The sequence below is a fragment of the Hyla sarda genome, chromosome 6, assembly GCF_029499605.1.
Source record: "Hyla sarda isolate aHylSar1 chromosome 6, aHylSar1.hap1, whole genome shotgun sequence".
Classification (NCBI taxonomy): Eukaryota; Metazoa; Chordata; class Amphibia; order Anura; family Hylidae; genus Hyla; species Hyla sarda.
Genome location: NC_079194.1, coordinates 145,343,197 through 145,631,554, shown reverse-complemented (window position 1 = coordinate 145,631,554; position 288,358 = coordinate 145,343,197). Strand labels below are relative to the sequence as shown.

The 288,358-nt window shown below is 43.8% G+C and overlaps 1 protein-coding gene and 1 pseudogene across 5 annotated transcripts; both read left to right on the top strand.

The window, feature by feature from the left end:
- The first annotated feature begins 52,993 nt into the window (after positions 1-52,993).
- Positions 52,994-254,181, top strand: LOC130277634 (solute carrier family 66 member 2-like). 5 transcript variants are annotated; one of them, XM_056528358.1, is made up of 6 exons: positions 53,264-53,516; positions 85,399-85,488; positions 102,225-102,439; positions 104,434-104,567; positions 127,617-127,833; positions 253,598-254,181. In XM_056528358.1, the coding sequence occupies exons 3-6, from the start codon at positions 102,246-102,248 to the stop codon at positions 253,770-253,772; spliced, it is 720 nt and encodes a 239-aa protein (XP_056384333.1). In that variant the 5' UTR covers positions 53,264-53,516; positions 85,399-85,488; positions 102,225-102,245; the 3' UTR covers positions 253,773-254,181. The 5 variants fall into 5 exon arrangements, with proteins under 5 accessions (XP_056384336.1, XP_056384333.1, XP_056384332.1 ...); XM_056528357.1 differs by lacking the exon at positions 85,399-85,488 and adding an exon at positions 93,200-93,303 and having other exon boundaries at positions 53,265-53,516; XM_056528361.1 differs by lacking the exons at positions 85,399-85,488; positions 253,598-254,181 and adding an exon at positions 130,185-130,277 and having other exon boundaries at positions 52,994-53,516.
- Positions 254,182-275,889: 21,708 nt separating this feature from the next.
- LOC130277919 (U2 spliceosomal RNA) lies at positions 275,890-275,989 on the top strand (annotated as a pseudogene).
- The last annotated feature ends 12,369 nt before the right edge of the window (positions 275,990-288,358 follow it).

Sequence of the window (288,358 nt, the reverse complement as noted above, 5' to 3'; positions counted from 1 at the left end):
CCCCTCTGTCACCCATGTACACTTCTCTACACCCCTCTGCCACCCATGTACACTCCTGTACACCCCTCTGTCACCCATGTACACCCCTTTACACCCCTCTGCCAGCCATGTACACTCCTCTACACCCCTCTGTCACCCATGTACACTCCTCTGTCACCCATGTACACTCCTCTACCACCACTGTAAACCCCTCTATCACCCCTACACCCCTCTTTTACACCTATATGCCCCTGTATTCCTCTTCACTAGTAAAATGCTGGTAAAGTGCAGAGCCTAATAGATTTGCAGGTTTAACGGTGAAGAGTTGTGGCTGGAAGAAATGGTCAGGAGGATCCAGACCAGACTAACGACGCTGATCAGAGAAGATGTCACATGTGAGTTGCTGTATAAAGCAGCACTTTAAACATACCCACTGATTAAATAGATATTGGAATTTGTGTGCATTGCGGCTTTTAACCCTCAATTTTCCACCTAAAAATCCATATTATGGCTTATTTTTTGCGTCACCAATTCTACTTTGCAGTGACGTTAGTCATTTTACCCAAAAATTCATGGCGAAACGGAAAAAAAAATCATTGTGCGACAAAATCGAAGAAAAAACGCCATTTTGTAACTTTTGGGGGCTTCCATTTCTACACAAATGCATATTTCGGTAAAAATGACACCTTATCATTCTGTAGGTCCATACGGTTAAAATAATACCCTACTTATATAGGTTTGATTTTGTCGCACTTCTGGAAAAAATCATAACTACATGCAGGAAAATTTATACGTTTAAAAATGTCATCTTCTGACCCATATAACTTTTTTATTTTTCCACGTACAGGGCGGTATGAGGACTCATTTTTTGCGATCTGAAATTTTTATCGGTACGATTTTTGTTTTGATCGGACTTTTTGATCACTTTTTATTCATTTTTTTATGGTATAAAAAGTGACCAAAAATACGCTTTTTTGGACTTTGGAATTTTTTTGTGAGTACGCCATTGACCGTGCGGTTTAATTTTTGTTTTATTTTTTTTTATTTACACTGTTTTATTTTTTTTATGGGAAAAGGGGGGTGATTCAAACTTTTATTAGGGAAGGGGTTAAATTACCTTTTATTAACACTTTTTTTTTTACTTTTTTTTGCAGTGTTATAGGTCCCATAGGGACCTATAACAGTGCACACACTGATCTCTCATGCTGATCACTGGCGTGTATTAACACGCCTGTGATCAGTGTTATCGGCTTCATATCGCGGGAGCCGGCGCAGGACGTAAATATTCGTCCTGCGTCGTTAAGGGGTTAAGAAAAAATATTTTATTTAATTTTTTGGTTCGTCAACTTCGGTCAGGGTGCCCCGCAAATTTTTTTTTCCGGAGGGGTGCCCCGAGCCGAAAAAGGTTGGGAAACACTGGTATACAGGATTTGGTCAGTAACAGTATGATGGTAATATGTATGGTGATAATATTCCTTCTTGTATACTGGTATTATTGGGAATATTGGTCTCAGTATACAGGATTTGGTCAGTAACAGTATGATGGTAATATGTATGGTGATAATATTCCTCCTTGTATACTGGTATTATTGGTAATCTTGGTCTCAGTATACAGGATTTGGTCAGTAACAGTATGATGGTAATATGTATGGTGATAATATTCCTCCTTGTATACTGGTATTATTGGTAATATTGGTCTCAGTATACAGGATTTGGCCAGTAACAGTGTGATGGTAGTATGCATGGTGATAATATTCCTCATTTTTATAGTGCCATTATTGTTAATATCTGTTAAATGTATTACTTATATAGACATATTCAGTATTATAATGCATGGAAAATTGACACATATATAAATTGCTCCAGTATAGTGAAATACAGTAGCAATTTATTTCTTTGAAATATATATCGAGGGAAAAAAATATATATATATTAGTGTACTGTAAAGAGATAAATCTAGGCGTGGCTACCAATGGCTTATGCGATGCTGTGGGGCTGGTCTGCAATTATTAATCCCCAGTCCGGCCCTGGTGACCAATGGGCTTTAGTCCAGCCCCTTAGTATATAAGGGGCTGTAGTCTCTAAGTTAGCTCTCTTTTCTCTTGTTCCTACTTTCTCTTAGTTCCTGCTTCTCATCCTGTACACTAAAGCAGCATAAATTCCTGCACAATTGCATCTAGGCCAAAGCCTAAGGAACAGCAGCCACTTCTAAAACGTGAGTTACAATTCTCTCTACAAATCCAGTGACTACTACTCAACTAAGGAATATATTAGTAGCACAATAACTACAAGTCCAAGCAAGCCTGAGAGGCATCCTGTGTCCCGGTTGCCTCTGAAGGAACTGCATAATTGTAAAGCCTGTTCCCTAAGCATTTCAAGTAAAAGTTCCAGTTTATTCAGAATCCTTGCTGTGGGCATTCCTTTATTACAAACCGTTTTTGGGTTGGTTGATGGCGGTTACCATACCAGAATAACCACATCCTGGCATGACGAACTCTAAGGGGTTAACAACATCTTGCCCCCAGGGTTTATACCACCAGACCCTGCTACCTACTGCAACACCCCAGTAACATTAAAAAAAAATAATAAAAAAGATACAGTAGTGATGGAAAAAATTGTATTTAACGAAATGTATCTTTTTTATAACAAATTGTTATTTAATTTTTAAACAGCGATCAATTTATGTGGGTCGGCAGGGCAATAAAAATATAGCCGACAATAATAAAGATGTAGTATGTGTTTTTCACTTTTTATTCTTTATTTTTTAGGTGGTACTACTACTCCCAGCATGAAACACACACGGTTCCATGATGGGAGGTTTAGTACCTGTACTAATTGACAAATCGCCCCGGTTTCCTTTGCGATCCTTCTGTATAACTTATAGATGCGGCGGCCCCTCTTCTATGGTCCCCTGCACTGCCGTATATATACACCTTTTCATATTTCTGGGGTGTAAAATGTGTGAATTTCTTTCTAGTCTGACAACAGTGCTCTCTACTGACACCTCTGTCCGTGTCAGAAATGTCCAGATTAGAATCATATCCCCATCGAAAACCTCTCCTACTGGACAGTTCCTGACACGGACAGAGGTGTCAGTAGAGAGCACTGTTGTCAGGCTGGAAAGAACTTCACAAATTTCTCTGTAGTATATCTGTAGTATGTAGAAGCTGATAAGTACTAGAAGGGTTAAGATTTTTAAATAAAAGTGATCTACAAACCTGTTTAACTTTCTTGCACCAGTTGATTTGAAAAAACTTTTTTTCCACCGGAGTTCCCCTTTAAGGAAAGATCACAGCGGGTATCACTCCTGACATCCGCTGTAATCGTCCTATCTATTGCAGAGATGTGGAGTAGCTCTATACAGCGCTCACATCTCTGCTCTGTACTCCGGCCAGTGATATGAATAGAACATCACTCATTCATATTTCCCTCTGAGAGCTGTGATTGGCTGCAACCATCAGGCCAATCACCACTCTGGGCGGAAAATATGAATGAGTGATGTTCTATTGACATCACTGGCCGGAGTACAGAGCAGAGATGTGAGCGCTGTATAGAGCCGCATCTCTGCTATATTATGGACGATCGCATATGTCTATTAGTACAGGTACTACTACTCCCATCATGGAACAGTCTGTTTCATGCTGGGAGTAGTAGTACTACCTAAAAAATTTCAAAAAGAGATAAAAACGCCATGTGTGTTTTAACTTTGGCGTTTTTTCAGGCGTTTTTTTATTCTCTTTTGGACTTTAGCGATCCAATAAAATTTCGTAGGGTACTATTAAAAAAAAATTATAAAAAAGATACAGTAGTGATGGAAAAAATAGTATTTAACGAATGTATCTTTTTTATAACAAAATTTTTATAAATTTTTAAACAGGGATCAATTTATGTGGGCAAGCAGGGAACAAAAAATATAGCTGACAATAATAAAAATGTAGTGTGTGTTTTTCACTTTTTATTCTTTATTTTTTAGGTGGTACTACTACTCCCAGCATGGAACACACACTGTTCCATGATGGGAGTAGTAGTACCACCTAAAAAATAAAGAAACCCGCTGTGATCCTCCTGTATAATGTATAGATGCGGCTGGCCACTCTTCTATGGTCCCCTGCACTGACCTATATTTACACCTATTCATATTTCCCACATAGTTGTGATTGGCTGGAATCATCTGGCCAATCACAGCTCTCTGCGGGAAATATGAATAGGTGTATATATACGTCAGTGCAGGGGATCATAGAAGAGTGGCCGGCCGCATCTATACATTATACAGGAGGATCACAGCGGGTGTCAGGAGTGACATCCGCTGTGATCTTTCCTTAACTGAAGGTACTACAGCTCCCAACAAGGAGCAGAGTGTGCTCCATGATGGGAGTAGTAGTACCTGCAGTTAAGGAAAGATCATAGCGGGTGTCTCTCCTGACATCCGCTGTGATCGTCCTATCTATTGCAGAGATGGAGCTGCTCTATAATGCGCTCGCATCTCTGCACTATACTCCGGCCGGCCACTCGCTCATTCATATTTCCCTCTGAGAGCGGTGATTGGCTGCAACCATCTGGCCAATCCCCACTCTGGGCGAAAAATATGAATAAGTGATGTTCTATTCACATCACTGGCCGGAGTACAGAGCAGAGATGTGAGCGCTGTATAGAGCCGCTCCGCATCTCTGCTATATTATGGATGATCACATCGGGCGATATGTCTATTAGTACAGGTACTACTACTCCCATCATGGAACAGTCTGTTCCATGCTGGAAGAAGTAGTACTACCTAAAAAAATGTCAAAAAAGAGGGGGGAAAAAGTGATACACACACACTTTATTAAAAATGAAGTAAAATTTTGTTATACAAAATATAAATTTCGTTAAATAAAGTTTTTTTCCATCACTACTGCATCCTTTTTTTTTTTTTTGATACCCAACAAATTTTGGGTACCAAAAAAAAAAAAAAAAAAAAAAGAACGCCAAAGGGGCCAAAAATGCTATTTCCACACAAATGAAAAAACACCAGAAAAAACGCCAGACGCAGGAAACTGCACTGGCGTTTTTTCAGGCATTTTTTTCTAACCAAAAAACGCAGGACAAAAAAAAACAAGTAGAAACTTAGCCTTAAGGTAGTTGGCACTTGTCCCCCATATGTAGGACCTTCCTGTAAGTAATTTGCCACCTTAAAGTAGTTTGTCCCCCCCTGTAGGTAGGACCACCTGTTAAGGTAGTTTGCTTACCCCATAGACAGTTTGCCTCTGTAGGTTGGACCCCCTTATGATAGTCCTCCCTCCACCCTTATGTAGGACCCCTCTGAAAATTAAGAAGAAATAAAAAAAACATATCTTCTCTGCCCCACCACAGTCACCAACATCTTCTGCTCCTGCAGCCACTAGAGGCCTAGAGTGTCTCTACTTTTAAAACATGCCTGAAAAGAGATGCTTCTAGCGGCTGCAGTCAGCCTCATACCTGTAGCCTACAAGAGGTAACATTTTAAGAAATACTAGGACATTTGTGGTGGTGCAAAGCTACAGGTGTCATAGCATGTCTAGTTGCCATCTTACCCACCAGACTGCCGCACCTGCTCTAGCAAGTTCCTCGGTCGGAACCCAACCACTGCCCTACAATGTTAGTCAGCACCTCCTAAGGCCACTTTCACACTATAGAATGCTCCGTTTTAATGCTCCGTTATAATGACCCCTTAACAAAACCATTAAAAACGGATGTTAAACGGTCGTTACAAAATCCCATTATAGTCTATGGGCTTTTTACATTACCCGTTTTAACCCGTCATAGCCCATTATTATAAACGGACGTTATTTTGTGATGGGAGAAAGTAACCGGAGAAATAGTGCATGCACTATTTCTCTTGTTACGAAATAACGTCCGTTATTAATAACTGGCTATGACGGGTTAAAACGGTAATGTAAAAATCCCATAGACTATAATGGGATTTTGTAACGTCCGTTTAACGTCCGTTTTTAATGGTTTTGTTAACGGGTCATTATAACAAATCTTTCAAATGGAGCATTCTATAGTGTGAAAGCGGCCTAGCAAAGTGAACAAAATGTGCAGTGCAACAACACCCTGCAGGCACCAAGGTTTATGTTAACAATACTTTAATTATTTAACATTACTGCTCTACAGTGTCTCTACGGCCCTACTACAATGTATGATACTATCTGCTAAGTAGGGGGTGCTGATCCACTTCACTGTTTCACAGTATGAGCTCATTGATGTGCGGATCCACTGCAATGTGTAACACTGTCTGCTGACTTGGGGGCCAGCCAAAAGCACCCAAGCATCACTTGATGTAGTAGATTATAATGGTGCATTGCAAGCACTGATGGCATCTGGAGTAGAGAAGGGGAAGCTGAATTTTATTGTTGGTTTTCTCTAGCTCAAGCAGCTCCAATAAATTTATATCAGGCAATAGCTCAAAATGCAATCCTATAATCTTTGCTCTGGCCTCACTTTATACTGATTTGGGGCTGTGCTTGCCCCAATGGCATTCAGGCCCTTCTCTATCAGGTATAGAAATAAATATGTAATTCCATGTTTTCTTGTTGTCGTTTCTTTAACAGAGGGGAGACTTCTGAGATCCGGGCTTAAAACTTGGCACCAAACTGAGACTGTTCAAGTTCGCGCTGCCCCGGTCCTTATAAGGCCATTGGCTAGAGTGTAATCCTTGAAACATGAGTTGGACTGGCTCCAGATGGAACATAATAAGAGTCCAGCACCATTCCTGGAGATAAGAGGCTGGCAGCCACAGATTTACTATATGAAAGATGGTGAAAGTCTACAATAATACACAATGACAAAGCTACTGCTGCAACCACACCTGCTATATAGTAAGACATCACACAGTACACAACCTATATACTTGAGCACACATAATCTGTATAGTGAAATGGCTTCATCCAATGTCATTACATCGCTGTGCAAATAGTGTGATGGCTCTGTTATGTCTGAATAATAAGTATGAGCCATTGTCATATGTTGTCACCTAAGAGTCTTAAAATGTTCCTGTACTGTCTTCCAGGAACCTAAGCCAGCAAGAGAGGCAGCTTTAATTCAGGAGTCAGAAGTGACCAGACTGGAGGCAGGCATGCACTCTGGGAGTCGTCACAGTGAGGACGGTCGGAATGAATCGTGGTGAGATTTTAGTTATGTGCTATGTGTGGACTGTTCATTCATAGATCTCCTGCAGCTAAAGTGATTCCTGTAATATCATCATTAGGGAGTTGCTAGTAAAGCCAGGTCCTAATATTAAGAAAAAGTCCAGTTCTGGAGCTTAGGCCCCACTGACATCAAGTTTTGTCACTTACAGAGGTATAAACTAGTATGTAGGGGTACTCTGGTGGAAAACTTTTTTTTTTTTTTAAATCAACTGTTGCCAGATTTGTAAATGGCTTCTATTAAAAAATCTTTACCCTTCCAGTACTTTTTAGCAGCTGTATGCTACAGAGGAAATTCTTTTCTTTTTAAACTTCTTTTTTTGTCTTATCCACAGTGCTCTCTGCTGACACCTGATGCCCGTATCAGGAACTGTCCAGAGCAGGAGAAAATTTCCATTGCAAACCTATGCTGCTCTGGACAGTTCCTGACATGGACAGAGGTGTCAGCAGAGAGCACTGTGGACAAGACAAAAATTCCAAAAGAAAAGAATTTCCTCTGTAGCATACAGCTGCTAAAAAGTACTGGAAGGGCAAAGATTTTTGAATAGAAGTAATTTACAAATCTGTAATAAAATATATGCTGGCGCAAAAATAGATGAGATATATTATATAGAATTTATTGTGCTTAATTAATATAAAAACTTGGTATATATGAATTATAAAAAGAAGAAAAGCAGGATATTACACAACTGCCCGAATATTGCACAAAAGAACAGGTGTCTGAAGATGCTCTTCAGGAAATCAGATGCTGATCGGAATTCCTTGAGTGATGCGTACGTGGATAGGTCTTTGTCGGGCCAACGGTAAAATGATCCGTGTCCGAAGGGGTGTATCCTGCTACTAAAGTTGATATATAGTGCTAGGTTTAAACGGAATTCTGGTAATGTCCTTTGTGGTGTTCAATGGTGGTGCGTTGAACTGTATTGTTGATATATACTGTATCTGTAAAGGTGTGACGATGTCCAGATATCCTTATGATGGCAGTGCTTACGGACTAGTCCAGGAAGGTTATCGTGCAGATTCTGGTGTATAGGGTACTAGTCCAGGAAGGTTATCGTGCAGATTCTGGTGTATAGGGTAGAGCGGGAGACAACCCCGGCCGGTGGCATCTCTACCGCTCCCGGTACACCTAACTGCACGAGATTTTGAAAAAAAGAAGAAAAAAGTTGCCGCATGTGACGTCACTACGGAGCTGCGGATGAACCAAGAAGTATTCCGATGCGTTTCTTGGTCTGGGAAACCAAAGCAATTTAATCCAAAAGTTCCAGATTCTCTTTGTTAACATGGTTGTTGCTTTAAAGTAAACATTGTGCAGTTAAATACAAGTGCTCAAGGGTTGCATGTGATTAGCACAATTTTTGCAACTTTTCGCAGATGACAAATCTAGTAGCAAAAGATCTACAATCCAAACCACATCTACCTTGCCTGCAAAAAAAAAAACGCATATTAAATGTGCTGGACGCAGATTCTCAGTTAACATTGACCATTTGTGCTAGGTTTACAGCTGTTTAAATGCTTTAGTAAATGTCCTCTTATATGTTTGGAAAATAAAACAAGCTTAGTCACTGGTAGGCTACATACGTTCCTATAAATGAAATGGTCCCACTGTCGGTATGTTGTGGATTATGTCGTAATACATTTGCGCTGGGCACTCCCTCCCCTTAGAATCTCTGGTCGTCTGCAGTTTTTCTGTACATGTTCCGTTATAAAGAACCAGATGTAATGACCCACTGCGACCTACTAGAACATCATCTGTGCCTTATTACCGAAAAGCCTTTTAAGTTTTAGGGGAACAGACGAGGCCTTAGAAGGCCGAGCCACTGTATACTAGCAGCTAGAAGGCACTTTATATACAGGGTGCAATGTATTAGACACTTATTGGACTCCAGTCACATGACACAGTATATAACCTCTGTATGATGGTCTGCTATCAATCATTTACTATGCAAGGAATCCTATCACTTGTGCCAGTGATAGCTACTGCTGCCATCATGTTCTTTCACAGCTCTTGGCAAGTATTTACAGGAGAAGTTGCCTAATATATATTTCTTATTAGCCGGTTGTGTGAGTACAAGCTGCGGGGCCTCCTGGGCTGTCACGGGGTACACGCTGACCCTCTGCACATATGGCAGCAGTTTTCTCTTACTTAAACAATTTTCCAATCTTCCAGCGCCTGGGGCAGAACATTAGTGAGATGGATGATTTACTGTAATAATTCCATGCTCCCCTCCCCAGACACCAGCCAGTGGCTGTTCACTGTCATCATCCCTTGTGTTACTGGGTTGGTTGAGCAGAAATCTCATGTGCTTCTCATTAGAGCAATTCACCCAGTGGATTCAGCTTCTTGTGATCTGGGCAGAAGAAAACATATCCACGTCTGCTGACCCTACGCTGCTGGAGTGGAGGGTGTGACTGTGTCTGATGGAGATGTGAAGGCGTCACAACTCAGCAGGACGATACACGACCAGTGCAGTCCTGTGTAAAGAAATCTGGATCATTGAATAATACAGTGGTCCCTCAACATACGATGGTAATTCGTTCCAAAGACGCATCGTTTGTCGAATCCATCGTATGTTGGGTGATTCGTGCAATGTAAAGTATAGGAAGTTATACTCACCTGTCCCCGATGCTCCGGACCGCGTCCTCAACACTTCCAATGCTGTCCCAGGGGCTCCCGATGCTGTCCCGCTGCTCCGGCGCCTTCTTCGGGATCCTCCGGCTTCTTCCGCATCTTCCCCAGGGTCCGGGCCTCGCATTCTGGTGACGTTATTACGTTGCAGCGCGTGCGTAGCGACGTAGTAACGATGCCGGAAAGCGAGGCCCGGACCCTGGAGGAGATGCAAAAGACGCCGGAGGATCCCGAAGTGGACCCGGAGCAGCGGGCATAGGTAAGTGAACCTGTCCGGGATGCTTAAACTGCTATCCGACTTCTATGGGATTCCGCACTTCCATTCACACTTCTGAATTTCCGCTTGCGGAATTCTGCTAGCGGAATTCCACAAGCCGAAATTCAGAAGTGTGAATGGGAGTGCGGAATCTCATAGAAGTCTATGGGCTTTAATAAAGGGGTACTCCAGAGGAAAACCTTTTTTTTTAATTATTATTATCAACTGGTGCCAGAAAGTTAAACAGATTTGTAAAGGACTTCTATTTAAAAATCTTAATCCTTCTAGTACTTATGAGCTGCTGTATACTACAGAGGAAGTTGTGTAGTTCCTTCCATTCTGGCCACAGTGCTCTCTGCTGACACCTCTGTCCATGTCAAGAACAGTCCAGAGCAGAGGCAAATCCCCATAGCAAACCGCTCCTGCTCTGGAAAGTTCCTGACATGGACAGAGGTGTCAGCAGAGAGCACTGTGGTCAGACAGAAAATAAATTCAAAAAGAAAAGGATTGGGGTGGAGACAGCCCTCAGCCCCTAATTGGCTGAAGGGTGGATGTTACGCCGAGCGCTCCGGGTCCCTGCTCCTTCCCGGAGCGCTCGCGGCATTCCTCTCTCTGCAGCGCCCCGGTCAGACCCGCTGACCGGGAGCGCTGCACTGACATTGCTGGCGGGGATGCGATTCGCATAGCGGGACGCGCCCGCTCGCGAATCGCATCCCAAGTCACTCACCTGTCCCGGTCCCCGGCTGTCACGTCCTGGCGCGCGCGGCTCCGCTCCTTAGGGCACGCGCGCGCCAGCTCTCTAAGATTTAAAGGGCCAGTGCACCAGTGATTGGTGCCTGGCCCAATCAGCCTAATTAGCTTCCACCTGATCCCTGTCCATATTACCTCACTTCCCCTGCACTTCCTTGCCGGATCTTGTTGCCATTGTGCCAGTGAAAGCGTTTCCTTGTGTGTTCCTAGCCTGTGTTCCAGACATCCTGCCGTTGCCCCTGACTACGATCCTTGCTGCCTGCCCTGACCTTCTGCTACGGCCGACCTTGCTCTTGTCTAATCCCTTGTACCACTCCTATCTCAGCAGTCAGAGAGGTTGAGCCGTTGCCGGTGGATACGACCTGGTTGCTACCGCCGCTGCAAGACCATCCCGCTTTGCGGCGGACTCTGGTGAAAACCAGTAGCAACTTAGAACCGGTCCACCGACACGGTCCACGCCAATCCCTCTCTGACACAGAGGATACACCTCCAGCCTGCCGAATCGTGACAGTGGACATGTGTCATCTTACCAGCTTTTCACAGTAAAGATAAGGTTTTTAGGTAAAGATGGTTAACCCCTTACACTTACATCAGGCTCAGTGCATGCTGAAAACATATGAAGATATAGTAAAACACTTTTACATGAAAATTCATTTTAAGATAAAAACCTGAGATACAGTAGGAGATCTTAGAGGGGTACTCCAGTGTAAAACAATAGTTTTCATATCAACTGGCTCCAGAAGGTAACCAGATTTGTAAATTACTTCTATAAAAAAAATCTTAATCCTTCCAGCACTTATCAGCTGCTATATACTACAGAGGAAGTTGAGTTGTTCTTTTCTGCCTGATCACAGTGCTCTCTGCTGACACCTCTGTGCATCTCAGGAACATTCCAGAACAGGAGCAAATCCCCATAGCAAACCTCTCCTGCTTTGGACAGTTCCTGACATTGACAGAGGTGTCAGCAGAGAGCACTGTGGTCAGACTGAAAAGAACTATAAACTTCCTCTGTAGTATATAGCAGCTGATAAGTAATGGAAGGATTACTTTTTTTAATAGAAGTAATTTACAAATCTGTGTTAAGAATAGCCACAGTTTTCACTTAAGGGTAACAAATTCTTTACCAGCTGGATTCACGTGACTTGTTTTGTTTGTTGATATTTGTGTTTTAATAATAGGTTCTTTCCAGGATGACATATCTGTGCATGTCTCTTTTCTATGTAAATGGCTATGTATACGGTGTACATGTACCATTCCGATTGCTTATTGCTCTATCCGGCAAAGAGAATACATTGTGTAGATCCTATTCATTGTTATCATTGTATTTTGATTACTGTTATGTAAAAATAAAAACAGACTTGTTAAAAAAAAGAATAGCCAAAGTTGACTCCACCTTGGGACACCACACTAGCACGAATGGATCAGACAGCACCTGCTGTGCATGGAATGTCTGCATGGAATTTCTTGTCCATAATGTGAATGCACCCTTAAACCAAGTGGCTGAAAATCTTTAGAGACTTAATGCTTGTCACTGCTGAGGGTTTGTTACAGTGTATCGGTCTAGAAACTTCTCTGCGCTAAAGACATCTCTCTTCAATAATAATACTTTGTGTATTAGTGCATGTAAACTATATCCTTCTGAAGGCCAGGCTCTTGAGATGTAGGCTAAAGATAAAACGCCATCACTGGCAGTCAGTGCCCCCCCCCCCCCCCCCCCCTATTAATGCTAGTGCTCTGCTTAAATATCTGACTTATTTTCTCTAAAAACATATTTGGGGAGATTTTTTAAAACCTGTGCAGAGGAAAGGTTGGCCAGTTGCCCATAGCAACCAATCAAATAGCTTCATTCATTTTTGAAAAGGCCTCTGAAAAATAAAAGAAGCGATCTGATTGGTTGCTATAGACAACTGGTCAACTTTCCCTTTGCACAGGATTTGATAAATCTCCCCCTTTGTCTTTTGCTTAAAGGCACGGAGCAAGCACAGGAACATTTATTCCACTTGTGTGACTTGCATGTCAATGTGGCCACAGGCAGGGAGCCCCCTCTGATGGCTGAGTCTCTACTTGAACTGAGGCCTCACTGGGTACAGAAGTTTTGTCTTTTCTTGTCCTGCAGGGCCTCAAGTGTAAAGGAAGATGAAAGAGGATGAGATATAGCGTGAAAGATGACTGGAGAATTCCTCACATTCCGCAGGAGGCTTCTTCCCTCATATCCAGCAGCTATGTCAGGGCAGTGTTACCCCAACCACCGCTATAGTTGCATCTGTTTACATTCCACAAAGTCATCTCGTCTCAATGCATTGGACTCTACAGGTGTATATTATACATTGATTAGCCATAACATTAAAACCCTATATATAGTGTATAGCACCAAGATATGAAAGATACTATGACACAGATCTTAAGAACTACAGCACAAATGTATACTGTATATACACACACATACTGTATGCACACTAAACCTCCAAAACTTTTAAGTCACCTTCCTAATATTGTGTAGGTTCCCTTCATGCCATTTTTTCAAGGTGATCAATGTTTGTGTTATGTTATGCACTCCCCGTTATGATCCCGTTACCTGCTGCTGCCGATGGGGCTGGCACTCGCATCGCGGGACACGCCCCGCATGTGAACCCCAGTCCGTTACTCAGCGGGTGTTTCTCCTGCCTCCGCCTCTGCCTCTCTGCTCTGGCGAGCATGTCCCCCTCCCCTAGAGCACGTGCGTGGTGGAGCTTTAAGATTTAAAGGGCCAGTGTGCTCATTAGTGTAATTCACCTGTGGCTCATTGATAAATTCATCCACCCTCCTCACTTCCCTGCCGGATCTTTGTTGCCTTGAGCCTGAGAGAAAGCATTCCTCTTATTTCCTTGCAGTGTTTCTGATCCTTTGCTCCGTGACCTGACCTTGCTCCTTGCCGCCTGCCTACTGACCTCTTGCTACGTTCCTGACTACGCTACTGTGCCACCTTCCCTGACCTTCTGCAATCCAGACTATGAGCTGACTTACCACTCCTGTGCCTCGCATCTCCTCAGCCACTTGTGTTGTCGAGCCGTGCCAGGGGTAGCGACCTGGGTGCCGTCTGCCGCAGCAAGTCCATCCAGCTTTGCGGCGGGCTCTGGTGAAAACCAGTGGCACCTTAGACTCCGCTCCCTGGTACAGTCCGAATCATCTGCCACACAGGTCCAGCGGATCCACATCCACCGGTGTTCCTGTCTTCTGAAACGTGAGTGTTGCAGTTTGGCTGTGTTGTCACACTGTATAAGTAGTAGTTAGCTACACTAGGGCCATTTCTTTCCTAGCAGCCTCCCAGTCTGACTGGGAGAGCTTGGTAAGTGCGCTGGTACACCTTGTTCACACTGGTGTGGTGCTGTGCAGCGTCCGTTGCTGCCGTGGCGCCATGTCTGTGGGGAGGTGCGACCCATAGACTGGTTTAAGTGGCATTGGGGCCGCTCTGCCAGTGGGTCGTTCCCCCCCGTGGGCACTGGTGTCGCGGCAGTGGTGGTCGCCGCCCAGTGCTAGGCCATTTTATGCTAGGGATGTTAGGGGCCCACTCTAAATAGGTGGCCTTGACGTGGCGAGTGGGCTTGTACTTTTTGATCAAAAATGTATACTAACAATCTGTTAGTTTTTGATATTATGCTGACAAGCAATCAGATCATTATACAAGATTGTAGATGTGCACCATGTCTGCTTTTCTACCCGAATTCACACTGTGATTTCTATCCCCTCCTTTTTCTTTGTTTTAACATGTGCTGCACTCTTCCCCACCCCCTCAGCCCAACCCTATATAAGCAGTAGTTAGCTGCACATGGGCCATTTCTTTCCTAGCTGCCTCCCAGTCTGACTGGGAGAGTATGGTAAGTGAGCTATTACATCCCTGTTCACACTGGTGTGGTGCTGTGCGGTGTCCGTTGCTGCCGTGGCGCCGTGTCTGCGGGGGGGTGCGGCCCATAGACTGGTTTGAGTGGCATTGGGGCTGCTCTGCCGGTGGGTTCGTTCCCCCCTGTGGGCATTGGCGTCGCGGCGCTGGTGGTCGCCGCCCGGTGCTGCGCCATTTTATGCTAGGGACGTTAGGGACCCACTCTGGATAGGTGGCCTTGACGTGGCGAGTGGGCTTGTACTTTTTGATCAAAAATGTATACTAACAACCTGTTAGTTTTTGATATTATGCTGAGAAGCAATCAGATCATTATACAAGATTGTAGATGTGCAACCATGCCTGTTTCTTCTACCCGAATTCACACTGTAATTGAATTGAGCCTGTTGATGCATTTTTGAAAACCTGAAAATGTGAACATACCCTTAAAGAATAATTAGAATGATCTAGTTCCTGAACATAACAACATAACTAAGCTTTGTTGTAAGCCTGTTTATGTATATATTACATATAAAAATATGCAATTTATTTGCAATATGAGAACACTTTGTCATTTATTTAACCTGTCAGTGGTTTTATTGTTACGGTTGATTGGTGTATATTAATTATTGAGGATTATTATGCAGCTCTGGTACATATAGTCCAATGTGTGCCAAATTAATATCAGCCTAATTATCAATGACACCATTATGTGTCTGCAGCCATGTACACACATCATATGACTGCAGGCTTATATACATCCTGTGACCTCATATATCCTTGAAACTCATTGCCTGTATCTTCTCCATAGATTTCTTCATATCAGGGGTTAATGCAAAACATAACATGTCATTGTATTATTGCAGTCACTATACAAAACTTCAGAAAGTTTCCAGGTGCAGAGTAACAAGTTGCAGCCATTGATATTTTTATTTTGTCTTGGCACCATCTGGTGGCTATTCCTGTAGCTATAACTGTCTGATTACCTCTAAAATAAATGTAGAAGAACGCCAATATTAACTGAATATAATATTTGTTTAGGTAATTCCTCCTTGGAATGAGCTAAAATTGAACATTTATAATCTGCTATCTCGCAATTAAATTAAAAAATCTATTCATAATTTGTCCTAACAGCAGCACAGATGGGGTATTCTATCCCCCTGGACTGGTAAGACCAGCAAAAATGTATTAACCCCTTAAGGACGCAGGACGTAAATGTACGTCCTGGTGAGGTGGTACTTAACGCACCAGGACATACATTTACGTCCTAAGCATAACCGCGGGCATCGGAGCGATGCCCGTGTCATGCGCGGCTGATCCCGGCTGCTGATCGCAGCCAGGGACCCGCCGGCAATGGCCGACGCCCGCGATCTCGCGGGCGTCCGCCATTAACCCCTCAGGTGCCGGGATCAATACAGATCCCGGCATCTGCGGCAGTTCGCGATTTAAATGAACGATTGGATCGCCCGCAGCGCTGCTGCGGGGATCCGATCATTCGTAACGCCGCACGGAGGTCCCCTCACCTTCCTCCGTGCGGCTCCCGGCGTCTCCTGCTCTGGTCTGTGATCGAGCAGACCAGAGCAGGAGATGACCGATAATACTGATCTGTTCTATGTCCTATACATAGAACAGATCAGTATTAGCAATCATGGTATTGCTATGAATAGTCCCCTATGGGGACTATTCAAGTGTAAAAAAAAAGGGAAAAATCCCCTCCCCCAATAAAAAAGTAAAACGTCCGTTTTTTCCTATTTTACCCCCAAAAAGCGTAAAAAACATTTTTTATAGACATATTTGGTATCGCCGCGTGCGTAAATGTCCGAACTATTAAAATAAAATGTTAATGATCCCGAACGGTGAACGGCGTGAATGAAAAAAAATTAAAAAAGTCCAAAATTCCTACTTTTTTAATACATTTTATTAAAAAAAAATTATTAAAAATGTATTAAAAGTTTTTTATATGCAAATGTGGTATCAAAAAAAAGTACAGATCATGGCGCAAAAAATGAGCCCCCATACCGCCACTTATACGGAAAAATAAAAAAGTTAGAGGTCATCAAAATAAAGGGATTATAAACGTACTAATTTGGTTAAAAAGTTTGTGATTTTTTTTAAGCGCAACAATAATATAAAAGTATGTAATAATGGGTATCATTTTAATCGTATTGACCCTCAGAATAAAGAACACATGACATTTTTACCATAAATTGTACGGCGTGAAAACAAAACCTTCCAAAATTAGCAAAATTGCGTTTTTCGTTTTAATTTCCCCACAAAAATAGTGTTTTTTGGTTGCGCCATACATTTTATGATATAATGAGTGATGGCATTACAAAGGACAACTGGTCGTGCAAAAAACAAGCCCTCATACTAGTCTGTGGATGAAAATATAAAAGAGTTATGATTTTTAGAAGGCGAGGAGGAAAAAATGAAAACGTAAAAATTAAATTGTCTGAGTCCTTAAGGCCAAAATGGGCTGAGTCCTTAACCCCTTAAGGACTCAGCCCATTTTGGCCTTAAGGACTCAGACAATTTAATTTTTACGTTTTCATATTTTCCTCCTCGCCTTCTAAAAATCATAACTCTTTTATATTTTCATCAACAGACTAGTATGAGGGCTTGTTTTTTGCGCGACCAGTTGTCCTTTGTAATGACATCACTCATTATATCATAAAATGTATGGCGCAACCAAAAAACACTATTTTTGTGGGGAAATTAAAACGAAAAACGCAATTTTGCTAATTTTGGAAGGTTTCGTTTTCACGCCGTACAATTTATGGTAAAAATGACGTGTGTTCTTTATTCTGAGGGTCAATACGATTAAAATGATACCCATTATTATATACTTTTATATTATTGTTGCGTTTAAAAAAAATCACAAACTTTTTAACCAAATTAGTACGTTTATAATCCCTTTATTTTGATGACCTATAACTTTTTTATTTTTCCGTATAAGCGGCGGTATGGGGGCTCATTTTTTGCGCCATGATCTGTACTTTTTTTTGATACCACATTTGCATATAAAAAACTTTTAATACATTTTTTATAATTTTTTTTTTAATAAAATGTATTAAAAAAGTAGGAATTTTGGACTTTTAAAAATTTTTTTCGTTCACGCCGTTCACCGTACGGGATCATTAACATTTTATTTTAATAGTTCGGACATTTACGCACGCGGCGATACCAAATATGTCTATAAAAAATGTTTTTTACGCTTTTTGGGGGTAAAATAGGAAAAAACGGACGTTTTACTTTTTTATTGGGGGAGGGGATTTTTCCCTTTTTTTTTACACTTGAATAGTCCCCATAGGGGACTATTCATAGCAATACCATGATTGCTAATACTGATCTGTTCTATGTATAGGACATAGAACAGATCAGTATTATCGGTCATCTCCTGCTCTGGTCTGCTCGATCACAGACCAGAGCAGGAGACGCCGGGAGCCGCACGGAGGAAGGAGAGGGGACCTCCGTGCGGCGTTATGAATGATCGGATCCCCGCAGCAGCGCTGCGGGCGATCCGATCGTTCATTTTAATCGCGAACTGCCGCAGATGCCGGGATCTGTATTGATCCCGGCACCTGAGGGGTTAATGGCGGACGCCCGCGAGATCACGGGCGTCGGCCATTGCCGGCGGGTCCCTGGCTGCGATCAGCAGCCGGGATCAGCCGCGCATGACACGGGCATCGCTCCGATGCCCGCGGTTATGCTTAGGACGTAAATGTACGTCCTGGTGCGTTAAGTACCACCTCACCAGGACGTACATTTACGTCCTGCGTCCTTAAGGGGTTAAGGGGTTAAAGGGGTACTCCGGTGAAAAACTTATTTTTTTTTTTAAATCAACTGGTGCCAGAAAGTTAAACAGATTTGTAAATTACTTCTATTAAAAAATCTTAATCCTTCCTGTACTTATTAGCTGCTGAATACTACAGCGGAAATTATTTTCTTTTTGAAACACAGAGCTGTCTGCTGACATCACGAGCACAGTGCTCTCTGCTGACATCTCTGTCCATTTTATGAACTGTCCAGAACAGCGTATGTTTGCTATAGGGATTTAATTTTACCCTGGACAGTTCCTAAAATAGACAGATATGTCAGCAGAGAGCACTGTGCTCATGATGACAGCTCTGTGTTTCAAACGGAAAAGAATTTCCACTGTAGTATTCAGCAGCTAATAAGTACAGGAAGGATTAAGATTTTTTAATAGAAGTAATTTACAAATCTGTTTAACTTTCTGGCACCAGTTGATTTAAAAAAAAAAAAAAAAAAAAAAAAAAAACTTTTTCACCGGAGTACCCTTTTGACCCTTACTAAATAAACTAAGTAATTAAAGAATTAAAGCCCCCCCTTTAACAAGAAATGAACTATAACTAGGGTGGGATATTTGTGTGCTGCTGTTAGAACTAATGGAAAACAAATTATCATTAGAAATGAACGATTCCCTTACGTCCTACCAGCAGCACAGATGGGGATCTAGTAATAAGAGGACCCCATGGGAAGGCTCTTCTGCCTGGCAGAACTTAGTACAGTTTCCCAAATGCTGAATATTCAGACACCCTAGCATCTAGCCTACAATAGGAGATGAAGGTGGATTCAGAATTCCAAAAGGCTGCACTGCAAATGAGGTCAAGAGAAAGCCAAACAGCCCTGGTGGAATTGGCTCATATGCAGTCTGGAGGTTCCAGAGACTGAGTGACAAAAGCTTCCCTAATCCCCTCCTATATCCACCTACTAATGGTGGGCTTAGATGCCTTACGACCTTAACTATTTACGGCAAACAGGATGAGGAGATTCTCGTCCTTCTTGAGATACAACGATCTGTCCACATAGATTCAGAAGCATCTTGACACATCCAGATTATGGAAACTTTATTCTTTGGAGGAGGCAGGATGAGTAGTTAGAACCGAAAGAGAAATAACTTGGTTAAAATTTCTGAATGATGGAACTTCTGGAGAAGTTGTTATAAACCTCAAGAGGATTCGATCATGAAGGAACTTCATGTAGGGTTTGAACACGGAAAACACCTGCAGCTCCCCAACTCTCTTGGAAGATGTCACAGCAACAAGAAACATCCATTTTCAAGTAAGTTGTTTAAGCTCTTCCTCCTTCAAGAGCTTAAAGGGGGTAAGATGCTAACCCCCTGAGGACAACTGACAAATACCATTCTGAAATGGGATTTAGAATTGTAGACTTCATTATTTTGGCTCCTTTCAGGAACCTCTTGATAAGCTGGTCTTGAGATATGGGTCTGTAAAGACAAGCTGAGATGACAGATTTCTGTACCCTTACAGTGGAAGAAGATAATCCTTTATCTAGACCATCCTGTAAAAATTAAAGAATAGCTGGGTGGGGCAGATCTGCAGATGCCACCTCCTTCCAAGAACACCAGGAAGTAAAGGTTTTATGATTCTGGAGTATTCATTCTTGGTTGATTGCACTCTAGAATGCAACAGGGTTCTCAAGACCGACTGTTACAGCCCTTCTAAAACTGGAAGGGACTGATCAACCTCCAGGCTTTGAGATTGAAACTGTGCAGATCTGGGCAGAGCTGAGTGTCCTACAACACCAGTGTCTGCTGTTGGGGAAGCCTCCAATATTGCCCTTGACTCATCTGAATGAGTTGGGTAAACCAGGATCTCTTTGGTCAGATTGGAATGATGACTATCACCAAAGCTTGTTCCTACCTGATTTTCAGCAATACCCTTGGAATCAAGGAAAACGAAAGGAAGATGTATACCAACCTGAAATTCCAGGGAACAGAGGTTCTATCGCTAACCGTCTGAGTCAGGGTCTGCAACTGGGGGAGAGGTCCTTTCATTCAGAGATTTTCCAGCAGATTGAGGCATGCCAGAGGTGGATCTCAGTACTATGAGGTTCAATGCCAAACAGGAAAGATTTTGCTCCTTATACAGGGAGGACTGTTGGCTCCGTGGCCCTGCGTTATAGAAAGGGAGCAGACTCAGGGCGTACAGGTACTGGTTAAGGATCAATTTCATTGTATATCCACATTAAAATGGGTTAAAGTGAGTGATTGAGGGAAGTTAAACATTACTAGACCATCCAGGGACTGGATTTAAAAAAATGCCAACTTTGTAAGGTATTCTCATACAAGGGTACAAACAGAGAAACATAGAATGTGTTGGCAGATAAGAACCATTTGGCCCATCTAGTCTGCCCAATAATCTGAATACTATCAATAGTCACTGGCCCTATCATAAATGAAGGATAGGCTTATGCCTATCTCTATTTTATCTGAAGGATAACCTTATGCCTATTCCATGTATGCTTAAACTCCTTCACTCTATTTGCAGTGACCACTTCTGCAGGAAGGCTATTCCATGCATCCACTACTCTCTCAGTAAAGTAATAATTCCTGATATTACTTTTAAACCTTTGCCCCTCTAATTTAAGACTATGTCCTCTTGTGGTAGTTTTTCTTCTTTTAAATATGATCTCCTCCTTTACCGTGTTGATTCCCTTTATGTATTTAAAAGTCTCTATCATATCCCCTCTGTCTCTTCTTTCTTCTGTACATGTTAAGGTCCTTTAACCTTTCCTGTTAAGTTTTATCCTGCAATCCATGTACTAGTTTAGTAGCTCTTCACTGAACTCTCTCTATAGTATCTATATCCTTTTGGAGATACGGCCTCCAGTACTGTGCATAATACTCCAAGTGAGGCCTCACCAGTGTTCTGTACAGCGTCACTTGTCACTTTCTACTGCTTATACCTCTCCCTATACATCCAGGCATTCTGCTGTTGTGAATATTGAGGATGTTATACATAAAAGAAGAATATACATAAAAGAATAACAGCAAAAGAGGACACTTTCGAAGTAAACCACATAGACACCACTCAAGAGAGACAATACACCACAAAAAGGCCTTGTAGGTATGATGTTTTATATTTCCCTATTGACTCTCAGCTAAAACCTGAATACAGGTTTTTATTTTTCAGGAGAAAAAAAAGAGTTGTCCATGCCTTTTTTGGGGGGAAAAAACATTCTAATGGCAGCTACTATGTAGACCTCCATCAAGTTCTTACCTTAAATAGGTAACTTCCTCAGTACAGTAATAATAGGGCTAAACATGATAATGAAGATATTTTTATCAATTTTGAATTTTGTTTTTTTTTTGTTTTCCATTTTTATGTTTTCATCCTTCAGAGATATTAGAATTTGTCCATGAAAGTGGATGTTGCCACGATAATGGTGGGATCTGTAGAGGCAGCAGTGAGATGTGAGGGCCTACAGCCAGAGGCCATGTTCACATGTCAGAATTTTCATGCCGGATTCCAATGCAGATTCCACTGCAGCAGAGTCCCGTTGAATTCAAGGAGATTCTGCTGCGCTGTGCACATGGCAGAATTTCCGTGCCAGATGTTTCCGGTATGGATATAAAATTTTCCTTGTGCACACAAGAATGAACAAGTTCATTATTTGTGTGGAGTCCACGCGGAATGCATAGCTGTCTATGCGACGGCGCATTCCAGTGCGGTCCTAGCACCGACATATCATGCCGGCCCCTGTAGTGTCCGGAGTGTTTGCATGGAGATTCTCCATCCTGACATTCCATTGTATGAACATGGTAAAAAGAGATAAAAGAGTGCTCCAATGTGAAGTATTTAGATGTACTTAGTGAGGGTACACTGATTGAAAATTACTCACAAAGTGTTGTTGTGCAAACAAAGGCACAACCCTCAATAGGCTTGGTAAATGCAGATCCTGGCTGGACATGCAGATGGTAATAGTTCCCTCATGGACTGCTGCTGGCTCCCTCTACTCACACATTCATGAGCACGATAATGAAGGAAGAAACGCACTAGATGCGTGCGGAAAATGAGGAAGAAAAAAAATGAGGAGGAAAAAAAGCGCTGTCCTCAGCTTTTGTGTTATGTTGTCTATTTATAAGCTCCACCCTTTCCAATCATAGTGACTGGGAAGGGGCGGGGCTTATAAATAGACAACGTAACACAAAGGCTGAGGACAGCGCTTTTTTTCTTCTTCATTTTCCACACTCATCTAGTGCGCTTCTTCCTTCATCGTTGTGTGAACATAGCCTGAGAGTTAACAGGAGAGAAGCCGAATTGGGGGGTCACAGTTATTAGCATACTACTGCCCCAATTTCTGTATTCTAGATTTTTCTAGATCCTACGCCCAGTGCTGGAAGTTTGAAGCTCCCCTGACTGCTCACAGTTCTGTCTGAACATTAGTACAGCCCTCCTATGACCTTTATGTCTTGTGCTGTGATCACCTGTCCAGATTCGTCTTCATCGCTATATTTAGCTTCAAGTCTTCCTTCCACCTCTGACTGGATCAGCTCTGTGTGATGTGGAGGTTCAGGATAAGAGCTTTCATAATGAGTGGTGTTATGGCATCTCCAACCTAACTACTGACTCTTCCCACTTTTGTGGAGTGGTGACCTAACCACATCTAGTCCTACAAATAGGTGACACTGAGAGGATGGACGAGATAAGAAGCCATGGCAGTGATTTTATGTCTGCAGCAACCGTTATGGCGGCACCACCAAGGTATTATGTCTTATTCTAATGAATGTTTGGACCAGGAGCTAAGGGTAGAATCCACGGGCATTACAACTGGTACTAACCTCACTGACGTTAAAGGGGTTCTCCACTGGAAAACATATTGTTAAAATCAACTGGTTCCAGAAAGTTAAACAGATTTGTTAATTACTTCTATTTAAAAATCTTAATCCTTCTAGTACTTATCAGCTGCTCCGGTCTAGGTGGCTAATTAGCCACCTAGACCTTTCTGATGAAGCTGGGGTTCCAGTGAAACGTTAAAGGCATTGGCTATGAAAGTTTTTAAATAGCAGTCATACAGTCTCCTTAATAACATAATCAACAGTGCTAAAAAACGGAGGGGCCATACTACAGGGTGGGCCATTAATATGGATACACCTTAATGAAATGGGAATGGTTGGTGATATTAACTTCCTGTTTGTGGCACATTAGTATATGTGAGCGGGGAAACGTTTCAAGATGGGTGGTGACCATGGCGGTCATTTTGAAGTTGGCCATTTTGAATCCAACTTTTGTTTTTTCAATAGGAAGAGGGTCATTTGACACATGAAACTTATTGGGAATTTCACAAGAAAAAATTATGATGTGTTTGGTTTTAACGTAACTTTATTCTTTCATGAGTTATTTACAAGTTTCTGACCACTTATAAAATGTGTTCAATGTGCTGCCCATTGTGTTGGATTGTCAATGCAACCCTCTTCTCCCACTCTTCACACACTGATAGCAACACCGCAGGAGAAATGCTAGCACAGGCTTCCAGTATCCGTAGTTTCAGGTGCAGCACATCTCGTATCTTCACAGCATAGACAATTGCCTTCAGATGACCCCAAAGATAAAAGTCTAAGGGGGTCAGATCAGGAGACCTTGGGGGCCATTCAACTGGCCCAAGACGACCAATCCACTTTCCAGGATATTGTTCATCTAGGAATGCTCGGACATGACATCCATAATGTGGTGGTGCACCATCTTGCTGGAAAAAGTCAGGAGAACGTGCCAGCTTCAGTGCATAAAGAGGGAAACACATCATCATGTAGCAATTTCGCATATCCAGTGGCCTTGAGGTTTCCATTGATGAAGAATGGCCCCAACTATCTTTGTACCCCATATACCACACCATACCATCAACTTTTGTGTTCCAACAGTCTTGGAGGGATCTATCCAATGTGGGTTAGTGTCAGACCAATAGCGGTGCTTTTGTTTGTTAACTTCACCATTCACATAAAAATTTGCCTCATCACTGAACAAAATCTTCTGCGTAAACTGAAGGTCCTGTTCCAATTTTTGTTTTGCCCATTCTGCAGCACCTGAAATTACGGATACTGGAAGTCTGTGCTAGCATTTCTCCTGCGGTGTTGCTATCAGTGTGTGAAGAGTGGGAGAAGAGGTTGCATTGACAATCCAACACAATGGGCAGCACATTGAACACATTTTATAAGTGGTCAGAAACTTGTAAATAACTCATGAAAGAATAAAGTTACGTTAAAACCAAGCACATCATTGTTTTTCTTGTTAAATTCCAAAAAAGTTTGATGTGTCACATGACCCTCTTCCTATTGAAAAAACAAAAGTTGGATTTAAAATGGCCGACTTCAAAATGGCCGCCATGGTCACCACCCATCTTGAAAAGTTTCCCCCCTCACATATACTAATGTGCCACAAACAGGAAGTTAATATCACCAACCATTCCCATTTTATTAAGGTGTATCCATATAAATTGCCCACCCTGTATAATAGTGCACCTGGAATTGCCAGCATGGTTGCTAGTTACATAATAGGAAGACTGTAGCTGTGGTTTTAATCACTGTGTGGTCCTGACATCTAGTGGACAATCTGCTAATTGCACTTTCTTTAGTATATATTCAATTTTAACTGACACCAATAAAAGTAACATTTTAGTTGGTAGGGACTTAGTTTAGGGCACACCTTTGGGGGTTTCTCCTAAAGTTGTTGTGTATTAAAGTAACAAAAATACACTCCCGGCAGCTCAGTCGGGCTGATCGGGACCTTCGCTGTGAAATTGCGATGTCCCGATCAGCTAGGACGCAGCAGAAGGGTGCCTTACCTACTTCCTGTGCGTCCTATCGGCGATTGCTCCAAGCCTGAAACCCAGGCTTGAGCAATCAACCGTTGATAACACTGATCATTGCCATGTTAATGCACAGCAATGATCTTTGTAGCAGATCAGTGTGTGCAGTGCTATAGCCACTAGAGGGGGCTTATAACACTGCAAAAAAAAAAAAAAAAAAAAGTTATAAAGATCATTTAACCCCTTCCCTAATAAAAGTAAGAACCACCCCCCTTTTCTCATAAAAAAAAAACTGTGTAAATAACAATAAACATAGAATGTGTCGGCAGATAAGAGCCATTTGTCCCATCTAGTCTGGCCAATAATCTGAATCCTATCAATAGTCCCTGGCCCTATCTTATATGAAGGATAGCCTTATGTTTATCCTATACATGTTTAAACTCCTTCACTCTATTTGCAGTGACCACTTCTGCAGGAAGGCTATTTCATGCATCCACTACTCTCTCAGTAAAGTAATACTTCCTGATATTACTTTTAAACCTTTGCCCCTCTAATTAAAAACTATGTCCTCTTGTGGTAGTTTTTCTTATTTTAAATATACTCTCCTCCTTTACTGTGTTGATTCCCTTTATGTATTTAAAAGTCTCTATCATATCCCCTCTGTCTCTTCTTTCTTCCAAGCTATACATGTTAAGGTCCTTTAACCTTTCCTGGTATCCTTTATCCCGCAATCCATGTACTAGTTTAGTAGCTCTTCTCTGAACTCTCTCTAGAGTATCTATATCCTTTTGGAAATACGACCTCTAGTACTGCACACAATACTCCAAGTGAGGTCTCACCAGTGTTCTGTACAGCGGCATGAGCACTTCTCTCTTTCTACTGCTTATACCTCTCCCTATACATCCAAGCATTCTACTAGCGTTTCCTGCTGCTCTATTACATTGTCTTCCTACCTTTTAGTCTTCTGAAATAATTACTCCTAAATCCCTTTCTTCAGATATTGAGGTCAGGACTGTGTGAAATATTTTATATTCTGCCTGAGGGTTTTTACTAGAGATGAGCGAACTAAATTCGATTCGCCACGAACTTCTCAGCTCCGCAGTTGATGACTTATCCTGCGTAATTTAGTTCAGCCTTCAGGTGCTCCGGTGGCCTGGAAAAGGTGGATACATTCCTAGGAAAGAGTCTCCTAGGACTGTATCCACCTTTTCCAGCCCATCGGAGCACCTGAAAGCTGAACTAATTTATGCAGGAAAAGTCATCAACTGCCGGGCCGAGAAGTTCGTGACGAATCGAATTTACTGTCAGTTTGCTCATCTCTAGTTTTACGCCCACCTATCCACATTAGATTTCAGTTGCCAGAGTTCTGACCATTCTTTTAGTTTGCCTACATCCTTTTCCATTTGGCATATCCCTCCAGGAACATCAACCCTGTTACATATCTTTGTGTCATCAGCAAAAAGACATACCTTACCATCGAGACCTTTTGCAATATCACTAATGAAGATATTAAACAAAATTGGTCCCAGTACAGATCCCTTAGGTACCTCACTGGTAACAAGACCTTGCCCTGAATATACTCCATCGACTACAACCCTCTGTTGTCTGTCATTCAGCCACTGCCTAATCCATTCAGCAATATGGTAGTCCAAGCTCAATGACTGCAGTTTATTGATATGCTTCCATGTGGGACAGTGTCAAAAGCCTTACTAAAATCTAGATATGCGATGTCTGCCCTCCGCCATCAATTATTTTAGTCACCCAGTCAAAAAAAAAAAAAAAAAGATTTGTTTGACATGATCTCCCTGAAGTAAACCCATGTTGTTTTTCATCTTGAAATCCATGGGATTTTAGATGTTCCACAATCCTATCCTTAAGTAGGGTTTCCATTAATTTCCCCTCTATTGATGTCAGACTTACTGGCCTCTAGTTGCTTGATTCATCCCTACTACCTTTCTTGTGAATGGGCACAACATTTGCCTAATTTCCAATCTTCCAGGACGACTCCTGTTACCAGTGATTGCTTAAATAAATCTGTTAACGGTTTTGCTAGCTCACCACTAAGCTCTTTTAATAATTTTGGGTGCATCCCATCAGGCCCCTGTGACTTATTTGTCTTCACTTTAGACAGCAAACGTAGAACCTCTTCCTCTGTAAAGACACATGCATCAAATGATTCATTAGTCTTCCTCCCTAATTGAGGTCCTTTTCCTTCTTTTTCTGCTGTAAAAACTGAACAGAAGTATTCATTAAGGCAGTCGGCTAGCCCTTTATTCTCTTCTACATACCTTCCTTCATTTGTTTTTAATTAATTTATTCCTTGTTTTAATTTCCTTTTTTCATTTATATATCTGAAGAATGTCTTATCCCCTTTTTTTCACAGACTGAGCTAGGGATCGATCGATTATCGGTTTGGCCGATATTATCGGCCGATAATCACGATTTTGGGCATTATCGGTATCGGCAATTACCTTGCCGATAAGCCAATAATGCCCTGCCCCCTGCACCGCCCCCACCGCCCCACGACCGCACCCCCCACCGCACTGCACCGCCCCGGCCCCATTGCCTCCCCATCCCCGGTTTTATAATTACCTGTTCCCGGGGCCTGGGGTCCACGCTACTGGAGCGGTAGGGGGCGCGGAGCGGGGGGGCGGTCACGGTGATAGGACTCAGGACCCCCGGACAGGCAGGGGGAGAGAAGCGGGTGGCGGCGGCGGTCTATGGCACCGCAAAAGCCACTGCAGTTCATTGATTTAAAGCGCCCGCTTTAAATCAATGATCTGCAGTGGTGTCGTGGGGGGGGGGGGGGGCGATAAATAGCCGATGACTTATACCGGAATATCGGTATAAGTTATCGGCCCTAACCTCCACCGATTATCGGTATCGGCCCTAAAAAAACGATATCGGTCGATCGCTAGACTGAGCTAGTTTTTCTTCTGCCTGCGCTTTAGAAGTTCTTATGACTTGCTTGGCCTCTTTCTGCCTAGTCTTGTAGATTTCCATATCTTCATTGCTCTGGGTTGTTTTATAATTACGAAATGCTAGCTTTTTGTTTTTTATGATTTTGGCGACTTCTGCTGAGTACCACAGTGGTCTCTTCCTTTTTCTGCTTTTACTGACAAGTCTAGTGCAATTTTCTGTTGCCTACAATAATGCGTCTTTTAAGTAGTCCCATTTCTCCTGGACTCCATGTAATCCATTCCAGTCTGATAGGGACTCATTTATGACTAATCTCATTTTTGAACAGTCTGTTATCCTAAAATCTAAAACTTTTGTTTTTGTGTGGTGTGACTCCTTCACTGTTCTTATATTAAACCATACTGACTGGTGACCACTAGATCCCAAGCTGTCGCCTACAATAACATCATATACCAAATCCCCATTTGTGAACACCAAATCCAAAATGGCCTCCCTCCAGGTTGGCACCTCAACCACTTGTTGTAAAGATAATCCCAGTAGGGAATTTAGAATATCTGAACTCCTGGCAGAACATGTAGGTTTTCCAGTTTATATCCGGAAGATTGAAGTCTCCCATAATGATAACTTTTCCTTTCATTGTCATTTTAGCTATTTCTTCAACTGTTAGATCATCTAATTCTTTAACTTGGCCTGGTCGTCTATATATCACACCTACACGAGTTACTGTCTGATTACCAAACTGCAACGCAACCCAAACTGACTCTATGTTGGCCTCACTAACTTGTATTAGGATAGATTCTATGCTATCTTTCACATATAGGGCCACTCCTCCTCCTTTCTTTCCTTCTCTGTCTCTTCTGTATAAAGAGTACCCTGGTATGGATATGTCCTAGTTATTACTTTCATTAAATCATGTCTTGGTAACAACCACTAAATCTACATCCTCAGATGCCATTATTGACCCAAGTTCATTGATTTTATTACCTAAACTGCGGTCATTTGTAGACAGGACTCTGAGCTTGTCATTTCTTAACCTCTGTGCTACTGACATGGACTCATGGATTTTTACTTTTTTGCCACCCCTTCCTAGTTTAAATACTCCTTAGCAAAGTCTTGGAATTGTTCACAGAGTACATTCGTTCCTTTGAGAGAAAGATGCAAACCATCTTTTTTGTACAGTTCCTTTCTATTCCAAGTAGAGCTATCATGAGACACAAAGTCAAATCCTTGCTCTTGACACCATTTACTAAGCCATAAGTTGAACTCCTTAATGCGCCTCTGCCTATCATTCTGAACGTTATGCACAGGCAGAATTTCAGAAAATGAAACAGTGGATGCAAAATCCTGTACATCATTACCAAGTGTGATAAAAGATTCCTTCACCTCTGAAACTTCATTGCAAGCCAGATCATTTGTTAGATGGACATGAACATCCATGTTCCCTTCCTGCTTTGCTTGCTTAACAATATTAAGAATACGTCTTCTATCTATTCTAGCAGTAGCACCCGGGAGACACCTCACAAAAACCATTTTCCTTAAAGGGGTTGTGCTCTGCCCTAATTTTCGGAGCTCCGCTCACAGCGTCCAGTAGTTCATTACTCCGAACGCTGTGTGCGGGCTTCCGTGTTCGCGGCCGCCGGGCGTGACGTCACACCCGGCCCCCTCGTGACGTCTCACCCGCCCCCTCGTGACGTCACGCCCGCCCCCTCTACCAAAGTCTATGGGAAGGGGGCGTGACAGTGGTCGCACCCCCTTCCCATAGACTTTTGTTGAGGGGGCGGGCGAGACGACACGAGGGGGCGGGTGAGACGTCGCGAGGGAGCAGGCGTGACGTCACGCATGGAAGCCCGCACACAGCATTCGGAGTAATGAAATACCGGACGCTGTGAGCGGAGCTCCGAAAGTCAGGACAGCGCACAACACCTTTAAGTTCCACACTTCTTATGATTGAATCACCCAGTAACAGCTGCTTCCTTTCAGACTTCACTTTATCTTTTTTGTCCTTGGCTGCAGTCTTGCATACATTAGACATAGCAGTCGATGGTTCCTCACCCTCTGTGCTTGAGCCAATATCCATGTTGTCCATACATTCTGAGAGTGCTGAAATTAATTGAGAACCACAGACTGTGGGGCATGTCTTCTATCCACAGCTCTAAGTCTTCCAGAACCTACAGTAACCCATCTGCCATTTCTAGGGGTCCTCTGTGGCAGTGGCATTGCATTAACAGAAAATAAAAAAAAATTTAAATGTAAAAAATAAACATATGTGGTATCTCCGCTTGCGGAAATGTCCAAAATATAAATATATATTGTTAAAGGGGTACTCCAGTGAATACCTTTTTTCTTTTAAATCAACTGGCTCCGGAAAGTTAAACAGATTTTTACATTACTTCTATTAAAAAATCTTAATCCTTCCTGTACTTATTAGCTGCTGAATACTACAGAGGAAATTATTTTCTTTTTGGAATGCTCTCTGATGACATCACGAGCACAGTGCTCTCTGCCGATGTTATTATAATAATAATAAGTCTTTATTTATTGTTGTCCTTGGTGGGATTTGAACCCAAAGCCCCAGCACTGCAAGGCAGCAGTGCTAACCACTAAGCCACCATACAGCCCTTAGCATACATCTGCTATGCACGATTGCTAAAATGGACAGAGATGTCAGCAGAGAGCACTGTGCTCGTGATGTCATCAGTGTTCCAAAAAGAAAGGAATTTCCTCTGTAGCATTCAGCAGCTAATAAGTACTGGAAGGATTAAACATTTTTAATAGAAGTAATTTACAAATATGTTGAACTTTCTGGCACCAGTTGATTTAAAAGAAAAAAGGTTTTCACCGGAGTACCCCTTTAATGACATATGCACAAAAAAATCCAAAGTCCAAAATAGTGCATTTTTGGTCACTTTTTATATCATGAAAAAATGAATAAAAAGCGATACCATCAATACAAAAATGATACCGCTAAAAACTTCAGATCACGGCGCAAAAAATGAGCCCTCATACCGCTCCATACGTAGAAAAATAAAAAAGTTATAGGGGTTAAAATATGACAATTTTAAACATATTCATTTTCATGCATGTAGTTATGATTTTTTCCAGAAGTAAGAAAAAATCAAACCTATATAAGTAGGGTATCATTTTAACCATATGGACCTACAGAATAAAGAAATGGTGTCAGTTTTACAGAAAAATGCACTGTGTGGAAACGGAAGATCCCAAAAGTTACAAAATTGCACTTTTTTCTTCAATTTTGTCGCACAATGAATTTTTTTTCCCGTTTCACTGTGGATTTTTAGGTAAAATGACTAATGTCACTGCAAAGTAGAATTGGTGGTACAAAAAATAAGCCATAATGTGGAATTTTAGGTGCAAAATTTAAATGGTTATGATTTTTAAAAGGTAAGGAGGAAAAAACAAAAGTGCAAAAACGGAAAAACCCTGAGTCCTTAGCCCCTTAAGGACCAGGCCCATTTTGGCCTTAAGGACCAGAGCTATTTTATTTTTGCATTTTCATTTTTTCTTCGTCGCCTTCTACAAATAATAACTCTCTTATATTTCCATCCACAGACCCATATGAGGGCTTGTTTTTTGTGAGACCAATTGTACTTTGTAATTACATCACTTATTTTACCATAAAATGTACGGCACAACCAAACAAATATTATTTATGTTGGAAAATTGAAGAGAAAACCACAATTTAGCAAATTTTGGAAGGTTTTGTTTTCACACTGTACACTTTCCGGTAAAAATGAAATTTTTTCTTTATTCTGTGGGTCAATACAATTAAAATGATACCCATGGTTATATGCTTTTCTATAACTGTACATCTTAAAAAAAATCTCAAACCATTTTAACAAAATTTGCCCTGTTTTGACCACCTATAACTTTCAAATTTTTCCGTATATGGGGCGATATGAGAGCTAATTTTTTGCGCCACAATCTATAGTTTTCATCAGTACCACTTTTGCTTAGGTTCTTCTTTTTATAAATTTTTTATAAATTTTTTTTTGGAATAAAATGTGACAAAAAAGCAGCAATTTTTGACTTTTTAAAAAATTTTTTACGTTTACGCCGTTCACTGTATGGGATAATTAACAATATATTTTAATAGTTCAGACTTTTACGCACGCGGCGATACCAAACATGTGTATTAATAATTTTTTTACGCTTTTTTTGTAAAATGGGAAAAATGGACGCTTTACTTTTTTATTGGGGGAGATGATTTTTCAAATTTTTTTACTTTTTTATTTTACATTGCTTTAGTTTTTTTTGTTTTTTTTTTACACTTTTTATGTCCCCATAGGGGACTATTTATAGCAATCATTTGATTGCTAATACTGTTCAGAGCTATGTATAGGAAATAGCACTGATCAGTATTATCGGTGATCTTCTGCTCTGGTCTGCTCGATCTCAGACCAGAGCAGAAGACCCCGGGAGACGGCCGGAGCCAGGTGAGGGGACCTCCGGCCACCATGCTGGATGATCGGATCACCGCGGCAGCGCTGTGGGCGACCCGATCATCCATTCAAAATAACGCACTGCCGCAGATGCTGTGATCTGTATTGATCATGGCATCTGAGGGGTTAATGGCGGACATCCCCGCGATCGTGGATGTCCGCGATTACTGGCGGGTCCCTGGCTGCTGATAGCAGCGGGGACCTGCTCGCGATCATGGCGGTGCGTAAATGTATGTCATGGTGCGTTAAGTACCACGTCACCATGATGTACATTTACGTCCATTGTCGTTAAGGGGTTAAGGACGGAGCGTTTCTGTTTTTGCACTTTCGTTTTTCTTCCTTACCTTTTAAAAATCATAACCCTTTAAATTTTGCACCTAAAATCCATATAATGGCTTATTTAATTCTACTTTGTAATGACATCAGTCATTTTACCCAAAAATCTACAGTGAAACGGAAAAAAAAATCATTGTGCGACAAAATGGAAGAAAAAAAACAATTTTGTAACTTTTTGGGGCTTCCGTTTCTACGCAGGACATTTTTCGGTAAAAATGACACCATATCTTTATTCTGTAGGTCCATATGGTTAAAATGATATCCTACTTAAATAGGTTTGATTTTGCCGTACTTCTGAACAAAATCATAACTACATGCAGGAAAATGTATACGTTTAAAATTGTCCTTTTCTGACCCCTATACCTTTTATATTTTTCCACGTATGGGGCAGCATGTGGGCTCATTTTTTTGCGCCATGATCTGACATTTTTAGCAGTACCATTTTTGTTTTGATCGGACTTTTTGATCGCTTTTTATTCATTTTATTTATGGTATAAAAAATGACCAAAAATGCACAATTTTGGACGTTGCAATTTTTTGCGCGTACGCCATTGACCATGCGGTTTAATTAATGCTTTTACTTTACTTTTAGACGTGGCGATCAACTTTGATCGCCGCGTCTAAAGAGTTAATGCCGGACATCAGCCTGATCGGCGATGTCCGGCATTAGCGTGGGTCCTGGTTGCTTATAGCAACCTGGACCCACCGGGTATGACGCACACTCACCTCGTGAGCGCGCATTATATATGGGGACGTGCATTTGGATGTTCATAAACGTCCATTTGCGCTAAGGGGTTAAAAAAATGTTTTTCACAGGAGTACTGTCATGATCGGGGGTGGAGACGGAGAGTGAGCCCTAAGCTGTCCCTAATAACACTCTCCCTGCCTACTTGCCCATCTGCCCTAAAGGGCATATCGACAACCACGGTAGCGGTCCCCACCTGCGCAAAATGTGCAGTGGGTGTAAAAACAAATAATAAACAAAGTCGGTCACAGGCCAGAAACAGAACTTGAAGACTACCAGACAACCAGATACACCAAACAGAATATAAAATCACAAACAGGGCAGAATATAGTGTACTAATAAACAGTTCAGAAACCGGAATCCAGATAAACGGCAGATATGAATAAATGAACAAGACTAGGTATGGAATGAGTGTACAGCAAAATCCAGGAGATGAAGGGGATAAACAGAAGAACTGAATGCCAAACACCAAACTGATCAGGAACATAGAACACTGTTCACACTGGACTCAGATAACTAACATAAAAAGATTAGGTTCAGAGAACACAGATCAGTGAGTAAGCACAGAGGACACTATAGACCAATGGTATAGCACAGAGGAAACACTAGATCAGTGATCATGAACTCTGTGATCAGTGCATGTACTAAACTCTTAAGATCAGCTATAATGAACTCTATAAAAAGGATACAAGAAAACCAAACTTCACAATGTGATGGGACAGGATACAAAACAGGATATATTTCAGGATACAAGACAGGATATATTCAAAACCAAACACACCATGAAGGGACATAGGTCAGGATTCTCACAGTGTGAACAGAGACTAAGAAACAAGGTACAGGCAGAACGGACATACAATTCTAATAACCAAAAGATGTACCACAGACTAAAATCAATAATAAACAGGACTATTAACCATGGCTAAAACTCGGATAATATCACAAAATAAATACAAGGTGCATATTAAAACAGACATGGAAGTTCAATCACCAGCCACCAGAGTGCAGAAAAGCTAGGGTTTAAATAGCCACACCCGAGTAGCAATTGGAACAGAGCATTAAAGGACAACTGCAGAGCAATATACACTTATCCCCTATCTACAAGATAGAGGATATGTGTTTGATCGCGGGGGGTCCGACCGCTGGGACCCCCCGAAATCTCCCTAACGGGGCACCGCCATTAGTGCTCATAGTGAGCGCTAAGGCGCGTAGCGTTGACCTAGAGGTCGACAGTGACGCCCCGTCTCCTCCCCGTCCCCGTACAGTTCTATGGGGGAGCCGGGGAGGCACGAACACTGCCTCCCCGCCTCTCACATAGAGATAAATGGACGAGGCGTGCTGGCTGCAAAGTCATGCTGCGGCAGGCACGCCCCCTGCACCGCACAGCCGCGGCCCCGTACAGGAGATCGAGGGGGGTCCCAACGATCAGATCCCCCGCGATCAAACACTTATCCCCTATCTTGCAGATAGGGAACAAGTGTATATTGCGCTGCAGTTGTCCTTTAACTCTTCAGAGCACAGGAAGAATTAGAACAGAAACTGCCCAGACAAGAATACCATTGTCTGAACAGACCCCAAGACATAAAAAACGGACATTACAACTACCCCTTTAATGGCCGTAAAAACAACATATACAATTATGTGCTAAATAATAAAACATTAAGTAAAACTTCTACTGAAAAGGATTTGGGGGTACTGGTTGACAGTAAGCTCAACTTTAAAGATCAGTGCCAAGGCTAACAAACTAATGGGATGTATCAAGAGAGGCATAAACATAGGCTTGTGACAGGAACATAGCTTTGCCTCTATATAAATCATTAGTGACCACATATGCAGTATTGTGTCAGGTTTTTGGGCGCCTGTTTAAAAGTGGGACATGGCTAAACTGGAGAGGGTGCAGAGGAGGGTGACAAAAATAATTGGTGGTATGGGAGGATTACAGGACCAAGACAGATTATCAAGCTTGGGGTTATTTAGTTCAGAGAAAAGACATCTTAGGGGGGATTTGATTGATGTACAAATATATAAATGGACAGTACAGAGACCTTTCTAGTGATTTTTTATACCCAGGCAAGGGGGCATCCTCTACGTCTAGAAGAAAGAAGGTTTCACCATCATCACAGAGATTCTTTACTGTAAGAGCAATGACACTATAGAACTCTCTGCCACATGATGTTATGATGTCTGACTCACTAAACAACTGGGGTGCTGCGTGCAAGATCACGGGGGTCCCGCGTGCAAGATCACTAAAAATGTATAAAAATATTGTTATTAAAAAATGTTTTTTTGTTAAATACATTTTTTTCCATCCCTACTGCATACTTTTTTTTTGTTAGCTAACAAATTTTGAAAAAAACGCCAAAGTTGCCAAAAAACGTAAATTCCAGGTAAAAACGCCAGAAAAAACACCAAAAAGCAGGGAAAACCAGTGGCAGTTTTTCTGGTGTTTTTAAACCTAAAAAAATGCAATGCAAAAACCTCAGTGTAATCCTAGCCTAATGGGGCAATTGGCATAGGCCTCATGGGTGGTTTTTGCCTTCCTCGGGATCAACACAATAGGGCTTTAGGTTGAACTTAATAGACTCTTGCCTTTGTTTAACCTTTATGTAACTATTATATGGAAGTCACATACAAATCTGTATAACTTTCTGGTACCAGTTGATTTGAATTTTTTTTTTCCTCCAGAGTACCTGTTTAAGTGATGTTGACAAGTGGAGGTGCATTTTTATGAAATTGTCATGGGAAGTTACAGGTTGTTGCAGTGCCTGGAAGCTCTGTATAACCACTCATCCTCTTCCTAGAATTTGGCTGCTGTGCTTGCAGACAGTGCCACCCCCTCCCCAAATCTGGACTGCTTTTATCCCACGCGTTGCTTATTAACAAACCGTAGCTTATACCTCTTTACTGGGATGTGTCACTAGCTCCCCCACATCCACCATATTGTTTAGTACACATCCCTGTACCCAATTAAGATAACTATTAACTTACACGTAGGCTTACATGCCTACAGACGGATCAAGCTGCTTGCTACGCCGAGCGCTCCTAGTCCCTGCTCCTCCCCGGAGTGCTCGCGGTGTTCTCTTCTCTGCAGCGGCCCGGTCAGACCCGCTGACCGGGAGCGCTGCACTGTCACTGCCGGCGGGCATGTGATCCGCGTAGCGGGACGCGCCCGCCCGAGGGTCGAATCCCAATCCACTCACCTGTTCCATTCCCCGGCTGTCCCGGCGCGCGCGGCCCCACTCTCTAGGGCACACGCGCCGGCTCTCTGAGATTTAAAGGGCCAGTGCACCATTAATTGGTGCCTGGCCCAATCAGTGTCAATCACTTCCCATTCCCATAAAAACCCACTTCCCCTTCCTGTCTTTGCCGGATCTTGTTGCCTTAGTGCCCTGAGAAAGCGTTTTAGTGTGTTCCCAAGCCTGTGTACCCAGACCTTCTGTTGTTGCCCCTGACTATGACTCTTGCTGCCTGCCCTGACCTTCTGCTACGTCCGACATTGCTCTTGCCTTGTCCCTGTGTACCGCGCCTGTCTCAGCTGTCAGTGGGGTTGAGTCTATCGGGTGGAACCACCTGGGGTTACCTGCCGCTGCAAGTCCATCCCGCTTTGCGGCGGGCTCTGGTGAAAACCAGAAACCCCTTAGATTCCGTTCCCCTGGTACGGCCCACGCCATCACCTCACTGACACAGAGGATCCACCTCCAGTGTCCTCGCTGCATACCAGTCCGGATCCTGACACTGCTGAAGGTTGACACTCACAGTATTTAGTAAATTCTTAAACACTTAATAAGAGATTTGTAAAATGCCAGATCTGTCATTGGGAAGTTCAATCAGATGTGTCCCATAATAGTCACAGACTGCAGAAACCCAGGATTACAGCTATAGGTGCTGCTTACATTGCAACTGGTCCTTGTGACTGACAATAATGCAGAGATGTAATTGTGTAGTCTGGACAGTGCTGTCAATATTTTTTCATTATGCTGATTTCATGATTTACCTCATAGAGGATTATCTACATTGATACATAGTAACAAACTCTAAACTGTGTGACCAGGACTAGGGGTTATAAACATGCTCTGTCTCATTATGGGTCCGGACTAACTATTTTGATGTTTAGTGTGAATTTTGGATCAGGGATAATTCATGGGACTTACAAAGTGTGTGTCAAACTTAAAGAGAACATCGCTCTCATTCTTCTATGCTGCGCTTGTACCGACTTCTATGCTGTCTCAATCAAAATCAGGTTTTTTCAAAAAATGTTATGTACTTAGTTATCTAAATTAAATTTTTAACATTGAAGTCTATGGAAAACGGATGAGCCTTTATGTCATCCATTTGCACCTGGTTTATAATATCCATTATTACTTCTGAGCATGCTCAGAAGAGGTGACATCAGCAGACTCATGTATTGCTGAGGGACTACTACTACTCCCATCATGGAACATACTTGTTTCCATGATGGGAGTAGTAATTCCCCAGCTACGGGAGTCTGCTGGCGGCTTGCGAGGCTACATTAGTGTTTGTACTACTACCCGCATCATCAAACAAACTCTGTTCCATGATGGGGCTTGTAGTGCAGCGGCTGAGGGATTGATCGCACCGGGTCTCACTTCTGAGACCCGATGCGATTAGAAGTTATTAAACAGGGGAGCGGGCGGCATGCTGCCCTCCCCTGCGATGTACAATATATTTACTCTCATTTTTAAATTCCCAGCCGGGAGCCCTGAATGGCCGGTACTGAGGAGCCATTTAGGGCTCCCGGCAGGGTTTTCAAATAGAAGCGATACGGTGGGGAAAGATATATAGAATCGCTGGAGGGGGGTATATATCTGGCCCCCACAGACCTTCAATATATCTTGCCCCCTGCAGCGCATTTATATATGTTCCCCCCGCAGAGCTTTTATATATGTTCCCCTCTGCAGCGCAGTTATATGTGTTACCACCACAGCGCATATATATGTTCCCCTCTGCAGCGCAGTTATATATGTTACCACCGCAGCGCATATATATGTTCCCCACCGCAGCACAGTTATGTATGTTACCATCACAGCACATATATATATATATATATATGTTCCCCTCGCAGCTCTATCATAAGCCCCCAGCAGCGCTATGAATGAAAAGTATTCTACAGCAGCGCATGTGGCCGGCGCGATGTGCTGCTGAAAGAATACTTGTCATTCATAGCGCTGCAGCAGCATCTGTATATAGATGCGCTGCAGGGGTCAGACATATATCCATATGTCTGGCCCCCACAGCGCTTCTATAATCAAATGCCCCTGGCAGCGCTATGAATGAAAAGTATTCTACAGCATCGCATCTGGCCGGCCACATGGGATGCTGTAGAATACTTTTCATTCATAGCGCTGCGAAGGCATTTGATTATAGAAGCACTGTGAGGGCCAGACATATGGACATATGTCTGAACCCTGCAGCGCATCTATATACAGATGCCGCTGCAGCGTTATGAATGGCAAGTATTCTTTCAGCAGCACATTGCACCGGCCACATGCGCTGCTGTAGAATACTTTTCATTCATAGTGCTGCCGGGGGCTTATGATAGCGCTGCGGGGGGAACATATATATATGTGCTGCGATGGTAACATACATAACTGTGCTGCGGAGGGGAATATATATATGCGCTGCGGTGGTAACATATATAACTGCGCTGCGGAGGGGAACATATATAAAGGTGCTGCGGGGGGCAAGATATATAGAAGCGCTGTGGGGGTCAGATATATACCCTCCTCCCCAGTGATTCTATATATCTTTCCCCACTGCCCCGCTTCTATTTGAAAACCCTGCCGGGAGCCCTGAATGGCTCCTCAGTACCGGCCATTCAGGGTTCCCGGCAGGGATTTCAAATAGAAGCGGGGCAATGGGGCAGCATGTTGCCCGCTCCCCTGTTTAATAACTTCTAATCACATCGGGTCTCAGAAGTGAGACCTGGTGCGATCAATCCCTCAGCCCCTGTACTACAACCTCCATCATGGAACAGAGTCAGTTCGATGATGGGGGTAGTAGTACAAACACTAATGTAGCCTCCCCAGCCACCGGCAGATTCCCGCAGCTGGGGAACTACTACTCCCATCATTGATAGAAGTCTGTTCCATGATGGGAGTAGTAGTAGTCCTGGCTGTGGGAGTCTGTAGGCAGAGGTGTTAAAACGGCCATACATGAGGGATGTTATAACGGGTCTTAACAGATGAATATTTATTCAGCCGTTAGCACCCGTTATTTCATCCCTTATTATACATCCTTTTTTACACAGTAAACAGATGTTTAATAACAGATGAATGCTCATTGTTTGAAAGGAGCCTTAGTCTCAAATTTAAGAAAGGAAGAGCACCAAAATAGTAAATGAGGTGAAACAAACAGCAAGTGAGTCAGGAAAAAATAAATCGTAAAAAAGTAAACTCACATAGTAAATCTGGGGCTTGGTATGGCAGTTTTGGCTTTTATATAGTTTTTTTTCCCTATTGAATTCAGTGGGTAGAAACACTACACAGATAGCAAGGAAATGGGTAGCTCTGTGCCTTAGTGTGTGAATGTAAATTGTAAAAATTCTTCTGCCCACTGCGAAGGGGGGTACATGTTATGTGCTCGTCCCTGCTAAATACATAGTGAACACTAGATGGCAGCATAAGGTTCTGTATAATCTACTGCAAAAGAAGCAGAATAATAACAGTAGCAGATTGGGAAAGTTTTTATTAGGAGGCCCCTGAATTTTGGAGCGATACCATAAGGGTATGTTCACAATGGGTAACAAGAAACAGAAAATACACATGTATTTTAGAGGTGATTTATCATCTACAAGTGTTGTTTGAAACACAAGTGAAGGGTATATTAGAGTGTTGTTTTAAAATGCAGCCTAATACACAGCCTTCAGTAGACACTGAATACACATCAAACAAAGTTACCTGTCCCTGATTTTTACACCTGTAAAAATTACACTTGTAAAGTAAAGCAACATGGGAACTGTGCAACATTTCCTTACTAAGTTCAATAGGACATATTACAAATGTATGATGAACATAAAATATTTTGAATGTGTAAATTTATTCCAGCAAAGACATTTCGACCCTTTATATGTGTGGGTCTTTGGCAAGCTTGACTAAGACCTACACATATAAAAGGTCGAAACGTTGCTTTTGTACTACATCTTTGCTGAAATAAATTCTCATTCACAAAGTGGATGCTGGACATATTCTGTTCACACATTTCCATTGCTGTTTATGCGCCTGTGAAGATCCATGTTTACTACTTTTTTGGCTTATGACATTTGGGATTTTGTCCACCTGGTAAGTCCATGCATCTTACATGGTGAAGTGGTGTGGTCTCATTGGAACTTTCTTATTGAATAAAATATTTTGAAGTGACTTGTTGACCACAAAAGCCTCACGCCATTATTTTGTACTTCTTCTCCCTGGCCTCTCCTCTGCCTTTGACATAGTTGACCACTGTCTCCCGTTATAAAATCTCTAATCCCTAGGCATCACAAATTAAGGCCTCTCCTGGATCTCCTCATCCCTGACCAACCGCACATTCAGCATCTCCCACTCACATGCGGCCTCCTTGCTCTATCTTTATTGGAGTCGCTCAAGGCTCTCTCCTAGGGCCCCTACTCTTCTCTGTTTATACCCTTGGCCTGGGACAGATTATAGAATCCCATGGCTTCAAGTTCCACTTTTATGCTGATGACACCCAAATCTACCTCTCTGGTCCTGTTGTCGACTTCCTCCTAAAATCCCAGATTGTCTATCAGCTTTGTCTTACTTTCTCTCCATTTGCTTTCTCAAATTCAACATGGAGAAAACGTAATTTACCATTTTTCCTTCATCCTGCCTCTTTTCTAAACTAACTCAGGCTATGTTCCCTAGCTACTCCTAACACCCCTCCCACCCTTAAAAAAAAAATTCAGAGCTTTAAAAAGCTCTGTATCATACATTTCTTCATGCTCACACAGTGCAATCTTCCAGCAGGAGAAAGTGGGCATTTCCCAGCAGGCATAACATCACTGAAGCCTGCTGGGAGACCACTTCCGCCCTCACATGGTTGCAGTGCTGTGATGAATAGAAGACCTCAGGCTCTGTGCATGTTTCAGTGAGGCTCTTTGCAGCTTTCAATTCAAAACAAGAAGCAGAGGCACCGGCACATACACCACAAGTAGTATGTAATATGATCCCAAAATAGTACTCCACTTCATGCACCTGCCCTAATTGCTGTGGTGCACATAGCCGATACACATGTATCAAATGTAGAAACATAAGAAAAGACAGCGGCCAGCACCATTCAGGGGTTTGTTGAAGATATTGGTGCACAAACAGGGCTGTAGCGGGCAGTATTGAGAGACAGGGTCTCGGGACAGCACTGTTTCGTGCACAGAGGGCGCTTCCACTAGCCGATACACCGGCGTGGACGCACGCACCTCAATTAAGTACGTGGGTCATGTCGGGGATGTAGTCATGACAACACCCAAACAATAACAAAGCCATGTGAAAAACTGTTAAGAGTATAAAAACAAAATCAAATGAGCAAAGCAAAGGTAGATGTCACCTCCGGTTGAAACAAAGTTACAAAAACTGAAGCAATTCAAACCGGTCATTTAATCCAAGGGCTCCAGTTGCATCAAGTTTTATGATCCATTGGGCTTCCCTTTCCAATAGAAGATTATTGCGATCTCCGCCATGTATGAGAGGGTTAACTCTTTCCAGACCTGCGAATGAATCCTTTTGTTAAATATATTAAATTATTTCTTCGATTTGTCAACGACGTTTTGGTGGTGTAGGATCGTCCTAAATCTGTTTTTCTAGAATTCGTCCAGTATTTTAACAACTGTAATAATGAAAATATGCTATATACAAATGCATTTGGAGGGTTTAAGCTGGAATTCTTAGATTTACAGTTACAAAAAGAAAATGGGCCTCAGGTTACTACGGGTTACCGTAAACCAACTGCCCGTAATGCCCTTTTACACTATCAGAGCTCCCACCCGATGCACGTGAAAAATAGCATTCTCTATTCTCAGTTTATCCGCCTAAAAAATAATCAATAGCAACTCTGATTCATTTGAAAATCAAGCTAAAGAATTAAAGCAACGCTTATTAGAATGCCAATACTCCCTCTCTGTGATTTATTGAGAAAAAAACCTTGACTGTCCACACAAGAAGGAAAGTTTACATTCTCTTTAAATAACTCCAACTTAAACCATGTGGTTGCTAGGGCTATTCATAAGCATTGGTACATGTTAGAGGCAGACACCGGGGGCCGCCTCTAAACCTGTGATCACTTACAGAAAAAATATCACTTTGGGTGACAAACTCAAAAAGATCATGTACAAAAAGAAAAGAGAAGAGGAGCCTACAAGCTCCAAATGGCTCACAAAACACACTCCAAGAGGAAATTACTGCTGCGGTAACTGCTCTTTCTGCTCGTATAACATCTCAAGCAGACAAATTTGCTTAGGTGGCTATACCCATATAGTCAAAAGCCTTATTACCTGCCGCACATCACATGTTGTGTTCTCCATGTTTTGCCCATGTGGTAAATACTACGTGAGTAAAACTATACGCCCACTTCATGTTCGGATCCACAAACATTTTCGATCCATTAAAACCGGGACTGGTGCCCCTAGATTAATTGCCCATGTCTGCGATGCACATGAGCGTGATCCCACCTGCTTGAAATTCACAGGTCTGGAAAGAGTCAACCCTCCCATACATGGCGGGAATCGCAATAATCTTCTATTGAAAAGGGAAGCCCGATGGATCATATAACTTGATGCAACTGGATCCCTTGGATTAAATGACCAGTATGAATTACTTCCGTTTTTGTAACCTTTTTTTCAACCGGAGGTGACACATACCTTTGCGCTCATTTGATCTTGTTTTTATACTTGCTGAGGAAAGTATTTTCTTTTTGGAACACAGAGCTCTCTGCTGACATCATGACCACAGTGCTCTCTGCTGACATCTCTGTCCATTTTAGGAACTGTCCAGAGCAGCATATGTTTGCTATGGGGATTTTCTTCTACTCTGGACAGTTCTTAAAATGGACAGAGATGTCAGCAGAGAGCACTGTGGTCATGATGTCAGCAGAGAGCTCTGTGTTCCAAAAAGAAAATAATTTCTTCTGTAGTATTCAGCAGCTAATAAGTACTGGAAGGATTAAGATTTTTTAATAGAAGTAATTCACAAATCGCTTTACCTTTCTGGCACCAGTTGATTAAAAAAAAAAAAAAAAAAAAAAAGTTTTCCACCGGAGTACCCCTTTAAACAAATTTATTGTTAATAATTTTAAAAGCAAGTGAATGGGAAGGTGTCTGCTAATTACACAAGGGACGTTATATTAAAAGTTTTATGTGGTGACAAGTACTCTTTCAACTCACTTGCTTCCCTCCAATCCATTCTCAACTCTGCTGCTAGACTAATCCACCTCTAACTTCCCTTTTCCTCTGCCTCTCAACTGTGCCAATCACTTTACTGCTACCTTTTGCCTAGCAAGTTCAATTTAACCCCTTAAGGACTCAGCCCATTTTTGCCTTAAAGGGGTACTCCGCCCCAGACATCCTATCCTTTTGATAGGGGATAAGATGTCAGATCGCCGCCGGGGTCCCGCTGCTGGGGACCCCCGGGATCGCCGCTGCGGCACCACGCTATCATTACTGCACAGAGTGAGTTCGCTCTGCGCGTAACGATGGGCAATACATGGGCCGGAGCATCGTTACGTCACGGTCCCGCCCCTGGTGACGTCACGGTCCGTCCCCTCAATACAAGTCTATGGGATGGGGCGTGGCGGTCATCATGCCCCCTGCCATAGACTTGCATTAAGCGGGCGGGCTGTGATGTCACGAGGGGCGGAGCCATGACATCACGCTGCTCCATCCCCTGTATCGCCCGTCATTACGCACATAGCGAACTCGCTCTGTTCAGAAATGATAGCGTGGTGCCGCAGCGGCGATCCCCGGGGACCCTAGCAGCGGGACCCCGGCGATCTGACATCTTATCCCTTATACTTTGGATAGGGGATAAGATGTCTAGGGGCAGGGAACCCCTTTAAGGATGCAGCACATTTTTGTTTTTGCATTTTTGTTCTTTCCTCCTTCCCTTCTAAAAATCATAACACTTTAAATTTTGCACCTACAGACCCATGTAAGGTCTTGTTCTTTTTGTCACCAATAGTACTTTGTGATGACCACTTATTTTTTTAGATAATCTTTGGTGAAACCCAAAAAAATTATTTGTGGGGTGAAATTTAAAAAAAAACTACCATTTTGTAAATTTTGGGGGCTACCGTTTCTACACAGTACACTTTTCATTAAAAATGACACATTATCTTTATTCTGTAGATCAATACGGTTACAAGGATACCCAATTTATATAGGTTTTATTTTATTTTAATACTTAAAAATGTTAGAAACTACATGCACCAAAATTAGTATGTTTAAAATTGGCATCTTCTGACCCCTATAACTTAAAAATGTTTCCGTATATGGGAGTATAGGAGTGCTAATTTTTTGCGCCGTTGTCTCTAGTTTTTATCAGTACCATTTTTGTTTTGTTAGGGTTTTTTGATCGCTTTTTATTAATATTTTTATGGTATATGAAGTGACCAAAAATGCACAATTTTTTTTTACTTGTACGCCATCGAATGTGTGGTTTAGCTAAACTTATTTTTATTCTTTATTACATTATTTTATTTAAAAATTAGATAAAGGGTTGTCATTAAACTTTTAATAGTGAAGGGGTTAATGTACTTTTATGAACTTTTTTTTACACTTTTTTTTTAGCCCATGCAAAAACATGCAATCTTCTGATTGCATATACTGATCAATGCTATGCCATAGCATAGCACTGATCAGTGTTCTCGGCGAAGAGGCAAGTGTGGACCCTCTCGCCGTCAAGTAAGCCAGGACTTCGCAAGAAAATCGCGATGTCCCGATTAGCTTACTTGACGGTGAGCTGCCGGAACAGTTTTAGTATTGTTTTAGACGCCACAATCAACTTTGATCGTGGTGTCTAACGAGTTAATACTGGGCATCAGCCCGATCAGCGGTGCTCGGCATTAGCCATGGTTCCTGGATGCCGGGGTTTAACCCGTTCTCCGCTGTTTAAACCCCATTAACGGGATCAGGGCGTACAGGTACGGCCTGCGTCCTTAGGGACTTGGGATTCAGGGCGTACCTGTATGCCCTGCGTCCTTAACAGATTGAGCTGTTCACCATGACATAGAAGGCCATCCACATCCTGCCCCCCCCCCCTCCAATACATCTCTGACCTGATATTCTGATACCGCCCCTAATGCCCTCTCTGATCATCAAAAGACCTCTGTGCATTCCCCTCGTCCACACCTCACACGACTGTCTCCTAGATGTCTCTTGAGCTTCCCCTGTACAATGGAACTCGCTACCCTGGTACATTCGGCTCTTATCCACCATCTAGATCTTTAAGAGCAACCTAAAGACCCATCTCTTTAACCCCTTAAGAACCCAGGACGTACTAGAACGTCCTGGCACCCTGGGCTTTAAGGACCCAGGACGTACTAGTACGTCCTTGTGTTTCTCCGGTCTCTGCCGCGCCCCGAGCAGAGATCGGAAGCGGATGCCTGCTGAAATCCTTCAGCAGGCATCCAGGGCAAACGCCGAGGGGGGCCATGTAGGGAAATGGCCCTTGCGATCTGCGGCGATACCGGGCTGGTCGGGTCTCTGGGACCCGACCGCCCGGTAATTTTGCATGATCCCGGCTGTCACAGACAGCCAGGACCATGCTGAAGTATAGGAGCGAGGTGGCAAGCCGGCCACCTCCTCCTATACCCTGCGATCCGTCGGTTAGTTAACCGACCAATCGCAGGAGGGGAGGCGGTTTCTTCCTCCCGTACTTACCTCGTCCCTGAAGACCCGGATCTCGGCGATGAAGACGGCGGCAGCGGCGACAGGTGAGTAGATCTTCAGCCGCGGTCGGGCCCTTTACAGCAATGCACGTCGCCGTAAAGTGACATGTATTGCTGTAATGGGACCCTGTAAACTACAACTCCCAGCATGCCCAGACAGCCCTTGGCGTCTGGGCATGCTGGGAGTTGCAGTTTTGCAACATCTGGAGGTCCGCAGTTTGGAGACCACTATGCCCTTCCAGATGTTGCAAAACTACACATCCTCAGCATGCCCTTACTGTCCAGGCATGCTGGGAGTTGTAGTTCTGTAACATCTGGCCCTTCAGATGTTGCAGAACTACAACTCCCAGCATGTCTGGACAGTTTTGGCATACTGGGAGTTGTAGTTTTGCAACATCTGGAGGGCTGCGGCTGGGACACCACTACACAGTGGTCCCCAAACTGTTCTCCTCCAGCTGTTGCGTAACCACTACTCCCAATATGCCCTTCGGCTGCCTGGGCATGCTGGGAGTTGTGGTTTTACAACAACTGGAGGCACACTGGTTGGGAAACATTGTCTGTTTCCTAACTCAGTGTTTCCCAACCTGTGTGCCTCCAGCTATTGCAAAACTATAACTGCCAGCATGCATTGATAGACTGTGCATGCTGGGAGTTGTAGTTTTGCAACAGCCGGAGGTTTCCCCAAACCCCCCCCCCCCCCCCCTGTGAATGTACAGGGTACATTCACATGGGCAGGGGGCTTACAGTGAGTATCAGGCTGCAAGTTTGCGATGCATCAAATTTTGCGCGGCAGCTCAAACTCGCAGCGGGAAACTCGCTGTAATCCCCCGCCCTTGTGACTGTACCCTAAAAACACTACACTAACCTAACACAAAATAAAATAAAAAGTAAAAAACACTACATATACACATACCCCTACACAGCCCCCCTCCCCAATAAAAATGAAAAACGTCTGGTACGCCACTGTTTCCAAAATGGAGCCTCCAGCTGTTGCAAAACAACAACTCCCAGTATTGCCGGACAGCCGTTGACTGTCCAAACATGCTGGGAGTTTTGCAACAGCTGGAGGCACCCTGTTTGGGAATCGCTGGCGTAGAATACCCCTATGTCCACCCCTATGCAAATCCCTAATTCAGGCCTCAAATGCGCATGGCGCTCTCACTTCGGAGCCCTGTCGTATTTCAAGGCAACAGTTTAGGGCCACATATGGGGTATCGCCGTGCTCGGGAGAAATTGCCTAACAAATTTTGGGGGGCTTTTTCTCCTTTCACCCCTTATGAAAAGGGGAAGTTGGGGTCTACACCAGCATGTTGGTGTAAAAAAAAATTTTTTTACACTAACATGCTGGTGTTGCCCTATACTTTTCATTTTGACAAGAGGTAAAAGGGAAAAAAGCCCCCCAAAATTTGTAATGCAGTTTCTCCTGACTACGGAGATGCCCTATATGTGGGCGCAAAGTGCTCTGGGGGCGCACAACAAGGCCCAGAAGGGAGAGTGCACCATGCACATTTGAAGTGATTTGCACAGGGGTGGCTGATTGTTACAGCGGTTTTGACAAACGCAAAAAAACAAAACCTCACATGTGACCCCATTTCGGAAACTACACCCCTCACGGAATGTAATGAGGGGTGCAGTGAGAATTTACAGCCCACTGGTGTCTGACAGATCTTTGGAACAATGGGCTGTGCAAATAAAAAATTTTGTACAGCCCACTGTTCCAAAGATCTGACAGACACCAGTGGGGGGGGGGGGGGGTAAATGCTCACTGTACCCCTTGTTACGTTCCTCAAGGGGTCTAGTTTCCAAAATGGTATGCCATGTGGAGGTTATTTTGCTGTCCTGGCACCATAGGGGCTTCCTAAATGCGACATGCCCCTGAGCAAAATTTGCTCTCAAAAAGCCAAATATGACTCCTTCTCTTCTGAGCATTGTAGTTCGTCCGTAGTGCACTTCAGGTCAACTTATGGGGTACCTCCATACTCAGAAGAGATGGGGTTACAAATTTTGGGGGGTATTTTCTGCTATTAACCCTTGCAAAAATGTGACATTTGGGGGGAAACACACATTTTTGTGAAAATGTTTTATTTATTTTTACTTATGCAAAAGTCGTGAAACACCTGTGGGGTATTAAGGCTCACTTAATTCCTTGTTACGTTCCTCAAGGGGTCTAGTTTTCAAAATGGTATGGCATGTGTTTTTTTTTTTGCTGTTCGGGCTTTTTGCTGTTCGGGCTTCCTAAATGCAACATGCCCCCCAAAAACCATTTCTGAAAAATGTACTCTCCAAAATCCCCTTGTCGCTCCTTCCCTTCTGAGCCCTCTACTGCGCCCGCCGAACACTTTACATAGACATATGAGGTATGTGCTTACTCGAGAGAAATTGGGCTACAAATACAAGTATAAATTTTCTCCTTTTACCCCTTGTAAAAATTAAAAAATTGGGTCTACAAGAAAATACGAGTGTAAAAAATGAAGATTGTGAATTTTCTCCTTCACTTTGCTTCTATTCCTGCGAAACACCTAAAGGGTTAAAACGCTGACTGAATGTCATTTTGAATACTTTGGGGGGGGGGGGGGGTGCAGTTTTTAGAATGGGGTCATTTGTGGGGTATTTCTAATATGAAGACCCTTCAAATCCACTTCAAACCTGAACTGGTCCCTGAAAAATAGTGAGTTTGAAAATTTTGTGAAAAATTGGAAAATTGCTGCTGAACTTTGAAGCCCTCTGGTGTCTTCCAAAAGTAAAAACATGTCAACTTTATGATGGAAACATAAAGTAGACATATTGTATATGTGAATAAAATAAAATAAATATTTGGAATATCCATTTTCCTTACAAGCAGGAAGCATCAAAGTTAGAAAAATGCAAAATTTTCAAATTTTTCATCAAATTTTGGGGTTTTTCACCAAGAAAGGATGCAAGTTACCATAAAATTTTACCACTATGTTAAAGTAGAATATGTCACGAAAAAACAATCTCTGAATCAGAATGATAACTAAAAGCATTCCAGAGTTATTAATGTTTAAAGTGACAGTGGTCAGATGTGCAAAAAATGGCCGGGTCCTAAGGTGTAAAATGGCTGGGTCCTTAAGGGGTTAAAGGGGTACTCCACTGGAAAGTTTTTTTTTTTTTTTTTTTAAATCAACTGGTGCCAGAAAGTTAAACAAATTTTAGGAAGATTTATCAAACCTGTGCAGAGGAAAATTGGTGCAGTTGCCCATAGCAACCAGATTGCTTCCTCCATTTTTTTTTAAAAAGGCCTCAGAAAAAAGAAAGATGCAATCTGATTAGTTGCTATGGGAAACTGCTCCACTGTTCCTCTCCCCCTTCATGTTTCAGTAAGATTTTGCTTTCTATCAGTGCGGCTGCAAACCTGTCCTGAGTCCTTCTCACTGCTGAGGGTTTGTTACAATGTTGTACACAGGAGGGAGACCTTTGCTGCTGCTGTGTATACAGTGTATTAGTAACAGAAGTATCATTCCATGATAGAACAAGGCATTTAATATCCAGTCACATGATGTGACCCTGTGATGCGGTCCCCTTGTCGTATGTCGCCCCAGGGTAATAAGTGCTCTCTGTCTCATTGTGATTTATCCGCAGACTAAAGCAAACTACACAGAAGGTTGAATTGTATTTCACAGAATGTAATCCTTTAATCCAGAATGGAGAGAAGATCCGGATCCTGTTTCAGTTAGCAAACACAGATGTGATTTGTGATGTCCCCATCTGTTTGCCCTCGCCCGGATGGTGGCATTACACTACCCCATGGTCAGAGGTGGTCTCTATGGCCCAGATTTATCAAACTGTGTGAGAGAAAAAGTGGAGAGATTTTTCCTCAGTAACCAAAAAGCTGAGCTGTGATTGGCTGTTGTGGGAAAATCTCTCCACTTATTCTCTCACACAGTTTGATAAATCTGGGCCAATATGATTATTCTACATGAGCTCCAGTCATGAGGGGGGTGGGGGGATAGGGGGTGGTTAGACGTCCTGAATGCTTCATCATCCTTGAGGCTATGTACAAACGGCGCAATTTCCGTGCAGAATTCTGCTGGAAATTACTCTTGGAGATTTTGCGAAATTTACTGCACATTGAATTGAATGGAGTTTCCGATGTTCCGCTGTGGAAATTCTGCTTTCCGGATTCAGCAAAAACAATGAACATGTCTCAGAATTTTTCAGAATTCCAGGCGGAATCCCATTGAGTACACAGAAATTTTGATGAAATAAAAGCAAAACTGCAAAAATTCCCCAGCAAGTTTTGCAGAATGGAATTTTAGCAGAGTAGCAGAATTCCCACTGTGTGAACATAGCATGAGCAGGACGTCTTTCACCTGGAGCCGAAAACTGTGGAATGTGACCCTCTCCACAAGGACACAGTTTTCTGCTTTAGGATAGGGTCCCATATAAAAGATCCACAGAGTATTTTATACTGTGGATCTGCCGGTGACCCGACCGTATAGTGTGCCTCCAGCTGTTCCCAACCCCCGTGTGCTGCTTGCAGTGGCAATCCGCCGCTACAAGCAGCCACACCGGGACCTGTGAGTAGACACACGCACTCGCAGTGTACTCACAGACATCTCGGAGGGGCCGCCATGTCTAAGTACACTGCACAGGCCCGCTGTGACTCGCTCGTGCCTGTGGGTAGAACAGCTGGAGGCACACTATAGGGTCAGGTCACTGGCGGATCCGCAGCGTAAAATACGCTGCAAATCCGTTACGTATGACTCTATTCTTACAGCCCGCTCCCATTCACTCCATTCCCTTTACCCTCTCTCACCGGGAAGGGGACACATTTTTTCTGCACATCTTTCAGACTTTCTCACACCTGCTTGTGCCACATATGCACCATCTGTCCACTAGCTGTTGTAAGACTACAAACCCCAGCATGTCCTCACTGTAAGGGCATGCTGTGGGGTTGTAGTTAACAGGTAGCAGGCGATGGTAGATATGTAGCGCAGTGGGTGATAGATGTGCGGGTGAGTAGGAAAAAGGCTGTGGAGCGCTCTTATGGCTGCACTCCATAGTCTGTCTAAGCGGCGGGAAGATGTGCGGAAAAACTGTGTCCACATCCCCTGAGAGATGGTAGCAGGGATGGAGTGAGAGGGAACGGGCTGTAAAGCTGAAAACTGTGTCCCTGTCTGGAGGGTCACATTCCGCTACAGGGACACAGTTTTCTTTAGACATGTGCAATTCGTTTCGGAACGAATACTAAACTTAACGAATTTTCCCATTTTCGGGTGTTTGTTACAATCCGAATGCACGGAAAAAAAAATCTAATATTTCCGAAAAAGAATACGAATATACAGTTAACAAATGCATTCGTTAAATAACGTATAACGAATAAATGCATGTTAACGATCAGTAAACCGAATGTAAGGAATGAATTAGATTTTTTTCATTGGGTTTACCTGAGGAAAACTTGCCTTCCTACACAGAGAAAACTGCAAAAAAAAGGTGAAAACAACAAGAATCCTAAGGTAACACCTGCTATTTATTACAAAGGAGGATCAGCAAGTGAAACTAATGTGCATTTCGTTTAGTAACGAATGCTAAATTTAACAAATTTTACAGATATAAGGAAAGATCCGATTTACGAATGCATTCGATGTTATTAACGAATGCATCCGAAAAAGAAAAATATTTTAGCCTATGCATCCGAAAACCGAATATAACAAATTAACAGCATTCCGAATATTCACAGAACCGAAAATGTTTGAAAACGAACGAAACGAAAAGAAACAACATTTTTGGTTCTGCACATGTCTAGTTTTCTTCATTACACTCTCACTATATTCCAGGACGGGCTGGGTGACTAATACAGGAGCCTCATTCATGGAAGCGTATAAGTGTGAACTGCAGCAAATATATCAGATGTAACACACCTTATTGTTATGGCCCCACACGTCTAAACACACCTTATTGTTATGGCCCCACACGTCTAAAACAGTACTGGGCATAACCTCAAGCCTGATCTGTGCCAGTGCCCAGAGCATGTGATTGTTTTTAAACAGTCGAGGGTCCCATTGTAGAGCCACACAGTACCTACACAACTTTCAGCTGTGCCACATTACTGCCCCCAAGAAGAAGCATAGGTCAGATAGTAACAACTGCACAGTAATTCCCATCACATAACAGTGGCCACAGAATAGGAAATTATACTAGGGCTATATGGGAACATCCTTAAAAAAAAAAAAAAAAGAGTGCTGCAACATCATGCGTAATGTTAGTGAATGGTGATGCAATGTGACTGCCGCAAAAAATCCATCTTTTCCACCACTGACCTCACCTATGACTGCAACCTGCTTCCCACTCCTCTGCAGCTGTTAGGTTGGGTCAGTGTTTCCCAACCATGGTGCCTCCAGCTGAGGCACTTTGGCTGTCTGGGCATGCTGGGAGTTGTAGCTTTGCAACAGCTGGAGGTACATTGTTTAGAAAACAGAAAATCCATCACACAAAATGCGGTCTGGGTAAGGGGGTGGTCTTTTTGGAGAGGTTTCACTTATATACAGTCCTATTAGTCGTGCCAGGCACCATACCCACAAATAGGACACATTTCAGCAGCCATATTGCTGCAGAAAGCGCTCGGTGTGAATAGCCCCTTCTGACGGGACATTGTTGTCTCACTGCCTTCTGGGGATTGTACAGACAGATATTCGATGACATCATAGTGTGCAGGAGCTACCTGCAGCATGGTAATTATGACGTCACTAGTGTGAAGCCATGCACCTATAATTGTATGACATCACACCCCTTAGGTTGGTGCTCCCCTGGAATGTCCCGCAGACAACACTACCCCCCAGGGGCATGAGTCTGCTGGTGCCAGTGCGGTACAGGAGACGGTAATGCCATCCTGGGCAGGAAGTTCTTTCCAGCTGTTTAGATATTCAGAGCAGCCTCCTCCTCCTCCTCCTCCTCGTCTCCAGCTCAGACTTGTCCGACATCTACACCCGGCACCCAGCAGGAGGCAGCTCTGTGGTGAGTACCCCCACTTCCCCCGCTTTCCACTGACAGCAAGCAGAGTGCTTATACACAGCCCCAATGTATGACGTCACACATACTACAGCATGATGTCACCAGCCCCCGTATAAAATATATGAATGGAGGATCTCAGCCCTGGAGACATGTGACAGAAAGTAGTGATCATGGGGCAGGGAGGGTTCTGCTTTTCCTGTCTCATCCACATGGCTGATAACAGTGAGCAATAGACTGTATCCATGTGTCCTACAGTGACTGAAAACAGGGACTTACAGCTTGTTTTTACTCCAGTCAGATGTGCCTCAGCCTGAAATGGCTGATAACAGGGAACAATAGAGGGACCTGCATAGTAAATAAAGAGAAGATAGACTACAGGGTTGGCACTCCATAAGTGGGCAGGCTCTGGGCTTGGGCTGTGGTGGAGTATATGGTGCATTATGGTGCTGGCAGCGTGTGGTGCGCAGTGATAAACAATACTTCCTCTTTATGGATGGCCTGAGCACAGGGTTATCTTGCTGCAGCTCTTCCTATGAATGTTTCATGAAGAGGTTTCATCTTATTTCTGCATCAATAGATACAGGGTGCTAGGGGTGACCCCCAGTCTTGTATCTGTATACAGGTTGTTAGAGCGTAACCCCTCAATCATGTATCTGCATTTACAAGGTGCTGGACTGTAACAACCCCCCCCCCCCCCCAGTCTTGTATCTGTATACTGGGTGCTAGACTAGAGCATTACGCCTCAGTCGTGTATCTGTATACAGGGTGCTAGACTAGAGCATTACTCCACAGTCGTGTATCTGTATACAGGATGCTAGACTAGAGCATTACCCCACAGTCGTGTATCTGTATACAGGGTGCTAGACTAGAGCATTACCCCACAGTCATGTATCTGTATACAGGGTGCTAGACTAGAGCATTACTCCACAGTCATGTATCTGTATACAGGGTGCTAGACTAGAACATTACCCCCACAGTCGTGTATCTGTATACAGGGTGCTAGACTAGAGCATTACTCCACAGTCGTGTATCTGTATACAGGATGCTAGACTAGAGCATTACCCCACAGTTGTGTATCTGTATACAGGGTGCTAGACTAGAACATTACCCCCACAGTCGTGTATCTGTATACAGGGTGCTAGACTAGAACATTACCCCACAGTCGTATATCTGTATACAGGGTGCTAGAGTGTAACCCCTCAGTCATGTATCTGTATACAGGGTGCTAGAGTGTAACCCCTCAGTCATGTATCTGTATACAGGGTGCTAGAGTGTAACCCCTCAGTCATGTATCTGTATACAGGGTGCTAGAGTGTAACCCCTCAGTCATGTATCTGTATACAGGGTGCTAGAGTGTAACCCCTCAGTCATGTATCTGTATACAGGGTGCTAGAGTGTAACCCCTCAGTCATGTATCTGTATACAGGGTGCTAGAGTGTAACCCCTCAGTCATGTATCTGTATACAGGGTGCTAGAGTGTAACCCCTCAGTCATGCATCTGTATACAGGGTGCTAGAGTGTAACCCCTCAGTCATGTATCTGTATACAGGGTGCTAGAGTGTAACCCCTCAGTCATGCATCTGTATACAGGGTGCTAGAGTGTAACCCCTCAGTCATGCATCTGTATACAGGGTGCTAGAGTGTAACCCCTCAGTCATGCATCTGTATACAGGGTGCTAGAGTGTAACCCCTCAGTCGTGTATCTGTATACAGGGAGCTAGACTAGAGCATAACCCCTCAGTCATGTATCTGTATACAGGGTGCTAGAGTGTAACCCCTCAGTCATGTATCTGTATACAGGGTGCTAGAGTGTAACCCCTCAGTCATGTATCTGTATACAGGGTGCTAGAGTGTAACCCCTCAGTCATGTATCTGTATACAGGGTGCTAGAGTGTAACCCCTCAGTCATGTATCTGTATACAGGGTGCTAGAGTGTAACCCCTCAGTCATGTATCTGTATACAGGGTGCTAGAGTGTAACCCCTCAGTCATGTATCTGTATACAGGGTGCTAGAGTGTAACCCCTCAGTCGTGTATCTGTATACAGGGAGCTAGACTAGAGCATAACCCCTCAGTCATGTATCTGTATACAGGGTGCTAGACTAGAGCATAACCCCTCAGTCATGTATCTGTATACAGGGTGCTTGTATCTGCATACATAAGGTGCTGGTCTGTAACTCCTTCAGTAACATAAATATGGATAGAGGGTGCTATAATGTAAACACTCCATTAACGTATCTGTATACAAGCGAGTACAGTGTACCCCCTCCAGTCATGTATTCATATACAGAGGTCATAGAGTCCCGTCAGACCAAGGGAAACATCTGCATGGAATTTGTATGTTCTTCCTGTGTTTGAGTTTCCTCTGGGTATTCCAGTTTCGTCCCACGCTCTGAAGCATTCTGATAGGTGAATTTGGAATTTAGATTGTGAGCACCAATGTGGACAAAGACTGAATGATGACAATTTCTGCACAGTGCTGTGGCATATGTTGGTGCTAAGTAAATATATATATATATATGGTGCTATAGTGAGTGTAGCGTCTGTCCAGTGTACCAGTGGCTGTGCTGGAATGTGAGCTGCCTGTTAGGCTTCAGGAATCACATTGAGGAAGCTGCAAGCCCTGGCATTTCCCTCCTGAGCTCTGTCACAACTGGTTTTGGTGCCTGGAGGTGGGATGAGCCTGAAATGTGCTGCACCAGGTCAGAGCTTTTCATCCAGTCAGGCAGCAGCTGAGTCTACAGTTAGAGTGCCGCCTGGGAACTAGTGACAGACACATGACACCGGATGTCTATGTCATATGATGGATCCTGAACTAGGTCTGGGTTTCTGTTGTAACCAAAAGGCACAATGTTGATCAGTGGGAGTCTCTGCACCCGAATCTTCTGATATGTCTCTATGACATGCCAGAAAGCTTTTAATACAGTGTTCCTTGTGTTATTAGTAGACACTTTCCCATTCACTTGCTTTTAAAGTTATCAACATAAATATCTTTAAAATGTAATATAAAAACGGCCACTAGGTGGCACTGTTCCCTGACACAATTAAAGGGGTACTCCGCCCCTAGACATCTTAGCCTTATCCAAAGGATAGGGAATAAGATGTCTGATCGCGTGGGTCCCGCCACTGGGGAACCCCGTGATCTCTCCGGCAGCACTCCCTGTCATCTGCTGCACTGAGCAAACTTCGCTCCGTGCCTGATGATGGACGATACAGGGGCCGGAGTATCGTGAAGTCATGGCCCCACCCCTCGTGACATCACACCCCGCCCCCTCAATACAAGTCTATGGGAGTGGGCGTAACGGTCGCCAAGCCCCCTCCCTTAGACTTGCATTGAGGGGGCGGGCCTTGATGTCACGAGGGGGTGGAGCCGTGACGTCTCGATACTCCAGCCCCTGTATCACCCTTCATCAGGCACGGAGCGAAGTTCGCTCCGTGCAGCAGATGACAGGGGGTGCTGCAGGAGAGTTTGCAAGGGTTCCCAGCGGCGGGATAGGGGATAAGATGTCTGGGGCGGAGTACCACTTTAATACAGTGGGTTTGGTCTCCTCCCGGCCTGGCAGGAGTCCGAACCCAGGAAGTGCTTCTCTGCACGGAGCTTGATTGTCAACTGCACAGAAAGTGAAAGCTCCACAGATTCTCACAGAAAGCCACGCAGACTGACAGCTAAAGGAGAGCCGGACTGAAATCTGCAGACTTAAACATGCACAGAGCTTGAGGTCTTCTATTCATCACAGCACTGCAACAATGTAAGGGCAGAAGTTGTCCCCCAGCAGGCTTCAGTGATGTCATGCCTGCTGGGAAACGCCCACTTTCTCCTGCTAGGAAATTGCACTATGCGAGCAAGAAGTAAGGTATGATAAACAGCTTTTTAAAGCTCTGAAATAGTTTTTAAGGGCAGGAAGGGTGTTAGCAGTAGTTAGGGAACATACCCTGAAGTAGTTGAGAACAGTTTATTTGGTACTTTCAAACCCCTTAAAGACACAGAGCGTACAGGTACGCCCTGATGTCCTGGTACTTAAGTACACACGGCATACCTGTACACCCTTGACGTTTCCGTTCATCACAGGTAATCCAGCGGTGAACGGAATGGATGCCTGCTAAAATCATTCAGCAGGTGCCCCGTGCAATCCCACATCGCCGATCAATTCAGATTGGCGATTTGCGGCGTTTCCGGGTCAATCAGACAAAACAGCACCTATCACCCTATAGCAGCAGGAGTGAGGTGGAACTGGTGCCACCACACTATCGTCCTGATTCATCGTCCGTTACCGGATGACGAATCAGGACTCCTGCTGGGGATTTCTCTAACGGCACCTGCTTCGCCCCTATTCTGGAGGGCGAGAGCGGGTGCTCGGTAGTTCGTACCTGGAGTGGGGCCCCCGAACCCCGGCATCGGTGGCAGGATCGGGGCCCCAAGATCGGAGGCGGTGGCGGCAGGCAGGAGGATCCGGCAGAGCAGCAGCAGGAGGTGAGGCTGGGCCTCCTGCTGTTGCTTAGCAACAACTCCCAGCATGCCCTTTGGTAGTTTGTGCATGCTGGGGGTTGTAGTAAAAAATGTAGCACATTTTTTTTTTGTGTGTTCCTCCAGCAGTTGCATAACTACAACCCCCAGCATGCACAGACAGCCAATGGGCATGCTGGGAGTCATAGTGTGCCTCCAGCTGCTGCATAAGTACAAGTCCCAGCATGCCCTTCGGCTGTCAGGGCATGCTGAGAGTTGTAGTTTTGAAACAGCTGAAGGCACACTGCTTGCGAAACACTGAGAGTTTGCTACCTAACTCAGGGTTTCGCAACCAGTGCCTCCAGCTTTTGCAAACTACAACTGTTTTGAAACAGCTGGAGGTTTTGCCCCCCATGGGTACAGGGTACATGGGTAGATTCACGCAGGCAGGGGTTTACAGTGAGCTTCTCGCTGCAAGTTTGAGATGCAGCAAATTTTCTACTGCAGCTCAAACTCCCAGCGGGAAACTCACTGTGACATAAATGCAAAAAAAAAAACACCCACATGTGACCATTTTGGAAACTACAGCCCTCATGGAAAAAAACAAGGGGTATAGTGAGCCTTAACACCCCACAGATGTTTCACAAATTTTTGTTAAAGTTTGTCTTGAAAATGAAAATTTTAATTTTTTTAACTAAAATGCTGGTGTTACCCCAAATTTTTCTTTTTCACAAGGGGTAATAGGAAAAAAGAGCACTTAACCCCATATGTGGATGTTAGGTGCTCTGTGGGTGCACTACAGGGCTCAGAAGGGAAGAAGCAAAATTAGTTTTTTGGAGAGAGAATTTGGCTGGAATTGAAGGCCATGTGTGTTCACAAAGCCCCCATGGTGCCAGAACAGTGGACCCCCCCCCCCCACATGTGACCCCATTTTGGAAACTACACCCTCAAGGAACGTAACAAGGGGTATAGTGAGCATTTATGCCCCACAGGTGTCTGACAGATTTTTGGAACAGTGGTCCATTAAAATGAAAAATAAAATGTTTCATTTGCACAGCCCCCTGTTCCAAAGATCTGTCAAACACCAGTGGGGTTTAAATGCTCACTCCTTGCTACATTCTGGGAGGTGGTGTAGTTTCCGAAATAGGGTCACATGTGGGAGGGTCCACTGTTCTGATAGCACAGGGGCTTTGTGAACACACATGGCTCTCAACTTCTATTTCAATCAAATTCTCCCTCCAAAGCCCAATGGAGCTCCTTCTCTTCTGAGCCCTGTAGTGGGCCCACAGAGCACTTAACATCCACATATGGGGTATTTCCACATATGGGGTTACAAATTTTGGGGGGAATTTTCGCCTATTACCCCTTGTGAAAATGAAAAATGTGGGGTAACACCAGCATTTTAGTACATCTTAGTATATCTTCACTAAATCAATCACCTGTGGGATGTTAACGCTCACTATACCCCTTGTTACATTCCTTGAGGGGTGTAGTTTCCCAAATAGTATGCCATGTGTTTTTTTTTTTTTGTTGCTGTTCTGGGGGCTTCCTAAATGCGACATGCCCCCCCAAAACTATTTCTGCAAAATTTGCTCTCCAAAATTCCATTGTTACTCCTTCCCTTCTGAGCCCTGTAGTGCGGTATTTCTTTACTCAAGAAAAGGTTAAACATTTTGGTGACTTTTTCTCCTTTTACCCCTTGTAAAAATGGAAATAAATAAATAAATAAATGGGTCTACAGGAACTTGTTAGTGTAAAAAATGAAGATCTTGAATTTTCTCCACCTGTTGCTATTCCTGTGAAACACCTAAAGGGTTAATAAACTTTCTGAATTTCATTTTGAATACTTTTGCAGCTTTTATAATGGGGTATTTCGAACTTCACTTCACTTCAAAACTGAACTGGTCTCTAAAAAATTCTGATTTAGAAATTTTCGTTAAATTTGGAAAATTGCTGCTAAACTTTGAAGCCCTCTAATGTCTTCAAAAAGTAAAAGCATGTGAACTTATTATGGAAACATCAAGTAGACATATTATATATGTGAATCAATATATAATTTATTTGGAAAGTCCATTTTCCTTATAAGCAGAGAGCTTTCAAATTTTTCATGAATTTTTTTTTATTTTTTACCAAGAAATGATGCAAGTATCGCCGAAAATTTACCACTAACAAAGTAAAAGTAAAAGCATCCCAGAGTTATTAATGCTTAAAGTGACAGTGTTCAGATGTGCAAAAAATGCTCTGGTCCTTAAAGGGGTATTCCAGGCCAAAACTTTCTTTTATATATCAACTGGCTCCGGAAAGTTAAACAGATTTGTAAATTACTTCTATTAAAAATTTATAATCCTTCCAATAGTTATTAGCTTCTGAAGTTGAGTTGTTGCTTTCTGTCTAACTGCTCTCTGATGACTCACGTCCTGGGAGCTGTGCAGTTCTATGGGGATATTCTCCCATCATGCACAGCTCCCGGGACGTGACATCATCATTGAGCAGTTAGACAGAAAACTTCAGAGGCTAATAACTATTGGAAGGATTAAGATTTTTTAATAGAAGTAATTTACAAACTTTCCGGAGCCAGTTTATATATATATATATATATATATATATATATATATATATATATATATATATATATAAAGGTTTTGTCCGGAATACCCCTTTAAGGTGAAAATGGGCCTGTGCTTAAGGGGTTAAGTCTATTGAAGAAAAACTGACAGCCCGTTGACACACACTAAACCCAGTACACTGGGTTATAGAGTGGGTAAACCTGAGCATAATGATGTTTTACCTACGAAAATCGGTCTAGCTGTTTTTGAGTCACAGGCTTTCTTGCTAATATGCAAATATATCCCTTTGAGCAATGGAGGCGGTTTTCCAAGCTTCTCTGCCTCCTTCCTCCATTCTCCCATATGCCGTCCCATCTTCTGTATATGCATTCTTCACTATCACATCCTACTGGAATGAGAGCCTTCTTTGCACAAAGGGACATATTTGCATACTAGCTGCACTTAGGGCTGGGCGGTATACCGGTTCATACCGAATAACGAAATTTTTGTGCTGCACGATATGAATTTTAACCCATACCGCAATACCGATTTGGCCCCTCCCCCTCGGGAAATAATGAATTATCAGCCCAGCGCTGCGCTGTCCCGGGGAACTAATCGGGGAACTAATCATAGGTGACCCGTGAGCGCTGTTCTGCCCCCCCCCCCAATTAATTATCAGCCCAGCGCTACTACTCACATATGTCACCCGCAAGCGCTGCCCTCCTCGTCCTCCTGTTTTTTGCGGCCGCCAGCACTGACACTCTATACCAGTGGTCTTCAACCTCCAGATCTTGCAAAACTACAACTCCCAGCATGCCCGGACAGCCGTTGGCTGTCTGGGCATGCTGGGAGTTATAGTTTTGCAACATCTGGAGGTCCGCAGGTTGTAGACCACTGCTCTATTCTGTATCCCTATGCCCGGGGTGCAAAAGGTAAACAAAATAAACTTTAACTCACCTTCCCCGTCGGTCCAGACTTGCTTCCCAGGGAATGGAACGTCGGACAGCCGTCAGCCTATCACCGGCCGCAGCGATGTTCTGCCTCGGCCGGTGATAGGTTGAGCCCACTGTCATGTAAGAAGTCGGCTTCTTACATGACAGTGGGCTCAGCCTATCACCTGCCGAGGCGGAACATCGCTGCGGCCGGTGATAGGCTGACGGCTGCCGAAGTTCACGTCCCCAGCGTAAGGCCGACGTCGGAACAGCCTGGGCATAGGGATACAGCATAGCGATACCGCACAGTATAGAGAGTGTCGGCGCCGGCGTCCGCAACAAACGGGAGGACGAGGAGAGCAGCGCTTGCGGGTGACGTGAGTAGTACCCCGATTGGGACAGTGCAGCGCTGGGCTAATAATTAATTTTGGGGGGGGGGGGGGGGGGGAATACCATTATATACCGTAGAACCGCCATAAGTTCCAAAAATACCGCGATACACATATTTGGCCATACCGTCCAGCCCTAGCTGCACTGATTACATCATTTTACTCAGGTTTGTCTGCACTATAAGCCAGTGTGCTGAGTTCAGTGTGGGTGAACCGGCTGTCCCTTTAAATCTGTGTACAATCTGTATCATACTCCAGAGCTGCATTCACTGTTCTGTAGCTTCTGAGCTGAACTCCTCAGAAGCTCTATGTAGGAATAACTACCCGCTGCAGTACTGTAGAGAAGCTAAGCAAATCTGTCCACAGACTTACTGACTGTTTCCAAAAACACAATCCTTTTTTTTAAGGGTGATAAGAACCCAACAGAAGTGGCTGGCAGCAGCTTACTCCTTTATCCCCATTAAAAACACATGCACATTTGGCCAAGCCAAGCATAGATGCGTAAGAGGTTATGGGAGAGATGGGTGGGAGAGTGTTTGGCTGACAGCTATCTAATGTGTATGGCCACTTTTGCTATGTAGATCCATCAGCAGCCATTATGCTAAACCATCATATACAAAGATACTAATACAAAGATCAGCAGGCAGCCAACATGGATACTGAGGTGGAAATCAGAGGCAAGTACGACAGGTTAAACCTGTTCCCGACAAAACTTTGTCTTCTTGACAACAGATGATTATCTCATAATAAGCTTGGGGTGTGGTTGTTGACATCACTGGAGTGGCCATTACATCATCAATGGGCATAGCTACTATAACTGGCTACTATAACCAACATGAGATAAATGGATACTTCTCACTGTCTGACGTTGTTAGAAATAAATTGTTGATGTCTGGGTTATATGTCATGTCTATGTCAGGGTATGAACACTGCCCAAACCTGGAGAAAGAGAATAGCAATAAGTCCATTGTTGTGTTCAGTAATAATGCAATACATATAAGTCAATGACAAAAATGTATCAAACTGTGTGAGAGAAAAAATGGAGGAATTTTCCCACAACAACCAATCACAGCTCAGCTAATGAGCTCTGGTAAAGTGAAAGCTGAGCTGTGATTGGCTGCTGTTGGAAAATCACTCCACTTTTTCTCTCACAGTTTGATAAATTTAGGCCAATATCCTCGAGTAGCTGACAATGCCGAGAAGAAAAAGGTAAACATAATGGCCCAGATTTATCAAATTGTGTGAGAGAAAAAATAGAGAGATTTTCCCACAGCAGCCAATCACAGCTCAGCTAATGAGCTCTGGTAAAGTGAAAGCTGAGCTGTGATTGGTTGTTGTGGGACAATCTCTCTATTTTTCTCTCACACTGGGAGTAAATCTCCCTTCCCTTACGTCTACCCATGGCATCTACAAAACCCAACAGATATCCAAAGGACTCCCCTTTAACATAAAAGAATAGGAGAACTGTTCATAAGCAACTCCTTAAAGGGGCACTCCGGTGGAATTTTTTTTTTTTAAATCAACTGGTGCCAAAAAGTTAAACAGATTTGTAAATTACTTCTATATAAAAATCTTAGCTCTTCCAGTACTTATCAGCTGCTGTATGCTCCAGAGGAGGTTGCATTGTGCTTTTCTGTCTGACCACAGTGCTCTCTGCTGGTGCCTCTGTCCATGTCAAGAACTGTCCAGAGCAGGAGAAAATCCCCATAGCAAACCTCTCCTGCACTGGACAGTTCCTGACATGGACAGGGGTGTCAGCAGAGAGCACTGTGGTCAGACAGAAAAGTATAATACAACTTCCTCTGCATACAGCAGCTGATAAGTACTGGAAGAATTACGATTTTTTAATAGAAGTAATTCACAAATCTGTTTAACTTTTTGGCAACAGTTGATAAAAAAAAAAGAAGAAAAAGTGTTTTCCACTGAAGTACCCCTTTAACCCCTTAAGGACCTAGGGCATATGGATACGCCCTGGCTTCCTGGTACTTAAGGACCCAGGACGTATCCATACGCCCGTGGGAATTTCGGTCCCTGCAGCGTGCCGGACGGGGAGCGGACCGGGGTGACTGCTGATATCTATCAGCAGGCACCCCGTGCAAATGCCCAGGGGGGGTCATTCACACCGGGAATTCACACCGGCAATTTGTGCCGATTATGGGTCTATGGTGACCCGGTGATCCGAATTAATAAGGGGGATCGCGGTTGTCCAAGACACCCACGATCCCCCTGAAGGGATAGGAGTGAGGTGGCAGGGGTGCCACCCCTCCTATCCCTGCTATTGGTCATCAAGGAGCGACGACCAATAGCAGATCGGGGGGCGTGGGGGTTTACTTTCGGTTTCCCAGTTCTGACCGGCAGCAAAAGATCCACTTACCTATCCGGAGGCTGTGGGTGACGGTGATCGGCGGGCAACGGTGATCGGCGGGCGGCGATGTTGTGCGGCTGGTTCACTGGATCCTACGGAAGCCGGTGAGTTGCCTAGCAACATCTGGAGGGCTACAGTTTGAGACCACTATACAGTGGTCTCTAAACTGTAGCCCTCCAGATGTTGCAAAACTACAACTCCCAGCATGCCCAGACAGCTGTTTGCTGTGTGGGCATGCTGGGATTTGTAGTTTTGCAACAGCTGGAGGGCTGCAGTTTGGAGATCACTTTGCAGTGATCTCTAAACTGTAGCCCTCTAGATCTTGTAAAACTACAACTCCCGGTTGTATACACCCCCTTACACTGTCCCCCCCCCCCCCCCCAATAAAAATCAAAAACTTAAGTGTTTCCAAAACGGAGCCTCCAGCTGTTGCAAAACAACAACTCCCAGCATTTCCGGACAGCCACTGACTGTCCAGGCATGCTGGGAGTTTAGCAACAGCTGGAGGCACCCTGTTAGGGGTATTCTACGCCAGTGATTCCCAATGTCCACCCCTATGCAATCCCTAATGTAGACTTCAAATGCGCATGGCGCTCTCTCACTTCGGAGCCCTATCGTATTTCAAGGAAACAGTTTAGGGCCATATATGGGGTATTTCCGTACTTGGGAGAAATTGCACTACAAATTTTGGGGGGCTTTTTCTCCTTTTACCCCTTATGAAAGGGAAAAGTTGGGGGCTACACCAGCCTGTTAGTGTAAAACATTTTTAAAAATTACATTAACATGCTGGTGTTGCCCCATGCTTTTTATTTTCACAAGAGGTAAAAGCAAAAAAAGACCCCCAAAATTTCTCCTGAGTACGGAAATACCCCATATGTGGGCGTAAAATGCTCTGCGGGCGCACGACAAGGCTCAGGAGTGAGAGTGCACCATGTACATTTGAGGCCTAAATTAGTGATTTGCACAGGGGTGGCTGATTTTACAGCGGTTCTGACATAAACGCAAAAAAATAAATACCCACATGTGACACCATTTTGGGAACTACACCCCTCATGGAAAGTAACAAGGGGTATAGTGAGACTTATTACCCCACAGGTGTTTGAAGAATTTTCATTAAAGTTGGATGGGAAAATGAAAAAAATAATTTTTTTCACAAAAATTCTGGTGTTACCCTAAATTTTTCATTTTCACAAGGGAACATAGGAAAAAAGCCCCCCAAAATTTGTAACCCCATTTCTTCTGAGTAAGAAAATACCCTATATGTGGATGTAAAGTGCTCTGCAAGTGCACTACAATGCTCAGAAGAGAAGGAGCGCCATTGGGATTTTGAAGAGAAAATTTGTCCGGAGTTGAAGGCCACGTTTGTTTACAAAGCTCCCATAGTGCCAGAACAATGGACCCCCCCCCCCCACATGTGACCCCATTTTGGAAACTACACCCCTCACATAATATAAAAAGGGGTGCAGTGAGCATTTACCCCCACAGGTAATTTAATTTGCACAGCCCACTGTTCCAAAGATCTGTCAAACGCCAGTGGGGTGTAAATACTCATTGCACCCCTTATTAAATTCTGTGAGGGGTGTAGTTTCCAAAATGGGGTCATATGTGGGGGGGGTCTACTGTTCTGGCACCACGGGGGGCTTTTTAAACGCACATGGCCCCTGACTTCCATTCCAAACAAATTCTCTTTCCAAACGCTCAATGGCGCTCCTTCTCTTCTGAGCATTGTAGTGCACCAGCAGAGCACTTAACGTCCACAGATGGGGTATTTTCATACTCAGAAGAAATGGGGTTACAAATTTTGGGGGTCATTTTCTCCTATTATCCCTTGTAAAAATGTAAAATTTGGGGAAAAAACTGCTTTTTAGTGAAAAACATTTTTTTTCCCGTTTACACATCCAACTTTAATAAAAAGTCGTCAAAGGGTGTTAAGGCTTACTGTACCCCTTGTTACGTTCCTTGAGGGGTTTAGTTTCCAAAATGGTATGCCATGTGGGGGTTTTCTGCTGTTCTGGCACCATAGGGGTTTCCTAAATGCGACATGCCCTCCAAAAACCATTCCAGAAAAATTCACTCTCCAAAATCCCATTGTTGCTCCTTCCCTTCTGAGCCCTCTACTGCGCCCGCCGAACACTTGACATACACATATGAGGTATTTCTTTATTCGAGAGAAATTGGGTTACAAATTTTGGGAGACTTTTTCTCCTATTACTCCTTGTAAAAATTAAAAAACTGGGTCTACAAGAACATGCGAGTGTAAAAAATGAAGATTTTGAATTTTCTCCTTCACTTTGCTGCTATTCCTGTGAAACACCTAAAGGGTTAACACACAAAGGGTAATTTGTGGGGTATTTCTAATATGAAGTCCCTTCAAATCCACTTCAAAACTGAACTGGTCCCTGAAAAATTCCGATTTGGAAAATTTTGTGAAAAATTGTAAAATTGCTGCTGAACTTTGAAGCCCTCTAATGTCTTCAAAAAGTAAAAACATGTCAACTTTATGATGAAAATATAAAGTAGACATATTGTATTTGTGAATCAATATATCATTTATTTGGAATGTCTGTTTTCCTTATAAGCAGAGAGCTTCAAAGTTAGAAAAATGCTAATTTAAAAATTTTTTCATCAAATTTTGGAATTTTTCACCAAGAAATGATGCAAGTATCGACAAAAATTTACAGCTAACATGAAGTAGAATATGTCACGAAAAAACTATCTCGGAATCAGAATGAAAGGTAAAAGCATCTTAGAGTTATTAATGCTTAAAGTGACAGTGGTCAGATGTGCAAAAAATGGCCAGGTCCTTAAAGGGGTACTCCGCCCCTAGACATCTTATCGGGGTCCCGCTGCTGGGGACCCCCGGGATCTCGGCTGCGGCACCCCGCTATCATTACTGCACAGAGCAGACTTGCTCCGTGCGTAATGACCAGCGATACAGGGGCCGGAGCAGCGTGACGTCACGGCTCCACCCCCTTGTGATGTCACGGCTCTGCCCCCTTAATGCAAGTCTATGGGAGGGGGCCTGATGGGCGCCACACCCCCTCCCATAGACTTGTATTGAGGGGGCGGGCCGTTACTTCACGAGGGGGCGGAGCCATGACGTAACAATGCTCTGGCCCCTGTATTGCCCGTCATTACACACGGAGCGAGTCTGCTCTGTGCAGTAATGATAGCGGGGTGCCGCAGCCGAGATCCCGGGGGTCCCCAGCAGCGGGACCCCGGCGATCTGACATCTTATCCCCTATCCTTTGGATAGGGGATAAGATGTCTAGGGGCGGAGTACCCCTTTAAGGTGAAAATGGGCTGGGTCCTTAAGGGGTTAATGTACCACTGGGTACATTGGAAACAATTATGAAGTGCAGATTGTGTCGATGGAGGGAGACGATTAATATAGACTGTCCATGTGGTGAAGAATCGCTTAGTAAGTCTCTTAAATTGTGAGGGTTTCAATCCAGACCATTTGAAACAAAAAGTCCACTTTACTAGTGATCAAATAAAGTGAAGATACAGAATCCTGTGCCCATAACTGCAGAATATTCTTACGTGTGTCTGCCATTTATACATGGAGAAGCCATACAGTTGGAAGAAACATTTGATCAGAAACACCAATATATGAAATAAGGACCACTCCTGAGTCTGGAGTAAATGCCCTGGATTACTCATCTTCCTCCCTGGGTCTGCTGTGTTGTGCTGAGTATCTTTATCCAATCACTGCAGGCTGCTCTGTAACCCCCTCCTCTCTGCTTTTAGGCTGCAGTCTATAACTCCCTCCTCTCTGTTTTTAGGCTGCAGTCTATAACCCCCTCCTCTCTGTTTTTAGGCTGCAGTCTATAACCCCCTCCTCTCTGTTTTTAGGCTGCAGTCTATAACCCCCTCCTCTCTGTTGTTAGGCTGCAGTCTATAACCCCCTCCTCTCTGTTGTTAGGCTGCAGTCTATAACCCCCTCCTCTCTGTTTTTAGGCTGCAGTCTATAACTCCCTCCTCTCTGTTTTTAGGCTGATTTTGCGCCAGATTTTGCTGCCCATTGACTTTAATGAGAAACAAAAGCTGCTACAGCAAATCAGCAGCAAAAATACACACCTATGAACATACCCTAAGGGTGCATTCACACGGGCATATTTGTCAGCGGATCCGCAGCTGCGGATCCGCTGACAAAGGCCCCTAAAGTGCTGCCCTCTTTGTGCCTGCTAATAGCGGCAATTCGCGGTTACCAGCAGACACACTGTGAAGTGCGAGCCGCAGTGTATCCGCACATCCCGCACATCGCGGCCGCTCCCCCGGCTCCCTGAGCTACACAGAGAGCGGCCGCGATGTGTGCGAGTACACTGCAGGGTAACTCGCACATCGCAGTGTGTCTGCTGGTAGCTGCAGATTGCCGCTATTAGCAGGCACAAAGAGGGCAGCACTTTAGGGGCCTTTGTCAGCGGATCCCCAGCTGCGGATCTGCTGACAAGTACGCCGGTGTGAATGCACCCTAAGTGTGTATATTTTGTGTCACTGCCACGCTGCTACTAGTGCGCAGTTTGAAAACTGCTGACATCCTGAGTTAGGCAAATTAATCTACACTTAATCTTACCTACTCATACGAACGCATTATTGCATTAGGCAATGGTACATTTACTACTTTAAAAAAAATGGCATAACTGGTCTAATTCCTCACACTGCACCCTACCCTGGCCCCCTTGAGTTGCTCTTCATATAATGCCCCAGTTAGGTGCCCATTACAATTGCTATGTATATACACTCTCCAGGACCTACAGCTTCCCGCTAGGTATCTCCACGCGATACTGCTGTATCTTCACAACATAATGGGGGGAGATTTATCGTAACCTGTCCAGAGGAAAAGTTGCTGATTTGCCCATAGCAACCAATCAGATCGCTTCTTTCATTTCTCAGAGGCCTTTTCAAAAAATGAAAGAAGAGCTCTGATTGGTTGCTATGGGCAACTCAGTAACTTTTCCTCTGGACAGGTTTTGATAAATTTCCCCCAATTTGTTGCACACTGTTCTATCCCATGGACATATTGTAACTCTCCCATTGTCCTTGTAGGCAGTGATTTGCATTCATACCTACCACTGCATAATTTGATGTTATCATTTTACACTCATTTAGGCAAGCAATACTATATGCTTTATGTATTTTCCATGCATTTCACATATATGACTTTGTTTTGTTTGTCATTTACATTGTTCTATACCAGTTTAATCTGTTTTCCGGCTATGCATGGTGTGTTTTTGTATACCATGAAAAATTTCTGATAAAAACTATTGAAACGAAAAAGGAAGTAATGTCACCTTTAGATCAGACAGGTTAATAATTTGATCTGCTGTAATTTAACCTCTTAAGGAAACAGGGTTTTTCCGTTTTTGCATTTCCATTTTTTCCTTATCACCTTCTAAAAATCATAACACTATCGATTTTGCACATAAAATTCCATATGATGGCTAAATTTTTTTTTTAGGCCACCAATTCTACTTTGCAGTGAAATTAGTCATTTTACCAAAAAAATCCACAGCGAAAGGGAAAAAAATTCATAGTGCAACAAAATTTAAGAAAAATTGCCATTTTGTAACTTTTGGGGGCTTCCGTTTCTACGCAGTGCATTTTTTTTTGGTAAAAATGACTCCTTATGTTTATTCTGTAGGTCCATATGGTTAAAATGATACCCTACTTATATAGGTTGGATATTGTCGTACTTCGGAAAAAAATCATAACTACTTGCAGGAAAATTTATATGTTAAAAATTCTCATCTTCTGACCCCTATAACTTTTTTATTTTTCTGCGTACGGGCTGGTAGGCGGGCTCATTTTTTGCGATGTAATCTGAAGTTTTTACAGTTACCATTTTTGTATTGATTGGACTTTTTGATCGCTTTTTATTAATTTTTTCATGAACTAAAAAGTGACCAAAAATACGCGATTTTGGACTTTGGAATTTTTTTGCGCATACACCATTAACCGGGCGGTTTATTTAATTATATATTTTTATAATTCGGACATTTCTGCATGCGGCGATACCACATATGTTTATTTTTATTTATTTTTTATGGCAAAATGGAGGGTGATTCAAACTTTTATTAGGGAAGGGGTTAAATTACTCTTATTAACTTATTTTTTTCACTTTTTTTTTTTGCAGTGTTATAGCTCCCATAGAGGGCTATACCACTGCATGCACTGATCTTTTACACTGTTCACTGCAAAGCCATAGCTTTGCATTGATCAGTGTTATAGGCGGTCGATTGCTCAAGCCTGTATCTCAGGCTTGGAGCAATCAATCGCCGATTGGACGCGATGGAGCAAGGTAAGGGGACCTCCGCTCGCGTGCTAGCTGATCAGGACATTGCGATTTTATCACGATGGGCCCGATCAGCCCGACTGAGCTGCCGGGAAGCTTTCACTTTCATTTTAGACACGGCAATCAACTTTGATCGCCGCCTCTAAAGGGTTAATAGCACGCGGCACAACGATCGGTGCCGCATGCTATTAGTCCAGGGTCCCGGCTATCATTAGCTGCTGGGACCGACCCGATATGACGCGGGGTCACGGTGTGACCCCGTTTTATTTACCGGGACTGGGCGTAGGGTGTACAGGTACGCCCTACGTCTTTAAAGGGGTACTCCGGTGCTTAGACATCTTATCCCCTATCCAAAGGATAGGGGATAAGATGCCTGATTGCGGGAGTCCCGCCGCTGGGGACCCCGTGATCTTGCACGCGCCACTCCCTTTGTAATCGGTCCCCGGAGCGTGTTCGCTCTGGGACTGATTACCGACGACTACAGGGCGGACGGCGTGTGACGTCACGCCCCCGCCCCGTATGATGTCACGCTCCGCCCCTCAATGCAAGCCTACGGGAGGGGGCGTGATAGCTGTCACGCCCCCTCCCGTAGGCTTGCATTGAGGGGCGGAGCGTGACATCACACGGGGGCGTGACGTCACACGCTGCCCGCCCTGTAGTCGCCGGTAATCAGTCCCGGAGTGAACACGCTTCGGGGCCTGATTACAAACGGGGTGCCGCATGCAAGATCACGGGGGTCCAGAGCGGCGGGACTCCCGTGATCAGGCATCTTATCCCCTATCCTTTGGAGAGGGGATAAGATGTCTAAGCACCGGAGTACACCTTTAAGAGGTTAAAGAGCCTGATACGGTTTCTCCATGAACAAGAACATGCGAGTGTAAAAAATGAAGATTGTGAATTTTCTCCTTCACTTTGCTGCTATTCCTGTGAAACACCTAAAGGGTTAAAACACTGACTGAATGTCATTTTGAATACTTTGGGGGGTGCAGTTTTTATAATGGGGTCATTTGTGGGGTATTTCTAAGATGAAGACCCTTCAAATCCACTTCAAACCTGAACTGGTCCCTGAAAAATTGTGAGTTTGGAAATTTTGTGAAAAATTGGAAAATTGCTGCTGAACTTTGAAGCCCTCTGGTGTCTTCCAAAAGTAAAAACACGTCAATTTTATGATGCAAACATAAAGTGGACATATTGTATATGTGAATAAAAAACAAATTATTTGGAATATCCATTTTCCTTACAAGCAGAGAGCTTCAAAGTTAGAAAAATGCTAAATTTTTAAATTTTTCATAAAATTTTGGGATTTTTCACCAAGAAAGGATGCAAGTATCGACAAAATTTTACCACTATGTTAAAGTAGAATATGTCACGAAAAAACAATCTCGGAATCAGAATGAGAACTAATAGCATTCCAGAGTTATTAATGTTTAAAGTGACAGTGGTCAGATGTGCAAAAAATGGCCGGGTCCTAAGGTGTAAAATGGCTGGGTCCTTAAGGGGTTAAACTTGTTATCAGTATAAAACACTCCTGTCCACAACCTCAAACTGTCACCCTCCAAACTCCACTATGGCCAAGACCAAAGAGCTGTAGAAGGACACCAGAAACAAAATTGTAGACCTGCACCAGGCTGGGAAGACTGAATCTGCAAGCAGCTTGGTGTGAAGAAATTAACTGTGGGAGTAATTATTAGAAAATGGAAGACATCTGATAATCTCCCTCGATCTGGGGCTCCATGCAAGATCTCACCCCTTGGTATGAAAATGATCACAAGAACGGAGAGCAAAAATCCCAGAACCACACAGGGGGACCTAGTGAATGACCTGCAGAGAGCTGGAACCAAAGTAACAAAGGCTACCATCAGTAACACACTACGCCGCCAGGGACTCCAATCATGCAGTGCCAGACGTGTCACCCTGCTTAAGCCAGTACATGTCCGAGCCCGTCTGAAGTTTGCTAGAGAGCATTTGGATGATCCAGAAGAGGATTGGGAGAATGTCATATGGTCAGATGAAACCAAAGTAGAAATTTTTTGGAAAAACTCAACTCGTCGTTTTTGGAGGAGAAAGATTGCATCCAAAAAACACCATACCTGCTGTGAAGCATGGGGGTGGAAATATCATGCTTTGGGGTTATTGTTCTGCAAAGGAACCAGGACGACTTATCCGTGTAAAGGAAATAATGAATGGGGCCATGTATTGTGAGATTTTGAGTGAAAACATCCTTCCATCAGCAAGGGCATTGAAGATGAAACGTGGCTGGGTCTTTCAGCATGATAATGATCCCAAACACACCGCCCAGGCAATGAAGGAGTGGCTTTGTAAGAAGCATTTCAAGGTCCTGGAGTGGCCTAGCCAGTCTCCAGATCTCAACCCCATAGAAAACCTTTGGAGGGAATTGAAAGTCCGTGTTACCCAGCGAGAGCCCCAAAACATCACTGCTCTAGAGGAGATCTGCATGGAGGCATAGGCCAAAATACCAACAACAGTGTGTGAGACCTTGTGAAGACTTACAGAAAACGTTTTACCTCTGTCATTGCCAACAAAGGGGATATAACAAAGTATTGAGATGAACTTATGTTATTGACCAAATACTTATTTTCCACCATAATTTGCAAATAAATTCTTTAAAAATCAGACAATAGGATTTTATGGATTTTTTTTTCTCGTTACGTCTCTCATAGTTGAGGTATACCGATGATGAAAATTATAGGCCTCTCTCATCTTTTTAACCCCTTAAGGACCAAGCCCATTTTGACCATAAGGACCAGGCCAATTTTATTTTTGCATTTTCGTCCTCCTCGCCTTCTAAAAATCGTAACTCTCTTTCTATTTTCATCCACAGACTAGTATGAGGGCTTGTTTTTTGTGCGACCAGTTGTCCTTTGTAATGACGTCACCCATTTTCCTATAAAATGTATGGCGCAACCCAAAAAATACTATTTGTGTGTGGAAATTGGAAAGTTTTGTTTTCATGCCATACAATATACGGTAAACATGACATGCTTTCTTTCTTCTGTGGTTCAATACAATTAAAATGGGGGAGCGCTCCGGGGGAGAAGCGGGACCCGGAGCGCTCGCGGCGTTACACTCCTGCTTGCAGCGCCCCGGTCAGACTCGCTGACCGGGAGCGCTGCTCTGTGTCTCTCGGCCGGGCTGCGATCCCCGCGGCGGGCCATGCCCGCCCGCGGGTCGCATCCCGTGTCACTCACCGGCCCCGTCCTCAGTCCCGGCGCGCTGCCCTGCTCTCTAGGGGGCGCGCGCGCCGGGTCTCTCTGATTTAAAGGGCCAGTGCACCATTAATTGGTGTCTGGCCCAATTAGTTCTAATCATTCCCTACACTATATAAACCCACTTCCCCTTCCTGTCCCTGCCAGATCTTGTTGCCTTGTGCCCTGAGAAAGCATTTTGTGAATTCCCTAGCCTGTGTATCTGACCTTCTGCCGTTCCCCCTGACTACGAACCTTGCTGCCTGCCCTGACCTTCTGCTACGTCTGACCTTGCCTTTGCCTTGTCCTTTGTACCACGCCTGTCTCAGCAGCTTTGCGGCGAGCTCTGGGGAAGACCAGTAACTACTTAGAACCGATCCCCCAGTACGACCCGCACCATCGCCTCTCTGGCACAGAGGATCCACCTCCAGTGTCCTCACCAGCTGCTAGTCCGGATCCTGACACCATGATTAAATACTTTTCTATTATTGTTGCGCTTTTAAAAAATCACAAACTTTTTAACCAAATTAGTATACTTAAAATCCCTCTATCTTGACGAACTATAACTTTTTCATTTTTCCGTATAAGCGGCGGTATGAGGTCTAATTTTTTGTGCCGTGAACCGTACTTTTTATTGATACCACATTTGTGTATAGAAAACTTTTATGAATTATTTTCATTAATTTCTAAACAACAGCTGTCCTCGGCTCCCAGTCCTGGAGGGCGGATGAGATGAAGTGGCCACTGGAGTCCATAAATAAAAAAAAAAGACAGTTCCTGGGGCATTGCACCAAAGTCCTTCACAAGGCTGATGAACTAGGGAAGAGTCCATGTGGCATTTTAGACAACGTCCATACATGCTCAGTCTTTGGGTGATCAACCAGAATAAATTGAACAAAATTATTGTTGAGATTGTTTGATCTAGTAACTGCTTTGTGGTCAACTATTGGTTTGGATGGGCTGCCGGAGGCTTTCTATCCTGATGCCTGTAACACTCACATTTCAGTAGACTGGAACACTGAAGATAGTGGATCTGCTGGACCTGTGTGGTAGATGACTCGGACCGTACCAGGAAGAGGAGTCTAAGGTGCTGCAGGAGAGAGACGTGGAAGGAATTGGGAATACGTAACACAACAGGTAAACAGAGTTTGTAGGAGACAGGATTACTTTTGTGTAGAATCTGGAAGGGACCAAGGTAGCGAGGACCAAGCTTGTAACAGGGTATCTTGAAGCGGATGTACTTGGATAAAAGCCACACCATGTCATCAGGAGAGAAGGATGGAGGAGGTCTTCTACTCTTATCAACTTGCGCCTTGCGCCTTCAAGAGTGAAGAAGCTTTGTATAACGACTGTCGAGTCTGTTGTTGGTGGAGAAGTCACGGACCAAGTCATCAACAGCAGGCACACCGGAGGAAACTGGGAGAGGAAGAGGAGAACGAAGATGGAGTCTGTAGACAACAAAAAAGGGAGACGAACTTGTGGACTCGGAATCCTTATGATTATATGAGAATTCAGCCCGACCCAATCATCTTGGCGAGCTGAAACAAAATACCGAAGATAAGTCTCAAGAATTTGATTAACCCTCTCCACCTGACTGTTGGACTGAGGGTGGTAGGCCGAGGAGAAGTCCAAATTGATGTCCAGACGGTTACAAAGGGCTCACCAGAACTTAGAGACAAACTGCACACCACAATCCGAAACGATATACTGAGGAAGACCATGGAAACGAAAGACATGTAACAAGAAGTTCTTTGCCAGTTGTGGGGCTGAAGGAAGACCTGGTAGAGGAATAAAATGAGCCATCTTGGAAAACCGATCTACAACAACCCAAATGACAGTGTTATTATGAGATGGTGGCAAATCATTGATGAAATCCATGGTGATATGGGACCAGGCAGTCTACGGAATGGGTAAAGGCGGTAGGAGTCCTGCAGGTCTCTGTCGAGGAGTTTTGTCACGGGCACAAGTTTCAAAGGAACAAACAAAATCAGAAACATCACGTTCATGATGGGGCCACCAGTAGTGCTGGGAGATTAGAAGTAGAGTCTTGTGTATACCAGAATGACCTGCTGTCAAGGAAGAATGACCCCATTTCAGTACCTTGCGTCTCAATCTGGCGGGCACAAAGGAATTTCCCTGATGAACTTGCTGAATTTCAGCAGGAAAGGCAGGAATCAAACAGTCAGGAGGAATAATATGCCTAGGCGTGGAGTCCAAACCAATGACATCCGAGGACCTGGAGAGAGCATCTGCCCTGATGTTCTTATCTGCTGGACGGAAGTGGATGAAGAAGTTGAACCTAGAAAAGAACAGGGACCACCTTGCCTGTCGGGGGTTCAAACGCTGAGCAGACTGAAGGTATAGAAGATTCTTATGATTGGAGTAGATGCTGACCGGATATCGCCATTCCTCCAAGGCAAGCTTGATAGCGAGGAGTTCACGATCTCCAATGGAGTAATTCCTCTCAGTAGGAGAGAAGGTCTTGGAGAAGAACCCTCAAGTTACAGTCTTGCCCTTGGCGTTTTTGTGAGTAAGAACGGCACCCGCTCCAATAGATGAGGCTTCAACCTCCAAAGCAAAGGGCCTCTCCCGATCTTGTCTTGTAAGCACAGGAGCAGAGGCAAACACAGACTTTAAACGGGAGAAGGCCTCTTCAGCCTCTTGAGGCCAAGACTTAGGATTAGAAGTCTTCTTAGTGAGAGCCAAGATTGGAGCAACCAAGGACGAAAAATGTGGGATAAATTGATGATAATAGTTAGAAAATCCCAGAAAGCGTTGAATAGCATGTAGGCCCGAACGACAAGGCCAATCCAATACTGCAGACAATTTATCTGGATCCATAAGTAGGCCCCCATGAGAGATAATGTAGCCAAGAAACGGAAGACTAGACTTCTCAAACAGACATTTCTCCAGTTTGGCATAGAGATGATTCTTCCGTAGTCGCTGAAGAACCAGACGAACATGAGTACGATGTTCCTCTAAGTTGGAAGAGAAGATCAGGATGTCATCTAGGTATACGACAACACAGGTGTAGAGAAGATCATGGAAGATATAATTGACAAACTCTTGAAAAACGGCTGGAGCATTGCACACACCAAAAGGCATTATGAGATACTCAAAATGTCCATCACGAGTATTGAAGGCCGTTTTCCATTCATCTCCCTTGCGGATACGAATGAGGTTATACGCTCCACGTAAGTCCAACTTGGAGAAAACCTTGGCACCACATAGACAGTCAAAAAGTTCTGAGATAAGAGGTAGTGGATAACGGTTCTTTAGCGTTATTTTGTTAAGTCCCCTGTAGTCAATGCATGGACGGAGTGAGCCATCCTTCTTCCCTACAGTGAAGAAATCATCTCCAGCAGGAGAAGAGGACTTACGGATAAATCCCTTTTGGAGATTCTCCTGGATATACTCAGCCACAGCTTTGGTCTCAGGAACTGATAGAGGGTATATCCTTCCACGAGGAGGAGTGGTACCAGGCAGAAGATCTATAGGGCAGTCGTAAGGACGATGTGAAGACAGAGACTCAGCCTGTTTCTTGCAGAATACATCAGAGAAATCTTGGTACGGTGGCGGCAGGCAGTGTAAAGGGGGAAGACGAGAAACAACTTTAGGCTGAACTGGTTGGAGGCAAAGATTTTGACAGGATTCTCCCCAGCTAATTACTTCTCCAATTCTCCAATCCAGTTGCGGAGAATGTCGTTGCACCCAAGGAAGGCCAAGAAGAATCTCTGAAGTACAGTGTGGCAGAACATAGAATTAATTCTTTTCTTCTTTATGGAAGTGAATTATACAGTCCAGATTTTGTCCATTAACAGGGGAGATTAACAAGGGCTTGACAAGCCGAGTGATAGGAAGATAATACTTGTGGACCAAAAAAGCATCAATAAAGTCACCTGCTGATACAGAATCCAAAAATGCTGTAGCACAGAAGGAATATTTGACTGAAGCGAAGACTTGTACATAAATAGTTGTGCATGGAGAGGTAGTATTCACACCCAGGGATGCCTCTCCCTTAAACCCTAGGTGCCAGCGTTTCCCGGACGCTGTGGGCAAACTGTACAGTCCTTGTGGAAGTGCTCCAGGATAGCACAATACAAGCACAAATTCTCATTGCGTCATCGTGACCTCTCCTGTTGTGTAAGATGAGAACGATCCACTTGCATAGCCTCTTCGGCAAGAGGACACAGGAAACTGAAGAGGTGGACCTTGAAACACGGGTACCATGCGAGGATATCTCTGTGTTTGGGCTGGTTCCCTCTCTAAGTGCAGTTCCTCCTGTCTCTCAGCAAAACACACATCAATGCGTGTGGCCGAGTGAATAAGTTCAGTCAAAGAAGATGGAAGATCACATGCTGTGAGGACATCTTTAATCCTGCTTGACAGTCCTTTTTTGAATGAGGCACACAAGGCCTCATCATTCCATGCAAGTTCTGAGGCTAGAATGTGGAATTGAACCGCGTAGTCACCAACGGAAGAATTCCCTTGACAGAGGTTCAGCAAAGCCGTCTCAGCAGAAGAGGCACGTCAGGGTTCCTCAAAGACATTGCAAAATTCTGCCAAGAAAGCCAACAAATTGGAGGATACCAGATCACCACGGTCCCAAAGGGGTGTAGCCCAGGCCAGGGCTTTCCCAGACAGTAAACTAATGACAAAGGCCACCTTCGCACGTTCCATCGGAAATTGTTCAGACATGAGTTCCAAGTGCATGGAGCACTGTGTGAACTTGGAATCACCATCATATTTAGAAGGTAAAGGCAGACTTAGCTGGGAGCCAGAAGACACTGCAGGAACTGGTGGTGGGAGTGGGCCAGGTTGTGTTACCTGCTGCTGTTGTTTCTGCAAGGCCAATAGCTGTTGCATCATAGCAGACAGTTGGCTAAGTTGCCGCGCCTGTCGCGCCAATTGCTGAGACTGACGTATCCTAACGGAGGGAAGATCCGCGACTTCAGGCAGGGGTACCTCAGCGGGATCCATAGCCGAATCTTACTGTAACAGTCATGTTTCAGTAGACTGGAACACTGAAGATAGTGGATCCGCTGGACCTGTGTGGTAGATGACTCGGACCGTACCAGGGAGCGGAATCTAAGGTGCCGCTGGTTTTCACCAGAGCCTGCCGCAAAGCGGGAATTTGAGGCACAGGATACAGCAACTCGTGGTCAGGAGAGTAGACGGTCAGGGCTGGCGGCACAGTAGCGTAGTCAGGAACGTAGCAAGTGGACAGTAGGCAGGTGGCAAAGGAGCAAGGTCAGGTCACGGAGCAAAGTGTTGTCACGATGCCGGCTGGCAGGTAGTGGATCCTCTGTGCCAGAGAGGGATTGGCGTGGACCGTGCTAGAGGATCGGTTCTAAGTCACTACTGGTTTTCACCAGAGCCCGCCGCAAAGCGGGATGGTCTTGCTGCGGCGGTAGTGACCAGGTCGTATCCCCTAGCAACGGCTCAACCTCTCTGGCTGCTGAAGATAGGCGCGGTACAAGGGAGTAGACAGAAGCAAGGTCGGACGTAGCAGAAGGTCGGGGCAGGCAGCAAGGATCGTAGTCAGGGGCAACGGCAGAAGGTCTGGAATCACAGGCAAGGAACACACAAGGAACGCTTTCACTGGCACTAGGGCAACAAGATCCGGCGAGGGAGTGAAGGGGAAGTGAGGTGATATAGGGAAGTGCACAGGTGTAAACACTAATTGGAACCACTGCACCAATCAGCGGTGCAGTGGCCCTTTAAATCGCAAAGACCCGGCGCGCGCGCGCCCTAGGGAGCGGGGCCGCGCGCGCCGGGACAGAACTGACGGGGAGCGAGTAAGGTACGGGAGCCGGGGTGCGCATCGCGAGCGGGCGCTACCCGCATCGCGAATCGCATCCCGGCCGGAGGTAGTAACGCAGCGCCCCGGGTCCGTGGAACCGACCGGGGCGCTGCAGTGAGGGAAGTGTAGCGAGCGCTCCGGGGAGGAGCGGGGACCCGGAGCGCTCGGCGTAACAGTACCCCCCCCCTTGGGTCTCCCCCTCTTCTTGGGGCCTGAGAACCTGAGGATCAGACTTTTGTCCAGGATATTGTCCTCAGGTTCCCAGGACCTCTCTTCTGGACCACAACCCTCCCAATCCACTAAAAAAAAAGTTCTTCCCCTGACCTTTTTAGAGGCCAAAATCTCTTTGACAGAGAAGATGTCCGAGGAGCCGGAAACAGGAGTGGGAGGAACAGATTTAGGAGAAAAACGGTTGAGGATGAGAGGTTTAAGAAGAGAGACGTGAAAGGCATTAGGGATACGAAGAGAAGGAGGAAGAAGAAGTTTGTAAGAGACAGGATTAATTTGACACAAAACTTTAAAAGGACCAAGATAGCGTGGTCCCAACTTATAGCTCGGGACACGGAAACGGACATATTTAGCGGAGAGCCATACCTTGTCTCCAGGGGAAAAAATGGGAGGAGCTCTTCTTTTCTTATCTGCGAATCTCTTCATGCGAGAAGAAGCCTGTAAGAGAGAATTTTGGGTCTCTTTCCATATGGTGGAAAGATCACGAGAAATTTCATCCACAGCGGGCAGACCAGAGGGCAAGGGGGTAGGGAGGGGGGGAAGAGGGTGACGGCCGTACACCACGAAAAACGGAGATTTGGAGGAAGATTCAGAGATTCTGAAATTATACGAGAATTCGGCCCAAGGTAGAAGATCTGCCCAGTCATCCTGGCGGGAGGAAACAAAATGTCGTAAATAGTCACCCAAGATCTGGTTAATTCTCTCTACTTGTCCATTGGATTGAGGATGGTATGCAGAAGAAAAATTTAATTTAATCTTGAGTTGTTTACAGAGAGCCCTCCAGAATTTAGACACAAATTGGACGCCTCTATCCGAGACGATCTGTGTAGGCAACCCGTGAAGACGAAAAATGTGTACAAAAAATTGTTTAGCCAACTGAGGCGCTGAAGGAAGACCAGGAAGAGGGATGAAATGTGCCATTTTGGAGAATCGATCAACGACCACCCAAATAACAGTGTTGCCATGGGATGGGGGTAAGTCAGTAATAAAATCCATACCAATCAGAGACCAAGGTTGTTCGGGGACAGGTAGAGGATGAAGAAAACCAGCGGGCTTCTGGCGAGGAGTCTTATCCCGGGCACAGATAGTGCAGGCTCGCACAAAGTCCACCACATCAGTCTCTAGAGTCGGCCACCAATAGAAGCGAGAGATGAGTTGCACAGATTTCTTGATGCCCGCATGACCTGCGAGATGGGAGGAGTGACCCCATTTGAGGATCCCAAGGCGTTGGCGTGGAGAAACAAAGGTCTTTCCTGGAGGAGTTTGCCTGATGGAGGCTGGAGAAGTGGAAATCAGGCAGTCAGGAGGAATGATGTGTTGAGGAGAGAGTTCAATTTCAGAGGCATCTGAGGAACGAGAGAGAGCATCGGCCCTAATGTTTTTATCAGCAGGCCGAAAGTGAATTTCAAAATTAAATCGGGCAAAGAACAGAGACCACCTGGCCTGACGAGGATTCAGCCGTTGGGCAGACTGGAGGTAGGAGAGGTTCTTGTGATCGGTGTAAATAATAACTGGAAATCTTGATCCCTCCAGCAGATGCCTCCATTCCTCAAGTGCTAATTTAATGGCTAGAAGCTCTCGATCCCCGATGGAGTAGTTCCTCTCCGCCGGAGAGAAGGTCCTGGAAAAAAAACCACAAGTAACAGCATGCCCGGAAGAGTTTTTTTGTAGAAGGACAGCTCCAGCTCCCACTGAGGAGGCATCAACCTCCAATAGGAAGGGTTTAGATGGGTCAGGTCTGGAGAGCACGGGAGCCGAAGAAAAGGCAGACTTGAGTCGTTTAAAGGCGTCTTCCGCTTGAGGAGGCCAAGACTTGGGATCGGCATTTTTTTTTGTTAAAGCCACAATAGGAGCCACAATGGTAGAAAAATGTGGAATAAATTGCCTGTAATAATTGGCGAACCCCAAAAAACGTTGGATGGCACGGAGTCCGGAGGGGCGTGGCCAATCTAAGACGGCAGAGAGTTTATCTGGGTCCATTTGTAGTCCCTGGCCAGAGACCAAGTATCCTAGAAAAGGAAGAGATTGGCATTCAAACAGACATTTCTCTATTTTGGCATAGAGTTGATTATCACGAAGTCTCTGAAGAACCATACGGACATGCTGGCGGTGTTCTTCAAGATTGGCAGAAAAAATCAGGATATCGTCCAGATATACAACAACACAGGAGTATAGTAGATCACGAAAAATTTCATTAACAAAGTCTTGGAAGACGGCAGGGGCGTTGCATAGACCAAAGGGCATGACCAGATACTCAAAGTGTCCATCTCTGGTGTTAAATGCCGTTTTCCATTCATCCCCCTCTCTGATGCGGATGAGATTATAAGCACCTCTTAAGTCCAGTTTGGTAAAAATATGGGCACCTTGGAGACGATCAAAGAGTTCAGAGATGAGGGGTAGGGGGTAGCGGTTCTTAACCGTGATTTTATTAAGACCGCGGTAGTCAATGCAAGGACGTAGAGAGCCATCTTTTTTGGACACAAAGAAAAATCCGGCTCCGGCAGGAGAGGAGGATTTACGGATAAAGCCCTTTTTTAAATTTTCTTGGACGTATTCAGACATGGCAAGAGTCTCTGGGACGGACAGAGGATAGATTCTGCCCCGGGGTGGAGTAGTGCCCGGGAGGAGGTCAATGGGACAATCATAAGGCCTGTGAGGAGGTAGAGTCTCAGCTTGTTTTTTGCAAAAAACGTCCGCAAAGTCCATATAGGCCTTAGGGAGACCGGTTACATGAGGAAGCACAGGGACACGGCAAGGTTTACTGGGAACCGGTTTTAAGCAGTCCTTGGAACAAGAGGGCCCCCAACTCTTGATCTCCCCAGTGGACCAATCCAGGATTGGGGAATGGAGTTGAAGCCAGGGAAGTCCAAGAAGGATTTCAGAAGTGCAATTGGGGAGGACCAACAGTTCAATCCTCTCGTGATGAGATCCGATGCACATTAGAAGGGGCTCCGTGCGGAAACGTATAGTACAGTCCAATCTTTCATTGTTTACACAATTGATGTAGAGGGGTCTGGCGAGACTGGTCACCGGGATGTTGAACCTGTTGACGAGAGAGGCTAAGATGAAATTTCCTGCAGATCCAGAGTCCAAGAAGGCCACAGCAGAGAAGGAGAAGGCAGAGGCAGACATCCGCACAGGCACAGTAAGACGTGGAGAAGCAGAGTAGACATCAAGGACTGTCTCACCTTTGTGCGGAGTCAGCGGACGTCTTTCCAGGCGGGGAGGACGGATAGGACAATCCTTCAGGAAGTGTTCGGTACTAGCACAGTACAGGCAGAGATTCTCCATGCGGCGTCGTGTCCTCTCTTGGGGTGTCAGGCGAGACCGGTCGACCTGCATAGCCTCCACGGCGGGAGGCACAGGAACAGATTGCAGGGGACCAGAGGAGAGAGGAGCCGGGGAGAAGAAACGCCTCGTGCGAACAGAGTCCATATCCTGGCGGAGCTCCTGACGCCGTTCGGAAAAACGCATGTCAATGCGAGTGGCAAGATGGATGAGTTCATGTAGGTTAGCAGGGATTTCTCGTGCGGCCAGAACATCTTTAATGTTGCTGGATAGGCCTTTTTTAAAGGTCGCGCAGAGTGCCTCATTATTCCAGGATAATTCTGAAGCAAGGGTACGGAACTGTACGGCATACTCGCCAACGGAAGAATTACCCTGGACCAGGTTCAACAGGGCAGTCTCAGCAGAAGAGGCTCGGGCAGGTTCCTCAAAGACACTTCGAATTTCCGAGAAGAAGGAGTGTACAGAGGCAGTGACGGGGTCATTGCGGTCCCAGAGCGGTGTGGCCCAAGCCAGGGCTTTTCCAGACAGCAGGCTGACTACGAAAGCCACCTTAGACCTTTCAGTGGGGAACTGGTCCGACATCATCTCCAAGTGTAATGAACATTGGGAAAGAAAGCCACGGCAAAACTTAGAGTCCCCATCAAATTTATCCGGCAAGGATAGTCGTATTCCAGAAGCGGCCACTCGCTGCGGAGGAGGTACAGGAGCTGGCGGAGGAGATGATTGCTGGAGCTGTGGTAGTAACTGTTGTAGCATAACAGTCAGTTGAGACAGCTGTTGGCCTTGTTGCGCAATCTGTTGTGACTGCTGGGCGACCACCGTGGTGAGGTCAGCGACAACTGGCAGAGGAACTTCAGCGGGATCCATGGCCGGATCTACTGTCACGATGCCGGCTGGCAGGTAGTGGATCCTCTGTGCCAGAGAGGGATTGGCGTGGACCGTGCTAGAGGATCGGTTCTAAGTCACTACTGGTTTTCACCAGAGCCCGCCGCAAAGCGGGATGGTCTTGCTGCGGCGGTAGTGACCAGGTCGTATCCCCTAGCAACGGCTCAACCTCTCTGGCTGCTGAAGATAGGCGCGGTACAAGGGAGTAGACAGAAGCAAGGTCGGACGTAGCAGAAGGTCGGGGCAGGCAGCAAGGATCGTAGTCAGGGGCAACGGCAGAAGGTCTGGAATCACAGGCAAGGAACACACAAGGAACGCTTTCACTGGCACTAGGGCAACAAGATCCGGCGAGGGAGTGAAGGGGAAGTGAGGTGATATAGGGAAGTGCACAGGTGTAAACACTAATTGGAACCACTGCACCAATCAGCGGTGCAGTGGCCCTTTAAATCGCAAAGACCCGGCGCGCGCGCGCCCTAGGGAGCGGGGCCGCGCGCGCCGGGACAGAACTGACGGGGAGCGAGTAAGGTACGGGAGCCGGGGTGCGCATCGCGAGCGGGCGCTACCCGCATCGCGAATCGCATCCCGGCCGGAGGTAGTAACGCAGCGCCCCGGGTCCGTGGAACCGACCGGGGCGCTGCAGTGAGGGAAGTGTAGCGAGCGCTCCGGGGAGGAGCGGGGACCCGGAGCGCTCGGCGTAACAAGTGTATGATACACGGCAAGCCACCTCTCAGGAACGCTTTCTCTCAGGCACTAGGGCAACAAAAATCTGGCAGGGAAGTGTGGGAGGTGGAGGTATTTATCAATGAGCCACAGGTGTTACTTCACTAATGGGCGGACTGGCCATTTAAATCTTAAAGCTCCGGCACGCGCCCTAGGGGACGGGGACATGCGCACCAGAGCAGAGAGGCAGAGGCGGGGGTAGGCAAGGCACCAGGTGAGTGACGGACTGGGATTCGCATGCGGGTGCGTCCCACGATGTGAATACCAGCCCCGCCGGCAGCAGCAGGTAACGGGACCATGCGCTCACGGCCAGCGTGTGCGGCCGGAGCGCATAACATAACAATGCCTGTGCTAATGGGGCCAATCGGCTTGAAGCTACTCCTCCCCATAACATTGGACTAGCAGTACACATGAACACAGTCTTTTTGACAACACATGAAAATATTACTCATGTACACATTATCTCTGTCACTTTATGTGCTACTTACGACTTTCAGGAGGTCTCTCTAGCCACTAGATAAACCCTGTGCACGGTGGACAGGAAACAATAGACATTAGATATTTGATGACCTTTATGGACTGAACATATTGACTATTTAGCTACAGTCCTGACTAAATATGTGAGTATTCTAGGTAAACAAAATATACTATGTACATTACTCTGACTATACGGAATTTATGTAAAAGCAATCATACAAAAACTAGATACTCTATTATGACTAAACAATAGTATGCTGTTGACTATTGACTTCTATATACATAGGCACTTTGTTCTCTATACCTAGCAGGCAGTTAGCCATGTGTAGACCTCTGGGACCTGCGCAGCACCACCTCTGGGGAAGAAGGAACTGATTGAACCTCTGGAATCTCTGCAGGTATCTCTTCCACAATCATTGGAACTGGAACTCGGTTCGGGTCTGATTGAGCAGGTGTATGAACTGAAGAAACTGGAATTACTTCTGGAACCCTGGGAGCTGGGACATAAGCTGAAGCCAACTTAGATAAAACAGGAGCTGGGGTACTGACTAACATTGGATGGACCAGCCCTGGTGCTGGAGGCAAACAGATAAAAACTGGCTGACTTGGGGAGAACATAGGGAAATCCATAGAAGGATGGATCCCTACACCAGGAACATATTCCCTTGCAGGTCTGACATCTGGAGGAGGTAGTAATGGGAGTACTGGTAGATCTTCCTTTAGGCAGATCTTGATGTGATTTTGGTGGACGACCTGCGGCTCATACTCAGGCTTCTGAACTTCGTAAACATCAGACTCGGGATAGGGTATAACCGTCACTGTGTAGGGCTCCGTTTCCCAGATGGAATCCAATTTGTCCATTCTCTTGAACTTTCGGAACCAGACTTTGTCGCCCACCTGGAGTGGTTTGGCCGTGGCATGACAGTTATAGTCATCTTGTTGCCTTTGTCAGGCCTCGCCCATCTTCTTAGTGACAATCTCTTTGTCCTCTTGGATCCGCCTTTGATGATCAGAAACCCATTCAAGGGATGCTTGAGGAGATTTGTTGATCTGGGCTTGCAACCCGAACATCCGATCTTTAGGCAGTTGCCCGTGTCATCCCATCATCAAGTAGAAAGGGGTATGCTCAGTGGAACAGTGCACGGTTGTTAGGGACTGACTGGGGGGGACAGAGATATAGCATAATCCCCCAGAACGTCCAATAGACACAAAGTCCCCATGGACCAGAAACAGGGATCTATCGCTAATCAGGAATATACACATTCCCTATGCAAAACCTCCAGTAGACACGAAGTCCCCGTGGACATGTAATAGGAATGCCAGATACACAGGATATATTTATAGAACACTGTTCACACTGAAAACAACACAGATAACGCAATCCCTCAGGAAACCTTCAGTAGACAGGATTTTGCTCATGGAGCAGAAACAGGGATGGCAAACATAGGACACTGTTCACACTGGAAACACAAACTGGACACTCCACTCCACTATAGGAGTAGCCATTAATAATAAATCCAAATAGACTACTGGCCAGCGGCACACTCAACCGAACTTCACAGAACTTCACATAAACGGATACAAGAGAAAACACAGTGTGAACAGACACATAGCAGAAAGGATAAATAAATCCTAAAACTGACTAAACAAACACAGCTTAAAATCTACTAAGAGCATGCCACATAATATGGCTAAAATCAGAAAATACAAAGCGCATGCTAAAACAGAAATAGTTGATTAAAAGCTCAGATAAGAAGAGTTTCACCCAGCCTTCATTAGCAGCTTGTTAGCATAGCAGCAAGTCAGGATGTAAAGAGGATAATCACCAGCACTGAGGCTAGGCTTGGCTGACTATAAATAGACACACCCAAAAGGCTATTGGCTAACAGATGCTGAAGCTGAAAGCCAGAGACATTAACTCTTCCCTGACCAGGAAACATAAAACTGTTCACACACAGCAAAACCAATAGGCTGTGTGTGAACACAGACCAAGACAGACATGACAATGGTATTGTTGTAAATCTCCAGCAGCTCAGGTAGTAACCCGGGCCATTCTTCTTGTCGTGACATAGAGGCTGCTCGCAGAATATGGATGAAGACTTGATTGATCCGCTCACAGAGCCCGTTCCCTTGAGGGTGATAGGCGGTGGTTCTGAGTTTCTTGCAGTCATGGAATTGACAGAGTTCTTGAAATAGTTGGGCCTCAAAGGCTGTTCCATGGTCAGTTAAAACAGACTCAGGACATCCCACTTAGAGTAGAACATCTGGGCCGCTGTTTTGGCTGTGAGGTAGGGGCCTGACGAAGTGCTTTGATAGCACGATACGGACCGTGGCCCGCCGTTGTCTGCTACTCCCCCACCGTGACATCTGCCCCCCGTGGCTTGCATCTATGTCTGCACGATATGCAATAAAGTAAAGATTTTGCTACTGCCTCTCGGGTCTTGGGTGAGTCGCTCCTATTCATTTATCTTCTTTTGTCATTGCCATTTGGACTATACCGCACAGTGTGAGCACCACCCGCAGCAGGCACATTGCTTCCTACGCCTTTTCCACAATATACAGGAACATATACATACTTCTCCAGCCTATACTACTAGTGCCAGGCTTCTTTGCTTCTACTACATTGACTGTCCACTTGGAGTAGTGATCCACCATGGTGAGAGCATAGGTATAACCGTGTTGGAGACAATTTCATATGGTCTAGAGCAACCAGCTCGTTGGGTCTGTCACACTGGATGGAGTGGAGGGGTGCTCTTGCATCCTTGAGCACATTTTTGGTGAAGTTACAGACAGAACATTCACTCCACCATTTATCAATGTCACTCCGCATTCCAATCCAGTAGAACCTTGGCCTGACAGTGGCTTCGGTCTTGTGGACTCCAAAGTGTCCCAACTGATCATGATATGCGTTGAAGAACATCACCGCGTCTCTTCGGGGAACTAGAATCTGATGAAGTCGGTAGAATTTTGGTGCAACAGTCCTTTGTGCACAAAAAGTTGCTTCCTCTGTCGCCACAGACGTTTCAACTCGTCACAATCGGCCCGGCGTAAACGGGTTGGTACCTTTTTCTCCAAAAAGTAGTCCAACAGATCCCCATAACTCGACTTTCATCTTGGAGAGTCTTCCAGGTATACAGGTCTTCTTTAACCTTTTCGGACCTGGGTTCACCTTCCATGAGGGCGGTCACAAAGTTCTGGTTCATAAACCATTGGTAAAATGGAGGCATCTCCATGTCTTCCCACTTGTCTTCAACAGGTGGCTCTTCGCCGTGGGTCATCCGAGACAGTACATTGGCATTGACATTTGACTTTCCGCTTCTGTACTTGATAGTGAAGCTGTAATTAGCTAATCTTGAAGCCCAATGCTGGTAAATTTGGCAGTTTTCAGGTGGACCAGAGGATGATTATCCACGTAGACAGTTAATGGCGTGGCAGACAAATAATCTTAAAATTTTTCTGTCACGGCCCATACCAGGGCGAGAAGTTCCAATTTGAAAAAACTAATTGGCATTGTTCTTCTCTGCTCCTGGCGTGGCAATCACTCTCTCCAGCACCAGCTCCCTAGACACATTTCACTACACCCCGATCTCTGCGCTCTCACAGCGGAATATACCAAACTGTATCCTCTCTATTAGAGTGGAGAGATCAGGGCAGAGAAGTGGAGAACAGAGATGTTGAAAACTGTGTCCCCCTGCTGCAGCTCGCTCTTGCAGATGCTGTAAAACTGTAAACCCGATCCCCACGGCTTTCACCAGCCTTTAGAAATGTGTTTCCCCGCTGCTGGCTCTCTCCATCCCCGATCCCTGCGGTAGAGATGTAAAAATGTGTGTCTTGGGGTGCAGAGGCAGGGGAGACAGCTATCCATCACCGCTCTTCCCTGCCTCTGATTACCACTTCTTCAAATCAGTGTACCCGTGCCTCACTGTTTCCCCACAGATTTTCTACATCCTTGAGGCAGGGGAGAGCGGTGATTGCGCTCTCCTCTGACTCTGCGTGGGGGGACACCATCACGGGGAAGCAGTGAGGCATGGGTACACTGATTTGAAGAAGCAGTAATCAGAGGCAGGGGAGAGCGGTGATGGATAGTGGTCTCCCCTGCCTCTGCACTAGGGGACACACATTCCTACATCCCCGCTGCGGGGATCGGAATGGAGAGAGCCAGATGTGGGGACACACATTTCTACATCCCCCAGGCTGATGAAAGCCATGGGGATTGGGTTCACAGTTTTACAGATGCGGCAAGAGTGAGCCGCAGTAGCAGGGACACAGTTTTCAACATCTCTGTTCTCCGCTTCTGTCCCAATCTCTCTGCTCTCATAGCGAGGATACAGTTTGCTTTATCCTGCTGTGAGAGCACAGTGCGGGGTGTGGTGAAATGTGTCCAGGGAGCTGGTGCCAAATACTGAGCTGAGCGAGGCTGCACACCCCCCCAACAACCAATGGTATGGGGTGAGTGTGCGCGTCTCAGCCAATCACAGTGGCTTTGCTGACTCAGCATTTATCGTCAGCTGCTTGGACACATTTCAATACAGGGAACAGTTTTCTTCACTTCACTGGAAAATCCCAGGAAGCTCCTGACATCCTTCACCATGCGCGGTGTAGGTCAGTTCTTGACAGCATCCACCTTTTCAGGATTTGGCTGAACTCCCTCTGCACTGACAACGTGGGCGAGGTAATAGATTTGAGGTTTGAGCAAGTGACACTTTGATGGTTTGATCTTCAACCCATGTTTGATCAGGACTTGAAAGACGTCTGACAGATAACTTAGGTGACTTGGAATACACAATGACATCATCCAGGTACAATAAGACACTTTGGAGATTCAGATGTCCCAGGCACCTTTCCATCAGACACTGGAATGTAGCAGGGGCATTACATAGCCCAAACAGCATACTTTTAAACTCGAACAACCCCATGGGTGTCACGAAGGCGGTCTTCTCCCGATCTTCCGTGGCCATGGGCACTTGCCAGTATCTGCTGGTCAAATCCAGGGTGGAGAAGTAAGCAGCAGACCCGAGGGCAGTAAGCGTCTCCTCAATTCTTGGCAATCGATAAGCATCCTTATGTGTGACATTGTTCAGTTTCCTGTAGTCTACACAGACTGGCACCGCCCAGCAACTCTGACTTGTATCACGTCCGCCTCCTTCATGTCGGCACAGCATCTTCTTGACAGTCTGATACATGCCTGGCGCGAGCGGACGGTGTCTCTCCTTGATAGACTGTGGGTAGGACAGCAAAGGAGAAGCGCAGGCACTGGGCTGCTGTGTGCAGTAACTACCATCAGCCTTGTTGCTCCACTGCCCCTGCAGACCAGGAACCTACTGCTATGAGCCATAGAAATAGGTCCCCAGACCAGAGGAGCACCAAAGCGGGACAGTATGGTGGCCTACAACTACATATGGGGGCAGTTTGGAGGCCTAGAGCTATATTTGGCGGCACAGAGGGGGCCTAACAACTTTATGGGGATGCAAAGTGGGTACTATTACTGTGTGTGAAAATAAACATGGGGAGTTTGTAAATAGCTGGGTATTGTACTGCAGAAAGGAGCCTAAAATGTTTGTTTGGCTCGTTCTGTGGAGAAGTCTTGAATGGGAGAAATCTTAATGGCTGTCTAGGCCAGATAGTGAAGAAAAGAAAAGTAAACAACTCCGGTTAGAGAAGATGTCACCTGTAAATCGGGGAGACTGGGGAGATAGGGAGAGGAACAGGGGGACTGTTATAGGGGGGAAGGTAAAGCTTATGAATTATACTAAAATCATTACAAAATGTCTCTAATATGGGGGCCCAATTTTTTGAGAATGGGCTGTCTGATCTAGATGGATACTGGGTCCTTAACCCCTTAACGACGCAGGACGTATATTTACGTCCTGCGCCGGCTCCCGCGATATGAAGCGGGATCGCGCCGCGATCCCGCATCATATCGCGTGGGTCCCGGCGCTAATCAACGGCCGGGACCCGCGGCTAATACCACACATCGCCGATCGCGGCGATGTGCGGTATTAACCCTTTAGAAGCGGCGGTCAAAGCTGACCGCCGCTTCTAAAGTGAAACTGAAAGTATCCCGGCTGCTCAGTCGGGCTGTTCGGGACCGCCGCGGTGAAATCGCGGCGTCCCGAACAGCTGATCGGACACCGGGAGGGCTCTTACCTGCCTCCTCGGTGTCCGATCGACGAATGACTGCTGATAATGCTGATCACAGGCGTGTTAATACACGCCTGTGATCAGGATGAGAGATCAGTGTGTGCAGTGTTCTAGGTCCCTATGGGACCTATAACACTGCAAAAAAAAAGTGTTAATAAAGGTCATTTAACCCCTTCCCTAATAAAAGTTTGAATCACCCCCCTTTTCCCATAAAAAAAAATAAAACAGTGTAAAAAAAAATAAAAATAAACATGTGGTATCGCCGCGTGCGTAAATGTCCGAACTATAAAAATATATCATTAATTAAGCCGTACGGTCAATGGCGTACGCGCAAAAAAATTCCAAAGTCCAAAAAAGCGTATTTTGGTAACTTTTAATAACATTAAAAAATGAATAAAAAGTGATCAAAAAGTCAGATCAAAACAAAAATCATACCAATAAAAACTTCAGATCACGGCGCAAAAAATGAGTCCTCATACCGCCCCGTACGTGGAAAAATAAAAAAGTTATAGGGGTCAGAAGATGACATTTTTAAACGTATAAATTTTCCTGCATGTAGTTATGATTTTTTCCAGAAGTGCGACAAAATCAAACCTATATAAGTAGGGTATCATTTTAACCGTATGGACCTACAGAATAATGATAAGGTGTAATTTTTACCAAAATATGCACTGCGTAGAAACGGAAGCCCCCAAAAGTTACAAAATGGCGTTTTTTTTTCGATTTTGTCGCACAATGATTTTTTTTTTCCGTTTCGCCGTGCATTTTTGGGTAAAATGACTAATGTCACTGCAAAGTAGAATTGGCGACGCAAAAAATAAGCCATAATATGGATTTTTAGGTGGAAAATTGAAAGGGTTATGATTTTTAAAAGGTAAGGAGGAAAAAACGAAAGTGCAAAAACGGAAAAACCCTGAGTCCTTAAGGGGTTAACAAAAGTCTCCCACTTGTTGATCAGGAATTTCTTAAATTCATTGGAGGCATAAAGATTTTCGGAAAAGCCTCATCTGAACAACACCGATCTAGGCCGAATCATGTCCAGCGTAAGTAACACAGGATAATGATCCAAAATTGCTGAAGGAAGATGTCAACCTGCTTAAGTCTACAGAAGAAAGAGGAAGAGATCAGCCAATAATGTAGCCTAGTGTGCACTTTGTGTATGTTGTGTACCTTCAGAATAAAAGGTGAAATCCCTGTCAGTGGAATGGAAGCCATGCAAGGCATCTAGAAGGTTGAGCATTTGTATGAAGTTCGGGAGGACCACCACTAGAGGGCTCGCAGACGGTAAAGGATGAGACGTGTCTAGAAAGGGCTGGTGCACTGTATTGAGAATACTGTTAGCAGGGTGCAAGGAATGAATGATATCTAAAAGTGTACAAAAGAAGGTGAAATTAGGTGCATAAACATTTATTAACAGTTATCAATAACAAATATCTTCCCGCTGGGTCACAAGACACCTCCTGCACAGAGTATTTTAGCGCTTTATAGAACAGAATGGCCACTCCCCTCTTCTTCCAAGAAAAGGAAGCTTGAACACAATCGACATAATGTCTATTGGTCTATTGCCAATGCATTTATTGTAAGAAAATTAACTGTAGGCGTATTCTAGAGATATGATCAATAACTTTCCTCCTCTTAACTGGAAAGTTTGAAGTGTCTGCATTCCATGTAAGGAATTTAAGGTAGTCAACAGAGAGGGAACGTGTAAGGTCTTGTAGAGGGGACAAAAGTAAGCAGCAGAGGCGAATATCTGGCCCATCGAACACGACAACATATTTCTAACATCTATTCTGATGTGTTCTGCATTTGAATACATGTGAAAACCGTCCCTTATAAGCTGCCCATTGTATTCAATCTGAATATGCGCGATAGTCCATACTGTGCATGTTATTTTCTGCCGGGGATTGGAAATCTATGGCACACAAAATAAATGATATGTTACTTATTGATGCATGTATTTCCACACAGAAAACCTACAAGATAGCCATGATGTGGATTATGGCATGGAATGAGGCTCATCCTTGTCCAAAACCATAGAAGAAGAGACGGAATTATGCAGCAGAAATCTGAGGGTATGCTTTAGATTTGTGCTGTATATTTTGCCAACAGAAAAATGGACTATAGATATACACTACTGAATTTTCCCAATGAATTTCCTCTTCTTCTCCTTGCAACTTTTCCATGCAAAAACCATGGCACACAAGTAATTTCCATGTGGAAATGCTGCCTAGAATCCTCATGTAATCAGAACCCTATAGTTGTCAGTGGAAAGTCCCGATGAGGGTTACTTTCTGCCTTAAAAATTGACATGTCTATTCTTGAAGCAGAAAATGATTCTCATTAGGTTGTTCCAATAACATCAACAGGGGTTTGAATTCTTGAGGATTCCAGGCAGAATTTTAATATGGAAATTCTGCTTGAGGCCATGTTCAAACAACGCAATTTCTGAGTGAAATTCTGCGTAAATATTCAACTTGGAAATTCCGCTGCAGCAGAGTCCAATTGATTTCAGTGAGTTGCTGCTGCTGCACTGTGCACATGGCAGAATTTTTGTGACAAAAACATCTGTTCATCGTTTCTGCTGATTCCCTCGTAAATGCATTGTCGTCTATGGAGACGGCACATTTTCGAGCGGTGCTGGCGCCGGTGGAAAAAGCAAATGCGCCTGTTTTCTGGACGGGCATTTTCCACCGTGTGAGTATAGCCTAAATCTACTTCAAATTACTTATCTCCCATGGTTTTTGCATAGAAAAGTAGAGAAAAGTCTGTGAGAAAATGCAGCAATAGGGCCCATGCACACTAAATAATCTTTGCTCTGTAAATTCTGAACAGAATATGCTTATAGCAAAATCCCATTGATCTCAATGCTACACCTTGGAAAATAATTGCCGATTTTGGGCTATGTAGTTCTGCTGAGGAAATTCCTGGCTTAATTTCCTCAGTGTGCAAGGACCCTTAGGCCTTTTTGACACAGCAAAAGGAATACGGCGGAAAAATTCCACTTGGAAATTCAGTTGCAGCAGACTCCCATTGTTTTCAATAAGATTCTGCTGCACCATGCAGACAGTGGAATTTTTGTGGCAGAGTTCCTGCCCCAAATTCCTATTCCGGCCTACAGGGAAAGAACTGACATGCCAATTCTTTCTTTAGAATCTGTTCAAAAATGCATTGCGTCTTTGGAGACAGCGCATTTCTGAGCCATCCTGGCGCTGGTATGTTCTGCTGACACCTTTAGCCTCCAGAATGTTTGGCCAGAAATTTTCCAGGCGCACATTCTGCCATGGGAACATACCCTTAGGCACCCAACAATAAATCTGATTTTATGTGTTCATATTGTGGACACAAATTCTGGCATGAAGTCTGGTCTGATGACTGAACTGGCAGTTCTCAGTTGGGGTCATCACACCCACAGTCAGTGTGGCATACAAGGTTATATTGCTCTGCATATCATAAATGGTTATATAGTCCTATATATCCACATAATGATGTAAAAAAGGATAAGTTGGCCAGCACATACTGAAACCAAACTATTGCATGGACCCGGCATACAGGTGCATGCTGCTAGGCTAAATATACACAAACGGGAGAATACAGCAGCACACTGCTAGCACAAAGATACAGATAAAACATAAAATGCTATATTGCTACAATGAAAAAATGGAGGTGCTTTGCAAAGTGAGGACCCTGGAAAGTGTCTACTTCCCTCCCTCACAAGCGTCTAGAAAAAGTGTATGTGGTAGAGCTTTTCCCACCACAGCAGAGCTGCGAGAAATTCATCATCCTGCTGCACCTTCTTGATAAATAAGATGCACGCTATTCAATCCCACCACCAAAATAAACGTGGGGAAATTGCTCTACCGTAGACATTCTTTGATAAATCTGGGCCATTGACTTTCTATTCCTAGTAAATATTTACTTGCCTCTGGCAATAATGTATATCCTGTTTAGTGCACACTGCATACTGAGAACCCTGCACCTATTCCTTTTTTCCATTCCTTGTGTATACATGAATCACGCCAGGCCCAGTATATGCTTTGTGACCTACTCTCTGTACTGACAGGACTTTCCAGCAGATAGTGCATGCCTATAAACAGGGGTAGTGCAATGGGGTGATATCGATTGTTATGGAGTACATTGTATAACAATTATTATGCTATGAATGACATATATGAGATGCATGAGATATACTTGATTTTAAGACATAAATAAACAAGCTCCCACCGGCACTTATATTCACAGCTATGAATTAATGTAGCAGCAGCAGACGCATGTACGTGTGGACGGGTGTATTGGCAGCCTGGTGACTAGGCTCTGGGTGACGGCCTCCAGCACATAAAATCTTATCTCACTAAAATTTGACTGATCGGAGTATTATGTAGGTGGACACACCATCTGAGTGATATCTTAAGAAGACCTGATTCCAAGACTGTGCGCCGGTGTACTTGATGGATTATTTACCAAATAAGAGGAGACACAGTGAGAGTGCAGGGATACCAGTCCTTATGACATTTCTCAGGATTTATGATTTAGAATATGTTTATGTTACGCCGAGCGCTCCGGGTCCCCGCTCCTCCCCGAAGCGCTCGCTTCACTCTCACTACCGCAGCGCTCCGGGCAGCTCCACTGACCGGGTGTGCTGCGATACCGTCTCCAGCCGGGATGCGATTCGCAATGCGGGTGGCGCCCGCTCGCGATGCACATCCCGGCCCCCGTACCTGACTCGCTCTCCGTCTGTCCTGTCCCGGCGCGCGCGCGCCGGGTCTCTGCGATTTAAAGGGCCACTGCGCCGCTGATTGGCGCAGTGGTTCCAATTAGTGTGTTCACCTGTGCACTCCCTATTTATACCTCACTTCCCCTTCACTCCCTCGCCGGATCTTGTTGCCATTGTGCCAGTGAAAGCGTTTCCTTGTGTGTTCCTAGCCTGTGTTCCAGACCTCCTGCCGTTGCCCCTGACTACGATCCTTGCTGCCTGCCCCGACATTCTGCTACGTCCGACCTTGCTTCTGTCTACTCCCTTGTACCGCGCCTATCTTCAGCAGCCAGAGAGGTTGAGCCGTTGCTAGTGGATACGACCTGGTCACTACCGCCGCAGCAAGACCATCCCGCTTTGCGGCGGGCTCTGGTGAAAACCAGTAGTGACTTAGAACCGGTCCACTAGCACGGTCCACGCCAATCCCTCTCTGGCACAGAGGATCCACCTCCTGCCAGCCGGCATCGTGACAGTAGATCCGGCCATGGATCCCGCTGAAGTTCCTCTGCCAGTTGTCGCCGACCTCACCACGGTGGTCGCCCAGCAGTCACAACAGATAGCGCAACAAGGCCACCAGCTGTCTCAACTGACCGTGATGCTACAGCAGCTACTACCACAGCTTCAGCAATCATCTCCTCCGCCAGCTCCTGCACCTCCTCCGCAGCGAGTGGCCGCCTCAGGCCTACGACTATCCTTGCCGGATAAATTTGATGGGGACTCTAAGTTTTGCCGTGGCTTTCTTTCACAATGTTCCCTGCACTTGGAGATGATGTCGGACCAGTTTCCTACTGAAAGGTCTAAGGTGGCTTTCGTAGTCAGCCTTCTGTCTGGAAAAGCTCTGTCATGGGCCACACCGCTCTGGGACCGCAATGACCCTGTCACTGCCTCTGTACACTCCTTCTTCTCGGAATTTCGTAGTGTCTTTGAGGAACCTGCCCGAGCCTCTTCTGCTGAGACTGCCCTGTTGAACCTGGTCCAGGGTAATTCTTCCGTTGGCGAGTACGCCGTACAATTCCGTACTCTTGCTTCTGAACTATCCTGGAATAATGAGGCCCTCTGCGCGACCTTTAAAAAAGGCCTATCCAGCAACATTAAAGATGTTCTGGCCGCACGAGAAATCCCTGCTAATCTACATGAACTCATTCATCTTGCCACTCGCATTGACATGCGTTTTTCCGAAAGGCGTCAGGAGCTCCGCCAGGATATGGACTTTGTTCGCACGAGGCGTTTTTTCTCCCCGGCTCCTCTCTCCTCTGGTCCTCTGCAATCCGTTCCTGGGCCTCCCGCCGTGGAGGCTATGCAAGTTGACCGGTCTCGCCTGACACCTCAAGAGAGGACACGACGCCGCATGGAGAATCTCTGCCTGTACTGTGCCAGTACCGAACACTTCCTGAAGGATTGTCCTATCCGTCCTCCCCGCCTGGAAAGACGTACGCTGACTCCGCACAAAGGTGAAACAGTCCTTGAAGTCAACTCCGCTTCTCCACGTCTTACTGTACCTGTGCGGATATCTGCCTCTACCTTCTCCTTCTCCACTAAGGCCTTCTTGGACTCCGGATCTGCAGGAAACTTTATTTTGGCCTCTCTCATCAACAGGTTCAACATCCCAGTGACCAGTCTCGCCAGACCTCTCTACATCAATTGCGTTAACAATGAAAGATTGGACTGTGCCGTGCGTTACCGCACGGAACCCCTCCTAATGTGCATTGGACCTCACCACGAAAAAATTGAGTTTTTGGTCCTCTCCAATTGCACTTCCGAAATTCTCCTTGGACTACCCTGGCTTCAACACCATTCCCCAACCCTGGATTGGTCCACTGGGGAGATCAAGAGTTGGGGCCCCTCTTGTTCCAAGGACTGTCTTAAACCGGTTCCCAGTACTCCTTGCCGTGACCCTGTGGTTTCCCCTGTAACCGGTCTCCCTAAGGCCTATATGGACTTTGCGGATGTTTTTTGCAAAAAACAAGCTGAGACTTTACCTCCTCACAGGCCTTATGAATGTCCTATTGACCTCCTCCCGGGCACTACTCCACCCCGGGGCAGAATTTATCCTCTCTCTGTCCCAGAGACTCTTGCTATGTCTGAGTATATCCAGGAAAATTTAAAGAAGGGCTTTATCCGCAAATCCTCCTCTCCTGCCGGAGCCGGATTTTTCTTTGTGTCCAAAAAAGATGGCTCCCTACGTCCTTGCATTGACTACCGCGGTCTTAATAAAATCACTGTAAAAAAACGCTACCCCCTACCTCTCATCTCTGAACTCTTTGATCGCCTCCAAGGTGCCCACATCTTTACCAAACTGGACTTAAGAGGTGCCTATAATCTCATCCGCATCAGAGAGGGGGATGAATGGAAAACGGCATTTAACACTAGAGATGGACACTTTGAGTATCTGGTCATGCCCTTTGGCCTGTGCAACGCCCCTGCCGTCTTCCAAGACTTTAATGAAATTTTTCGTGATCTCTTATATTCCTGTGTTGTTGTATATCTGGACGATATCCTGATTTTTTCTGCCAACTTAGAAGAACACCGCCAGCATGTCCGCATGGTTCTTCAGAGACTTCGTGACAATCAACTTTATGCCAAAATGGAGAAATGTCTGTTTGAATGTCAATCTCTTCCTTTCCTAGGATACTTGGTCTCTGGCCAGGGACTACAAATGGATCCAGATAAACTCTCTGCCGTCTTAGATTGGCCACGCCCCTCCGGACTCCATGCTATCCAACGTTTTTTGGGGTTCGCCAATTATTACAGACAATTTATTCCACGTTTTTCCACCATTGTGGCTCCTATTGTGGCTTTAACCAAAAAGAATGCCAATCCTAAGTCATGGCCTCCTCAAGCGGAAGACGCCTTTAAACAGCTCAAGTCTGCATTTTCTTCGGCTCCCGTGCTCTCCAGACCTGACCCATCTAAACCCTTCCTATTGGAGGTTGATGCCTCCTCTGTAGGAGCTGGAGCGGTCCTTCTACAAAAAAATTCTTCCGGGCATGCTGTTACTTGTGGTTTTTTTTCTAGGACCTTCTCTCCGGCTGAGAGGAACTACTCCATCGGGGACCGAGAGCTTCTAGCCATTAAATTAGCACTTGAGGAATGGAGGCATCTGTTGGAGGGATCAAGATTTCCCGTTATTATTTACACCGATCACAAGAACCTCTCCTATCTCCAGTCTGCCCAACGGCTGAATCCTCGCCAGGCCAGGTGGTCTCTGTTCTTTGCCCGATTTAATTTTGAAATTCACTTTCGGCCTGCCGATAAGAACATTAGGGCCGATGCTCTCTCTCGTTCCTCGGATGCCTCGGAAGTAGAGCTCTCTCCGCAACACATCATTCCCCCTGACTGCCTGATCTCCACTTCTCCAGCCTCCATCAGGCAAACTCCTCCAGGGAAGACCTTCGTTTCTCCACGCCAACGCCTCGGAATCCTCAAATGGGGTCACTCCTCCCATCTCGCAGGTCATGCGGGTATCAAGAAATCCGTGCAACTCATCTCTCGTTTCTATTGGTGGCCGACTCTGGAGACGGATGTTGTGGATTTTGTGCGAGCCTGCACTGTCTGTGCCCGGGATAAGACTCCTCGCCAGAAGCCCGCTGGCCTTCTTCATCCTCTGCCTGTCCCCGAACAGCCTTGGTCTCTGATTGGTATGGACTTTATTACAGACTTACCTCCATCCCGTGGCAACACTGTTGTTTGGGTGGTCGTTGATCGATTCTCCAAGATGGCACATTTCATTCCTCTTCCTGGTCTTCCTTCAGCGCCTCAGTTGGCAAAACAATTTTTTGTACACATTTTTCGTCTTCACGGCTTGCCCACGCAGATTGTCTCGGATAGAGGCGTCCAATTCGTGTCAAAATTCTGGAGGGCTCTCTGTAAACAACTCAAGATTAAATTAAACTTTTCCTCTGCATATCACCCTCAATCCAATGGGCAAGTGGAAAGAATTAACCAGGTCCTGGGTGATTATTTACGCCATTTTGTTTCCTCCCGCCAGGATGACTGGGCAGATCTTCTACCATGGGCCGAATTCTCGTATAACTTCAGAGTCTCTGAATCTTCCTCCAAATCCCCATTTTTCGTGGTGTACGGCCGTCACCCTCTTCCCCCCCTCTCTACTCCCTTGCCCTCTGGTTTGCCCGCTGTAGATGAAGTGACTCGTGATCTTTCCACCATATGGAAAGAGACCCAAAATTCTCTTTTACAGGCTTCATCTCGCATGAAAAAGTTTGCCGATAAGAAAAGAAGAGCTCCCCCCATTTTTGCTCCCGGAGACAAGGTATGGCTCTCCGCTAAATATGTCCGCTTTCGTGTCCCCAGTTACAAACTGGGACCACGCTATCTTGGTCCTTTCAAAGTCTTGTGCCAAATTAATCCTGTCTCTTACAAACTTCTTCTTCCTCCTTCTCTTCGTATTCCTAATGCCTTTCATGTCTCTCTTCTTAAACCACTCATCATCAACCGTTTCTCTCCCAAGTTAGTTTCTCCCACTCCTGTCTCCGGTTCTTCTGACGTCTTCTCAGTGAAAGAGATACTGGCCTCCAAGACGGTCAGAGGAAAAAGGTTCTTTTTGGTGGATTGGGAGGGCTGTGGACCTGAAAAGAGATCCTGGGAACCTGAGGACAACATCCTAGACAAAAGTCTGCTCCTCAGGTTCCCAGGCTCTAAGAAGAGGGGGAGACCCAAGGGGGGGGTACTGTTACGCCGAGCGCTCCGGGTCCCCGCTCCTCCCCGGAGCGCTCGCTTCACTCTCACTACCGCAGCGCTCCGGGCAGCTCCACTGACCCGGTGCGCTGCGATACCGTCTCCAGCCGGGATGCGATTCGCGATGCGGGTGGCGCCCGCTCGCGATGCACATCCCGGCCCCCGTACCTGACTCGCTCTCCGTCTGTCCTGTCCCGGCGCGCGCGGCCCCGCTCCCTAGGGCGCGCGCGCGCCGGGTCTCTGCGATTTAAAGGGCCACTGCGCCGCTGATTGGCGCAGTGGTTCCAATTAGTGTGTTCACCTGTGCACTCCCTATTTATACCTCACTTCCCCTTCACTCCCTCGCCGGATCTTGTTGCCATTGTGCCAGTGAAAGCGTTTCCTTGTGTGTTCCTAGCCTGTGTTCCAGACCTCCTGCCGTTGCCCCTGACTACGATCCTTGCTGCCTGCCCTGACCTTCTGCTACGTCCGACCTTGCTTCTGTCTACTCCCTTGTACCGCGCCTATCTTCAGCAGCCAGAGAGGTTGAGCCGTTGCTAGTGGATACGACCTGGTCACTACCGCCGCAGCAAGACCATCCCGCTTTGCGGCGGGCTCTGGTGAAAACCAGTAGTGACTTAGAACCGGTCCACTAGCACGGTCCACGCCAATCCCTCTCTGGCACAGAGGATCCACCTCCTGCCAGCCGGCATCGTGACAGTTTAGAATATTTTCTCACTTGTGGACAAGATGTAACCCAGAATCAGTACAGAATAAATAATGTATGTCATACATTCACACAAGCTAATTACCTTTGGAATTTCCACAGCCTATTTGCTGCAGAAAGTCCGCAGCGGATTTTGCTACCATTGACTTCAATGGGTCCGAAGGAAAATCTGCCTCTATTCAGGATTTTCTTGAATTTATTGAAGTCAATGGTAGCAAAATCTGATGCGGATTTTCTGCAGCAAATACGCTGCGGAAATTCTGCATGTAATCCGTCCGTGTGAATGTACCCTTAGGGTGTATTCACACACATCATATCCGTTGCCGATTTGCGGTGGCAGATTTAACAAGGCAATCAAAAATACATAAGAATTGCCTTGTAAAATTGACAGTTGCGGATCTTACAACTGTAAATCCTCAGTGAATCCTGTGTATGTGTGAATGCAGTCTATGGGTATGTTCACACTTCATAAAAAGCAAATTTTATGGTATTTGTTGACAAGCCAGAAGAACAAGATGCCGATGTATAGCACAGCAAGCCCCCACCAGAACCATTGATTTCATTGTGCCAATAGTAGTCTAAAAGTGAATATATTCAGCATATTTGTGACAAAAAAAAAACAAAAAAACGTATGCACACATTTAGAATATGATCAGCACATTGAAATTAAGGAATTTTTATTTATCATTATGTATTAATTAATGAATTAATAATTTTTTTATTATTTAATTGATTTATTTATTTAAAGCCAGTTTGTCCTGACAACCCCCCCCCCCCCCCCCCTCCTACATCTATAGACTGGTAAGTCATTTTTCTTTAACAAAGTGTTTTGCATTTTTCAGTGATCACTGACAAGGATTACGATGGATCTTTCAGAGGATTCTGCAGACACGTGGCCAGTCCTGTCTTGGATGACGTCCTGCGTAATGGTGTTTGGCGGTGTGCTCCCATACATTCCTCAGTATCAGGAGATTAGGAGAACCTCTAACACGGACGGCTTTTCCACCTGGGTCTGTTTTGTTTTGCTTATTGCCAACATCCTCCGGATTTTTTTTTGGTAAGTGAGATCAGGGCAGCGCACATGAGATGCTGGAGATGCTGAGCTGTGGCTCATTCGGGGACTGTAGTATTTCCATTGTTGTTCCCTGCACTTTAAAAATTCTACTATTTGGTCATATGGGCCTTTCAGCTCTGTGTGAACTCTTAAAGGGATATTTCTATCTGAAAAGATCCTATTATATCTTGTAGTTCTTCTAAAAATAAGCACTTTTGCATATATATTTATTTACTTAATTTGTAGTCGTTCCTAGATATCTGCCTTATCTCCTCCAGTTGTTGTCTGCTTGTTGTCAAGGTTACTGGCCACCAGCTCTGTTCCTAAAGTAATGGTTGGACTAATGACACTCCAGGAGCCCGCAAGCTACTTGGCACTCTCCTAGACACCCCTCTATATATGTGTGTATGTGGGAACAGAACTACAATGTGCAGCCACCCCACATATACACACATCTGTACTCTGCAGCCTCCATTCATATTCATAATGGGAAAAGGACCTGAAAGATTTTAATCACGTGATTAAAGGTCCTAAACCGTGCAGGAAAAGTAGTAGGATGGTGACTGTAGTGTGTGAGTCTGTGTGTTATTGTGCCTATGTATGCGAGTGTTAGTGTATGTATGTCACTGTATGTATGTATAAAATTGTGTGTATGCATGTGAGTATGTGAGGGAAACAGAGCACAGCTAGCTTGAATTCTGCAGGACATTCCACTTACTGCAGTGCCGAATGCAAGGAGACCTGAGCCTGCTGCAACACAGAGCAGGTAAATGGGAGTTGGTAATAACCCTTTAGCCAGTTGGCTGAACTGAAAAGGTCACATGACATTTTTGCAGTTCTTACTTTTAAACAGTCAGAGAGACGGAGCTCAATACATTTTAAGTTCTTCATTGTAAATTTAAGGATCTGTTAAGTGGGTACAATTACTCCTCCAACAATGCTGCTACTCGGAGAGTTGGGTTGGTTTGATGTGCTGCTGATTGACCCCCACAGTCCTGTCTCCATTGTCATTCTGAGACCTGATAATTCGTACTGCATCCGCTCTGGGGGATTTTCCATTAATAATCAGCTTAGATGAATTCTCCTTGTTTCAGGGCTGCAATTATATCCCATCCCAGTAATTGTCGGGTTTCTTTTAGCTTTTATGTTATTCCACCAAATGACTTGAGCCCTTGAAATGTAAGCAGAATTAATGTGCTAGTAGTAATGAGCGTATGATCTCCGGGGCTGGAATAAGCTCCAGATCTGTGAATGAACAGATAAAGTCTCAACCCAGTGCAACTAATTGTTTTTCGACAAGGTCATATCGATGACTTCTCATAGAGAGCAGACCTTGTTACAATGTATCATTAGGAGCGGCATGTATCAATATTTAATTAAGATGGAAATTATTATCTTTCTCTTCTAATTATGCCCCAGAGACCAACAGGTGACATATGGCTCCTTCCCTCTCCTTCTGCAGTTATTATAACTTAAAACACCATGATCCATGTCTTAAAGAGCCCATAAGGTTAAAGTGGAACTCCGCCCCTAGACATCTTATCCCCTATCCAAAGGATAGGGGATAAGATGTCTGACGCTGGAATGCAGCGGATTACTTGGGTGCCAGGCCGGAGTTCAAGAGGGGTCTGGTCGCTGAGACCAAACCCCCCCACGCCCCATTAGACATCTTATGCCCTATCCTTTTGATGGGGATAAGGTGTTTAAGGGCGGACTACCCCTTTAAGATCACTTGCACCGACTAAACCTGCTCCTGATATATTGAGGGGTTAAAATGACGCATGAATATATATATATATATATATATATATATATATATATATGTATGTTGTGCTCTCCACCAGTCAGAGATGTAGATTAGTGGTTAGAATCATAAGCTTGGTGTCTCACATTCATCATACATAAACGGGCAGCAGGCCATTTTGCTAAAGCTGTTGGTGCTGGTCGCAATGTAGCAGGGCAGTGATGGTAACTTTTGATCATGTTTTCTGTTACAGGTTTGGGAAATTTTTTGAGGTCCCCCTCCTCCTGCAAAGCTTAATGATGATCATTACCATGTTATCACTCCTGCATCTCTGCTGCACTGTGCAGACTGTGAACCGTGTGTCAACCAAGTATCATGCCTTCACCGGTAAGACCTTTATGTTGAAAAAGACAAACACTGCAACTGATTTAAAGGCATATTGCCATCTTAATACAAGGGCTTCTTCCCCCTACAGCCTGCCTTATATCATTGGCCATGGTGAAGAAGAGGAAAACAGCTTAGGCAGTTGTTATACACAAGTTGCCTAACACCTGTTAACATTTTTACGGGACTTGCCTAAACAGCATGTTTTATTTTATCCCAGAAATTAAAGGGGTATTCAGGAGGTTAATTTTTCTTTGTAACTACGATAAAGCTGCTGAAAAATAGAACAGAAACTTATACTTACCTTCCTCATTTCTCTATTGCCGCCATTGTCACCCTGTTGGTTCTCCACTGCTGTCACGACTCGGCTGGCTGGAGGTGGATCCTCTGTGCCAGAGAGGGATTGGCGTGGACCGTGCTGGTGGACCGGTTCTAAGTTGCTACTGGTATTCACCAGAGCCCGCCGCAAAGCGGGATGGTCTTGCAGCGGCGGTAGCAACCAGGTCGTATCCACCAGCAACGGCTCAACCTCTCTGACTGCTGAAGATAGGCGTGGTACAAGGGAGTAGACAAGAGCAAGGTCGGACGTAGCAGAAGGTCAGGGCAGGCAGCAAGGATCGTAGTCAGGGGCAACGGCAGGAGGTCTGGAACACAGGCTAGGAACACACAAGGAAACGCTTTCACTGGCACAATGGCAACAAGATCCGGCGAGGGAGTGCAGGGGAAGTGAGGTATAAGTAGGGAGTGCACAGGTGAGAATACTGATTAGGCCTGCTGCACCAATCAGTGGCGCAGCGGCCCTTTAAATGGCAGAGACCCGGCACGCGCGCGCCCTAAGGAGCGGGGCCGCGCGTGCCGGGACAACACAGACGGGGAACGGGTCAGGTACGGGAGCCGAGATGCGCATCGCGAGCGGGCGCGTCCCGCATCGCGAATCGCATCCCGGCTGGGAGTAATATCGCAGCGCACCCGGTCAGCAGGTCTGACCGGGGTGCTGCCAATGAGAGAACGCTGCGAGCGCTCCGGGGAGGAGCGGGGACCCGGAGCGCTCGGCGTAACAGTACCCCCCCCCTTGGGTCTCCCCCTCTTTTTGGAGCCTGAGAACCTGAGGATAAGACTTTTGTCCAGGATGTTGTCCTCAGGTTCCCAGGATCTCTCCTCAGGGCCGCAATTCTCCCAGTCGACCAAGAAGAATCTTTTACCTCTGACCGTTTTGGATGCTAGAATCTCCTTTACAGAAAAGACGTCAGAAGATCCGGAAACTGGAGTGGGAGAACAACTTTGGGAGAGAAGCGGTTAAGGATGAGTGGTTTAAGGAGAGAGACATGGAAGGCATTGGGAATACGGAGAGAAGGAGGAAGAAGGAGTTTGTAAGAGACAGGGTTGATCTGGCACTTGATTTTGAAAGGACCAAGATAGCGTGGTCCCAGTTTGTAACTGGGGACACGAAAGCGGACATATTTAGCGGAGAGCCATACCTTGTCTCCGGGAGCAAAAATGGGGGGAGTTCTTCTTTTCTTATCGGCAAACCTTTTCATGCGGGATGAAGCCTGTAAAAGAGAATTTTGGGTCTCTTTCCATATGGTGGAAAGATCACGAGTCACTTCATCCACAGCGGGCAAACCAGAGGGCAAGGGAGTAGGGAGGGGGGGAAGAGGGTGACGGCCGTACACCACGAAAAATGGGGACTTGGCAGAAGATTCGGAGACTCTGAAGTTGTATGAGAATTCGGCCCATGGTAGAAGATCTGCCCAGTCATCCTGGCGGGAGGAAACAAAATGCCGTAAATAGTCACCCAGGACCTGATTAACTCTTTCTACTTGCCCATTGGATTGGGGATGATAAGAAGAAGAGAAGTTTAATTTGATCCTGAGCTGTTTACAGAGGGCCCTCCAGAATTTAGACACGAATTGGACGCCTCTATCTGAGACGATATGCGTGGGCAAACCGTGAAGGCGAAAAATGTGTACAAAAAATTGCTTTGCCAACTGAGGCGCTGAAGGAAGACCAGGAAGAGGAATAAAATGTGCCATCTTGGAAAATCGATCAACGACCACCCAAACAACTGTGTTGCCACGGGATGAGGGCAAGTCCGTAATAAAGTCCATACCAATCTGTGACCAAGGCTGTTCAGGAACAGGCAGAGGATGAAGGAGACCAGCAGGCTTCTGGCGAGGAGTCTTATCCCGGGCACAGACAGTACAGGCCCGCACGAAATCAATAACATCAGTCTCCAGAGTCGGCCACCAATAAAATCGAGAGATGAGTTGCAAGGATTTTTTGATGCCCACATGGCCTGCGAGGTGGGAGGAGTGTCCCCATTTGAGAATCCCGAGACGCTGGCAGGGAGAAACGAAGGTCTTCCCTGGAGGAGTTTGCCTGATGGAAGCTGGAGAAGTGGAGATCAGACAGTCCGGAGGAATGATGTGTTGCGGAGAGACCTCTACTTCAGAGGCATCAGAAGAACGAGAGAGGGCACCGGCCCTAATGTTCTTGTCAGCAGGGCGAAAATGGATTTCAAAGTTAAAACGGGCAAAGAACAACGACCACCTAGCCTGGCGAGGGTTCAGTCGTTGGGCAGACTGGAGGTAGGAGAGATTCTTGTGATCAGTGTATATGATAACTGGAAATTTTGATCCCTCCAGCAGGTGCCTCCATTCCTCAAGCGCCAATTTAATGGCCAGTAGTTCTCGATCCCCGATGGAATAGTTTCTCTCCGCCGGGGAGAAGGTCCTAGAAAAAAAACCACAAGTCACAGCATGCCCGGAAGAATTTTTTTGTAGAAGGACAGCTCCAGCTCCCACTGAGGAGGCATCTACCTCCAATAGGAAGGGTTTAGATGGGTCAGGTCTGGAGAGCACGGGAGCGGAATAAAAGGCAGACTTGAGATGTTTAAATGCGTCTTCCGCTTGGGGGGACCAGGACTTGGAATTGGTTTTCTTGGTTAAAGCCACGATAGGAGCCACAATAGTGGAAAAGTGTGGAATAAACTGTCTGTAATAATTGGCGAACCCCAAAAAACGTTGGATAGCACGGAGTCCGGAGGGGCGTGGCCAATCTAAGACGGCAGAGAGTTTATCTGGGTCCATTTGTAGTCCCTGGCCAGAGACCAAGTATCCTAGGAAAGGAAGAGATTGACATTCAAAGAGACATTTCTCCATTTTGGCATAAAGTTGATTGTCACGAAGTCTCTGAAGAACCATGCGGACATGCTGGCGGTGTTCTTCTAAGTTGGCAGAAAAAATCAGAATATCGTCCAGATAAACCACAACACAGGAATATAGGAGATCACGAAAAATTTCATTAACAAAGTCTTGGAAGACGGCAGGGGCGTTGCATAGGCCAAAGGGCATGACCAGATACTCAAAGTGTCCATCTCTGGTGTTAAATGCGGTCTTCCATTCGTCCCCCTCCCTGATGCGGATGAGATTATACGCACCTCTTAAGTCCAGTTTGGTAAAGATGTGGGCACCTTGTAAGCGATCAAAGAGTTCCGAGATAAGAGGTAAGGGGTAGCGGTTTTTTACCGTGATTTTATTAAGTCCGCGGTAATCAATACAAGGACGTAGGGAGCCATCTTTTTTGGACACAAAAAAAAATCCAGCTCCAGCAGGAGAGGAGGACTTGCGGATAAACCCCTTTTTTAAATTCTCCTGGATGTACTCCGACATGGCAAGAGTCTCTGGAGCAGACAGAGGATAGATTCTGCCCCGGGGTGGGGTAGTACCCGGGAGGAGGTCAATAGGACAGTCATAAGGCCTGTGAGGAGGCAAAGTCTCAGCTTGCTTTTTGCAAAAAACGTCAGAATAGTCCATATAAGCCTTAGGAAGACCGGATACAGGGGGAACCACAGGGTCATGGCAAGGAGTACTGGGCACAGATTTAAGACAGTCCTTGTGACAAGAAGTACCCCAGTTCTTGATTTCTCCTGTGGACCAATCAAGGGTTGGGGAATGGCGTTGAAGCCACGGTAATCCAAGAAGAATTTCAGAAGTGCAGTTGGAGAGGACCAAAAATTCAATTTTTTCGTGATGAGGTCCGATGCACATTAGGATAGGTTCCGTGCGGTAACGCACGGTACAGTCCAATCTTTCATTGTTAACAGAATTGATGTAGAGGGGTCTGGCGAGACTGGTCACCGGGATGTTGAACCTGTTGATGAGAGAGGCCAAAATAAAATTTCCTGCAGATCCGGAATCCAAGAAGGCCGTAGCAGAGAAGGAGAAGGTAGAGGAAGATATCCGCACAGGCACAGTAAGGCATGGAGAAGCAGAGTAGACATCAAGAACTGTCTCATCTTTGTGTGGAGTCAGCATACGTCTTTCCAGGCGGGGAGGACGGATAGGACAATCTTTCAAGAAGTGTTCGGTACCGGCACAGTACAGGCATAGGTTCTCCATGCGGCGTCGTGTACTCTCTTGAGGTGTCAAGCGAGACCGGTCAACTTGCATAGCCTCCACGGCGGGAGGCACAGGAACGGATTGCAGAGGACCAGAGGAGAGAGGAGCCGGGGAGAGAAACCGCCTCGTGCGAACAAAGTCCATATCCTGGCGGAGCTCCTGACGCCTTTCGGAAAAACGCATGTCAATGCGGGTGGCAAGATGAATAAGTTCATGCAGGTTAGCAGGAATTTCTCGTGCGGCCAGCACATCTTTAATGTTGCTGGATAGGCCTTTTTTAAAGGTCGCGCAGAGGGCCTCATTATTCCAGGATAATTCGGAGGCAAGAGTACGGAATTGGATGGCGTACTCGCCAACAGAAGAATTACCCTGGACCAGGTTCAGCAGGGCAGTCTCAGCAGAAGAGGCTCGGGCAGGTTCCTCAAAGACACTTCGGATCTCCGTGAAGAAGGAGTGTACAGAGGCAGTGACGGGGTCATTGCGGTCCCAGAGCGGTGTGGCCCATGACAGAGCTTTCCCAGACAGAAGGCTGACTACGAAAGCCACCTTAGACCTTTCAGTTGGAGACTGGTCCGACATCATCTCCAAGTGCAGGGAACATTGTGAAAGAAAGCCACGGCAAAACTTAGAGTCCCCATCAAATTTATCCGGCAAGGATAATCGTAAGCCGGAAGCGGCCACTCGCTGCGGAGGAGGTGCAGGAGCTGGCGGAGGAGATTGTTGCTGGAGCTGTGGTAATAGCTGCTGTAGCATCACGGTCAGTTGAGACAGCTGGTGACCTTGTTGCGCTATCCGTTGCGACTGCTGGGCGACCACCGTGGTGAGGTCGGCGACAACTGGCAGTGGGACTTCAGCGGGATCCATGGCCGGATCTACTGTCACGACTCGGCTGGCTGGAGGTGGATCCTCTGTGCCAGAGAGGGATTGGCGTGGACCGTGCTGGTGGACCGGTTCTAAGTTGCTATTGGTATTCACCAGAGCCCGCCGCAAAGCGGGATGGTCTTGCAGCGGCGGTAGCAACCAGGTCGTATCCACCAGCAATGGCTCAACCTCTCTGACTGCTGAAGATAGGCGCGGTACAAGGGAGTAGACAAGAGCAAGGTCGGACGTAGCAGAAGGTCAGGGCAGGCAGCAAGGATCGTAGTCAGGGGCAACGGCAGGAGGTCTGGAACACAGGCTAGGAACACACAAGGAAACGCTTTCACTGGCACAATGGCAACAAGATCCGGCGAGGGAGTGCAGGGGAAGTGAGGTATAAGTAGGGAGTGCACAGGTGAGAATACTGATTAGGCCTGCTGCGCCAATCAGTGGCGCAGCGGCCCTTTAAATGGCAGAGACCCGGCGCGCGCGCGCCCTAAGGAGCGGGGCCGCGCGCGCCGGGACAACACAGACGGGGAACGGGTCAGGTACGGGAGCCGAGATGCGCATCGCGAGCGGGCGCATCCCGCATCGCGAATCGCATCCCGGCTGGGAGTAATATCGCAGCGCACCCGGTCAGCAGGTCTGACCGGGGCGCTGCGAATGAGAGAACGCTGCGAGCGCTCCGGGGAGGAGCGGGGACCCGGAGCGCTCGGCGTAACAACTGCACAGCACTTCCTTGTTTGGGTGCCAGCACAGGGACCTGCCTGCTCAGCCAATCACTGGCTGAGGCTTGACAGTGACTAGTTGAGTGGGCAGGTCTTTTTGCAAACACCAACACATGGTGGTGCTGTGCAGCAGGGACCAACAGCATGACAATAATGGTGGCAGGGGAGCAAACAAGGTAACTATAGGTTTTAGTTTCACTTTTCAGCAACCTGAACCTCATGAATAAGACTACTCTTCAAATCATGAGGCTGATAGTGGCAAAGGGTGTCCTGCCTTCTGGCAACCCATCACCAAGAGCCAGTGTTGTCATAAAGAAGCCTGTCATAGCAGTGCCATCCAGATCATCTTTCTGGCCTAATCTCTTGAAATATTAGATGTGAGCACATATAAAATAAAGCCATAGATTCGGGATAGCTAAGCCTTCCCAGTTTTTGTCTCTCTATACTGACCTGATCATGCACTAAAATTTGTAGACCCATTTCATAGGGATGTCTACTGTAGAGAAGCTGGGTGGGCATCACAACTTTTTTAACAAGATTATCCCAACCAATCGTGGTTATGGGTAATTTACACCAGGCGTTAGATTTGGTAGCAAATCAATGGTTATAGATTGACAGGACAAAGAGGAAAAGTTGCTGAGTTGCCCATAGCAACCAATCAGATTGTTGTGCTATGCGGTATACCGGTTCATACCAAATACCTAATTTTTTTTCCTGTACGACATGAATTTTTCCCATACCGCAATACCGGTTGGGCCCCGACCCCCCCCCCCCCCCCCCCCCCTCGAATGAATGAATTATCAGCCGCAGCGCGCTGTCCCCACATCGGGGAACTAATCTTATGTGACCCGCGGGCGCTGTTCTGCTTCTCTTTTCTCCCCCCCCCCCCCAATGAATTATCAGCCCAGCACTGCGCAGTCCCCCACATTGGGGAACGAATCATATGTCACCCGCAAATGCCGCTCTCTTCGTCCTCCTGTGAGTTGCGGGCTGCCGGCGCTGGACTACATATTCCTTGTTTCTGGGCTGCAAAAATAAACAAAATACTCATCTTCCTACGTTCCCCCGTTGCTCCGGTAACAGCCTCACGCTGGGGATGGGAACGTCACAGAGCCGTCAGCTTATCACCGGCCGCACCGATTTCCCGCCTCAGCCGGTGATAGGCTGAGCGCACTGTCATGTAAGGAGCCGGCCTCTTACATGACATGGCGCTCAGCCTATCACCGGCCGCAGTGATGTCATGTACGGAACCCAGGCAGCAGGGAGAAGACAAGGCCCAGGCTCCCTACATGACAGTGCGCTCAGCCTATCAACGGCCGAGGCTGGACATCGCTGCGGTCGGTGATAGGCTGACGGCTCTGTGACATTCCCATCCCCAGAGTGAGGCCGTTACCGGAGCAACAGGGGTACGTAGGAAGGTGAGTTAAAGTTTATTTTGTTTATTTTTGCAGCCCAGGCACAGGAATATGTAGTACAGAACAGTTTTCTAGCCCCGGCGCCCACGGGTCACATCATGGGGGGGGATACCGTTAAACACCATGGAACCGCCATAACTTACAAAAATACAGTGATGCACATTTTTGGTCATACCGCCCAGCTCTATCAGATCGCTTCTTATATTTTTGACAAGGCCTCTGCAAAATGAAAGAAGCAATCTTTGGTTGCTATGGGCAACTGGGCAACTTTTCCTCTGCACAGGTTTTGATAAATCTCCCTCAATAATCTTGTAATTTAAAATATCCCTTAATGCATCCACAACTAACATCTACGGCAGTATTCACATATGGCAGATTTGTTGCAGAACTTTCTCGTATTCACAATTCTGTGCATGTGGATGGTATTGTTTAGGTGGCAAGCATCCAATAAATGGGACAGTTTGTGCAGCATGTGTATGGATTTATTATTAAGTCTTATTAAGATGAATATAACAGTCTAAGAAATTTCTGCTTCAAATCTACATGTGAATATACTGTGAAACAGATCATTCATAGGGGGCTCAACTACAATGATTAATTATATCCCCAATCCTGGGATTTTTCTCCCCTGGATTTACAGGGGGTTTAACCCTAGCACCACACAATACAGATGTATATACACTACATCCAGAAAGTTTTAAGACTCTTTAACTTTTCTCCCGTTTTATTATGTTTCGGCCTTGTGCTAAAATAAAAAAAATATACGGTATCTGTTTTTCAGAGTTGAAGTAGCCAGTAGCAATGATAGCCAGTAGCATTTGCAGTATATTATATTCTAATTTCTACGTCACTTCTGTAGCCGGTGTCAGGATTTCACATAATGTGTCATGTCCAGATCTTAGCAGTTGTACAGTGGGACTCGTGTTATGGAGATTTTTATTGGCAGCGGTGTGGTTTGCCACCCTGAAATTCTTCTGCTTCATTCATGCAGTGAGAATGAAATGGCTGAACGTGCAGTGTTCTCTGCTGAGGGCTATTTGTCACTGTCTGCGTGAACCTTCCTCCCTGCTGCAAATCGACTGGGAAAACACCTGACTGCTGGATATTCCTGCTGGAAATTCTCAAAATTAGAAATGCTTCTTCATTGTTTCCCAAAAAATAAATTACTAGACATGTTCTCAGGGGACAAAAAGCGAGAGATCCAGTTCTGTGCTTTATATCTGCAGTGTTTATGTTTGAAATCCGATTGTTGGCTCTTTTTTTATTCTGTGGATAGTATTGGGGTCCGATCCTGAAGCCCCCATTGGTGGGTGGAACCACGTGGAAAAAAGTGACATTGAGATTTTTTTTTTATCGGGCAAAAGAACACAGAATTATATGTGGAAAAAAGAGCATTTCTGTGTCTTAAAACATGTGGCTTATAGACAAATGAACATACCCATACTGTATAACACTTTATTTTCTCCCAAAAAAGCTCCTTTTATACCTTTGTATGTCGATGCAAATTAAATTAAATTCCAAGTACCTGATACTTGTCGCAGGATGGCAGCCATGCACAGACCCGTTACATGAACTTGGGTATGTTAAATGAAATGATGCACTAATTAAATGGGTACTGAATTTATCTATCTCCGCGGCTACTGAAGAAAATATATGGAGCAGCGGTGCACATGCTCCATTCAGACTTGTACATTGTGAAACAACCCCCTTTAAATGAGTACTCCGGGATACAAAACCTTATCCCCCATCCTACGGGGGCTCTGGCTCTCCTGCTGAATGGGGCGTGTAAAATGTTTGTATCCCGGAGTACCGCTTTAACACAGGGGAATTATCAGCCAAATGGGCTGATGATTACCCCATGTAAGATCACATTCCTGCATGTGGCCAAAATCACACCTCCATGTGTTCAGTAATGGCTATGCAATGGTACCAGGATCATGAGCAATATCATGCCCCCCGCATGCCCATTGGCACCATGAGCGGGGTGTGATTTTGGCACTCTAAATGGAAAAGCATTGGGATTTCACCCTAAAAAGATAAGTATTGGTCATCCTAAAGAGCTCACTGAATTCCAGAATGGTACTGTAATAGGACGCCACTGCTGCCACAAGTCAGTTTGTGAAATTTCTTCCCTCCTAAATCTGCATTCTGCCATCCTGTTCATTAAGCAGGAAGATGTATGGAATGAAGCTGAGTGATTGACAGATTCTGCGTTCTGTATGGAAAGGACACTATGCTACATTTAAAGTCCTGAAGACTTTATTTCCTAATTTGCTCATATAATCAGTTACAGAATTGACTGCTTGCCTGTATACTCAGGTTATGACACAGTGATTCCTCTTTTGCACTGGTTACTTAAGATGAGAAATAAATACAGGAAAGACTTTACCTGTTCCATAAATCTTCCTCTGTAATCGTATTCACTGGAGATCAGCAATGTGCACTTCCCCCCTGCCGTCAACTCTATTCTAGCTTTCATTTTTCATACACATTATGGCACTGGTCTGGATATCCTTCAATTACTGCTTTAGATACACTGTGGGGGGCACAGGAGTCATTCCAAAGCTGCTGAAAATGGCTGCATCTGCAACTTGTCTCAATCAAAGCAGGAGGACTGTAGGACAGATCTGATCTATAATACCCATACATTATTCTGCCACAAATGAAAAACTACTAAAATACTACCTAATATATACAGGTTTTAACCACTTTAATACAGTCCCCTAAGTACAAGTATATATCGACAAGAAAATAAATACTTTAATACTGCTCCTATGTAAAAGAATGCAACTATGGTAATGTTTCCTCCTATGTACATGCATATGTAACTTTTATTATGCTGCCATACAAAAGTATAACTATAAAACTGCTCTATTTGTACAATAATATAACTACTATTAGGCTAGGTTTCCACTATTTTTTTTTTTTTTTACACCTAAAAAACACCAGCATAAACGCCAGAAAAACTGCCGCAGCTTTTTTCGGCTACGGTAAGTTTCCACTTGTTTTTTTTTCTGGCAGTTTTTGGAAAACTGCCACTGCAGTTTTTGAGCCAAACCCTGAAATGTATTCAAAAAGAATAGGACATATAAAGGAAGGACTTTTTCTTCTCCTCCCTTATGGATCCACTTCTGACTTTGGCTCAAAAACTGCAGTGGCAGTTTTTCAAAAACTGTGAGATAAAAATCAAGTGGAAACTTAGCCTCTTAAGTTTTGACATTTTTTTTATTTTTTCTGTCGCTTTTGCCTTTAAATTTCATTTTCGGCCCCTTTGGCGTTTTTTCCTAAATTTGTTGCGTACAAAAAAATAAAATAAAAAAATGGATGCAGTAGGGATAGAAAAAGATGTACCCGACAGAGGGACCTAAAAATTTAGCTGACAAAAATATAGAAAGGGGGCATTTAAATGTACAAATAATATATTTTTTTGAATACATTTTGTAAAAATTTTTATTAGTAATGTATTTCAATAATGTGTTTAATAAAGTGTGTGTGTCTGTGTTTTTAAACTTTTTTTAATTTTTTTAATTTTACACACTGTTCCATGATGTCACTCCTGACACCCGATGCGATCGTCCTATCTATAGCAGAAATGTGGAGCCGCTCTATACAGCGCTCGCATCCCTGCACTATACTCCGGCCGGCCAAAGGAACTACAGCTCCCAGCATGGAGCAGAGTGTGCTCCATGTTGTGAGTAGTAGTACCTGCAGTTAAGGAAAGATCACAGCGGGTGTCACTCCTTACACTAGCTGCGATCTTCCTGTATAATGTATAGATGCAGGCGGCTGGCCGCTCTTCTATGGTCCTATGGTATGATGTGATCCTCCTGTATAATGTATAATAGATGCGGCCGGCCGCTCTTCTATTGTCCCCTGCACTGATGTATATATACACCTATTCATATTTCCCACAGAGAGTTGTAATTGGCTGGAACCATCTGGAACAGTGTGTTCTATGCTGGGAGTAGTAGTACTACCTAAAAAAAATTTAAAATAAAGAAAAAAATGTGAAAACAGTTAAAAACACACCCACACTTTATTCAACACATTTATTTAACAATTATTAAAATACATTATTAATAAAAAGTTTAACAAAATTTATTATAACAAATATATTATTTTTACATTTAAATGGCCCCTTTCTAAATTTTTATCGGTTACATTTTTAGTTCCCTGCCCTCCCACGTAAATTGATCCCTGTTTAAAACCCCTTAAGGACCGGGGTTTTTTCCATTTTTGCATTTTCATTTTTGCTCCTTGCCTTTAAAAAATCATAACTCTTTCAATTTTGCACCTAAGAATCCATATTATGGCTTATTTTTTGCGTCACCAATTCTACTTTGTAATGACGTCAGTCATTGTGCTCAAAAATCTACGGTGAAACGGAAAATAAAATCATTGTGAGACAAAATTGAAAAAAAAAAACGCTGTTTTGTAACTTTTGGGGGCTTCCTTTTGTACGTAGTACATTTTTCAGTAAAAATGACACCTGATATTTATTCTGTAGGTCCATACGGTTAAAATGATACCCTACTTATATAGGTTTGATTTTGTCATACTTCTGGAAAAAATCATAACTTCATGCTGAAAAATGAATATGTTTAAAATTGTCATTTCTGACCCCTATAACTTTTTTATTTTTCCGTGTATGGGGCTAATTTTTTGCGCCGCGATCTGAAGTTTTTAACGTTCTTGCATTGATAGAACTTATTGATCGCTTTTTATTCATTTTTTCATGATATAAAAAGTGACCAAAAATGCACTATTTTGGACTTTGGAATTTTTTTGCGCGCATGCCATTGAACGTGCGGTTTAATTAACAATATATTTTTATAATTCAGACATTTCCGCACGCGGCGATACCATATATGTTTATTTTTATTTTTATTTACACTGTGTTTTTTTTTAATGGGAAAAGGGGGGTGATTCAAACTTTTAATAGGGAAGGGGTTAAATGATATTTATTCACTTTTTTTGCAGTGTTATAGCTCTCATAGGGACCTATAACACTGCACACACTGATCTTTATCATTGATCACTGGTTTCTCATAAGAAACCAGTGATCGATGATTCTGCCGCTTGACTGCTCATGCCTGGATCTCAGACACTGAGCAGTCATTCGGCGATCGGACAGCGAGGAGGCAGGTAGGGGCCCTCCCGCTGTCCTGTAAGCTGTTCGGGATGCCGCGATTTCGCCGCGGCTATCCCGAACAGCCCACTTAGCTAACCGGCATGCTTTCAGTTTCACTTTAGACGCGGCGTTCAACTTTGAACGCCGCGTCTAAAGGGTTAATAGCGCGCGGCACAGCGATCAATGCCGCGCGCTATTAGCCACGGGTCCCGGGCCCGACCCGCGTTATAGATTGGGAGTGGACACATGACGTTCCAGTACGTCATGTGTCCTTAAGGGGTTAAAAGTTAATAAAAATGTCATTATGGGGGGCGTGTCCTGCCATGCAGCGTGAGGACGCTTCTCCTTGGAGCTCTGTCACTGACCGCCGCAGATTCGGGACTTACACCAGCCAAATGAGGAACAAGGGGCACAGAAAACCTTGGCTAGGGGAACCCCTTCTGCCTCAGGGGTTCCCATTTCTATTTTTTTCTCCGTGCTCCAGACGGAGCCGTCCAGCCCTCAGCGCGGCGGCCCTGCCCGAGACTCCCGCGCTCCACACAGCCTCCGCAGACGCCGACAGGACCTACGAGCACTGCGCTCACTGCCTCACCTGCTGTCATCCAGCCGCGATCCTCCCGGGGTGAGTCAGATCTGCAGGGCTCGCCTTTAGAAGTGCCCCTGCTGGACTTGGACTCCCGCTGTTAGCCACGCCCCTCCAGTCACGGGCACCATCTTGTGTGCTGGCTCTCTCGCTCAGGACCCTGCCAATGCAGTGCCCCGGCTCCCCTGTGCCTGGAGCCTCCTTCTGTGGTGCCCAGCTGAGCCCTGCACCTCGCTCTCCCTCATTGCAGGAGGGAAAGGACCAAGCTGAATCTGCCGCTGTGGCCCCTGACTCCCCAGCGGCACTGCCTCCACTCAGTCCCCAGGCCTCATCACAAGGGTCCCTGCTCTTGTTCCCAGCCATGGACCTTCCAAGTCTCCAAACTGTGGACCCCTCTGGCACCGGCACCCCCTCCTTCACACCTCCTCTCCAGCCGCCCGAAGTGGTACCCCCTTCATATGTGGACCCATCTGCCCCCCCACGGTCCCCACAGGTGGGCCCTGCAACCTCACCTGCTCACTCATGGGGGTCCTCCAGCCTCTCCTCCTGGCTCCTCGATGTAGGGGGAGATCAGCGGGCTCCTCCACCCCCTGCACCTGCCCACAATCCACCACATGCAGATGCCAGTCTGGAATGCCGAGGGGGGGCCCCCCCGCTGCCTACTCAGGATCCTGAAATAATGGTCCTCCCATCCGCGACCACGCACCATATCCTGAGAGATCACCCTGAGCTTCAGGCGCTCCTAGCGCTGTTGCCCTCCAAGCAGGACCTCTTCTCTCTAGCAACGGACTTGCGTACAGCCTGGCATCAGGATCTTCAGGTAGTCCAAACTGATGTGGACTCTCTTCGTTCCTCGGTGACAGAACTTCAAATCCTCAGTCCTGGGGGCAGTGGACTCTCTACGCTCAGACCTGGACACTCAGATTCAGCGGCAGCAACTGCTTCCCTCTCAATTTGATGATTTAGGAAACCGTAATAGATGGAACAATATCCGCGTGCGGGGCCTTCCTGAATCGGTCCGACCCCAAGATCTTCTGCAGGTTCTCACCGAGCTCTTCAATTTTATCCTGAACCGCCCGCCTCGCATTCCTATTGAGATGGACAGAGCTCATAGGGTGCTACGCCCGCAGAGCACTGACCCGCAGAAGCCGAGAGATGTTATTTGTCGCCTGCACTACTACACAATCAAAGAGGACATCATGCGGAAAGCCCGACAAATGAGAGACTTGGACTTTAACCGGATGCGTCTCCAACTGTTCCCGGACCTTTCCCGGTTCACGCTTAGACAACGTGCCTCTTTGAAACCTCTGCTATCTGTTCTGCAGGACCAGAATATACCATACCGGTGGGGCTTCCCCTTTGCCCTCTCTGTCCGTATGGATGACAAGCTGGTGACCCTACACCAATCTTCGGATTTGCCACTATTCCTGCAGACTTTGGGGTTGCCTCCTATGGACTTGCCCCAATGGGCTGACATCCTAAAGAACCCATACCTACTGGTATCTTCTGATGGCCCTCCGACAGTTGTCTCTTCCTTGAAACCTGCTACCTCTCGCCCGCAGAGATCTCGCCGGAGACCACGTACCTCATCCCGCTCTAGGAGGGGCTCTCAGCGCTCGCCATGATTTGCTGCCATTGCTACTTTATGAACATTCTGTTTGTGCTGGAGCTGCCGAGGGTCCTACATCCTGATCTACGGCCTTGGAGAGCAGCCTGACTTTGTGAACTTTGACAACGGTTCTTTGACCACTGATGGACTGTTCCTGCCACCTGACGTCGAGATCGATGAGTATAATTGTGCCTTTTGGACCTCTGATATTGTGTCTGATTATGTTATCAACTTTCCCATGTGTTTTATTGCTGTTTATTATTAATGTTCTAGCTCATTGGCGGTCATACGGATACTCTAAGTCTATTTTTGTTTTTTTACTTTTCTCTTTTTCCACAACTCACTGCTGAACGTGGCTTACATTGTTCGTATCACCTAGTGTGACACCTGCGCCCCACGTAGGTTGTCGGTAGATTTGTGGTCTACCACGTTTTAGCCTTTTGGCTCACTACTTCGTTTTGTGCGCATTTATTCTGTTTCTTGCCTTCCCTTCTCCCCTCTCCTTCCCGCTCACTCTCCCACTTCTTATCCCTCTTGTCCCTCTTCCCTCCCCGCCCCAGGAACTTCCCCTCTCACTATAGGGATTGACATTAGTTTTCTGCTCTATTTTTTAGATGGCCTCCCTAAAAGTCACTTCCCTGAATGTCCAAGGCTTTAACGTCCCTAGTAAACGTGCCAAAATCTTTTATATATTTTCCATAAATTGAGATCTCATATAGTGTGTCTCCAGGAGACTCATCTCCGCCAGGATCAGTTGGGGGGCTTTCGCAACCGATATTACCCGACCTGGTACCACAGTAGTTCCCCCTCCCAAAAGATTAAGGGTGTAGCTATTTTCTTCCCCAAATCCCTGGCAGTTCAGATATTAGATTCCCGGTTTGATCAGGATGCCCGCTATGTATTTGTGAAGTGTGCTATCCAGGGTAGGGAATACACTGTGGCATCAATTTACGCCCCTAATCACGGTCAGAGGTCGTTCCTGGAGAGGACGCTGGAGGACTTAAATGTGTTTTCCCAAGGTGACCTGATTGTCTGTGGTGACTTGAATGTGGCTCTTAACCCCCTCCTAGACACTTCCTCGGGCTCGAGTTCACTCCCCTTTGCTGCACTGAGAGGTATCAAACGATCTCTACACCTGCATCAATTATGCGATGCTTGGCGTCTCTCACACCCCTCTGATCGTGACTACTCCTTCTTTTCGCATGCAAGGGGGGTGTACTCTAGACTTGACTATGTGCTGCTTTCCCACCATCTACTTCCCACCCTCATCTCTGGATTGATTGGGCCTATGGTTCACTCGGACCACTCCCCTGTTACCTGTACCCTTCAACTTCCTGCCCCTGCCCAGAGGGAATTCACCTGGCGCCTAAACGAGACGCTCCTTGTGGATCCCCTCTGTCTTGCTGACCTCAAATCGGCAATTAACTCCTTCGCGCTCTCACACGCCTCTGACACCACGCGGCCGCAGGTTCAGTGGGACCTGCACTAAGGCACCGGGGCCCGATGGGTACACATTTTATAAAGTCCTACAGCCTGATCTCACGCCTTTCCTCCTCTCGGCCTTCAACTCTGTTTCCCCTACTGCAGGTTTCCCGGACTCCTTCTTGGCCGCCTATATTACTGTCATCCCCAAGGAGGGTAAGGACCCTAATCTCTGCCAGAGCTATCGGCCGATCTCATTACTCAATATTGATGCCAAACTCTATGCCAAGCTTATAGGGATGCGTCTCGCCCCTCTCCTGGAGTCCCTAGTTCATCTGGACCAAGTGGGTTTCATCCCCTCTAGAGTGGCCCGTGACAACACCCTCAAAACCTTTTCTCTTCTGCACTATGCCCAGACAACCAAATTTCCATGCATGGTGTTGTCGTTAGACGCCGAAAAGGCGTTTGATCGTGTGGGCTGGGACTTCATGGGAGGGGTGTTGAAGCATTTGGGCCTTGGACCAGTAGCTCTTAGCATGGAGCAGAGTGTGCTCCAAGTTGGGAGCAATAGAACCTGCACTAAGGGACAGATCGCAGCAAGTGTCACTCCTGACACCTGTTGCGATCCTCCTCATGTGAATTTTGGGACACAGCTGTGCTCACTGCTAGAGAGTCGAGAGAACAGCTGATGCTGAGCAGCAGATATATGATGTATATCTACTGCCCAGCAGGAACTTACAGTGAGCCTGCAATGTGTATACAGTATACCCATTGCTGGCTCACTTAACCCCATGCTGAGCTGTGCCCTATGCACCAGCCCAGCAAGGAAAGAGTTAACTTACACTGCTGGACAGTGTTTGTTAACCCATTGGGCGGTATAGCTGCATATAGTGTATACAGAAGAGGAAGAAATCCCCTTACCACCCTCCAGTCCCGTCTGGGTCCGTATAGCTCCCCCTAGTGATGATGTCATTAAGGGGTGGAGCTACAGATGGGAGCCAGGCTGGTAAGGGTGTGAGGCTCTGTTCACTTGAATGTGGCTCTTAACCCCCTCCTAGACACTTCCTCGGGCTCGAGTTCACTCCCCTTTGCTGCACTGAGAGGTATCAAACGATCTCTACACCTGCATCAATTATGCGATGCTTGGCGTCTCTCACACCCCTCTGATCGTGACTACTCCTTCTTTTCGCATGCAAGGGGGGTGTACTCTAGACTTGACTATGTGCTGCTTTCCCACCATCTACTTCCCACCCTCATCTCTGGATTGATTGGGCCTATGGTTCACTCGGACCACTCCCCTGTTACCTGTACCCTTCAACTTCCTGCCCCTGCCCAGAGGGAATTCACCTGGCGCCTAAACGAGACGCTCCTTGTGGATCCCCTCTGTCTTGCTGACCTCAAATCGGCAATTAACTCCTTCGCGCTCTCACACGCCTCTGACACCACGCGGCCGCAGGTTCAGTGGGAGGCCCTGAAATGTGTCCTACGGGGAACTCTGATTAAGCATGGTGCCAGATGCAAACGTGAGGTGTCCTCAAAGCTCTCCTTTCTTATGTCCCAGTTGCACACCCTTGAAGTCCGTCATAAACGGACGCTGGTGGAGAAGGATCTTCGGGACCTGCTTAGCGTACGGAGGGACATCCAGATCCTCATTGATAAAAAGCACAACAAATACCGCCAACTGTGTTCCGCTACACACTATGAATAGGGAAACAAGGCCGGGAGGTTGTTAGCTAGAGCCTTGAGAGATAGGAGGGTGGCCCTCTTTGTTCCCTCGATAAAGGGCCCTCAGGGTCGTCTTGAACACCTCTCATCCCGCATACTCTCCTGCTTCCATTCTTACTGTTCGGAACTTTATGATCTCTCAGGTGTAGGTGGTGTTCCCCCTCCCCCTTCTGATGTCATCTCTTCTTATCTAAGACGTACGGCCCTCCCTTCTCTTCCGGCTGGTGTCCTTCAGAGTCTTGAGGCCCCCTTCTCGCCGGATGAATTGGAGCTGGCAATCTCCTCCTCTCCAGCCGGCAAGGCACCGGGGCCCGATGGGTACACGGCAACATTTTATAAAGTCCTACAGCCTGATCTCACGCCTTTCCTCCTCTCGGCCTTCAACTCTGTTTCCCCTACTGCAGGTTTCCCGGACTCCTTCTTGGCCGCCTATATTACTGTCATCCCCAAGGAGGGTAAGGACCCTAATCTCTGCCAGAGCTATCGGCCGATCTCATTACTCAATATTGATGCCAAACTCTATGCCAAGCTTATAGGGATGCGTCTCGCCCCTCTCCTGGAGTCCCTAGTTCATCTGGACCAAGTGGGTTTCATCCCCTCTAGAGTGGCCCGTGACAACACCCTCAAAACCTTTTCTCTTCTTCACTATGCCCAGACAACCAAATTTCCATGCATGGTGTTGTCGTTAGACGCCGAAAAGGCGTTTGATCGTGTGGGCTGGGACTTCATGGGAGGGGTGTTGAAGCATTTGGGCCTTGGACCAGTAGCTCTTAGCATGGAGCAGAGTGTGCTCCAAGTTGGGAGCAATAGAACCTGCACTAAGGGACAGATCGCAGCAAGTGTCACTCCTGACACCTGTTGCGATCCTCCTCATGTGAATTTTGGGACACAGCTGTGCTCACTGCTAGAGAGTCGAGAGAACAGCTGATGCTGAGCAGCAGATATATGATGTATATCTACTGCCCAGCAGGAACTTACAGTGAGCCTGCAATGTGTATACAGTATACCCATTGCTGGCTCACTTAACCCCATGCTGAGCTGTGCCCTATGCACCAGCCCAGCAAGGAAAGAGTTAACTTACACTGCTGGACAGTGTTTGTTAACCCATTGGGCGGTATAGCTGCATATAGTGTATACAGAAGAGGAAGAAATCCCCTTACCACCCTCCAGTCCCGTCTGGGTCCGTATAGCTCCCCCTAGTGATGATGTCATTAAGGGGTGGAGCTACAGATGGGAGCCAGGCTGGTAAGGGTGTGAGGCTCTGTTCACATTGTACGTTTTGTATAATGTAAACAGACCCTTCTGCCAGTGTCCTCCCAGACAGGGAGACTACAGCTGTTGCTAAACTACAACTCCCAGCAGCCAAAGGTTGTCTGGGCATACTGGGAGTTGTAGTATTGCTACAGTTGGAGGCTCCCTGTTTGGGAAGACATTGCAATATGGGCGCTTTTTTTTTCTTCTCGTTTCAGTTCCGTGTATGCAGAGGATTACGGCGGATTTGGAAGACTAATGCAGATGAACTGGATCTTTTTCATTTTAATAAAATGGCTAATAAGGGCTGTGGGGGAGTGTTTTTTAAAATAAAATAATTTTTCCAATGTGTTTATTTTTATTGAATTTTCAGGCTTAGTGGTGGGAGCTGTCTTATTAACGGAATCCATTACTAAGCCGGGGCTTAGCGTTAGCCCCAATAACAGCTAGCGATAACCCCCACAGGTGCCGGGAAGAGCCGGTACCAACAGGCCAGGAGCATCAAAAATGGCGCTTCTGGGCCTAGGCGGTAACAGGCTGGCATTATTTAGGCTGGGGAGGGCCTGTAACAATGGTCCTCGCCCACCCTGGTAACGTCATGCTGCTGCTGCTTGGTTGGTGTCGTGCTGTGAATAAAAATATAGGGAACCCTATGTGATTTATTTTTTCAAAAATAAATTTAAAAACGCATAGGGTTCCCTGTATTTTTATTCTCAGCCAGATACCAACCAAGCAGCAACAGCCTGACGTTACCAGGGTGGGCAAGGACCATTGTTACTGGCCCTCCCCAGCCTAAATAATGCCAGCCTGTTATCGCTGGCTTAGTAATGGATTCCGTCAATAAGGTGGCTTCCACTACTAAACCTCAAAATTCAATTAAAAAAAACAAGACACATTGGAAAAATTATTTTATTTAAAAAAAACACTCCCCCGCAGCCCTCGTTAACCATTTTATTAAAAGAAAAAAGAATCCAGTTCATCCGCAGTAGTCCACCGAATCTGCCGTAATCCTCTGCATACACGGATCTGAAACAAGAAGAAAATAGAAACACAAAAAATTGGTGAGGACATTTTTGGTGCTCTCCACTGGGGAGAGCACCCATAATGCAATGTCTTCCCAAACAGAGAGCCTCCAATTGTTGCAAAACTACAACTCACAGCATGCCCAGACAGCCTTTTGGTTGTCTGGGCATGCTGGGAGTTGTAGTTTAGCAACAGCTGGAGTCTCCCTGCCTGGGAAGACACTGGCAGAAGGGTCTGTTCACATTATACAAAACATACAATGTGAACAGAGTTTCATATTTACCACTCCTTAATGATATTATCACTATGGGGCGGAGCTACAGCGGACCTCGTCTTTTGTATACACTATACACAGCTATCTATAGATAGCTGTATATCCTTTATACCGCCCAAAGGGGCTATAGGAGTAGGGAGTCCTGTCAGTCTGGTGACAGGATTCCCGGCTCCTGTATAGTATACACGGGTACACTATGCACCCCTGTATACTATACAGCCGGGGGAGGTGAGCAGTAATGCTATACATCACTCCTCATCTCCTTACCCTCTGTGGACCGGGCGCTTAGCATCCGACCCACAGAGTGGTACCTGAAGACAGTGAGAAAACTGCCACAGGGGACAAGTTTCCACACACCAGGAATAACGCCAGAAAAACTTTGTTTAGTATTTTACTGCTATAATTCTGCACCCTATGTATAAGAACATAACTACTATAAAACTGCCCCATGTACAAGAATATAACTACTATAATACTGTCCCTTATGTACAGGAATATAACTTCTATAACACTGCCTCCTATATACAAGAATATAACTATTATAACACTGCCTCCTATGTACAAGAATATAACTTCTATAATACTGCTTCTATATACAATAATATAACTACTATAGCACTGCACTCTATGTACAAGGTTATAATTTTGTATAATACTACTATAATACTGCACCCTATATATAATGACATAACTACTATATTACTGCCCCATGTACAAGAATATAATTACCATTATACTGCTATTATTTTATAGCAGTATAATTCAGTGCAAAAATGCATACCTACAATACCTATCTAAAGCACCGAACTACAAACAAAATTTTGATTAGAAAAAATATTTATTGAATACAAATGAATACAATCCTTTAAAAGAATCGGCAACAAACAGAAAAAGAGACACAAAGCACTGACACTAGAAAGGATAACCATATTTCCATATTCAAGCTTTATAGTTATCAAGGTATGCTCATATAAAATGTATAAAATTAAAGAAAAACTGTCATCCTGTTCACCCACACTAAACCCAACACATTGGGTTATAGTGTGGGTAAACAGGAGTCCAACGAGTGGTCACTTACTAACATGCATACCTTAGTCCCGGAGTTATGTCCCACTGAAGATCCTCTTCTATCTTCACTGTGCTGGAGGCGGGCCCTATCGGCTGTAATTGCATATTCATGGGCGGTGGTCTCTATGTCTTAGTGCTGGTCATGTGAGCACTCAGTCAGCACATGTGCTCAAGTGACCAGCAGTAGGATATGGAGACCAGCGCCGATGATTATGCAAATACACCCGCCGGGCCGTCTCCAAATCTCCCCTTACAAGAAGATTCTGCCCTTTATGGATGAGTATATGGAGCTGGAAAGGCAGGTTTGCTCCTTTGGGCTGGATTTGCAGGCTGCGGTTTCTCTGTATTTGCTGTTACATTTTGTACATGATACAATGTACTTATTTGTGTGTGGATAATGCGGTTGGTCCAGTATTCTGGTGTTTTTGGTAAGCGGAGAAGTGCAGATAATAAGCGTCTTCTGTCTGAGTTTTTCACGCTGTTAACGATCAGGATATATTTTTCTTATGTTTTTACTTTGCTGCTGATTCTCACAAATCATATTTAATTGGAAAGAATCTGCGTCTCCTGCCAAAGACTACTGGGTGATGCTTTACCTCCTCATGTGGAGGCCACGGCTGAAAGTCTAAAGGGAATTACTGCACAAAAAGTGATACAAAAATGAAACGGCAACATTGTTCAACTAAAATATTATATATAGATATTTTAAACTCATATATGTGGCCCCTGATGTTATTCTGTGGGTCCCCTATGTCAAAGAATAGCTTTGATCAGTGTAACTGCCTGAGGCAGGCATTATAAGCAGACTGAAGATGAACAACACAGAGGTAAAAGGAAGCCCTTCTGCCACCTTTTATTATCAAATCATCAACAAAATCCCCCACCCCCTATGATCACCCAGCAGTGGGAAATGAGAGCTCCCAAATTTGCATTGGCATTTCCAACATAAAAGCTTGCCTGTCAGATCCCACAAAAAATAAATAAATAAAAATAAATTTAATTTTTATGCCTCTATCACATATTTATTATAAAAATTCCCCTTTTCATTACCTCTTAGTGTTAGAAATCCTCTCGGGGAAGAGGGCGTGTCCCTCCCTTGTGGTGGTGAAAGGTGATTGGTGCATCTGCTCATGCAACCTTGTCCATGAGTCATCTCTTGTCCATGACTCATAGGTATGGGGACCCGTAGTGGTGGGATTTCAGGGGATGTTTTCTTTATTGAATATAAAAAAATATATAAATAACCATATTACTAAAGGTCTTTAATTTTCATCAGTAACAACATATAAAAAGTTTTTGGACCTGACAGTGCCCATTTAGGGTTTATGGCGGAAATCAACATAATCCTCAGCTTAGCATAATCATGATTAGCTTGTGAGTGGGGTTCCTACACCCGGACCGCAACCAGGGTGTAAATTTACATCCTGTGTCATTAAGGGGTTAAGCATTTGGTAGAGATCATAGAATTAGTGTGGAGTTTCAGGAAACCTCAGTGTAAAAGTTAACTTTAGGTCCAACAGCGGTAATGCCAGCCCATAATCTGACCCTTACACTTGTCTTTGCAGATTTTGATATTGGTCACTTCTGGAAGTGGAACCGCTTTGAGGATTACCTGCAGTTCTGCCTGTCTGTGACCATCTTCGGGGCTCTCCTCACATACATCCTTCTGGATATTCCCGTCTTTGTGGAAGGTCTGGGGTTAGTGGCTCTTCTGATTGAGGCAATGTTAGGACTGCCTCAGATGCTGCAGAACCTCAGAAACAAGTCCACACGGGGAATGAGGTTAGTAGCAGTGTTCATGTATCATTTCATATCTAAAAATTTTGAAACACTGGACATTCTGCAGTTCGGCAGCTTAAACTTACTTTTCTCTTTTGTGATTTTTTTAAAAAAGTGGCCACTAAGGGGAGCTGCTGCATTATGGTTATTGGATACAATTACCTTAGATATAGAAGGAAAATAATGGCTGCAACTCATTATATTAAACACAAGTAGTCAGAAATATCCAATGTACAAATAGCCCTACATCTAGTGATAATATATAAAACTAAACTCTTTGGATCAATGTTTAACTTTTCTCTTCCTGATATAAAGAAGCCAAATCTATCATCTATATCTGCTAACAGCTAGTCTGACAGTCCTGCCCATTACTGAAATCACTGAATATTATAGTAAAATGTAGGGATCGACCGATTATCGGTTTGGCTGATATTATCAGCCGATATTCACAATTTTCTAAGTTATCGGTATCGGCAATTACCTTGCCGATAATGCAGGTGCTTTAAATCAATGAACTGCAGCGGCTTTTGCGGGGCCAGAGACCGCCGCCAGCTTCTCTCCCCCTGCCTGTCCTGGGGTCCGATTGCCACCCCCATCCCTGGTTTTATAATTACCTGTTCCCAGGGTCCACACTACTTCTGGCTCCTGCGGCATCCTGCGCTGTTGCTGTGAGCTGCGCAATGATGAGGGACGTCCTCAACGCGACGTCACCGTCAGTGGCCCGGCGCACAGTGACAGTTCAGGACGCTGCCGGAGCCAGGAGTAGCGCGGACCACAGGAACAGGTAATTATAAAACCAGGGATGGGGGAGGCAATCGGGCAGTGGCAGGACTCTGGACCCCAGGACAGGCAGGGGGAGAGAAGCTGGCGGCGGCGGCGGTCTCTGGCCCCGCAAAAGCTGCTGCAGTTCATTGATTTAAAACGCCCGCTTTAAATCATTGATCTGCAGCGGCTTCTACGGGGCCAGAAACAGTTTATCAGGGTATACCCGCACACACACGCACCCTCATTTTACCAAGGATATTTGGGAGGGGGAGGGTATTAAAATGCACGGAATATCGGTATAAGTTATCTGCTATCAGCCTGAAAGTTCACAGGTTATCGGTATCGGCTCTAAAAAATCAATATCGGTCGATCCCAAGTAAAATGATTACATTGTATTAAGATGTCCATTATATTACAGTAACTGCTATTCTATCTACTACTGTTGACAGTCAGTCTGTATATCTTGACTGTCACTGTAACACCCACTGATGATTTCTTTAAAAGAGTACTCAAGTATTGAAAAACGTATCCCCTATCTCCCTTACGAGGCCACAGCTCTCCGGCCAGGTAGTGTGTGTTGACCACCGTACACAATCCCTCAATACAGCTCTATGGCAGAGCTGGAGATTGCCAAAGGCAGTGCTCCAGCTCTCCCATAGACTTGTATTCAAGGGTTGTGTCAGCCGCCGCTTCGTGCCGTGGTCGATACGCCCCCTTCCCGTGGACTGCCGGGGCCCCGTACGGGAGATCGCGGGGGGGGGGGGGGGTCCCAGCGGTCAGACCCCCCACGATCTGGAACTTATCCCCTATCCTTAGGGGATCTGTCACCACTATTTGCTGCTAAAAGTTGGAGACAGCGAAGAGTGAGGGCAGTGAAGAAGCATGCCAACATGTGGCACTTGAGCAGCTTGGCACCACCTCCGTGACACTTGGCATAGAAATAAAAAGGATATTTATAGGATTGACATTTACCATCAGCTCCAGGAAAGGTACAGTTTGCTTTTATATCATCCATGCGACTCAGTTCCCCCTTACACACTCTGTCCAGCTGCCGTGCCGATTCTCCAGATCTTCATACTCTTCTCCCTCATACACACGCATTGACATTGATCAATCCTGGACCAAATTATTCCGTTTGTGTAATGACATTAATAAATTTGAGGTGAAGCAGCAGTACAAAGACTCTTCCTTCTTTTATCATGCTGTGGAATACCCTGTAGTTTTATACCCTAACAACTATTCAATGGTGTCTGTAGCTCTTAGCAGTGAATATTGCTGACAGATTCCCATAAAGGGTACATCAGGACAGCTGCCACCTTTTTCTTATATGAAATTACTCCATTAAGAGGCTCATGATCAGACATACAGAACAATTACTCCCAAAAAATTTTTGTGAAGGCGCAGAACTCTGATCCACTCATGTAAGTCAGCTCTGGGTTAATGAAATGCTGCTTATTCCAACCAGCGGAGGAATATTAAGGACACAGTTGTATAAAGTCATGCAGGCATAGCCATTTATTTTGCCACAGAAAAACACTGTGCAGGGAGCACACACAAATGACATCATTTATTTTACTTTCTTGCTGCAGGCAGATCTCTAGTGTCACATTTACGAGGCGAAGAGTAATAAATGTCATTTTTAAGCACATAAATATGAATAAGGAATAAAGGCGGTATACAAAATCAGATGCCATTCTTCAGGGCAGGCTTCCCTTACTTCTTGTTGATTTGTGACCCTGTCTGGAGCTATAACCAAGTACCACATGGATAATTACACTTTGTGGAGTTTCTCAGCCTCTGTCTATCCATTCACTAGAGAACAGCAGTGACATCACTGATAATACATCCTATCCATTCACTAGAGAACAGCAGTGACATCACTGAGAATACATCCTATCCATTCACTAGAGAACAGCAGTGATATCACTGAGAATACATCCTATCCATTCACTAGAGATCAGCAGTGACATCACTGAGAATACATCGTATCTATTCACTAGAGAACAGCAGTGACATCACTGAGAATACATCCTATCCATTAACTAGAGAACAGCAGTGACATCACTGAGAATACATCCTATCCATTCACTAGAAAACAGCAGTGACATTACTGAGAATACATCCTATCCATTTACTAAAGATCAGCAGGGACATCACTGATAATACATCCTATCCATTCACTAGAGAACAGCGGTGACATCACTGAGAATACATCCTATCCATTCACTAGAGAACCGCAGTGACATCACTGAGAATACATCCTATCCATTCACTAGAGATCAGCAGTGACATCACTGAGAATACATCCTATCCATTCACTAGAGAACAACAGTGACATTACTGTGAATACATCCTATCCATTCACTAGAGAACAGCAGTGACATCACTGAGAATACATCCTATCCATTCACTAGAGAATAGCAGTGACATCACTGAGAATACATTCTGTCCATTCACAAGATAACAGCAGTGACATCACTGAGAATACATCCTATCCATTCACTAGAGAACAGCAGTGACATCACTGAGAATACATCCTATCCATTCACTAGAGAACAGCAGTGACATCACTGAGAATACATCCTATCTATTCACTAGAGAACAGCAGTGACATCACTGAGAATACATCCTATCCATTCACTAGAGAACAGCAGTGACATTACTGTGAATACATCCTATCCATTCACTAGAGAACAGCAGTGACATCACTGAGAATACATCCTATCCATTCACTAGAGAATAGCAGTGACATCACTGAGAATACATTCTGTCCATTCACAAGATAACAGCAGTGACATCACTGAGAATACATCCTATCCATTCACTAGAGAACAGCAGTGACATCACTGAGAATACATCCTATCCATTCACTAGAGAACAGCAGTGACATCACTGAGAATACATCCTATCCATTCACTAGAGAACAGCAGTGACATCACTGAGAATACATCCTATCCATTCACTAGAGAACAGCAGTGACATCACTGAGAATACATCCTATCCATTCACTAGAAAACAGCAGTGACATTACTGAGAATACATCCTATCCATTTACTAGAGATCAGCAGTGACATCACTGAGAATACATCCTATCCATTTACTAGAGATCAGCAGTGACATCACTGAGAATACAGCCTATCCATTCACTAGAGAACAGTAGTGACATCACTGAGAATACAGCCTATCCATTCAATAGAGAACAGCAGTGACATCACTGAGAATACAGTGTATCCATTCACTAGAGAACAGCAAGGACATCACTGAGAATACATCCTATCCATTCACTTGAGAAGAGCAGTGACATCACTGAGAATAAATCCTATCCATTCACTAGAGAACAGCGGTGACATCACTGAAAATACATCCTATCCATTCACTAGAGGACAGCAGCGACAACACTGAGAATACAGCCTATCCATTCACAAGAGAACAGCAGTGACATTACTGAGAATACAGCCTATCCATTCACTAGAGATCAGCAGTGACATTACTGAGAATACAGCATATCCATTCACGAGAGAACAGTAGTGATATCACTGAGAATACATCCTATCCATTCACTAGGGAACAGCAATGACATTACTGAGAACACAGCCTATCCATTCACTAGGGTACAGCAGTGACATAACTGAGAATACATCCTATCCATTCACTAGGGATCAGCAGTGACATCACTGAGAATACAGCCTATCCATTCACTAGAGAACAGCAGTGACATCACTTAGAATACATCCTATCCATTCACTAGAGAACAGCAGTGACATCACTGAGAATACATCCTATCCATTCACTAGAGAGCAGCAGTGACATCACTGAGAATACATCATATCTATTCACTAGAGAACAGCAGTGACATTACTGAGAATACAGCCTATCCATTCACTAGAGAACAGCAGTGACATCACTGAGAATGCATCCAATCCATTTACTAGAGATCAGCAGTGACATCACTGAGAAAACATCCCATCCATTCACTAGAGAACAGTAGTGACATCACTGAGAATACATCCTATCCATTCACTGGAGAACAACAGTGACATCACTGAGAATACATCCTATCCATTCACTAGAGAACAGCAGTGTCATCACTGAGAATACATCCTATCCATTCACTATAGAACAGCAGTGACATCACTGAGAATACATCCTATCCATTCACTAGAGAACAGTAGTGACATCACTGAGAATACATCCTATTCATTCACTAGAGAACAGCAGTGACATCACTTAGAATACATCCTATCCATTCACTAGAGAACAGCAGTGACATTACTGAGAATACAGCCTATCCATTCACTAGAGAACAGCAGTGACATCACTGAGAATACAGCCTATCCATTTACTAGAGAAGAGCAGTGACATTACTGAGAATACATCCTATCCATTCACTAGAGAACAGCAGTGACATCACTGAGACTACAGCCTATCCATTCACTAGAGAACAGCAGTGACATCACTGAGAATACATCCTATCCATTCACCAGAGAACAGCCGTGACATCACTGAGAATACATTCTATCCATTCACAAGAGAACAGCAGTGACATGACTGATAATACATCCTATCCATTCACTAGAGATCAGCAGTGACATCACTGAGAAAACATCCCATCCATTCACTAGAGAACAGTAGTGACATCACTGAGAATACAGCCTATCCATTCACTAGAGAACAGCAGTGACATCACTGAGAATACATCCTATCCATTCACTAGAGAATAACAGTGACATTACTGAGAATACAGTGTATCCATTCACTAGAGAACAGCAGTGACATCACTGAGAATACAGCCTATACATTCACTAGAGAACAGCACTGACATCACTGAGAATACATCCTATCCATTCCCTAGAGAACAGCCGTGACATCACTGAGAATACGTCCTATTCATTCACTAGAGAACAGCAGTGACATCACTGAGAATACATCCTATCCATTCACTAGAGAACAGCAGTGTTATCACTGAGAATACATCCTATCCATTCACTAGAGAACAGCAGTGACATCACTGAGAATACATCCTATCCATTCACTAGAGAACAGTAGTGACATTACTGAGAATACATCCTATCCATTCACTAGAGAACAGCAGTGACATTACTGAGAATACAGCCTCTCCATTCACTAGAGAACAGCAGTGACATCACTTAGAATACATCCTATCCATTCACTAGAGAACAGCAGTGACATTACTGAGAATACATCCTATCCATTCACTAGAGAACAGCAGTGACATCACTGAGAATGCATCCTATACATTCACTAGAGAACAGCAGTGTTATCACTGAGAATACATCCTATCCATTCACTAGAGAACAGCAGTGACATCACTGAGAATACATCCTATCCATTCACTAGAGAACAGTAGTGACATTACTGAGAATACATCCTATCCATTCACTAGAGAACAGCAGTGACATTACTGAGAATACAGCCTCTCCATTCACTAGAGAACAGCAGTGACATCACTTAGAATACATCCTATCCATTCACTAGAGAACAGCAGTGACATTACTGAGAATACATCCTATCCATTCACTAGAGAACAGCAGTGACATCACTGAGAATGCATCCTATACATTCACTAGAGAACAGCAGTGACATCACTGAGAATACAGCCTATACATTCACAAGAGAACAGCAGTGACATCACTGAGAATACATCCTATCCATTCACTAGAGAACAGCAGTGACATTACTGAGAATACAGTCTATCCCTTCACTAGAGATCAGCAGTGACATCACTGAGAATACATCCTATCCATTCACAAGAGAACAGCAGTGACATCACTGAGAATACATTCTATCCATTCACTAGAGAACAGCAGGGACATCACTGAGAATACATCCTATCCATTCACTAGAGAACAGCAGGGACATCACTGAGAATACATCCTATCCATTCACTAGAGAACAGCAGTGACATTACTGAGAATACATCCTATCCATTCACTAGAGAACAACAGTGACATCACTGAGAATACATCCTATCCATTCACTAGAGAACAGCAGTGACATCACTGAGAATACAGCCTATACATTCACAAGAGAACAGCAGTGACATCACTGAGAATACATCCTATCCATTCACTAGAGAACAGCAGGGACATTACTGAGAATACATCCTATCCATTCACTAGAGAACAGCAGTGACATCACTGAGAATACATCCTATCCATTCACTAGAGAACAGCAGTGACATCACTGAGAATACAGCCTATACATTCACAAGAGAACAGCAGTGACATCACTGAGAATACATTCTATCCATTCACTAGAGAACAGCAGTGACATCATTGAGAATACATCCTATCCATTCACTAGAGAACAGCAGTGACATCACTGAGAATACATCCTATCCATTCACAAGAGAACAGCAGTGTCATCACTGAGAATACAGCCTATACATTCACAAGAGAACAGCAGTGACATCACTGAGAATACATCCTATCCATTCACTAGAGAACAGCAGGGACATCACTGAGAATACATCCTATCCATTCACTAGAGAACAGCAGTGTCATCACTGAGAATACAGCCTATCCATTCACCAGAGAACAGCCGTGACATCACTGAGAATACATTCTATCCATTCACAAGAGAACAGCAGTGACATGACTGATAATACATCCTATCAATTCACTAGAGAACAGCAGTGACATCACTGAGAATACATCCTATCCATTCACAAGAGAACAGCAGTGACATCACTGAGAATACATCCTATCCATTCACTAGAGAACAGCAGTGACATCACTGAGAATACATCTTATCCATTCACTAGAGAACAGCAGGGACATCACTGAGAATACATCCTATCCATTCACTAGAGAACAGCCGTGACATCACTGAGAAAACATCCTATCCATTCACTAGAGAACAGCAGTGACATTACTGAGAATACATCTTATCCATTCACTAGAGAACAGCAGTGACATCACTGAGAATACATCCTATCCATTCACTAGAGAACAGCAGTGACATCACTGAGAATACATCCTATCCATTCACTAGAGAACAGCAGTGACATCACTGAGAATACAGCCTATACATTCACAAGAGAACAGCAGTGACATCACTGAGAATACATTCTATCCATTCACTAGAGAACAGCAGTGACATCATTGAGAATACATCCTATCCATTCACTAGAGAACAGCAGTGACATCACTGAGAATACATCCTATCCATTCACAAGAGAACAGCAGTGTCATCACTGAGAATACAGCCTATACATTCACAAGAGAACAGCAGTGACATCACTGAGAATACATCTTATCCATTCACTAGAGAACAGCAGGGACATCACTGAGAATACATCCTATCCATTCACTAGAGAACAGCCGTGACATCACTGAGAAAACATCCTATCCATTCACTAGAGAACAGCAGTGACATTACTGAGAATACATCCTATCCATTCACTAGAGAACAGCAGTGACATCACTGAGAATACATCCTATCCATTCACTAGAGAACAGCAGTGACATCACTGAGAATACAGCCTATACATTCACAAGAGAACGGCAGTGACATCACTGAGAATACATCCTATCCATTCACTAGAGAACAGCAGGGACATCACTGAGAATACATCCTATCCATTCACTAGAGAACAGCCGTGACATCACTGAGAAAACATCCTATCCATTCACTAGAGAACAGCAGTGACATTACTGAGAATACATCCTATCCATTCACTAGAGAACAGCAGTGACATCACTGAGAATACATCCTATCCATTCACTAGAGAACAGCAGTGACATCACTGAGAATACAGCCTATACATTCACAAGAGAACAGCAGTGACATCACTGAGAAAACATCCTATCCATTCACTAGAGAACAGCAGTGACATTACTGAGAATACATCTTATCCATTCACTAGAGAACAGCAGTGTCATCACTGAGAATACAGCCTATACATTCACAAGAGAACAGCAGTGACATCACTGAGAATACATCCTATCCATTCACTAGAGAACAGCAGTGACATCACTGAGAATACATCCTATCCATTGACAAGAGAACAGCAGTGTCATCACTGAGAATACAGCCTATACATTCACAAGAGAACAGCAGTGACATCACTGAGAATACATCCTATCCATTCACTAGAGAACAGCAGGGACATCACTGAGAATACATCCTATCCATTCACTAGAGAACAGCCATGACATCACTGAGAAAACATCCTATCCATTCACTAGAGAACAGCAGTGATATTACTGAGAATACATCCTATCCATTCACTAGAGAACAGCAGTGTCATCACTGAGAATACAGCCTATACATTCACAAGAGAACAGCAGTGACATCACTGAGAATACATCCTATCCATTCACTAGAGAACAGCAGGGACATCACTGATAATACATCCTATCCATTCACTAGAGAACAGCCGTGACATCACTGAGAAAACATCCTATCCATTCACTAGAGAACAGCAGTGACATTACTGAGAATACATCCTATCCATTCACTAGAGATCAGCAGTGACATCACTGAGAATGCATTCTATCCATTCACTAGAGAACAGCAGTGACATCACAGAGAATACAGCCTATCCATTCACTAGAGAACAGCAGTGACATTACTGAGAATACATCCTATCCATTCACTAGAGAACAGCAGGGACATCACTGAGAATACATCCTATCCATTCACTAGAGAACAGCCGTGACATCACTGAGAATACATCCTATCCATTCACTAGAGAACAGCAGTGACATCACTGAGAATACATCCTATCCATTCACTAGAGAACAGCAGTGACATCACTGAGAATACATCCTATCCATTCACTAGAGAACAGCCGTGACATCACTGAGAATACATCCTATCCATTCACAAGATAACAGCAGTAACTTCACTGAGAATACAGCCTATCCATTCACTAGAGAACAGCAGTGACATCACTTAGAATAAATCCTATCCATTCACTAGAGAACAGCCGTGACATCACTGAGAATACATCCTATCCATTCACTACAGAACAGCAGTGACATCACTGAGAATACATCCTATCCATTCACTAGAGAATAGCAGTGACATCACTGAGAATACATCCTGTCCATTCACTAGAGAACAGCAGTGACATTACTGAGAATACATCCTGTCCATTCACTAGAGAACAGCAGTGACATTACTGAGAATACAGCCTATCCATTCACTAGAGATCAGCAGTGACATCACTGAGAATACATTCTATCCATTCACTAGAGATCAGCAGTGACATCACTGAGAAAACATCCCATCCATTCACTAGAGAACAGGAGTGACATCACTGAGAATACATCCTATCCATTCACTGGAGAACAACAGTGACATCACTGAGAATACATCCTATCCATTCACTAGAGAACAGCAGTGTCATCACTGAGAATACATCCTATCCATTCAATAGAGAACAGCAGTGACATCACTGAGAATACATCCTATCCATTCACTAGAGAACAGTAGTGACATCACTGAGAATACATCCTATCCATTCACTAGTGAACAGCAGTGACATTACTTAGAATACATCCTATCCATTCACTAGAGAACAGCAGTGACATCACTGAGAATACAGCCTATCCATTTACTAGAGAAGAGCAGTGACATTACTGAGAATACATCCTATCCATTCACTAGAGAACAGCAGTGAAATCACTGAGACTACAGCCTATCCATTCACTAGAGAACAGCAGTGACATCACTGAGAATACATCCTATCCATTCACCAGAGAACAGCAGTGACATCACTGAGAATACATTCTATCCATTCACAAGAGAACAGCATTGACATGACTGATAATACATCCTATCAATTCACTAGAGAACAGCAGTGACATCACTGAGAATACATCCTATCCATTCACTAGAGAATAGCAGTGACATCACTGAGAATACATCCTATCCATTCACTAGAGAACAGCAGTGACATCACTGAGAATACAGCCTATACATTCACAAGAGAACAGCAGTGACATCACTGAGAATACATCCTATCCATTCACTAGAGAACAGCAGGGACATCACTGAGAATACATCCTATCCATTCACTAGAGAACAGCCGTGACATCACTGAGAAAACATCCTATCCATTCTCTAGAGAACAGCAGTGTCATCACTGAGAATACATCCTATCCATTCACTAGAGAACAGCAGTGACATCACTGAGAATACATCCTATCCATTCACTAGAGAACAGCAGTGTCATCACTGAGAATACAGCCTATACATTCACAAGAGAACAGCAGTGACATCACTGAGAATACATCCTATCCATTCACTAGAGATCAGCAGTGACATCACTGAGAATACATCCTATCCATTCACTAGAGAACAGCAGGGACATTACTGAGAATACAGCCTATCCATTCACTAGAGATCAGCAGTGACATCACTGAGAATACATCCTATCCATTCACTAGAGAACAGCAGTGACATCACTGAGAATACATCCTATCCATTCACTAGAGAACAGCAGTGACATCACTGAGAATACATCCTATCCATTCACTACAGAACAGCAGTGACATCACTGAGAATACATCCTATCCATTCACTAGAGAATAGCAGTGACATCACTGAGAATACATCCTGTCCATTCACTAGAGAACAGCAGTGACATTACTGAGAATACATCCTGTCCATTCACTAGAGAACAGCAGTGACATTACTGAGAATACAGCCTATCCATTCACTAGAGATCAGCAGTGACATCACTGAGAATACATTCTATCCATTCACTAGAGATCAGCAGTGACATCACTGATAAAACATCCCATCCATTCACTAGAGAACAGGAGTGACATCACTGAGAATACATCCTATCCATTCACTGGAGAACAACAGTGACATCACTGAGAATACATCCTATCCATTCACTAGAGAACAGCAGTGTCATCACTGAGAATACATCCTATCCATTCACTAGAGAACAGCAGTGACATCACTGAGAATACATCCTATCCATTCACTAGAGAACAGTAGTGACATCACTGAGAATACATCCTATCCATTCACTAGAGAACAGCAGTGACATTACTTAGAATATATCCTATCCATTCACTAGAGAACAGCAGTGACATCACTGAGAATACAGCCTATCCATTTACTAGAGAAGAGCAGTGACATTACTGAGAATACATCCTATCCATTCACTAGAGAACAGCAGTGAAATCACTGAGACTACAGCCTATCCATTCACCAGAGAACAGCAGTGACATGACTGATAATACATCCTATCAATTCACTAGAGAACAGCAGTGACATCACTGAGAATACATCCTATCCATTCACTAGAGAACAGCAGTGACATCACTGAGAATACATCCTATCCATTCACTAGAGAACAGCAGGGACATCACTGAGAATACATCCTATCCATTCACTAGAGAACAGCCGTGACATCACTGAGAAAACATCCTATCCATTCACTAGAGAACAGCAGTGACATTACTGAGAATACATCCTATCCATTCACTAGAGAACAGCAGTGACATCACTGAGAATACATCCTATCCATTCACTAGAGAACAGCAGTGACATCACTGAGAATACAGGCTATACATTCACAAGAGAACAGCAGTGACATCACTGAGAATACATCCTATCCATTCACTAGAGAACAGCAGGGACATCACTGAGAATACATCCTATCCATTCACTAGAGAACAGCCGTGACATCACTGAGAAAACATCCTATCCATTCTCTAGAGAACAGCAGTGTCATCACTGAGAATACATCCTATCCATTCACTAGAGAACAGCAGTGACATCACTGAGAATACATCCTATCCATTCACTAGAGAACAGCAGTGTCATCACTGAGAATACAGCCTATACATTCACAAGAGAACAGCAGTGACATCACTGAGAATACATCCTATCCATTCACTAGAGATCAGTAGTGACATCACTGAGAATACATCCTATCCATTCACTAGAGAACAGCAGGGACATTACTGAGAATACAGCCTATCCATTCACTAGAGATCAGCAGTGACATCACTGAGAATACATCCTATCCATTCACTAGAGAACAGCAGTGACATCACTGAGAATACATCCTATCCATTCACTAGAGAACAGCAGGGACATCACTGAGAATACATCCTATCCATTCACTAGAGAACAGCCGTGACATCAATGAGAATACATCCTATCCATTCACAAGATAACAGCAGTAATTTCACTGAGAATACAGCCTATCCATTCACTAGAGAACAGCAGTGACATCACTGAGAATACATCCTATCCATTCACTAGAGCAGAGCAGTGACATCACTGATAATACATCCTATCCATTCATAAGATAACAGCAGTAACTTCACTGAGAATACAGCCTATCCATTCACTAGAGATCAGCAGTGACATCACTGAGAATACATCTTATCCATTCACTAGAGAACAGCAGTGACATCACTGAGAATACATCCTATCCATTCACTAGAGAACAGCAGTGACATCACTGAGAATACATCCTATCCATTCACTAGAGAACAGCAGGGACATCACTGAGAATACATCCTATCCATTCACTAGAGAACAGCCGTGACATCAATGAGAATACATCCTATCCATTCACAAGATAACAGCAGTAATTTCACTGAGAATACAGCCTATCCATTCACTAGAGAACAGCAGTGACATCACTGAGAATACATCCTATCCATTCACTAGAGATCAGCAGTGACATCACTGAGAATACATCCTATCCATTCACTAGAGAACAGCAGTGACATCACTGAGAATACATCCTATCCATTCACTAGAGAACAGCAGTGACATCACTGAGAATACATCCTATCCATTCACTACAGAACAGCAGTGACATCACTGAGAATACATCCTATCCATTCACTAGAGAATAGCAGTGACATCACTGAGAATACATCCTATCCATTCACTAGAGAACAGCAGGGACATCACTGAGAATACATCCTATCCATTCACTAGAGAACAGCCGTGACATCACTGAGAAAACATCCTATCCATTCACTAGAGAACAGCAGTGACATTACTGAGAATACATCCTATCCATTCACTAGAGATCAGCAGTGACATCACTGAGAATACATTCTATCCATTCACTAGAGAACAGCAGTGACATCACAGAGAATACAGCCTATCCATTCACTAAGAGAACAGCAGTGACATTACTGAGAATACAGCCTATCCATTCACTAGAGAACAGCCGTGACATCACTGAGAATACATCCTATCCATTCACTAGAGAACAGCCGTGACATCACTGAGAATACATCCTATCCATTCACTAGAGAATAGCAGTGACATTACTGAGAATACAGCCTATCCATTCACTAGAGATCAGCAGTGACATCACTGAGAATACATTCTATCCATTCACTAGAGAACAGCAGTGACATCACAGAGAATACAGCCTATCCATTCACTAGAGAACAGCAGTGACATTACTGAGAATACATCCTATCCATTCACTAGAGAACAGCCGTGACATCACTGAGAATACATCCTATCCATTCACTAGAGAACAGCAGTGACATCACTGAGAATACATCCTATCCATTCACTAGAGAACAGCCGTGACATCACTGAGAATACATCCTATCCATTCACAAGATAACAGCAGTAACTTCACTGAGAATACTGCCTATCCATTCACTAGAGAACAGCAGTGACATCACTGAGAATACATCCTATCCATTCACTAGAGAACAGCCGTGACATCACTGAGAATACATCCTATCCATTCACTACAGAACAGCAGTGACATCACTGAGAATACATCCTATCCATTCACTAGAGAATAGCAGTGACATCACTGAGAATACATCCTATCCATTCACTAGAGAATAGCAGTGACATCACTGAGAATACATCCTATCCATTCACTAGAGAACAGCAGTGAATTTACTGAGAATACATCCTGTCCATTCACTAGAGAACAGCAGTGACATTACTGAGAATACAGCCTATCCATTCACTAGAGATCAGCAGTGACATCACTGAGAATACATTCTATCCATTCACTAGAGATCAGCAGTGACATCACTGAGAAAACATCCCATCCATTCACTAGAGAACAGTAGTGACATCACTGAGAATACATCCTATCCATTCACTGGAGAACAACAGTGACATCACTGAGAATACATCCTATCCATTCACTAGAGAACAGCAGTGTCATCACTGAGAATACATCCTATCCATTCACTAGAGAACAGCAGTGACATCACTGAGAATACATCCTATCCATTCACTAGAGAACAGTAGTGACATCACTGAGAATACATCCTATCCATTCACTAGAGAAAAGCAGTGACATTACTTAGAATACATCCTATCCATTCACTAGAGAACAGCAGTGACATTACTGAGAATACAGCCTATCCATTCACTAGAGAACAGCAGTGACATCACTGAGAATACAGCCTATACATTTACTAGAGAAGAGCAGTGACATTACTGAGAATACATCCTATCCATTCTCTAGAGAACAACAGGGTCATCACTGAGAATACATCCTATCCATTCACTAGATATCAGCAGTGAAATCACTGAGACTACAGCCTATCCATTCACTAGAGAACAGCAGTGACATCACTGAGAATACATCCTATCCATTCACCAGAGAACAGCCGTGACATCACTGAGAATACATCCTATCCATTCACAAGAGAACAGCAGTGACATCACTGAGAATACATCCTATCCATTCACTAGAGAACAGCAGTGACATCACTGAGAATACATCCTATCCATTCACTAGAGAACAGCAGGGACATCACTGAGAATACATCCTATCCATTCACTAGAGAACAGCCGTGACATCACTGAGAAAACATCCTATCCATTCACTAGAGAACAACAGTGACATTACTGAGAATACATCCTATCCATTCACTAGAGAACAGCAGTGACATCACTGAGAATACATCCTATCCATTCACTAGAGAACAGCAGGGACATCACTGAGAATACATCCTATCCATTCACTAGAGAACAGCCGTGACATCACTGAGAATACATCCTATCCATTCACTAGAGCAGAGCAGTGACATCACTGATAATACATCCTATCCATTCATAAGATAACAGCAGTAACTTCACTGAGAATACAGCCTATCCATTCACTAGAGATCAGCAGTGACATCACTGAGAATACATCCTATCCATTCACTAGAGAACAGCAGTGACATCACTGAGAATACATCCTATCCATTCACAAGATAACAGCAGTAATTTCACTGAGAATACAGCCTATCCATTCACTAGAGAACAGCTGGGACATCACTGAGAATACATCCTATCCATTCACTAGAGAACAGCCGTGACATCACTGAGAATACATCCTATCCATTCACAAGATAACAGCAGTAATTTCACTGAGAATACAGCCTATCCATTCACTAGAGAACAGCAGTGACATCACTGAGAATACATCCTATCCATTCACTAGAGAACAGCTGGGACATCACTGAGAATACATCCTATCCATTCACTAGAGAACAGCCGTGACATCACTGAGAATACATCCTATCCATTCACAAGATAACAGCAGTAATTTCACTGAGAATACAGCCTATCCATTCACTAGAGAACAGCAGTGACATCACTGAGAATACATCCTATCCATTCACTAGAGATCAGCAGTGACATCACTGAGAATACATCCTATCCATTCACTAGAGAACAGCAGTGACATCACTGAGAATACATCCTATCCATTCACTAGAGAACAGCAGTGACATCACTGAGAATACATCCTATCCATTCACTAGAGAACAGCAGGGACATCACTGAGAATACATCCTATCCATTCACTAGAGAACAGCCGTGACATCACTGAGAAAACATCCTATCCATTAACTAGAGAACAGCAGTGACATTACTGAGAATACATCCTATCCATTCACTAGAGATCAGCAGTGACATCACTGAGAATACATTCTATCCATTCACTAGAGAACAGCAGTGACATCACAGAGAATACAGCCTATCCATTCACTAGAGAACAGCAGTGACATTACTGAGAATACATCCTATCCATTCACTAGAGAACAGCAGGGACATCACTGAGAATACATCCTATCCATTCACTAGAGAACAGCCGTGACATCACTGAGAATACATCCTATCCATTCACTAGAGAACAGCCGTGACATCACTGAGAATACATCCTATCCATTCACTAGAGAACAGCAGTGACATTACTGAGAATACAGCCTATCCATTCACTCAATTCACTAGAGATCAGCAGTGACATCACTGAGAATACATCCTATCCATTCACTAGAGAACAGCAGTGACATCACTGAGAATACATCCTATCCATTCACTAGAGAACAGCAGTGACATCACTGAGAATACATCCTATCCATTCACTAGAGAACAGCCGTGACATCACTGAGAATACATCCTATCCATTCACTACAGAACAGCAGTGACATCACTGAGAATACATCCTATCCATTCACTAGAGAATAGCAGTGACATCACTGGGAATACATCCTATCCATTCACTAGAGAATAGCAGTGACATCACTGAGAATACATCCTATCCATTCACTAGAGAACAGCAGTGACATTACTGAGAATACATCCTGTCCATTCACTAGAGAACAGCAGTGACATTACTGAGAATACATCCTATCCATTCACTAGAGAACAACAGTGACATCACTGAGAATACATTCTATCCATTCACTAGAGATCAGCAGTGACATCACTGAGAAAACATCCCATCCATTCACTAGAGAACAGTAGTGACATCACTGAGAATACATCCTATCCATTCACTGGAGAACAACAGTGACATCACTGAGAATACATCCTATCCATTCACTAGAGAACAGCAGTGACATCACTGAGAATACATCCTATCCATTCACTAGAGAACAGTAGTGACATCACTGAGAATACATCCTATCCATTCACTAGAGAAAAGCAGTGACATTACTTAGAATACATCCTATCCATTCACTAGAGAACAGCAGTGACATTACTGAGAATACAGCCTATCCATTCACTAGAGAACAGCAGTGGCATCACTGAGAATACAGCCTATACATTTACTAGAGAAGAGCAGTGACATTACTGAGAATACATCCTATCCATTCTCAAGAGAATAACAGGGTCATCACTGAGAATACATCCTATCCATTCACTAGATATCAGCAGTGAAATCACTGAGACTACAGCCTATCCATTCACTAGAGAACAGCAGTGACATCACTGAGAATACATCCTATCCATTCACAGATAACAGCAGTAACTTTTCTACTGAGAATACAGCCTATCCATTCTCTAGAGAACAGCAGTGACATCACTGAGAATACATCCTATCCATTCACTAGAGAACAGCAGTGACATCACTGAGAATACATCCTATCCATTCACTACAGAACAGCAGTGACATCACTGAGAATACATCCTATCTATTCACTAGAGAATAGCAGTGACATCACTGGGAATACATCCTATCCATTCACTAGAGAACAGCAGTGACATCACTGAGAATACATCCTATCCATTCACTAGAGAACAGTAGTGACATCACTGAGAATACATCCTATCCATTCACTAGAGAAAAGCAGTGACATTACTTAGAATACATCCTATCCATTCACTAGAGAACAGCAGTGACATTACTGAGAATACAGCCTATCCATTCACTAGAGAACAGCAGTGACATCACTGAGAATACAGCCTATACATTTACTAGAGAAGAGCAGTGACATTACTGAGAATACATCCTATCCATTCTCTAGAGAACAACAGGGTCATCACTGAGAATACATCCTATCCATTCACTAGATATCAGCAGTGAAATCACTGAGACTACAGCCTATCCATTCACTAGAGAACAGCAGTGACATCACTGAGAATACATCCTATCCATTCACCAGAGAACAGCCGTGACATCACTGAGAATACATCCTATCCATTCACTAGAGAACAGCAGGGACATCACTGAGAATACATCCTATCCATTCACTAGAGAACAGCCGTGACATCACTGAGAAAACATCCTATCCATTCACTAGAGAACAGCAGTGACATTACTGAGAATACATCCTATCCATTCACCAGAGAACAGCAGTGACATCACTGAGAATACATCCTATCCATTCACTAGAGAACAGCAGTGACATCACTGAGAATACAGCCTATACATTCACAAGAGAACAGCAGTGACATCACTTAGAAAACATCCTATCCATTCACTAGAGAACAGCAGTGACATTACTGAGAATACATCTTATCCATTCACTAGAGAACAGCAGTGTCATCACTGAGAATACAGCCTATACATTCACAAGAGAACAGCAGTGACATCACTGAGAATACATCCTATCCATTCACTAGAGAACAGCAGTGACATCACTGAGAATACATCTATCCATTGACAAGAGAACAGCAGTGTCATCACTGAGAATACAGCCTATACATTCACAAGAGAACAGCAGTGACATCACTGAGAATACATCCTATCCATTCAATAGAGATCAGCAGTGACATCACTGAGAATACATCCTATCCATTCACTAGAGAACAGCCGTGACATCACTGAGAAAACATCCTATCCATTCACTAGAGAACAGCAGTGACATTACTGAGAATACATCCTATCCATTCACTAGAGAACAGCAGTGTCATCACTGAGAATACAGCCTATACATTCACAAGAGAACAGCAGTGACATCACTGAGAATACATCCTATCCATTCACTAGAGAACAGCAGTGACATCACTGAGAATACAGCCTATCCATTCACTAGAGAACAGCAGTGACATCACTGAGAATACATCCTATCCATTCACTAGAGAATAACAGTGACATTACTGAGAATACAGTGTATCCATTCACTAGAGAACAGCAGTGACATCACTGAGAATACAGCCTATCCATTCACTAGAGAACAGCACTGACATCACTGAGAATACATCCTATCCATTCACTAGAGAACAGCAGTGTCATCACTGAGAATACATCCTATCCATTCACTAGAGAACAGCAGTGACATCACTGAGAATACATCCTATCCATTCACTAGAGAACAGTAGTGACATTACTGAGAATACATGCTATCCATTCACTAGAGAACAGCAGTGACATCACTTAGAATACATCCTATCCATTCACTAGAGAACAGCAGTGACATTACTGAGAATACATCCTATCCATTCACTAGGGAACAGCAGTGACATCACGGAGAATATAGACTATCCATTCACTAGAGAACAGCCGTGACATCACTGAGAAAACATCCTATCCATTCACTAGAGAACAGCAGTGACATTACTGAGAATACATCCTATCCATTCACTAGAGAACAGCAGTGACATCACTGACAATACATCCTATCCATTCACTAGGGAACAGCAGGGACATCACTGAGAATACATCCTATCCATTCACTAGAGAACAGCCGTGACATCACTGAGAAAACATCCTATCCATTCACTAGAGAACAGCAGTGACATTACTGAGAATACATCCTATCCATTCACTAGAGAACAGCAGTGACATCACTGAGAATACATCCTATCCATTCACTAGAGAACAGCAGTGACATCACTGAGAATACAGCCTATACATTCACAAGAGAACAGCAGTGACATCACTGAGAATACATCCTATCCATTCACTAGAGAACAGCAGTGACATCACTGAGAATACATCCTATCCATTCACAAGAGAACAGCAGTGTCATCACTGAGAATACAGCCTATACATTCACAAGAGAACAGCAGTGACATCACTGAGAATACATCCTATCCATTCACTAGAGAACAGCAGTGTCATCACTGAGAATACAGCCTATACATTTACAAGAGAACAGCAGTGACATCACTGAGAATGCATCCTATCCATTCACTAGAGAACAGCAGTGACATCACTGAGAATACATCCTATCCATTCACTAGAGAACAGCAGTGTCATCACTGAGATACAGCCTATACATTCACAAGAGAACAGCAGTGACATTACTGAGAATACAGCCTATCCATTCACTAGAGAACAGCCGTGACATCACTGAGAAAACATCCTATCCATTCACTAGAGAACAGCAGTGACATTACTGAGAATACATCCTATCCATTCACTAGAGAACAGCAGTGTCATCACTGAGAATACAGCCTATACATTCACAAGAGAACAGCAGTGACATCACTGAGAATACATCCTATCCATTCACTAGAGATCAGCAGTGACATCACTGAGAATACATCCTATCCATTCACTAGAGAACAGCAGGGACATTACTGAGAATACAGCCTATCCATTCACTAGAGATCAGCAGTGACATCACTGAGAATACATCCTATCCATTCACTAGAGAACAGCAGTGACATCACTGAGAATACATCCTATCCATTCACTAGAGAACAGCAGTGACATCACTGAGAATACATCCTATCCATTCACTAGAGAACAGCAGGGACATCACTGAGAATACATCCTATCCATTCACTAGAGAACAGCCGTGACATCACTGAGAATACATCCTATCCATTCACTAGAGCAGAGCAGTGACATCACTGATAATACATCCTATCCATTCATAAGATAACAGCAGTAACTTCACTGAGAATACAGCCTATCCATTCACTAGAGATCAGCAGTGACATCACTGAGAATACATCCTATCCATTCACTAGAGAACAGCAGTGACATCACTGAGAATACATTCTATCCATTCACAAGAGAACAGCAGTGACATGGACTGATAATACATCTATCAATTCACTAGAGAACAGCCGTGACATCACTTAGAAAACATCCTATCCATTCACTAGAGAACAGCAGTGACATTACTGAGAATACATCCTATCCATTCACTAGAGAACAGCAGTGACATCGCTGAGAATACATCCTGTCCATTCACTAGAGAACAGCAGTGACATCACTGAGAATACATCCTATCCATTCACTAGAGAACAGCAGTGACATCACTGAGAATGCAGCCTATACAATTCACAAGAGAACAGCAGTGACATCACGGAGAATACATCCTATCCATTCACTAGAGAACAGCAGTGACATCACTGAGAATACATCCTATCCATTCACTAGAGAACAGCAGGGACATCACTGAGAATACATCCTATCAATTCACTAGAGAACAGCAGTGACATCACTGAGAATACATCCTATCCTTTCACTAGAGAACAGCCGTGACATCACTGAGAAAACATCCTATCCATTCACTAGAGAACAGCAGTGACATTACTGAGAATACATCCTATCCATTCACTAGAGAACAGCAGTGACATCACTGAGAATACATCCTATCCATTCACAAGAGAACAGCAGTGACATCACTGAGAATACAGCCTATACATTCACAAGAGAACAGCAGTGACATCACTGAGAAAACATCCTATCCATTCACTAGAGAACAGCAGTGACATTACTGAGAATACATCTTATCCATTCACTAGAGAACAGCAGTGACATCACTGAGAATACATCCTATCCATTCACTAGAGAACAGCAGTGACATCACTGAGAATACATCCTATCCATTCACTAGAGAACAGCAGGGACATCACTGAGAATACATCCTATCCATTCAGTAGAGAACAGCCATGACATCACTGAGAAAACTTCCTATCCATTCACTAGAGAACAGCAGTGACATTACTGAGAATACATCCTATCCATTCACTAGAGAACAGCAGTGTCATCACTGAGAATACAGCCTATACATTCACAAGAAAACAGCAGTGACATACACTGAGAATACATCCTATCCATTCACTAGAGATCAGCAGTGACATCACTGAGAATACATCCTATCCATTCACTAGAGAACAGCAGTGACATTACTGAGAATACAGCCTATCCATTCACTAGAGAACAGCCGTGACATCACTGAGAAAACATCCTATCCATTCACTAGAGAACAGCAGTGACATTACTGAGAATACATCCTATCCATTCACTAGAGAACAGCAGTGTCATCACTGAGAATACAGCCTATACATTCACAAGAGAACAGCAGTGACATCACTGAGAATACATCCTATCCATTCACTAGAGAACAGCAGTGACATCACTGAGAATACAGCCTATCCATTCACTAGAGAACAGTAGTGACATCACTGAGAATACATCCTATCCATTCACTAGTGAACAGCAGTGACATTACTTAGAATACATCCTATCCATTCACTAGAGAACAGCAGTGACATCACTGAGAATACAGCCTATCCATTTACTAGAGAAGAGCAGTGACATTACTGAGAATACATCCTATCCATTCACTAGAGAACAGCAGTGAAATCACTGAGACTACAGCCTATCCATTCACTAGAGAACAGCAGTGACATCACTGAGAATACATCCTATCCATTCACCAGAGAACAGCAGTGACATCACTGAGAATACATTCTATCCATTCACAAGAGAACAGCATTGACATGACTTGATAATACATCCTATCAATTCACTAGAGAACAGCAGTGACATCACTGAGAATACATCCTATCCATTCACTAGAGAATAGCAGTGACATCACTGAGAATACATCCTATCCATTCACTAGAGAACAGCAGTGACATCACTGAGGAATACAGCCTATACATTCACAAGAGAACAGCAGTGACATCACTGAGAATACATCCTATCCATTCACTAGAGAACAGCAGGGACATCACTGAGAATACATCCTATCCATTCACTAGAGAACAGCCGTGACATCACTGAGAAAACATCCTATCCATTCTCTAGAGAACAGCAGTGTCATCACTGAGAATACATCCTATCCATTCACTAGAGAACAGCAGTGACATCACTGAGAATACATCCTATCCATTCACTAGAGAACAGCAGTGTCATCACTGAGAATACAGCCTATACATTCACAAGAGAACAGCAGTGACATCACTGAGAATACATCCTATCCATTCACTAGAGATCAGCAGTGACATCACTGAGAATACATCCTATCCATTCACTAGAGAACAGCAGGGACATTACTGAGAATACAGCCTATCCATTCACTAGAGATCAGCAGTGACATCACTGAGAATACATCCTATCCATTCACTAGAGAACAGCAGTGACATCACTGAGAATACATCCTATCCATTCACTAGAGAACAGCAGTGACATCACTGAGAATACATCCTATCCATTCACTACAGAACAGCAGTGACATCACTGAGAATACATCCTATCCATTCACTAGAGAATAGCAGTGACATCACTGAGAATACATCCTGTCCATTCACTAGAGAACAGCAGTGACATTACTGAGAATACATCCTGTCCATTCACTAGAGAACAGCAGTGACATTACTGAGAATACAGCCTATCCATTCACTAGAGATCAGCAGTGACATCACTGAGAATACATTCTATCCATTCACTAGAGATCAGCAGTGACATCACTGATAAAACATCCCATCCATTCACTAGAGAACAGGAGTGACAACACTGAGAATACATCCTATCCATTCACTGGAGAACAACAGTGACATCACTGAGAATACATCCTATCCATTCACTAGAGAACAGCAGTGTCATCACTGAGAATACATCCTATCCATTCACTAGAGAACAGCAGTGACATCACTGAGAATACATCCTATCCATTCACTAGAGAACAGTAGTGACATCACTGAGAATACATCCTATCCATTCACTAGAGAACAGCAGTGACATTACTTAGAATACATCCTATCCATTCACTAGAGAACAGCAGTGACATCACTGAGAATACAGCCTATCCATTTACTAGAGAAGAGCAGTGACATTACTGAGAATACATCCTATCCATTCACTAGAGAACAGCAGTGAAATCACTGAGACTACAGCCTATCCATTCACTAGAGAACAGCAGTGACATGACTGATAATACATCCTATCAATTCACTAGAGAACAGCAGTGACATCACTGAGAATACATCCTATCCATTCACTAGAGAACAGCAGTGACATCACTGAGAATACATCCTATCCATTCACTAGAGAACAGCAGGGACATCACTGAGAATACATCCTATCCATTCACTAGAGAACAGCCGTGACATCACTGAGAAAACATCCTATCCATTCACTAGAGAACAGCAGTGACATTACTGAGAATACATCCTATCCATTCACTAGAGAACAGCAGTGACATCACTGAGAATACATCCTATCCATTCACTAGAGAACAGCAGTGACATCACTGAGAATACAGGCTATACATTCACAAGAGAACAGCAGTGACATCACTGAGAATACATCCTATCCATTCACTAGAGAACAGCAGGGACATCACTGAGAATACATCCTATCCATTCACTAGAGAACAGCCGTGACATCACTGAGAAAACATCCTATCCATTCTCTAGAGAACAGCAGTGTCATCACTGAGAATACATCCTATCCATTCACTAGAGAACAGCAGTGACATCACTGAGAATACATCCTATCCATTCACTAGAGAACAGCAGTGTCATCACTGAGAATACAGCCTATACATTCACAAGAGAACAGCAGTGACATCACTGAGAATACATCCTATCCATTCACTAGAGATCAGTAGTGACATCACTGAGAATACATCCTATCCATTCACTAGAGAACAGCAGGGACATTACTGAGAATACAGCCTATCCATTCACTAGAGATCAGCAGTGACATCACTGAGAATACATCCTATCCATTCACTAGAGAACAGCAGTGACATCACTGAGAATACATCCTATCCATTCACTAGAGAACAGCAGGGACATCACTGAGAATACATCCTATCCATTCACTAGAGAACAGCCGTGACATCAATGAGAATACATCCTATCCATTCACAAGATAACAGCAGTAATTTCACTGAGAATACAGCCTATCCATTCACTAGAGAACAGCAGTGACATCACTGAGAATACATCCTATCCATTCACTAGAGCAGAGCAGTGACATCACTGATAATACATCCTATCCATTCATAAGATAACAGCAGTAACTTCACTGAGAATACAGCCTATCCATTCACTAGAGATCAGCAGTGACATCACTGAGAATACATCTTATCCATTCACTAGAGAACAGCAGTGACATCACTGAGAATACATCCTATCCATTCACTAGAGAACAGCAGTGACATCACTGAGAATACATCCTATCCATTCACTAGAGAACAGCAGGGACATCACTGAGAATACATCCTATCCATTCACTAGAGAACAGCCGTGACATCAATGAGAATACATCCTATCCATTCACAAGATAACAACAGTAATTTCACTGAGAATACAGCCTATCCATTCACTAGAGAACAGCAGTGACATCACTGAGAATACATCCTATCCATTCACTAGAGATCAGCAGTGACATCACTGAGAATATATCCTATCCATTCACTAGAGAACAGCAGTGACATCACTGAGAATACATCCTATCCATTCACTAGAGAACAGCAGTGACATCACTGAGAATACATCCTATCCATTCACTAGAGAACAGCAGGGACATCACTGAGAATACATCCTATCCATTCACTAGAGAACAGCCGTGACATCACTGAGAAAACATCCTATCCATTCACTAGAGAACAGCAGTGACATTACTGAGAATACATCCTATCCATTCACTAGAGATCAGCAGTGACATCACTGAGAATACATTCTATCCATTCACTAGAGAACAGCAGTGACATCACAGAGAATACAGCCTATCCATTCACTAGAGAACAGCAGTGACATTACTGAGAATACAGCCTATCCATTCACTAGAGAACAGCCGTGACATCACTGAGAATACATCCTATCCATTCACTAGAGAACAGCCGTGACATCACTGAGAATACATCCTATCCATTCACTAGAGAATAGCAGTGACATTACTGAGAATACAGCCTATCCATTCACTAGAGATCAGCAGTGACATCACTGAGAATACATTCTATCCATTCACTAGAGAACAGCAGTGACATCACAGAGAATACAGCCTATCCATTCACTAGAGAACAGCAGTGACATTACTGAGAATACATCCTATCCATTCACTAGAGAACAGCCGTGACATCACTGAGAATACATCCTATCCATTCACTAGAGAACAGCAGTGACATCACTGAGAATACATCCTATCCATTCACTAGAGAACAGCCGTGACATCACTGAGAATACATCCTATCCATTCACAAGATAACAGCAGTAACTTCACTGAGAATACTGCCTATCCATTCACTAGAGAACAGCAGTGACATCACTGAGAATACATCCTATCCATTCACTAGAGAACAGCCGTGACATCACTGAGAATACATCCTATCCATTCACTACAGAACAGCAGTGACATCACTGAGAATACATCCTATCCATTCACTAGAGAATAGCAGTGACATCACTGAGAATACATCCTATCCATTCACTAGAGAATAGCAGTGACATCACTGAGAATACATCCTATCCATTCACTAGAGAACAGCAGTGAATTTACTGAGAATACATCCTGTCCATTCACTAGAGAACAGCAGTGACATTACTGAGAATACAGCCTATCCATTCACTAGAGATCAGCAGTGACATCACTGAGAATACATTCTATCCATTCACTAGAGATCAGCAGTGACATCACTGAGAAAACATCCCATCCATTCACTAGAGAACAGTAGTGACATCACTGAGAATACATCCTATCCATTCACTGGAGAACAACAGTGACATCACTGAGAATACATCCTATCCATTCACCAGAGAACAGCAGTGTCATCACTGAGAATACATCCTATCCATTCACTAGAGAACAGCAGTGACATCACTGAGAATACATCCTATCCATTCACTAGAGAACAGTAGTGACATCACTGAGAATACATCCTATCCATTCACTAGAGAAAAGCAGTGACATTACTTAGAATACATCCTATCCATTCACTAGAGAACAGCAGTGACATTACTGAGAATACAGCCTATCCATTCACTAGAGAACAGCAGTGACATCACTGAGAATACAGCCTATACATTTACTAGAGAAGAGCAGTGACATTACTGAGAATACATCCTATCCATTCTCTAGAGAACAACAGGGTCATCACTGAGAATACATCCTATCCATTCACTAGATATCAGCAGTGAAATCACTGAGACTACAGCCTATCCATTCACTAGAGAACAGCAGTGACATCACTGAGAATACATCCTATCCATTCACCAGAGAACAGCCGTGACATCACTGAGAATACATCCTATCCATTCACAAGAGAACAGCAGTGACATCACTGAGAATACATCCTATCCATTCACTAGAGAACAGCAGTGACATCACTGAGAATACATCCTATCCATTCACTAGAGAACAGCAGGGACATCACTGAGAATACATCCTATCCATTCACTAGAGAACAGCCGTGACATCACTGAGAAAACATCCTATCCATTCACTAGAGAACAACAGTGACATTACTGAGAATACATCCTATCCATTCACTAGAGAACAGCAGTGACATCACTGAGAATACATCCTATCCATTCACTAGAGAACAGCAGGGACATCACTGAGAATACATCCTATCCATTCACTAGAGAACAGCCGTGACATCACTGAGAATACATCCTATCCATTCACTAGAGCAGAGCAGTGACATCACTGATAATACATCCTATCCATTCATAAGATAACAGCAGTAACTTCACTGAGAATACAGCCTATCCATTCACTAGAGATCAGCAGTGACATCACTGAGAATACATCCTATCCATTCACTAGAGAACAGCAGTGACATCACTGAGAATACATCCTATCCATTCACAAGATAACAGCAGTAATTTCACTGAGAATACAGCCTATCCATTCACTAGAGAACAGCTGGGACATCACTGAGAATACATCCTATCCATTCACTAGAGAACAGCCGTGACATCACTGAGAATACATCCTATCCATTCACAAGATAACAGCAGTAATTTCACTGAGAATACAGCCTATCCATTCACTAGAGAACAGCAGTGACATCACTGAGAATACATCCTATCCATTCACTAGAGAACAGCTGGGACATCACTGAGAATACATCCTATCCATTCACTAGAGAACAGCCGTGACATCACTGAGAATACATCCTATCCATTCACAAGATAACAGCAGTAATTTCACTGAGAATACAGCCTATCCATTCACTAGAGAACAGCAGTGACATCACTGAGAATACATCCTATCCATTCACTAGAGATCAGCAGTGACATCACTGAGAATACATCCTATCCATTCACTAGAGAACAGCAGTGACATCACTGAGAATACATCCTATCCATTCACTAGAGAACAGCAGTGACATCACTGAGAATACATCCTATCCATTCACTAGAGAACAGCAGGGACATCACTGAGAATACATCCTATCCATTCACTAGAGAACAGCCGTGACATCACTGAGAAAACATCCTATCCATTAACTAGAGAACAGCAGTGACATTACTGAGAATACATCCTATCCATTCACTAGAGATCAGCAGTGACATCACTGAGAATACATTCTATCCATTCACTAGAGAACAGCAGTGACATCACAGAGAATACAGCCTATCCATTCACTAGAGAACAGCAGTGACATTACTGAGAATACATCCTATCCATTCACTAGAGAACAGCAGGGACATCACTGAGAATACATCCTATCCATTCACTAGAGAACAGCCGTGACATCACTGAGAATACATCCTATCCATTCACTAGAGAACAGCCGTGACATCACTGAGAATACATCCTATCCATTCACTAGAGAACAGCAGTGACATTACTGAGAATACAGCCTATCCATTCACTAGAGATCAGCAGTGACATCACTGAGAATACATCCTATCCATTCACTAGAGAACAGCAGTGACATCACTGAGAATACATCCTATCCATTCACTAGAGAACAGCAGTGACATCACTGAGAATACATCCTATCCATTCACTAGAGAACAGCCGTGACATCACTGAGAATACATCCTATCCATTCACTACAGAACAGCAGTGACATCACTGAGAATACATCCTATCCATTCACTAGAGAATAGCAGTGACATCACTGGGAATACATCCTATCCATTCACTAGAGAATAGCAGTGACATCACTGAGAATACATCCTATCCATTCACTAGAGAACAGCAGTGACATTACTGAGAATACATCCTGTCCATTCACTAGAGAACAGCAGTGACATTACTGAGAATACATCCTATCCATTCACTAGAGAACAACAGTGACATCACTGAGAATACATTCTATCCATTCACTAGAGATCAGCAGTGACATCACTGAGAAAACATCCCATCCATTCACTAGAGAACAGTAGTGACATCACTGAGAATACATCCTATCCATTCACTGGAGAACAACAGTGACATCACTGAGAATACATCCTATCCATTCACTAGAGAACAGCAGTGACATCACTGAGAATACATCCTATCCATTCACTAGAGAACAGTAGTGACATCACTGAGAATACATCCTATCCATTCACTAGAGAAAAGCAGTGACATTACTTAGAATACATCCTATCCATTCACTAGAGAACAGCAGTGACATTACTGAGAATACAGCCTATCCATTCACTAGAGAACAGCAGTGGCATCACTGAGAATACAGCCTATACATTTACTAGAGAAGAGCAGTGACATTACTGAGAATACATCCTATCCATTCTCAAGAGAATAACAGGGTCATCACTGAGAATACATCCTATCCATTCACTAGATATCAGCAGTGAAATCACTGAGACTACAGCCTATCCATTCACTAGAGAACAGCAGTGACATCACTGAGAATACATCCTATCCATTCACAAGATAACAGCAGTAACTTCACTGAGAATACAGCCTATCCATTCACTAGAGAACAGCAGTGACATCACTGAGAATACATCCTATCCATTCACTAGAGAACAGCAGTGACATCACTGAGAATACATCCTATCCATTCACTACAGAACAGCAGTGACATCACTGAGAATACATCCTATCTATTCACTAGAGAATAGCAGTGACATCACTGGGAATACATCCTATCCATTCACTAGAGAACAGCAGTGACATCACTGAGAATACATCCTATCCATTCACTAGAGAACAGTAGTGACATCACTGAGAATACATCCTATCCATTCACTAGAGAAAAGCAGTGACATTACTTAGAATACATCCTATCCATTCACTAGAGAACAGCAGTGACATTACTGAGAATACAGCCTATCCATTCACTAGAGAACAGCAGTGACATCACTGAGAATACAGCCTATACATTTACTAGAGAAGAGCAGTGACATTACTGAGAATACATCCTATCCATTCTCTAGAGAACAACAGGGTCATCACTGAGAATACATCCTATCCATTCACTAGATATCAGCAGTGAAATCACTGAGACTACAGCCTATCCATTCACTAGAGAACAGCAGTGACATCACTGAGAATACATCCTATCCATTCACCAGAGAACAGCCGTGACATCACTGAGAATACATTCTATCCAATCACAAGAGAACAGCAGTGACATGACTGATAATACATCCTATCAATTCACTAGAGAACAGCAGTGACATCACTGAGAATACATCCTATCCATTCACAAGAGAACAGCAGTGACATCACTGAGAATACAGCCTATCCATTCACTAGAGAACAGCAGTGACATCACTGAGAATACATCCTATCCATTCACTAGAGAACAGCAGGGACATCACTGAGAATACATCCTATCCATTCACTAGAGAACAGCAGTGACATCACTGAGAATACATCCTATCCATTCACTAGAGAACAGCAGGGACATCACTGAGAATACATCCTATCCATTCACTAGAGAACAGCAGTGACATCACTGAGAATACATCCTATCCATTCACTAGAGAACAGCAGTGACATCACTGAGAATACAGCCTATACATTCACAAGAGAACAGCAGTGACATCACTGAGAATACATCCTATCCATTCACTAGAGAACAGCAGGGACATCACTGAGAATACATCCTATCCATTCACTAGAGAACAGCAGTGACATCACTGAGAATACATCCTATCCATTCACTAGAGAACAGCAGGGACATCACTGAGAATACATCCTATCAATTCACTAGAGAACAGCAGTGACATCACTGAGAATACATCCTATCCATTCACTAGAGAACAGCAGGGACATCACTGAGAATACATCCAATCCATTCACTAGAGAACAGCCGTGACATCACTGAGAAAACATCCTATCCATTCACTAGAGAACAGCAGTGACATTACTGAGAATACATCCTATCCATTCACCAGAGAACAGCAGTGACATCACTGAGAATACATCCTATCCATTCACTAGAGAACAGCAGTGACATCACTGAGAATACAGCCTATACATTCACAAGAGAACAGCAGTGACATCACTTAGAAAACATCCTATCCATTCACTAGAGAACAGCAGTGACATTACTGAGAATACATCTTATCCATTCACTAGAGAACAGCAGTGTCATCACTGAGAATACAGCCTATACATTCACAAGAGAACAGCAGTGACATCACTGAGAATACATCCTATCCATTCACTAGAGAACAGCAGTGACATCACTGAGAATACATCCTATCCATTGACAAGAGAACAGCAGTGTCATCACTGAGAATACAGCCTATACATTCACAAGAGAACAGCAGTGACATCACTGAGAATACATCCTATCCATTCAATAGAGATCAGCAGTGACATCACTGAGAATACATCCTATCCATTCACTAGAGAACAGCCGTGACATCACTGAGAAAACATCCTATCCATTCACTAGAGAACAGCAGTGACATTACTGAGAATACATCCTATCCATTCACTAGAGAACAGCAGTGTCATCACTGAGAATACAGCCTATACATTCACAAGAGAACAGCAGTGACATCACTGAGAATACATCCTATCCATTCACTAGAGAACAGCAGTGACATCACTGAGAATACAGCCTATCCATTCACTAGAGAACAGCAGTGACATCACTGAGAATACATCCTATCCATTCACTAGAGAATAACAGTGACATTACTGAGAATACAGTGTATCCATTCACTAGAGAACAGCAGTGACATCACTGAGAATACAGCCTATCCATTCACTAGAGAACAGCACTGACATCACTGAGAATACATCCTATCCATTCACTAGAGAACAGCAGTGTCATCACTGAGAATACATCCTATCCATTCACTAGAGAACAGCAGTGACATCACTGAGAATACATCCTATCCATTCACTAGAGAACAGTAGTGACATTACTGAGAATACATGCTATCCATTCACTAGAGAACAGCAGTGACATCACTTAGAATACATCCTATCCATTCACTAGAGAACAGCAGTGACATTACTGAGAATACATCCTATCCATTCACTAGGGAACAGCAGTGACATCACGGAGAATATAGACTATCCATTCACTAGAGAACAGCCGTGACATCACTGAGAAAACATCCTATCCATTCACTAGAGAACAGCAGTGACATTACTGAGAATACATCCTATCCATTCACTAGAGAACAGCAGTGACATCACTGACAATACATCCTATCCATTCACTAGAGAACAGCAGGGACATCACTGAAAATACATCCTATCCATTCACTAGAGAACAGCCGTGACATCACTGAGAAAACATCCTATCCATTCACTAGAGAACAGCAGTGACATTACTGAGAATACATCCTATCCATTCACTAGAGAACAGCAGTGACATCACTGAGAATACATCCTATCCATTCACTAGAGAACAGCAGTGACATCACTGAGAATACAGCCTATACATTCACAAGAGAACAGCAGTGACATCACTGAGAATACATCCTATCCATTCACTAGAGAACAGCAGTGACATCACTGAGAATACATCCTATCCATTCACAAGAGAACAGCAGTGTCATCACTGAGAATACAGCCTATACATTCACAAGAGAACAGCAGTGACATCACTGAGAATACATCCTATCCATTCACTAGAGAACAGCAGTGTCATCACTGAGAATACAGCCTATACATTTACAAGAGAACAGCAGTGACATCACTGAGAATGCATCCTATCCATTCACTAGAGAACAGCAGTGACATCACTGAGAATACATCCTATCCATTCACTAGAGAACAGCAGTGTCATCACTGAGAATACAGCCTATACATTCACAAGAGAACAGCAGTGACATTACTGAGAATACAGCCTATCCATTCACTAGAGAACAGCCGTGACATCACTGAGAAAACATCCTATCCATTCACTAGAGAACAGCAGTGACATTACTGAGAATACATCCTATCCATTCACTAGAGAACAGCAGTGTCATCACTGAGAATACAGCCTATACATTCACAAGAGAACAGCAGTGACATCACTGAGAATACATCCTATCCATTCACTAGAGATCAGCAGTGACATCACTGAGAATACATCCTATCCATTCACTAGAGAACAGCAGGGACATTACTGAGAATACAGCCTATCCATTCACTAGAGATCAGCAGTGACATCACTGAGAATACATCCTATCCATTCACTAGAGAACAGCAGTGACATCACTGAGAATACATCCTATCCATTCACTAGAGAACAGCAGTGACATCACTGAGAATACATCCTATCCATTCACTAGAGAACAGCAGGGACATCACTGAGAATACATCCTATCCATTCACTAGAGAACAGCCGTGACATCACTGAGAATACAATCCTATCCATTCACTAGAGCAGAGCAGTGACATCACTGATAATACATCCTATCCATTCATAAGATAACAGCAGTAACTTCACTGAGAATACAGCCTATCCATTCACTAGAGATCAGCAGTGACATCACTGAGAATACATCCTATCCATTCACTAGAGAACAGCAGTGACATCACTGAGAATACATTCTATCCATTCACAAGAGAACAGCAGTGACATGACTGATAATACATCCTATCAATTCACTAGAGAACAGCCGTGACATCACTTAGAAAACATCCTATCCATTCACTAGAGAACAGCAGTGACATTACTGAGAATACATCCTATCCATTCACTAGAGAACAGCAGTGACATCACTGAGAATACATCCTGTCCATTCACTAGAGAACAGCAGTGACATCACTGAGAATACATCCTATCCATTCACTAGAGAACAGCAGTGACATCACTGAGAATGCAGCCTATACATTCACAAGAGAACAGCAGTGACATCACGGAGAATACATCCTATCCATTCACTAGAGAACAGCAGTGACATCACTGAGAATACATCCTATCCATTCACTAGAGAACAGCAGGGACATCACTGAGAATACATCCTATCAATTCACTAGAGAACAGCAGTGACATCACTGAGAATACATCCTATCCTTTCACTAGAGAACAGCCGTGACATCACTGAGAAAACATCCTATCCATTCACTAGAGAACAGCAGTGACATTACTGAGAATACATCCTATCCATTCACTAGAGAACAGCAGTGACATCACTGAGAATACATCCTATCCATTCACAAGAGAACAGCAGTGACATCACTGAGAATACAGCCTATACATTCACAAGAGAACAGCAGTGACATCACTGAGAAAACATCCTATCCATTCACTAGAGAACAGCAGTGACATTACTGAGAATACATCTTATCCATTCACTAGAGAACAGCAGTGACATCACTGAGAATACATCCTATCCATTCACTAGAGAACAGCAGTGACATCACTGAGAATACATCCTATCCATTCACTAGAGAACAGCAGGGACATCACTGAGAATACATCCTATCCATTCAGTAGAGAACAGCCATGACATCACTGAGAAAACTTCCTATCCATTCACTAGAGAACAGCAGTGACATTACTGAGAATACATCCTATCCATTCACTAGAGAACAGCAGTGTCATCACTAAGAATACAGCCTATACATTCACAAGAAAACAGCAGTGACATCACTGAGAATACATCCTATCCATTCACTAGAGATCAGCAGTGACATCACTGAGAATACAGCCTATCCATTCACTAGAGAACAGCAGTGACATTACTGAGAATACATCCTATCCATTCACTAGAGAACAGCAGTGTCATCACTGAGAATACAGCCTATACATTCACAAGAAAACAGCAGTGACATTACTGAGAATACAGCCTATCCATTCACTAGAGAACAGCAGTGACATCACTGAGAATACATCCTATCCATTCACTAGAGAACAGCAGTGACATTACTGAGAATACAGCCTATCCATTCACTAGAGAACAGCCGTGACATCACTGAGAAAACATCCTATCCATTCACTAGAGAACAGCAGTGACATTACTGAGAATACATCCTATCCATTCACTAGAGAACAGCAGTGTCATCACTGAGAATACAGCCTATACATTCACAAGAGAACAGCAGTGACATCACTGAGAATACATCCTATCCATTCACTAGAGAACAGCAGTGACATCACTGAGAATACAGCCTATCCATTCACTAGAGAACAGTGTTGACATCACTGAGAATACATCCTATCCATTCACTAGAGAATAACAGTGACATTACTGAGAATACAGTGTATCCATTCACTAGAGAACAGCAGTGACATCACTGAGAATACAGCCTATCCATTCACTAGAGAACAGCACTGACATCACTGAGAATACATCCTATCCATTCACTAGAGAACAGCAGTGTCATCACTGAGAATACATCCTATCCATTCACTAGAGAACAGCAGTGACATCACTGAGAATACATCCTATCCATTCACTAGAGAACAGTAGTGACATTACCGAGAATACATCCTATCCATTCACTAGAGAACAGCAGTGACATCACTTAGAATACATCCTATCCATTCACTAGAGAACAGCAGTGACATCACTGAGAATACAGCCTATCCATTCACTAGAGAACAGCAGTGACATCACTTAGAATACATCCTATCCATTCACTAGAGAACAGCAGTGACATTACTGAGAATACATCCTATCCATTCACTAGGGAACAGCAGTGACATCACGGAGAATATAGCCTATCCATTCACTAGAGAACAACAGTGACATCACTGAGAATACATCCTATACATTCACTAGAGAACAGCAGTGACATCACTGAGAATACAGCCTATACATTCACAAGAGAACAGCAGTGACATCACTGAGAATACATCCTATCCATTCACTAGAGAACAGCAGTGACATTACTGAGAATACAGTTTATCCCTTCACTAGAGATCAGCAGTGACATCACTGAGAATACATCCTATCCATTCACAAGAGAACAGCAGTGACATCACTGAGAATACATCCTATCCATTCACTAGAGAACACCAGTTAAATCACTGACAATACATCCTATCCATTCACTAGAGAACAGCAGGGACATCACTGAGAATACATCCTATCCATTCACTAGAGAACAGCAGGGACATCACTGAGAAAACATCCTATCCATTCACTAGAGAACAGCAGTGACATTACTGAGAATACATCCTATCCATTCACTAGAGAACAGCAGTGACATCACTGAGAATACATCCTATCCATTCACTAGAGAACAGCAGTGACATCACTGAGAATACAGCCTATACATTCACAAGAGAACAGCAGTGACATCACTGAGAATACATCCTATCCATTCACTAGAGAACAGCAGTGACATCACTGAGAATACATCCTATCCATTCACAAGAGAACAGCAGTGTCATCACTGAGAATACAGCCTATACATTCACAAGAGAACAGCAGTGACATCACTGAGAATACATCCTATCCATTCACTAGAGAACAGCAGGGACATCACTGAGAATACATCCTATCCATTCACTAGAGAACAGCAGTGACATCACTGAAAAAACATCCTATCCATTCACAAGAGAACAGCAGTGACATTACTGAGAATACAGCCTATCCATTCACTAGAGAACAGCCGTGACATCACTGAGAAAACATCCTATCCATTCACTAGAGAACAGCAGTGACATTACTGAGAATACATCCTATCCATTCACTAGAGAACAGCAGTGTCATCACTGAGAATACAGCCTATACATTCACAAGAGAATAGCAGTGACATCACTGAGAATACATCCTATCCATTCACTAGAGATCAGCAGTGACATCACTGAGAATACATCCTATCCATTCACTAGAGAACAGCAGGGACATTACTGAGAATACAGCCTATCCATTCACTAGAGATCAGCAGTGACATCACTGAGAATACATCCTATCCATTCACTAGAGAACAGCAGTGACATCACTGAGAATACATCCTATCCATTCACTAGAGAACAGCAGGGACATCACTGAGAATACATCCTATCCATTCACTAGAGAACAGCCGTAACATCACTGAGAATACATCCTATCCATTCACTAGAGCAGAGCAGTGACATCACTGATAATTCATCCTATCCATTCATAAGATAACAGCAGTAACTTCACTGAGAATACAGCCTATCCATTCACTAGAGAACAGCCGTGACATCACTGAGAATACATCCTATCCATTCACTAGAGAACAGCCGTGACATCACTGAGAATACATCCTATCCATTCACTAGAGAATAGCAGTGACATTACTGAGAATACAGCCTATCCATTCACTAGAGATCAGCAGTGACATCACTGAGAATACATTCTATCCATTCACTAGAGAACAGCAGTGACATCACAGAGAATACAGCCTATCCATTCACTAGAGAACAGCAGTGACATTACTGAGAATACATCCTATCCATTCACTAGAGAACAGCCGTGACATCACTGAGAATACATCCTATCCATTCACTAGAGAACAGCAGTGACATCACTGAGAATACATCCTATCCATTCACTAGAGAACAGCCGTGACATCACTGAGAATACATCCTATCCATTCACAAGATAACAGCAGTAACTTCACTGAGAATACTGCCTATCCATTCACTAGAGAACAGCAGTGACATCACTGAGAATACATCCTATCCATTCACTAGAGAACAGCCGTGACATCACTGAGAATACATCCTATCCATTCACTACAGAACAGCAGTGACATCACTGAGAATACATCCTATCCATTCACTAGAGAATAGCAGTGACATCACTGAGAATACATCCTATCCATTCACTAGAGAATAGCAGTGACATCACTGAGAATACATCCTATCCATTCACTAGAGAACAGCAGTGAATTTACTGAGAATACATCCTGTCCATTCACTAGAGAACAGCAGTGACATTACTGAGAATACAGCCTATCCATTCACTAGAGATCAGCAGTGACATCACTGAGAATACATTCTATCCATTCACTAGAGATCAGCAGTGACATCACTGAGAAAACATCCCATCCATTCACTAGAGAACAGTAGTGACATCACTGAGAATACATCCTATCCATTCACTGGAGAACAACAGTGACATCACTGAGAATACATCCTATCCATTCACTAGAGAACAGCAGTGTCATCACTGAGAATACATCCTATCCATTCACTAGAGAACAGCAGTGACATCACTGAGAATACATCCTATCCATTCACTAGAGAACAGTAGTGACATCACTGAGAATACATCCTATCCATTCACTAGAGAAAAGCAGTGACATTACTTAGAATACATCCTATCCATTCACTAGAGAACAGCAGTGACATTACTGAGAATACAGCCTATCCATTCACTAGAGAACAGCAGTGACATCACTGAGAATACAGCCTATACATTTACTAGAGAAGAGCAGTGACATTACTGAGAATACATCCTATCCATTCTCTAGAGAACAACAGGGTCATCACTGAGAATACATCCTATCCATTCACTAGATATCAGCAGTGAAATCACTGAGACTACAGCCTATCCATTCACTAGAGAACAGCAGTGACATCACTGAGAATACATCCTATCCATTCACCAGAGAACAGCCGTGACATCACTGAGAATACATCCTATCCATTCACAAGAGAACAGCAGTGACATCACTGAGAATACATCCTATCCATTCACTAGAGAACAGCAGTGACATCACTGAGAATACATCCTATCCATTCACTAGAGAACAGCAGGGACATCACTGAGAATACATCCTATCCATTCACTAGAGAACAGCCGTGACATCACTGAGAAAACATCCTATCCATTCACTAGAGAACAACAGTGACATTACTGAGAATACATCCTATCCATTCACTAGAGAACAGCAGTGACATCACTGAGAATACATCCTATCCATTCACTAGAGAACAGCAGGGACATCACTGAGAATACATCCTATCCATTCACTAGAGAACAGCCGTGACATCACTGAGAATACATCCTATCCATTCACTAGAGCAGAGCAGTGACATCACTGATAATACATCCTATCCATTCATAAGATAACAGCAGTAACTTCACTGAGAATACAGCCTATCCATTCACTAGAGATCAGCAGTGACATCACTGAGAATACATCCTATCCATTCACTAGAGAACAGCAGTGACATCACTGAGAATACATCCTATCCATTCACTAGAGCAGAGCAGTGACATCACTGATAATTCATCCTATCCATTCATAAGATAACAGCAGTAACTTCACTGAGAATACAGCCTATCCATTCACTAGAGAACAGCCGTGACATCACTGAGAATACATCCTATCCATTCACTAGAGAACAGCCGTGACATCACTGAGAATACATCCTATCCATTCACTAGAGAATAGCAGTGACATTACTGAGAATACAGCCTATCCATTCACTAGAGATCAGCAGTGACATCACTGAGAATACATTCTATCCATTCACTAGAGAACAGCAGTGACATCACAGAGAATACAGCCTATCCATTCACTAGAGAACAGCAGTGACATTACTGAGAATACATCCTATCCATTCACTAGAGAACAGCCGTGACATCACTGAGAATACATCCTATCCATTCACTAGAGAACAGCAGTGACATCACTGAGAATACATCCTATCCATTCACTAGAGAACAGCCGTGACATCACTGAGAATACATCCTATCCATTCACAAGATAACAGCAGTAACTTCACTGAGAATACTGCCTATCCATTCACTAGAGAACAGCAGTGACATCACTGAGAATACATCCTATCCATTCACTAGAGAACAGCCGTGACATCACTGAGAATACATCCTATCCATTCACTACAGAACAGCAGTGACATCACTGAGAATACATCCTATCCATTCACTAGAGAATAGCAGTGACATCACTGAGAATACATCCTATCCATTCACTAGAGAATAGCAGTGACATCACTGAGAATACATCCTATCCATTCACTAGAGAACAGCAGTGAATTTACTGAGAATACATCCTGTCCATTCACTAGAGAACAGCAGTGACATTACTGAGAATACAGCCTATCCATTCACTAGAGATCAGCAGTGACATCACTGAGAATACATTCTATCCATTCACTAGAGATCAGCAGTGACATCACTGAGAAAACATCCCATCCATTCACTAGAGAACAGTAGTGACATCACTGAGAATACATCCTATCCATTCACTGGAGAACAACAGTGACATCACTGAGAATACATCCTATCCATTCACTAGAGAACAGCAGTGTCATCACTGAGAATACATCCTATCCATTCACTAGAGAACAGCAGTGACATCACTGAGAATACATCCTATCCATTCACTAGAGAACAGTAGTGACATCACTGAGAATACATCCTATCCATTCACTAGAGAAAAGCAGTGACATTACTTAGAATACATCCTATCCATTCACTAGAGAACAGCAGTGACATTACTGAGAATACAGCCTATCCATTCACTAGAGAACAGCAGTGACATCACTGAGAATACAGCCTATACATTTACTAGAGAAGAGCAGTGACATTACTGAGAATACATCCTATCCATTCTCTAGAGAACAACAGGGTCATCACTGAGAATACATCCTATCCATTCACTAGATATCAGCAGTGAAATCACTGAGACTACAGCCTATCCATTCACTAGAGAACAGCAGTGACATCACTGAGAATACATCCTATCCATTCACCAGAGAACAGCCGTGACATCACTGAGAATACATCCTATCCATTCACAAGAGAACAGCAGTGACATCACTGAGAATACATCCTATCCATTCACTAGAGAACAGCAGTGACATCACTGAGAATACATCCTATCCATTCACTAGAGAACAGCAGGGACATCACTGAGAATACATCCTATCCATTCACTAGAGAACAGCCGTGACATCACTGAGAAAACATCCTATCCATTCACTAGAGAACAACAGTGACATTACTGAGAATACATCCTATCCATTCACTAGAGAACAGCAGTGACATCACTGAGAATACATCCTATCCATTCACTAGAGAACAGCAGGGACATCACTGAGAATACATCCTATCCATTCACTAGAGAACAGCCGTGACATCACTGAGAATACATCCTATCCATTCACTAGAGCAGAGCAGTGACATCACTGATAATACATCCTATCCATTCATAAGATAACAGCAGTAACTTCACTGAGAATACAGCCTATCCATTCACTAGAGATCAGCAGTGACATCACTGAGAATACATCCTATCCATTCACTAGAGAACAGCAGTGACATCACTGAGAATACATCCTATCCATTCACAAGATAACAGCAGTAATTTCACTGAGAATACAGCCTATCCATTCACTAGAGAACAGCTGGGACATCACTGAGAATACATCCTATCCATTCACTAGAGAACAGCCGTGACATCACTGAGAATACATCCTATCCATTCACAAGATAACAGCAGTAATTTCACTGAGAATACAGCCTATCCATTCACTAGAGAACAGCAGTGACATCACTGAGAATACATCCTATCCATTCACTAGAGAACAGCTGGGACATCACTGAGAATACATCCTATCCATTCACTAGAGAACAGCCGTGACATCACTGAGAATACATCCTATCCATTCACAAGATAACAGCAGTAATTTCACTGAGAATACAGCCTATCCATTCACTAGAGAACAGCAGTGACATCACTGAGAATACATCCTATCCATTCACTAGAGATCAGCAGTGACATCACTGAGAATACATCCTATCCATTCACTAGAGAACAGCAGTGACATCACTGAGAATACATCCTATCCATTCACTAGAGAACAGCAGTGACATCACTGAGAATACATCCTATCCATTCACTAGAGAACAGCAGGGACATCACTGAGAATACATCCTATCCATTCACTAGAGAACAGCCGTGACATCACTGAGAAAACATCCTATCCATTAACTAGAGAACAGCAGTGACATTACTGAGAATACATCCTATCCATTCACTAGAGATCAGCAGTGACATCACTGAGAATACATTCTATCCATTCACTAGAGAACAGCAGTGACATCACAGAGAATACAGCCTATCCATTCACTAGAGAACAGCAGTGACATTACTGAGAATACATCCTATCCATTCACTAGAGAACAGCAGGGACATCACTGAGAATACATCCTATCCATTCACTAGAGAACAGCCGTGACATCACTGAGAATACATCCTATCCATTCACTAGAGAACAGCCGTGACATCACTGAGAATACATCCTATCCATTCACTAGAGAACAGCAGTGACATTACTGAGAATACAGCCTATCCATTCACTAGAGATCAGCAGTGACATCACTGAGAATACATCCTATCCATTCACTAGAGAACAGCAGTGACATCACTGAGAATACATCCTATCCATTCACTAGAGAACAGCAGTGACATCACTGAGAATACATCCTATCCATTCACTAGAGAACAGCCGTGACATCACTGAGAATACATCCTATCCATTCACTACAGAACAGCAGTGACATCACTGAGAATACATCCTATCCATTCACTAGAGAATAGCAGTGACATCACTGGGAATACATCCTATCCATTCACTAGAGAATAGCAGTGACATCACTGAGAATACATCCTATCCATTCACTAGAGAACAGCAGTGACATTACTGAGAATACATCCTGTCCATTCACTAGAGAACAGCAGTGACATTACTGAGAATACATCCTATCCATTCACTAGAGAACAACAGTGACATCACTGAGAATACATTCTATCCATTCACTAGAGATCAGCAGTGACATCACTGAGAAAACATCCCATCCATTCACTAGAGAACAGTAGTGACATCACTGAGAATACATCCTATCCATTCACTGGAGAACAACAGTGACATCACTGAGAATACATCCTATCCATTCACTAGAGAACAGCAGTGTCATCACTGAGAATACATCCTATCCATTCACTAGAGAACAGCAGTGACATCACTGAGAATACATCCTATCCATTCACTAGAGAACAGTAGTGACATCACTGAGAATACATCCTATCCATTCACTAGAGAAAAGCAGTGACATTACTTAGAATACATCCTATCCATTCACTAGAGAACAGCAGTGACATTACTGAGAATACAGCCTATCCATTCACTAGAGAACAGCAGTGGCATCACTGAGAATACAGCCTATACATTTACTAGAGAAGAGCAGTGACATTACTGAGAATACATCCTATCCATTCTCAAGAGAATAACAGGGTCATCACTGAGAATACATCCTATCCATTCACTAGATATCAGCAGTGAAATCACTGAGACTACAGCCTATCCATTCACTAGAGAACAGCAGTGACATCACTGAGAATACATCCTATCCATTCACAAGATAACAGCAGTATCTTCACTGAGAATACAGCCTATCCATTCACTAGAGAACAGCAGTGACATCACTGAGAATACATCCTATCCATTCACTAGAGAACAGCAGTGACATCACTGAGAATACATCCTATCCATTCACTACAGAACAGCAGTGACATCACTGAGAATACATCCTATCTATTCACTAGAGAATAGCAGTGACATCACTGGGAATACATCCTATCCATTCACTAGAGAACAGCAGTGACATCACTGAGAATACATCCTATCCATTCACTAGAGAACAGTAGTGACATCACTGAGAATACATCCTATCCATTCACTAGAGAAAAGCAGTGACATTACTTAGAATACATCCTATCCATTCACTAGAGAACAGCAGTGACATTACTGAGAATACAGCCTATCCATTCACTAGAGAACAGCAGTGACATCACTGAGAATACAGCCTATACATTTACTAGAGAAGAGCAGTGACATTACTGAGAATACATCCTATCCATTCTCTAGAGAACAACAGGGTCATCACTGAGAATACATCCTATCCATTCACTAGATATCAGCAGTGAAATCACTGAGACTACAGCCTATCCATTCACTAGAGAACAGCAGTGACATCACTGAGAATACATCCTATCCATTCACCAGAGAACAGCCGTGACATCGCTGAGAATACATTCTATCCAATCACAAGAGAACAGCAGTGACATGACTGATAATACATCCTATCAATTCACTAGAGAACAGCAGTGACATCACTGAGAATACATCCTATCCATTCACAAGAGAACAGCAGTGACATCACTGAGAATACAGCCTATCCATTCACTAGAGAACAGCAGTGACATCACTGAGAATACATCCTATCCATTCACTAGAGAACAGCAGGGACATCACTGAGAATACATCCTATCCATTCACTAGAGAACAGCAGTGACATCACTGAGAATACATCCTATCCATTCACTAGAGAACAGCAGGGACATCACTGAGAATACATCCTATCCATTCACTAGAGAACAGCAGTGACATCACTGAGAATACATCCTATCCATTCACTAGAGAACAGCAGTGACATCACTGAGAATACAGCCTATACATTCACAAGAGAACAGCAGTGACATCACTGAGAATACATCCTATCCATTCACTAGAGAACAGCAGGGACATCACTGAGAATACATCCTATCCATTCACTAGAGAACAGCAGTGACATCACTGAGAATACATCCTATCCATTCACTAGAGAACAGCAGGGACATCACTGAGAATACATCCTATCAATTCACTAGAGAACAGCAGTGACATCACTGAGAATACATCCTATCCATTCACTAGAGAACAGCAGGGACATCACTGAGAATACATCCTATCCATTCACTAGAGAACAGCCGTGACATCACTGAGAAAACATCCTATCCATTCACTAGAGAACAGCAGTGACATTACTGAGAATACATCCTATCCATTCACTAGAGAACAGCAGTGACATCACTGAGAATACATCCTATCCATTCACTAGAGAACAGCAGTGACATCACTGAGAATACAGCCTATACATTCACAAGAGAACAGCAGTGACATCACTTAGAAAACATCCTATCCATTCACTAGAGAACAGCAGTGACATTACTGAGAATACATCTTATCCATTCACTAGAGAACAGCAGTGTCATCACTGAGAATACAGCCTATACATTCACAAGAGAACAGCAGTGACATCACTGAGAATACATCCTATCCATTCACTAGAGAACAGCAGTGACATCACTGAGAATACATCCTATCCATTGACAAGAGAACAGCAGTGTCATCACTGAGAATACAGCCTATACATTCACAAGAGAACAGCAGTGACATCACTGAGAATACATCCTATCCATTCAATAGAGATCAGCAGTGACATCACTGAGAATACATCCTATCCATTCACTAGAGAACAGCCGTGACATCACTGAGAAAACATCCTATCCATTCACTAGAGAACAGCAGTGACATTACTGAGAATACATCCTATCCATTCACTAGAGAACAGCAGTGTCATCACTGAGAATACAGCCTATACATTCACAAGAGAACAGCAGTGACATCACTGAGAATACATCCTATCCATTCACTAGAGAACAGCAGTGACATCACTGAGAATACAGCCTATCCATTCACTAGAGAACAGCAGTGACATCACTGAGAATACATCCTATCCATTCACTAGAGAATAACAGTGACATTACTGAGAATACAGTGTATCCATTCACTAGAGAACAGCAGTGACATCACTGAGAATACAGCCTATCCATTCACTAGAGAACAGCACTGACATCACTGAGAATACATCCTATCCATTCACTAGAGAACAGCAGTGTCATCACTGAGAATACATCCTATCCATTCACTAGAGAACAGCAGTGACATCACTGAGAATACATCCTATCCATTCACTAGAGAACAGTAGTGACATTACTGAGAATACATGCTATCCATTTACTAGAGAACAGCAGTGACATCACTTAGAATACATCCTATCCATTCACTAGAGAACAGCAGTGACATTACTGAGAATACATCCTATCCATTCACTAGGGAACAGCAGTGACATCACGGAGAATATAGACTATCCATTCACTAGAGAACAGCCGTGACATCACTGAGAAAACATCCTATCCATTCACTAGAGAACAGCAGTGACATTACTGAGAATACATCCTATCCATTCACTAGAGAACAGCAGTGACATCACTGACAATACATCCTATCCATTCACTAGAGAACAGCAGGGACATTACTGAGAATACATCCTATCCATTCACTAGAGAACAGCCGTGACATCACTGAGAAAACATCCTATCCATTCACTAGAGAACAGCAGTGACATTACTGAGAATACATCCTATCCATTCACTAGAGAACAGCAGTGACATCACTGAGAATACATCCTATCCATTCACTAGAGAACAGCAGTGACATCACTGAGAATACAGCCTATACATTCAAAAGAGAACAGCAGTGACATCACTGAGAATACATCCTATCCATTCACTAGAGAACAGCAGTGACATCACTGAGAATACATCCTATCCATTCACAAGAGAACAGCAGTGTCATCACTGAGAATACAGCCTATACATTCACAAGAGAACAGCAGTGACATCACTGAGAATACATCCTATCCATTCACTAGAGAACAGCAGGGACATCACTGAGAATACATCCTATCCATTCACTAGAGAACAGCAGTGACATCACTGAAAAAACATCCTATCCATTCACTAGAGAACAGCAGTGACATTACTGAGAATACATCCTATCCATTCACTAGAGAACAGCAGTGTCATCACTGAGAATACAGCCTATACATTTACAAGAGAACAGCAGTGACATCACTGAGAATGCATCCTATCCATTCACTAGAGAACAGCAGTGACATCACTGAGAATACATCCTATCCATTCACTAGAGAACAGCAGTGTCATCACTGAGAATACAGCCTATACATTCACAAGAGAACAGCAGTGACATTACTGAGAATACAGCCTATCCATTCACTAGAGAACAGCCGTGACATCACTGATAAAACATCCTATCCATTCACTAGAGAACAGCAGTGACATTACTGAGAATACATCCTATCCATTCACTAGAGAACAGCAGTGTCATCACTGAGAATACAGCCTATACATTCACAAGAGAACAGCAGTGACATCACTGAGAATACATCCTATCCATTCACTAGAGATCAGCAGTGACATCACTGAGAATACATCCTATCCATTCACTAGAGAACAGCAGGGACATTACTGAGAATACAGCCTATCCATTCACTAGAGATCAGCAGTGACATCACTGAGAATACATCCTATCCATTCACTAGAGAACAGCAGTGACATCACTGAGAATACATCCTATCCATTCACTAGAGAACAGCAGTGACATCACTGAGAATACATCCTATCCATTCACTAGAGAACAGCAGGGACATCACTGAGAATACATCCTATCCATTCACTAGAGAACAGCCGTGACATCACTGAGAATACATCCTATCCATTCACTAGAGCAGAGCAGTGACATCACTGATAATACATCCTATCCATTCATAAGATAACAGCAGTAACTTCACTGAGAATACAGCCTATCCATTCACTAGAGATCAGCAGTGACATCACTGAGAATACATCCTATCCATTCACTAGAGAACAGCAGTGACATCACTGAGAATACATTCTATCCATTCACAAGAGAACAGCAGTGACATGACTGATAATACATCCTATCAATTCACTAGAGAACAGCCGTGACATCACTTAGAAAACATCCTATCCATTCACTAGAGAACAGCAGTGACATTACTGAGAATACATCCTATCCATTCACTAGAGAACAGCAGTGACATCACTGAGAATACATCCTGTCCATTCACTAGAGAACAGCAGTGACATCACTGAGAATACATCCTATCCATTCACTAGAGAACAGCAGTGACATCACTGAGAATGCAGCCTATACATTCACAAGAGAACAGCAGTGACATCACGGAGAATACATCCTATCCATTCACTAGAGAACAGCAGTGACATCACTGAGAATACATCCTATCCATTCACTAGAGAACAGCAGGGACATCACTGAGAATACATCCTATCAATTCACTAGAGAACAGCAGTGACATCACTGAGAATACATCCTATCCTTTCACTAGAGAACAGCCGTGACATCACTGAGAAAACATCCTATCCATTCACTAGAGAACAGCAGTGACATTACTGAGAATACATCCTATCCATTCACTAGAGAACAGCAGTGACATCACTGAGAATACATCCTATCCATTCACAAGAGAACAGCAGTGACATCACTGAGAATACAGCCTATACATTCACAAGAGAACAGCAGTGACATCACTGAGAAAACATCCTATCCATTCACTAGAGAACAGCAGTGACATTACTGAGAATACATCTTATCCATTCACTAGAGAACAGCAGTGACATCACTGAGAATACATCCTATCCATTCACTAGAGAACAGCAGTGACATCACTGAGAATACATCCTATCCATTCACTAGAGAACAGCAGGGACATCACTGAGAATACATCCTATCCATTCAGTAGAGAACAGCCATGACATCACTGAGAAAACATCCTATCCATTCACTAGAGAACAGCAGTGACATTACTGAGAATACATCCTATCCATTCACTAGAGAACAGCAGTGTCATCACTGAGAATACAGCCTATACATTCACAAGAAAACAGCAGTGACATCACTGAGAATACATCCTATCCATTCACTAGAGATCAGCAGTGACATCACTGAGAATACATCCTATCCATTCACTAGAGAACAGCAGTGACATTACTGAGAATACAGCCTATCCATTCACTAGAGAACAGCCGTGACATCACTGAGAAAACATCCTATCCATTCACTAGAGAACAGCAGTGACATTACTGAGAATACATCCTATCCATTCACTAGAGAACAGCAGTGTCATCACTGAGAATACAGCCTATACATTCACAAGAGAACAGCAGTGACATCACTGAGAATACATCCTATCCATTCACTAGAGAACAGCAGTGACATCACTGAGAATACAGCCTATCCATTCACTAGAGAACAGTGTTGACATCACTGAGAATACATCCTATCCATTCACTAGAGAATAACAGTGACATTACTGAGAATACAGTGTATCCATTCACTAGAGAACAGCAGTGACATCACTGAGAATACAGCCTATCCATTCACTAGAGAACAGCACTGACATCACTGAGAATACATCCTATCCATTCACTAGAGAACAGCAGTGTCATCACTGAGAATACATCCTATCCATTCACTAGAGAACAGCAGTGACATCACTGAGAATACATCCTATCCATTCACTAGAGAACAGTAGTGACATTACCGAGAATACATCCTATCCATTCACTAGAGAACAGCAGTGACATCACTTAGAATACATCCTATCCATTCACTAGAGAACAGCAGTGACATCACTGAGAATACAGCCTATCCATTCACTAGAGAACAGCAGTGACATCACTTAGAATACATCCTATCCATTCACTAGAGAACAGCAGTGACATTACTGAGAATACATCCTATCCATTCACTAGGGAACAGCAGTGACATCACGGAGAATATAGCCTATCCATTCACTAGAGAACAACAGTGACATCACTGAGAATACATCCTATACATTCACTAGAGAACAGCAGTGACATCACTGAGAATACAGCCTATACATTCACAAGAGAACAGCAGTGACATCACTGAGAATACATCCTATCCATTCACTAGAGAACAGCAGTGACATTACTGAGAATACAGTTTATCCCTTCACTAGAGATCAGCAGTGACATCACTGAGAATACATCCTATCCATTCACAAGAGAACAGCAGTGACATCACTGAGAATACATCCTATCCATTCACTAGAGAACACCAGTTAAATCACTGACAATACATCCTATCCATTCACTAGAGAACAGCAGGGACATCACTGAGAATACATCCTATCCATTCACTAGAGAACAGCAGGGACATCACTGAGAAAACATCCTATCCATTCACTAGAGAACAGCAGTGACATTACTGAGAATACATCCTATCCATTCACTAGAGAACAGCAGTGACATCACTGAGAATACATCCTATCCATTCACTAGAGAACAGCAGTGACATCACTGAGAATACAGCCTATACATTCACAAGAGAACAGCAGTGACATCACTGAGAATACATCCTATCCATTCACTAGAGAACAGCAGTGACATCACTGAGAATACATCCTATCCATTCACAAGAGAACAGCAGTGTCATCACTGAGAATACAGCCTATACATTCACAAAAGAACAGCAGTGACATCACTGAGAATACATCCTATCCATTCACTAGAGAACAGCAGGGACATCACTGAGAATACATCCTATCCATTCACTAGAGAACAGCAGTGACATCACTGAAAAAACATCCTATCCATTCACAAGAGAACAGCAGTGACATTACTGAGAATACAGCCTATCCATTCACTAGAGAACAGCCGTGACATCACTGAGAAAACATCCTATCCATTCACTAGAGAACAGCAGTGACATTACTGAGAATACATCCTATCCATTCACTAGAGAACAGCAGTGTCATCACTGAGAATACAGCCTATACATTCACAAGAGAATAGCAGTGACATCACTGAGAATACATCCTATCCATTCACTAGAGATCAGCAGTGACATCACTGAGAATACATCCTATCCATTCACTAGAGAACAGCAGGGACATTACTGAGAATACAGCCTATCCATTCACTAGAGATCAGCAGTGACATCACTGAGAATACATCCTATCCATTCACTAGAGAACAGCAGTGACATCACTGAGAATACATCCTATCCATTCACTAGAGAACAGCAGGGACATCACTGAGAATACATCCTATCCATTCACTAGAGAACAGCCGTGACATCACTGAGAATACATCCTATCCATTCACTAGAGCAGAGCAGTGACATCACTGATAATTCATCCTATCCATTCATAAGATAACAGCAGTAACTTCACTGAGAATACAGCCTATCCATTCACTAGAGATCAGCAGTGACATCACTGAGAATACATCCTATCCATTCACTAGAGAACAGCAGTGACATCACTGAGAATACATCCTATCCATTCACTAGAGAACAGCAGTGACATCACTGAGAATACATCCTATCCATTCACTAGAGAACAGCAGTGACATCACTGAGAATACAGCCTATCCATTCACTAGAGAACAGCAGTGACATCACTGAGAATACATCCTATCCATTCACTAGAGAACAGCAGTGACATCACTGAGAATACATCCTATCCATTCACTAGAGAACAGCAGTGACATCACTGAGAATACATTCTATCCATTCACTAGAGAACAGCAGGGTCATCACTGAGAATACATCCTATCCATTCACTAGAGAACAGCCGTGACATCACTGAGAATACATCCTATCCATTCACAAGATAACAGCTGTAACTTCACTGAGAATACAGCCTATCCATTCACTAGAGAACAGCAGTGACATCACTGAGAATACATCCTATCCATTCACTAGAGATCAGCAGTGACATCACTGAGAATACGTCCTATTCATTCACTAGAGAACAGCAGTGACATCACTGAGAATACATCCTATCCATTCACTAGAGAACAGCAGTGACATCACTGAGAATACATCCTATCCATTCACTAGAGAACAGCAGGGGCATCACTGAGAATACATCCTATCCATTCACTAGAGAACAGCCGTGACATCACTGAGAAAACATCCTATCCATTCACTAGAGAACAGCAGTGACATTACTGAGAATACATTCTATCCATTCACTAGAAAACAGCAGTGACATCACAGAGAATACAGCCTATCCATTCACTAGAGAACAGCAGTGACATTACTGAGAATACATCCTATCCATTCACTAGAGAACAGCAGGGACATCACTGAGAATACATCCTATCCATTCACTAGAGAACAGCCGTGACATCACTGAGAATACATCCTATTCATTCACTAGAGAACAGCAGTGACATTACTGAGAATACAGCCTATCCATTCACTAGAGATCAACAGTGACATCACTAAGAATACATCCTATCCATTAACTAGAGAACAGCCGTGACATCACTGAGAATACATCCTATCCATTCTCAAGATAACAGCAGTAACTTCACTGAGATTACAGCCTATCCATTCACTAGAGAACAGCAGTGACATCACTGAGAATACATCCTATCCATTCACTAGAGAACAGCCGTGACATCACTGAGAATACATCCTTTCCATTCACTACAGAACAGCAGTGACATCACTGAGAATACATCCTATCCATTCACTAGAGAATAGCAGTGACATCACTGAGAATACATCCTGTCCATTCACTAGAGAACAGCAGTGACATTACTGAGAATACATCCTGTCCATTCACTAGAGAACAGCAGTGACATTACTGAGAATACAGCCTATCCATTCACTAGAGATCAGCAGTGACATCACTGAGAATACATTCTATCCATTCACTAGAGATCAGCAGTGACATCACTGAGAAAACATCCCATCCATTCACTAGAGAACAGTAGTGACATCACTGAGAATACATCCTATCCATTCACTGGAGAACAACAGTGACATCACTGAGAATACATCCTATCCATTCACTAGAGAACAGCAGTGTCATCACTGAGAATACATCCTATCCATTCACTAGAGAAGAGCAGTGACATCACTGAGAATACATCCTATCCATTCACTAGAGAACAGTAGTGACATCACTGAGAATACATCCTATCCATTCACTAGAGAACAGCAGTGACATCACTTAGAATACATCCTATCCATTCACTAGAGAACAGCAGTGACATTACTGAGACTACAGCCTATCCATTCACTAGAGAATAGCAGTGACATCACTGAGAATACAGCCTATCCATTTACTAGAGAAGAGCAGTGACATTACTGAGAATACATCCTATCCATTCACTAGAGAACAGCAGTGACATCACTGAGACTACAGCCTATCCATTCACTATAGAGCAGCAGTGACATCACTGAGAATACATCCTATCCATTCACCAGAGAACAGCCGTGACATCACTGAGAATACATTCTATTCATTCCCAAGAGAACAGCAGTGACATGACTGATAATACATCCTATCCATTCACTAGAGAAGAGCAGTGACATCACTGAGAATACATCCTATCCATTCACTAGAGAACAGTAGTGACATCACTGAGAATACATCCTATCCATTCACTAGAGAACAGCAGTGACATCACTTAGAATACATCCTATCCATTCACTAGAGAACAGCAGTGACATTACTGAGACTACAGCCTATCCATTCACTAGAGAACAGCAGTGACATCACTGAGAATACAGCCTATCCATTTACTAGAGAAGAGCAGTGACATTACTGAGAATACATCCTATCCATTCACTAGAGAACAGCAGTGACATCACTGAGACTACAGCCTATCCATTCACTATAGAGCAGCAGTGACATCACTGAGAATACATCCTATCCATTCACCAGAGAACAGCCGTGACATCACTGAGAATACATTCTATTCATTCCCAAGAGAACAGCAGTGACATGACTGATAATACATCCTATCCATTCACTAGAGATCAGCAGTGACATCACTGAGAAAACATCCCATCCATTCACTGGAGAACAGCAGTGACATCACTGAGAATACAGCCTATCCTTTCACTAGAGAACAGCAGTGACATCACTGAGAATACATCCTATCCATTCACTAGAGAATAACAGTGACATTACTGAGAATACAGTGTATCCATTCACTAGAGAACAGCAGTGACATCACTGAGAATACATCCTATCCATTCACTAGAGAACAGCAGGGACATCACTGAGAATACATCCTATCCATTCACTAGAGAACAGCCGTGACATCACTGAGAATACATCCTATCCATTCACTAGAGAACAGCAGTGACATTACTGAGAATACAGCCTATCCATTCACTAGAGATCAGCAGTGACATCACTGAGAATACATCCTATCCATTCACTAGAGAACAGCCGTGACATCACTGAGAATACATCCTATCCATTCACAAGATAACAGCAGTAACTTCACTGAGAATACAGCCTATCCATTCACTAGAGAACAGCAGTGACATCACTGAGAATACATCCTATCCATTCACTAGAGAACAGCAGTGACATTACTGAGAATACAGCCTATCCATTCACTAGAGAACAGCAGTGGCATCACTGAGAATACAGCCTATACATTTACTAGAGAAGAGCAGTGACATTACTGAGAATACATCCTATCCATTCTCAAGAGAATAACAGGGTCATCACTGAGAATACATCCTATCCATTCACTAGATATCAGCAGTGACATCACTGAGAATACATCCTATCCATTCACTAGAGAACAGTAGTGACATCACTGAGAATACATCCTATCCATTCACTAGAGAAAAGCAGTGACATTACTTAGAATACATCCTATCCATTCACTAGAGAACAGCAGTGACATTACTGAGAATACAGCCTATCCATTCACTAGAGAACAGCAGTGACATCACTGAGAATACAGCCTATACATTTACTAGAGAAGAGCAGTGACATTACTGAGAATACATCCTATCCATTCTCTAGAGAACAACAGGGTCATCACTGAGAATACATCCTATCCATTCACTAGATATCAGCAGTGAAATCACTGAGACTACAGCCTATCCATTCACTAGAGAACAGCAGTGACATCACTGAGAATACATCCTATCCATTCACCAGAGAACAGCCGTGACATCACTGAGAATACATTCTATCCAATCACAAGAGAACAGCAGTGACATGACTGATAATACATCCTATCAATTCACTAGAGAACAGCAGTGACATCACTGAGAATACATCCTATCCATTCACAAGAGAACAGCAGTGACATCACTGAGAATACAGCCTATCCATTCACTAGAGAACAGCAGTGACATCACTGAGAATACATCCTATCCATTCACTAGAGAACAGCAGGGACATCACTGAGAATACATCCTATCCATTCACTAGAGAACAGCAGTGACATCACTGAGAATACATCCTATCCATTCACTAGAGAACAGCCGTGACATCACTGAGAATACATCCTATCCATTCACTAGAGAACAGCAGTGACATCACTGAGAATACATCCTATCCATTCACTAGAGAACAGCAGTGACATCACTGAGAATACAGCCTATACATTCACAAGAGAACAGCAGTGACATCACTGAGAATACATCCTATCCATTCACTAGAGAACAGCAGGGACATCACTGAGAATACATCCTATCCATTCACTAGAGAACAGCAGTGACATCACTGAGAATACATCCTATCCATTCACTAGAGAACAGCAGGGACATCACTGAGAATACATCCTATCAATTCACTAGAGAACAGCAGTGACATCACTGAGAATACATCCTATCCATTCACTAGAGAACAGCAGGGACATCACTGAGAATACATCCTATCCATTCACTAGAGAACAGCCGTGACATCACTGAGAAAACATCCTATCCATTCACTAGAGAACAGCAGTGACATTACTGAGAATACATCCTATCCATTCACTAGAGAACAGCAGTGACATCACTGAGAATACATCCTATCCATTCACTAGAGAACAGCAGTGACATCACTGAGAATACAGCCTATACATTCACAAGAGAACAGCAGTGACATCACTGAGAAAACATCCTATCCATTCACTAGAGAACAGCAGTGACATTACTGAGAATACATCTTATCCATTCACTAGAGAACAGCAGTGTCATCACTGAGAATACAGCCTATACATTCACAAGAGAACAGCAGTGACATCACTGAGAATACATCCTATCCATTCACTAGAGAACAGCAGTGACATCACTGAGAATACATCCTATCCATTGACAAGAGAACAGCAGTGTCATCACTGAGAATACAGCCTATACATTCACAAGAGAACAGCAGTGACATCACTGAGAATACATCCTATCCATTCAATAGAGATCAGCAGTGACATCACTGAGAATACATCCTATCCATTCACTAGAGAACAGCCGTGACATCACTGAGAAAACATCCTATCCATTCACTAGAGAACAGCAGTGACATTACTGAGAATACATCCTATCCATTCACTAGAGAACAGCAGTGTCATCACTGAGAATACAGCCTATACATTCACAAGAGAACAGCAGTGACATCACTGAGAATACATCCTATCCATTCACTAGAGAACAGCAGTGACATCACTGAGAATACAGCATATCCATTCACTAGAGAACAGCAGTGACATCACTTAGAATACATCCTATCCATTCACTAGAGAATAACAGTGACATTACTGAGAATACAGTGTATCCATTCACTAGAGAACAGCAGTGACATCACTGAGAATACAGCCTATCCATTCACTAGAGAACAGCAGTGACATCACTGAGAATACATCCTATCCATTCACTAGAGAACAGCAGTGTCATCACTGAGAATACATCCTATCCATTCACTAGAGAACAGCAGTGACATCACTGAGAATACATCCTATCCATTCACTAGAGAACAGTAGTGACATTGCTGAGAATACATGCTATCCATTCACTAGAGAACAGCAGTGACATCACTTAGAATACATCCTATCCATTCACTAGAGAACAGCAGTGACATTACTGAGAATACATCCTATCCATTCACTAGGGAACAGCAGTGACATCACGGAGAATATAGACTATCCATTCACTAGAGAACAGCCGTGACATCACTGAGAAAACATCCTATCCATTCACTAGAGAACAGCAGTGACATTACTGAGAATACATCCTATCCATTCACTAGAGAACAGCAGTGACATCACTGACAATACATCCTATCCATTCACTAGAGAACAGCAGGGACATCACTGAGAATACATCCTATCCATTCACTAGAGAACAGCCGTGACATCACTGAGAAAACATCCTATCCATTCACTAGAGAACAGCAGTGACATTACTGAGAATACATCCTATCCATTCACTAGAGAACAGCAGTGACATCACTGAGAATACATCCTATCCATTCACTAGAGAACAGCAGTGACATCACTGAGAATACAGCCTATACATTCACAAGAGAACAGCAGTGACATCACTGAGAATACATCCTATCCATTCACTAGAGAACAGCAGTGACATCACTGAGAATACATCCTATCCATTCACAAGAGAACAGCAGTGTCATCACTGAGAATACAGCCTATACATTCACAAGAGAACAGCAGTGACATCACTGAGAATACATCCTATCCATTCACTAGAGAACAGCAGGGACATCACTGAGAATACATCCTATCCATTCACTAGAGAACAGCAGTGACATCACTGAAAAAACATCCTATCCATTCACTAGAGAACAGCAGTGACATTACTGAGAATACATCCTATCCATTCACTAGAGAACAGCAGTGTCATCACTGAGAATACAGCCTATACATTTACAAGAGAACAGCAGTGACATCACTGAGAATGCATCCTATCCATTCACTAGAGAACAGCAGTGACATCACTGAGAATACATCCTATCCATTCACTAGAGAACAGCAGTGTCATCACTGAGAATACAGCCTATACATTCACAAGAGAACAGCAGTGACATTACTGAGAATACAGCCTATCCATTCACTAGAGAACAGCCGTGACATCACTGAGAAAACATCCTATCCATTCACTAGAGAACAGCAGTGACATTACTGAGAATACATCCTATCCATTCACTAGAGAACAGCAGTGTCATCACTGAGAATACAGCCTATACATTCACAAGAGAACAGCAGTGACATCACTGAGAATACATCCTATCCATTCACTAGAGATCAGCAGTGACATCACTGAGAATACATCCTATCCATTCACTAGAGAACAGCAGGGACATTACTGAGAATACAGCCTATCCATTCACTAGAGATCAGCAGTGACATCACTGAGAATACATCCTATCCATTCACTAGAGAACAGCAGTGACATCACTGAGAATACATCCTATCCATTCACTAGAGAACAGCAGTGACATCACTGAGAATACATCCTATCCATTCACTAGAGAACAGCAGGGACATCACTGAGAATACATCCTATCCATTCACTAGAGAACAGCCGTGACATCACTGAGAATACATCCTATCCATTCACTAGAGCAGAGCAGTGACATCACTGATAATACATCCTATCCATTCATAAGATAACAGCAGTAACTTCACTGAGAATACAGCCTATCCATTCACTAGAGATCAGCAGTGACATCACTGAGAATACATCCTATCCATTCACTAGAGAACAGCAGTGACATCACTGAGAATACATTCTATCCATTCACAAGAGAACAGCAGTGACATGACTGATAATACATCCTATCAATTCACTAGAGAACAGCCGTGACATCACTGAGAAAACATCCTATCCATTCACTAGAGAACAGCAGTGACATTACTGAGAATACATCCTATCCATTCACTAGAGAACAGCAGTGACATCACTGAGAATACATCCTGTCCATTCACTAGAGAACAGCAGTGACATCACTGAGAATACATCCTATCCATTCACTAGAGAACAGCAGTGACATCACTGAGAATGCAGCCTATACATTCACAAGAGAACAGCAGTGACATCACGGAGAATACATCCTATCCATTCACTAGAGAACAGCAGTGACATCACTGAGAATACATCCTATCCATTCACTAGAGAACAGCAGGGACATCACTGAGAATACATCCTATCAATTCACTAGAGAACAGCAGTGACATCACTGAGAATACATCCTATCCTTTCACTAGAGAACAGCCGTGACATCACTGAGAAAACATCCTATCCATTCACTAGAGAACAGCAGTGACATTACTGAGAATACATCCTATCCATTCACTAGAGAACAGCAGTGACATCACTGAGAATACATCCTATCCATTCACAAGAGAACAGCAGTGACATCACTGAGAATACAGCCTATACATTCACAAGAGAACAGCAGTGACATCACTGAGAAAACATCCTATCCATTCACTAGAGAACAGCAGTGACATTACTGAGAATACATCTTATCCATTCACTAGAGAACAGCAGTGACATCACTGAGAATACATCCTATCCATTCACTAGAGAACAGCAGTGACATCACTGAGAATACATCCTATCCATTCACTAGAGAACAGCAGGGACATCACTGAGAATACATCCTATCCATTCAGTAGAGAACAGCCATGACATCACTGAGAAAACATCCTATCCATTCACTAGAGAACAGCAGTGACATTACTGAGAATACATCCTATCCATTCACTAGAGAACAGCAGTGTCATCACTGAGAATACAGCCTATACATTCACAAGAAAACAGCAGTGACATCACTGAGAATACATCCTATCCATTCACTAGAGATCAGCAGTGACATCACTGAGAATACATCCTATCCATTCGCTAGAGAACAGCAGTGACATTACTGAGAATACAGCCTATCCATTCACTAGAGAACAGCCGTGACATCACTGAGAAAACATCCTATCCATTCACTAGAGAACAGCAGTGACATTACTGAGAATACATCCTATCCATTCACTAGAGAACAGCAGTGTCATCACTGAGAATACAGCCTATACATTCACAAGAGAACAGCAGTGACATCACTGAGAATACATCCTATCCATTCACTAGAGAACAGCAGTGACATCACTGAGAATACAGCCTATCCATTCACTAGAGAACAGTGTTGACATCACTGAGAATACATCCTATCCATTCACTAGAGAATAACAGTGACATTACTGAGAATACAGTGTATCCATTCACTAGAGAACAGCAGTGACATCACTGAGAATACAGCCTATCCATTCACTAGAGAACAGCACTGACATCACTGAGAATACATCCTATCCATTCACTAGAGAACAGCAGTGTCATCACTGAGAATACATCCTATCCATTCACTAGAGAACAGCAGTGACATCACTGAGAATACATCCTATCCATTCACTAGAGAACAGTAGTGACATTACCGAGAATACATCCTATCCATTCACTAGAGAACAGCAGTGACATCAATTCGAATACATCCTATCCATTCACTAGAGAACAGCAGTGACATCACTGAGAATACAGCCTATCCATTCACTAGAGAACAGCAGTGACATCACTTAGAATACATCCTATCCATTCACTAGAGAACAGCAGTGACATTACTGAGAATACATCCTATCCATTCACTAGGGAACAGCAGTGACATCACGGAGAATATAGCCTATCCATTCACTAGAGAACAACAGTGACATCACTGAGAATACATCCTATACATTCACTAGAGAACAGCAGTGACATCACTGAGAATACAGCCTATACATTCACAAGAGAACAGCAGTGACATCACTGAGAATACATCCTATCCATTCACTAGAGAACAGCAGTGACATTACTGAGAATACAGTTTATCCCTTCACTAGAGATCAGCAGTGACATCACTGAGAATACATCCTATCCATTCACAAGAGAACAGCAGTGACATCACTGAGAATACATCCTATCCGTTCACTAGAGAACACCAGTTAAATCACTGACAATACATCCTATCCATTCACTAGAGAACAGCAGGGACATCACTGAGAATACATCCTATCCATTCACTAGAGAACAGCAGGGACATCACTGAGAAAACATCCTATCCATTCACTAGAGAACAGCAGTGACATTACTGAGAATACATCCTATCCATTCACTAGAGAACAGCAGTGACATCACTGAGAATACATCCTATCCATTCACTAGAGAACAGCAGTGACATCACTGAGAATACAGCCTATACATTCACAAGAGAACAGCAGTGACATCACTGAGAATACATCCTATCCATTCACTAGAGAACAGCAGTGACATCACTGAGAATACATCCTATCCATTCACAAGAGAACAGCAGTGTCATCACTGAGAATACAGCCTATACATTCACAAGAGAACAGCAGTGACATCACTGAGAATACATCCTATCCATTCACTAGAGAACAGCAGGGACATCACTGAGAATACATCCTATCCATTCACTAGAGAACAGCAGTGACATCACTGAAAAAACATCCTATCCATTCACAAGAGAACAGCAGTGACATTACTGAGAATACAGCCTATCCATTCACTAGAGAACAGCCGTGACATCACTGAGAAAACATCCTATCCATTCACTAGAGAACAGCAGTGACATTACTGAGAATACATCCTATCCATTCACTAGAGAACAGCAGTGACATCACTGAGAATACATCCTATCCATTCACTAGAGAACAGCAGTGACATCACTGAGAATACATCCTATCCATTCACTAGAGAACAGCAGGGACATCACTGAGAATACATCCTATCCATTCACTAGAGAACAGCCGTGACATCACTGAGAATACATCCTATCCATTCACTAGAGCAGAGCAGTGACATCACTGATAATTCATCCTATCCATTCATAAGATAACAGCAGTAACTTCACTGAGAATACAGCCTATCCATTCACTAGAGATCAGCAGTGACATCACTGAGAATACATCCTATCCATTCACTAGAGAACAGCAGTGACATCACTGAGAATACATCCTATCCATTCACTAGAGAACAGCAGTGACATCACTGAGAATACATCCTATCCATTCACTAGAGAACAGCAGTGACATCACTGAGAATACAGCCTATCCATTCACTAGAGAACAGCAGTGACATCACTGAGAATACATCCTATCCATTCACTAGAGAACAGCAGTGACATCACTGAGAATACATCCTATCCATTCACTAGAGAACAGCAGTGACATCACTGAGAATACATTCTATCCATTCACTAGAGAACAGCAGGGTCATCACTGAGAATACATCCTATCCATTCTCAAGATAACAGCAGTAACTTCACTGAGATTACAGCCTATCCATTCACTAGAGAACAGCAGTGACATCACTGAGAATACATCCTATCCATTCACTAGAGAACAGCCGTGACATCACTGAGAATACATCCTTTCCATTCACTACAGAACAGCAGTGACATCACTGAGAATACATCCTATCCATTCACTAGAGAATAGCAGTGACATCACTGAGAATACATCCTGTCCATTCACTAGAGAACAGCAGTGACATTACTGAGAATACATCCTGTCCATTCACTAGAGAACAGCAGTGACATTACTGAGAATACAGCCTATCCATTCACTAGAGATCAGCAGTGACATCACTGAGAATACATTCTATCCATTCACTAGAGATCAGCAGTGACATCACTGAGAAAACATCCCATCCATTCACTAGAGAACAGTAGTGACATCACTGAGAATACATCCTATCCATTCACTGGAGAACAACAGTGACATCACTGAGAATACATCCTATCCATTCACTAGAGAACAGCAGTGTCATCACTGAGAATACATCCTATCCATTCACTAGAGAAGAGCAGTGACATCACTGAGAATACATCCTATCCATTCACTAGAGAACAGTAGTGACATCACTGAGAATACATCCTATCCATTCACTAGAGAACAGCAGTGACATCACTTAGAATACATCCTATCCATTCACTAGAGAACAGCAGTGACATTACTGAGACTACAGCCTATCCATTCACTAGAGAACAGCAGTGACATCACTGAGAATACAGCCTATCCATTTACTAGAGAAGAGCAGTGACATTACTGAGAATACATCCTATCCATTCACTAGAGAACAGCAGTGACATCACTGAGACTACAGCCTATCCATTCACTATAGAGCAGCAGTGACATCACTGAGAATACATCCTATCCATTCACCAGAGAACAGCCGTGACATCACTGAGAATACATTCTATTCATTCCCAAGAGAACAGCAGTGACATGACTGATAATACATCCTATCCATTCACTAGAGATCAGCAGTGACATCACTGAGAAAACATCCCATCCATTCACTGGAGAACAGCAGTGACATCACTGAGAATACAGCCTATCCTTTCACTAGAGAACAGCAGTGACATCACTGAGAATACATCCTATCCATTCACTAGAGAACAGCAGTGACATCACTGAGAATACATCCTATCCATTCACTAGAGAATAACAGTGACATTACTGAGAATACAGTGTATCCATTCACTAGAGAACAGCAGTGACATCACTAAGAATACATCCTATCCATTCACTAGAGAACAGCAGGGACATCACTGAGAATACATCCTATCCATTCACTAGAGAACAGCCGTGACATCACTGAGAATACACCCTATCCATTCACTAGAGAACAGCAGTGACATTACTGAGAATATTGCCTATCCATTCACTAGAGATCAGCAGTGACATCACTGAGAATACATCCTATCCATTCACTAGAGAACAGCCGTGACATCACTGAGAATACATCCTATCCATTCACAAGATAACAGCAGTAACTTCACTGAGAATACAGCCTATCCATTCACTAGAGAACAGCAGTGACATCACTGAGAATACATCCTATCCATTCACTAGAGAACAGCCGTGACATCACTGAGAATACATCCTATCCATTCACTACAGAACAGCAGTGACATCACTGAGAATACATCCTATCCATTCACTAGAGAATAGCAGTGACATCACTGAGAATACATCCTGTCCATTCACTAGAGAACAGCAGTGACATCACTGAGAATACATCCTGTCCATTCACTAGAGAACAGCAGTGACATTACTGAGAATACAGCCTATCCATTCACTAGAGATCAGCAGTGACATCACTGAGAATACATTCTATCCATTCACTAGAGATCAGCAGTGACATCACTGAGAAAACATCCCATCCATTCACTAGAGAACAGTAGTGACATCACTGAGAATACATCCTATCCATTCACAGGAGAACAACAGTGACATCACTGAGAATACATCCTATCAATTCACTAGAGAACAGCAGTGTCATCACTGAGAATACATCCTATCCATTCACTAGAGAAGAGCTGTGACATCACTGAGAATACATCCTATCCATTCACTAGAGAACAGTAGTGACATCACTGAGAATACATCCTATCCATTCACTAGAGAACAGCAGTGACATCACTGAGAATACATCCTATCCATTCACTAGAGAACAGCAGGGACATCACTGAGAATACATCCTATCCATTCACTAGAGAACAGCCGTGACATCACTGAGAAAACATCCTATCCATTCACTAGAGAACAGCCGTGACATCACTGAGAATACATCCTATCCATTCACTAGAGAACAGCAGTGACATCACTGAGAATACATCCTATCCATTCACTAGAGAACAGCAGTGACATCACTGAGAAAACATCCCATCCATTCACTAGAGAACAGTAGTGACATCACTTAGAATACATCCTATCCATTCACTAGAGAACAGCAGTGACATCACTGAGAATACAGCCTATCCATTCACTAGAGAACAGCAGTGACATCACTTAGAATACATCCTATCCATTCACTAGAGAACAGCAGTGACATTACTGAGAATACATCCTATCCATTCACTAGGGAACAGCAGTGACATCACGGAGAATATAGCCTATCCATTCACTAGAGAACAACAGTGACATCACTGAGAATACATCCTATACATTCACTAGAGAACAGCAGTGACATCACTGAGAATACAGCCTATACATTCACAAGAGAACAGCAGTGACATCACTGAGAATACATCCTATCCATTCACTAGAGAACAGCAGTGACATTACTGAGAATACAGTCTATCCCTTCACTAGAGATCAGCAGTGACATCACTGAGAATACATCCTATCCATTCACAAGAGAACAGCAGTGACATCACTGAGAATACATCCTATCCATTCACTAGAGAACAGCAGTTAAATCACTGACAATACATCCTATCCATTCACTAGAGAACAGCAGGGACATCACTGAGAATACATCCTATCCATTCACTAGAGAACAGCAGGGACATCACTGAGAAAACATCCTATCCATTCACTAGAGAACAGCAGTGACATTACTGAGAATACATCCTATCCATTCACTAGAGAACAGCAGTGACATCACTGAGAATACATCCTATCCATTCACTAGAGAACAGCAGTGACATCACTGAGAATACAGCCTATACATTCACAAGAGAACAGCAGTGACATCACTGAGAATACATCCTATCCATTCACTAGAGAACAGCAGTGACATCACTGAGAATACATCCTATCCATTCACAAGAGAACAGCAGTGTCATCACTGAGAATACAGCCTATACATTCACAAGAGAACAGCAGTGACATCACTGAGAATACATCCTATCCATTCACTAGAGAACAGCAGGGACATCACTGAGAATACATCCTATCCATTCACTAGAGAACAGCAGTGACATCACTGAAAAAACATCCTATCCATTCACAAGAGAACAGCAGTGACATTACTGAGAATACAGCCTATCCATTCACTAGAGAAGAGCCGTGACATCACTGAGAAAACATCCTATCCATTCACTAGAGAACAGCAGTGACATTACTGAGAATACATCTTATCCATTCACTAGAGAACAGCAGTGTCATCACTGAGAATACAGCCTATACATTCACAAGAGAACAGCAGTGACATCACTGAGAATACATCCTATCCATTCACTAGAGATCAGCAGTGACATCACTGAGAATACATCCTATCCATTCACTAGAGAACAGCAGGGACATTACTGAGAATACAGCCTATCCATTCACTAGAGATCAGCAGTGACATCACTGAGAATACATCCTATCCATTCACTAGAGAACAGCAGTGACATCAATGAGAATACATCCTATCCATTCACTAGAGAACAGCAGGGACATCACTGAGAATACATCCTATCCATTCACTAGAGAACAGCCGTGACATCACTGAGAATACATCCTATCCATTCACTAGAGCAGAGCAGTGACATCACTGATAATTCATCCTATCCATTCATAAGATAACAGCAGTAACTTCACTGAGAATACAGCCTATCCATTCACTAGAGATCAGCAGTGACATCACTGAGAATACATCCTATCCATTCACTAGAGAACAGCAGTGACATCACTGAGAATACATCCTATCCATTCACTAGAGAACAGCAGTGACATCACTGAGAATACATCCTATCCATTCACTAGAGAACAGCAGTGACATCACTGAGAATACAGCCTATCCATTCACTAGAGAACAGCAGTGACATCACTGAGAATACATCCTATCCATTCACTAGAGAACAGCAGTGACATCACTGAGAATACATTCTATCCATTCACTAGAGAACAGCAGGGACATCACTGAGAATACATCCTATCCATTCACTAGAGAACAGCCGTGACATCACTGAGAATACATCCTATCCATTCACAAGATAACAGCAGTAACTTCACTGAGAATACATCCTATCCATTCACTAGAGATCAGCAGTGACATCACTGAGAATACGTCCTATCCATTCACTAGAGAACAGCAGTGACATCACTGAGAATACATCCTATCCATTCACTAGAGAACAGCAGTGACATCACTGAGAATACATCCTATCCATTCACTAGAGAACAGCAGGGGCATCACTGAGAATACATCCTATCCATTCACTAGAGAACAGCCGTGACATCACTGAGAAAACATCCTATCCATTCACTAGAGAACAGCAGTGACATTACTGAGAATACATCCTATCCATTCACTAGAGATCAGCAGTGACATCACTGAGAATACATTCTATCCATTCACTAGAAAACAGCAGTGACATCACAGAGAATACAGCCTATCCATTCACTAGAGAACAGCAGTGACATTACTGAGAATACATCCTATCCATTCACTAGAGAACAGCAGGGACATCACTGAGAATACATCCTATCCATTCACTAGAGAACAGCCGTGACATCACTGAGAATACATCCTATCCATTCACTAGAGAACAGCAGTGACATTACTGAGAATACAGCCTATCCATTCACTAGAGATCAGCAGTGACATCACTGAGAATACATCCTATCCATTAACTAGAGAACAGCCGTGACATCACTGAGAATACATCCTATCCATTCTCAAGATAACAGCAGTAACTTCACTGAGATTACAGCCTATCCATTCACTAGAGAACAGCAGTGACATCACTGAGAATACATCCTATCCATTCACTAGAGAACAGCCGTGACATCACTGAGAATACATCCTTTACATTCACTACAGAACAGCAGTGAAATCACTGAGAATACATCCTATCCATTCACTAGAGAATAGCAGTGACATCACTGAGAATACATCCTGTCCATTCACTAGAGAACAGCAGTGACATTACTGAGAATACATCCTGTCCATTCACTAGAGAACAGCAGTGACATTACTGAGAATACAGCCTATCCATTCACTAGAGATCAGCAGTGACATCACTGAGAATACATTCTATCCATTCACTAGAGATCAGCAGTGACATCACTGAGAAAACATCCCATCCATTCACTAGAGAACAGTAGTGACATCACTGAGAATACATCCTATCCATTCACTGAAGAACAACAGTGACATCACTGAGAATACATCCTATCCATTCACTAGAGAACAGCAGTGTCATCACTGAGAATACATCCTATCCATTCACTAGAGAAGAGCAGTGACATCACTGAGAATACATCCTATCCATTCACTAGAGAACAGTAGTGACATCACTGAGAATACATCCTATCCATTCACTAGAGAACAGCAGTGACATCACTTAGAATACATCCTATCCATTCACTAGAGAACAGCAGTGACATTACTGAGACTACAGCCTATCCATTCACTAGAGAACAGCAGTGACATCACTGAGAATACAGCCTATCCATTTACTAGAGAAGAGCAGTGACATTACTGAGAATACATCCTATCCATTCACTAGAGAACAGCAGTGACATCACTGAGACTACAGCCTATCCATTCACTATAGAGCAGCAGTGACATCACTGAGAATACATCCTATCCATTCACCAGAGAACAGCCGTGACATCACTGAGAATACATTCTATTCATTCCCAAGAGAACAGCAGTGACATGACTGATAATACATCCTATCCATTCACTAGAGATCAGCAGTGACATCACTGAGAAAACATCCCATCCATTCACTGGAGAACAGTAGTGACATCACTGAGAATACAGCCTATCCTTTCACTAGAGAACAGCAGTGACATCACTGAGAATACATCCTATCCATTCACTAGAGAACAGCAGTGACATCACTGAGAATACATCCTATCCATTCACTAGAGAATAACAGTGACATTACTGAGAATACAGTGTATCCATTCACTAGAGAACAGCAGTGACATCACTGAGAATACATCCTATCCATTCACTAGAGAACAGCAGGGACATCACTGAGAATACATCCTATCCATTCACTAGAGAACAGCCGTGACATCACTGAGAATACATCCTATCCATTCACTAGAGAACAGCAGTGACATTACTGAGAATACAGCCTATCCATTCACTAGAGAACAGCAGTGACATCACTGAGAAAACATCCCATCCATTCACTAGAGAACAGTAGTGACATCACTTAGAATACATCCTATCCATTCACTAGAGAACAGCAGTGACATCACTGAGAATACAGCCTATCCATTCACTAGAGAACAGCAGTGACATCACTTAGAATACATCCTATCCATTCACTAGAGAACAGCAGTGACATCACTGAGAATACATCCTATCCATTCACTAGAGAACAGCCGTGACATCACTGAGAAAACATCCTATCCATTCACTAGAGAACAGCCGTGACATCACTGAGAATACATCCTATCCATTCACTAGAGAACAGCAGTGACATCACTGAGAATACATCCTATCCATTCACTAGAGAACAGCAGTGACATCACTGAGAAAACATCCCATCCATTCACTAGAGAACAGTAGTGACATCACTTAGAATACATCCTATCCATTCACTAGAGAACAGCAGTGACATCACTGAGAATACAGCCTATCCATTCACTAGAGAACAGCAGTGACATCACTTAGAATACATCCTATCCATTCACTAGAGAACAGCAGTGACATTACTGAGAATACATCCTATCCATTCACTAGGGAACAGCAGTGACATCACGGAGAATATAGCCTATCCATTCACTAGAGAACAACAGTGACATCACTGAGAATACATCCTATACATTCACAAGAGAACAGCAGTGACATCACTGAGAATACATCCTATCCATTCACTAGAGAACAGCAGTGACATTACTGAGAATACAGTCTATCCCTTCACTAGAGATCAGCAGTGACATCACTGAGAATACATCCTATCCATTCACAAGAGAACAGCAGTGACATCACTGAGAATACATCCTATCCATTCACTAGAGAACAGCAGTTAAATCACTGACAATACATCCTATCCATTCACTAGAGAACAGCAGGGACATCACTGAGAATACATCCTATCCATTCACTAGAGAACAGCAGGGACATCACTGAGAAAACATCCTATCCATTCACTAGAGAACAGCAGTGACATTACTGAGAATACATCCTATCCATTCACTAGAGAACAGCAGTGACATCACTGAGAATACATCCTATCCATTCACTAGAGAACAGCAGTGACATCACTGAGAATACAGCCTATACATTCACAAGAGAACAGCAGTGACATCACTGAGAATACATCCTATCCATTCACTAGAGAACAGCAGTGACATCACTGAGAATACATCCTATCCATTCACAAGAGAACAGCAGTGTCATCACTGAGAATACAGCCTATACATTCACAAGAGAACAGCAGTGACATCACTGAGAATACATCCTATCCATTCACTAGAGAACAGCAGGGACATCACTGAGAATACATCCTATCCATTCACTAGAGAACAGCAGTGACATCACTGAAAAAACATCCTATCCATTCACAAGAGAACAGCAGTGACATTACTGAGAATACAGCCTATCCATTCACTAGAGAAGAGCCGTGACATCACTGAGAAAACATCCTATCCATTCACTAGAGAACAGCAGTGACATTACTGAGAATACATCTTATCCATTCACTAGAGAACAGCAGTGACATCACTGAGAATACAGTCTATACATTCACAAGAGAACAGCAGTGACATCACTGAGAATACATCCTATCCATTCACTAGAGATCAGCAGTGACATCACTGAGAATACATCCTATCCATTCACTAGAGAACAGCAGGGACATTACTGAGAATACAGCCTATCCATTCACTAGAGATCAGCAGTGACATCACTGAGAATACATCCTATCCATTCACTAGAGAACAGCAGTGACATCACTGAGGATACATCCTATCCATTCACTAGAGAACAGCAGTGACATCACTGAGAATACATCCTATCCATTCACTAGAGAACAGCAGTGACATCACTGAGAATACAGCCTATCCATTCACTAGAGAACAGCAGTGACATCACTGAGAATACATCCTATCCATTCACTAGAGAACAGCAGTGACATCACTGAGAATACATTCTATCCATTCACTAGAGAACAGCAGGGACATCACTGAGAATACATCCTATCCATTCACTAGAGAACAGCCGTGACATCACTGAGAATACATCCTATCCATTCACAAGATAACAGCAGTAACTTCACTGAGAATACATCCTATCCATTCACTAGAGATCAGCAGTGACATCACTGAGAATACGTCCTATCCATTCACTAGAGAACAGCAGTGACATCACTGAGAATACATCCTATCCATTCACTAGAGAACAGCAGTGACATCACTGAGAATACATCCTATCCATTCACTAGAGAACAGCAGGGGCATCACTGAGAATACATCCTATCCATTCACAAGAGAACAGCAGTGACATTACTGAGAATACATCCTATCCATTCACTAGAGATCAGCAGTGACATCACTGAGAATACATCCTATCCATTCACTAGAGAACAGCAGGGACATTACTGAGAATACAGCCTATCCATTCACTAGAGATCAGCAGTGACATCACTGAGAATACATTCTATCCATTCACTAGAGAACAGCAGTGACATCAATGAGAATACATCCTATCCATTCACTAGAGAACAGCAGGGACATCACTGAGAATACATCCTATCCATTCACTAGAGAACAGCCGTGACATCAATGAGAATACATCCTATCCATTCACTAGAGAACAGCAGGGACATCACTGAGAATACATCCTATCCATTCACTAGAGAACAGCAGTGACATCACTGAGAATACATCCTATCCATTCACTAGAGAACAGCAGTGACATCACTGAAAAAACATCCTATCCATTCACAAGAGAACAGCAGTGACATTACTGAGAATACAGCCTATCCATTCACTAGAGAAGAGCCGTGACATCACTGAGAAAACATCCTATCCATTCACTAGAGAACAGCAGTGACATTACTGAGAATACATCTTATCCATTCACTAGAGAACAGCAGTGACATCACTGAGAATACAGTCTATACATTCACAAGAGAACAGCAGTGACATCACTGAGAATACATCCTATCCATTCACTAGAGATCAGCAGTGACATCACTGAGAATACATCCTATCCATTCACTAGAGAACAGCAGGGACATTACTGAGAATACAGCCTATCCATTCACTAGAGATCAGCAGTGACATCACTGAGAATACATCCTATCCATTCACTAGAGAACAGCAGTGACATCAATGAGAATACATCCTATCCATTCACTAGAGAACAGCAGGGACATCACTGAGAATACATCCTATCCATTCACTAGAGAACAGCCGTGACATCACTGAGAATACATCCTATCCATTCACTAGAGCAGAGCAGTGACATCACTGATAATTCATCCTATCCATTCATAAGATAACAGCAGTAACTTCACTGAGAATACAGCCTATCCATTCACTAGAGATCAGCAGTGACATCACTGAGAATACATCCTATCCATTCACTAGAGAACAGCAGTGACATCACTGAGGATACATCCTATCCATTCACTAGAGAACAGCAGTGACATCACTGAGAATACATCCTATCCATTCACTAGAGAACAGCAGTGACATCACTGAGAATACAGCCTATCCATTCACTAGAGAACAGCAGTGACATCACTGAGAATACATCCTATCCATTCACTAGAGAACAGCAGTGACATCACTGAGAATACATTCTATCCATTCACTAGAGAACAGCAGGGACATCACTGAGAATACATCCTATCCATTCACTAGAGAACAGCCGTGACATCACTGAGAATACATCCTATCCATTCACAAGATAACAGCAGTAACTTCACTGAGAATACATCCTATCCATTCACTAGAGATCAGCAGTGACATCACTGAGAATACGTCCTATCCATTCACTAGAGAACAGCAGTGACATCACTGAGAATACATCCTATCCATTCACTAGAGAACAGCAGTGACATCACTGAGAATACATCCTATCCATTCACTAGAGAACAGCAGGGGCATCACTGAGAATACATCCTATCCATTCACTAGAGAACAGCCGTGACATCACTGAGAAAACATCCTATCCATTCACTAGAGAACAGCAGTGACATTACTGAGAATACATCCTATCCATTCACTAGAGATCAGCAGTGACATCACTGAGAATACATTCTATCCATTCACTAGAAAACAGCAGTGACATCACAGAGAATACAGCCTATCCATTCACTAGAGAACAGCAGTGACATTACTGAGAATACATCCTATCCATTCACTAGAGAACAGCAGGGACATCACTGAGAATACATCCTATCCATTCACTAGAGAACAGCCGTGACATCACTGAGAATACATCCTATCCATTCACTAGAGAACAGCAGTGACATTACTGAGAATACAGCCTATCCATTCACTAGAGATCAGCAGTGACATCACTGAGAATACATCCTATCCATTAACTAGAGAACAGCCGTGACATCACTGAGAATACATCCTATCCATTCACTAGAGAACAGCAGTGACATTACTGAGAATACAGCCTATCCATTCACTAGAGATCAGCAGTGACATCACTGAGAATACATCCTATCCATTCACTAGAGAACAGCCGTGACATCACTGAGAATACACCCTATCCATTCACTAGAGAACAGCAGTGACATTACTGAGAATACAGCCTATCCATTCACTAGAGATCAGCAGTGACATCACTGAGAATACATCCTATCCATTCACTAGAGAACAGCCGTGACATCACTGAGAATACATCCTATCCATTCACAAGATTACAGCAGTAACTTCACTGAGAATACAGCCTATCCATTCACTAGAGAACAGCAGTGACATCACTGAGAATACATCCTATCCATTCACTAGAGAACAGCCGTGACATCACTGAGAATACATCCTTTACATTCACTACAGAACAGCAGTGACATCACTGAGAATACATCCTATCCATTCACTAGAGAATAGCAGTGACATCACTGAGAATACATCCTGTCCATTCACTAGAGAACAGCAGTGACATTACTGAGAATACATCCTGTCCATTCACTAGAGAACAGCAGTGACATTACTGAGAATACAGCCTATCCATTCACTAGAGATCAGCAGTGACATCACTGAGAATACATTCTATCCATTCACTAGAGATCAGCAGTGACATCACTGAGAAAACATCCCATCCATTCACTAGAGAACAGTAGTGACATCACTGAGAATACATCCTATCCATTCACTGGAGAACAACAGTGACATCACTGAGAATACATCCTATCCATTCACTAGAGAACAGCAGTGTCATCACTGAGAATACATCCTATCCATTCACTAGAGAAGAGCAGTGACATCACTGAGAATACATCCTATCCATTCACTAGAGAACAGTAGTGACATCACTGAGAATACATCCTATCCATTCACTAGAGAACAGCAGTGACATTACTGAGACTACAGCCTATCCATTCACTAGAGAACAGCAGTGACATCACTGAGAATACCGCCTATCCATTTACTAGAGAAGAGCAGTGACATTACTGAGAATACATCCTATCCATTCACTAGAGAACAGCAGTGACATCACTGAGACTACAGCCTATCCATTCACTATAGAGCAGCAGTGACATCACTGAGAATACATCCTATCCATTCACCAGAGAACAGCCGTGACATCACTGAGAATACATTCTATTCATTCCCAAGAGAACAGCAGTGACATGACTGATAATACATCCTATCCATTCACTAGAGAACAGTAGTGACATCACTGAGAAAACATCCCATCCATTCACTGGAGAACAGTAGTGACATCACTGAGAATACAGCCTATCCATTCACTAGAGAACAGCAGTGACATCACTGAGAATACATCCTATCCATTCACTAGAGAACAGCAGTGACATCACTGAGAATACATCCTATCCATTCACTAGAGAATAACAGTGACATTACTGAGAATACAGTGTATCCATTCACTAGAGAACAGCAGTGACATCACTGAGAATACATCCTATCCATTCACTAGAGAACAGCAGGGACATCACTGAGAATACATCCTATCCATTCACTAGAGAACAGCCGTGACATCACTGAGAATACACCCTATCCATTCACTAGAGAACAGCAGTGACATTACTGAGAATACAGCCTATCCATTCACTAGAGATCAGCAGTGACATCACTGAGAATACATCCTATCCATTCACTAGAGAACAGCCGTGACATCACTGAGAATACATCCTATCCATTCACAAGATTACAGCAGTAACTTCACTGAGAATACAGCCTATCCATTCACTAGAGAACAGCAGTGACATCACTGAGAATACATCCTATCCATTCACTAGAGAACAGCCGTGACATCACTGAGAATACATCCTATCCATTCACTACAGAACAGCAGTGACATCACTGAGAATACATCCTATCCATTCACTAGAGAATAGCAGTGACATCACTGAGAATACATCCTGTCCATTCACTAGAGAACAGCAGTGACATTACTGAGAATACATCCTGTCCATTCACTAGAGAACAGCAGTGACATTACTGAGAATACAGCCTATCCATTCACTAGAGATCAGCAGTGACATCACTGAGAATACATTCTATCCATTCACTAGAGATCAGCAGTGACATCACTGAGAAAACATCCCATCCATTCACTAGAGAACAGTAGTGACATCACTGAGAATACATCCTATCCATTCACAGGAGAACAACAGTGACATCACTGAGAATACATCCTATCAATTCACTAGAGAACAGCAGTGTCATCACTGAGAATACATCCTATCCATTCACTAGAGAAGAGCTGTGACATCACTGAGAATACATCCTATCCATTCACTAGAGAACAGTAGTGACATCACTGAGAATACATCCTATCCATTCACTAGAGAACAGCAGTGACATCACTGAGAATACATCCTATCCATTCATTAGAGAACAGCAGGGACATCACTGAGAATACATCCTATCCATTCACTAGAGAACAGCCGTGACATCACTGAGAAAACATCCTATCCATTCACTAGAGAACAGCCGTGACATCACTGAGAATACATCCTATCCATTCACTAGAGAACAGCAGTGACATCACTGAGAATACATCCTATCCAGTCACTAGAGAACAGCAGTGACATCACTGAGAATACAGCCTATACATTCACAAGAGAACAGCAGTGACATCACTGAGAATACATCCTATCCATTCACTAGAGAACAGCAGGGACATCACTGAGAATACATCCTATCCATTCACTAGAGAACAGCAGTGTCATCACTGAGAATACAGCCTATCCATTCACTAGAGAACAGCAGTGACATCACTGAGACTACAGCCTATACATTCACAAGAGAACAGCAGTGACATCACTGAGAATACATCCTATCCATTCACTAAAGAACAGCAGTGACATCACTGAGAATACATCCTATCAATTCACTAGAGAACAGCAGTGACATCACTGAGAATACATCCTATCCATTCACTAGAGAACAGCCGTGACATCACTGAGAAAACATCCTATCCATTCACTAGAGAACAGCAGTGACATTACTGAGAATACATCCTATCCATTCACTAGAGAACAGCAGTGACATCACTGAGAATACATCCTATCCATTCACTAGAGAACAGCAGTGACATCACTGAGAATACAGCCTATACATTCACAAGAGAACAGCAGTGACATCACTGAGAATACATCCTATCCATTCACTAGAGAACAGCAGGGACATCACTGAGAATACATCCTATCCATTCACTAGAGAACAGCAGTGTCATCACTGAGAATACAGCCTATACATTCACAAGACAACAGCAGTGACATCACTGATAATACATCCTATCCATTCATAAGATAACAGCAGTAACTTCACTGAGAATTCAGCCTATCCATTCACTAGAGAACAGCAGTGACATCACTGAGAATACATCCTATCCATTCACTAGAGATCAGCAGTGACATCACTGAGAATACATCCTATCCATTCACTAGAGAACAGCAGTGACATCACTGAGAATACATCCTATCCATTCACTAGAGAACAGCAGGGACATCACTGAGAATACATCCTATCCATTCACTAGAGAACAGCCGTGACATCACTGAGAATACATCCTATCCATTCACAAGATAACAGCAGTAACTTCACTGACTATACAGCCTATCCATTCACTAGAGAACAGCAGTGACATCACTGAGAATACTTCCTATCCATTCACTAGAGATCAGCAGTGACATCACTGAGAATACATCCTATCCATTCACTAGAGAACAGCAGGGACATCACTGAGAATACATCCTATCCATTCACTACAGAACAGCCGTGACATCACTGAGAAAACATCCTATCCATTCACTAGAGAACAGCAGTGACATTACTGAGAATACATCCTATCCATTCACTAGAGATCAGCAGTGACATCACTGAGAATACATTCTATCCATTCACTAGAGAACTGCAGTGACATCACAGAGAATACAGCCTAACCATTCACTAGAGAACAGCAGTGACATTACTGAGAATACATCCTATCCATTCACTAGAGAACAGCAGGGACATCACTGAGAATACATCCTATCCATTCACTAGAGAACAGCCGTGACATCACTGAGAATACATCCTATCCATTCACTAGAGAACAGCAGTGACATTACTGAGAATACAGCCTATCCATTCACTAGAGATCAGCAGTGACATCACTGAGAATACATCCTATCCATTCACTAGAGAACAGCAGTGACATCACTGAGAATACAGCCTATCCATTCACTAGAGAACAGCAGTGACATCACTTAGAATACATCCTATCCATTCACTAGAGAACAGCAGTGACATTACTGAGAATACATCCTATCCATTCACTAGGGAACAGCAGTGACATCACGGAGAATATAGCCTATCCATTCACTAGAGAACAACAGTGACATCACTGAGAATACATCCTATACATTCACTAGAGAACAGCAGTGACATCACTGAGAATACAGCCTATACATTCACAAGAGAACAGCAGTGACATCACTGAGAATACATCCTATCCATTCACTAGAGAACAGCAGTGACATTACTGAGAATACAGTTTATCCCTTCACTAGAGATCAGCAGTGACATCACTGAGAATACATCCTATCCATTCACAAGAGAACAGCAGTGACATCACTGAGAATACATCCTATCCATTCACTAGAGAACACCAGTTAAATCACTGACAATACATCCTATCCATTCACTAGAGAACAGCAGGGACATCACTGAGAATACATCCTATCCATTCACTAGAGAACAGCAGGGACATCACTGAGAAAACATCCTATCCATTCACTAGAGAACAGCAGTGACATTACTGAGAATACATCCTATCCATTCACTAGAGAACAGCAGTGACATCACTGAGAATACATCCTATCCATTCACTAGAGAACAGCAGTGACATCACTGAGAATACAGCCTATACATTCACAAGAGAACAGCAGTGACATCACTGAGAATACATCCTATCCATTCACTAGAGAACAGCAGTGACATCACTGAGAATACATCCTATCCATTCACAAGAGAACAGCAGTGTCATCACTGAGAATACAGCCTATACATTCACAAGAGAACAGCAGTGACATCACTGAGAATACATCCTATCCATTCACTAGAGAACAGCAGGGACATCACTGAGAATACATCCTATCCATTCACTAGAGAACAGCAGTGACATCACTGAAAAAACATCCTATCCATTCACAAGAGAACAGCAGTGACATTACTGAGAATACAGCCTATCCATTCACTAGAGAACAGCCGTGACATCACTGAGAAAACATCCTATCCATTCACTAGAGAACAGCAGTGACATTACTGAGAATACATCCTATCCATTCACTAGAGAACAGCAGTGTCATCACTGAGAATACAGCCTATACATTCACAAGAGAATAGCAGTGACATCACTGAGAATACATCCTATCCATTCACTAGAGATCAGCAGTGACATCACTGAGAATACATCCTATCCATTCACTAGAGAACAGCAGGGACATTACTGAGAATACAGCCTATCCATTCACTAGAGATCAGCAGTGACATCACTGAGAATACATCCTATCCATTCACTAGAGAACAGCAGTGACATCACTGAGAATACATCCTATCCATTCACTAGAGAACAGCAGGGACATCACTGAGAATACATCCTATCCATTCACTAGAGAACTGCCGTGACATCACTGAGAATACATCCTATCCATTCACTAGAGCAGAGCAGTGACATCACTGATAATTCATCCTATCCATTCATAAGATAACAGCAGTAACTTCACTGAGAATACAGCCTATCCATTCACTAGAGATCAGCAGTGACATCACTGAGAATACATCCTATCCATTCACTAGAGAACAGCAGTGACATCACTGAGAATACATCCTATCCATTCACTAGAGAACAGCAGTGACATCACTGAGAATACATCCTATCCATTCACTAGAGAACAGCAGTGACATCACTGAGAATACAGCCTATCCATTCACTAGAGAACAGCAGTGACATCACTGAGAATACATCCTATCCATTCACTAGAGAACAGCAGTGACATCACTGAGAATACATCCTATCCATTCACTAGAGAACAGCAGTGACATCACTGAGAATACATTCTATCCATTCACTAGAGAACAGCAGGGTCATCACTGAGAATACATCCTATCCATTCACTAGAGAACAGCCGTGACATCACTGAGAATACATCCTATCCATTCACAAGATAACAGCTGTAACTTCACTGAGAATACAGCCTATCCATTCACTAGAGAACAGCAGTGACATCACTGAGAATACATCCTATCCATTCACTAGAGATCAGCAGTGACATCACTGAGAATACGTCCTATTCATTCACTAGAGAACAGCAGTGACATCACTGAGAATACATCCTATCCATTCACTAGAGAACAGCAGTGACATCACTGAGAATACATCCTATCCATTCACTAGAGAACAGCAGGGGCATCACTGAGAATACATCCTATCCATTCACTAGAGAACAGCCGTGACATCACTGAGAAAACATCCTATCCATTCACTAGAGAACAGCAGTGACATTACTGAGAATACATTCTATCCATTCACTAGAAAACAGCAGTGACATCACAGAGAATACAGCCTATCCATTCACTAGAGAACAGCAGTGACATTACTGAGAATACATCCTATCCATTCACTAGAGAACAGCAGGGACATCACTGAGAATACATCCTATCCATTCACTAGAGAACAGCCGTGACATCACTGAGAATACATCCTATTCATTCACTAGAGAACAGCAGTGACATTACTGAGAATACAGCCTATCCATTCACTAGAGATCAGCAGTGACATCACTAAGAATACATCCTATCCATTAACTAGAGAACAGCCGTGACATCACTGAGAATACATCCTATCCATTCTCAAGATAACAGCAGTAACTTCACTGAGATTACAGCCTATCCATTCACTAGAGAACAGCAGTGACATCACTGAGAATACATCCTATCCATTCACTAGAGAACAGCCGTGACATCACTGAGAATACATCCTTTCCATTCACTACAGAACAGCAGTGACATCACTGAGAATACATCCTATCCATTCACTAGAGAATAGCAGTGACATCACTGAGAATACATCCTGTCCATTCACTAGAGAACAGCAGTGACATTACTGAGAATACATCCTGTCCATTCACTAGAGAACAGCAGTGACATTACTGAGAATACAGCCTATCCATTCACTAGAGATCAGCAGTGACATCACTGAGAATACATTCTATCCATTCACTAGAGATCAGCAGTGACATCACTGAGAAAACATCCCATCCATTCACTAGAGAACAGTAGTGACATCACTGAGAATACATCCTATCCATTCACTGGAGAACAACAGTGACATCACTGAGAATACATCCTATCCATTCACTAGAGAACAGCAGTGTCATCACTGAGAATACATCCTATCCATTCACTAGAGAAGAGCAGTGACATCACTGAGAATACATCCTATCCATTCACTAGAGAACAGTAGTGACATCACTGAGAATACATCCTATCCATTCACTAGAGAACAGCAGTGACATCACTTAGAATACATCCTATCCATTCACTAGAGAACAGCAGTGACATTACTGAGACTACAGCCTATCCATTCACTAGAGAATAGCAGTGACATCACTGAGAATACAGCCTATCCATTTACTAGAGAAGAGCAGTGACATTACTGAGAATACATCCTATCCATTCACTAGAGAACAGCAGTGACATCACTGAGACTACAGCCTATCCATTCACTATAGAGCAGCAGTGACATCACTGAGAATACATCCTATCCATTCACCAGAGAACAGCCGTGACATCACTGAGAATACATTCTATTCATTCCCAAGAGAACAGCAGTGACATGACTGATAATACATCCTATCCATTCACTAGAGAAGAGCAGTGACATCACTGAGAATACATCCTATCCATTCACTAGAGAACAGTAGTGACATCACTGAGAATACATCCTATCCATTCACTAGAGAACAGCAGTGACATCACTTAGAATACATCCTATCCATTCACTAGAGAACAGCAGTGACATTACTGAGACTACAGCCTATCCATTCACTAGAGAACAGCAGTGACATCACTGAGAATACAGCCTATCCATTTACTAGAGAAGAGCAGTGACATTACTGAGAATACATCCTATCCATTCACTAGAGAACAGCAGTGACATCACTGAGACTACAGCCTATCCATTCACTATAGAGCAGCAGTGACATCACTGAGAATACATCCTATCCATTCACCAGAGAACAGCCGTGACATCACTGAGAATACATTCTATTCATTCCCAAGAGAACAGCAGTGACATGACTGATAATACATCCTATCCATTCACTAGAGATCAGCAGTGACATCACTGAGAAAACATCCCATCCATTCACTGGAGAACAGCAGTGACATCACTGAGAATACAGCCTATCCTTTCACTAGAGAACAGCAGTGACATCACTGAGAATACATCCTATCCATTCACTAGAGAATAACAGTGACATTACTGAGAATACAGTGTATCCATTCACTAGAGAACAGCAGTGACATCACTGAGAATACATCCTATCCATTCACTAGAGAACAGCAGGGACATCACTGAGAATACATCCTATCCATTCACTAGAGAACAGCCGTGACATCACTGAGAATACATCCTATCCATTCACTAGAGAACAGCAGTGACATTACTGAGAATACAGCCTATCCATTCACTAGAGATCAGCAGTGACATCACTGAGAATACATCCTATCCATTCACTAGAGAACAGCCGTGACATCACTGAGAATACATCCTATCCATTCACAAGATAACAGCAGTAACTTCACTGAGAATACAGCCTATCCATTCACTAGAGAACAGCAGTGACATCACTGAGAATACATCCTATCCATTCACTAGAGAACAGCAGTGACATTACTGAGAATACAGCCTATCCATTCACTAGAGAACAGCAGTGGCATCACTGAGAATACAGCCTATACATTTACTAGAGAAGAGCAGTGACATTACTGAGAATACATCCTATCCATTCTCAAGAGAATAACAGGGTCATCACTGAGAATACATCCTATCCATTCACTAGATATCAGCAGTGACATCACTGAGAATACATCCTATCCATTCACTAGAGAACAGTAGTGACATCACTGAGAATACATCCTATCCATTCACTAGAGAAAAGCAGTGACATTACTTAGAATACATCCTATCCATTCACTAGAGAACAGCAGTGACATTACTGAGAATACAGCCTATCCATTCACTAGAGAACAGCAGTGACATCACTGAGAATACAGCCTATACATTTACTAGAGAAGAGCAGTGACATTACTGAGAATACATCCTATCCATTCTCTAGAGAACAACAGGGTCATCACTGAGAATACATCCTATCCATTCACTAGATATCAGCAGTGAAATCACTGAGACTACAGCCTATCCATTCACTAGAGAACAGCAGTGACATCACTGAGAATACATCCTATCCATTCACCAGAGAACAGCCGTGACATCACTGAGAATACATTCTATCCAATCACAAGAGAACAGCAGTGACATGACTGATAATACATCCTATCAATTCACTAGAGAACAGCAGTGACATCACTGAGAATACAGCCTATCCATTCACTAGAGAACAGCAGTGACATCACTGAGAATACATCCTATCCATTCACTAGAGAACAGCAGGGACATCACTGAGAATACATCCTATCCATTCACTAGAGAACAGCAGTGACATCACTGAGAATACATCCTATCCATTCACTAGAGAACAGCCGTGACATCACTGAGAATACATCCTATCCATTCACTAGAGAACAGCAGTGACATCACTGAGAATACATCCTATCCATTCACTAGAGAACAGCAGTGACATCACTGAGAATACAGCCTATACATTCACAAGAGAACAGCAGTGACATCACTGAGAATACATCCTATCCATTCACTAGAGAACAGCAGGGACATCACTGAGAATACATCCTATCCATTCACTAGAGAACAGCAGTGACATCACTGAGAATACATCCTATCCATTCACTAGAGAACAGCAGGGACATCACTGAGAATACATCCTATCAATTCACTAGAGAACAGCAGTGACATCACTGAGAATACATCCTATCCATTCACTAGAGAACAGCAGGGACATCACTGAGAATACATCCTATCCATTCACTAGAGAACAGCCGTGACATCACTGAGAAAACATCCTATCCATTCACTAGAGAACAGCAGTGACATTACTGAGAATACATCCTATCCATTCACTAGAGAACAGCAGTGACATCACTGAGAATACATCCTATCCATTCACTAGAGAACAGCAGTGACATCACTGAGAATACAGCCTATACATTCACAAGAGAACAGCAGTGACATCACTGAGAAAACATCCTATCCATTCACTAGAGAACAGCAGTGACATTACTGAGAATACATCTTATCCATTCACTAGAGAACAGCAGTGTCATCACTGAGAATACAGCCTATACATTCACAAGAGAACAGCAGTGACATCACTGAGAATACATCCTATCCATTCACTAGAGAACAGCAGTGACATCACTGAGAATACATCCTATCCATTGACAAGAGAACAGCAGTGTCATCACTGAGAATACAGCCTATACATTCACAAGAGAACAGCAGTGACATCACTGAGAATACATCCTATCCATTCAATAGAGATCAGCAGTGACATCACTGAGAATACATCCTATCCATTCACTAGAGAACAGCCGTGACATCACTGAGAAAACATCCTATCCATTCACTAGAGAACAGCAGTGACATTACTGAGAATACATCCTATCCATTCACTAGAGAACAGCAGTGTCATCACTGAGAATACAGCCTATACATTCACAAGAGAACAGCAGTGACATCACTGAGAATACATCCTATCCATTCACTAGAGAACAGCAGTGACATCACTGAGAATACAGCATATCCATTCACTAGAGAACAGCAGTGACATCACTGAGAATACATCCTATCCATTCACTAGAGAATAACAGTGACATTACTGAGAATACAGTGTATCCATTCACTAGAGAACAGCAGTGACATCACTGAGAATACAGCCTATCCATTCACTAGAGAACAGCAGTGACATCACTGAGAATACATCCTATCCATTCACTAGAGAACAGCAGTGTCATCACTGAGAATACATCCTATCCATTCACTAGAGAACAGCAGTGACATCACTGAGAATACATCCTATCCATTCACTAGAGAACAGTAGTGACATTGCTGAGAATACATGCTATCCATTCACTAGAGAACAGCAGTGACATCACTTAGAATACATCCTATCCATTCACTAGAGAACAGCAGTGACATTACTGAGAATACATCCTATCCATTCACTAGGGAACAGCAGTGACATCACGGAGAATATAGACTATCCATTCACTAGAGAACAGCCGTGACATCACTGAGAAAACATCCTATCCATTCACTAGAGAACAGCAGTGACATTACTGAGAATACATCCTATCCATTCACTAGAGAACAGCAGTGACATCACTGACAATACATCCTATCCATTCACTAGAGAACAGCAGGGACATCACTGAGAATACATCCTATCCATTCACTAGAGAACAGCCGTGACATCACTGAGAAAACATCCTATCCATTCACTAGAGAACAGCAGTGACATTACTGAGAATACATCCTATCCATTCACTAGAGAACAGCAGTGACATCACTGAGAATACATCCTATCCATTCACTAGAGAACAGCAGTGACATCACTGAGAATACAGCCTATACATTCACAAGAGAACAGCAGTGACATCACTGAGAATACATCCTATCCATTCACTAGAGAACAGCAGTGACATCACTGAGAATACATCCTATCCATTCACAAGAGAACAGCAGTGTCATCACTGAGAATACAGCCTATACATTCACAAGAGAACAGCAGTGACATCACTGAGAATACATCCTATCCATTCACTAGAGAACAGCAGGGACATCACTGAGAATACATCCTATCCATTCACTAGAGAACAGCAGTGACATCACTGAAAAAACATCCTATCCATTCACTAGAGAACAGCAGTGACATTACTGAGAATACATCCTATCCATTCACTAGAGAACAGCAGTGTCATCACTGAGAATACAGCCTATACATTTACAAGAGAACAGCAGTGACATCACTGAGAATGCATCCTATCCATTCACTAGAGAACAGCAGTGACATCACTGAGAATACATCCTATCCATTCACTAGAGAACAGCAGTGTCATCACTGAGAATACAGCCTATACATTCACAAGAGAACAGCAGTGACATTACTGAGAATACAGCCTATCCATTCACTAGAGAACAGCCGTGACATCACTGAGAAAACATCCTATCCATTCACTAGAGAACAGCAGTGACATTACTGAGAATACATCCTATCCATTCACTAGAGAACAGCAGTGTCATCACTGAGAATACAGCCTATACATTCACAAGAGAACAGCAGTGACATCACTGAGAATACATCCTATCCATTCACTAGAGATCAGCAGTGACATCACTGAGAATACATCCTATCCATTCACTAGAGAACAGCAGGGACATTACTGAGAATACAGCCTATCCATTCACTAGAGATCAGCAGTGACATCACTGAGAATACATCCTATCCATTCACTAGAGAACAGCAGTGACATCACTGAGAATACATCCTATCCATTCACTAGAGAACAGCAGTGACATCACTGAGAATACATCCTATCCATTCACTAGAGAACAGCAGGGACATCACTGAGAATACATCCTATCCATTCACTAGAGAACAGCCGTGACATCACTGAGAATACATCCTATCCATTCACTAGAGCAGAGCAGTGACATCACTGATAATACATCCTATCCATTCATAAGATAACAGCAGTAACTTCACTGAGAATACAGCCTATCCATTCACTAGAGATCAGCAGTGACATCACTGAGAATACATCCTATCCATTCACTAGAGAACAGCAGTGACATCACTGAGAATACATTCTATCCATTCACAAGAGAACAGCAGTGACATGACTGATAATACATCCTATCAATTCACTAGAGAACAGCCGTGACATCACTGAGAAAACATCCTATCCATTCACTAGAGAACAGCAGTGACATTACTGAGAATACATCCTATCCATTCACTAGAGAACAGCAGTGACATCACTGAGAATACATCCTGTCCATTCACTAGAGAACAGCAGTGACATCACTGAGAATACATCCTATCCATTCACTAGAGAACAGCAGTGACATCACTGAGAATGCAGCCTATACATTCACAAGAGAACAGCAGTGACATCACGGAGAATACATCCTATCCATTCACTAGAGAACAGCAGTGACATCACTGAGAATACATCCTATCCATTCACTAGAGAACAGCAGGGACATCACTGAGAATACATCCTATCAATTCACTAGAGAACAGCAGTGACATCACTGAGAATACATCCTATCCTTTCACTAGAGAACAGCCGTGACATCACTGAGAAAACATCCTATCCATTCACTAGAGAACAGCAGTGACATTACTGAGAATACATCCTATCCATTCACTAGAGAACAGCAGTGACATCACTGAGAATACATCCTATCCATTCACAAGAGAACAGCAGTGACATCACTGAGAATACAGCCTATACATTCACAAGAGAACAGCAGTGACATCACTGAGAAAACATCCTATCCATTCACTAGAGAACAGCAGTGACATTACTGAGAATACATCTTATCCATTCACTAGAGAACAGCAGTGACATCACTGAGAATACATCCTATCCATTCACTAGAGAACAGCAGTGACATCACTGAGAATACATCCTATCCATTCACTAGAGAACAGCAGGGACATCACTGAGAATACATCCTATCCATTCAGTAGAGAACAGCCATGACATCACTGAGAAAACATCCTATCCATTCACTAGAGAACAGCAGTGACATTACTGAGAATACATCCTATCCATTCACTAGAGAACAGCAGTGTCATCACTGAGAATACAGCCTATACATTCACAAGAAAACAGCAGTGACATCACTGAGAATACATCCTATCCATTCACTAGAGATCAGCAGTGACATCACTGAGAATACATCCTATCCATTCGCTAGAGAACAGCAGTGACATTACTGAGAATACAGCCTATCCATTCACTAGAGAACAGCCGTGACATCACTGAGAAAACATCCTATCCATTCACTAGAGAACAGCAGTGACATTACTGAGAATACATCCTATCCATTCACTAGAGAACAGCAGTGTCATCACTGAGAATACAGCCTATACATTCACAAGAGAACAGCAGTGACATCACTGAGAATACATCCTATCCATTCACTAGAGAACAGCAGTGACATCACTGAGAATACAGCCTATCCATTCACTAGAGAACAGTGTTGACATCACTGAGAATACATCCTATCCATTCACTAGAGAATAACAGTGACATTACTGAGAATACAGTGTATCCATTCACTAGAGAACAGCAGTGACATCACTGAGAATACAGCCTATCCATTCACTAGAGAACAGCACTGACATCACTGAGAATACATCCTATCCATTCACTAGAGAACAGCAGTGTCATCACTGAGAATACATCCTATCCATTCACTAGAGAACAGCAGTGACATCACTGAGAATACATCCTATCCATTCACTAGAGAACAGTAGTGACATTACCGAGAATACATCCTATCCATTCACTAGAGAACAGCAGTGACATCAATTCGAATACATCCTATCCATTCACTAGAGAACAGCAGTGACATCACTGAGAATACAGCCTATCCATTCACTAGAGAACAGCAGTGACATCACTTAGAATACATCCTATCCATTCACTAGAGAACAGCAGTGACATTACTGAGAATACATCCTATCCATTCACTAGGGAACAGCAGTGACATCACGGAGAATATAGCCTATCCATTCACTAGAGAACAACAGTGACATCACTGAGAATACATCCTATACATTCACTAGAGAACAGCAGTGACATCACTGAGAATACAGCCTATACATTCACAAGAGAACAGCAGTGACATCACTGAGAATACATCCTATCCATTCACTAGAGAAGAGCAGTGACATTACTGAGAATACAGTTTATCCCTTCACTAGAGATCAGCAGTGACATCACTGAGAATACATCCTATCCATTCACAAGAGAACAGCAGTGACATCACTGAGAATACATCCTATCCGTTCACTAGAGAACACCAGTTAAATCACTGACAATACATCCTATCCATTCACTAGAGAACAGCAGGGACATCACTGAGAATACATCCTATCCATTCACTAGAGAACAGCAGGGACATCACTGAGAAAACATCCTATCCATTCACTAGAGAACAGCAGTGACATTACTGAGAATACATCCTATCCATTCACTAGAGAACAGCAGTGACATCACTGAGAATACATCCTATCCATTCACTAGAGAACAGCAGTGACATCACTGAGAATACATCCTATCCATTCACTAGAGAACAGCCGTGACATCACTGAGAATACATCCTATCCATTCACTAGAGCAGAGCAGTGACATCACTGATAATTCATCCTATCCATTCATAAGATAACAGCAGTAACTTCACTGAGAATACAGCCTATCCATTCACTAGAGATCAGCAGTGACATCACTGAGAATACATCCTATCCATTCACTAGAGAACAGCAGTGACATCACTGAGAATACATCCTATCCATTCACTAGAGAACAGCAGTGACATCACTGAGAATACATCCTATCCATTCACTAGAGAACAGCAGTGACATCACTGAGAATACAGCCTATCCATTCACTAGAGAACAGCAGTGACATCACTGAGAATACATCCTATCCATTCACTAGAGAACAGCAGTGACATCACTGAGAATACATCCTATCCATTCACTAGAGAACAGCAGTGACATCACTGAGAATACATTCTATCCATTCACTAGAGAACAGCAGGGTCATCACTGAGAATACATCCTATCCATTCTCAAGATAACAGCAGTAACTTCACTGAGATTACAGCCTATCCATTCACTAGAGAACAGCAGTGACATCACTGAGAATACATCCTATCCATTCACTAGAGAACAGCCGTGACATCACTGAGAATACATCCTTTCCATTCACTACAGAACAGCAGTGACATCACTGAGAATACATCCTATCCATTCACTAGAGAATAGCAGTGACATCACTGAGAATACATCCTGTCCATTCACTAGAGAACAGCAGTGACATTACTGAGAATACATCCTGTCCATTCACTAGAGAACAGCAGTGACATTACTGAGAATACAGCCTATCCATTCACTAGAGATCAGCAGTGACATCACTGAGAATACATTCTATCCATTCACTAGAGATCAGCAGTGACATCACTGAGAAAACATCCCATCCATTCACTAGAGAACAGTAGTGACATCACTGAGAATACATCCTATCCATTCACTGGAGAACAACAGTGACATCACTGAGAATACATCCTATCCATTCACTAGAGAACAGCAGTGTCATCACTGAGAATACATCCTATCCATTCACTAGAGAAGAGCAGTGACATCACTGAGAATACATCCTATCCATTCACTAGAGAACAGTAGTGACATCACTGAGAATACATCCTATCCATTCACTAGAGAACAGCAGTGACATCACTTAGAATACATCCTATCCATTCACTAGAGAACAGCAGTGACATTACTGAGACTACAGCCTATCCATTCACTAGAGAACAGCAGTGACATCACTGAGAATACAGCCTATCCATTTACTAGAGAAGAGCAGTGACATTACTGAGAATACATCCTATCCATTCACTAGAGAACAGCAGTGACATCACTGAGACTACAGCCTATCCATTCACTATAGAGCAGCAGTGACATCACTGAGAATACATCCTATCCATTCACCAGAGAACAGCCGTGACATCACTGAGAATACATTCTATTCATTCCCAAGAGAACAGCAGTGACATGACTGATAATACATCCTATCCATTCACTAGAGATCAGCAGTGACATCACTGAGAAAACATCCCATCCATTCACTGGAGAACAGCAGTGACATCACTGAGAATACAGCCTATCCTTTCACTAGAGAACAGCAGTGACATCACTGAGAATACATCCTATCCATTCACTAGAGAACAGCAGTGACATCACTGAGAATACATCCTATCCATTCACTAGAGAATAACAGTGACATTACTGAGAATACAGTGTATCCATTCACTAGAGAACAGCAGTGACATCACTAAGAATACATCCTATCCATTCACTAGAGAACAGCAGGGACATCACTGAGAATACATCCTATCCATTCACTAGAGAACAGCCGTGACATCACTGAGAATACACCCTATCCATTCACTAGAGAACAGCAGTGACATTACTGAGAATATTGCCTATCCATTCACTAGAGATCAGCAGTGACATCACTGAGAATACATCCTATCCATTCACTAGAGAACAGCCGTGACATCACTGAGAATACATCCTATCCATTCACAAGATAACAGCAGTAACTTCACTGAGAATACAGCCTATCCATTCACTAGAGAACAGCAGTGACATCACTGAGAATACATCCTATCCATTCACTAGAGAACAGCCGTGACATCACTGAGAATACATCCTATCCATTCACTACAGAACAGCAGTGACATCACTGAGAATACATCCTATCCATTCACTAGAGAATAGCAGTGACATCACTGAGAATACATCCTGTCCATTCACTAGAGAACAGCAGTGACATCACTGAGAATACATCCTGTCCATTCACTAGAGAACAGCAGTGACATTACTGAGAATACAGCCTATCCATTCACTAGAGATCAGCAGTGACATCACTGAGAATACATTCTATCCATTCACTAGAGATCAGCAGTGACATCACTGAGAAAACATCCCATCCATTCACTAGAGAACAGTAGTGACATCACTGAGAATACATCCTATCCATTCACAGGAGAACAACAGTGACATCACTGAGAATACATCCTATCAATTCACTAGAGAACAGCAGTGTCATCACTGAGAATACATCCTATCCATTCACTAGAGAAGAGCTGTGACATCACTGAGAATACATCCTATCCATTCACTAGAGAACAGTAGTGACATCACTGAGAATACATCCTATCCATTCACTAGAGAACAGCAGTGACATCACTGAGAATACATCCTATCCATTCACTAGAGAACAGCAGGGACATCACTGAGAATACATCCTATCCATTCACTAGAGAACAGCCGTGACATCACTGAGAAAACATCCTATCCATTCACTAGAGAACAGCCGTGACATCACTGAGAATACATCCTATCCATTCACTAGAGAACAGCAGTGACATCACTGAGAATACATCCTATCCATTCACTAGAGAACAGCAGTGACATCACTGAGAAAACATCCCATCCATTCACTAGAGAACAGTAGTGACATCACTTAGAATACATCCTATCCATTCACTAGAGAACAGCAGTGACATCACTGAGAATACAGCCTATCCATTCACTAGAGAACAGCAGTGACATCACTTAGAATACATCCTATCCATTCACTAGAGAACAGCAGTGACATTACTGAGAATACATCCTATCCATTCACTAGGGAACAGCAGTGACATCACGGAGAATATAGCCTATCCATTCACTAGAGAACAACAGTGACATCACTGAGAATACATCCTATACATTCACTAGAGAACAGCAGTGACATCACTGAGAATACAGCCTATACATTCACAAGAGAACAGCAGTGACATCACTGAGAATACATCCTATCCATTCACTAGAGAACAGCAGTGACATTACTGAGAATACAGTCTATCCCTTCACTAGAGATCAGCAGTGACATCACTGAGAATACATCCTATCCATTCACAAGAGAACAGCAGTGACATCACTGAGAATACATCCTATCCATTCACTAGAGAACAGCAGTTAAATCACTGACAATACATCCTATCCATTCACTAGAGAACAGCAGGGACATCACTGAGAATACATCCTATCCATTCACTAGAGAACAGCAGGGACATCACTGAGAAAACATCCTATCCATTCACTAGAGAACAGCAGTGACATTACTGAGAATACATCCTATCCATTCACTAGAGAACAGCAGTGACATCACTGAGAATACATCCTATCCATTCACTAGAGAACAGCAGTGACATCACTGAGAATACAGCCTATACATTCACAAGAGAACAGCAGTGACATCACTGAGAATACATCCTATCCATTCACTAGAGAACAGCAGTGACATCACTGAGAATACATCCTATCCATTCACAAGAGAACAGCAGTGTCATCACTGAGAATACAGCCTATACATTCACAAGAGAACAGCAGTGACATCACTGAGAATACATCCTATCCATTCACTAGAGAACAGCAGGGACATCACTGAGAATACATCCTATCCATTCACTAGAGAACAGCAGTGACATCACTGAAAAAACATCCTATCCATTCACAAGAGAACAGCAGTGACATTACTGAGAATACAGCCTATCCATTCACTAGAGAAGAGCCGTGACATCACTGAGAAAACATCCTATCCATTCACTAGAGAACAGCAGTGACATTACTGAGAATACATCTTATCCATTCACTAGAGAACAGCAGTGTCATCACTGAGAATACAGCCTATACATTCACAAGAGAACAGCAGTGACATCACTGAGAATACATCCTATCCATTCACTAGAGATCAGCAGTGACATCACTGAGAATACATCCTATCCATTCACTAGAGAACAGCAGGGACATTACTGAGAATACAGCCTATCCATTCACTAGAGATCAGCAGTGACATCACTGAGAATACATCCTATCCATTCACTAGAGAACAGCAGTGACATCAATGAGAATACATCCTATCCATTCACTAGAGAACAGCAGGGACATCACTGAGAATACATCCTATCCATTCACTAGAGAACAGCCGTGACATCACTGAGAATACATCCTATCCATTCACTAGAGCAGAGCAGTGACATCACTGATAATTCATCCTATCCATTCATAAGATAACAGCAGTAACTTCACTGAGAATACAGCCTATCCATTCACTAGAGATCAGCAGTGACATCACTGAGAATACATCCTATCCATTCACTAGAGAACAGCAGTGACATCACTGAGAATACATCCTATCCATTCACTAGAGAACAGCAGTGACATCACTGAGAATACATCCTATCCATTCACTAGAGAACAGCAGTGACATCACTGAGAATACAGCCTATCCATTCACTAGAGAACAGCAGTGACATCACTGAGAATACATCCTATCCATTCACTAGAGAACAGCAGTGACATCACTGAGAATACATTCTATCCATTCACTAGAGAACAGCAGGGACATCACTGAGAATACATCCTATCCATTCACTAGAGAACAGCCGTGACATCACTGAGAATACATCCTATCCATTCACAAGATAACAGCAGTAACTTCACTGAGAATACATCCTATCCATTCACTAGAGATCAGCAGTGACATCACTGAGAATACGTCCTATCCATTCACTAGAGAACAGCAGTGACATCACTGAGAATACATCCTATCCATTCACTAGAGAACAGCAGTGACATCACTGAGAATACATCCTATCCATTCACTAGAGAACAGCAGGGGCATCACTGAGAATACATCCTATCCATTCACTAGAGAACAGCCGTGACATCACTGAGAAAACATCCTATCCATTCACTAGAGAACAGCAGTGACATTACTGAGAATACATCCTATCCATTCACTAGAGATCAGCAGTGACATCACTGAGAATACATTCTATCCATTCACTAGAAAACAGCAGTGACATCACAGAGAATACAGCCTATCCATTCACTAGAGAACAGCAGTGACATTACTGAGAATACATCCTATCCATTCACTAGAGAACAGCAGGGACATCACTGAGAATACATCCTATCCATTCACTAGAGAACAGCCGTGACATCACTGAGAATACATCCTATCCATTCACTAGAGAACAGCAGTGACATTACTGAGAATACAGCCTATCCATTCACTAGAGATCAGCAGTGACATCACTGAGAATACATCCTATCCATTAACTAGAGAACAGCCGTGACATCACTGAGAATACATCCTATCCATTCTCAAGATAACAGCAGTAACTTCACTGAGATTACAGCCTATCCATTCACTAGAGAACAGCAGTGACATCACTGAGAATACATCCTATCCATTCACTAGAGAACAGCCGTGACATCACTGAGAATACATCCTTTACATTCACTACAGAACAGCAGTGAAATCACTGAGAATACATCCTATCCATTCACTAGAGAATAGCAGTGACATCACTGAGAATACATCCTGTCCATTCACTAGAGAACAGCAGTGACATTACTGAGAATACATCCTGTCCATTCACTAGAGAACAGCAGTGACATTACTGAGAATACAGCCTATCCATTCACTAGAGATCAGCAGTGACATCACTGAGAATACATTCTATCCATTCACTAGAGATCAGCAGTGACATCACTGAGAAAACATCCCATCCATTCACTAGAGAACAGTAGTGACATCACTGAGAATACATCCTATCCATTCACTGAAGAACAACAGTGACATCACTGAGAATACATCCTATCCATTCACTAGAGAACAGCAGTGTCATCACTGAGAATACATCCTATCCATTCACTAGAGAAGAGCAGTGACATCACTGAGAATACATCCTATCCATTCACTAGAGAACAGTAGTGACATCACTGAGAATACATCCTATCCATTCACTAGAGAACAGCAGTGACATCACTTAGAATACATCCTATCCATTCACTAGAGAACAGCAGTGACATTACTGAGACTACAGCCTATCCATTCACTAGAGAACAGCAGTGACATCACTGAGAATACAGCCTATCCATTTACTAGAGAAGAGCAGTGACATTACTGAGAATACATCCTATCCATTCACTAGAGAACAGCAGTGACATCACTGAGACTACAGCCTATCCATTCACTATAGAGCAGCAGTGACATCACTGAGAATACATCCTATCCATTCACCAGAGAACAGCCGTGACATCACTGAGAATACATTCTATTCATTCCCAAGAGAACAGCAGTGACATGACTGATAATACATCCTATCCATTCACTAGAGATCAGCAGTGACATCACTGAGAAAACATCCCATCCATTCACTGGAGAACAGTAGTGACATCACTGAGAATACAGCCTATCCTTTCACTAGAGAACAGCAGTGACATCACTGAGAATACATCCTATCCATTCACTAGAGAACAGCAGTGACATCACTGAGAATACATCCTATCCATTCACTAGAGAATAACAGTGACATTACTGAGAATACAGTGTATCCATTCACTAGAGAACAGCAGTGACATCACTGAGAATACATCCTATCCATTCACTAGAGAACAGCAGGGACATCACTGAGAATACATCCTATCCATTCACTAGAGAACAGCCGTGACATCACTGAGAATACATCCTATCCATTCACTAGAGAACAGCAGTGACATTACTGAGAATACAGCCTATCCATTCACTAGAGAACAGCAGTGACATCACTGAGAAAACATCCCATCCATTCACTAGAGAACAGTAGTGACATCACTTAGAATACATCCTATCCATTCACTAGAGAACAGCAGTGACATCACTGAGAATACAGCCTATCCATTCACTAGAGAACAGCAGTGACATCACTTAGAATACATCCTATCCATTCACTAGAGAACAGCAGTGACATCACTGAGAATACATCCTATCCATTCACTAGAGAACAGCCGTGACATCACTGAGAAAACATCCTATCCATTCACTAGAGAACAGCCGTGACATCACTGAGAATACATCCTATCCATTCACTAGAGAACAGCAGTGACATCACTGAGAATACATCCTATCCATTCACTAGAGAACAGCAGTGACATCACTGAGAAAACATCCCATCCATTCACTAGAGAACAGTAGTGACATCACTTAGAATACATCCTATCCATTCACTAGAGAACAGCAGTGACATCACTGAGAATACAGCCTATCCATTCACTAGAGAACAGCAGTGACATCACTTAGAATACATCCTATCCATTCACTAGAGAACAGCAGTGACATTACTGAGAATACATCCTATCCATTCACTAGGGAACAGCAGTGACATCACGGAGAATATAGCCTATCCATTCACTAGAGAACAACAGTGACATCACTGAGAATACATCCTATACATTCACAAGAGAACAGCAGTGACATCACTGAGAATACATCCTATCCATTCACTAGAGAACAGCAGTGACATTACTGAGAATACAGTCTATCCCTTCACTAGAGATCAGCAGTGACATCACTGAGAATACATCCTATCCATTCACAAGAGAACAGCAGTGACATCACTGAGAATACATCCTATCCATTCACTAGAGAACAGCAGTTAAATCACTGACAATACATCCTATCCATTCACTAGAGAACAGCAGGGACATCACTGAGAATACATCCTATCCATTCACTAGAGAACAGCAGGGACATCACTGAGAAAACATCCTATCCATTCACTAGAGAACAGCAGTGACATTACTGAGAATACATCCTATCCATTCACTAGAGAACAGCAGTGACATCACTGAGAATACATCCTATCCATTCACTAGAGAACAGCAGTGACATCACTGAGAATACAGCCTATACATTCACAAGAGAACAGCAGTGACATCACTGAGAATACATCCTATCCATTCACTAGAGAACAGCAGTGACATCACTGAGAATACATCCTATCCATTCACAAGAGAACAGCAGTGTCATCACTGAGAATACAGCCTATACATTCACAAGAGAACAGCAGTGACATCACTGAGAATACATCCTATCCATTCACTAGAGAACAGCAGGGACATCACTGAGAATACATCCTATCCATTCACTAGAGAACAGCAGTGACATCACTGAAAAAACATCCTATCCATTCACAAGAGAACAGCAGTGACATTACTGAGAATACAGCCTATCCATTCACTAGAGAAGAGCCGTGACATCACTGAGAAAACATCCTATCCATTCACTAGAGAACAGCAGTGACATTACTGAGAATACATCTTATCCATTCACTAGAGAACAGCAGTGACATCACTGAGAATACAGTCTATACATTCACAAGAGAACAGCAGTGACATCACTGAGAATACATCCTATCCATTCACTAGAGATCAGCAGTGACATCACTGAGAATACATCCTATCCATTCACTAGAGAACAGCAGGGACATTACTGAGAATACAGCCTATCCATTCACTAGAGATCAGCAGTGACATCACTGAGAATACATCCTATCCATTCACTAGAGAACAGCAGTGACATCACTGAGGATACATCCTATCCATTCACTAGAGAACAGCAGTGACATCACTGAGAATACATCCTATCCATTCACTAGAGAACAGCAGTGACATCACTGAGAATACAGCCTATCCATTCACTAGAGAACAGCAGTGACATCACTGAGAATACATCCTATCCATTCACTAGAGAACAGCAGTGACATCACTGAGAATACATTCTATCCATTCACTAGAGAACAGCAGGGACATCACTGAGAATACATCCTATCCATTCACTAGAGAACAGCCGTGACATCACTGAGAATACATCCTATCCATTCACAAGATAACAGCAGTAACTTCACTGAGAATACATCCTATCCATTCACTAGAGATCAGCAGTGACATCACTGAGAATACGTCCTATCCATTCACTAGAGAACAGCAGTGACATCACTGAGAATACATCCTATCCATTCACTAGAGAACAGCAGTGACATCACTGAGAATACATCCTATCCATTCACTAGAGAACAGCAGGGGCATCACTGAGAATACATCCTATCCATTCACAAGAGAACAGCAGTGACATTACTGAGAATACATCCTATCCATTCACTAGAGATCAGCAGTGACATCACTGAGAATACATCCTATCCATTCACTAGAGAACAGCAGGGACATTACTGAGAATACAGCCTATCCATTCACTAGAGATCAGCAGTGACATCACTGAGAATACATTCTATCCATTCACTAGAGAACAGCAGTGACATCAATGAGAATACATCCTATCCATTCACTAGAGAACAGCAGGGACATCACTGAGAATACATCCTATCCATTCACTAGAGAACAGCCGTGACATCAATGAGAATACATCCTATCCATTCACTAGAGAACAGCAGGGACATCACTGAGAATACATCCTATCCATTCACTAGAGAACAGCAGTGACATCACTGAGAATACATCCTATCCATTCACTAGAGAACAGCAGTGACATCACTGAAAAAACATCCTATCCATTCACAAGAGAACAGCAGTGACATTACTGAGAATACAGCCTATCCATTCACTAGAGAAGAGCCGTGACATCACTGAGAAAACATCCTATCCATTCACTAGAGAACAGCAGTGACATTACTGAGAATACATCTTATCCATTCACTAGAGAACAGCAGTGACATCACTGAGAATACAGTCTATACATTCACAAGAGAACAGCAGTGACATCACTGAGAATACATCCTATCCATTCACTAGAGATCAGCAGTGACATCACTGAGAATACATCCTATCCATTCACTAGAGAACAGCAGGGACATTACTGAGAATACAGCCTATCCATTCACTAGAGATCAGCAGTGACATCACTGAGAATACATCCTATCCATTCACTAGAGAACAGCAGTGACATCAATGAGAATACATCCTATCCATTCACTAGAGAACAGCAGGGACATCACTGAGAATACATCCTATCCATTCACTAGAGAACAGCCGTGACATCACTGAGAATACATCCTATCCATTCACTAGAGCAGAGCAGTGACATCACTGATAATTCATCCTATCCATTCATAAGATAACAGCAGTAACTTCACTGAGAATACAGCCTATCCATTCACTAGAGATCAGCAGTGACATCACTGAGAATACATCCTATCCATTCACTAGAGAACAGCAGTGACATCACTGAGGATACATCCTATCCATTCACTAGAGAACAGCAGTGACATCACTGAGAATACATCCTATCCATTCACTAGAGAACAGCAGTGACATCACTGAGAATACAGCCTATCCATTCACTAGAGAACAGCAGTGACATCACTGAGAATACATCCTATCCATTCACTAGAGAACAGCAGTGACATCACTGAGAATACATTCTATCCATTCACTAGAGAACAGCAGGGACATCACTGAGAATACATCCTATCCATTCACTAGAGAACAGCCGTGACATCACTGAGAATACATCCTATCCATTCACAAGATAACAGCAGTAACTTCACTGAGAATACATCCTATCCATTCACTAGAGATCAGCAGTGACATCACTGAGAATACGTCCTATCCATTCACTAGAGAACAGCAGTGACATCACTGAGAATACATCCTATCCATTCACTAGAGAACAGCAGTGACATCACTGAGAATACATCCTATCCATTCACTAGAGAACAGCAGGGGCATCACTGAGAATACATCCTATCCATTCACTAGAGAACAGCCGTGACATCACTGAGAAAACATCCTATCCATTCACTAGAGAACAGCAGTGACATTACTGAGAATACATCCTATCCATTCACTAGAGATCAGCAGTGACATCACTGAGAATACATTCTATCCATTCACTAGAAAACAGCAGTGACATCACAGAGAATACAGCCTATCCATTCACTAGAGAACAGCAGTGACATTACTGAGAATACATCCTATCCATTCACTAGAGAACAGCAGGGACATCACTGAGAATACATCCTATCCATTCACTAGAGAACAGCCGTGACATCACTGAGAATACATCCTATCCATTCACTAGAGAACAGCAGTGACATTACTGAGAAAACAGCCTATCCATTCACTAGAGATCAGCAGTGACATCACTGAGAATACATCCTATCCATTAACTAGAGAACAGCCGTGACATCACTGAGAATACATCCTATCCATTCACTAGAGAACAGCAGTGACATTACTGAGAATACAGCCTATCCATTCACTAGAGATCAGCAGTGACATCACTGAGAATACATCCTATCCATTCACTAGAGAACAGCCGTGACATCACTGAGAATACACCCTATCCATTCACTAGAGAACAGCAGTGACATTACTGAGAATACAGCCTATCCATTCACTAGAGATCAGCAGTGACATCACTGAGAATACATCCTATCCATTCACTAGAGAACAGCCGTGACATCACTGAGAATACATCCTATCCATTCACAAGATTACAGCAGTAACTTCACTGAGAATACAGCCTATCCATTCACTAGAGAACAGCAGTGACATCACTGAGAATACATCCTATCCATTCACTAGAGAACAGCCGTGACATCACTGAGAATACATCCTTTACATTCACTATAGAACAGCAGTGACATCACTGAGAATACATCCTATCCATTCACTAGAGAATAGCAGTGACATCACTGAGAATACATCCTGTCCATTCACTAGAGAACAGCAGTGACATTACTGAGAATACATCCTGTCCATTCACTAGAGAACAGCAGTGACATTACTGAGAATACAGCCTATCCATTCACTAGAGATCAGCAGTGACATCACTGAGAATACATTCTATCCATTCACTAGAGATCAGCAGTGACATCACTGAGAAAACATCCCATCCATTCACTAGAGAACAGTAGTGACATCACTGAGAATACATCCTATCCATTCACTGGAGAACAACAGTGACATCACTGAGAATACATCCTATCCATTCACTAGAGAACAGCAGTGTCATCACTGAGAATACATCCTATCCATTCACTAGAGAAGAGCAGTGACATCACTGAGAATACATCCTATCCATTCACTACAGAACAGTAGTGACATCACTGAGAATACATCCTATCCATTCACTAGAGAACAGCAGTGACATTACTGAGACTACAGCCTATCCATTCACTAGAGAACAGCAGTGACATCACTGAGAATACCGCCTATCCATTTACTAGAGAAGAGCAGTGACATTACTGAGAATACATCCTATCCATTCACTAGAGAACAGCAGTGACATCACTGAGACTACAGCCTATCCATTCACTATAGAGCAGCAGTGACATCACTGAGAATACATCCTATCCATTCACCAGAGAACAGCCGTGACATCACTGAGAATACATTCTATTCATTCCCAAGAGAACAGCAGTGACATGACTGATAATACATCCTATCCATTCACTAGAGAACAGTAGTGACATCACTGAGAAAACATCCCATCCATTCACTGGAGAACAGTAGTGACATCACTGAGAATACAGCCTATCCATTCACTAGAGAACAGCAGTGACATCACTGAGAATACATCCTATCCATTCACTAGAGAACAGCAGTGACATCACTGAGAATACATCCTATCCATTCACTAGAGAATAACAGTGACATTACTGAGAATACAGTGTATCCATTCACTAGAGAACAGCAGTGACATCACTGAGAATACATCCTATCCATTCACTAGAGAACAGCAGGGACATCACTGAGAATACATCCTATCCATTCACTAGAGAACAGCCGTGACATCACTGAGAATACACCCTATCCATTCACTAGAGAACAGCAGTGACATTACTGAGAATACAGCCTATCCATTCACTAGAGATCAGCAGTGACATCACTGAGAATACATCCTATCCATTCACTAGAGAACAGCCGTGACATCACTGAGAATACATCCTATCCATTCACAAGATTACAGCAGTAACTTCACTGAGAATACAGCCTATCCATTCACTAGAGAACAGCAGTGACATCACTGAGAATACATCCTATCCATTCACTAGAGAACAGCCGTGACATCACTGAGAATACATCCTATCCATTCACTACAGAACAGCAGTGACATCACTGAGAATACATCCTATCCATTCACTAGAGAATAGCAGTGACATCACTGAGAATACATCCTGTCCATTCACTAGAGAACAGCAGTGACATTACTGAGAATACATCCTGTCCATTCACTAGAGAACAGCAGTGACATTACTGAGAATACAGCCTATCCATTCACTAGAGATCAGCAGTGACATCACTGAGAATACATTCTATCCATTCACTAGAGATCAGCAGTGACATCACTGAGAAAACATCCCATCCATTCACTAGAGAACAGTAGTGACATCACTGAGAATACATCCTATCCATTCACAGGAGAACAACAGTGACATCACTGAGAATACATCCTATCAATTCACTAGAGAACAGCAGTGTCATCACTGAGAATACATCCTATCCATTCACTAGAGAAGAGCTGTGACATCACTGAGAATACATCCTATCCATTCACTAGAGAACAGTAGTGACATCACTGAGAATACATCCTATCCATTCACTAGAGAACAGCAGTGACATCACTGAGAATACATCCTATCCATTCATTAGAGAACAGCAGGGACATCACTGAGAATACATCCTATCCATTCACTAGAGAACAGCCGTGACATCACTGAGAAAACATCCTATCCATTCACTAGAGAACAGCCGTGACATCACTGAGAATACATCCTATCCATTCACTAGAGAACAGCAGTGACATCACTGAGAATACATCCTATCCAGTCACTAGAGAACAGCAGTGACATCACTGAGAATACAGCCTATACATTCACAAGAGAACAGCAGTGACATCACTGAGAATACATCCTATCCATTCACTAGAGAACAGCAGGGACATCACTGAGAATACATCCTATCCATTCACTAGAGAACAGCAGTGTCATCACTGAGAATACAGCCTATCCATTCACTAGAGAACAGCAGTGACATCACTGAGACTACAGCCTATACATTCACAAGAGAACAGCAGTGACATCACTGAGAATACATCCTATCCATTCACTAAAGAACAGCAGTGACATCACTGAGAATACATCCTATCAATTCACTAGAGAACAGCAGTGACATCACTGAGAATACATCCTATCCATTCACTAGAGAACAGCCGTGACATCACTGAGAAAACATCCTATCCATTCACTAGAGAACAGCAGTGACATTACTGAGAATACATCCTATCCATTCACTAGAGAACAGCAGTGACATCACTGAGAATACATCCTATCCATTCACTAGAGAACAGCAGTGACATCACTGAGAATACAGCCTATACATTCACAAGAGAACAGCAGTGACATCACTGAGAATACATCCTATCCATTCACTAGAGAACAGCAGGGACATCACTGAGAATACATCCTATCCATTCACTAGAGAACAGCAGTGTCATCACTGAGAATACAGCCTATACATTCACAAGACAACAGCAGTGACATCACTGATAATACATCCTATCCATTCATAAGATAACAGCAGTAACTTCACTGAGAATTCAGCCTATCCATTCACTAGAGAACAGCAGTGACATCACTGAGAATACATCCTATCCATTCACTAGAGATCAGCAGTGACATCACTGAGAATACATCCTATCCATTCACTAGAGAACAGCAGTGACATCACTGAGAATACATCCTATCCATTCACTAGAGAACAGCAGGGACATCACTGAGAATACATCCTATCCATTCACTAGAGAACAGCCGTGACATCACTGAGAATACATCCTATCCATTCACAAGATAACAGCAGTAACTTCACTGACTATACAGCCTATCCATTCACTAGAGAACAGCAGTGACATCACTGAGAATACTTCCTATCCATTCACTAGAGATCAGCAGTGACATCACTGAGAATACATCCTATCCATTCACTAGAGAACAGCAGGGACATCACTGAGAATACATCCTATCCATTCACTACAGAACAGCCGTGACATCACTGAGAAAACATCCTATCCATTCACTAGAGAACAGCAGTGACATTACTGAGAATACATCCTATCCATTCACTAGAGATCAGCAGTGACATCACTGAGAATACATTCTATCCATTCACTAGAGAACTGCAGTGACATCACAGAGAATACAGCCTAACCATTCACTAGAGAACAGCAGTGACATTACTGAGAATACATCCTATCCATTCACTAGAGAACAGCAGGGACATCACTGAGAATACATCCTATCCATTCACTAGAGAACAGCCGTGACATCACTGAGAATACATCCTATCCATTCACTAGAGAACAGCAGTGACATTACTGAGAATACAGCCTATCCATTCACTAGAGATCAGCAGTGACATCACTGAGAATACATCCTATCCATTCACTAGAGAACAGCAGTGACATCACTGAGAATACCACCTATCCATTCACAAGGTAACAGCAGTAACTTCACTGAGTATACAGCCTATCCATTCACTAGAGAACAGCAGTGACATCACTGAGAATACATCCGATCCATTCACTAGAGAACAGCCGTGACATCACTGAGAATACATCCTATCCATTCACTACAGAACAGCAGTGACATCACTGAGAATACATCCTATCCATTCACTAGAGAATAGCAGTGACATCACTGAGAATACATCCTGTCCATTCACTAGAGAACAGCAGTGACATTACTGAGAATACATCCTGTCCATTCACTAGAGAACAGCAGTGACATTACTGAGAATACAGCCTATCCATTCACTAGAGATCAGCATATACATCACTGAGAAAACATTCTATCCATTCACTAGAGAACAGCAGTGACATCACAGAGAATACAGCCTATCCTTTCACTAGAGAACAGCAGTGACATCACTGAGAATACATCCTATCCATTCACTAGAGAACAGCAGTGACATCACTGAGAATACATCCTATCCATTCACTAGAGAATAACAGTGACATTACTGAGAATACAGTGTATCCATTCACTAGAGAACAGCAGTGACATCACTGAGAATACATCCTATCCATTCACTAGAGAACAGCAGGGACATCACTGAGAATACATCCTATCCATTCACTAGAGAACAGCCGTGACATCACTGAGAATACATCCTATCCATTCACTAGAGAACAGCAGTGACATTACTGAGAATACAGCCTATCCATTCACTAGAGAACAGCAGTGACATCACTGAGAAAACATCCCATCCATTCACTAGAGAACAGTAGTGACATCACTTAGAATACATCCTATCCATTCACTAGAGAACAGCAGTGACATCACTGAGAATACAGCCTATCCATTCACTAGAGAACAGCAGTGACATCACTTAGAATACATCCTATCCATTCACTAGAGAACAGCAGTGACATCACTGAGAATACATCCTATCCATTCACTAGAGAACAGCCGTGACATCACTGAGAAAACATCCTATCCATTCACTAGAGAACAGCCGTGACATCACTGAGAATACATCCTATCCATTCACTAGAGAACAGCAGTGACATCACTGAGAATACATCCTATCCATTCACTAGAGAACAGCAGTGACATCACTGAGAAAACATCCCATCCATTCACTAGAGAACAGTAGTGACATCACTTAGAATACATCCTATCCATTCACTAGAGAACAGCAGTGACATCACTGAGAATACAGCCTATCCATTCACTAGAGAACAGCAGTGACATCACTTAGAATACATCCTATCCATTCACTAGAGAACAGCAGTGACATTACTGAGAATACATCCTATCCATTCACTAGGGAACAGCAGTGACATCACGGAGAATACATCCTATCCATTCACTAGGGAACAGCAGTGACATCACGGAGAATATAGCCTATCCATTCACTAGAGAACAACAGTGACATCACTGAGAATACATCCTATACATTCACAAGAGAACAGCAGTGACATCACTGAGAATACAGTCTATCCCTTCACTAGAGATCAGCAGTGACATCACTGAGAATACATCCTATCCATTCACAAGAGAACAGCAGTGACATCACTGAGAATACATCCTATCCATTCACTAGAGAACAGCAGTTAAATCACTGACAATACATCCTATCCATTCACTAGAGAACAGCAGGGACATCACTGAGAATACATCCTATCCATTCACTAGAGAACAGCAGGGACATCACTGAGAAAACATCCTATCCATTCACTAGAGAACAGCAGTGACATTACTGAGAATACATCCTATCCATTCACTAGAGAACAGCAGTGACATCACTGAGAATACATCCTATCCATTCACTAGAGAACAGCAGTGACATCACTGAGAATACAGCCTATACATTCACAAGAGAACAGCAGTGACATCACTGAGAATACATCCTATCCATTCACTAGAGAACAGCAGTGACATCACTGAGAATACATCCTATCCATTCACAAGAGAACAGCAGTGTCATCACTGAGAATACAGCCTATACATTCACAAGAGAACAGCAGTGACATCACTGAGAATACATCCTATCCATTCACTAGAGAACAGCAGGGACATCACTGAGAATACATCCTATCCATTCACTAGAGAACAGCAGTGACATCACTGAAAAAACATCCTATCCATTCACAAGAGAACAGCAGTGACATTACTGAGAATACAGCCTATCCATTCACTAGAGAAGAGCCGTGACATCACTGAGAAAACATCCTATCCATTCACTAGAGAACAGCAGTGACATTACTGAGAATACATCTTATCCATTCACTAGAGAACAGCAGTATCATCACTGAGAATACAGCCTATACATTCACAAGAGAACAGCAGTGACATCACTGAGAATACATCCTATCCATTCACTAGAGATCAGCAGTGACATCACTGAGAATACATCCTATCCATTCACTAGAGAACAGCAGGGACATTACTGAGAATACAGCCTATCCATTCACTAGAGATCAGCAGTGACATCACTGAGAATACATCCTATCCATTCACTAGAGAACAGCAGTGACATCAATGAGAATACATCCTATCCATTCACTAGAGAACAGCAGGGACATCACTGAGAATACATCCTATCCATTCACTAGAGAACAGCCGTGACATCACTGAGAATACATCCTATCCATTCACTAGAGCAGAGCAGTGACATCACTGATAATTCATCCTATCCATTCATAAGATAACAGCAGTAACTTCACTGAGAATACAGCCTATCCATTCACTAGAGATCAGCAGTGACATCACTGAGAATACATCCTATCCATTCACTAGAGAACAGCAGTGACATCACTGAGGATACATCCTATCCATTCACTAGAGAACAGCAGTGACATCACTGAGAATACATCCTATCCATTCACTAGAGAACAGCAGTGACATCACTGAGAATACAGCCTATCCATTCACTAGAGAACAGCAGTGACATCACTGAGAATACATCCTATCCATTCACTAGAGAACAGCAGTGACATCACTGAGAATACATTCTATCCATTCACTAGAGAACAGCAGGGACATCACTGAGAATACATCCTATCCATTCACTAGAGAACAGCCGTGACATCACTGAGAATACATCCTATCCATTCACAAGATAACAGCAGTAACTTCACTGAGAATACATCCTATCCATTCACTAGAGATCAGCAGTGACATCACTGAGAATACGTCCTATCCATTCACTAGAGAACAGCAGTGACATCACTGAGAATACATCCTATCCATTCACTAGAGAACAGCAGTGACATCACTGAGAATACATCCTATCCATTCACTAGAGAACAGCAGGGGCATCACTGAGAATACATCCTATCCATTCACTAGAGAACAGCCGTGACATCACTGAGAAAACATCCTATCCATTCACTAGAGAACAGCAGTGACATTACTGAGAATACATCCTATCCATTCACTAGAGATCAGCAGTGACATCACTGAGAATACATTCTATCCATTCACTAGAAAACAGCAGTGACATCACAGAGAATACAGCCTATCCATTCACTAGAGAACAGCAGTGACATTACTGAGAATACATCCTATCCATTCACTAGAGAACAGCAGGGACATCACTGAGAATACATCCTATCCATTCACTAGAGAACAGCCGTGACATCACTGAGAATACATCCTATCCATTCACTAGAGAACAGCAGTGACATTACTGAGAATACAGCCTATCCATTCACTAGAGATCAGCAGTGACATCACTGAGAATACATCCTATCCATTAACTAGAGAACAGCCGTGACATCACTGAGAATACATCCTATCCATTCACTAGAGAACAGCCGTGACATCACTGAGAATACACCCTATCCATTCACTAGAGAACAGCAGTGACATTACTGAGAATACAGCCTATCCATTCACTAGAGATCAGCAGTGACATCACTGAGAATACATCCTATCCATTCACTAGAGAACAGCCGTGACATCACTGAGAATACATCCTATCCATTCACAAGATTACAGCAGTAACTTCACTGAGAATACAGCCTATCCATTCACTAGAGAACAGCAGTGACATCACTGAAAATACATCCTATCCATTCACTAGAGAACAGCCGTGACATCACTGAGAATACATCCTATCCATTCACTACAGAACAGCAGTGACATCACTGAGAATACATCCTATCCATTCACTAGAGAATAGCAGTGACATCACTGAGAATACATCCTGTCCATTCACTAGAGAACAGCAGTGACATTACTGAGAATACATCCTGTCCATTCACTAGAGAACAGCAGTGACATTACTGAGAATACAGCCTATCCATTCACTAGAGATCAGCAGTGACATCACTGAGAATACATTCTATCCATTCACTAGAGATCAGCAGTGACATCACTGAGAAAACATCCCATCCATTCACTAGAGAACAGTAGTGACATCACTGAGAATACATCCTATCCATTCACAGGAGAACAACAGTGACATCACTGAGAATACATCCTATCAATTCACTAGAGAACAGCAGTGTCATCACTGAGAATACATCCTATCCATTCACTAGAGAAGAGCTGTGACATCACTGAGAATACATCCTATCCATTCACTAGAGAACAGTAGTGACATCACTGAGAATACATCCTATCCATTCACTAGAGAACAGCAGTGACATCACTGAGAATACATCCTATCCATTCATTAGAGAACAGCAGGGACATCACTGAGAATACATCCTATCCATTCACTAGAGAACAGCCGTGACATCACTGAGAAAACATCCTATCCATTCACTAGAGAACAGCCGTGACATCACTGAGAATACATCCTATCCATTCACTAGAGAACAGCAGTGACATCACTGAGAATACATCCTATCCAGTCACTAGAGAACAGCAGTGACATCACTGAGAATACAGCCTATACATTCACAAGAGAACAGCAGTGACATCACTGAGAATACATCCTATCCATTCACTAGAGAACAGCAGGGACATCACTGAGAATACATCCTATCCATTCACTAGAGAACAGCAGTGTCATCACTGAGAATACAGCCTATCCATTCACTAGAGAACAGCAGTGACATCACTGAGACTACAGCCTATACATTCACAAGAGAACAGCAGTGACATCACTGAGAATACATCCTATCCATTCACTAAAGAACAGCAGTGACATCACTGAGAATACATCCTATCAATTCACTAGAGAACAGCAGTGACATCACTGAGAATACATCCTATCCATTCACTAGAGAACAGCCGTGACATCACTGAGAAAACATCCTATCCATTCACTAGAGAACAGCAGTGACATTACTGAGAATACATCCTATCCATTCACTAGAGAACAGCAGTGACATCACTGAGAATACATCCTATCCATTCACTAGAGAACAGCAGTGACATCACTGAGAATACAGCCTATACATTCACAAGAGAACAGCAGTGACATCACTGAGAATACATCCTATCCATTCACTAGAGAACAGCAGGGACATCACTGAGAATACATCCTATCCATTCACTAGAGAACAGCAGTGTCATCACTGAGAATACAGCCTATACATTCACAAGACAACAGCAGTGACATCACTGATAATACATCCTATCCATTCATAAGATAACAGCAGTAACTTCACTGAGAATTCAGCCTATCCATTCACTAGAGAACAGCAGTGACATCACTGAGAATACATCCTATCCATTCACTAGAGATCAGCAGTGACATCACTGAGAATACATCCTATCCATTCACTAGAGAACAGCAGTGACATCACTGAGAATACATCCTATCCATTCACTAGAGAACAGCAGGGACATCACTGAGAATACATCCTATCCATTCACTAGAGAACAGCCGTGACATCACTGAGAATACATCCTATCCATTCACAAGATAACAGCAGTAACTTCACTGACTATACAGCCTATCCATTCACTAGAGAACAGCAGTGACATCACTGAGAATACTTCCTATCCATTCACTAGAGATCAGCAGTGACATCACTGAGAATACATCCTATCCATTCACTAGAGAACAGCAGGGACATCACTGAGAATACATCCTATCCATTCACTAGAGAACAGCCGTGACATCACTGAGAAAACATCCTATCCATTCACTAGAGAACAGCAGTGACATTACTGAGAATACATCCTATCCATTCACTAGAGATCAGCAGTGACATCACTGAGAATACATTCTATCCATTCACTAGAGAACAGCAGTGACATCACAGAGAATACAGCCTAACCATTCACTAGAGAACAGCAGTGACATTACTGAGAATACATCCTATCCATTCACTAGAGAACAGCAGGGACATCACTGAGAATACATCCTATCCATTCACTAGAGAACAGCCGTGACATCACTGAGAATACATCCTATCCATTCACTAGAGAACAGCAGTGACATTACTGAGAATACAGCCTATCCATTCACTAGAGATCAGCAGTGACATCACTGAGAATACATCCTATCCATTCACTAGAGAACAGCAGTGACATCACTGAGAATACCACCTATCCATTCACAAGATAACAGCAGTAACGTCACTGAGTATACATCCTATCCATTCACTAGAGAACAGCAGTGACATCACTGAGAATACATCCGATCCATTCACTAGAGAACAGCCGTGACATCACTGAGAATACATCCTATCCATTCACTACAGAACAGCAGTGACATCACTGAGAATACATCCTGTCCATTCACTAGAGAACAGCAGTGACATTACTGAGAATACATCCTGTCCATTCACTAGAGAACAGCAGTGACATTACTGAGAATACAGCCTATCCATTCACTAGAGATCAGCATATACATCACTGAGAAAACATTCTATCCATTCACTAGAGAACAGCAGTGACATCACAGAGAATACAGCCTATCCATTCACTAGAGAACAGCAGTGACATTACTGAGAATACATCCTATCCATTCACTAGAGAACAGCCGTGACATCACTGAGAAAACATCCTATCCATTCACTAGAGAACAGCAGTGACATTACTGAGAATACATCCTATCCATTCACTAGAGATCAGCAGTGACATCACTGAGAATACATTCTATCCATTCACTAGAGAACAGCAGTGACATCACAGAGAATACAGCCTATCCATTCACTAGAGATCAGCAGTGACTTCACTGAGAATACATCATATCCATTCACTATAGAACAGCAGTGACATTACTGAGAATACATCCTATCCATTCACTAGGGAACAGCAGTGACATCACTGAGAATGCATTCTGTCCATTCACAAGATAACAGCAGTGACTTCACTGAAAATACAGCCTATCCATTCACTAGAGAACAGCAGGGACATCACTGAGAATACATCCTATCCATTCACTAGAGAACAGCCGTGACATCACTGAGAATACATCCTATCCATTCACAAGATAACAGCAGTAACTTCACTGAGAATACAGCCTATCCATTCACTAGAGAACAGCAGTGACATCACTGAGAATACATCCTATCCATTCACTAGAGAACAGCCGTGACATCACTGAGAATACATCCTATCCATTCACTACAGAACAGCAGTGACATCACTGAGAATACATCCTATCCATTCACTAGAGAATAGCAGTGACATCACTGAGAATACATCCTATCCATTCACTAGAGAACAGCAGTGACATTACTGAGAATACAGCCTATCCATTCACTAGAGAACAGCAGTGACATCACTGAGAATACATTCTATCCATTCACTAGAGAACAGCAGTGACATCACAGAGAATACAGCCTATCCATTCACTAGAGAACAGCAGTGACATTACTGAGAATACATCCTATCCATTCACTAGAGAACAGTAGTGACATCACTGAGAATACATCCTATCCATTCACTAGAGAACAGCAGTGACATTACTGAGAATACATCCTATCCATTCACTAGGGAACAGCAGTGACATCACTGAGAATACATTCTGTCCATTCACAAGATAACAACAGTGACTTCACTGAGAATACAGCCTATCCATTCACTATAGAACAGCAGTGACATCACTGAGAATACATCCTATCCATTCACTAGAGAACAACAGTGACATCACTGAGAATACATCCTATCCATTCACTAGAGAACAGCCGTGACATCACTGAGAATACATCCTATCCATTCACTAGAGAACAGCAGTGACATCACTGAGAATACATCCTATCCATTCACTAGAGAATAGCAGTGACATCACTGAGAATACATCCTATCCATTCACTAGAGAATAGCAGTGACATTACTGAGAATACATCCTATCCATTCACTAGAGATCAGCCGTGACATAACTGAGAAAACATGCTATCCATTCACTAGAGAATAGCAGTGACATCACTGAGAATACATCCTATCTATTCACTAGAGAACAGCAGTGACATCACTGAGAATACAGCCTATCCATTCACTAGAGAACAGCAGTGAAATCACTGAGAATACATCCTATTCATTCACTAGAGAATAGCAGTGACATCTGTTACGCCGAGCGCTCCGGGTCCCCGCTCCTCCCCGGAGCGCTCGCTACACTCTCGCTCCCGCAGCGCCCCGGTCAGATCCACTGACCGGGTGCGCTGCGATACCGCCTCCAGCCGGGATGCGATTCGCGATGCGGGTGGCACCCGCTCGCGATGCGCACCCCGGCTCCCGTACCTGACTCGCTCTCCGTCGGTCCTGTCCCGGCGCGCGCGGCCCCGCTCCCTAGGGCACGCGCGCGCCGGGTCTCTGTGATTTAAAGGGCCACTGCGCCGCTGATTGGCGCAGTGGTTCTAATCAGTGTGTTCACCTGTGCACTCCCTATGTATACCTCACTTCCCCTGCACTCCCTCGCCGGTTCTTGTTGCCATTGTGCCAGTGAAAGCGTTCCCTTGTGTGTTCCTAGCCTGTGTTCCAGACCTCCTGCCGTTGCCCCTGACTACGATCCTTGCTGCCTGCCCCGACCTTCTGCTACGTCCGACCTTGCTTCTGTCTACTCCCTTGTACCGCGCCTATCTTCATCAGTCAGAGAGGTTGAGCCGTTGCTAGTGGATACGACCTGGTCACTACCGCCGCAGCAAGTCCATCCCGCTTTGCGGCGGGCTCTGGTGAACACCTGTAGTGACTTAGAACCGGTCCACTAGCACGGTCCACGCCAATCCCTCTCTGGCACAGAGGATCCACCTCCTGCCAGCCGGCATCGTGACAACATCACTGAGAATACATCCTATCCATTCACTAGAGAACAGCAGTGATATCACTGAGAATACAGCCTATCCATTCACTATAGAATAACAGTGACATCACTGAGAATACAGCCTATCCATTCACTAGAGAACAGCAGTGACATCACTGAGAATACATCCTATCCATTCACAAGAGAACAGCAGTGACATCACTGAGAATACATTCTATCCATTCACTAGAGAACAGCAGTGACATCACTGAGAATACATCCTATCCATTCACCAGAGAACAGCCGTGACATCACTGAGAATACATCCTATCCATTCACTAGAGAACAGCAGTGACATCACTGAGAATACATTCTATCCATTCACAAGAGAACAGCAGTGACATGACTGATAATACATCCTATCCATTCACTAGAGATCAGCAGTGACATCACTGAGAAAACATCCAATACATTCACTAGAGAACAGCAGTGACATCACTGAGAATACAGCCTATCCATTCACTAGAGAACAGCAGTGAGATCACTGAGAATACATCCTATCCATTCACTAGAGAACAGCCGTGACATCACTGAGAATACATCCTATCCATTCACTAGAGAACAGCAGTGACATTACTGAGAATACAGCCTATCCATTCACTAGAGATCAGCAGTGACATCACTGAGAATACATCCTATCCATTCACTAGAGAACAGCAGTGACATCACTGAGAATACCACCTATCCATTCACAAGACAACAGCAGTGACATCACTGAGAATACAGCCTATCCATTCACTAGAGAACAGCCGTGACATCACTGAGAATACATCCTATCCATTCACTAGAGAACAGCCGTGACATCACTGAGAATACATCCTATCCATTCACTACAGAACAGCAGTGACATCACTGAGAATACATCCTATCCATTCACTAGAGAATAGCAGTGACATCACTGAGAATACATCCTGTCCATTCACTAGAGAACAGCAGTGACATTACTGAGAATACATCCTGTCCTTTCACTAGAGAACAGCAGTGACATTACTGAGAATACAGCCTATCCATTCACTAGAGATCAGCAGTTACATCACTGAGAAAACATTCTATCCATTCACTAGAGAACAGCAGTGACATCACAGAGAATACAGCCTATCCATTCACTAGAGAACAGCAGTGACATTACTGAGAATACATCCTATCCATTCACTAGAGAACAGCCGTGACATCACTGAGAAAACATCCTATCCATTCACTAGAGAACAGCAGTGACATTACTGAGAATACATCCTATCCATTCACTAGAGATCAGCAGTGACATCACTGAGAATACATTCTATCCATTCACTAGAGAACAGCAGTGACATCACAGAGAATACAGCCTATCCATTCACTACAGAACAGCAGTGACATTACTGAGAATACTTCATATCCATTCACTAGAGAACAGTAGTGAAATCACTGAGAATACATCATATCCATTCACTATAGAACAGCAGTGACATTACTGAGAATACATCCTATCCATTCACTAGGGAACAGCAGTGACATCACTGAGAATGCATCCTGTCCATTCACTACAGAACAGCAGTGACATCACTGAGAATACATCCTATCCATTCACTAGAGAACAGCCGTGACATCACTGAGAATACATCCTATCCATTCACTAGAGAACAGCCGTGACATCACTGAGAATACATCCTATCCATTCACTACAGAACAGCAGTGACATTACTGAGAATACATCCTATCCATTTACTAGAGATCAGCAGTGACATCACTGAGAATACATTCTATCCATTCACTAGAGAACAGCAGTGACATCACAGAGAATACAGCCTATCCATTCACTAGAGAACAGCAGTGACATTACTGAGAATACATCCTATCCATTCACTAGAGAACAGCAGGGACATCACTGAGAATACAGCCTATCCATTCACTAGAGGACAGCAGTGACATTACTGAGAATACATCCTATCCATTCACTAGGGAACAGCAGTGACATCACTGAGAATTCATCCTATCCATTCACTAGAGAACAGCAGTGACATCACTGAGAATACATCCTATCCATTCACTAGAGAACAGCAGTGACATCACTGAGAATACATCCTATCCATTCACTAGAGAACAGTCGTGACATCACTGAGAATACATCCTATCTATTCACTAGAGAACAGCAGTGACATCACTGAGAATACATCCTATCCATTCACTAGAGAACAGCAGTGAAATCACTGAGAATACATCCTATTCATTCACTAGAGAATAGCAGTGACATCACTGAGAATACATCCTATCCATTCACTAGAGAACAGCAGTGATATCACTGAGAATACAGCCTATCCATTCACTATAGAATAACAGTGACATCACTGAGAATACAGCCTATCCATTCACTAGAGAACAGCAGTGACATCACTGAGAATACATCCTATCCATTCACTAGAGAACAGCAGTGACATCACTGAGAATACATCCTATCCATTCACTAGAGAATAACAGTGACATTACTGAGAATACAGTGTATCCATTCACTAGAGAACAGCAGTGACATCACTGAGAATACAGCCTATCCATTTACTAGAGAAGAGCAGTGACATTACTGAGAATACATCCTATCCATTCACAAGAGAACAGCAGTGACATCACTGAGAATACATTCTATCCATTCACTAGAGAACAGCAGTGACATCACTGAGAATACATCCTATCCATTCACCAGAGAACAGCCGTGACATCACTGAGAATACATCCTATCCATTCACTAGAGAACAGCAGTGACATCACTGAGAATACATTCTATCCATTCACAAGAGAACAGCAGTGACATGACTGATAATACATCATATCCATTTACTAGAGATCAGCAGTGACATCACTGAGAAAACATCCAATACATTCACTAGAGAACAGCAGTGACATCACTGAGAATACATCCTATCCATTCACTGGAGAACAACAGTGACATAACTGAGAATACATCCTATCCATTCACTAGAGATCAGCAGTGTCATCACTGAGAATACAGCCTATCCATTCACTAGAGAACAGCCGTGACATCACTGAGAATACATCCTATCCATTCACTAGAGAACAGCCGTGACATCACTGAGAATACATCCTATCCATTCACTACAGAACAGCAGTGACATCACTGAGAATACATCCTATCCATTCACTAGAGAATAGCAGTGACATCACTGAGAATACATCCTGTCCATTCACTAGAGAACAGCAGTGACATTACTGAGAATACATCCTGTCCTTTCACTAGAGAACAGCAGTGACATTACTGAGAATACAGCCTATCCATTCACTAGAGATCAGCAGTTACATCACTGAGAAAACATTCTATCCATTCACTAGAGAACAGCAGTGACATCACAGAGAATACAGCCTATCCATTCACTAGAGAACAGCAGTGACATTACTGAGAATACATCCTATCCATTCACTAGAGAACAGCCGTGACATCACTGAGAAAACATCCTATCCATTCACTAGAGAACAGCAGTGACATTACTGAGAATACATCCTATCCATTCACTAGAGATCAGCAGTGACATCACTGAGAATACATTCTATCCATTCACTAGAGAACAGCAGTGACATCACAGAGAATACAGCCTATCCATTCACTACAGAACAGCAGTGACATTACTGAGAATACTTCATATCCATTCACTAGAGAACAGTAGTGAAATCACTGAGAATACATCATATCCATTCACTATAGAACAGCAGTGACATTACTGAGAATACATCCTATCCATTCACTAGGGAACAGCAGTGACATCACTGAGAATGCATCCTGTCCATTCACTACAGAACAGCAGTGACATCACTGAGAATACATCCTATCCATTCACTAGAGAACAGCCGTGACATCACTGAGAATACATCCTATCCATTCACTAGAGAACAGCCGTGACATCACTGAGAATACATCCTATCCATTCACTACAGAACAGCAGTGACATTACTGAGAATACATCCTATCCATTTACTAGAGATCAGCAGTGACATCACTGAGAATACATTCTATCCATTCACTAGAGAACAGCAGTGACATCACAGAGAATACAGCCTATCCATTCACTAGAGAACAGCAGTGACATTACTGAGAATACATCCTATCCATTCACTAGAGAACAGCAGGGACATCACTGAGAATACAGCCTATCCATTCACTAGAGGACAGCAGTGACATTACTGAGAATACATCCTATCCATTCACTAGGGAACAGCAGTGACATCACTGAGAATTCATCCTATCCATTCACTAGAGAACAGCAGTGACATCACTGAGAATACATCCTATCCATTCACTAGAGAACAGCAGTGACATCACTGAGAATACATCCTATCCATTCACTAGAGAACAGTCGTGACATCACTGAGAATACATCCTATCTATTCACTAGAGAACAGCAGTGACATCACTGAGAATACATCCTATCCATTCACTAGAGAACAGCAGTGAAATCACTGAGAATACATCCTATTCATTCACTAGAGAATAGCAGTGACATCACTGAGAATACATCCTATCCATTCACTAGAGAACAGCAGTGATATCACTGAGAATACAGCCTATCCATTCACTATAGAATAACAGTGACATCACTGAGAATACAGCCTATCCATTCACTAGAGAACAGCAGTGACATCACTGAGAATACATCCTATCCATTCACTAGAGAACAGCAGTGACATCACTGAGAATACATCCTATCCATTCACTAGAGAATAACAGTGACATTACTGAGAATACAGTGTATCCATTCACTAGAGAACAGCAGTGACATCACTGAGAATACAGCCTATCCATTTACTAGAGAAGAGCAGTGACATTACTGAGAATACATCCTATCCATTCACAAGAGAACAGCAGTGACATCACTGAGAATACATTCTATCCATTCACTAGAGAACAGCAGTGACATCACTGAGAATACATCCTATCCATTCACCAGAGAACAGCCGTGACATCACTGAGAATACATCCTATCCATTCACTAGAGAACAGCAGTGACATCACTGAGAATACATTCTATCCATTCACAAGAGAACAGCAGTGACATGACTGATAATACATCATATCCATTTACTAGAGATCAGCAGTGACATCACTGAGAAAACATCCAATACATTCACTAGAGAACAGCAGTGACATCACTGAGAATACATCCTATCCATTCACTGGAGAACAACAGTGACATAACTGAGAATACATCCTATCCATTCACTAGAGATCAGCAGTGTCATCACTGAGAATACATCCTATCAATTCACTAGAGAACAGCAGTGACATTACTGAGAATACATCCTATCCATTCACTAGAGAACAGCAGTGACATCACTGAGAATACATCCTATCCATTCACTAGAGAACAGCAGTGACATCACTGAGAATACATCCTATCCATTCACTAGAGAACAGCAGGGACATCACTAGGAATACATCCTATCCATTCACTAGAGAACAGCAGTGACATCACTGAGAATGCATCCTGTCCATTCACTAGAGAACAGCAGTGACATCACTGAGAATACATCCTATCCATTCACTAGAGAATAACAGTGACATTACTGAGAATACAGTGTATCCATTCACTAGAGAACAGCAGTGACATCTCTGAGAATACAACCTATCCATTTACTAGAGAAGAGCAGTGACATTACTGAGAGTACATCCTATCCATTCACAAGAGAACAGCAGTGACATCACTGAGAATACATCCTATCCATTCACCAGAGAACAGCCGTGACATCACTGAGAATACATCCTATCCATTCACTAGAGAACAGCAGTGACATCACTGAGAATACATCCTATCCATTCACTAGAGAATAACAGTGACATTACTCAGAATACAGTGTATCCATTCACTAGAGAACAGCAGTGACATCACTGAGAATACATCCTTTCCATTCACCAGAGAACAGCCGTGACATCACTGAGAATACATCCTATCCATTCACTAGAGAACAGCAGTGACATCACTGAGAATACATCCTATCCATTCACTAGAGAATAACAGTGACATTACTGAGAATACAGTGTATCCATTCACTAGAGAACAGCAGTGACATCACTGAGAATACAGCCTATCCATTTACTAGAGAAGAGCAGTGACATTACTGAGAATACATCCTATCCATTCACAAGAGAACAGCAGTGACATCACTGAGAATACATTCTATCCATTCACTAGAGAACAGCAGTGACATCACTGAGAATACATCCTATCCATTCACCAGAGAACAGCCGTGACATCACTGAGAATACATCCTATCCATTCACTAGAGAACAGCAGTGACATCACTGAGAATACATTCTATCCATTCAAAAGAGAACAGCAGTGACATGACTGATAATACATCCTATCCATTCACTAGAGATCAGCAGTGACATCACTGAGAAAACATCCAATACATTCACTAGAGAACAGCAGTGACATCACTGAGAATACAGCCTATCCATTCACTAGAGAACAGCAGTGAGATCACTGAGAATACATCCTATCCATTCACTGGAGAACAACAGTGACATAACTGAGAATACATCCTATCCATTCACTAGAGAACAGCAGTGTCATCACTGAGAATACATCCTATCCATTCACTAGAGAACAGCAGTGACATCACTGAGAATACATCCTATCCATTCACTAGAGAACAGCAGTGACATCACTGAGAATACATCCTATCCATTCACTAGAGAACAGCAGTGACATCACTGAGAATACATCCTATCCATTCACTAGAGAACAGCAGGGACATCACTAGGAATACATCCTATCCATTCACTAGATAACAGCAGTGACATCACTGAGAATACATCCTATCCATTCACTAGAGAACAGCAGTGACATCACTAGGAATACATCCTATCCATTCACTAGAGAACAGCAGTGACATCTCTGAGAATACATCCTATCCATTCACGAGATAACAGCAGTGACATCACTGAGAATACATCCTATCCATTCACTAGAGAACAGCAGTGATATCACTGAGAATACAGGGTGGGCCATTTATATGGATACACCTTAATAAAATGGGAATGGTTGGTGATATTAACTTCCTGTTTGTGGCACATTAGTATATGTGAGGGGGGAAACTTTTCAAGATGGGTGTTGACCATGGCGGCCATTTTGAAGTCGGCTGTTTTTTCAATAGGAAGAGGGTCATGTGACACATCAAACTTATTAGGAATTTGACAAGAAAAACAATGATGTGCTTGTTTTTACAAGTTTCTGGCCACTTATAAAATGTGTTCAATGTGCTGCCCATTGTGTTGAATTGTCAATGCAACCCTCTTCTCCCACTCTTCACACACTGATAGCAACACCGCAGGAGACATGCTAGCACAGGCTTCCAGTATCCGTAGTTTCAGGTGCTGCACATCTTGTATCTTCACAGCATAGAAAATTGCCTTCAGATGACCCCAAAGATAAAAGTCTAAGGGGGTCAGATCGGAAGACCATGGGGGCCATTCAATTGGCTCATGTCGACCAATCCACTTCCAGGAAACTGTTCATCTAGGAATGCTTGGACCTGACACCCATAATGTGGTGGTGCACCATCTTGCTGGATAAACTCAGGGAACGTGCCAGCTTCAGTGCATAAAGAGGGAAACACATCATCATGTAGCAATTTCACATATTCAGTGGCCTTAAGGTTTCCATTGATGAAGAATGGCCCCACTATCTTTGTACCCCATATGAACAAAATCTTCAGCGTAAACTGAGGGTCCTGTTCCAATTCTTTTTTTGCCCATTCTGTAAATTCAGTGCGCCGATCTGGGTCATCCTCGTTGAGATGCTGCAGTAGCTGGAGTTTGTAAGGGTGCCATTTGTGAGTAGCTGATATCCGCCGAAGGAATGTTCGACTAATGCCACTCTCCAGTGACATGCGGAGAGTGCTACGCTGTGGGCTCTTGCTGAATGAAGCTAGGACAGCCACTGATGTTTCTTCATTAGTGACAGATTTCATGTGTCCACATTTTGGTAAATCCAGCAATGAACCAGTTTCACGAAACTTAGCAAGCAGTTTGCTAACTGTAGCATGGTAGATGGGTGGTCTCGTAGGGTGTCTTGAATTGAAATTTGCTGCAATGACCCGGTTACTGCGTTCACCAGACATCAATACACGTGTCATGTGTTAAACTCAACGACATGTCAATGGTTGTTAACAAAGAGAAACTTGTAAATAACTCATGAAAGAATAAAGTTACGTTAAAACCAAGCACATCATTGTTTTTCTTGTGAAATTCCCAATTAGTTTGATGTGTCAAATGACCCTCTTCCTATTGAAAAAACAAAAGTTGTATTCAAAATGGCCGACTTCAAAATGGCCACCCATCTTGAAAAGTTTAGCCCCTCACATATACTAATGTGCCACAAACAGGAAGTTAATATCACCAACCATTCCCATTTTATTAAGGTCTATCCATATAAATGGCCCACCCTGTACATCCTATCCACTCACTAGAGAACATCAGTGACATCACCTCATAATGCAGAGTTGGAGCAGTAAAATTCACCACTGCGAAGTTGGCTGTTTTTATCTGTAGATCCCTTTAACATTACTACACCTATTGGGCTGAGGTCCACCATGTTTATAGAAACCAGGGCCCCACTGAGCACAAACATGAGCTGGGACTTTCGAATGATAACAGTTTGGCTGTCACCAGCACAAAATGCACATTTATGATTATACAGTTTCATTTTCAGACCCTTTGACTTGTTTCACATTTTATGTTGCGGCCTTTTGCTAATATAAAATAAAATTCAAGTCCACCTCCCCTGTTTTTCTGCACTCCCACAAAATAAAATTTTCGAAAGCGGAAGCTAACAATGCATATCATACCAAAAACCAAGCCATGAAGTAGAAAGAACTGCCTGTAGAACTTATAGATAGGATTGTGCAGAGGCAGGGATCTGCAGAAGAGTACAACAATCTGAAATAACCAGTCCATCAGTGGTCCCCATCCAACCTGAAAGAGCTTGATAAGATCTGCAGAGAAAAAGGGCAGAAAATCCCCAAATCCAGGTGCGTAAGCCTTGTGGCATCATCCCCTAGAAGACTGAAGGGAACCACTGCCAAAGGTGCTTCAAGTTCTGAGTAAAGAAAGGGTCTGAATACTTATGCCAATGCAATATTTTAGTTTTCCTTTTCAATATGTGGTCTCCCGGTACCCAGTGCATCCTGTGAGGTAAACATTTCTTCAGGTGTCCTGCGACAGGCCCTGCTGCTCAGGTGATGCTTTATTATTTGTTATGGTCTTTGTCTGTTAATTTATATTGTTTTGCACTGTCCCTTTTAAGAAATGTATAGGATATCTGTTGAGGAGGTATGATGCAGAGTACCCATGTGACCATAATTGCCCAATGGGAGGCCCCTAGCTAGGCCACACATAGTGTAGGGGGAGATGAGTTATTCAGTTGAGTTCTGAGTTAGTGCAAAGTTCAGTGGAGAGTTCAGAGTGCAGAGCTCAGTGTGAGATGCAGTGTGGAGAAGAGGCAGCAGTATGTAAGGTGATTCAAGGGAAGCCTAAAGTAAATCTTCAAGCAATCAGCCGCGCAATTCTGCAAGTGTTCCCTGCCCTGGAGGAGTCAGAAATTCCTAACTGTGAGCATAAGAGCCAGTGAGTCAACAGGCCACACAGTGCTAGTTCATACTCTGTAGCGTTAATTGGACACTATCAGAATCCTAGTCAGCGTGGGAGGTCCCAAGTCTGCAACAAGTGAAGCCAAGTGAGTGTAAAATACTGCATCTCCTCTAAACTAATCTGCCCTGTGAGGATTGTAACATCTATTCCTGCCTCAGTAAAGACAGTTAACCGTAACCTGGCATTGGTGTATTTATTATCCCGGGCCTGGCCCAGGAGAAGCTAGCTTATCCTCGACCTTGTAGGTTAATGGGGCCCTGGCGTCACGATCTTACCCAAACACCCTGCACACAGTACCCCCATAATTGGGTGCCACAGATAAATTAGCAAAGATTTCTAACATTCTGTTTTCACATTTTTATTATGGGGTATTCAGTGAGGAAGTGAAATTGTCTAAAGGCATTTAGAATGCACTGTAAATATTACAATGTGATTAATAAATTGGGATATTCACAACCCACCTCCACATTCTAGTTGCCTCTGCACTCCGATCTATCACAGGTCTTTATCGCTATAAATTTTATGGTGTATTTCAAGAACATAGACAATAAATAAAACAATATGCTACAAGTAACAGCAGACACTTTGGATTATTTGCAAAAGTCATTATTTCTAGAACACTTAAAAAATCATTAATGATTCCTGGAGGGTGAGAGATGCACTGAATAAGCACAGGCCCATTACCATCAATTTGGTTTAGCGCATGATGGGAAGCATCGGCTATGACATTGCATTCCCCACCGCAGTGTTCACTTTATGTAACGGGGCTGTCGCTGCATTCACAGTAAAAGATAAGGATTTCTGGTATATATTTAGAGTCCAATGACTCTTAGGAACAATGGGGAGATTTATCGAAACCTGTGTAGAGGAATAGTTGACGAGTTGTCCATAGCAACCAATCAGATTGCTTCTTTCATTTTTCACAGGTCTCTTTAAAAATGAAAAAGGCAATCTGATTGGTTGCTATGAGCAACTGCACCACTTATCCTCTACACAGGCTTTGATAATTCTTCCTCAATATCCCTTTCACATTCAATATTCATACCTTGACTGCTGTGTGTACATGTGTGGCAGCAGTCACTCTGTTCATGAACCAGGCAGTACAGGATGAACACAGGTAAAAAAAATTCCTGCCATCTGTAAAAGTGAAGTTTCTAGTGCACCTGTTGCATTCTATATATGGAGCAAGAGGCTCGGGATGAGCAGTACTGCAGTTTCCTACCAGACAGTGGATTGCTGCAGTGCAGGCAGCCATGGAAGGACATATACTGTATAATGTGACTATAAATGGTGAGAATCCAAGATAATATCCTCAGTAACAATGCTTATGATCTATGGGGTCCTGAAGGAGGGATATAACTGAAATTGATTCCTTTCCCCGCTCTATTGCAATGCTTTGGCCTCCATAGCTTCTGATAAAGTTCTTTGATTCGGTAGCTATTACTCTGTATATGATCAGTGTGTGGCCCTGGGGCCCAGATTGGACAGTCTTCGCTACGACAGATAATAAATTGCTCTATTATGTGTCAAGGTGTTTGGCAAAGACTGCTCTTGCAGTAAAGACGATGGATGGTGAGTTAGAGGGTGAAATGGACCACCTCTTATTACAGATCACCTCATGCCTCTTTTCTGTCTTGTATCTCTCCTCATTAGTGTGAAGATGGTCATGCTGTGGACCGCAGGTGACTGCTTTAAGACTTCATACTTCATTATTAAGGCGACCCCAGTTCAATTCTGGCTTTGCGGAATCCTGCAGATCTGTCTGGATGTGCTCATCCTTCTACAGGTCTGGTACTACAACCAGCAGCCTCATGTCAAGTTTGGATAAGGAGCTGCCAATCACTCGAGCTTGGAACACATGGCCTGGTGCTATACGGACTGACTGAAGCTGGAGCCCAAAGAGAAACAATATATAAGTGTTATATTTATACCGATCATGCTTTCGACTATTATCTACCAGTAGGTGAGAGAAATTATGAGACTCCTCAGGATCTGGATTTTTAATTTTGTGCACATAGGAGGGAGACAATGACCGGCACTTCAAAAAGGAGTATGTGGTGGCCCAGTACTCCTGGTGGCCCAGTACTACCCCATTCTCCTGCTGTCCTGTCAGGCAGCCTCATTCAGTGTCCCCAAGGCCCCCTGCACTTGTTTCCCCATTGTAAATATGCTTTACCATGTAAAGTGTTATAAACATGTAATGTTGCTTTAAAGGGGTACTCCGCCCCTGGCATCTTATCCCCTATCCAAAGGATAGGGGATAAGATGTTAGATCACCGCGGTCCCGCGGCTGGGGACCCCGGGGATCGCCGCTGCGGCACCCCGCCATCATTACTGCACAGAGCGAGTTCACTCTGTGCGTAATGACGGGCGATACATTGGCCAGAGCAGCGTGACGTCATGGCTCCGCCCCTCATAACATCACGGCCCGTCCCCTTAATGCAAGTCTATGGCAGGGGGCGTGATGACCGCCACGCCCCCTCCCATAGACTTATATTGACAGGGGTGGGCCGTGACATCACGAGGGGTGGAGCCGTGATGTAACGATGCTTCGGCCCCTGTATTGCTCGTCTTTACATGCAGAGCGATCTTGCTCTGCGCAGTAATGATAGCGGGGTGCTGCAGCAGAGATCCCCGGGGTCCCCAGCAGCGGGACCGCGGCGATCTAACATCTTATCCCCTATCCTTTGGATAGGGGATAAGATGTCTAGGGGCAGAGTACCCCTTTAAGAGTTATATCATGTGATATGTCATGTGATTGTTACCCAGGAGGTACCAGTGACCAGGTGATCCCAAGAGTGACCTATGGGCTCCCTGCTAGTCTCCCCCATATAAGCCCTGGGTGGAGCTAGCTTCTCTCTCTTTGAGCTCTGATCTTCTGCTAAGCTGAGGTCCAGTGCAGTCGTGCCTTGTGTGTGTGTCCAGAGTGTTGGAGACCTCAAAGTCCAGTCCTGCAGCCACCATCAAGTCAAGTAAGCTAAAGTCACAGCTTTATGAGTCAAGTCAATTCAGTCCCTGTCATCTGTCAAGTCAGCGAGGTATGCATTCAATTGTCCAGTCCTACTAAAAGTCCCAGCAAGCCCTTAAGGTCTCTGCGTCACTGGTCACCTCCTTGGGCCCTGGCTGAACTGTATAGACTTTACCAACTGTCTACCCTCAGTAAAGCTACCATTGTCCGTAACTTGGCGTCGGAGTCTTTATTGCCCCTGTGCCTTGCCCAGGATCCAGCGGTATACCTTCAGGCGGTTATAGGCTAAACCACGCCCTGGCTTCATGAATACAAGGGGTTAATGCCATCTGCCCATAGGGTAACAATATCTGCCCTGCATCACACAACTTTTGGCATCACAAACAGGATACGGGTGTGCGCCTTATGCCACAAGTCCTTCCCCCTAGTCTGAACTGTGTCCAATATTGTCTGCAAAAACCACATGCCGATGCGATTTAAGTCTGCACCAAAAAGGGTATGGGACTTTGCAAGTGAAAAGTGTTTTACTCATGGCACTTGTGAAATAGAGGGAAAGGTGAAGAAAAGACTATTATTTGCCATCGTGGATTGTAGAAAGTCGGTACCTGAAAGGGTTAATTGGGTCCAGTGTCTCCCGCGCGCGCAGCTCTGCCCCTTTAGTCCCCAGTGGTGTTGCCTCTCCAGCACAGTGAGGAGGAACCAAAGAGCCGCCCTGTGTTGCACAGGGGAAGACTTTGCCGACTGGACCAAAACAGGAAGTTCCTTGGGTGCAGCCATATTGGAGGTTCTGGCGGCTGCTTCTGGCTCCTCTGTCTTCTATCAAGCACCTGCTCTGCAAACGCCAACGATTACCAGTATCAAGTCTCTGGGGCCGGTAACTATCAGCATTAACCCACTAGTGTCTGCAAGTCTGGTCGCAAGACAAATTACTACCGGGTACCTGCAAAATAGAGGGGGCGCATTCATTATAGTACTCCCACTAACCGAGCCAAAGCTGCTGCAGCACTTCAGCAATTATCTTAAAGGGGAAAGAACCTTATTCTTCTTAAAGCGACAGCGCACTCAAAATTTAACAAGATGTCAGAACCCAGCTCTCCAGATGAACCAGGTGACAGTGCCCCTCCATCTCCAGCAGCGGGATCATCACCTGCCCCAGCGGCCGGAATGTGGCCAGTTCTGCCTGCAGTCCACATCAACAACCCTGGTGTCTTCATCAGTATTCATGGGGAACTCTGTTCACCCTACCTACAATGGAGACCATTCACCCTGAGGGATTTCAAAGAAAGCGAGAGTTTGTTTGTCTTTTACTCTTTCCCTCCTAATCAACAGGTGCACTTGCTCACAGCACAACTACAGGGACCAGCATTAGAGGAAGTCTGCACCTGGGCCAGCCTCCGAGAAGGCAACTGTAGAGCAGATCTTTGAAGGACTGTACCAGGTATTTGAGTCCCATTCTCCATCAGAGGTAAGTCTCCAGCTGTATGAAAGGCGACAGAAACCAGGTGAGACCTTCAGAGCATATGCCGTAGCCCTTCAGAATGCCCTAGAGACTGTTCAAAAATTAGATGGTAAAGCTCCCAAGCAGGGCAACAAGGTGTTAATGGAAAGATTTATTGAAGGGGCTCATAATAAGTGGGACAAAGCCCAGCTGCAAATGTTAGCGGTTCAAAACTCCAACTTGTCATTCTACTTTCAAGAGACTGGCTATCCAAGTTATCCCCAGTGTCACCTGCTTTGCCAGTCACCGCAGCCTCAGATTTACAGAGTGTTAGGCAGGACATTGAACAACTGACTAAGGCTGTGAAGGAGCTTGCCACCCGGTCCTCCCCACCTGACCGTGAACCGCCCCTACCCAGAACCCCTTCTCTCTGCCTAATAGACCCTCAAGGACTCAAAGACCCTTTTGTACCTATTGTAATAAACCAGGACATTGGAAAATGCAGTGTTGGGATTTAAAGGATTTCCCCTGAGGTCGCAGACTGGCCCTCAGGAAAACAGTCATCAGGTTCAATCCCCGAACAACCTCAGTCAGGACTCTCACTTTATGTTGCCTCCTGCCCCTGTGTGAAAATTATTGTAGAAGGTGTGCCGTTAAAGGCGTTGACAGATACAGGGTCACAAGTGTCTACTATACCTAAAAAAAAATTCTATCAGCATTGGGATGCTAGTTTATTGTGTGAACTGCAGGGTTAACTTCAGAGTAGTTGCGGGTAATGGGCAACCAGTCCCTAGACATGGATACTGGGAGCTAACCATTCAGTTGGGAGAGCATGTACTTAGCGGGCAGGGAGTGGTTGTAACTAATGTGACAGATAAGGGGTCTGCTGAATTTATACTGGGGATGAACATTATGAAAAACTGTTTTGTTTAAATAGTAGATGCCTTGCATGTGTAACGGAGCTGGATGTGGATGCTCTAACCTGTGTGGCTGATGACTCGGACCTTATCGGGGAGCGGAGTCTAAGGTGCCGCTGGTCTTCACCAGAGCCTGTCGCAAGGCAGGATGGGCTTGCTGCGGCAGAAGACACCCAGGTCGCTACCCCCGACACGGCTCGACCACACAGGTAGCTGGGCTAGGCAAGATAGCGAAGGATAAGGCAGTAGCATAGTCAAACGTAGCAGAAGGTCAAGGCAAGCGGCTAAGGTGCAGAGTCTAATAACGTAGCGGAAGGTCTGGATACACAGGTAAGGCTAACAGGCTATAAGGGTCACTTAATCTTAGGCTAGGGGCACTGAAGATCTGGCAGGGAAGTGTGGGAGATGCAGGGACTTATAATGTAGTGTCAGGTGCAACAACTAATTATGGGCGTACTTTCCCTTTAAATTTCAGAGCTCCGGCGCGCGCGCCCCCTAGGAGACGGGGATGCGCGTGCCGAGGCTTAGACACAGAGGAGGAGGCGGCAGCAGAGTATGGTGAGTGACGGGCTGGGAGTCGCATGCGAATCTTAGCCCCGCTGGTAGTCGGGATTCAGGGACCATGCGCTCACGGCCGGTGCTTGCAGCCGGAGCGCAGTGTGTGACAGTAACCCCCCCCCTTGTCCTCCCTCTCTTTTTTGAGGACAAGAACTTGTAGAAAAGGTCAAAGTCTATAATGTTGTCCTGCGGCTCCCAAGACCTTTCCTCTGGGCCAAATCCTTCCCAATCCACAAGGAAAAACAATTTCCTCTGACAAACTTGGAATCCAGAATTTCTTTGACGACATAGACATTGGAGGTACCAGAGATGAGAGTAGGAGTGATGTCTTTTTTTGAAAATAAAAATAAACATATGTGGTATCACCGCATGCGAAAATGTCCGAATTATTAAAATATATAGTTAATTAAACTGCACCGTCAATGGTGTACGCGCAAAAAAGTTCCAAAGTCCAAAATAGCGTATTTTTGGTCACTTTTTATATCATGAAAAAATGAATAAAAAGCGATCAAAAAGTCTGATCAATGCAAAAATGATACCACTAAAAACTAAAGATCACGGCGCAGAAAATGAGCCCTCATACCGGCTCGTACACGGAAAAATAAAAAAGTTATAGGGGTCAGAAGATGACAATTTTAAACGTATAAAATTTCCTGCATCAAACCTATATAAGTAGGGTATCATTTTAATCATATGGACCTACCTACAGAATAAAGATAAGGTGTCATTTCTACGGAAAAATGTACTGCGTAGAAACGGAAGCCCCCAAAATTTACAAAATGGCGTTTTTCTTAAATTTTTACGCAAAATAATTTTTTTTCCATTTCGCCATAGATTTTGGGGTAAAATGACTGATGTCATTACAAAGTAGAATTGGTGGCGCAAAAAATTAGCCATCATATTAATTTTTAGGTGCAAAATTGAAAGGGTTATGATCTTTTAAAAGTAAGGAGGAAAAAACGAAAGTGGAAAAACACTCAGTCCTTAAGGGTTAAACACTCATCAGTCCTTAAAGCTGATGAACTTGGAAAACAACCACACTTTGTCCCCTGGAGAGAATTCGGGAGGAGGGTGTCTTTTCTTGTCCGCTTGCGATTTCATCCAAGTGACGGCATGCAGAAGAGAGTAACGAGTCTTTTACCAGATGGAGACAAAATTCCGCACTTGTTCAGCATGGGAACTCCTGAGGAAGTGGATAAGGGCAAAGGAGGATGAGGATGAAGTCCATAGACCACAAAGAAGTGTGAAGATCCAGAGGATTCAGAATCCTTATGGTTGTACGAAAATTCGGCCCAGGGTAGCAGATTGGCCCAGTCGTCTTGGCAAGCAGAAACAAAATTGCGGAGATAGTCTCCCAAGACCTGGTTCACCCTTTCGACCTGTCCATTGGATTGAGGGTGGTAACCCGAAGTTAAATCTCATTTAACTTGAAGGCGTGAACAGAGGGCCCTCCAAAACTTAAAGACAAACTGAACTCCTCGGTCTGAGACAATATGGGAGGGCAGGTGGAAGATATGGCAGAGGAACAACTTGGCAAGCTGTGGTGCAGAGGGTAATCCCGGAAGAGGCACAAAATGAGTCATTTTAGAGAATTTGTCCACAACAACCCAAATGACCGTATTTCCGCCAGAAGAGGGAAGGTCAGGAATAAAGTCCATTGCAATATCGGTCCAGTGTTGCTCTGGAACTGGTAAAGGATGTAGTAGACCTGCAAGCTTGGAACGGGGGGGGGGGGGGGGGGGCGTCTTGTCCCGGGCACAAACTGAACAAGATCGGACAAAATCATCAACATCCTGTTTTAGAGTGGACCACCAATACTGTCGGGCGATCAGCTGTATGGACTTTAAATCTGGAGAAGAACAGAGACCAACGAGCCTGCCGGGGGTTGAGACGATGGACAGACTGGAGATAAAGCAAGTTCTTGTGGTCGGAATAGATAGTAAGCGGGTGTACAGAGCCTTCCAAGAGGAGACGCCATTCTTCTAAAGCCAACTTAATGGCCAAGAGCTTGTGATCTCCGATGGTATATTTTCTCTCCGCAGGGGAGAAGGTTTTAGAGAAAAATCCACAGGTTAAGATTCTCCCCCTAGAAGACTTTTGCGTTGACACTGCACTCCAACTGACGAAGCATCCGCTTCCAAGATGAATGGCTTGCTAGGATCTGGTCTAGATAGGACAGAAGCCGAAGCAAAGGCAGACTTTAACTGTTTGAAAGCTTCTTCAGTCTCAGGAGTCCAAACTCTTGGGTTAGCAGCTTTTTTCAAAAGTACATTTCTCTAGTTTAGCGTAGAGATGATTTTCACGGAGACACTGTAACACTTGGCAGAGGTGAGAGCGATGAGACTGGATATTGGGCGAGTAGATGAATATGTCATCCAAATAAACAACAATACAGGAGTATAGGAGGTCATGAAAAACATCATTGACAAACTCCTGGAAGACTGCTGGAGCATTGAAGATTCCTAATGGCATCACTAGATACTCGAAATGTCCGTCACGAGTATTAAATGCTGTCTTCCATTTCTCATATACGAATCAAATCATAGGCCCCATGAAGATCCAATGTAGAGAAGATTTTGGCGCCTCGCAGATGATCAAACAACTCAGAGATTAAAGGAAGTGGGTAGCAGTTCTTTACTGTAATTTTATTCAGGCTTCTGTAGGTCGATGCAAGGTCGCAAAGACCCTTCTTTTTTTTCCACGAAGAAGAAGCCGGCTCCGGCAGGGGAAGAGAACTTCCTGATAAATCCCTTTTGAAGGTTCTCCTGAACGTAATAAGACATGGCCAGAGTTTCAGCAACAGACAAAGGGTAGATTCTGCCCCTGGGAGGTGTGGTTCTGGGTAGCAATTCAGTAGGACAATCGTAGGGAAGATGTGGTGGTAACACTTTGGCTTGCTTTTCACTGAAGACATCAGCATAGTCCTGGAGAAACGCGGGCAAACCAGGCAGTGGACAAGATGATGGTTCCAATTTAACCATACATATGTGAATACAGTGGTTGTTGCAATGCGGACCCCAACGAAGAACTTCTCCAGTCTTCCACTTCCTGCTGCGGAGCATGGAGTTGCAACCAAGGTAGGCCAAGCAAGAGAGGAGAAGTACAATGAGGAAGAGCATAGAAGGACAAGTTCTCCTTATGCAGAACTCCAACCTGCATAGACAACGGTTCTGTGCGATATAGCACAGTACCGTTCAGTCTTTCACCATTGACCGTAGAGATGTACAAAGGCTTTAACAGGCGGTACACTGGCAGACGATGCCTATGTACTAGGGAAGCATCAATAAAATTTCCCGCTTAGCCAGAGTCCAGAAAGGCAAGAACGGAGATGATCTCTTTGGAGGCTAGGAAAAGCTGGACTGTCAAATTTAAGCGTGGAGAGGTGATATTCACCTGTAGGGAGGCCTCTCCCACAAACCCTAGGTGCGAGCGTTTCCCTGTGACTGTGGACGCAGAGGACAATCTTTGAGAAAGTGATCCGCACTGGCGCAGTATAGGCATAGATTCTCTGTTCGTCAGCGGGTTCTTCCCCGCACGGTCAGGCGAGACCAATATAGCCGCCACTGCGGGAGGCAAGGGAGAAGGTTACGGTGGTTGCTGGAAGACAGTTGCCAGACGAGGAAAGCGCCGAGGTCGTGCAGACTCCCTTTCTTGGCATAGTTCCTCACGTCGCTCTGAAAAATGGATATCAATCCGGAATGCCAACTGTATAAGCTCATTCAGATTAGATTGCAATTCCCGGGCAGCGAGGAAATCCTTGATTTGACTTGATAATCCTCTCTTGAAGGTGGCGCAAAGAGCTTCATCATTTCATGATAACTCCGATGCCAGGGTACGGAAACGAATGGCATACTCGCCCACAGAGGAGTTACCCAGAGAAAAACTCAGCAATGCCGTCTCCGCGGAGGAAGTTTGAGCAGGTTCTTCGAAGACACCCCGAAATTCCATCAGAAACGCCTGGAGATTGGTTGTGAGAGCATCACTGCGATCCCAAAGCGGAGTTGCCCAGGTCACAGCCCTTCCAGTTAAAAGACTGAGGATGAAGGCCACCTTTGCTCGTTCTGTAGGGACCTGATCCGCTATGAGTTCAATGTGCATGGAGCACTGAGTCACAAAACCATGACAGGACTTGGGATCCCCCTCATATTTCTCGGAAAGAGACAACTGCAGGAGCTGGAGGGCCCCCCTGTAGCAGGACGAGGCTGTGGCGGTTGTTGCTGAGCAGTTAGCAACTGCTGCATCATGGCAGATAACTGGCTCAACTGCTGTGCCTGCCTTCTCAACTGCTGAGACTGGAGCGCCACGATGGAAGCGAGATCCAGAGTATCAGGCAGAGGAACCCCAGCGGGATCCATGGCCGGATCTTGCTGTAACGGAGCTGGATGTGGATCCTCTACCCTGTGTGGCTGATGACTTGGATCGTATCGGGGAGCGGAGTCTAAGGTGCCGCTGGTCTTCACCAGAGCCCACCGCAAGGCAGGATGGGCTTGCTGTGGCAGGCGACACCCAGGTCGCCACTCTTGACACGGCTCGACCACACAGGTAGCTGGGCTAGGCGAAGTACCGAATGATATGGCAGTAGCGTAGTCAAACGTAGCAGAAGGTCAAGGAAGGCGGCAAAGGTGTGGAGTCTAATAACATCTGGATACACGGGTAAGGCTAACAGGCTATAAGGGTCGCTTAATCTCAGGCTAGGGGAACTGAAGATCCAGCAGGTGCAGGGACTTATAATGTAGTTATTCACAAATACGAAGAGAAAGAAGTACAGGCAACTCACCACGTAGATGTCTTTAAACTTCATGCTTTATTCCTGGGACATGCAGGCAAAGCGGCTACCGCGCCGCATCGGGATGCCGAGCGCTAGTGTGTTATACGATGACAGCTGTTTCCTTCCGTTCAGGAACTTCAACAGATTGTTTCCATTCACCTGTGCACGTGACTCTATGTACCCTCCTCCATTCGTGACGTCGTGCCAAGGTGAGCGGAACTACAATCTTACAAATTGATTTACATGTGTTATATACAAAATAACAATAAATATGTTTCATTGTTCTTTTCCAGTGTAAATATCGATCTCGTTGTGATAAATTACTTACATTTTTTTTTTTAAATACATAGTTAGACTATTTGTAATTGACCCGATGTTCAGAGGAAGACTCCCATATCTATTCTGTCATTTAACCCCTTCATTTCCTGGGCTCCCGTACGTAATATCCAACGGGCTTCTATTTCCCTTAGTTTTTTTACATTGTCTGGATCTGATTTTATTTTAACTTTTTCAATACCTCTGAATTTTATATTTTTTATGTTTCCTCCATGTTCTGTGATCACATGTTCTATTAATCGTGGTGAACCTTTTCTTGTTTGCATAGAATGCGTGTTCTCCCTGAACCTAACATTAATGGGTCTAATAGTGCTACCTATATAGAACCTCATGCATTCACATACAATTGCGCATATGACATTTTTAGATCGACAGCACATAAAATCTGTTATTTCTTTTTTAACTCCTCCTAGGTTAATACTGTTGCCTGTCATAAAATGATCACACCAATTACAGTTTCCACATTTTTTGTTTCCTCTTATAGGTGACCTATTTAACCAGTTCTCTTCTGTTGTTCTTTTTTCTATGATTTTACTTATTACTAGTTCATCTTTTAAATTTTTTGTTTGTTTAAATGCTATCATTGGTCTCTTTATTTTTAAGTTTCCAAGGATCTGATCTCTCTATTCGATGCCAATTTGCATATATAGAGTGTTTTATTGCTTGATGCATCAGGCTGTACTTAAATGTGAAAGTAAACCATTTCTTTTTTTGTTGTCTCATCCTTAAAGGGGTATTCCAGGAAAAAACTTTTTTATATATATCAACTGGCTCCAGAAAGTTAAACAGATTTGTAAATTACTTCTATTAAAAAAATCTTAATCCTTTCAGTACTTATGAGCTGCTGAAGTTTAGGTTGTTCTTTTCTGTCTAAGTAATCTCTGATGACACGTGTCTCGGGAACCGCCCAGTTTAGAAGAGGTTTGCTATGGGAATTTGCTTCTAAACTGGGTGTTTCCCGAGACACGTGTCATCAGAGAGCACTTAGACAGAAAAGAACAACCTTAACTTCAGAAGCTCATAAGTACTGAAAGGATTAATATTTTTTTATAGAAGTAATTGACAAATCTGTTTAACTTTCTGAAACCAGTTCATATATAAAAAAAAGTTTTTTCCTGGAATACCCCTTTAATCTTAGTATGTTTTCTGTGTCTTCTATTTTTCAATAGTGTACTTCTGTCAATTTTCTTTTCTCTTTCTACTGTCTGTCTTAACATTTGTGATGGATACCCTCTATCTTCTAGACGGTTCATCAGTTCCTCAGCTTGAGTGTTAAATGACTCCTCTGTATTGTTGATGCGTCTAAGTAGTTGTCCATATGGAATCGCTTCCTTTGTATGGGTGGGGTCGTAGCTGGTATAATGTAGTAATGTATTACTTGCAGTTTTTTTCACACACTGCTAGTTGAACTCTGTACATGGACAGCTTGAGGGAGACACACCAAGGGATAGCAGTGCCAACACGCTGTACCTCTATTGAAGCACTTATAATGTAGTGTCAGGTGCAACAACTAATTATGGGTGTACTGGCCCTTTAAATTTCAGAGCTGAGGCCGGGGCTGAGACACAGAGGAAGAGGCAGCGGAGTATGGTGAGTGACGGGCTGGGATTCGCATGCAGGCGCGTCCCGCGTTGCGAATCCCAGCCCCACCGGCAGTCAGGGATTCAAGGACCATGCGCTCACAGCCGCCGGAGCGCAGTGTGTGACAGCATGCCTCTCTTCCCTATATGTCCCCTTCAGGCCAGCGGGCTGTGCAGCACCACTTGAAAGTTCTAGGTAGTTTGCCAACAAGCAAGGTGAAATCTGCAAAGTTCGAGTACAAAACCTCCGGTCTGTAACCTGGCAACCCGACACAGAGACTATCATCTGGTGCTATGCACGTTCCGGAGTCAAGAATAGAGACTATCAAGCCCTGCTGGAGCCTCTGCAACTAGAAGACCACCCTCTTTTCTGAGCTGCGAGAAGCCTTGTCACCGCTATCACCGGGAGAGGTCCAGTCCGGTTAGTCAACCTGTCTGATGCTGCTACTGTGTTACCTAAATACACCCCAGTAGCCCAGTTGTATCTCATAGAGTCAAAGGACATCTTATCAGAACATACGGTGGCCCGACAGCATGCAGCCCAAGTGGCTGAAGGATCCAGTACGACTCCCCCCAAGCCCTGGTGGGCACAACTTCAAGTTGGAGACGACACTACCCCAAGGGACCAAGTCAAGGGAGTCATCAATTTCGCCAAAAGATACCATGAAGCTTTTAGCATACACCCCCACAGATTTCGGGCCAACACTAAATCCTCACAGGCAACAGCCCACCTATCAAGGAAAGACACCGCCCGGTCACACCTCACATGTATCAGACTGTCAAGAAGATGCTGGCTGACACGAAAGAGGCAGATGTCATCCAAGAAAGTCAGAGTTCCTGGGCAGCGCCACTTGTCCTGGTCAAGAAAAATACGGAACCATCCACTTCTGTGTTGACTACAGGAAACTGAACTATGTCACACATAAGGACACATCCTCTGGCAAGGATCAAGGAATCACTCACAGCCCTTGGGTCTGCTGCTAACTTCTCCACCCTGGACTTAACCAGCAGACATTGGCAAGTGCCCATGGCAGACCGGAAGACCGGGAGAAGATCGCCTTCATGACACCCATGGGACTGTTCAAGTTTTAAAGTATGCCGTTTGGGCTATGTAATGCCCCTGCTACGTTTCAGCGTTTGATGTAAAGGAGCCTGGGCCATCTAAATTTTCAGTGTCCTATTGTACCTGCACGATGTCATTGTGTATTCCAAGTCCTACCAGGAACACCTGGGCTGTCAGACATCTTCCAAGTCCTGATGAAGCATGGGCTGAAGAGCAAGCCATCAAAGTATCACTTGCTCAAACCTCAGGTACACTACCTGGGTCATGTTGTCAGCACCGAGGGAGTCCAGCCCAATCTTGAAAAGGTGGAAGTTCTCAACAACTGGCCTACCCCATGCACGGTGAAAGATGTCAGCAGCTTCCTGGAATTTGCCAGCTACCAATGCTGCTTCATTCCCCACTTCTTCCAGATTTCAAAATCCCTCACAGGTCTGTTATGGGGTATGGCGAACGAGAACTACAATGGGAAACTACCTGTTGAATGGGCCAAAGAGCAAGAGACAGCGTTCCAAGCTCTTAAACGTCTGCTGACAGAACCACCCATCCTGGCGTACACAGACTACAGTCACTCATTCTGGTTATATAGCAATGGCAGTTTCGAATGTCTGGGAGCTGTCCTGTCCAAAATCCAGAAAGGGCAAGAACGAATAGTTGCCTATGTCAGTCGTAACCTGCAAGGAGCAGAGAAGAACGATGCAAACGATGCTCATTCAAGTTAGAACTTCTTGCCCTGGTATGGGCCGTGACCAAAAAGTTCAAAGACTACTTGGCTGCCATGCCATTTACTGTCTACACGGATAGTAATCCGTTGGCCCACCTGAACACTGCCAAGTTGGGTGCCATTGAACAACGTTGGGCTTCGAGATTAGCCAATTACAGTTTCACCATCAAGTACAGAATCGGCAAGTCGAATGTCAATGCCGATGTACTGTCTCAGATGACCCCCGGCGCAGAACCACCTGTTGTGTGGAAGGACGTGGAGATGCCCTTATTTTATCAACAGTTCGTGAACCAGAATGCTGTGTCCGCCCTGATGGATGGTGAACCCAGGTCCGAAAAGGATAAAGAAGACCTGTACACCTGAAAGACTCTTCAAGATGAAAGTCGAGTCATGGGGGATCTGTTGGACTACCTTCTTGCAAAAAAGGTACGAACCCGTCTACGCCTGGCCCAGTGTGATTATGAGCTGAAACGTCTGTGGCAACAGAGGAAGCGACTGTTTGTGCACAAAGGGCTGTTGTGCCGAAATTCTTTGGATCCGGTTTCTGGTGATCGACTTCATCAGATTCTGGTTCCCCGAAGAGACGCGGCGATGCTACTTTAAGATTCTATTGGATCCGAATGCGGAGTGACATTGACAAATGGTGCAGTGAATGTGCTGTAATGTCTGTAATGTCACCAAGAATGTGCGCAAAGACGCAAGAGCTCCCCTCCATTCCATACAGAGTGAAAGGCCTAACCAATTGGTCGCGCTAGACCATGTCAAGTTACCCTCAAGGGAACGGGCTCTGTGAGCACATCAACCAAGTCTTTATCCACATGTTGCGAGCCGACTCTGTGTCAAGACAAGAAGAGTGGCCCTGACTGCTGCCTGAACTATTGGAGATCTATAATAACACAGTCCACTGTTCTATGGGGTACACCCCTTTCTACTTGATGATGGGGCACCAAGACCGAACATTTGGGCTCCAAGCCCCTTTCAACAACTCTCCGCAAGCTTCCCTGGAGTGGGTCCCTGACCACCAGAGAAGAATCCAAGAGGACAAAGAAATTGTCAGCAAGAAGATGGGCGAGGCCCAGCAGAGACAACAGGAGGATTATAACCATCATGCTTCTGCCAAACCACTTCAGTTGGGCGATAAAGTCTGGCTGCGGAAGTTTCCAAGAAGCCACAAGTTAGACTCTATCTGGGAGACATAACAGTACACGGTGACGGCCATACCATATCCGGACACTGATGTATACGAAGTACAAAAGTCTGGGTATGAGCCACAAGTTGTTCACCGAAACTGAATCAAGTTGTGCCTGAAAGAAGATCTACCAGTGCTCCCTGCACCACCTCCTCCAGTTGTCAGACCTGTGAAAGAATATGTTCCAGGCGAGGGAATCCACCCATCCATGGATTTCCCCATGTTTTCTCCAAAACAGCCTCTGATCTTCTGTGTCTCACCAACCCCGGGGCTGGTTCAATCAACACTAGTCTCCACACCAGTCCCAGTCTTGTCAGCATTGGCTCCGGCCTATATGTCAGTCTCTAGAGTACCAACTCAGTCTCCAGCCTCTCCAGTGCAGATGCCAGCAACTCTGGGTCCCGCCAGCCCTTGACCAATACCCACACTTGAATTCGTCGAGGAAGAGTTAGCTGCAGCTTCAGAGGCTCCAAGGACTCCCAAAGACGCAAGAGTTCCAGATTCCCCTGAAGTGATGTTGCATAGGCCCCAATGGTCAACACAAGGACAAATTCCTGCCAGGTACAAAGATTAACTCATAATGTAAAGTTATGTACCACACATAGTCAGTTCACAAATGGTAAAAGTCCACACATATGCAAATAATTAAGATAGAACTGTAACATTATTTGTTGTCCCAGTCCACAAGTTCTAAATATATACAGTTATGTGTCTAATGTTTCTCTCCTGTCCACATGTACAGGGTAGTCTACAGGCCAGAGAGTTCACCTGATATCTAGATAATGCACGTCGAGCGATCAAATTGATAAATGTAAAGGTAACACTGTTGTATAGTGTAACAACGTATATTGAGTTCTGGGGAGAAGAATTGAGAACCGAGGGGTCCCAGCAGCCAGGGTAGATAGCCTCTCCCAAAAATATAGAAAACACTAAGCATAAATACATAAGAAATTATAGCGGTACAAAGATACAAGGAAGGAATGTTAAAAATTCAAGGGATTTAACCCCTTAAGGACCAAGCCCATTTTGGCCTTAACCTCTTCAGGAAAGAGGGCGTATGGATGCGCCCTGCATTCCGAGTCCTTAAGGACACAGGGCGTATCCATACACCCGTGGGAAAACCGGTCCCCACCGCTAGTCGGTTGGGGACCGGAGCCGGATGCCTGCTGAAATTGTTCAGCAGGCATCGCGGCATATCGCCCAGGGGGGTCATTATGTCCCCCCATGTCGGCGATGGCCACAGATCACTGGACAATTCAGCCCAGCGATCTGCGGCAGATTCCGGGTCAATCGGGTCTCCAGTGACCCGGTGACCCGGAATTTCAGGCTGTTCGGGGCTGTCTCTGACGGCCCCAAAAAGCCATAGCCAGCAGGGGTGAGGTGGCACTGGTGCCACCTCACGATCGCCCTGATTCGTCGGCCGGCCGACCAATCAGGGCATCTACTGCGGGTGTCACACCAGCTCCGCCCCTCTTCCGGAGGATGTGAGTGGGTGCAGGAAGAAAACCCCGGGAGCTGGGGACCCCGATCCCCGGCGTCCCTGTTGGGATCGGGGCCCCAGGAGTGGCGGCGGCGGCGAGGGACTGACCTGGGGAGCAGCAGTTGGAGCTGAGTGACAGTTATGCAACAGCAGGAGGCAGACCACCACAACTCCCAGCATTCCCTTATGGGCATGCTGGGACTTATAGTTTTGCAACAGCTGGAGGCACATTTTTTCTATGGAAAAGTGTACCTTCAGCTGTTGTATAACTACAACTCCCAGCTTACACAAACAGCTAAAGTGCATGCTGGGAGTTGTAGTGGTGCATCTGCTGGTTGCAAAACTACAACTCCCAGCATGCCCGTTGGCTGTTGGTGACTGCTGAGAGTTGTAGTTTTGCAACAGCTGAAGGCACACTCAGTTTTTTTTTACCTAAGTCAGTGTTTCACGACCGGTGTGCCTCCAGCTGTTGCAAACTACAACTCCCAGCATGCACCGTACATGCTGGGAGTTGTAGTTTTGCAACAGCTGGAGGCACGCTGGTTGTGAAACACTGAGTTAGGTCACAAACTCAGTGATACATAACCAGTGTGCCTACAGCTGTTGCAAAACTAAAATTCTCAGCATGTACAGTCTGTCAGCGCATGCTGGGAGTTGTAGTTTTGCAACAGCTGGATGCTCCCCCCCAATGTGAATGTACAGGGTACACTCACATGGGCGGAGGTTTACAGTAAGTATCCGGCTGCAAGTTTGAGCTGCAGCTAATTTTCTGCCGCAGCTCAAACTGCCAGCGAAAAACTACTGTGAACCCCCTTCCGTGTGACTGTACCCTAAAAACACTACACTACACTAACACACAATAAAATAAAAAGTAAAAAACACTACATATACACATATCCCTACACAGCCCCCCTCCCCTCCCCAATAAAAATGAAAAACGTCTGGTATGCCACTGTTTCCAAAACGGAGCCTCCAGCTGTTGCAAAACAACTACTCACAGTATTACCAGACAGCCACTGACTGTCCAGGCATGCTGGGAGTTTTACAACAGCTGGAGGCACCCTGTTTGGGAATCACTGGCGTAGAATACCCCTATGTCCACCCCTATGCAAGTCCCTAATTTAGGCCTCAAATGCACATGGCGTTCTCACTTGGGAGCCCTGTCGTATTTCAAGGCAACAGTTTAGGGTCACATATGGGGTATCGCCGTACTCGGAAGAAATTGGGCTTCAAATTTTGGGGGGTATTTTACTGCTTTTACCCTTTTTTAAAAAAAATGTAAAATTTTTGGGAAAACAAGCATTTTAGGTTAAAAAAAAATTCGCAAAGAAAATTCACAATCTTAATTTTTTACACTCGCATGTTCTTGTAGACCCAATTTTTTTATTTTTACAAGTGGTAAAAGGAGAAAATTTATACTTATGTTTGTAGCCCAATTTCTCTCGAGTAAGCACATACCTCATATGTCTATGTAAAGTGTTCGGCGGGCGCAGTAGAGGGCTCAGAAGCGAAGGAGCGACAAGGGAATTTTGGAGAGTACGTTTTTCTGAAATGGTTTTTGGGGGGCATGTTGTCTTTAGGAAGCCCCTATGGTGCCAGAACAGCAAAAAAAAACACATGCCATACCATTTTGGAAACTAGACCCCTTGAGGAACGTAACAAGGAATAAAGTGAGCCTTAATACCCCACAGGTGTTTCACGACCTTTGCATATGTAAAAAAATATATATTTTTTTCACTAAAATGTGTGTTTCCCCCCAAATTTCACATTTTTGCAAGGGTTAATAGCAGAAAAGACCCCCCAAAATTTGTAACCCCATCTCTTCTGAGTATGGAGGTACCCCATAAGTTGACCTGAAGTGTACTATGAGTGAACTACAATGCTCAGAAGAGAAGGAGTCATATTTGGCTTTTTGAGAGCAAATTTTGCTCGGGGGCATGTCGCATTTAGGAAGCCCCTATGGTGCCAGGACAGCAAAAAAAAAACACATGGCATACTATTTTGTAAACTAGACCCCTTGAGGAACGTAATAAGGAATAAAGTGAGCCTTAATACCCCACAGGGGTTTCACGACTTTTGCATATGTAAAAAAAATATATTTTTTTCACTAAAATGTGCGCTTCCCCCCAAATTTCACATTTTTGCAAGGGTTAATAGCAGAAAAGAGCCCCCAAAATTTGTAACCCCATCTCTTCTGAGTATGTAAATACCCCATGTGTGGACGTCAAGTGCTCTGCTGGCGCACTACAATGCTCAGAAGAGAAGGAGCGCCATTGAGCTTTTGGGAAAAAAATAGTTTGGAATGGAAGTCAGGGGCCATGTGCATTTACAAAGCCCCCCGTGGTGCCAGAACAGTGGACCCCCCCCCCCCCCACATGTGACCCTATTTTGGAAACTACACCCCTCACAGAATTTAATAAGGGGTGCAGTGAGTATTTACACCCCACTGGCGTTTGACAGATCTTTGGAACAGTGGGCTGTGCAATTGAAAAATTCAATTTTTCATTTTCACGGACCATTGTTCCAAAAATCTGTCAGACACCTGTGGGGCGTAAATGCTCATTGTACCCCTTATTACATTACATGAGGGGTTTAGTTTTTTTTTTTTTACGTTTACGCCGTTCATTGTCTGGGATAATTAACAATATATTTGAATAGTTCATACGTTTACGCACGCGGCGATACCACATATGTGTATTAATAATTTTTTTACGCTTTTTGTGGGGTAAAATAGGGAAAAACGGACGTTTTACTTTTTATTGGGGGAGAGGATTTTTCAAATTTTTTTACTTTTTTATTTTACATTTTTTTAACTTTTTTTTTTTTTACACTTTTTATGTCCCCATAGGGGACTATTCATTACAATCAGTTGATTGCTAATACTGTGCAGTGCTATGTATAGGACACAGCACTGCTCAGTATTATCGGTGATCTTCTACTCTGGTCTGCTCGATCGCAGACCAGAGCAGAAGACCCCGGGAGACGGCCGGAGCAAGGTGAGGGGACCTGCGGCTGTCATGTTGGATGATCCGATCCCCGCGGCAGCGCTGCGGGCGATCCGATCGTCCATTCAAACTACCGAAATGCCGCAGATGCCGTGATCTGTATTGATCACGGCATCGGAGGGGTTAATGGCGGACATCCACACAATCGCGGATGTCCGCCATTACAGGCAGGTCCCTGGCTGCTGATATCAGCCGGGACCTGCCGGGCATGACGCGAGCACCGCTCTGGTGCTCGCGATCATGTCCGCGCGTAAATGTACGTCATGGTGCGCTAAGTACCACATCACCATGACATGCATTTACGTCCATTGTCGTTAAGGAAGGTTATATAAGTAAAACAATGCGGTTATGCAATGTGACCCAGATGTTAATAGCTAGGGTTCATGCATATTCTTCGTAGAAAGGAATTTTTTATCAGGTACTATTCTTTAAAATCAGATAGCTTAGAGTGAGTGGTACTACTTTCTTTCTAATGTAGTTGCAATCTAATGCTGGAATCTGCACTATTCACAGGAATAGGATACAATTGCTGTAGTGCCGTAACCACTGTCTTTTATGAATGAAGTGAAGATGACGTCAGGGGATCGGTTGCTAAGACGCTGCAGCAACTATGTTTTGTGAATGGGACGTGATGACATAATGGAATTAGTGATAACGTGGCATAGACCGACCCTATGTGGGGGAAACCCATGGCAACGTTTGATTAGTAGTTGCGGCATGTCAAACTGACTCGGCAAAGCATGAAGCCAGAAAGAAAAACTGGAAGAGCGCAGCGAGCATAGGGCTGTATTATTATATGTGCCCTCCCCCAAATTTTCAATTTTCCATTATAATTTTACTTATGTCAATAATACATTACATCTAATATCCCCATGCCAATATCATGATGTCACACTTGCCGCACCTTATGGGGCTTCATTAATTTTATCAATGTTAACATCTTGCTATAAACATTTATTTTCCATTCCTGTACCTGCTACTAATATGATAATGTTTCATTCTTATATGTACATATTTATACATTACACTCCTCAAACACAGACATGCCTATATCCTGTTGTATTACCATACATATAATGGATTTAAATTATAGCCGTAGTTTGCCAGTGTTATAATTATAGTGCAACTGGATCACCACATCTATGTGTGCTGCGCTTCCCTCTCTTTGCACATTTAATTCTAGTGTTTATTATGCGGTACTTATCAATATTATTAGCCCCTTCCAGTTTTTCTTTCTGGCTTCATGCTTTGCCGAGTCAGTTTGACATGCCGCAACTACTAATCAAACGTTGCCATGGGTTTCCACCACATAGGGTCGGTTTATGCCACGTTATCACTAGTTCCATTATGTCATTACGTCCCATTCACAAAACATAGTTGCTGCGGCGTCTTAGCAACCGATCCCCTGACGTCACTGTACTACTCCTCATCTTCACTTCATTCATAAAAGACAGTGATCATGGCACTACAGCAATTGTATCCTATTCCTGTGAATAGTGCAGATTCTAGCATTAGATTGCAACTACATTATAAAGAAAGTAGTACCACTTACTCTAAGCTATCTGATTTTAAAGAATAGTACCTGATAAAAAATTACTTTCTACGAAGTATATGCATGAACCCTAGCTATTAACATCCGGGTCACATTGCATAACCGCATTTTAGCAGTTTTACTTATATAACCTTCCTTAAATCACCTGAATTTTTAACATTCCTTCCTCGTATCTTTGTACCGCTATAATTTCTTATGTATTTATGCTTAGTGTTTTCTATATATGTTTTTAAACATGCATGTACTATGTCGGGCCAATCGCCCCCTCCCCCTTTCTTTTTGTCTTTTGTCGGTCTTTTTAACTATAAATAAGAGCCGTCTCCTTGATACACTATACATCTGCAATTGAGAAAGGGTAATAAATGACCCGAAACGCGTCTTGCCCATGGATGTACATGCAGACCACTTTTATGCAAATAAAGTATAAGTACTGCTAAATCCATTGAGTCATCCATCCTTGTTATTTTAATTTTATTTCATTTTATTCACTCATCATATGCTATAAGGAATAGCGCCCTTGGTTGGAGCCTGTTTTTTTATTTTCTGTCTATCACGTTACCAGACCTCCTGCCAGAGTCTCCGGTCAAAGCTCCATTGGCCTGCCATTCCCAAAAAGACCACCCCGTTACCAGGGGTTATGTGATCTCTACCTGCATCCATTAGGTGAGAGTCTCCCAGACAGCTGCTCACCCATCTCCTGTACATTCGCAGGATTATACGAGGCGCTGCCCTCCTTTCTTTTTTTATATATCCCTCTCTATATGTGAATACCTGGGCACCCTCTCCCTGTGCGTAAGATTAGTATGTCAGTGGGGGTCCATCCTCACAAAATCATTTCTAGCCCGCACCTGTCTCTAACAAAAGAGTGGGCTAGAAAGTATCTCGGGAAGTTAGTAACTGTATGAATTGTTGGCTTCGGAAGGTGCCAATGGTTCAAGCTTTGCTCTGTGGCCTGGAAACTGTAAATCGAGTTGTTTCTCAGGCATTATGTCTGACCCTAAAGTACACCATTATGCCAGAAAGCTGTATCACCAATAGGGTTGCCACCTTTCTTGCAAAAAAAAAAAAAACTGGCCATGCTAATTTGCATAATTAATTATATATGCATAACATCACAGGGTACACATAAGCAGGGGAAAATTTGTCCTATTCTCACCCCTAACTTTTTTAGTTCTCCTTATACGGGCCTGTATGAGGGCTCATTTTTTGTTCCCCCGATCTGCAGTTTTTAACAGTACCATTTTTGTTTTGATGTGACTTTTTGTTCGCTTTTTTTTTCAATTAAATTCAGTTACTAACTACAACTCCCAGCATGCTCTGATACAGACTGTGGCTCAAAAGCTATAGCTCCCAGCATTTGGACTATATAGTAGTATATAGTATAGGTCAGTGTTTCCCAACCAGGGGTCACTCCAGCTGTTGCAAAACTACAACTCCCAGCATGCCTGGACAGCCGTTGGCTGTCCGGGCATGCTGGGAGTTGTAGTTTTGCAACAGCTGGAGCAACCCCTGGTTGGGAAACACTGGTATAGTATATGGTGCAACATTCCGGGAGTTGGAGGATTGATTCGATAAATACCGGACATTGCATGGCCGCTATTTTTTATATACAAATACTGGCAGGGTGGCCAAAATACAGGCTGTGCCGGTAAAATACCGGCCAGGTGGCAACCCAAATCACCAATAGTAGGTGCTCGGCCATGACTTTTAGTTGCTATCGACGCTCAGAGTCGAGCGCCTGAATTGGCTATGGTGCTGCTCTCTTCTTGACACTCCCCCTCCAGACGTTCAAGCGCTATTGCTTTCACAACACGCTGGATGTTTATATACCACACTGGTGCCGCCATTACAGTAAGCATATGTGAGCATTACGGCTGCAGATATTAATTTATACATTTAATGGACACATGAGCACTCTATATAGAATCTTACTATATGCAATTTATATATGGATATTAAAATAATCTGAAAATGAACTATGTACTTGTATATGGTTACAATGATACACATACACATGTATTGCACATTAGTTTATGCACTTTCTGTAAAGCTTTATCATGTGGTTTATTTTTATTTTGTATGAATTATTATGTAGATATTTAGATCATATGTTACAGGTATATCTACTGGGACCTAGAAATTCATCAATCAAAATTTTAAACCAATCATAAAGAAGACAAAGCATACAAACCTTTCTATGCCATCAGATGTACCATCTCAAACCCCAGTAATGTACTGGCATACAATATTTTACTGAATCATCACCCTAATCCTCCTGTATGGAACCAAATCTGGGGCTCTTACACATACTGTAGTCTAATGAAGGTGAGATTTCAGCCCAACAGATTTTCCACCTGGAATTTTACAGGCACCGCTTCTCAGCCTTTTGGCTAAGATCAAGTGTAGTATCTGTTCTTATCAGTGGTTTAGTCTTTGCCATTGATGTAGGATGCTGCATGGAGGAGCAGTTGTACCGGGGCGTTTCGGGGCTGGTGCCACGTAACCAGCTCAACGGCTGTCCTGATGGGACCTGTTTCCTCCGGGTCTCACCATGAGGTAGAGGGGTGCAGAGCCAAGGTACGTCTGTGCCTCGGGGAGTGGTGACTCTGAGGTGCCGAAACTCACTGGGTGTTATAACTCACTGAGTGAAAGCACTGCACCATTACTCTTCACCTTTGGCACTCACCCTTTGTATCCCGGCCTTCTGGCTAAGATCAGGGAAATTTTTATAGATCCGGCCGGATGACCGGGCAGTATATCTGCACTCGTCCACTTATTTATTATTTCTTTGTTTGTCACTGTGCCATGCTTGTGTCTTTATTTGTACACAGGATTGTCAGGATGCAGTAGCCCTTCTGGGTGTCCCTCCTGGCGGTCTAGGGGAGGTGTGTGTGGCCATTAGGTTCCTCACCTCCCTGGGCATCTTGGCTTTGGTCAAGATGCCATCAGTATACGGCTCCTTGGCTGATACCTTGGTTAACGCCTAGGTTGAAGCCAGGAGCATTTTCCGCTCCTTAGTATCTTCGGCGAAAAGGAGCATTGAACCTGGAATTTTGCAGGTGCCTTCTGGCCCGGAGGTGAAGGGTAGGTTTGTTTGGGGGCCTCTCTCCTTTTGGAGAAGGGCTTAGCGATAGACAGCATCCTTTGTGCACTTTTTTTTAGTGTGACACGTTTGCACTTTTTCTTGCACTTTGGGTGATAGAGAGCACTTGCCTCGGCTCTTAAAAAGATTTTACAGGCACCCTCACCAAGTTCACTGGAGCACATAAAACAAATGTGTGCTAAGCTGGGCACACCCTCATGGTAGCAGTCCAAGTTCCTATCTGTATAAAGCCTTGTTACACCAGCAACCCCGAAACAAATCATCAAACCCAGCATAACAAAACATCAATCTGCGCAGTCTCACAAAAAGCCGGAATCAGGAAGACAATAAACAAGAGGAATATATCAGTGAATAGAAGAATGACTTAAAGGGGTACTACTGTGGAAATTTTATTTTTTAATCAGCTGGTGTTAGAAAGTTAAACAGATTTGTAAATTACTTCTAATAAAAAATATTTGTCCTTCCAATACTTATTAGCAGCTGTATGCTACAGAGGAAATTCTTTTCTTTTTGAATTTCTTTTTTTGTCTTGTCCACAGTGCTCTCTGATGACACCTGATGCCCATATCAGGAACTCTCTAGAGCAGGAGAAAATCCCCATTGCAAACCTATGCTGCCCTGGACAGTTCCTGACACGAAAGCCCCTTTTTTTTACATAGTCAAGTTGATCTCTTCCTGACATACCTGCCATGACTGCCAGTAACACTCCCCTTTTTCTTAGTCACAGCTTATATTGCTGTTGATTGATTTTGTTTTATTATTGCTTTTTTTAAACCTGGTAGAGGTGTCTGTGACCAGAGTTGCTGAGTTCATGAGTGTGTCGAGGTCTACTTTTTCCTTGATCACATCTCAGTATGCAAAGACCAGAAGTAGCTTTAGTTGAAAGTCAAAGCTTGACATGAGGTGCAGAAGAGTACTTTGTACATTTCTAGTAAAAACACACACTAAACCAGAGTCCTTCAAATAAGTGCAGAGTTGAGTGCAAGTGTAAGATCACCAAAGGCAGTGAGAACCTTTAGTTGTGCACTGCACAAAGATGATATCTGTGAAAGGAAGAGCTCAACTTCACCTGGTTTAAATAGGAGTGTTCTTGTTGTTTTGTACAACCCCTGTATCACCTTCTGAGAAACCTCTTAAATTTTCTCTTCTAATTTAGTTATACATTTCTGACACTTTAAGAAAAGGAGACTGGAGTCCGCAGTAGTAAAGGATTAGGGTGCATTCACACCACGTTTCAGAGATCCGGCTGCTGGAACTGGGCACTCCCGTATCCCAGCTGGACCGGTGCCAAATCTCATTCATTCAAATTTGCCGACCGGAGTCTGATGCTAACTTTTGCCCTGTATCCGGTTTTGTGGCCAGACTGGAAACCGTGGTATGCTGCAGCTTTCAGTCCAGCCACAAAAACAGATAAGGGGCAAAAATGAGCCGACTAGAGTCATTAGCGAACTCCGGTCGGTGCATTTTTTTTTTTAAATCAGATATTTTTTATTAAAGGTTTTTTCAAACAGTTCAAAACAACATACAAACAATAAACCCACCCACCCCACAAATAAACATTCCGAGCGCACTTCTGCGTTATTCTTTTGATAAGATCAGCTACTCCCAGAGGAGACGGTCTGATCCAGAACTGCGCTATAAGCTTCCTGGCCTGATATAACATCCGTAGTATACCCACTTCACTCAAGGAGGGTTCCTGATCGCGTCCAATAAGACCGAGTAAACACACCTTGGGAGCTCTACTCAATGTCACCCCATAAACAGTCCTAATAAGCTGTATCACATCATTCCAATATGCATGTAAGACAGGGCATGACCACATCATATGTAACAAATGAGCCTCCAACTCGCCACACCTGGGGCATGTAGAATCAGACCTAACACCAATGTTATGTAAAAACAGTGGGGTTTTATACACCCTATGCAAAAAGAACAATTGTGATAGTCGATTAGACTCTGACAAAGACAGACGGAGTAAGGGAAAGCACTATAGACCACTCCTCATCACTCAACCCACCAAGGTCTCTTTCCCACTTAGCGCGGACAGTCAAGGGGAAACGCCCATGGTAGAAGCTTAATAACTCGCCGTAAAGGTAAGAAATAATACCCGCAGACTCCCTTTTCGTGACCACGGATTCTAGGACCCTGTTAGACTGTACCTCCATCAGCCATATCCGATTCTGAGTTTCATATACATGACGGAGCTGCAGGTATCTGTAAAATGAGGAGCGCGGTAAAGCAAACTCCTCCTGCAAGTCCTCAAAAGATCTAACTACCCCCTGTACAACTAGCTGCCCCAGTTCACACAATCCCCTCTTTTCCCAATAACCAGAATCTGCAAAGGAGTAAAAAACCTGCAAGCCCGGGTTACGCCACAGCAGTATATATGATACAAAATTCGTAAGACCTAGCAACTTACGCGTATGGCCCCAGAGCTTGCAGAGGAGCTGAGTAGTTGGAGAAGAATCCGGAGGTCTGGTCAGGGCTCCAATTTCAAGAATATGTAGTGGCACTCTCCCTCCATGTTTAGCCATAAATAAACGACCCGTAGGACCTAATAAAGAAGTCTTCGCCCACCCTCTTAACTTGTGTAGTTGCGAGGCAATATAGTACAGCCAGGGATTAGTAATTATTAGTAAGTCATCGCTATCCACACAGGAGAGTTCTGTAGCACATATAGCAACTGCGGCATAAGGACCATTTTTGTTAGATTAGTCCGGCCAACCACCGAAATCAGCAATTTACACCAGACAGCCAACTTTTGAGAACTCTTGTCCAGCAGGGGTGTCAGGTTCCTGGGTATAAAATCATGCAAAAAGGGTGTGATGGTAATACCCATGTATTTAAATTCCTTAACCACCTGTATATCAGAGAGGGCTATCTGAGGAATATTAGGCAAAGCATCCAAGGGCATCAGAACAGATTTGTCCCAATTAATAAGCAGGCCAGAGTAGGTACCGAACTCTTAAATAATAGACATAACAGGGGCCAGGGACCTAGCAGTATCACCCAGAAACAATAACATGTCATCTGCATAGAGTGCCACTCTCTCGTCAATGGAACCGTAGCGGAATCCAATCAAGTCGGTTGAAGCTCGCAGGAGACAAGCCAGTGGCTCTATGGCTAACGCAAAGAGCAGAGGCAACAAGGGGCATCCCTGTCGCGTGCCCCTCTGTAGTGCAAATGATGGGGACAATCGGCCATTAACCCAGAGGCGGGCAATCGGGCTCTGATAAAGAAGTTTAACATAAGTAAGGAATCTAGGTCCGAACCCCATAGCTCCCAGTACCTTCCACAGATAGTTCCATTCTACGCTATCAAATGCTTTGGCAGCATCCAACGAAAACATCGATCTTACTCCTGCACCCTCCTGAGTCATCTGCAAATTGAGGTATACTCTCCTAATATTGTCAACCGTAGACTTACCCGGCATGAAGCCCGTCTGATCACCATGTACCAGAGACAACACAACCCCAGCTAATCTGTTAGCAAGTACCCAAGCCAGCAGCTTCACATCAGCACACAATAATGAGATCGGTCTGTAAGAATCGGCACATAGTGGGTCCTTTCCAGGTTTTGGTATAAGTACAACAATAGCCTCCATCATAGACTGAGGTAAAGAACCACCCAAAGCCGCCGACTCGACCACTCGCAACAGCTGGGGCAGGAGTATCCCAGAGAATTTTTTATATACCTCACTCGGAAGTCCATCCGGACCCGGGGCTTTTTCATTGGCTGTATCTTTCAAAGCTAATTCCAGTTTCTCCAGAGAGATGGGCGAGTCCAGCTCGTCCCTCTGCTCCGGAGAAAGGGAAGGGAGTGATGCCCTGCTCACATAGTCCACCAAGGCCCCCCCAGTACAAGAGATCTAGGTAGAATACGCATCCTTATAAAAGTCCACCATCACACCCATAATATCCTCATCAGTCATGACCTCTCTCCCCCTGCCATCTCTCAAGCAGCCAATATATGTAACTTCCTGCTGGGCCCGAGCAATGGAAGCCAATACTTTGCCCGTACTCTCACCACACTCAAAGTAGCGCTGCTTAGTGAAAAACCTCTGATGCTTAGCCGTCTCCTCTAAATACTTAGCATAAGCACTCTGCGCCCGTAACCACACTTCCTGCATTTCAGAGGTAGGATTCAAAACATAGCTAGCTTCAGCGTCAGTAACAGACATTCCCAACTTCTCACCCCTCTCTCTAGTAAAGGACTTGTGAAGACTTATGTCCCAAATAAATAGGCCCCGCATGAACGCCTTCAGCGAATCCCACACCACGGAGACCGAAGCCGAACCATTATTAAGGGCAATATAGTCCCTAAGTTCTGCACCAACAATTTCGGCACTAGTCAGCAATTGCAACCAGAATGGGTTCAGTCTCCATAGAGGGCGTACTCCACCAGCGCCTCCCATTAAGTCAAGTCTTAAACGAATCTGGGAATGATCAGACAACCCTCTGGCCAAGTACTCAATTCCCCCAACCAGGCTAGCCATATCCCCATCCTCAACAGCCATGTCTATCCTGGACAGTGTACCATGTGTAGCCGAGTAACAGGAGAACTGTTTAGTACTAGGATTACGAAGATGCCACAGATCCAATAGACCTACTTCCTTAAACAACTTGGCAAGACCAGTAGGCCTAGAGGAGGGGGGGGGGGCTTGAGAGCCCCAAAATGTATCTAGAGAAGCATCCAATACCTGGTTAAAGTCCCCACACATAAGCACAGGGGCCGCTGGAAGTCCCGATACTATGGTTAGAATACGCTGCACTACATCTCCACTGTAAGGGGGAGGGACATACACCCCAACTATAATAAGCATTCGGTGAGACACCTGACAGAGCACACATGCAAATCTGCTATCAGGGTCAACGCTAGAGGAGATGGCCTTAAACGGAATAGATTTATGAACCAGTATACTAACCCCTCTGGCATGAGAAGAGAAAGAAGAATGATAAGAATGTCCGACCCAAGCCCTATGAAGGACCGAGGTGTTGTCCACTGTCAGATGAGTTTCCGTGAGGCAGAGTATGGCAGGATGAAAATGTCTCACCAAATTAAATACTGCATATACTGCTTTGCCGCATCCCCCAGCCCCCTAACGTTCCAACCTATAAAATTAAAGACCGCCATCAGGGACAATGGAGCATAAAAGGGCGATAGTAACACCACTCACACTGAGAGAGACCAACAGTGTCCACACAGGCAAAGTATACAGCAACACAGGGAGAGACGGAAAACAAAACAAATAAACACCCCAGAACAACGTACAGAAACAGCCACACAAGTCGCCGCGTCACACGGCACCCAGGGGCGCTAGTATACTCACACCACTCATAGCTAGTCGTACTCAAGTAGTAGAACAGGAGATTCTCAGCAAGGCGAGAGCATACAGCATACATACAAACAGCCAACCAAACACAATCTAATATGCATGTGTATCACTCCTGTTATGAAATCTTGTTAAAGACATCCTATACGGTGACTATTTTCTCAGCTTCCCTTCCATAGTGTATCAGTCCCTGCCCCCTCACCCCCCTAAAAGTTTTACCGTAAATAACAGTAGTCAAACATTAAAGTACCATACTGACCCCAGTATGTAACTAGAAGTGTAACCGCTATAACAGGCAGAGAAGGCCGCCACTCACGGACCACAATAATTCCCCATGGTAAGACAGATTTCTATGTTCAATAACAGCAAACATTTTCAGCTATCAGCAACACTCGATCAACATGGGTCCAGAGAGGAACAGTTCAGTCCGGATCAGGTCCCGGGGAACCTCTCCGGCGCAGTTGAGTTTCGTGGGAGTCCAGCCATCTCACAGCAGCATCAACCCCCTCAAAGAAGTGGGTGGTACCCAAGGCAACCACCCGCAATCTGGCAGGATACAGCATGGAGTATTATATATCCAGGGACCGCAACCTCTTCTTAACATCTAGAAAGGAGGCACGCTTCTTTTGCACCTCTGCTGAAAAATCAGGAAAGAAAGATATAATATGGTTGTCCACCATCACGCGTTGTTTCTCTCTAGCCAGTCTAAGAATCAGATCTCTATCTCGGTAATGGAGAAGTTTCACCAGCATAGAGCGGGTGTTACGCCTAGCGCTCCGGGTCCCCGCTCCTCCCCGGAGCGCTCACGGCGCCTTTCTCCCTGCAGCTCCCCGGTCAGCGCTGACCGGGAGCGCTGCCCTGTCATGGCCGTTGGGGATGCGATTCGCACAGCGGGACGCGCCCGCTCGCGAATCGCATCCCAGGTCACTTACCCGTTCCCGTCTCCTGCGGTCATGTGCTGGCGCGCGCGGCTCCGCTCTCTAGGGCGCGCGCGCGCCAGCTCCCTGAGACTTAAAGGGCCAGTGCACCAATGATTGGTGCCTGGCCCAATTAGCTTAATTGGTTCCCATCTGTTTCCTGGCTATATCTAGTCTACTCCCTTGCACTTCCTTGCCGGATCTTGTTGCCCTAGAGCCTAGTGAAAGCGTTTTTGTGTGTTTATACCCTGTGTACCAGAACTTTGCTATCTCCCCTGACTACGAACCTTGCCGCCTGCCCCCGACCTTCTGCTACGTCCGACTTTGCTTCTGCCTACTCCCTTGTACCTCGCCTATCTTCAGCAGCCAGAGAGGTGAGCCGTTGCTAGTGGATACGACCTGGTCACTACCGCCGCAGCAAGACCATACCGCTTTGCGGCGGGCTCTGGTGAAAACCTGTAGTGTCTTAGAACCGGTCCACTAGCACGGTCCTCGCTATCCCTCTCTGGCACAGAGGATCCACCTCCTGCCAGCCGGCATCGTGACAGTAGATCCGGCCATGGATCCCGCTGAAGTTCCTCTGCCTGTTGTCGCCGACCTCCCCACACTGGTCGCCCAGCAAGCCCGACAGATTGCCCAACAAGATCACCAGCTGTCGTACTTGACAACCATGACTCAGCAACTCCAGTCTCAGCTACAGCAGATTCAGTCTCAGCTACAGCAGCAGCAACCATCTCCTCCGCCAGCTCCTGCACCTCTTCCGCAGCGAGTGGCCACTCCTAGCCTCCGCCTGTCTTTGCCGGACAAATTTAATGGGGACTCTAAGTTTTGCCGTGGCTTTCTTTCCCAATGTTCCCTGCATCTGGAGATGATGTCGGATCAGTTTCCTACTGAAAGGTCTAAGGTGGCTTTCGTAGTCAGCCTTCTGTCTGGAAAAGCCCTGTCATGGGCCACACCGCTCTGGGACCGTGATGACCCCGTCACTGCCTCTGTACACTCCTTCTTCTCGGAAATTCGAAGTGTCTTTGAGGAACCTGCCCGAGCCTCTTCTGCTGAGACTGCCCTGCTGAACCTGGTCCAGGGTAATTCCTCCGTTGGCGAGTACGCCATACAATTCCGTACTCTTGCTTCTGAACTTTCCTGGAATAATGAGGCTCTCTGCGCGACCTTTAAAAAAGGCCTATCCAGCAACATTAAAGATGTTCTGGCCGCACGAGAGACTCCTGCTAGCCTGCATGAACTCATTCATCTAGCCACTCGCATTGACATGCGTTTTTCTGAGAGGCATCAAGAGCTCCGCCAGGAAAAAGACTTAGATCTCTGGCCACCTCTCCCACAGTCTCCACTGCAATCTGCGCCTAGGCCTCCCGCCGAGGAGGCCATGCAAGTGGATCGGTCTCGCCTGACCCTGGAAGAGAGGAATCGCCGTAAGGAAGAGAATCTTTGTTTGTACTGTGCCAGTACTGAACATTTTCTGGTGGATTGCCCAATCCGTCCTCCACGTCTGGGAAACGCACGCTCACACTCAGCTCTCGTGGGTGTGGCGTCTCTTGATGCCAAGTCGGCTTCTCCACGTCTCACGGTACCTGTTCGGATTTCCACTTCAGCCAGCTCTCCCCTCTCAGCCGTGGCCTGTCTGGACTCTGGAGCTTCTGGGAATTTTATTCGGGAGTCCTTTGTGAATAAATTCCATATTCCGGTGACCCGTCTTGTCAAGCCACTCCGCATCTCCGCGGTCAACGGAGCCAGGTTGGACTGTACCATACGTTTCCGCACGGAGCCCCTTCTTATGAGCATCGGATCTCATCACGAGAGGATTGAACTTTTGGTCCTCCCCAATTGCACCTCGGAAATTCTCCTTGGACTTCCCTGGCTTCAACTTCATTCCCCAACCCTGGATTGGTCCACTGGGGAGATCAAGAGTTGGGGGTCCTCTTGTGCCAAGAACTGTCTAAAACCGGTTCCCAGTAACCCTTGCCGTAACTCTGTGGTTCCTCCTGTATCCGGTCCCCCTAAGGTCATTAAGGACTCTGCCTGCCACAGGAAATGCCCCTCCCCCCCTCCCAGGCAAGCTTCTGTGTCCCCTCATGGCCCTCGTCCTGGTGTCACACTGCCCCGTGCCAGGTCTCGCCCTCTGCCCTCTCTCCCCATTCCTACTCCTGCGGTTCTGCCTGCCGTTGAGGAATCCTTCCTTCCTTTCCCGGTGTCCTCATCCCAGGGGAGGCAGTTACCCGATAAAGAGAAGGGGAGACCTAAGGGGGGGGGGTACTGTTACGCCTAGCGCTCCGGGTCCCCGCTCCTCCCCGGAGCGCTCACGGCGCCTTTCTCCCTGCAGCTCCCCGGTCAGCGCTGACCGGGAGCGCTGCCCTGTCATGGCCGTTGGGGATGCGATTCGCACAGCGGGACGCGCCCGCTCGCGAATCGCATCCCAGGTCACTTACCCGTTCCCGTCTCCTGCGGTCATGTGCTGGCGCGCGCGGCTCCGCTCTCTAGGGCGCGCGCGCGCCAGCTCCCTGAGACTTAAAGGGCCAGTGCACCAATGATTGGTGCCTGGCCCAATTAGCTTAATTGGTTCCCATCTGTTTCCTGGCTATATCTAGTCTACTCCCTTGCACTTCCTTGCCGGATCTTGTTGCCCTAGAGCCTAGTGAAAGCGTTTTTGTGTGTTTATACCCTGTGTACCAGAACTTTGCTATCTCCCCTGACTACGAACCTTGCCGCCTGCCCCCGACCTTCTGCTACGTCCGACTTTGCTTCTGCCTACTCCCTTGTACCTCGCCTATCTTCAGCAGCCAGAGAGGTGAGCCGTTGCTAGTGGATACGACCTGGTCACTACCGCCGCAGCAAGACCATCCCGCTTTGCGGCGGGCTCTGGTGAAAACCTGTAGTGTCTTAGAACCGGTCCACTAGCACGGTCCTCGCTATCCCTCTCTGGCACAGAGGATCCACCTCCTGCCAGCCGGCATCGTGACAGCGGGGTGGGCCTCCAGGGGGGAACGGCCTCGTGGGAACCCGATGAGCTCGCTCTACCGCAAACAGAGGAGTCAGGTTATCAGCCCCAAATATCTCTTTAAGCCATTTTTCATATATTCAGTCTGTGAGCATCCCTCACATTTTTCAGGCAGTCCCACTATGCGCACATTGTTACGGCGCAAGCGATTCTCCAAGTCATCCGCTTTAGCTTTGAGCAGGGCAATATCCTGACTGTGTCTATTAGAGTCCCGGACTAAGGGAACCACAGCATCCTCCACATCACTAATTCTCCCCTCTGCAGCAGAGGTACGGTCAGTCAATTTTGTAGGTCATGTCTCATTAGGGATATATCAGTCTGCACAGTACCCACCTGAGCGGTGAGCAGAGAGAGGGTAGTATTGCATCTTTGAATTTCCGCAAATACAGCAGCTAAGGTGGGTTCAGTAGAGGGTCCCCTGGGGGCAACAGCTGCTGTACTAATGAGAGCAGAGGGGGTGTCCGGCAACGACACCAAGGAATCCGCCTCAATTTCCTTTAAGTCATTCGCATAGTCCTCCAGAGGGTCTGGGGGGGTCCCCATAGTAGCAATAGGTAGGGGGCCTTCCTTACGGACAGGGGAGACAGGGGACGGTGGCCTCAGTGCAAACCGCTCCAGTTTAGCAGCCACCTCTTGTTGCATTGCCACTATTTTCCTCGATGTACTAGGCCCGCCGGCTCCCTGCTGTGAGGCGCCTGAATTGTCTTCATTCCTCCTGCCCATACCAAGGGCCATATAAGTAATATAGCAAATTCACAGTGTCCTGAGAGAGCAAATACTGATGGAGGTCCAGTAGTAGTGAAAACAATAAAGTCCAGATGTTAGGGCCGGCAGCAGTGAAGGGGGGGGAGTGAGGAGCAGATGAAACAATGGCACAACTAGGGGGGGAAGAGGGTATGGCAGTACCCCCAAATACACACAGGCAGCACACAGTCCTTAGGAAGGTGTAATATAGCAGCCCCTTCTCCACAGGTCACCTGCAGCTCCTCACCCCACAGTACAGGGAGTCTCCAGCTGTTGCAAGTACACGGACACTGGGGCACCCCCACCCTCAAAGCACCGTCCAGGAAGCTTCCCCAGCAGAGCCAGCCACTTCTTCCAGCGCAGGGACTCCGGCAAGAGCCCCCGCACGTCCCACAAGATGGCGGCCTCCGCGTCGCAGGACCGCTCCTCCACCTGTGCCACCGAAGCGCTCCTCCTCAACGATGCAGCCTCCACCGGGTCCCCGAGGGCGCCGGAGGACTCCGCCGTCAGCGCGTGTCCCCGCGCAGGGTGAGCGCACCCGCCAGCAAGCGGTCGCTGATAGAGAAGGCCCGGAGGAGCTTCCCAAGATGACACCCAGGCCCACGCGGCCGCCCAGATGAGGACCGCCACAGGTCTCCCGCAGCTCCCGGACACCGGACCCACCAGCGCTGGACAGTCAGGTAGGTAGGGGGTTCCCACAGCACTCCAGAGATCTCCACAGCGGCAAGCAGGTGCAGGCAGGGGTTACCAGAGGCCGCAGGCTTCAAGGCCCAGACCAGCTCCAAACATTCCCCGAACTCCTTCACAGGGAAACCCCAGGCAGCAGGGGCCCCACAGGACAAGTCAGCACCCAAAAAAAAGAGCAGAATGGGAAGGATATCTGCAGGATTAGTTTCAGGATGGCAGGAGCTCACACAGCACACGACGGCTCAGGCAGCCATCCAAACCACGCCCCCCCCCCCCCCCCGGTCGGTGCATTTAAATGAATGAGAAATACGGCTGATATACGGAAGCACCCCGTTTTAAATTTCCCATCTGGAAGCCGTATCTCTGAAACGTGGTGTGAATCCACTCTTATACAGCTCTGTAAAACTTTCTGCATCTTAGCTGGAAAAGTCCATTGTAAGGGGGACACTGTGAACACAGGGGAACTATGTGCTATCTTATTGCTGGATGTGACCCTTAAATATAATACTGCCACATAACGTGCCCCTAATTAATTGGGTCACTGCTTCTAAATTAACTGTGTCACTGTGTCCCCAACATAATTTTACCACTGTCCCCCAAAAAATGCCATCCCCCCTCCCCATTTGGGAATTGTGCCACTGTATCCTTACAAGGGTCATTCCCTATCCACAAGACAGGGGATATCAATGTCTGACCAAGGGTACAACTGCGGTGACCCTCATGATCTCCAGAACTTGGCCTGTCTCGCCCAATTAGCATCCCGGCTTCAACCTTTTAAGACATATTAGTCACGGCAGTGAAGTCTCAGCCAGGACCTGTGTCACTGAACCTCTAATGAACTGTGCCCCTAAGGAAATGCCCCTAATGAGCTGTGCCACTGTACCCCTAAAGAAATGTGCACTATCCCTTTAATGAACTGTAGTGTACAATGTCTCCCTAATAAACTACACCTCTCCCCCCCCCCATGAACTGTGTCCTGCCCCCTGAATAAATTGTGCCACTGCCCCACAATGAACTGCCACACATGCACCCCTAATAAAAAAAAC

Coding starts and splice junctions, on each gene's coding strand:
- LOC130277634 (XM_056528358.1), top strand. CDS start 102,246: ATGGATCTTTCAGAGGATTCTGCAGACACGTGGCCAGTCCTGTCTTGG. Junction 102,440..104,433: donor ATCCTCCGGATTTTTTTTTG/GTAAGTGAGATC, acceptor TTTCTGTTACAG/GTTTGGGAAATTTTTTGAGG. Junction 127,834..253,597: donor AAGTCCACACGGGGAATGAG/GTTAGTAGCAGT, acceptor TCTCCTCATTAG/TGTGAAGATGGTCATGCTGT.